This window comes from Scyliorhinus canicula, chromosome 7, assembly GCF_902713615.1.
Source record: "Scyliorhinus canicula chromosome 7, sScyCan1.1, whole genome shotgun sequence".
NCBI lineage: Eukaryota > Metazoa > Chordata > Chondrichthyes > Carcharhiniformes > Scyliorhinidae > Scyliorhinus > Scyliorhinus canicula.
The window spans coordinates 155,582,200-155,870,557 of NC_052152.1; the positions used below are offsets into that span (position 1 = coordinate 155,582,200).

The 288,358-nt window shown below is 46.5% G+C and overlaps 2 protein-coding genes and 1 long non-coding RNA gene across 4 annotated transcripts; 2 read left to right on the forward strand and 1 right to left on the reverse strand.

The window, feature by feature from the left end:
* Positions 1-26,367: 26,367 nt before the first annotated feature.
* Positions 26,368-125,473, forward strand: LOC119969464. The gene is made up of 3 exons (XR_005461373.1): positions 26,368-26,722; positions 114,249-114,327; positions 123,815-125,473. It is a non-coding gene; the product is annotated as an uncharacterized LOC119969464 (long non-coding RNA).
* LOC119969463 (1,25-dihydroxyvitamin D(3) 24-hydroxylase, mitochondrial) lies at positions 102,644-130,047 on the reverse strand. Of its 2 annotated transcripts, none has more exons than XM_038803120.1 (12): positions 130,000-130,047; positions 129,261-129,451; positions 128,609-128,702; positions 127,641-127,737; positions 126,429-126,520; positions 125,416-125,527; positions 117,331-117,476; positions 115,610-115,776; positions 114,241-114,319; positions 108,040-108,237; positions 107,810-107,921; positions 102,644-104,512 (listed from the first exon to the last, which is right to left on the reverse strand). In XM_038803120.1, the coding sequence occupies exons 2-11, from the start codon at positions 129,413-129,415 to the stop codon at positions 107,811-107,813; spliced, it is 1,251 nt and encodes a 416-aa protein (XP_038659048.1). In that variant the 5' UTR covers positions 129,416-129,451; positions 130,000-130,047; the 3' UTR covers positions 102,644-104,512; position 107,810. The 2 variants fall into 2 exon arrangements, with proteins under 2 accessions (XP_038659048.1, XP_038659047.1); XM_038803119.1 differs by lacking the exon at positions 130,000-130,047 and adding an exon at positions 129,678-129,954.
* Positions 130,048-167,759: 37,712 nt separating this feature from the next.
* zfp64 (zinc finger protein 64 homolog (mouse)) lies at positions 167,760-242,552 on the forward strand. Its single transcript, XM_038803121.1, has 6 exons — positions 167,760-167,941; positions 185,560-185,793; positions 214,880-215,050; positions 218,928-218,990; positions 220,428-220,679; positions 240,504-242,552. Exons 1-6 carry the CDS (start codon positions 167,899-167,901, stop codon positions 242,120-242,122), a joined length of 2,382 nt encoding a protein of 793 aa, XP_038659049.1. The 5' UTR covers positions 167,760-167,898; the 3' UTR covers positions 242,123-242,552.
* The last annotated feature ends 45,806 nt before the right edge of the window (positions 242,553-288,358 follow it).

Here is a 288,358-nt window from a genome sequence, read left to right on the forward strand (position 1 = left end):
ATTGCGTTGAATCTCGCGAGGAGTTGCGAGCTTGGTGGATCTCATGTTTAGCCCTAAGTGTGGGTTAAACCAGTGAGAAACTCCCCAGGGCCCAATAATGTGACTAAGGCCCGATTTCCCCAAAAACGTTCTAAGTTAATGGGCAGGATTCACCATTGGTCGATGTCAAAATTGGGAAAGGCGATTGAGCGGAGATTCGGTTCCGAAGCCAAAATCGATTCTCCGTCACCTCGACAGTGGAGTCAATGTGTACTGGAATGCACATACAGTAGACACCATTTGCATGTCATTAGCGGGCCCAACCCAGTTTCTCCAGGGCCTCCATGATTCTCCGCCTCCGATGGGCCGTGTCCCTGACGGCGCGGTGCACTTGTGCTTTTAAAAATAGTGAAACCGGTTTTGTGGCTGCCGAGGGAGAGAGAGAGGAGGTCGGACCCGGAGAGGAGCGACTGCGGGCTGCTGGCTCGGACACTGGTCTTATCACCGGGTCTGGTCCACGGGATGGAGGATGATGACAACCCGCTCTGTGATGAACTCCGGTGCTCCACATCGTGCGACTCCTGCCCACGGTAGAACTTTCCGCCATCCACCTGGGTGATCCCTGCATGCGAGCTGGCCATTTCATCACACGGTCCCGTCAGATCCCTGGGGTGGTAATGGTGGGGATGGACAGGGGGCTGGGGGAAGAGGTTGAGGATCACAGGCCACCCACAGGGTTCGCCCATTCCCCCCCCCCACCCAACATCCACCCATATTCCCTCCCCACCCCGGCCAGCCCAGACCATCCCATCCCTCACACCCATCAGACAGAGATCGGAGGCAGGTTGTAACATTGGTAACGGGTGTTTATTGTGAACAAATATATACATGCCTTAGTGCCTTAGCCCCTATAGCTAAACTGCTCCATGCACCTTTGCTAACTTAACTGTTGTCTACTTTTCTGGCCTTGCGGGCCTTAAAGCTACATCTAGGTAGATCCCCAGACGGTACAGCAGGAGTGGAGGAGGGTTGCTGTGATTCCCGCCCTGCGATGAAGGTCCCCGTTGGTGGGCGTCTTCTGGGGCGATCGGGCCTGGATGGGCATGGCTGCTGCTCGGGTTTCAGGTGGTGTGGTGCCGCCCATTCTACCCGCTGACCACCATGCGCCTTGGACAGGAGGGGGGAATCTGAGCTGCTGCGGTGTACTGGCACCTCCCGTGTGGTAGTCACAGGCTCAGATTCCTCTCTCGGGGTGGCCGATGGCTCCCCGGCTACCCCATGGGGTGTGGGAATGAGTAGAGATATCCCCTGAGGCTCCCCTGACACCTGGCGTTGCCAGTTCTGCAGGCACGCTCTGTTCTCGACCAGGATTCCAACCCTCGCGGCCATGGAGCACAGAGAGTGGACCATCGCCATCTGGGACTGCTATGACTGTGCCACCACCTTCTAGATTTGTGTGACATCAGCCAGTGACTGCCATTTCCCTCTGGGACTGAGCCACCTCCCTCTGTGTCTGTGCCATGTTGGCCAGTGCTTGGGCAGTGCCACCAACGTTCCCAGCCATTGCCTGCTGTGAATGGGTCACGCTCAGGAGTGACGCTGCAATTTCCAGGTGGCTCTGGGACATGGTCGCCTGTGAGTCAGCAATTCTGTCCTGGGCCTCGGCCAGCGTCTGCTCAGAATGCCGCAGGCCTTGGACATGCTGATCTATAGCCAAAATCATTGCCCCCAATTCCTCCACCGTGGACGCCACCCGTGCGGTGTTGGCCTGGGTGGCACACATTGTCGGCACCACCTCCTGCTGCTGCACGCGGTTGGACTCCTCCAATTGCATCTGTAGGTGCTGGATGCTCGTCCATAACCCTTCATGTAGTCCCTGGCTCTGCGACTGCATCTCCACGATTGATGGGACTGTCCGTACCAGAAGCCCGAGACCCATATGGACTGCGCCTAGTACCTCGGGTTGGCCTGCCCTCCAACTTTCCACTTGCTCGGGAGTTCCTACCTCCATCTGCTTACCAGGTTAACTGTGTGGTGCGCACCACAGAGTGTCCCAGGAGCCTCTTCACTAACATGCCTAATCAAGGTGAGTGTCTCTGAGATGTTGGAGGATGTTGGAGACAGCTGTGACAGAAAGTCAGTGTCGCCCCTGGACTCGAGCTCCGGGGTGTGTCATGAGAATGTTACTTTAAGAAATGTTTGGCTGAGAAATCGGAACTCATTATTGGATTACATGTCAAATTTTAGGGAACAATTAAATAGAGCAGGTGAATTGGCTAGACAACATTTCAAAGTCGCACAAAATGTGATGAAACGGGTAGCGGACAAGAAATCCAAAGTTCGTAGTTTTGCCATTGGAGATAAAGTTTGAGTATTGTTACCAGTGTTAGGTGTACCTTTAAAAGCAAGGTTTTGTGGACCTTATCAGTTTGAAAGGAAATTAAGTGAGGTGAATTACGTGGTAAAAACACCAGATAGAAGGAAGACTCACCGAGTGTGTCATGTGAATATGCTTCAAAGGTACTTTGAAAGGGAAGGAGAGAAAAATGAGGTTTTAATGATTCTGACTCAAAGTGACAAACCGAATCCAGATGACTGTGAATTTGACATATCTCAAATTAAATTGGAAAATGAGGATGTTCTTAAAAATTGGGATAAATTGTTGAGTTACCTTCCAGAGGAAAAACAGACTGACCTGAAAGAGTTAATGATATCACATGGGCAAGTTTGTAGAGATAAATTGGGAAGTACTAAAATGGCTATACATGATGTAGATGTGTGAAATGCTGTTCCAATCAAACAACATCCATACAGACTTAACCCTTTAAAATTGGCACAGGTTAACACAGAGATTGAGAGTATGCTTAAAAATGGCATAATTGAAGTGGGTTTCAGCCAATGGAGCTCACCCATAGTGATGGTACCTGAACCAGATGGTATCCAAGGTTAATGCAGTTACAAGAACGGACTCTTATCCTATCCCACGTTTGGTGGATTGCATTGAGAAAGTGGGACAATCAGCTTTTATTTCCAAACTGAATTTACTTAAAGGTTACTGGCAGGTACTTTTTTCCAAAAGGGCAAAGGATATTTCAGCTTTTGTGACTCCAGACGGATTATCCAATTGTGACGATTTGGTAATTTTCAGCCAGAAATGGAAAGAACATTAAAACATCTGATGGAGTTATTCGATCGACTTCAGGAGACGGGTTTAGTGATAAACCTAGCCGAAAGTGAATTTGGAAAAGCCCAAGTCATTTTCCTTGGCCATGCAATTGGATGGGGTCGAATGGTCCCACGGGATGTGAAAACAAAAGTTATTCGGGAGTTTCTGATACACGATGCAAAATAATGCGATTTCTTGATTTGAGTGGATTTTACCGGAAATTTGTACCGAATTTCAGCAGTGTAATTGCTCCACTGAAGGACTTGCTCAATAAGCGTAACAGATTCCAGTGGACAGCGGAGTGTCAACAGGCATTTTTCAGCCTGAAGGCTGTGTTAACCACTGCTCCTGTGTTAGCCATCCCAAATTGTACGAAACCCATCGAAACCCATTCAAAGTGGTGGTTGATGCAAGTGATGTGGGTGTCGTGCGGTGCTTCTACAAGACGACGACGAAGGGCTAGAGCGGCCTATTGGTTATTTTTCAAAGAAATTGAATTCTCACCAGAAAAAGTATTCAACAATTGAGAAGGAGACGTTGAGTTTGGTGCTGGCTTTGCAACATTTTCACATTTATGTGACCAGCAATCCGTCTGACACCATTATATATACTGATCATAATCCATTGACGTTTTTGGAGTGACTCCAGGATAACAATGCAAGGCTGTTTCGCTGGAGTTTATTGTTACAGCCATTTCATTTAAAAATAGTACATGTGGCAGGACGAGTAAACATGATAGCCGATACTTTGTTACAAATGTGATGAGCGGAAGCAGTTTCAGTTGGATGAAGAAGAACGAAAGAAAAATGGACTATATTATTATAACTGTTTGTGTGTGTTGTTTCTTTTGGAAACAAAAAAGGATTGTTACTGTGTGCATTTCTTAAACGATAGTGACAAGGTGGAAAATGAAAACATCTTGAAGTTGATGGTTTATTTTGTTTTCTTGGGGGAAGGTGTCATAAGAATGTCACTTTAAGAAATGTTTGGCTGCTCATGTTACTGCAGTGATGTCAGAGTGTGGTGGAGCTGAGCTCTGGCTCTATTTTTTAGTTTCACTTTGAGAAAAGCTTGGGTGTGTCTGTGTCTTTTTAGTTTCATTTCAGTGTTGGAGCTGAAGCCAGACAAAGCAGGTGTGCTGCTGTTCTCTCTGCCATGAAAAGACTATCTCTTGATCATTTGGCGAATTTACAATTATAACTGCTCTCAGTAGTGACTTTAACCTGATGTGCTTCTATTACAGGTTTTGTTTTTAAGTCTTACGGGTGTTAAAAAGAAAGCTCAAAGGATTACTTAGTTTTGTAGCCTTTGGGTGTTGTATTTGAGTTAATGGTCGCTTAGATATTCACTGTATGTTTTAAAAAAGGTTAACTTGAGTTCATAGAATAAACTTTGTTTTGCTTTAAAAAATACTTTTCCATTTCTGCTGTACCACATCTGTAGAGTGGGCCGTGTGTTCCCCATACCAAATCTATTCAAAGTTGTAGGTCAGAGGAACTCCATGATACACTTTGGGGTTCTCTAAACCCTGGCCCATAACATGTGGCCTGAGTCTTGGGCGGAGGGCTGGTGTCTGAGCTGATCCCATCACCACTCGGCTCACGGGTTCTCCGGCTGTGGCACTGACTAGGGATGAGGTTACCAGATGGACCCGCCCCATCCCCAGCAGATCTTGAAAGACACAAGTCAAAATGCATGATTAGACCGCTGGCCAGAGGGGAGTGGGGGTGGGTGTGGGTCGGGTGGGGGAGTGTAGGGTGTGGGTGGGGTTGAAGGTGGGGGGAGTGAGGGTGGTATGGGAGCAAGGGTGATGGGGGTGTTGGGGAGGTTGACACATGTCTCACAGGGAATTGCAACTAAGCGGGGTCTCCCTTCCTCGCCCGCGGCTGAGCTCCACCTCGGAGACCTCCCTTTCCCCCCCGCCACCAACCTCGTCCAGGGCCCTCTGCTCTGCCAGGGTGCGGGGCCGTAGGTCCGGCGGTCCTGCTCCTATCTTCTCCCGCTCCCAGCAGTTGTGCACGGCCTTCTCCTCGCGGGGTGCGGGGGAGCGGTGGGACACATAAAGCGACAGAGGTAGACAGTCTAACGCATGCAACCCAGGGGGTGGGTACGTGATGGCCTCAGTGGCCAGGGATCCCTGCCATGACAGCCTGTATGATGCCGCATGTATGGTTCCACCACCCTCCAGGGGGGTGGGGGTTGTGGCATTAGGGTTACGGGTGTGTGGGATGGGCTTGGTAGCAGGGGCACAGTGCTGCCTACTCACAGTGTTGCTAATGGTGCTGATGGCCTCTGCCATTTGCGCCCAGGCACAATGAACGGCGGCAGCTGGCAGCCTCCTTCCTGGGCCGGGGTACAGGGTCATCTGCTGCTCCTCTACCGCGTCCAAAAGAGTCTCCATCTCGGCGTCTGCGAACCTTGGGGTTGCTCTCCTCGCTGCCATCTTGTTGGCTAGGATCATGAGTGTGGGGGGAGAGTTGTTTATGTGCGCTGCAACTTGTCAGCCTTTGCAAAGCCAGTGGATACGGCACTGTTTCCTATTAGAATCGATTGTGTTCCACATGGCGCCAGTGCTAGCCCCTTAACGGTAGCGTAATTGATCCAGTTTTTCAGTCGTAAAGGCCACGGATTCTGCATTGGCATCAACACTGTGGGCTGGATTCTCCGGTTTTGAGGCTAAGTCCAGAGGATGTGTCTGGTTTTACGACAGAAAGGTTGGTGACGACACCAATACTCCGACTGGTTACGGGCTAGCAGCCGAGCCACGTAAAATGCACAGACTTCCCGATATAAACGCCTGGAGAATTGCCGGGTCCATGGCCATTCATGCGCACCTGATGACCTGCAGCGGTCCGCTGTCCAATGTGCAGTCAGCCGCGCGCGGACCCAACCTGCTAGATAATATCCCCCTGGACACTCCATCGCCACCCCCGGGCATAGCACACCAGTGCCCCCAGCCCTCGCCGAATCCTTCCCGACCAGCAGCACGGCTCCCCCCCGCCGACTGTGGAGGCTGGTTACAGTCCGCAGCCGCCATGCCGGGTTCCCGAAAACTGAGAGCACACGTCCCCCACGCCGTTGGGAACTCGGCCCATCAGGGGGAAACATTGGGGGAGGGCCTTTAGGTAACGTCCTGGGTTGTCCCAATGGCGTGCGGCGTACTCCCCGATGATGCCATTTTGGAGGGGGCGGAGTATCAAAACAGCACCACCCCCGAATCGGTCGTAAACAGGGTTGGAGTATTGGTCGTAATCCAGTCGGAGTATTGGTGCGGGGTCGTCACCAACCCCGAATCGGTCGTAAACAGGGATTTTCCGCCCAATCGCTGTTTAAAATATCGGCGTCGGGCAACGGAGAATCCTGCCCTAAGTCTCAGGAACGGAGAATGGCTTTTCAGGGAGTTTCCCACAGGCTCTGCCGCCGAGTTCCCCACCGCTATTAAATTACACCCTGAGGGCTTGATTCTCCGATTCTGAGGCTATGTCCCCATGTCAACGTGCGAACGGTGGTGTTTTACGACATAAAAAAATAGCTTTTGGCTAGCGGCTAGCATGCCTGCAGGGTTGAGCACCTGGCTCTAGCTGCCGATATGGCCCGGAGAATTGCTGGGTCCACGGCAGCGTATGCGCTAAATAGTCCCTTTGGCCGGCTCGCGCACCCCCCCTCCCCCCTCCCCCTCACAGTGCCCCCAGCCCTTGATAGATTCCTCCCCTGCCAGCGGATCAGCCGTCCCCCAACTGTGGCAACGCTGGACTGGCAGCCGCCATGCCGAGTTCCCGACAGGTGAGACCATGTGTGACTCACGCCATTGGAAACTTCCCTGTCGGGGGCAGAGCATCGAGAGGCGAGCCTCAGGCAATGTCCTGAGGCCGTCGATACGCCACTTTGGAGGGGGAAGAGCAACGCGAAAGGGGCACCGCCCCAGATTCGGTCGGGTACTTTGATTCTCCAGCTGATCGCCAAATGCGTCGCTGATCGGAGAATCCAACCCTTAGTCATTTTTTTGGGCCTGGAGGAGGTTCTCACCAGTTTAGGCCACACTGGGCTGAATTCTCTGCCATCGGGATGCTCCATTTTGCTGGCAGCCCGGGGGTTTACGGACGGCGTGGGACTGCCCCACAATGGAAAGCCCAATTGACCAGCCGGCGAAACGGAGAATCCCAACGGCGTGCTGAACCAGAAATCTGGCACGACGGGAAGGAGAAACCCACCCATTATTTTTTCACACTGGGGAGCTGAACTCAGAGATCGGACCGCCATTTTGAAAGGATGCCCCGATCTCTCAGTGAGCTGTGGGTCCCCCACAACCTCCACCCATGGGCAATGTCACCCCCAACACGCATGGACACTATCTGATGCCCCCCAAATGAGGACACCCAACTATGGGGTCCCTGGGGGTCCCCCCTCTCCAGGACCCCCCAAACACCCTTACAGCATTCCCTTCCTTCCTGGACCCCCGGCCATCATGCCTCCAACCTCCCAGAGGCCTGTAATTGCCTGCCGTGCACTCCCCCATGTTTCAAATGCCCCACCACCCTCATTTTATGGGCATTGCCCCCCTCAACCCCTGGACCTTGGCTGTGCCACCCTGGCATCTGGACACCCTTGCAATGCCTCCCTGGCACCCAGGCAGTGCTCCTGCCTGCTTGGCAGTGCTATCTGGACCTTGGCAGTGCCATGGTGCTTGTGCCAAGGTGCCCATGTTCCGGGGAGGGCCAGGGTGCCATCTGCACTTATCTTGACCACTCTGGAGTCTCTGATGGCCCCGAGAGACCGCCGGAGGCTGTTCCGCCTTGTCCACGTTTCAGTGGACCAGCACTATTTGGCGCCCGGCTGCAGCGCCCCTGGGGAGGTCGCTGTATCTCAAGCATGTAGGTCATAAGTAGGTTTACCGGGCAGCACGGTGGCACAGTCATTAGCATTGCTGCCTACGGCGCTGAGGACCCGGGTTCGAATCCCGGCCCTGGGTCACTGTCCATGTGGAGTTTGCACATTCTCTCCGTGTCTGTGTGGGTTTCGCCCCCACAACCCAAAGATGTGCAGGCTAGGTGGATTGGCCACGCTAAATTGCCCCTTAATTGGAAAAAATAATTGGGTACTCTAAATTTATTTTTATAAAAAGGAAAAAAAATAAGTAGGTTTACGACCTACTTCCGTGAGCGTCATTCGGCCCCCACCCATTTGGGGCGAGGCTCCAACTCCAACGTCTCGCGGGATTCCGGAGAATCTCGCGAGGCACAGAGCCTGTCGGGAGGCTCGCTGGAGGGCTTTCTTGGCATTCTCCAGCCGTTTTATGCTCAAGTGAGAATCCAACGCAGCCAGAGATTCGCGCCCTGAGTCTCATTGAAGAGCGGTGAGGAATTCACTAGCGGAGCCGGCGGGAAACTCCTTGAAAAATTCACCACAAATTAGGAATTTTGGGGAAGATTCACGTCCGAAATTCCCACCGGGAGCCATATGTTACCAACAGTTCTACCTTAAACAATACCCCACAGAACAGTTAACCCAACATCCACAACCATACAACATGTGAAAAACACCCTCATCCCATCACAAGAAGTAACAACAAATATACACAAAATACCCCAAAACCCCTTCCCATCAACAAATATAAATGTCCCCACAAAGCCCCATTAACTTGATACAAGTCCATGATCTTTAACCAATGCATCAGCCTCCTCCGCAGTATCACAATAATAGTCCTTTGACTCGCAGGTAACCCACAACTTTGCCAGATACACCACTCCAAACCCCACTCTGTATTTGTACAATGCAGCCTTATTGAAAGCCAGCCGCCTCCTTGCAAGCTCCACTCTGACATCTTGATAATTGTAACAAGGCTCACTTCCCACCTTGAATCATGGTGCTCCAGGACCGCTTTTTCTCCTGGAAGATTTGGAATCTCACAATGACTATCCGTGATGGTTCATTAACCCGAGGCTTCTACCCATCATCCTCCAGAACATCTGCAAAACCCTCCAGCAACCCCATGACTCTGAGGTTTAGTCTCCTCGGCCGATTCTCAAAGAAATCCACCTTCGCCTTCAGACTCTTATTTTTCTCTGCCACCAATGAGGTCTCGGCGTCCAGCAAGGCAATCTGGTCGCTGTGCCTCGACAGGGTTGTCTCCATACCCTTCAACACCTTGCCATGCTTCTTAACATCGCCAAAGTTTTTTCCAACTTTTCTCAGAGGGGGCTCAGGGCCTCCTCAATCGACTTTCAAAGAGTGTCAGCATCACTCTATAGCCTCTATAAATGCTTATCGAACTCGGTTGCCAGTATCCCAGTCAACATGTTTGCCATGATTGGAACGGGCGCAACGGCCATAGCCACCGCCATCTTCTTTGCTGAGAAGCCATGCAAAGCCCCCGAGCCCATCGACGAATTTCCATATGCAGGCTTCTTACCTCCAGCCTTTTTTGACATTTTTCAGAAACAGGCTTCTCCTTACACCTTCAGGTGGGCTGGGTTTATCCATCAAAGCATCCAGGGAACAGCACACAGAGAGCCAAAAAACAAGTGCCTGGCGGGAGCTCCCTAATGCACGACCTCTCCCTACATGCTGCCACCAGAGGTTGTGCATTCATACTAAAGGTGCAGTAGTGATTGGGGTATCAGATCAGCAGCCCACTGGTCAGGAAGTTAAATTCCACCATGGCAACTTTTGAAATGAAATTCAAAAAGCCTGGTTATATCAGAAAAAAAGTTAGGAAAAGATGCACGATCAATTGTACAAAGACTAAGTTTGGATACAGCTGTGGCTTTATTGTAGTAAGATGTGTGGCCTCCCACAGCAGCTGGCGAAATGGCTGCTGAATGGAGGACATGCTCCTCCTACTGGGCGGAGCCAGCAGGCAGGGGCTACCAGTGAATCTGTAGTACAGGTCCTACCTTACATCACCTAATGCAGGTGTAACAGTGGTTTACCACATTCACCCCCTGTTAAAAATGAGTCTGGCGGGGGTGGTGGAGAACTATATACAGTAGTGAATTTATGTACTGTGTTTTATCAGTGAAAAGAAACAAAAAATGTCCTTTGAAAGTCCGGTGCCAATTAGAGATTCAATCGGTCGTGTGCCTTGACGTTCCTCTCGGAGCGACATAGCGGTGGCGGCGATGTCAATGCTGGCGATGTCGATGCTGGCCTGATGTTGGATGACTCCGGGAGTGTGCCGAAATCCTCTTCATCCTCTGGTGTGGGCAGGGGAAGGAGGGATGGTCCTGGTGGAGTTAATGTTGGGAGCGCCGGGGGAGGGGAGGTCGGCGCCGGGCCGGAGAAGTGTGTATGGGTGGAACCTGCTGGTGTCAGGTCCCTGAGGGAGACAGTATCTTGGCGGCCGTCGGGGTACACCACATAGGCATACTGGGGGTTGGCATGGAGCAAGTGCACCCTATCCACCAATGGGTCCGGCTTGTGGAGTCGGACGTGCCTATGGAGCAGGACCGGTCCTGGAGCTGCGAGCCAAGTGGGGAGCGACACCCTGGATGTGGACGTCCTGGGGAAGGCAAAAAGACGCTCATGGGGTGTGTTATTCGAAGCGGTGCACAGCAGTGAACGGATGGAGTGTAGTGCATCAGGGAGGACCTCCTGCCAGCGAGAGGCTGGGAGGTTCCTGGACCGTAGGGCCAGTTGGACGGCCCTCCATACCGTCCCGTTCACCCTCTCTACCTGCCCGTTTCCCCGGGGATTATAGCTGGTCGTCCTGCTGGAGGCGATACCCCTGCTGAGCAGGAACTGATGCAGCTCATCACTCATGAATGAGGATTCAATGTCATTGTGAATGTAGACGGGGAAACCGAACAGAGCGAAGATTGTGTTTAGGGCTTTGATGACGGTGGCAGACGTCATGGGATCGCGTAGGGGAGTCTGGAGTACTCATCGACCACACTGAGAATATACGTGTTTCGGTCGGTGGAGGGGAGGGTCCCTTTGAAATCCACGCTGAGGCATTCAAAGGGGCTGGAGGCCTTCGCCAGGCACGCACAGGTGCACTTTCACAGGGTCGGTGCAGACTCGATGGGCTGAATAACGTCTTTCTGCACTGTAGGGATTCTATGGAAAACAGAAAGCAATGCCCATTAATGGGTACACACAGCTATACGCGTACCCCCTCCCACGCATATCTGATATGGTCAATCAGATTGCGCAGTACCGGATCTTCTCAACGATAGACTTCAAATCCGCCTCCCACCAGCTCCCCATTTGTAAATCGGACCGTCCATACACTGCTTTCGAGGCAGACGGTCATCTCTATCACTTCCTCAGGTTTCCCTTCGGCGTCAGTAACGGGGTCTCGGTCTTCCAAAGGGAGATGGACCGAATGGTCGACGGGTACGGTTTGCAGGCTACCTTCCTGTACCTAGACAATGTCACCACCTGCGGCCACGATCAGCAGGACCACTATGCCAACCTTGCCAAATTCCTCCACACCGCCACTCTCCTCAACCTCACCTACAACAAGGAGAAGTGCGTGTTCAGCACAACCCGCTTAGCCATCCTTGGCTATGTGGTCCAGAACGGAGTTCTGGGGCCCGATCCTGACCACATGCACCCCCTCATGGAGCTTCCTTTCCCCCACTGCCCCAAGGCCCTCAAACGCTGCCTGGGGTTCTCCTACTACGCCCAGTTGGTCCCAAACTATGCAGGCAAGGCCCACCCACTCATTCAGTCCATCCACTTTCCCCTTACGGCCGAGGCACAATAGGCCTTCGCCAGTATCAGAGCTGATATAGCCAAGGCTGGGATGCACGCAGAAGACGAGACACTGCCTTTCCAAGTACAAAGCGATGCATCAGACATCACACTTGCTGCCACCCTCAATCAGGCAGGCAGACTCGTGGCATTCTTTTCCCGCACCCTTCATGCCTCAGAAATTCGGCACTCGTCCGTCGAAAAACAGGCCCAAGTTATCGTTGAAGCGGTGCACCATTGGAGGCATTACCTGGCCGGCAGGAGACTCACTCTCCTCACTGACCAACGGTCGGTAGCCTTCATGTATAACACGCAGCGGGGCAAGATCAAAAACGATAAAATCTTGCGGTGGAGAATCAAGCTCTCCACCCATAAGAGATTTTGTATCGCCCGGCAAACTCAACGAGCCCCCAGATGCCCTATCCCGAGGTACATGTGCCAGTGCACAAGTAGATGGACCTCCGGGCCCTACACGACAGCCTTTGTCCGCCGGCCGGCGAAGTCCCTTCGGCTCCGGCTGGCGTGGCGCCAAAGGCCTTCCATGCCAGCCGGCGGGGTGGGAACCATTTCGGCGCGGGCCTAGCCCCTCAAGGTGAGGGCTTGGCCCCTAAAGGTACGGAGAAATCTGCACCTTTGTGGCGACCCGACGCCGGAGTGGTTCACGCAACTCCATCTCGCTGGGACTCCCCACCCCGCCGGGTAGGGGAGAATCCAGCCCCTGATGTGTGTAAGTCCACTTTTATCACAATGACATAATGAAGTTTGGATGGCCAAATATAAACGTACAAATTTTAATGGCCTGATCAACTTACAAATTCTATAACAATGGGAAACCATGGGGATGATTTTTGACAGAGGCAATACATTGACTATCAGTCATGTTAGACGTATAATATACCATGGTAGAATTTAAAAAGGGGACTGGAGTTCTGGGGCTGGATTCTCCAATAATGGGGCTATGTCCCCACGCCAGCATAAAAACGCTGGCGTTTCAGTCTGGACTTTCCTTAAGAAAGACCCGAATGATTCTCCCATCTGTAGGGGGCTGGCAGGGCCCCGAAGTGGTTCTTGCAGCTCTGGCTGCGGATACGGGGCCCCGAACTTCCATTCGGGTGTCTGCGCATGCACACGGCGGTGGCCTGCGGCGGCCACCCCGTGCGTCATGGCGGACTGGCACCGCAGACCGTGATGGAAGTAGTAGGTTCCCCCCCCCCTCCCCGAGATCGCCCGCGCCTGCGGATCGGTGCCGTCTGTTCGGTTGCCTGGCCATCCATGAAGCCCCCCCCCCCGGTGAACGATTCCCCCACCCCCCACCAGGACGACCGCGGACTGAGTCCGCAGCCGCCACCCGACGTTCCCGGCGGCCGATAGGTAGTTAGAACCACGCCGTCGGGAACTCAGCCAGTTGCGTGTGGAGAATCGCCGGGGGTGGGGTCTCTGGGAATGGCCTCCTACCCATGCTGCGTAGTTCCTGCACGCGCAATTCGCGAGCGATTCTCCGGGAGCGGCGGCGGTCAAAATTTCGGGGTTGAAACCCATTCTCCATCCCCGCGCCGAACGCAATTTCGGTGCGAAGGCTCAGAGAATCCATCCCGGGGTATCTGATTTAAAAAATAAAGTAGCATGAAACTACATTTATGATGGACCTTTGCAGTCACTGTTATAATGTACGAAATGCAGCATGGAATTAGCACATGGCGGCACAGTGACGCCTCACAGCTCCAGGGCCCTGGGTTCAATTCCAGTCTCGGGTGATTGTATGTGTGGAGTTTGCATAGTCTCCATGTGATTGCATGGGTTTCTTCCGGGTGCTCCGGTTTCATCCCACAGTCCAAAGGTGTGAAGGTGAGCCTGATTGGCCATGATAAATTGTGGGGTTTCGAGGATAGGACCGAGGAGTGGACCTAGGTCGGGTGCACTTTCACAGGGTCGGTGCAGACTCGATAGGCTGAATGACGTCTTTCTGCACTGTAGGGATTCTATGGAAAACAGAATGCAATGCCCACAAGCAAAAATATAATTACTAGATACTCCTCTGTCCAGGATAGCCCCCTGCTGCCCTCCCTCCCAACCTCACCTCAGATCATTGGCTGACTTGGCATTAGGAATGGCCTGGACCAGTGAGCTGTCTCAAAGCACCCATTCAGCTGTGCGCCAATGAGGACAAACTACCAAGTGAGTTACACTAGGGCAATCAGCTAGGTTGCATAATGACAACACTTGCCTAATCAGTGCATCAAACAATAATTACCCCTTGGATGAGAACAAGATTAGATTTTAGATGTGACATCATCCTCCAGAAGCTAGAAAGCCGATAAGCATTTGTTGTCACGGTTCACAAATGTAAATGCCCACCCAGGCAGCATGTCCTTGTGAAGGAAGAGGACAAAAGTGGGAATAATTAAATTCTATGAGATTCTCAAAAATCAGTAATGTGAAATAACTGGGCCCAATTTCAACTCACCCCAAACCCATTAATTTACATGGAGTTAAAATGGAGCTCTGACAGTCAATCAGGATAATAATTGGAGTGAGTTTGACCCAGTGCCCTCTGGTACAAAATCATTTGGCCAGACTTTGATGAAAATCATCTGACAATAGATGTCACTTGCTGTCTCTCATGATTTAATGTTGAGATCATAAGGCCATACGAAATAGGAGCAGAATTAGTCCATTCGGCCCATTGAGCCTGCTCCACCATTCAATCATGGCTGATATGTTTCTCATCCCCATCCTTCTCCCCATAACCCCTGGTCCCTTTATTAATCAAGAACCTATCTATCTCTGTTTTAAAGACGCTCGGCGATTTGGCCTCTGCAGTCTTCTGCGGCAATGTGTTCCACAGATTCATCACCCTCTGGCTGAAGAAATTCCTCCTTATTTAAGTTTTAAAGGACCGCCCTTTCAGTCTGAGGCTGTGCCCTCGGTTTTTGGACTCTCCTACCAGTGAAAACATTCTCTCCACGTCCACTCTCTCTGGGCCTCTCAGTATCCTGTAAGTTTCAATAAGATAATCCTGTAATTTTTAATAAGATCATTTGTTACATAACGTAATGTATTTGTTATTTGTAATGTTATGGCTATGGTAATATTTCAAAGTTTCCACAGAGTTGTCTCGTTCAACTCCATGGCAAAATAATGGAAATCGCTTTCACCACCTATTTCATATATCGATCTGCCAGAAACTGGATATCTTTGCCTTAAGTGCTGAATGCTAACAAATGATTTTGTGAATACAAGGAATATATAGGGCAGCGCGGTATCACAGCGGTTAGCACTGTTGCTTCACAGCATCAGGGACCGAGGTTCGATTCCTGGATTGGGTCACTGTCTGTGCGGAGTCTGCAAGTTCTCCCAGTGTCTGGGTGGGTTTTTGCTCCGGGTGCTCCGTTGTTCTCCCAAAAGATATGCTTGTTAGGTGAATTGGACATTTTGAATTCTCCCTCAGTGTACCCAAACAGGCGCCAGAGTGTGGCGACTAGTGGATTTTCACAGTAACTTCATTGCAGCATTAAATTAAGCCTGCTTGTGACACTAATAAAGATTATCATTAGGACAACTTACTGCAAGTGTCTACTTGACTTGACTATGGCCAAGAATATATTTGGTTCATATTTAATATGTTAATTAATGTGCACCTATTTCACCTTAAACAATTGGTAGTTGACAAGGAATATTTTAAGTATGTTACTTTTATAGATTCATTGATAGTTTCTGTTTAGGTTAATTTTAATTTATTAATAATTTGATTTCTTGGTGTAAAACTTGTATCAAACACAAAAGCATATTACAGGGAGAACTTGACCTCAGAATCATTATGCCACTTGGAGTTAAATTTCCTTTTCCCTGTTCGAGGTGGGCCAAAGTGAGACTTCTGCTGCCACTTCACCTCTGCCGTTTTCCATAAAATATCACCCCCTCTAATTGCTACAAGTTCAACCCCTGACATGATCTACATCATGCTGGAATACGGCTAAAAATTGCAGCAGTGCTTCCAGTTTTGTGACCACTTGGTGGTACCAGTTAGTCAGCTCTTTAGATTGGAATTTCTACAGGGAAAAAATACAAAGTGATTGCTAAAGAACTCTAGAACCTTTGAGGTTTTGACTATCTTTTATTGGGAAACCAAGGTGAGGGGCCAAGGCTCATGCACAGGACAGCGCCGAGGTTCAAAAGATTAAACAAGATAAGGCAAATCAAAAAGTAGCGATTAGGTGACACCAAGCTTTGGTAGGTAGAAAAGACTGAAAGTTAAGGAGTTCAACAGGTTTAAGGTCCTGAGGAAGAATGAGTAAAATACCATGCACTGATTGGATTTCACACAGAGTGAAGATGGAGGAGAGATGAAAAGTGTTGGACAGTAAATTTGCATGTTAAATGGAAGAAAGAAAATTTCAGAGGATCACTCATTGCATCACTATTGGCGAAATATAAACAAAGGGAAAGAGATGAAGGAATGCAAAGAAGAATACAAATAAGCCTTTTCTTGTCTTCTACACTGAACTCTTAAAAATTATATTTTCATGGGCAATGCCAGTATTTATTGCCTTCCCTAATTGCCAATCAGAAGGTGATGATGAGCTGCCCCCACATCTGCTCTTTCGAGCAAGCACTTGAGATCAAAGAGGCAGACTCATATACAAAAAAACTGCAGTTAGTAAAACACCTGCTCCCCTGAGTTAATAGATCCCAGCAGTGCTATATAAATAAACAATCAGAATCTCTCCTTTGAAACTACCTTGACCTCTCAATCAGAAAGCAAGCAATGGGGCATATAATTAAATGTAAACAATGCAGTTCAAAGCTTTCAACTTTCTAGGCATACACACAGACTTCTATGCATTAAGGGCAAAGAAATTGACTGTGTGAAAACTGCTTCAAAGGTTTCCACTACTTTAAAGCAACTACTTTTACCTTCATCTCAGACTTTTAAACTTGGCATACTGACACACTCTTTAAAAGGTTAAATGGGATTGCCTTCACTTTATTATGAGAGATGTGTATTTCTGAGATACAGAGTGACGGTTTAATGGGGTGAGGCATACAGATAGGATCACTTTCACTTTATTATGATAAAACTTTAATTGTTACATACTAATTGACTGTTTAAAGGGGTTATATGCTGCAGATGGATAGAGAAGTCAAATGAGCCCCATCTCAGGAAAGACCCCCAAACTGAGCCCCTCCAGCCCAGCACAAGCCGCGCCCCCCCCCCCCCCTCCCCCGCCGACACGCACATGCCATGAAGGACCCCTCCCGGTACACTGAAGGTAATTGTTGGGAAGGTATTTACCAACCTGCCACCCCTCAGATTGCAAGTCACAGGATCCATGTTCCTCAAGACTGGCACCAATTCATGCCAGCTGTGGGGGGCTGGAGCATCCCAGCTGGCAAGTATATCGGGCGTCCTGCCCATCAATGAGATGTAAAAACAGCTTTAATGAGCTATTCTCATGGTCCCACAGGGTGTGGTAAAAGCTCGGCTGGGGTGTCAGGAAACCCATTATGGAAAGTGCCGGCGGGGTAGGCTAGCGCAAATCCCGATTTGGGATGATGCAGGATTCAGCCAGCCATCACGAATCTCGATACCAGCAGGTGGCCCCAGAGAATACAGGTCGGTATCTGGGGCGAAGTTCTCCGGCCCCCCGCAGGGTTGGAGAAACGCCCGGGACCGGCGAAAATCCCGCCCCCACCGTGGCCAGAATTCTCTGCCACCCAGGATTCGGCGGGGGCGGGAATCGCACCGCGCCGATCGGCATGCCCTCTGCGGCAATTCTCCGGCCCGCGATGGGCCGAAGTCCCGCTGCTGACAGGCCTCTCCTGCCGCCGTGGTTTCAACCACCTCTGGTGGCGGCGGGATTGGCAGCGTGAGCGGGCCCCCAGAGTCCTGGGGGGGGGGGGGGGACGCGATATGATCGGACCCCGGGGGGTGCCCCCTCGGTGGCCAGGCCCGCGATCGGGGCCCACCGATCGGCCGGCGGGCCAGTGCCGTGGGGGCACTCTTTTTCTTCCGCCGCCGTCACGGCCTCCACCATGGCGGAGGCGGAAGAGAACCTCCCTACCGCACATGCGCCAGTGGTGACGTCAGCGGCAGCTTACGCACCGGCGCATGCGCGAACCGGCGAAGGCCTTTTGGCCAGCCCCGACGCCGGTCAGCGGGTGTCAAAGGCCATTGCCGCCGGTTTTGCCGCCAGTCAGCGTAGCGCCAACGACTCCGGCGCGGGCCTAGTCCCCAAAGGTACGGAGAATTCCGCACCTTTGGGGAGGCCCGACGCCGGAGTGGTTGGCGCCACTCCGCTACACCTGGACCCCCTGCCCCGCCGGGTAGGGGAGAATTCCGGCCCTGATTTGTGAATAGTACTGACTATTGTGCAGTGAACATTCCCACTTCTGACCTTATCATAGAGAGGAGGACAATGAGGAAGCATCTGAAGATGGTTGGGTCAAGGGCACTTTCCTGAGGAACTCCTGCAGCGATGCCCTGAGACTGAAATGATTGGCCCCAACACATCTCCCTTTGCACTTGGTATGACTCCAACCAGAGAAGCATTTTCCCTCTGATTCCCACTGACTTCAATTTTGCGTGGGCTCCTTGACTCCAAAGTTGGTCAAATGTTGACTTGACGTCAAGGCCAATCTCGTTCACCTCATTATGAAAGAAAGATTATGAATGGACCAATTAAAACATATTTGTTCATTTTAGCATTAAAACTGGTGTACCGGGGGTGGCAAGTGACGCAGTGGTTAACACTGGGACTGCGGCGCTGAGCACCCGGGTTTGAATCCCAGCCCTGGGCCACTGTCCATGTGCAGGTTAGGTGGATTGGCCACACAAAATTGCTCCTTAATTGGAAAATTAAATAATAATTGCATACTCTAAAAATTAAAAAAACTGGTGTGCTAAATATATAACATCTATATGTATGTACTTAACGCAAAGTAAACCCTGAATGATTAATTCAATTATATCAATACCTAGAATGTCACCTAGTTATTAACAGAGCATTGTTCTGGTTTTGGTCTTTAACAAAGGATTTAATATAAATATTTAATGATGTCCTCTGAATTCTATATTTTTAAGATTTGTTATGACTCAGATATTCATCTGTATCCACTCAAATGGTGTTCAGTGTCCCTTTGCTTTAGTTGTTAGATATAATTACTGCCTTCATATGTGCAGCAGGGTAGCATGGTGGTTAGCATAAATGCTTCACAGCTCCAGGGTCCCAGGTTCGATTCCCGGCTGGGTCACTGTCTGTGTGGAGTCTGCACGTCCTCCCCCTGTGTGCGTGGGTTTCCTCCCACAGTCCAAAGATGTGCGGGTTAGGTGGATTGGCCATGCTAAATTGCCCGTAGTGTCCTTATAAATGTAAGGTTAAGGGGGGGGTTGTTGGGTTAGGGGTATAGGGTGGATATGTGGGTTTGAGTAGGGTGATCATGGCTCGGCACAACATTGAGGGCCAAAGGGCCTGTTCTGTGCTGTACTGTTCTATGTTTCCGTTTGTTCTTGCTTGGGTAGATTGACTCTGTGATATTGATAGATTAAGTGAATAGGCAAAAATGTAAGAAATGGATTACAATATAGGCAAGCATGGGGTCATCCTTTTTGGACTTAAAATCATGAAAGCTGGAAATAGTGGAAACCCAAAGAAATTTGGGAGTCAAGGTACATAAATAATTAAAATATCATGAACAAGTACAGAAAATAAATCAAAGAGGCTAATGAAATGCTGATCTTTATATCTAGCGGACCAAAATACAAGTGGATAGGCGTCAGGCATACAAAGCCCACGAGTGGGAAGGAAGCTGGAAGCACAGTGGGCACTCAGGCCAAAAGTGACAGTTCTGAGAACCGGAGAGATACCAAAAAGTGTGTATGTTTCAATTGCAGCAAGGCAGGTCACCTCTAGGCTGAATGCTGGAAATTACAGGTGTGGTGAATGTAACTTAGTAATTCACACTGTATTTACCAATACCATTGTAAGCGCAGTAGCGTTATCCGACCACTAGGGGGAGTAGCTCTGGGAATGCTCAGGAATTTGTGCAGGGCTCCACCCTTGGCTCCGCCCACGACTCCTCCCCCTAGACTGCTGTATAAATACCCTTGTCCAGAGCCAGCCTGCAGTTCATCGAGAGTTCAACGGGTAACAGGCTGGCTCGGTAGTAAGTAGATTAAAACCACTGTTCATATCTTAAAGCACGTGTCTAGTGAATTGATGGTTCCATCAAGTTAATCTACTTATGAACAGTCAGGATCGATCATGGAATCAGCCCTCCTGCCTGGACGCCTGGAACTCAACCCACAGGATGCAGAGGAAAAATAAATCTTCTCCCACTGGCTGCGGTGCTTTAAGGCCTACCTGGCAGAAGAGAGCACAGCCGAAACAACAGAGGAACAGAAGTTAAGTCTACTGCACGCGAGGGTGAGCCACAGAACCTCTACGCGACTAAACTCGGCCGGTTCATATACTGCAGCGCTAGCGATACTCGAGAAGATGTATGTAAGGCCTATTAACGAAATTTACGCACGCCATGTGTTCACGTCTCGCCGCCAGCGGCCTACTGAATCACTCGCCAAATTTTTAACAGAGCTCAATAATCTATCAAATGACTGTAACTATCAAGCGGTTACCGTGGCTGAACATAGAGAACTTGCTGTACGTGATGTTTTTGTAGCGGGCCTCAGGTCTAATTATGTGCGCCAACGACTGCTGGAAAAGGGGGCCCAAGACTTAGAAACAACTGTGGAAATTGCTACCATGATGGAGGTCTCCTTCCGCAGCCTCACTTGGTTCCCCGCAGACCCCGCGACCCAATCATGGACCCCGGACCAGCGACTCCCCCAGGCCTGTGCCACGCGGCCGCCCAGCCACCATGCTGCCCCAGCCAGCCACTATGCTGCTCCAGCCAGCCACTATGCTGCTCCAGCCTGCCATTTCTGTGGCCAGAATCAGCACCCGCGGCAGCACTGCCCGGCCCGCAATGCGACCTGCAGCAGCTGCGGGCGGAAAGGCCACTACGCGAGAGTGTGCCTCGCAAAAAGGGCCCAGCTTCCAACTCCCCAGCGGCATGAAGTAATCGCTCCCCACACCCGCAGGCCCGCGGGGCCCGAAACGCTGCGGCCTATGCCCCGACCCCGCACCCTCCCGCCACGTACGATCCATGGGGGCTTCCATCTTGGCAAACCTCCACCACGCGGCCGGCCACGTGCGACTCATGGGAACGCCATCTTGGATGCCATCTTCTTCGCCGCCCGCCACGTGCAATCCACGGGCCTGACCTGCATCTCCACGCTCGGACAACTTACCGGAAGAGTACGACTACGAACTCAGAGGGCAGTCATCACAGGGCCACTCCAGCACAGCTGATCGAGCCGCCGACTACCCGCAACTCAGCGCAGTCACTCTGGACTAATCGCGCCCGAAGCATCTGCGAAACTCGATGACAGAGATCCAAATCAACGGGTACAGCACGCCATGCCTTTTCAACTCCGGGAGCACTGAGAGCTTCATACACCCAGACCTGGTAAGACGCTGTTCGCTCCCCGTTTTCCCCGTGCGGCAAACTATCTCGCTCGCTTCAGGCTCCCATTCTGTCCAGATCCAGGGGCGCACCGCCGCGACACTCACAATCCGAGGTGCTAGCTACTCAAAATTTCAACTCTACGTTTTGCCCGACCTCTGCGCGCCACTCTTATTAGGCCAAGATTTTCAGTGTAACCTTAAGAGCCACACCCTCAGCTTCGGCGGGCCCCTGCCCCCACTCACGATCTGCAGCCTCGCTACGCTGTGAATCTCCCCCCCTCCTCTCTTTGCCAATCTCACAAAGGACTGTAAACCCGTAGCCACTCGTAGCAGGCGATACAGCCTGCAGGATAGGGTGTTTATCAGATCAGAGTTCCGAAGGCTTCTCAGTGAGGGGATTATGGAGGCCAGCATTAGTCCCTGGAGAGCTCAGGTGGTGGTCGTTAAGACCGGGGAAAAATTCCGCATGGTTGTCGACTATAGTCAGACCATGAATAGATTTACGCTCCTCGACGCGTATCCCCTCCCCAGGATTGCAGACATGGTAAATCAGATCGCCCAATATCGGCTCTTTTCCACGGTGGATCTGAAGTCTGCATACCACCAGCTCCCAATCTGCCCGGAGGACCGCCACTACACAGCACTCGAGGCTGATGGCCGCCTCTTCCATTTCCTCCGGGTTCCCTTCGGCGTCACTAATGGGGTCTCGGTGTTCCAACGAGCAATGGACCGAATGGTGGACCAGTACGGGCTGCGGGCCACGTTTCCGTACTTGGACAATGTCACCATCTACGGCTATGACCAGCAGGACCACGACGCCAACCTCCACCATTTTCTCCAGACGGCACAGAAATTAAACTTCACTTACAACAAGGAGAAATGCGTTTTCCGCACAACCAGACTAGCCATCCTCGGCTATGTCGTAGAAAACGGAGTCCTGGGCCCAGACCCGGACCGTATGCGCCCCCTCTTAGAACTCCCCCCTCCCCCATTGCCCCAAGGCCCTCAAACGGTTCTTGGGCTTCTTCTCCTACTACGCCCAGTGGGTCCCTCAATATGTGGGCAAAGCCCGCCCACTCTTTAGGGCCACACGATTTCCCCTGTCAGCTGAGGCACGCCAGGCCTTCAACTGCATCAAGGCGGACATCGCCAAAGCGGCCATGCAGATGGTGGATGAATCCACGCCATTCCAGGTTGAGAGCGACGCCTCAGAGGTAGCTCTAGCAGCCACACTAAATCAGGCAGGGAGACCAGTCGCATTTTTCTCCCGTACCCTCTCCGCTTCAAAACACCGACACTCCTCAGTCGAGAAAGAAGCACAAGCTATTGTGGAGGCTATTCGTTACTGGAGGCACTACCTTGCAGGTAGGAGGTTCACCCTCATCACCGACCAAAGACCGGTTTCCTTTATGTTTGATAACTCGCAAAGGGGCAAAATAAAAAATGATAAAATTCTTCGGTGGAGGATCGAACCCTCCACCTATAGCTACGATATTAAATATCGACCCGGGAAGCTCAACAAGCCTCCGGGTGCCCTATCCCGCGGGACATGCGCCAGCGCGCAGATTGACCGACTGAAAGTCATCCACAATGACCTCTGCCACTGGGGGTCACCCGGCTCGCCCACTATATCAGAGCCCGAAACCTGCCTTTCTCCAATGAGGAGGTAAAAGCGGTCACCAGGGACTGCCCGATCTGTGCGGCGTGCAAACCGCACTTTTATAGACCAGACAGGGCCCACCTGGTCAAGGCTTCTAGGCACTTTGAACGCCTCGCGATTGATTTCAAAGGGCCACTCCCCTCAACTAACAAGAACGTTTACTTTCTAAACGTCGTAGATGAGTTCTCCCATTTCCCATTTGCTATCCCGTGCCCCGACATGACCTCCCACACAGTCATTAGGGCCCTGCATAGCATCTTCACCCTGTTTGGTTTCCCCAGCTACGTGCACAGCGACCGGGGTTCGTCCTTCATGAGCGACGAGCTGCGTCAGTACCTGCTCGACAAGGGCATTGTCTCGAGCAGGACTACCAGCTACAACCCCAGGGGGAATGGGCAGGTGGAGAGGGAGAACGTGACGGTCTGGAAGACCGTCCTACTGACCCTCCGGTCTAGAAAGCTCCAAGTCTCCCAGTGGCAGAAAGTCCTCCCAGATGTGCTCCACGCTATTAGGTCCCTCTTATGCACAGCGACCAATCAGACCCCGCACGAGAGGCTCTTCATTTTTTCCAGGGGTACTACCACGGGGGCCTCACTTCCGGCATGGCTGAGGACACCGGGCCCGGTACTCCTGAGGAAACACGTCAGGGCACACAAAACCGACCCCCTTGTTGAGAAGGTGCGCCTGCTCTACTCCAACCCCCAGTACGCCTTTGTCGAGTTCCCTGACGGCCGTCAGGACACGGTATCCCTCCGGGATCTGGCACCCGCCGGATCCAGCGCCCCCTCTATCCCCACAGAAGGACCCTTCACCCTCCACCACATGCTGCCGCCCCCTCGCGCTCCTGAGCCCACGAGCTCGCTCCACCAGTTCCGTGCACCTGCGCCGGCCAGCCCCCAGCGCCCCCAGTCCCCGGTCAAACCAGAAGAGTATGAAGCTCGGACGCAACCCTCCCTGGAGTCCGGCATCGTAACCCAGCACACAACACCCATCCAGCTACCACAATACGCTGCAACCCCGGTGCTCCGCAGATCACAGCGGACAGCTCGACCACCGGATAGACTTACTTTATAGACCACCACCCCCGCCGGACTTGATTTTTTTGCAGGGGGTGAATGTGGTGAATGTAACTTAGTAATTCACACTGTATTTACCAATACCATTGTAAGCGCAGTAGCGTTATCCGACCACTAGGGGGAGTAGCTCTGTGAATGCTCAGGAGTTTGTACAGGGCTCCACCCTTGGCTCCGCCCATGACTCCTCCCCCTAGGCTGCTGTATAAATACCCTTGTCCAGAGCCAGCCTGCAGTTCATCAAGAGTTCAACTGGTAACAGGCTGGCTCTGTAGTAAATAGATTAAAACCACTGTTCATATCTTAAAGCACATGTCTAGTGAATTGAAATTGAAAATCGCTTGTTGTCACGAGTAGGCTTCAATGAAGTTACTGTGAAAAGCCCCTAGTGGCCACATTCCGGCGCCTGTCCAGGGAGGCTGATACGGGAATCGAACCGTACTGCTGGCCTGCTTGGTCTGTTTTAAAAGCCAGTGGTTTAGCCCAGTGAGCTAAATCAGCCCCTAAATGAAAGCCCTGACAGGGACTTGAACACTGGGCCCTCAGATTAAAAGTCTGATGCTCTACCGACTGAGCTAACGGCAACCAATTGATGGTTCCATCAATAGGTAAAATTGATAGGTTTTGTTTGGACACATCAGACCAGTGCAGGAAAAGAGGCCCTGACAGAAAGCACAGTCGGCAAGGCTGTGGTCATACATACTGGGTTGAATTCTGTTGAATTTAAAAGTTTAAAGGATGATTTGATCTAGTGTAGCCATCTGGGATGGCCACTCACAAAGGGAAATATGGCCACTTGCAAAGAATCAAGGGAAATATGACCAATGCAGGATCCAGATGAACTCAGAACTTATGTGTATATTTGCCACTAGAGAACCAGACACTATCGAAACCCTCTGATGATTTACATTCTAATGGCCCATTTCCCCAGGACAAAAGACTTGTACTCAGGTATCAAATACAGATCCAGACACATCGGCGCCACTCCCTTCACCCAGGATTCCCAAACAGCCAAGGTCAATGATCGTTCAGGACACGCCCAGCCATCAAGGCACCCACCCCTTTATTGGCTCAAATCGAAGGCAGTAATCGAAGCCTGCCGAATTATTGGGTCCAAAGCTAAGGTCCGCCCAAAACAGCGCGAAACTCCCAAAGGATAAAGAGAGACACTGCCATGTGTTTGATCTCTTTTGGCCCTGGCACACTGTCACTCTTCGGCCCTGCCTATACCTGAAGCCAACTGCAGCACCACGACCACTTTAGTGTAGATTTTTATTAACCGATATGGGCAAAGGCAGGTATTAGAAATGAGCAATGAAGCAAGTTCAAGATCAACGACCGCTATCAAACAAATGAGCCCAGCAGAACCAAAGTTACTTCTCCAGACCCAGCCACTCCAGATCCGAACAAAGGCCTTGTTCCTCTGCCAAAGCCGGGTGCCTGATGTTAATAAAAGTTGTTGTGGTGTTAGGTATCATTTAGTTTGTAGTGCTTTATGTTGCCTGTGTGAGTTAATCTTGTGTGTAAATAAACTATTATTGAACTTGAACCAACTGACTTGTTGGGTCTTTGATCGATATCCAGTTGAACCTTGTGGTAGTATCATTTGATACCTGGTGACTCTGAAAAGCAATATCCTCATTAATAACTGTCAGATTAATACCTGAATAAAGTAGATACCCCAACCTTGGCAACATTATTGGGGACACTGGTGGGATAGTATTCCAGCATTAAACTGAGCAACATTATGGGCGTCTCCGGTGCCGATTGGCAACACTAAGTTTTGAAGATATGAACCCAATAGATAGGCTAGATCTCCACCTCATTCATGAAGTTGGGATTAAGGGACATACAAACAATTTGAACCAGACGTTTTGGGAGTGAAATTGAGAAACCCTCCTACACAGAAAGAATGGTAGAAGTTTGGGTATCTTGTTTGAAGTTGGCAATTAATGGCAGATCAGTTAAATCTGAAATTTGTAGATTTTTATTAACCGATATGGGCAAAGGCAGGTATTAGAAATGAGCAATGAATACTGACCTAGTCCGTGATGGTTACATCCGATAAACAAATTTTAAAAATAGGTCAGGTGTGATCTATTTGAGTGCTGAACAGGCTTAAGGGACTGAATAGTCTACTCTTTCCATGTTAGTATGATAGAGAAAATGATGAGAGTGAATCAACAGCCCACTCTATCTCCTCCCTAATTAGTATTTTCATTTAGTTTTAGGTTTGGTGTCTTATTTCCATTCCATTTTTGTTCTCCTTCATTCTTAGTTACAAGTCGCTAGAATTGAATAATGCTGGAGAATTTGCCCGCATTCGAGGTAACATGACTCAATTTTCAAAACAGCTTAATTTTTTTTTAAAATCCCAGTGATATCTCGTGAGATCGACATTACATTTTGCTGTCAAATTAGGGCTGATGTAAACGTGGCAAATATGTTTCAAGTTAGACCTTGCATCCCTTTTTTGTAGTTTTCCTGTTGAAAATAACTTTCTATCGCAGGCAAGGGCTCTCAGAAGACCAAACGATTGTACCGTCCTCCCTCATTTATGTTTGAATCGTGCATTTATCACTTCTTATTACACAGAAACGTAGGTGAAATTGTTTCTTTTTCAATGGTAAGTACATACTTTCGATACAGTTACTCTTATTGCTTTTATAACTCTTAACATGAAGTCTAATAGCCTAAACACATGTTGAAAAAGCGTTTTCTGAGTTGAACTGTTTCCTGAACTGGGTTGCATTCGTAACTAAATAAACAAATGCACCCATTAACCTCCAGAGCCCAAGATTGCATCTAGTCTATTAGAGATACTCATCTCAAAGTAAATAGGATGACTTTGCAATTATTTGCTAACTGTTTGTGAACTCATCAGTTAAATACCTGGGAAAACATCTGGTTTAAACATTTCAACTCTTGAATGGGCTTAACACATCAGATTTGATTGATTATTTTCCTAGATTATCTGTAGAAAAGGGATTATAAAATATAAATCTCACAAAATGTTTAACTTAAACAAGGTTAACTAATTTGCCTCGTGGTTGGCTGCCACATAAACTGTTATCTTGATTACAGGGATGCTCAGGAACACAGAGGACAGTGGAGTGTGGGCTGGAATTTAGAGATAGGGTGAAAAAAGAGGATTCATAAACAAGGACAAAGGGTGCAGGGAACAAAGGGAGGCCCACAGGGAATGGGGCAATGAATAGGATGTGCGGGTTAGGTGGATTGGCCATGCTAAATTGCCCGTAGTGTAAGGTTAATGGGGGGATTGTTGGGTTGCGGGTATACGGTTTACGTGGGTTTACGTGGGTTTAAGTGGGGTGATCATTGCTCGGCACAACATCGAGGGCCGAAGGGCCTGTTCTGTGCTGTACTGTTCTATAATCTATATAATAAACAGGATATGGGTTGCAGTGGTGGAGTGTTCGGGAGAAATGTGGGAAGTGAAGTGATTCTCTACTTTTCATCCTCACAGAATGTGAGCCATTCCAGGTTAAAGGCAATATGGTCAATAATTTTGTTTCGCTACATTGCCTTGCTTTGGTCATTCTGATCTGTAACGCTATTTCTCTGGTGGATGCAGAGAACTCTAAAGCCTGTAGCTCACATATAATCCATCTCTTACACTGGTAAAATTATAAATATGGGCGGGTTTCTCCGTCCCACCGTACCAGATTTCTGGTTCAGCACGCCATCAGATTTCTCTGTTTTGCCAGCTGGTCCCATTGTGGGGCAGTCCCACACCATCGGGAAACCCCCGAGCTGCCAGCAAAATGGAGCATCCCAACAACGGAGAATTCAGCCCATGGAATTTAAAGTTCAAGTCCTGGTTAAACATAACGTTCAGGCTGCATGCAACAACTTGCCTTTAACTTCACCATGGTTCTAATTATATGTGACACGGGACCAATGATCAAACAAAATTTGATTCATAAGGAGATATTGGCACAGATGACCAAAAACTTGTTCAAAGTGGTAGATCTAAAGTGTATTTTATGGACTAGAGGTAGTGATGTTTCTGTGATGTATTCCATATTTAAGGCCTAGTCAGTTGAAGGCATTACTGCCAATGGTGGAATGATGGAAATCAGGAATTTTCAAGAGACCAGAATTGGATTAGTGCAAAAACCTAGGAAGTGTTGCAGGGCCGGAGATGGTTCGAGAACTTCGGAGTTGGGTGACTATTGAGGAATTTGAACACAAGGATTCATCCAAAAAATCTCCGAGTGTCATTTTGGGCCGGCTCAGCGGGGTGTTTCCCACTGGCGTTTTGGGAGTATTCACCCACACATTTAACGGAAATGAAACAGAGTCCCGGGCGGGGTTCTCCCAGCCCTGGGCCGGAGAATTCCCCGACCAGGCCATGCAGCCCTGTCGCTGGCACGCGATTCTCCGCAGAACGGAGAATCAGTGCCATTGGCACTGGCGTGGTTGGCATGACGCCGGTCGCGGGCCGCTCTACGTAGCCGGCCGGCCGATTCTACGGCCAGGATGGGCCAAGCGGCCGTAAGGAAAAAAGCCGAGTCCCACCGGCGCCGTTCTAACCTGCTCTGAACCAGCGGGACCTCGGCGTTGAAGGGTCGAGAGGCGGCCTGTGGGGGGGAGGGGGTTCCGACCCATGGGGGGCCTCCGACGTGGCCTGGCCCGCAATGGGGGCCCACCAATCGGTGGGCCAGCCTCTCTAGCTGGGGGCCTCCTTTCCTACGCAGAGGCCCCTGTAGCCCTGCGCCATGTTGCGTTGGGGCCGGTGCGGTGAAGGAGGCCACTGCACATGCGCGCGTTGGCGCTGGCACCACTGTGTGGATCCAGCAGCGCACAGTTGGCGCCGGGATCGGCAGCTGGAGGGCCGCAAACCGCTCCAGTGTCATTTTGGCCCCCTGTAGGGACCAGAATTACTCCTGTCAGCAGCCCATTCACGCCGGCTTTTACGACGGCGTGGACACTCTGCCGTGGGATGGGAGAATCGCGCCCCCCATGTCTGGTGCGTTTAACCGGCTAATATTCAGCAGTGAGGAGCTGAACTCGCCAGCGTGATCGGCTCCTTAGAGATCAGGCCGCAATTTTGAAAGGGTCCCCCACACCCCCACCCTTGGATATTGCCACCCCCGCACACATGAGCTTTACCACTCCCTCCAAGCGAGGACACTGTACTATGGGGTCGCTGAGGGCCCCCCTTTTGGACCCACCCTTCAGGACCCCCACCCTCCAACCATTGTGAGGCCTCTTCATACTCACCCTTCAGCCGCCGCCCCCCCCCCCCCCCCTCCCAAAACAACCTCCTCATTCCCTCTTTCATGGATTTGGACCTCCTTCAGGTCCTGACCCTTAACAACCCTGGAGGTTTGGGAGACCGAGAGCGCGGGAGTATTCCTTTTTCTTTCATGTCCATAGGGTTTATTCCCGAATAGATTTTTTCGTCCTGAGCAGGGGATTGATCCCGAGGGTGCAGGATGCCGAGTATTCGGCCATAGCGATTTCAGACCATGCTCCGCACTGGGTTGATCAGGAGATGGGGGAGGTGCGGGACCAGCGCCCTCTCTGGCGCCTGGATGTGGGGATGCTGGCTGATGAGGAGGTGTGTAGGAGGGTCCGGAGAAGTATTGAGGGGTATCTTGATACCAATGACACGGGGGAGGTCCGGGTGGGGATGGTCTGGGAGGCTCTGAAAGCAGTGATCTGGGGGGAGCTGATCTCCATCCAGGCCCATAGGGAAAGGAGGGAGAGGAAGGAGAGGGAGAGACTGGTGGGGGAGCTCCTGGATGTGGACAGGAGATATGCGGAGGCACCGGAGGAGGGGTTGCTGGGGGAACGGCGTAGTTTGCAGGCCAAATTTGACTTGTTGACCACCAGAAAGGCGGAGACACAGTGGAGGAGGGCGCAGGGCGCGGTATATGAGTATGGGGAGAAGGCGAGCAGGATGTTGGCGCATCAGCTCCGTAGGCGCGATGCGGCTAGGGAAATTGGTGGAGTGACAGATGAGGGTGGGAATGTAGTGCAGAAGGGGGATAGAAGTAAATGGGGTCTTTAGGGACTTCTACGAGGAACTGTACCGGTCGGAACCTCCGATGGGGAGAGGGGGGATGGAGAGCTTCACGAACAGGCTATGTTTCCCAAGGGTTCAAGAGGAGCTGGTAGAGGGGCTGGGGGCACCGATAGAGTTGGAGGAGCTAGTCAGGGGGATTGGACAAATGCAGTCAGGTAAGGCCCCGGGGCCGGACGGGTTCCCGGTGGAATTTTATAAAAAGTATGCGGATCTGGTGGGCCCCCTGTTGGTGCGAGCCTTCAATGAGGCGGGGGGGGGGGGGGGGGGCTTTGCCCCCGACAATGTTGCGGGCACTGATCTATCTGATCCTAAAGCGGGATAAGAACCCCTTGCAGTGTGGATCATACAGGCCTATCTCGCTCCTCAATGTTGACGCCAAGTTGCTGGCGAAGATCCTGGCCACCAGGATAGAGGATTGTGTGCCAGGGGTGATACACGAAGATCAGACAGGATTTGTCAAGGGACGGCAGCTCAACACGAATGTGCGGAGACTGCTAAAAAGCGTTTGATAGAGTTGAGTTGGGGTACCTGTGGGAGGTGCTGGAGCAGTTCGGATTTGGGGAGGGATTCATCAAATGGGTGAGGCTGCTCTACGCGGCTCCGATGGCGAGTGCAGTTACAAATGGAAGGAGATCGGAGTACTTTAGGCTCTACCGTGGGACCAGGCAGGGGTGCCCCCTGTCCCCCTTGCTCTTTGCACTGGCGATTGAGCCTCGGGCTATGGCGTTGAGGGAGTCAGGGAGATGGAGGGGTCTGGTGCGGGGTGGGGAGGAGCATCGGGTATCGCTGTATGCGGACGACCTGCTGTTGTATGTGGCGGGCCCAGAAGGGGGAATGCCGGGGGTGATGGAGCTGTTAGCGGAATTTGGGGGCTTCTCGGGCTATAACTTAAATTTAGGCAAGAGCGAGGTATTTGTAGTACACCCGGGAGATCAGGAGGAGGGAATTGTGAGGCTCCCGTTTAAGAGGGCAGTGAAGAGTTTCAGATACCTGGGGGTGCAGGTGACCAGGGGTTGGGGGACTCTCCATAAGCTTAATTTTACCAGGCTGGTGGAGCAGATGGAGGAGGAATTTAAAAGGTGGGACATGGTGCCGCTTTTGCTGGCGGGTAGAGTGCAGTCCATCAAAATGACGGTTCTCCCGAGGTTCTTGTTCCTCTTCCAGTGTTTGCCCATCTTTATCCCTAGGGCCTTTTTTAGCAGGGTGACCAGCAGCATCATGAGCTTTGTTTGGGCGCATGGGACCCTGAGGGTGAAGAGGGTCTTCTTGGAGCGGGGTAGAGATGGGGGGGGGCTGGTGTTACCCAATCTCTCGGGGTACTACTGGGCGGCCAATGTGTCGATGGTGTGCAAGTGGGTGATGGAGGGTGAGGGGGCAGCATGGAAATGGATGGAGAGGGCGTCCTGTAGAGATACAAGCCTGGGGGCCCTGGTAACGGCGCCGTGGCCGCTCCCTCCTACAAGGTATACCACGAGTCCGGTGGTGGCGGCTACCCTCAAGATTTGGGGGCAGTGAAGGCGACATAGGGGAGAAGTGGGGGGCTCGATGGAGGCTCCGTTAAGGGGGAACCATAGGTTCGTCCCGGGGAACATTGATGGGGGATTTCAGGGTTGGCACAGAGCGAGCATCAGACAGCTGAGGGACCTGTTTATTGATGGGAGGTTTGCGAGCCTGGGGGAGTTGGAGGAGAAATTTGGGCTCCCCCGGGAAACATGTTCAGGTATCTGCAGGTAAAGGCATTTGCTAGACGGCAGGTGGAGGGATTCCCTTCGCTTCCCGCGAGGGGGGTGAGTGACAGGGTGCTTTCGGGGGTCTGGGTCGGAGAGGGGAAGATATCTGATATCTACAAGGTTATGCAGGAGGTGGAGGAGGCGTCAGTAGAGGAGCTGAAAACTAAGTGGGAGGGGGAACTGGGGGAACAGATCGAAGACGGGACATGGGCTGATGCCCTGGAGAGGGTTAATTCTTCCTCCTTGTGTGCGCGGCTTAGCCTCATCCAATTCAAGGTGCTGCACCGGGCCCACATGACTGGGACGAGGATGAGTAGGTTCTTTGGGGGTGAAGACAGGCGTGTCAGGTGCTCGGGGAGTCCAGCGAACAATGCCCATATGTTCTGGGCATGCCCGGCACTAGAAGAGTTCTGGAAGGGAGTGGCGAGGACGGTGTCAAGGGTGCTGGGATCCAGGGTCAAGTCAGGCTGGGGACTCGCGATTTCTGGGGTTGGGGTGGAGCCGGGAGTGCAGGAGGCGAAAGAGGCCGGTGTGCTGGCCTTTGCGTCCCTAGTAGCCCGGCGAAGGATTTTGCTACAATGGAAGGATGCGAGGCCCCCAAGCGTGGAGACCTAGATCAATGACATGGCGGGTTTTATTAAGCTAGAGAAGGTCAAATTCGCCCTGAGAGGATCGACACAAGGGTTCTTTAGGTGGTGGCAACCTTTCCTCGACTTTCTGGCTCAACGATAGGGTACTGGGACAGTAGCAGCAGCAACCCGGGGAGGGAGGGGGGGAAGGGGGAGGGAAAAGGTGGTGTGGGGGAGGGGGGGGGGGCGGTGGGGGGGGGGGGGGGGGCGGGGGGGGGGGGCGATGACTCTGTTTGTTTATTTACTTATAATTTATTTTTAAGTTCTCTTGTTGGGGTTGGGGGTTGGGGGGGGAGGGGATACATGCGTTGATACGGTTTGGGGGGTGTTACCGGTTTTATGGGTTGTTTTGTTGCATTTCATTGTTTATTGCTATATTTTATATTTTCTGTAAAAAATTCCAATAAAATTTTTTTTAAAAAAAAAACAATGCTACCCAGCATCCTGACACCCTAGCACTGACACCCTGGCAGTGCCCTCACCAGCCCAGCAGTGCCACCCAGGCACCATTGCAGTGCCAGTGTGACAGTGCCAATGGTGCAATACTGGAAGTGGCAAGATGCCCAGGTGCCAATGGGAGTGCCAGCTTGCCACCTGTCCCCAACCATCCAGGGATCTCCAATGGCATGGGAGATCCTAGGTGCTGTCACGTTTGTGTGGACCTGTACTAAACGGTGCCCTGACGAGGTCTCCCAGGCAAGGCCGGTGGTCGTGGGAGAATACAGCGAACACATATTTAAAGGAGCCTCCTTTAAATATGCAGATCTGGATCATGCCCAGCGAGGGTGAAATCCAGATCATAACATCTAGCGAGATTTAACGGCCTCTTCCCAACACCAAATCAGGTACGGTGAGGCCGTTAAATCGCACCCAAGAATTTTCGAAATCAGTGTGTTCTCAGAACAGGAGCCAATGCAGATCGGCAAATAAAGATGAAGAAGATGCGGAGTAATTTAAGATCTAGGCAACAAAATTTTGGATGAGCTTTTGTCTCCAAGAGGGTTGCACTGTGAGAGGTTGGTCAGAAGAGCATTCTAATAGTCAAGTCCAAAGGTAAGAAAAACATGGATGAGGATTTCACAACACATTGGCTGAAGGAGGCATAGAGATATGCTACCATCTGAATCAATGTGAGTGGGCAGAATATTTAGAAGGAGCCAAACAAAAGGACAAATGTTGGCAATTGATAGAATTAGGGACTATTTTGAACATCAATGAAAGTGAGGAGGGATAACATGACATGGTAAATGCCATTCATGACTTTGTCTATGCCAATCCTTTGTACTGTGGGAATTGTGGAAAGAAATTTTGAGAAGAAATTTTGAAAGAAACATACAGAAGTCAAGGATGGCTTCCAGGTGATTTTCTATGGCCCACTGCTTCCTGCAGAGGTGACTGAGCTGTACTCAGCAATATATGAAAACCAGTGCAAAATTAACATCCCTGCAATGCACTGCCACTCCAGAATGCCAGATTTAACTTTGTACCTAATTTCTAATTGTTTCTTTGCACTTGAATTTTTATGTTGTCAAAATGCATGTTATCACCAGATTTAATATTCATCCAAAAGGAGCCACATTTTATAAGTTATGTTGAACTCCTATGAATACAAAGAAATGATTTAGAACTTGACATCAGAAATATGACCAATGGAACTTTTAAGATCAGTTATGTACCAAATTAAAATGGCATTTTGACTGTGATCTCATTATGTCACAATAAGCTGTGTTTGGCCTCCAAGTTTCAAAATAAAAGATATTCTCTTTGTTTTGCTGATCACTGCAATATTGCAAAGGCCGCTAAACATCCCTTCCAAGCCCTACCCTTCTTCTGCCTATTATGAATTTCTGACTACATCCTATTGATAGGAATGAATCTGACTCTAAAAATACCTGTATTCAGGTATGTTCTCTTCACTTGCCTTTTTTGATTTTCCATGAACAGCTGGCAAAACGTCCTGATGATGTGAAAATTCCCATCTGTGATCAGGAAATGAATGGTCTGGAAGGGTGGAACACTTGCTTGTTTTCCTTCTTTTAAGTTGACAAGTTCCCTTGTCTAAGCTCGTTACTGAACTTGATGACCCAGCCATGAATGGCAAGTCGCCATGTGAAGCAAGCCTGGAGGGAGAACTCTTCGACTTGATCGTTTTAATGAACAGTTGCTGAGTACAAAGTGAATGGTGAAATCTCATGTTGGATTTAGGCCAACTTCTTAGGTAAAATTATCAACAAGGCGAAATGTACCTTGCATGCCAGACAGTTCTGGGGCTCAATCGGGTCTTTTAAGCTTGTTTTGATGCTGGGTTAGACATAGCCTTTTTAAATTTTTTTATCGAGAAAAAAAAGGTGACCTTTAAACATCTACCCTTTGGAGGTTCAGCCCTTTCATAGATTTTGTGAATCTAGGAAGAAATTCCTAGAATTTAACATGTACCATTGCCCTGAGATTAAACAAACAAATGAATAGAATGGTGCAGATTAGATGGTTTACACAAGATGATCCTTTTCAATAATTCAATATTTTGCTTTTTAAAGCATTTTTGTACGAACAAGAAAGCTGTTTCCAGGAATATGTTTTCAGAACTTTTAGGGCCTTGCTTTACAAATTCCCTTATGTGCAGTGGAGTTTGTCACTGCTATAAACTGAAAAATATATATATAGAGGTCTGCCTGTAATATCCAGCATCTAATAATTGTGTTTCTGGCGGTCTGCCAACCGGAATTCTTTGTGACCTGAATTTCAGATGTTTCCCCTAATATGAATCAGGAGCTGGATTCTCCAATTTTGAGGCTATGTCCGGAGCATGTGTCTAGGGGGCGATTCTCCGAACCCCGCGCTGGGCTGGAGAATCGGAACAACTGCGCCACGACACCCGACGCTGGCGCGCAATTCTCCGAGGTGCGAAGAATTGGCGGATGGGCCGAGCGCCGCTCCGACACGACAGAGTCCCGCCGGCACCGTTCACCCCTTGTCGCTGCCGGCGGGAACTCTGTGGGAAGACTTGGGGGGCGGCCTGTGGGGGGCTCTCTCACCAATGGGGGGCTTCCGATGGTGTCTGGCCTGCGATCGGGGCTCACCGATTGGCGGGCCGGCCTCTCTGTCGGCGGGCCTCCTTTCCTCCGCCGCCAATTTATAGCCCTGCACCATTGTTGTGTGGGGAGGACGGCCACTGCGCATGCGCTAGTTGGCGCCTGCCCAACTGCACATGCATGGGACCCAAGGCGCCATGTCTTTTAGGAGGCGCCGAGTCTCCGACGCCACACCGAGTCCCTGCCCCCTCAAATCGCACCACGCCCCTGCCAGCCCTGCGGAAGCCCCAGAATGGGGGTCTGGGAACGGTCGCCGATGCCGGAGTAAAACACTCCGGTTTTTACTCCAGCGTCGGCACTTAGACTCCCGTTGGGAGAATCCCGCCCCTAGTCTTTTTTTTAAATCTTTTTATTGGCATTTCTCATATTTATAAACAGTTGTGTATATATACATCACATTCTTCTTGCCCGCGCCAATTTCCTTTATTATATAGAGAGGTTTATTTTGTCCTTCATTTAACTGACCCTATGTATATTTTGCTTCCCTCTGGGTTGGTTTATTGTTCCTCCCCCTTCCCCGTTGTCCCCCTACTCCCTTCCTCCACCCCACCCCCGGCTTTGGCTATGTTTTTCTTTTATTTTCCGGAAAGAATGAAAAAAAAGGGGGGTAACCCCCCCCCCCCCCCCCCCCCGATCTCTTGTGGTTTCCCCACCTTCCTTCCATCTCCCCCCCCCCCTCTGCACTACGCAGTCTTTTGGTTCCTCATCTATCTTGGTGGGGTTTTTAAAGTTCTTATTAGCTTACTCCTCGTTGGTGGTCTCGAACAGATTTTGGAACAGGCCGACAAACTGCCCCCAAGTGTCCAGGAAGCCTTCCTCCGACCCTCGGATGGCACACTTAATCTTTTCCAGGTGGAGAAATTCCGAACGGTCAGCAAGCCAGTCTGTAGCCGTGGGTAGTGCTGCCGGTCGCCAGCCGAGCAGGATTCTCCGGCGTGCGATTAGGGAAGTGAAAGCAAGGGCATTGGCCCCCTTCCCCATGTGTAGCTCTGGCTGCTCCAATACCCCTAAGATTGCCACCATCGGGCATGGCTTCACCCTCACCCCCACAACCTTGGGCATTGCCTCGGAGAAGGCTGTCCAAAACCCAACAAGTTTGGGACAAGCCCAAAACATGTGGGTGTGGTAGGCCGGACCCCTCTGGCACCGCTCACATTTGTCTTCCACCTCAACATTTGTCTTCCACCTCCGTGAAGAACTTGCTCATTCGGGTTCTGGTCAGGTGCGCTCTGTGCACTACTTTGAGCTGCGTCAGGCTTAGCCTTGCGCATGAGGAGGTGGAGTTAGCCCTGCTCAGTGCTTCGCTCCAGAGTCCACACCCTACCTCTGTCCCCAGTTCATCCTCCCATTTTTGTCTGGTCTCGTCCAGTGGTGTTCGAGCTCTGTCCAGTAGCTGTCCGTATATATTCCCACATTGCCCCCCTTCCCGGTGCTTGTGCCTATTAGGTCTGCTAGTGTGGTTTCTGAGGCCCCGGGGTACCCTACTGTTTCTTTGTGGAGGATGTGTTTTATTTGGAGGTGTCTCATTTCCTGTCCTTCTGCTAGTTTCCACTTCCTCGTCAGTTCGGCCAGTGGCGTCAGTCTGTGTACTACAGAGAAGTCCCTGACCGTCAGTGTGCCCCCCCACCTGCCTCCATCTTTTGAAGGTGGTATCTAGCATGGCTGGTGGGAATCTGTGATTGTCGCATATGGAGGCCATGGGGGACATTTTGGTTATCCCGAAGTGTTGTCTCAGCTGAGTCCACGTTCTCACTGGGCTCGTTGTGTATATTGTTGAGGCGGATGGGAGTCCTGCTGTGGCCAAGGGCGTGTGCCTAGTCTTACGATGAAAAAGTCGGTGGTGCCCACGCACCGGTGCTCAGTCCTGTGGGGGGCTAGCAGCTGTGCCACATAAACTCTTAAACCCTCCGCCATTCCCGAAAGAAACAGACGGAGAATTGAGGGGTCTGTGGCCGAGCATGTGCATGGCGACGACCTGCAGCGGTCGCGCCGTACAACATGGCGCCGGCCGTCTGCGGACCCGGCCTGCCATTTAGTGCCTCCCTGTAACCCCCCCCCCCACCCCTCGCCACCCCCAACCAACCCTCACCAGTCCGCAGCCGCCATGCGAGGTTGACGAAACCTCAGACCAGAAGTGATCCACGCCGGCGGGAAGTCGGCCCATCGGGATTCAACCTTCAGGTGACGTCCTGAGGCCGTCCCAACGGCGTGCGGCATACTCCCCGATGATGCTGTTTTGGAGGGGGCGGAGCATCCAAAAACAGGCACCGCCCCCAATTTTCACATCAAATGGAATTCTCCGTCCAATCGCCGAATGCGATTTCAGCGTCGGCAATCAGAGAATCCCGGCCCATATCACTTTGCCAACCAGAAGCAATTGTGAAGTTATCTGGGCCGGGATTCTCCCCCACCCGGTGGGGCGGGGAGGGGGGGGGGGGGGGGGGGGGGTCCTGGCGGAACACAGTGGCATGAACCACTCCGGCGTCAGGCCTCCCCAAAGGTGCGGAATTCTCACATTGACGGGGCTAGGCCTGCGGTGGCCGGTGGAGCGGGAGCCACTCCGGCGAGTGGCTCCCGCTCCGCCGGCCAGCGGAAATGGCCTTTGATGCCCCGCCAGCCAGGGCCGAAAGGCCTTCGCCGGCCGGCGGAAGTCCACGCATGCGCCGGTGCGTCAGTGGCTGCTGATGTCATACCACCGCATGCGCAGGGGAGGGGGTCTCTTCCGCCCCCGCCATGGTGAAGGCCATGGCGGGGCGGAAGAAAACGAGTGCCCCCACGGCGCAGGCCCACCCGCCGATTGGTGAGCCCCGATCGCGGGCCAGGCCACCGTGGGTGCACCCTCCGGGGTCAGATCGTCCCGCGCCCCCCCGCCAGGACCCCGGAGCCCGCCCGCACCGCCAATCCCGCCGATCAAGTAGGTGTTTGGATTCCCGCCGGCGGGAGAGGCCTGTCAGCGGCGGGACTTCGGCCCATCACGGGCCCACTGTCTTATTTTGTACTTTAATTTATGTTTTAAGGTCCTATTGAACATTAGAAACAAAAAGAATATCATTCTTTATTTCTGAGTACCTACATATTAGTTCATGCCGCAAGGATTGCACTGTATTCCATTAGGAAATGAAACTCTCTTTTATTTGGCACCTATTCCCTGTGCATGCTGGATAATAAAGATTTTACTGGATATGATAGCAAAGCCCCAGGATGTAACTGATTTTTTTTTCTGTAAATTGGACATTTGCATCTTTTACATGTACCTCTCAATTTTCTTGAAGACAGACCTAGCAAGGCAGTCACGTATGAATTATTGATCCATTTTACTTCACAGCAAACAAGTATGCAGAGCAACTTTGATCAGTACAATTTGGCTTTGATTAGTGCAGGTAGAAGACCTTTTATCTGGAATCCCAAAGTCCAGAAGAACCTGAAAACTGGATCCCGCCCTGGAAACCACAATGTCCCATGGGCATTGCTGTCCATCATATCTGGGTCTTGGCACACTGATCCTCTGCTCTTTAGAACACACTGTTAAACACCATGTACACTCGGGCCGGATACTGCTAAACTGCAAATTTCTTGTAAACACGGTAGAATATTCAATTTCCGCACCTCTGTCCCACCCCAGGACACAAACTCAGGGAAATCCCCAAATCCAGAACACACTCAATCCCAAGCATCCTGGATATGGGGTCCACGTACCTGTATATCAAAGATGATGAACAGGCAGTGCTTCCTAACATAGTGGATTAAGTTGCTTGGGTAAAACTAAATGGAGGTCATTTTTGACACTGCACAACATAAATCGGGTGACAGCAAATCAGCAGTCTGTCCTACACCTGTCTTGATGATTTTTATTTACATTGGCAATAAAAACATCACAAATATATTAAAAAAGGGTTCCAATTCACTATCATACATTTCTACCATTCCGCCCCGTTTAGGCTTGCCCTTACAACTTACTGTTTGAAAACCTAACTGACCAAGTACAGAGCCGATTTTAACCCAGAGTGCGTGCTAAGCAGTTGGAAGGTGGTGCAAAAATGAGATGGCCTAAGTTTCAATTATTGGTTCTTATTTAAATGCTGCTGATGCACTTTCCATCTTTGGTCACTCACTAGCTCGCAGGTAGGTGACTAAAATGAACTTTGGGGTAATCTTGTGAAAGGGAAAGTAGTGTTTAGAGTGTGGGAGGGACTGCCAGTGTTCAAGTTCCAATTTTATTTTTAAATGGAAAGGCAACCTCCATTTTATTCCAGTGGGATGCAGATGAGTAATACTTTATATGTGTGTCCTGTTCAAGAGTTAGACCAGAGAATGTGGGCACATTGGAGTTATGTGTTTGAACTGAGAAGTGATGGCATTGCTTTATGGTTTCATTTCTAGAAATATTACATTTGACTTTTTCAGAAGGCCTTTATTAATAATGACCCATACAAATTTATGCTGAACTTACAGTTGCAGGTGTAAATGAACAACCCAAACATTTCGGAAAGTATAACTTAAAACCATAATTGTATATACAAGGTCACAAGGAGCAATTTTCTGAAAACTTTAGCTGTATTTATTTATTTTCCCTCAAACCAAATGTATTTTTAAAATAAAATCCATTGAGAATAGGTTGTTGATCGAGTACAATGGTCACTCAGTTCTAATACCTGGTGATTTCTCGCATTGAGAACGTCACCTAATGGTTCCAATTATTCATTTATTGTTCATCCATGACGACTGATCAGTGAGACAAATTAATGTTTCTGTCAAATGCTACAGTGAATAAATATAAATAATATTCTACATATTGCTGTTTAGTTTTTCCCTTCAAAACTGTTTGTTCTTTTTTTCGGTCCAGTTTCTGTCTTCTCACAGAAACGGGACAAACTGGCTGGGATTATCAATAGAAACCCCTGCGATAATGCACTGAATTGTCCTCTTTGATTACTTCACAATCTTGAGACTGTGGACCACGTTATTGTCCTCTATCATCCAGAAGTAGTGGAATAACAGAACTCAGGAACTCCTGAGAACTCAAGGTAGGAAAGGTATCATTAGCAGGTTGTGCCTCGTAGGAGCAGGAGCCATGGGTTATCCTAACACTCGCGGATACTAGTCAATATTGACTGAGCTGAATTAGACATGGTCGCATTTGACTTGATGGGCAATATTTTTAACGCATGATTTGGGACACCAATGCCACGCTGAAAAGCACGTCCTGAGCCTACACTTGCTTGAAGAGGAACCAGCTTGATGATTTTACCACTGGGGACTGGCTGACAGACAGAATACAGAGAGTCATGATAAATGGGCCTTTTTCTGGATGGCACGGTGTAACTACAGTAGTGGGGTGCCACAGGGTTTGGTCCTTGGGCCCCAGATATTTACAATCAATATAAACAACTTAGATACAGGGATAGAAGGTTCCATTGCCAGATTTGTGATGGCACAAAAATAGGTGGGACAATAAGTTGCAATGAGGAAATAAGAACCGTACAAATGGATATAGATAGGTGAGGAGAGTGGGCCAAAATGTGGCAGATGGAGTTTAATGTGGATAAGTGTGAGGTCATGCATTTTGGAGGGAAAAATGGGAAGGCAATTCATTATCTAAATGGAGAGAGTCTTCGGGGTGCTCCGTTCCAGAGGAATATGGGGGTCCTCGTTCATGAATCACAGAAAACTAGTATACAGGTACAGCAGGTAATAAAGAAAGCGAATGGAATGTTGGCATTTGTAGATAAAGAAATAGAGAATAAAGGTAAGGAAGTGCGGGTGCAACTGTCCAAGGTATTGATGAGACCACACCTGGAGTATTATGTACAGTTTTGGTCCCCTTATTTGAGGAAAGATGTAATGGTATTGGAGGCAATTCAGAGGAGGTTCACTAGGTTAATTCCAGGGATGAGGGGTTTGTCGTATGAAGAGAGATTGAACGGTTTAGGCCTATATTCTCGAGAGTTTAGATGAATGAGGGGAGATCAAATTGAGGTATACAAGATTATAAAAGTTATGGATAAAGTAAACGTGGAACGGATACTTCCTCTTGTGAGGCATGCTAGAACGAGAGGTCAGAGTCTTAGAATACGGGTAGCAAATTTAAAACAGAATTGAGGAGAACTTCTCCTACTTCTCCAGAAGGGTCTTGAATCTGTGGAATTTGCTACCACAGAGTTAAGTGGATGCTGGGACATTGAATAAATTTAAGGAGGAGTTTTTTAATTGGCAATGGGTTGAAGGGTTATGGAGAATGGGCATGATGGTGGAGTTAAGGCCAGGGTTAGATCAGTCATGATCGAATGGCAGAGCAGATTTGATAGGCCAAGTGGCCTAATTCTACTCCTATATCTTATGAACCACAGGCAGTTTCCTAATTGGTGGTCTGAAGGTCTTCTTAAGAACAGTGGGAAGGCTCCAGATGCTGCTGGCTCAATTAGAGGGTTGGCAGCTTCAGCCAGCAGCTCTGAAGCCTCAACCATCAGTGCCACCATCAGAGGTGAATGCTGACAAGGTAAGTCAAAGACCTTGGAGGCACCTCATGATAGGAAGCCCTCACAGAGGTGAGTGTATATTAAAGTTCAGGATAACTAAAGGAAAAGACCCCACATATCACTGGGCAAAGAATATTTGGGGTCATGAGGCTGCATTTTCAGCCCATGTGCCCCACTGTGAGGCGTGGAGCTCCAAAAGTCCTCTCATGGGACACTGCTGGAGGGCTACCTCAATGAAGCTGGTTGCCTCCCCCATGTGGTAAGGTGTACCAAAGTGGCTTTCCACTATTTTACTGGAACTTTATTTTCCCGCCACTGGGAGGGCTGATAAAATCTGTCCAATTGAACTAAAACTGGCAGCAAATCACTGCGTAAGTTTGTGCAACTGTGTGAGACCTTCAGTACCTTAAAATAGCCAGCATTTACAGCAAGTACAGGAACCAGGAGTATCCTACCCAATTGGATGCCAACTCATTGTGTTATCCATTTAAATGTAGTGCTGCATTCCATGGCCATAACGATGCTGACATCTGTTGATCTTTCTAGCCAGCATTTTATGGTTACCTTGATGATGGAAAATGAGCTATATGTTTGCCTATGTTAACATACACGGGTTTGCGGGTGATTCTGGCATCTGGTGAAACTGATGTTGGAAGATTACTATGGATGTAGAAGGGGCTGAGACCAAGTGGTATGGTTCCATTTCCAGTTTTCCATCCTACCTATATAAGTAACACCAAAAATATGACTGTAACTTGGGCAGAAAATGCCAGTCTATGAAAAGTTCTCGATACCTCCTTGGTGGTGGCTGGGGCCCGTTAAGCTGCAGCGCTAACTGGGGCACCCTATAAAAATGGCACCCAGATCTCTGTGGAGCCAGTTGCTGGTTCTATCAGGCCACATCCCGCCAGAGTGCCAGCGTAAGCTACATCCACGTTTTCTTTCTTTCGAGAGGTTCAATATTTGGGGATAAAACTGGTCTGTGCAACTGGAGAGTTACAAACCAGTTTTCAGTCTGAGCCAGACTCTTGGCCAAATTCTGATAAGTCTCCTCCCATTTTCTACTGAAAGTAACAAAAAAAATTACTGGAATATTAATGGCGGGCGGCACGGTAGAACAGTGGAAAGCACTATTGCTTCACAGCTCCAGGGGACGAGGTTTGAATCCTGGCTTGAGTCACTCTGTGTGGAGTCTGCATGTTCTCCCTGTATCTGCGAGGGTTTCCTCCGGGTGCTCCGGTTTCCTGCCACAAATCCCTAAAGACGTGCTGGTAGGTAAATTGGACATTCTGAATTCTCCCCCTGTGTATCCGAACGGGCGTCGGAGTGTGATGACTAAGGGTTTTTAAACAGTAATTTTGTTGCAATGTTAATGTATGCCTACTTGTGACAATAAAGATTATTATTATAGTGATGATCTGAGTTACAGATATTCAAGCAATGCTCCGGTTTCCTCCCACAAGCCCCAAAAGATGTGCTGTTAGGTCAATTGGACATTCTGAATTCTCCCTCAGTGTACCCGAACAGGTGCCGGGGTGTGGCGACTAGGGGATTTAATTCCAGTAACTTAATTCCAGTGTTAATGTAAGCCTACTTGTGGCAATAATAAAGATTATTATTATTATAGTCCTGGTAGTAACCAGTCTCAGTTAAATTCCTGCAAGTTAGCACCTTGCACAGAATTAGCAGCATTATATGTTGAGTGCTAATAACTGTGTGTAAGTGTGAATCATCTTCCTTGTGATAGAACAAAATGACTTGAAATATTAGCATGGGAATCCATTTTCAGTGCTGCTGTTAACAAGAGAATAAGCAGAGACTAATTATGTTGTCTTGAACTACTCTCTGATGTTACAGACATAGCAAGCATGGGCTGAATCTCAACCAGCCAGAATGAGTGTGTGTTGTATAATATGGAAGACTGGAGAATGGAAATTTGAAATAAAAGCTCAAATATTCCAGTCTCCAGATCGTCAGAGTTGGGACATACAACCCAAGATGCATGTTGGAACCCCATGGAAGTCTCGATGTACTGACCTCCAAGAGAATTGCCTGGGAAGTTGGCTGGGAAGATTGGACTTCCCTGTTCCCTAGGACTCTGCCTGAAAGTCTCCAACTTCCGACAGTTTTGTTTTACTTACCTGGATAGTTACTCAGGAAATGTTAGATCGAGAAACCTAGCCTGGCTCCTTGGTAGCTACAGAACTGACACAACCCGCATCCCCTGCAATCACTCACACGGACACCCCTACTCTTCCTCAACCCCTTGACTATCTCCTGATTTCCCAGCTACCCATCCTGACTCAGCTAAACTCCAACATAGCCAACTATCCCCTGACCCCCAAACTACCTCCCAAACCATTCCAATCAGCAACTCGACCCACCTGACCACCCCACCTGACCACACTAACCCCCAACCACATCAATGCCCAAACACCTGCCATCTCACCGACCAGAAGTGGCTACCCACCACCACCCAAGTAATCCATGCTGACTAGCCCCCAACCTGACTACAGTTCCTAACCTGACTATCCCCTGAGCCACTCGCCCACCTGCCCACCTCACGCACCTACCCACCATACCCACCAACCACCGTACCACCTGCCACTTCACCCACCTACAACCTGACACATTCTACCATCCCCATCTGCCATCCTACTCAGTTACCTCACCAGCCTACCCACCCTACCACCTTGCCCATTCACTGATTCATCCACTCATCCATTTGCTAACATTCCCACTCAATTTTTAAACTTGCCTTATAGCAGCTTATGATGTAAAAATAGGGTGCAGCTTGTAGAACCATTGAATTGCAACAGTGCAGAAGGAGGCCATTCAGTCCATCAGGTCTGCACTGACCCTCTGAAAGGGCACCCTACCTCGCCGCACTTCCCTGCCCCATCCCCTTAAGCCCCACCTAACTTGCACATCTTTGGACACTAAGGGGCAATTTAGCTTGGCCAATCCACCTAACCTGCGCACATTTGGACTGTGGGAAGAAATCGGAGCAGCTGGAGGAAATCCACACAGTCATGGGGGGAAGATGCAAACTCCACACAGTCACCCAAGGTTGGAATTGAACCCGGATTCCTGGCAGCAGTGCTAACCACTCTGTCACATGCCACCCAATTCTTCCCCCCGATGCACCAATTCTGTGATGATGCTCTTCATGGGACAGTTTGCACCGCATTTCTGAAGAAGCTGGGATTAAAGACCCAGCCAAAATGGCAAGGCAGTGTTGGGATGCAAGAAAGTGCACGCGGGGTAGAAACCTGATAATGATTGATGCTCCTCGAAAGATCTGGGCAAAGGTTTCTGCTGCGATAACTTTATCAAGTGACAACCTATAACACTTTCACCATCTGATTTCCCTCAAGAAGCTCCAAAGTCCTTTTTTCCTTTTGTTCCAAGATGATTCTACTCCTATGGCTTCAGCAGAGCTAGGAGCATTCTGTTTATTCCCCTGCTCTGGTTGTCCAGATGCGCATGGTCAACATACTCTGTGTCTTGAAGTCCAAGACGGTCCTGCCAAAATATTGCCTCAGCTGCAGCTGTCGAAGGTCTGACTTGACAGCCTGCTGGGGGTGGGGCAAGAGGGGCGAGTGACATAAATTTGAGCTCTTTTCATGCTGTTTCTCTTATGGGATACTCACATTTCCCTGCTAGCCAAGCATTGGAGAGCATTTTGCTGAAATTCAGTGAGGTATTGAATGACCAAAGTGAGGCCTTCCACCATCATATTTAAGCTGGAAGAATGAGTGTGCAGGCCACTGGTCAGGGCCAGCATGCAATCGGGTGCCTTGGTTCGTGGCTGCATTTCATAATCCATGCCGGTGGACACTCTCTTTCAATGGAGGTAGACCTCCAGACTAAGGCCTGAGACATTATGGCAGTCAGGTTAGAGATGGACTCCTCTCATCTTTGTCCATTTGTCTGCAGTGCCTCTGGAGTTGTGGACAGAACTTGACACATTTCAGCACCAGAATAGACTTCTGTGTTGATGACTCCTTAGGGTCAACATCTTCCTCCAGGGTTTAAAGCCCCAGACAGGGCCTCTCCATTACTGTCCCTGTCCCCTGTTCTCCAGCACAGCACACCGAGTGAAAATCCAACTGCTTGGAGGCTCCACTGAAATATGTGTAAATAAGCTGTTGGAGAATGCATATGTATTGTGTGATCGTACTTCCTCAGAGTTTGTGATCTCTTCAGAGGAATCTTCCTCCTCCTTCAGCAGCAGCTCCTGGATTATGAGAGATGAAAGATGTGAATTAGAATTAACAAGGTAAAAGGGGTCAAAGTTAACACAGACGCTGATGACATGAAGTGAACATGAAGTTTAGCATTCGATATCCGGAAGACTCCTATCCCTCCATTGCCAATGACTATGCATTCCACATTCCATTACTCTGTTTATTTGTCATGCTTTGTCCTCCACAGTGATCAGGCTGGCTCTGACTAGAGGACCACCATGCAAACATCCCCCCTGGCTTTGTCTAGGGGAGGCAAGCTCTGATGGCAACTCTATAATAAGAACTGGAAAGCAAATCTTGATTTCTTCCACTCCAAGTTTATTGTGTTCAACAATCAGTTGTCCAACAACACCACAGTGCCACCTGTATCTCCTTTATATTTGATGCAGTCTATTGAACAATAAGTGCCATTGATTAAATAATAAGTACAATCTATGAAACAATTAAGACTTCAATCCCAACTTCAGTGCCAGGGAACACTAACTCTTTCCTAGCTGCCACCCCACCACTACACACTGCTCTCTCGCCACTTGGATTTCTGTGTTCTCTTCTATTTCAGGGAGAGGGAGAAGGGCAGCACAGTAGCACAGTGGTCAGCATTGTTGCTTCACAGCTCCAGGTTCCCAGGTTCGATTCCCGGCTTGGGTCACTGTCTGTGTGGAGTCTGTACATTCTCCCTGTGTCTGGATTTTCTCCGGATGCTCCGGTTTCCTCCCACAAGCTCCGAAAGACGTGCTGTTAGGCGAATTGGATATTCTGAATTCTCCCTCTGTGTACCTGAACAGGCCCGGACTGTGGTGACTAGAGGCTTTTCACAGTAATTTCACTGCGGTGTTAATCTAAGCCTACTTGTGACAATAAAAATTATTATTAAGAGAGAGTGAGAAACAAAAAGCGATGAAAGGATGGAATCACAATATTGTTACTGTGAGGGTGGGAGTGAGATGGCACCCAAATGAGTGGGTCAGTGATTACTGTGCAGATGGGCTTGGAAGGAACTGCCTCGAGAGAGCGGGATATGAGTTGGCCTGAGGAATGTTGTGCAGGAAGAGGCTGGAAAGTAACAGTGAGGGGACTGGCACTCGCATATGCAAATCACTAACTTTCCTTGACCTGATGAGGCATTTGAACCACTGTGACACTGCATCCATGAGGGAGGAAATGCACTCTTGCTGCTCACCTCCACAGCCACATCCAGCCATGCACGTTTGGCTTCTGAGGCAGGCTTCTTCCCCATGTCTGCTAACGCTTCAACAGTCAGGTACAGCTTGCGATGCTGCCGGCTATTCCCACTGTGGCGGGTGCAAGTTAGAAAACCTAGCCCAGTGGGTTCAGTGTTCATGGTTGAAGGAATTGTTAGCTGTGCCACAGCAGGTGAAGACTGGTTATCTGTCAAATGGCTTCAACCCTGTCTGAACTTTCAGACCTCTGAAGCTGAACCATGAAGAAACCCAGTATGCAGGCCTTTTTTTGTTTGAGCATGCATGGGGAGCTTCATTAGCAGTAAGGTCACAAGGTGTATATCTTCAGTTTGGAATGCTCAGTTGGTGTAATAACAGTTCACCCTGTACCTAGATAACCTTTCTGCACTCTCTGACATGTGGACTGATGTAGTAAATGAAAATGTAAACATGAATTTGTTGCTGCAAGATGGGCAGGTAAACTCTTTAACACTGACATTGGCCAACTGTGTCTGCTTCAACCTTACTCATAATTATAGGTCTTTTTTGATTGCAGCTTCTGATCATTTGGAGACAATAAAACATAATTTGGTCCTGACCCAAATAAGTTGCTAAGTTTGTCAATGCAGCGTTCTGCTGAGTACTATTAATAAATAACGTTCTTTTCGCATTTGGTATAGATTTTTCTTGCTATCAAAGATTTCTGGCATTCAATTTTTGAACACAAAATGTAGCAATTCAGGCTCCGTATAAAACATTGCTGCTTGTTATTACATGTGACACTCCAATACCTTCTGTGTATCCACACTTTTGTCATGTTTGTGTGAAGGTTTTATCAAATTACATCGAGATGCCATTTTTTTCGGTTTCCCTGCAAACTCTTTGACCTCGGGTTCTGCATTTGCCTCGTTGAGCAGATGAACGTCAGGATGAAACAGAAAACATATGAACCACCCCTGGTGAATTTACTCACAATTGAAATTTGGCTGTTGGCAGGAAGGTTCATTCCTAAATTTGTTCCAGAAATTGGACAAATGGCTTCATTGCTTATTTCTTTTTTTTAAATTTAGAGTACCCAATTAATTTTTTCCAATTAAGGGCAATTTAGCGTGGCCAATCCACCTAGCCTGCACATCTTTAGGTTGTGGGGGGGGGGGTGAAACTCACATAAACCCAGGGAGAATTTGCAAACTCCACATGGACAGTGACCCAGAGCCAGGGACCTTAGCGCCGTGAGGCAGCCATGTTACCCACTGCGCCACCGTGCTGCCCTTCATTGCTTATTTCAATCTCGCTGTCAATTATTTCGCTGTCAGTGTGAATAATATCATAGAAAATGGCTGTACGAGAACAAGCATAAAAATATTAGTAAATGAAATGGCTCAGAAATTGGAGAAGGAAAATACTGGCTAAAAAAAGATCCAGCCAAAAAAAATAACTAAGTTGGAAATTTTCCGCCTATTTGGGTGCTCTGATTTCAATTGTTGACAAAAAAAAGAACAGGATGCGTTTTATAAGTCAGCTCTTTATTTTACTAATTCATTATATTGTATGATTCCTCGGAATATGAAATGGTTTGGCTTTGATTTTTTTGGGGGGGTTTTCTCTAAATCTGGAAGGAACAGATCAGAGGTGGGATGATTTGTCTTGTAGAACAGAGTTAATAGCAAAAACCACGCAAGTGCAACAATAATAAACAATACTACTAACTTTGGTTCAGTATTACTGAACTTCCTCACCCTTCTTGTTTTATTTTCTAGTCAGGTGAAAGTTAATAAGGTCGTGCGAGGTTAAGTTAGTGTTTTACTACAGAGAAAAATCTTTTGCTGGAAGGTGAAGCTTCGTAAGATGAAGCCAGTCCCCTCATGTAAATTAAATTGGGAATATTCATCTGTCACCAAAAAATTGAGACAAAAAAGCTGAACATACTTAAGTTGCCACTTCAGCCAATCATTCAGTGAGTAGCACACAACCTGCAAAATATTTTACGGCAAGTTCATAAATAATCATGGATTTCTCATTTTCAGTTGTCCTCACAATACTAAAGGTATAATATCAAGTTTGCTTAAAGAATTAGTGCTTTGGTTGTTTGTTCAGTAAAGCCTACCTTTCATACCAACATCTCAGGCACAGTTTGTGTACGAGAGGAGAATATGGTTCAATGGATGGGACTAATTATAGTCCCATCCATGAATAATGAGCAAAACACAAGTTGAATAAGTCATCAGGGCCTGATAGCATGTCTGTTGAAGGAAGTTGGTTCCTGCAGTGGCAAGAGAGGAAAAGTGAAAGATTGTCCCGAGGTAGAATTTGCAGAATTGTCCATTGAAGGTTGCAAGACTGTCCGGGGATATGTATCTCAGACTGTCCAGTGCACGAGGCCACATTGTGGGGACTTGTTTAGGAGACTGTCCTGACACTATGCATGCCAAGTTAGATGGCTCTGCATATCTTGGTCCTGGTCTTGGGTGAGGCAAGGCCTCTGGGCAGTGTCAGACGTGCCCATGTAGGACGTGTCTGTCAACCAGGGCATTTGGTTCTGAGGTTAGAGTCATAGTTTTGGAAAGCTGGATTTCCGGTGACAGGGATGTGCTGAGCAGACACACTAAAGGTGGCTCTCCTCCTGGAAACTTGAAAGTAGGCACTTTTAGCCCCCAAAAGACCGCTAAACCCAGGGAAAGAAACCCCCACTCTCCTCCAATGCCACCACAATGAATGAGGCATGTCAGGCAACAATCTGAGGTGCCGAAAGAATGGCAGATTCTGCAAAAGCATGGAGAGAAATATTGAGGCAATGGCGAACATGTGGGGCAATGAGGATTCAGCCACACCTCAAGGGGATGGGTCGCCAGGATATATGGCAGGGTATTCCCCGATAAATGAATGAAGGGACTCCTGGCACAGGAACTCCAAGCGCTCAGAGACGCCATCAAGTTAGAAATGATGACAACGGCGAAGGCGGCAGTAGAGGAGGCACTGGTCCCCCTTCAAGCGGCGCTGGAAAAGATGGAGTGGTGACAGGAGACACAGGAGGCAAAGATCCGAGAGCTAGAGAAGTCTGTGTCTGGAACGCCCCTCGGGAGACTGAGATGGCAAGGTTGGTGGCAACACAAGGGACACTAGGGGGGAAAGATGAAGACCAAGAGAACCGGTCCCATCGCCAAAAGCTCCGTATTGTTGGAGGGTGCCGAGGGCAGGAACTCTATGGAGTACATGGCTTAGATGCTGGGCAAACTTGTTGGAGGGGAAAGCTTTGACAAGCCCCCAGAAGTGGACAAAGCCACTCCGGTCAAAGACCTAAGCAGGATGCAGCCATGGGCCCTCATTACGTAACTGCAGTGTACCAAGATCGGGAAAAGATCCTGAACTGGGCAAGGCACACAAGGTCCTGTAAATGGGAGGGACACTCAATCCACATGTACCAGGACATTGGGGCACACCTGGCTAAGCACTGGGTGGAATTTAACAAAGCCAATGAGGCCCTTAATAAGAACAATGTGCGGTTCGGGATGCTGTACCCTGCCAAACCTCTGGGTGACTTTCCAGGGTCGGGGGTACAACATTGCCTCACCGGCAGAAGTAGATGATTTGTACACAACCACAGGCTAGGAAGGCAACGACACCAGCAGTGAACCAGATCGCTAGTTTCATCAGTCAATTAAGGAGAGACTATTTGTGGGGGACAAATCTGCCTCCTCTTCGATCTAACTATAAGTCTCAGGTGGAGGGGGCGAGAGCGGTAGGTTACAGAACGGGGTGAGGATGGGGAAAGGGGGGGAGAGAAATGTAATGGGTAGGGGAAGATAAAGATCACTCTCAGGGGAGTGTGCGGGCACCACATTAGTGGGTGAGATAGCGCAGGGGGATACGAGCGAGGGCAGGGCCACGGCACAACACCTGACAGGGAGAGTGTGCCTGGAAACAGGGGAGAAGAGAACTTTAGAGGGGGGGGAATAGGGGGGGAAATCTGGAGGTGGGGAGACCCACAGGGGATTGGGTGGAAGAAGGGCGGGGTGGGGGGGGGGGGGTGGAGCGGACAGGCCTCAGGCGAAGTTGAGAGTTGTGAGGGGCGACCTTGAAGGTTGGCTACGACAGATTGCACATGGTGACAACGGAAGCAAGGGCACCACAAACATCCATCTTGAAGGGCCCCACACAAATGGAAACCCTAGATTGCAGGGGGATAAGATTAACCTGAGCAAGAGTGAAATCTTCCCGGCGAGCCCACTGGGGGGGACGGACAGAGCCGAGGGGACTGCCATTCAAGCAAGTCCAGACTAAATTCCACTACCTGGGGATCCAAATAGCCCATGACTAGTAATTGATTCACAAATGGATGCTGACGGGTCTGGTGAAGGGACTCAAAAGGGACCTGTAAAGGTGGGGTTCGCTCCTACTCTCCCTCGTAGGGAAAATATAAATAATTGAAAGGAATGTACTGCCCAGAATGTACTCTTCCTATTTTGATCCCTCCTGCTCTAAATCCCCAAGAAACTAATCATGGCGCTTGTGTGTGGGTGTGGATGCAGATTAATGGGACGAATGGCCTCCTTCTACACTTTGGGATTCTATAATTTTATGAATAATGAGGTCAAGGGTAAAGGAGGAAGGCTGGATAATAAAAAGAGGGATTGGAATTAGGAGGCAGCGACTGCGGAAGAGAATGGGAGGAATTTGATGGTTGACAGGAGAATGTTGGAAATAGTCTCACTCACATAGGTAAAAAGCACCATGTTTACCTTTAGTGATCAATGACAATTGGAAAAACAAGCTTGAAAAAAACAATATGGAAGGGGTCTCGGTGCTTGTTTGAGGAGTTCAGCACTACAATTGTGTGGCAATTAAAAGGGAACCCTATAATCTATCTACTAAAGCCATGAAGATCAAAGCTCAGATGAGTTCTGGTCTCAAGGGTCAAATACCCGCTGAATAAAAAGTGCTCCTTTACCAATGGTGCACATTCAGGCGAAAATCCATTCAGTCTTGGGGCTGCAGTGCAGTTGATCTGAATGGTCACCTGTTCCTCACAGAGGCATGGTGAAACATGAGATGGATAAAACACTCAAGGGCCACAGCTGTTGGACAGAAGCCACAAGCACACCATAAGTCTCAATATTCCCAATTGTGATGAATGTAGGAATATCAGACGTATTGTACTGTAAGTATTTGGTGCTGTAATGGTTATAAGCCTGGGTTAATGTGTGCGTGTCAGATTGTTGCAGTCATGTTTTAAAAGAAATCCGAGTTTGAAAGGCAAGTGTATATTTTGGGAGCCAGGAATGCAATTAAACCACCATAAAAGACTTGGGCTAAAGCAATTTTGTTTGGATTAAGGGGAAATCCCTGTGGAGTTCATTATATTCCAGCTTGGTAAAATGATGTCATTACAGGGTGGCACTATGTTATCTGGCAGTATGCAAGGAAAGCAGGTCAGTGGAGTTCTAGTTGAAGCTGTGACCACTAGTTAAGCCGTTTTCTCTTTGCAGCTCAGTTAAAATAAATGTCTACAGACAGAAGAGCAGTGTGGTTGGAAAGGTGAACAAATCAGCTGAAACAGTTTCTGAAGAGATATAGCCAGAGTTTCTGCATGGGTCTGACAGAAGTCAGATTGTTCCTTTAATTTAGTATCAGGAGATCTCTCTTTCTCAAAGAACCTCTCTGGAAAGCAAGTATTCCTGAGTGGCAGTGATATTTAACAGTGGACTGAGAGCTGAGATGGTTATTCTTGTTGTTTCAGTGGGAATAAAGATAGCAGTTAAGGGTCTTGAATTCACTGACAATTTCTTTTTGTGGGGGGGTGGTGGCTGGTTTAGCTCAGTTAGCTAGACAGCTGGTTTGTGATGCAGAGCAACAGCAGCAGCGTGGGATCAATTCCCATACCAGCTGAGGTGATTCATGAAGGCCCACCTTCCCAACAATTCTCCTCATCTGAAGTGTGGTGATCCTCAGGTTAAATCACCGCCAGTGAGCTCTACCCCTCAAAGAGGAAAGCAGTCTATGGTCATCTGGGACTCTGGTAACTTTACCTTTACCTTTATTCACTGTATTGAGTAGCATTTTCTAAAGGGTAATTGTAAGTTATTTTCTCATGTGATGTTAAAGATGTTTTAATACTGTGTTAGTAATAAAGTTTGTTTTAATCTACCATATCCCTGGATTTCTTTGTGTAATTACTCCTGGAACATGGTATCCTTTCCTCACAGTCTTACAAAATTAAAACAACATATTGGAGTCTCTGTTCAGTATCCTAGCCAGTGCTGGGGTCTGGTCCGGGATCATAATGCATTGCACTGGTCATGGTTTACAAGGCGTACAGTTATGATAAGGATAGAGTATCAATAGTTGATGTCTAGTCTAATGGAGGAGAGATGACAATAGCCTGGCTGAGGGTTATAGCACATGGATGTATTCACCCTGATCAAGACCCTTGTGAACATGCAGTCATATCTGACGGGGATGCTCATCTATCTGGGGACTTGAAGATGTTATTATCCTGCAAGAGGTGGTCTGAGGGTGTCATTTCCAGATTGAGGGAAGGCCGAGGGCTTGACCTTGGATTCCCAGTTTGGAGTTGGAGGGCAAGCATTCAAGGGGAAGTTACCTTAATGCTCTGGAAAAGGAATTGAAGGCACTGGTCCTAGGTTTGCAGATGATACAAAGATCTGTAGAGGGACAGGTAGTATTGAGGAAGCAGGCAGGCTGCAGAAGGATTTGGACAGGCTGGGAGAATGGGCAAAGGAGTGGCAGATGGAATACAATGTGGAAAAGTGTGAGGTTATGCACTTTGGAAGGAGAAATGGAGGCATAGACTATTTTCTAAATGGGGAGATGCATAGGAAATCAGAAGCGCAAAGGAACTTGGGAGTCCTTGTTCACGGTTCTCTTAAGGTTAACATGCAGGTTCAGTTGGCAGTCAGGAAGGCAAATGGAATGAGAGGGTTAGAATACAAGACTGTATTCTATATAAGGCTCTGGTCCAGGGGTGGGCAAACTTTTCCGTGCAAGGGCCACATTCAGAAATTCACAATTTTAAAGGGCCGCATAGTATATTAAGTAAAATAATTACTTCACCCGGTTATGATTCTGGGCGCCTCATATAGAACATAGAACAGTACAGCACAGAACAGGCCCTTCAGCCCTCGATGTTGTGCCGAGCAATGATCACCCTACTCAAGTCAACGTATCCACCCTATGCCAGTAAGTAACCCAACAGCCCCCCCATTAACCTTAAAAAAAACAATTTTGTTTGTTAATTTTTTTTTTATGACTTGATCTTGGTGGGCCGCATAAAGACCTTTGGCGGGCCGCATGCGGCCCGCGGGCCGTAGTTTGCCCACCCCTGCTCTGGTCAGACTCATTTGGAGTATTGCGAACAGTTTTGGGCCCCGTATCTAAGGAAGGATATGCTGGCCTTGGAAAGGGTCCAGAGGATGGTCACAAGAATAATGCCTGGAATGAAGAGCTTGCCGTATGAGGAACAGTTGAGGACTTTGGGTCTGTACTCGTTGGAGTTTAGAAGGATGAGAGGGGATATTATTGAAACTTACAGGCTACTGCGTGGCCTGGATAGAGAGGACATGGCGAGGATGTTTCCACTTGGAGGAAAAACTAGAAGCAGAGGTTAACCCTAACCCAATCTCAGACTAACGGGACCATCCTTTAAAGCAGAGATGAGGAGCAATTTCTTCAGCCAGAGGGTGGTGAATCTGTGGAACTCTTTGCCACAGAAAGCTGTGGAGGCCAAATCACTGAGTCTCTTTAAGACAGAGATAGATAGGTTCTTGATCAATAAGGGGATCAGGGGTTATGGGGAGAAGGCAGGAGAATGTGGATGAGAAAAGTATCAGCCATGATTGAATGGTGGAGCATTCGATGGGCCGAGTGGCCTAATTCTGCTCCTATGTCTTACGGTCTAATGGTCTCAATTCTATTAATTCATGGCTGTATTACAATCCTGGACCAGAACCCAACATTGCTAAGAAAACGGTCAGAAACCCCAACATTTTATTGAATTTATAAAGCTGTAAGTGACTCCACACACAAATAGGGATATGGTATAATAAAAGAAACTTTATTATTAACACAGTATTAAACTAACTTTAGCAGCACAACTAATATAGAAATTACCAGTTAACCAGTGCTTAACAATAAAATGAAATACTTTAACTTCTAACTTCTATCTTCTTTACCTCCAGTCCAGCAAAACCCATCACAGATCAACTCCCACTTTTAAATTCAGTAAGCAAACACAAGATTATTTGCCAGACTCTGTACAAAGAATTCCTTTCAAAGACTGCTTGGAGAGGGAGCAACACTTCAGTCAGGAAAGACTCAAGATTATTATCTGTGTCAGCAGACCACTGTTCAACCTGACAGTCTTGTGTAGAAGCTGCTGCTCTGTTCACAGCCAAAAGTAACCTGACTAACTCAAAACCTGACTGCTTCAACCTTGGCTCCTCCGATTAGTTACATCATTCCCATTCCACTCAAATCTCATGACCTAATTACTTACCTATGTTCCTCCGCGCGGGGTCCCTGTAGGGCTCCACCATGTTGCACGAAGACGGCTGCCATGCGCATGTGCAGCCGCGCAGGCTTAACTGTAGGGCTTCGCTGGCAGCCGGACGCATGCTGGGGCCCTGCTAGCCCCCTTGAAAATGGAGAATCACCCCAGACCTTCGCTCATTTTCCAGCGGGCGTGGGGACTTAGTTCCCAGAAGGGCGAATCCCGCCCAATGTCTCTAGTTTCATATTACGGCCTTCCGGTCTCAACATCGAATTCAAAAACTTCAGATGATTAGCTCTACCCCACCTCGACCCCTTTATTTTCATCCCATTTTATTTTAACTGTCTTTTACCATTTCTTTCTTTCTTGTCTTTCTTTATATATATTTGGCACCCTATCTTTTCCACCTTTCCTTACCCCTTTTCCCCTTTGCTTCTCTCATCCCCTCCCCCCACATCTACACCTCTCACAGTTTAGCCTCTGATGTTAGTTTCTCTGCTGTTTGGCTTTTCACACCTTTTGTTCTCTCTGGGGACAGCCATTAGCACTCTTTCCCTTGGTTTCTGTGACTATTAGCACCCTGTTCCCTTGGTTTCTGTGGGTATGACCCATCTTTCATTCTCTCACTCCACAGTATAAATATTTCCCACTTCCTCTGTCTTTTAGCTTTGACAAAGGGTCATCTGGACTCGAAACTTTAGCTCTTTTCTCTCCTTACAAATGCTGCCAGACCTGTTGAGATTTTCCAACATTTTCTCTTTGGTTTGAAATTCCAGCATCCGCAGTAATTTGCTTTTATCCTATATCTCTAATTAACTGCTGTCCAGAAATTGTAACAAAAATCCATTAGGTGTGTCCTTTTAAACATAAGCATGATTTGAAATAAGGATGATCTATCTTTTTCAATGCCTTAATTACACCTTCTGTAGCCACAATCTCTGCCTGTCTTTTAAACCAGGATTTTTAAAAACAGCTAATATGTTCATAAGCTAACCCAGGCTTTTAACCATTATTGCATAAGATGCATAAATACAATATATATCTGAAATTCTACATTCATCACAGATACACGAAGATTTGAAGACAGTAAGCTGCAGGCAATGCTGCCTTGTTGCTAGCTGTGATTCAAAAGAAGAGAAGCAAGACTCATCACGGATTGACTTTGTCCAGGAGGAGCATTGGACTGAGCAGCGAGAGGATGAATCACACCAGGAAGTCCCAGATTTCCTGAGGAGCCGCAAAATCCATGATATCATCTGGCACAACCAATGGTATATCACAGGCGCAGTACATACACAGAGATGAACATAAAGACAATATCACAGGTGCCTTTTCTTGACTAGGGATGTGGTTGCTCACATTTGCTACTTCTTCATGAGAAACCCATGCTGCAAGGTCTCGGAGTGTATCCTATGCCGGAAGCTTTGAACGTGACCGATGCAGTGAGTGTTTTGCCAGTACCTCCAAGGGCTCCATTGGGTATCTTTGCAGAATATCAAAACTGGCAACATATAAATGCATAATTGAGGTGACAGATTCCCTTTTCAATAAAGCTCACCATTACATCCAGCTCCGCGTGGATGGTGCAAACCAGGTTGTCAGAGTTGTAGGATTTTTGCATTTTCAGACTTTCTGCAAGTGCAGGGAACCATTGCCAGCACACATGTGGCCTCAAAAGTTTACGCTGACGAAAAAGTTTACTTATCCTGATGATGCGCAGCAGTTCATTCAGGCATTTCCTGCATTGCAAGGTGGCCCTTCTCTGGGCCAGCAAGTGTGGTAACCTCCTAAGTGGCTTCCCCCTAGGCCGGCACAAACAGTGGGGAGGGCCTTCTGCTCCCGTCAATTGGAAAGTGGCCCTACTGCCTTTTATGGATGGCCTGGAGGAAAATCCCCAGGGAGGTTTCAGTTAACCATGGGGCCGGGAGTTTCCTATGTTGGGTGCCATAGTGTTCATCTTCTCCGCAGCAACTGGCGTGCGGTGAGTGAACGTCTGTCTGGGTGCTGTTTAAATATGGCACCAGGGCATTTGACACCATTTCACCCCATATGGCATCCTGCCCACCCCGCCATGAGATTCGACAAGCTCTCCACTGATACATAAACAATTCGGTGAAAAGCAGAAAGTCATGTCTCATCACTCTTTTGGAGCTCACCTGTAATCCTCCCTTTTATACGTTTTGAAATGTGAAAACTAGAATGGCAAAAGATAGCCAGGTTTCCATAGAATCCCCACAGTGCAGAAGGAGACCATTTGGACCATCTAATCTGCACTGACCCTCTGAAAGAGCATCTTACCTGGGCCCACTGCCCCGTTCCACCTCACCACCGTAACCCATAACCCCAGCTGCACATCTATGGGCACTAAGGGACAATTTAGTATGGCCAATCCACCTAACCTGCACACTTTTGGACTGCGAGAGGAAACCGGAACCCCCAGAGGAAACCCATGCAGACACGGGGAAAAAGGTACAAACTCCACACAGGTTGGAATTGACTTCAGGTCCCAGGTGCTGTGAGGCAGCAAAGCTAACCACTGTGCCATCATGCCACCACCGTTTCTTGAGGTTAGTTTGCTAAAATGAGATGGTTGAGTTCCACTTAGTTAGGTTTAAAGCTGGGCAGTACTTTACTAAAACTTAGGACAGGTTTCTTGCTCATTTTGCCCAATGTGCATCATTTTATGGGACATAATGGAGCAGTAAATTTGGAAGACATAAAACCCATGGAATCTCTATCACTGGAAGTAATAAGTCTTGACGTGCATTCTTTTTCCTACTAGCTCTACAGAAATTTTAAAATGTTGCTAACTTAGCATTGGAGCCATTGGCTAGGCCACATTCATGAAGACAACCTTATTTCTTGTTTAAGTTTTTCAGACAGTTATGAGGCCACTTATTGGGATATTTCAATGTCAATTCTCTTCCCACAGCTAGTGGCACACTAAGATAGACTTCCATAGAATCATAGAATCCCTACAGTGCAGAAAGGGGTAATTCAGCCCACCGGGTCTGCACCAACGCTCCGAAAGAGCACCCCATCCAGGCCCACTCCCCACTCTATCACCATAACCCCATAACACCACCTAGATTTTGGACATTAAGGGGCAATTTAGCAAAGCCTATCACCCTAACCTGCACATCTTTGGACTGTGGGAGGAAACCGGAGCCCCTGGAGGAAACCCACGCAGACACCGGGAGAATGTGCAAACTCCACACAGGCAGTCACCCAAGATCAAAATTGAACCGGGTCCCTGGCACTGTGAGACAGCAGTGCTAACCACTGTATCACCCTGCCGTCCATCTGTTTCCACAGCTAGTTATTCCTGGAACAGGTCGCTAGTCTGTTGCCAAAGGCTTATTGCTTGAGGAGCACCACTCCGCATCAAGCACGACTGACCAGGTGCCTCTCCTGCTCTTACCGCTTGCCACTGGCAAGTTGGCAGGATTTTTCAGGTCGACACTCAAACTCAACCTGTTTTGGCCACGTTATGAACTTTGCCGTCATGGCCTGCGTTGGACTTGAATCTGAAGCTTCTGGCTCAGAGGCAAAGGGGCTACGTCTGCACCACAGGACCTCCCATTAGTATATGCAAGCCTCCTAATTGCTGTCTTAAGCAGTTTCCCAAATACCTAAAAAATGGGCAGACTCAATTGGGTCAAATATTTTCAGATGTCTTTCAGACTCAGTATGTTATGCTCTGATTTGGCCTTTTTGTGCCTGTAACAGACACATCACGATTTGCGCGCTCACTCTTCATCCCGGCATTAAAATCTGTGGTTATTAATTCTTTTGACTGGCCTGTTTTCCTTCTAAACTCAGAATATAGTACATAATCGCCAGTGCCCTTTCTACCCTACCCCCACCGTGTTCATTGTATCAACTAAATTTACGAAACAAATCACTGTCAAATAAATTAAGAATGGTTTTCAAATTAAAATCCATTGCCTTTAGGGCATGCAAGTTCTCTACATATTCTGACAGAAGATTCAGAAACATTTTTTGAATGATAAGAGTTCATTGAGTTCATAGGGTTCATCTCTCGTTAGGAAATGCACCTTTGCATCACACATCGTCTCTTCTAGTTCACCGCTCCCCAGAACAAACCCAACAGTTTCTGTCTCTGTCTTGAACTTTAATGCTTTGGTTTCTCCATAGATTTCATTGTCAGAGCTTTGCCGCATTCTGCAAAGGCTAACAGGAAAACATTCTCTTCCACATGTCCACAGTTTATGTTCCTTCACATCAGCTCTGTTTGATCATTTTACACTCTCATTGTCTTATTTTCAAACACACACATGAAATACATTACAGTTATTCCAAAGTTTTGTAAGGCATTTATGGATTTATTTTTCTTTGTTTTCGAATATTAGAAAAAATTGCTCCACAAGTGAACAGAAGTTTTGTTCAGGGCATGAATTAATAGGCTTGTTGTGCCCGACTTGGTGTCATGATGAGGCCATTCAATCTTGTGAGAGATCTCTTGTGAGATCTGCAACAATCTAAATTCCTCGTGCGATTTAATCAAATCGTGCGTGATCTTGTGATCTGCATCTCACCCTCGCTGGGTGAATCCAGCTGAACATATTTGAGTGAGCCATTAGGCCTTCATTAGTTTTTTTCTATATATAGTAGCATAATAAATAGCATTGAAATATCACTGGTCATATTCGTCACTATAAATAAATTATTTTTTCAGTGATTTTGTTTTCACCAGCTACCTGTCAACCTGTCATTGTATCCTTAATGCACTGAGATCTAGCTGACCAACCGTTTCACGGGAGCTGGTCCCTTCGAGTTACTTGTCTAATAATCACAGTGATATTTAGTAAGTTGTTAGATCATGGGGCATCACATTCAAGCACGTGTCAGAAATCTCTGGGCTTTTCGAGCCGACAGAGACTATGATCATCGTATTATCAAAATTGACATGTATGGAAATTGAGCTTAGAAATTTTCTACACCGTCTCAGTTTCAAATCAGCTATTATATTTATCCTTCCATAATTACATAAGAACATAAGAACTAGGAGCAGGAGTAGGCCATCTGGCCCCTTGGGCCTGCTCCGCCATTCAGTGAGATCATGGCTGATCTTTTGTGGACTCAGCTCCACTTTCCGGCCTGAACACCATAACCCTTAATCCCTTTATTCTTCAAAAAACTATCTACCTTTACCTTAAAAACATTTAATGAAGGAGCCTCAACTGCTTCAACTGATTACAACTGATTACAGTCAACATCTTTCTAATTTTAATCTAAGCAAATAAAATAATCCTTCCAAATTTTACAGGCAGTTTTAAGCCCAAATACCCTCACTTTTCCTTTAACTCCAAAAACAAAACTATGTTCCAATTATCATTCCACTATATTGTTACTAAGTCCATTCTGCACTTCAGATTGAATATCCTCATACACACAACCTTCGGTTCTCTCATTGCAATAGCTGGATCGCTCTGACCCTAATTTTACAGTTGGAGTAAGGGTGAAAGTGTCACGTTCACCATCATTCCTCCTCGAAAACTGACAGCAACTTCTGGAGTCTGCACATGCGCAATGAAACTCAGAAATTCAGAAGTTGCTATCATTATTTCTTTCCTGCACCAGCATGTGCACCACTGAGGACCACCCAAACTGCAATCAATTGGTAATTGCCCAGAATTTTACGCTTACACTGTTCGTCACCACTTGGAGGTTCCCCTCCAAGTCACTCACTATCCTGACTTGGAAATATATCACTGTTCCTTCACTGTCGCTGGATCCAAATCACGGAACTCTCTCACACACCTCAGAGACTGCAGCAGTTCAAGAAGGCAGCTCACCACCACCTTCTCAAATGCAACTAGGGATAGGCAATAAATACTGGCCTAGCCAGTGACATCTACGTCGATACTGAATCAATTTGTAAAGATATTGGGCGCGATTCTCTGCAAATGCGGAGAGTCGTGAAGGCTGCCGTGAAACCGGCCGTGTTTCACGGCAGCCTCCGCGCCCCCTCCCGGGACCCGATTCTGCTCCCCGGTCGGGGCTAGCAGCGGGGCCCCGTGAACCTCGGCATCACAGGCTTAGCGAAATTCGCTAAGCCCGCGCGCCAAAGTTAACGGCGGCTGACGCGCACGATGATGTCAGCCGCGCATGTGCGGATTGGACGGCTCCAACCCGCGCATCCGTGGATGACGTCATCGCGCATATGTGTGAAACCCGCTCATGCGCGGGCCGGTATGCCCCTCAGCCGCCCCGCGGACTGATCCAGCGGGCAGCGGTGGAACAAAGAGTGCGCGGGATTCGGACCCGCTGCCCGCGATCGGTGGGCACCGATCGCGGGCCCATGCCACCCTTGGCACGGCCGTGGTGCGGCTGTGCCAATCGGTGCCATGGTTCCCCAGAACGGCACTTTGCGGACGTTTTCATGAACGGTGAGAGCAGGTGTGTTGCCGTTCGTGAAAACGGCTGTAAAGGCCTGGGAAATCGGCTCATCGGCTAGGGGAGAATCGCTGCTCGCCGTAAAAAAACGGCGAGCAGCAATTCGTGTCGGGGGGCGGGCGTGGGGGGGGGGGGGGAGAATAGCGGGAGGTCGGGAAAAATGTCGAGAAGGCCCACCCGCTATTCTCCGACCCGTCGTGTGGGGCGGAGAATCGCGCCCATTATTCTTAGCTTTTTCAAATTTTTAAATAATTTACATTAAACATATTTAACTTTTAACAATCCCTCCCTTAATCCAAAAACAATTTATTATCCAACTAACTATCGCTCTTTTAGCTGCTGACTGAGACTAATTCCTTAAAGTGAGACATGAATGGATGCCATCTCTGTGAAACCCCTCCTCATTACCTCTTAAGCTAAATTTAACCTTCTTTAGGCTGAGAAACTTCATTAAGTCCCCCAGACACACTGGTGCACAGGATGGAGCAACTGACCTCTAACCCATTAGGATCTGCCTCCTCGCCACCAGTGAGGCAAAGACTAAGACATCTGCCACCTGTCTGGAGCGCCGGCAAGTCCGACACCCCGAATATGGCACATAGGGGACTGGGTTCTAAGTCCAACTGTAACATTGTTGAGATGGTGTGAAAGCAGGTGCTCCAGAACGTCAAAAGTCAGAGAAGCACAGAATTGCTACAGCATAGTATGAGCTTATTCAGCCCATTATTTCTGCACTGGCTCATTGTTAAATACATGTGAAAACATTTCACCGTGTGGAAAGAGATCGTACTGGGATTTTAATGGTCTACTAATTTCTTAGTTACTGCAGGTCCTCAAAGAATACATTTATATGCTGAATGTCAAACTCCCCACTATAAATTAAGTTTTAAAAATGTGGTCATTCTATTTCATTTTCTACCTGAAGCACATTTGTATATCCCAACCATTTATTGCGCTATCTGTAAAACTTTACATTTAAAATTGAAGGAATTCAGGGTTTTTCATTTCCTGGCTTACTGACTGTGGGAATACATCAATGTAAAGAGCTGCAAATCCTGTGTGTTGACATTGCTGCAACTAGATGCGAAAAGAGGGGAGTCTGTGCTGCATAAATCGTTATTCTTTGTGACCAGCTTTCTTCAAGATCAGTGATGAACACCATCATTTCGACACCAACCCTCCAGAGTCCCGGAATGAGAGGATGGCCCTCCTAGCCAACCTCCTGCCACCCTCTGGCGTGCGGCCCTGGGTGCGGTTGAGGTTGCAGGTGGTCGGCGGTGTGTTGGCCGAGACGACCCGGGACGTTCGGCGGCTGGCCCTGGGGAACACAATGATACGGGGTTCGTTAGACACGCTGGGCCAGGTGTACCGTGGTAGTGGCGGCAGAGTGTGAGGGGGCGAGGATGGGTGGTACAGTGGGCAGAGTGTGAGGGGGGAAGGGGATCAGGGTGCTGTGGCCAGAGTGTGAGGGGGAGAGGATGGGTGGTACAGTGGGCAGAGTGTGAGGGGGGAAGGGGATCAGGGTGCTGTGGCCAGAGTGTGAGGGGGAGAGGATGGGTGGTAGAGTGGGCAGAGGGTGAGGGGGGAAGGGGATCAGGGTGCTGTGGCCAGAGTGTGAGGGGGAGAGGATGGGTGGTAGAGTGGGCAGAGTGTGAGGGGGGAAGGGGATCAGGGTGCTGTGGCCAGAGTGTGAGGGGGAGAGGATGGGTGGTAGAGTGGGCAGAGTGTGAGGGGGGAAGGGGATCAGGGTGCTGTGGCCAGAGTGTGAGGGGGAGAGGATGGGTGGTAGAGTGGGCAGAGTGTGAGGGGGGGAGGGGATCAGGGTGCTGTGGCCAGAGTGTGAGGGGGAGAGGATGGGTGGTAGAGTGGGCAGAGTGTGAGGGGGGAAGGGGATCAGGGTGCTGTGGCCAGAGTGTGAGGGGGAGAGGATGGGTGGTAGAGTGGGCAGAGTGTGAGGGGGGAAGGGGATCAGGGTGCTGTGGCCAGAGTGTGAGGGGGAGAGGATGGGTGGTACAGTGGGCAGAGTGTGAGGGGGGAAGGGGATCAGGGTGCTGTGGCCAGAGTGTGAGGGGGAGAGGATGGGTGGTAGAGTGGGCAGAGTGTGAGGGGGGAAGGGGATCAGGGTGCTGTGGCCAGAGTGTGAGGGGGAGAGGATGGGTGGTAGAGTGGGCAGAGTGTGAGGGGGGGAAGGGGATCAGGGTGCTGTGGCCAGAGTGTGAGGGGGAGAGGATGGGTGGTAGAGTGGGCAGAGTGTGAGGGGGGAAGGGGATCAGGGTGCTGTGGCCAGAGTGTGAGGGGGCGAGGATGGGTGGTACAGTGGGCAGAGTGTGAGGGGGGGAAGGGGATTGGGGTGCAGTGGCCACAGTGTGAGGGGGGCGCGGACGGGCTGGGGGGGAGGACATGCAGGGTTGTCTCACTTGCTTCTGCGACTCCAACCTCGCATTGCGTGACCTCCCGGGTGACGGATCCCCCAGCGAGGTCCAGTGCCCTCTGCTCGTACACGGTTAGGGGGTGCAGCACAGGCGAACCCCCTCTGGTTCTTATACGCTCACGGTTGTTGTGAGCTGTCTTGTCCTGTTGGGGTGGGGGGCATGGATAGAGCATTAGGCGGGTATCATCAGGGTGTTCAGATATAGGCTACATTAATGCTGGGTGGGGGGACAGTTGGAGCCACACCATGGCATCTCTCCAGGGGGTCGTGGTGCTCATGTGGGTCGGGTACAACGTTGTTCACCCCCCTCCACTCACCCTCGCCCCCCTCCCCCTCGTGCCCGGGGGGGTGGGGGGGGGGGGGGGGTGGTGTTGATGAGGGACATTGCGGGGGGGGTTGGTTGTGACCCGGGGGCACCCTCGGCAGCCCTAGTGAGGTCGTGGAGCTTCTTTCTGCACTGCTCCCCAGACCGGGGGGTGTGCCCCACAGCACTCACAGCGGTGCCAACCTCACGCCAGCCGCGTCTCACTGTGCTGGACGGCTGGCGATGCCAACGTCTTGGGCAGAGGATGGCCCGATGTAGCTCCACCTCATCGAGGAGGGTGTCCAGGTACCTCGGGGCGGCTGTTCGGGCTCAGCCATCTCTCCTTCTTCTCCTCCTGGGTCCTTCCGTACGCGGATCGCACCCTTTAAGACACTGCGCGGCATCATTCGGGCATTGCGTGCTGACAACGCTACTTTCGTGCCACGCCCCCCCCCCCCCCCCCCCCCCCCCCCCGTGTTCCTCGCGGCCCCACTCCTAGCCTATTTCCGGAGCCAGAAACGATCGCGATCGGGGCCGTTTAGGGCCGTTGTGAAACTCGATGGAATTCACAACGGCGAGGGGCTCTGTCGTAGGTTCGGAGAATCACACCCCAGGTGTGAGACCCATTATCGATCATTTATTTCTAATTGCATGCGAACTGAATAATTCAGTGTTCTATGGGGTTCTGATCACCCAACAAAATTAAACCTGGTGACATCCTGATTGTGTTTTATACCAATTACTGCACTTAACTTATCTTTCCTTCATATTATCTCCATTATAGCCTAGGCAACTGGAGTAATCTTTTTTAGATTTTACAGGCTGTTTAAAGTCCAGATGCCCACACTTTCTCCTTAATTCTACTGACACATTAATTATATTCCATTTATCATTTAACTCAATCAGCACCACTGATGATTGTACTCCACATTCATTAATCTTCTGCAATGTACTCTGTGCTCAGAACCTACAGTTGAATGGCTGAATTGTTCTACTTTGATCTGCTTTCAATGGAACAATGGGTGCAATTCAGCGGCCTCGTCGCGCCCGACTAGGTGTCAGCAAGAGGCCTCTCGCAAGTTTTGCAACACTCAAAACATCTCTCAAGATTCAGCGGAATCTTGCGTGACCTCACAATCGGGATCTTGCCCTCGCTGGGCGATATCTAGATCTGTGTAGTAAATTAGCATAATAGCTCATTTAAGTAACTGGATGCCGGATTCACCTGGCGCCGAGGACTTATCAGCTGCACCTGGGACACCTTGCCAGGGGGGCATTTAGTACTGATCCACATAAACATGGACCAGTTCAATGGCACCTGGGGAGTCTCCCAGGTCATTGGAGACCCTCAGTGGTTAGGAACAGGACAGGGTGGTTCCCTGTCACTTCCTCTGGCACCCAGGAACCTTGGCACTGCCAGCTTAGTACTCTGGCACTGCCAGGGTGTCCTGGAGGTGCTGTCAGGGTTACAGGTTGGTGGTGCCAGGATGCTAGGCTGGCAGTGCCAGGGTACCAGGATGCAGTGCCAGAAATCCCAGGTGTCAGGTTGGCACTGGTAGGGATCAAGTCCAGGGGGCCTTGACAGGTAGAGGGGTGAGTGGGGGGATTCCTGGGGCCTCCCCAATGTTGAAGGATGAGTGAAGAGGTTAGAAAATGGGGTGCTGAAAGGGAGGGGGAAGATCAAGGCAGTCGGATGGCGCTCTGATCTGCAAGGTGCCTTTCCTGCTGGAAATACCTCTAAGTGCAGCCTTAATGGCGAGAATCTCCCTCAGCCCAAAAACAATGGCTAAGTGCCATTGAACAGCAGGATGTTTCCTGGCGCTGGTGGCGCTGAGAAACACCTTGGTAAATGCGCCGTTAGGTCTGCTGAATTGTGCTCAATAAAAGTGTAAAATATTTTGCTGTCTCCCGACCAGTAGAAACAAGGTTGTATCACCCCAGAACAGTATGGAATTACTTACAGCCCCATTTCTTGGCCACCACAACCTTCCTCAGGCCCAACTGCGTAACACCCCACCACTGGCTCAAGCAGTAGACACATTTAATTTGCAACTTGGGGTTCTAAGGCATACCATTTGCCATTGTGGATAACATTGCTGGGCGGCACAGTGGAACAGTGGTTAGCACTGCTGCCTCACAGGTCCAGGGGCACAGGTTCAATCCTAGCCTCAGGTGACTGTCAGTGCGGAGTTTGTACTTTTTCCCCATGTCTGCTTGGGTTTCCTCCGGGTGCTCCGGTTTCCTCCCACAGTCCAAAGATCTGCAGGTTAGGTGGATTGGCTATGTTAAATTGCTGCTTGGTGTCCAAAAGGTTAGGTAGGGTTATGTGTGGAGGCATGAGCTTGAGTAGAGTGCTCTTTTGGTGGGTCAGTGCGGACTCAATTGGCCGAATGGTCTCCTTCTACACTGTAAATTCTATGATTCACTGGAATCAGTGGCCACTTTGCACATATTCTGGAATCAGCTGGTTGTCCAACTAAAGATGAAGTTTTCCGCATTTATGTGGAATTGAGTGGAACAGAGTGTTCACTTACAAATCTAACCTCTCACCACAACTCTTTATTTCCTGTCACTCAGCCAATTTTTTTATCAATGCTGCTCCTTAATCTCTTACTTTGCTCACAAGTCTGTGTGTGGCATTTTATCAAATGCTTTTTGAAAGTCCATGTACACCACATCAACTGCATTGCCCTCATCAACCCTCTCTCTTACCTCAGCAAAATATTCAAGCAAGTTAGTCGAACATGATTTTCCTTGAACAGATTCATGCTGGCTTTCCTTAATTAACACACATTTTTCATGTGCCTATTGATTTTGTCCCAAATAATCATTACTAAAAAATGTCCCCACTACCAATCTTAAACTAAATGACCTGTATATGCTGTGATTACTTTACATCCTTTTTTTGAACAAGGATGTGACATTTATCAAAAATCTACTCACATTTCCAAAACTAACCAACAGTAATTATCTCTTCTCTTGATCTCTTGATCCGTAGAACCCTAATATCTCAAAAAGAGACCATTTGGCCCATTGAGTCTGCACCTACCCTTTGAAAGTACTCTACCAAGTCCTACTCCTGCATCCTATCCCTGTAACCCCATAACCCCACTTAACCTGCACATCTTTGGACAATTAGGGGCAATTTAACATGGAAAATCCACCTAACCTGCACATCTTTGGATTGATGGCTCCATCCTTGATCCTTCTTCATTTTTCTTTGCCTCACTATCTTCTTTGAAAAGGAATGATGAGTTCTTCAAATGCCAAATACTGTGGATAGTTAAAATTTGAATTAGACATAGAAACTGCTGGAAATAAAAAGCCGGTCTGGCTGAAGCCTATAAAGTTCAGAATCAACAGAGTGATACATTCATCTCAGCAGACAGACTGAGCCTCAGTTTAACTTCTCATCTAAAAGGCAGCACCTTTAATACTGCAGCACTGGAATGTGAGCCTAGAAAATGCTATCAACATCCTAGGGATTATCATTAATGGGAAACTGAACTGAGTGACATAAATACTGTGGCTACAAGAGCAGATCAGAAGCAGGAAATTCTGAGTTGAGTAACTCACCTTCTGCCTTCACAAAGCCTGTCTACATAGTACAAGTTAGGAGAGTAATGGAACACTCTGAAATGGATGAGTGCAGCTCCAACAACACTCAAGAAACTGGACACCATCCAGGACAATGCAGCCCCATGATTTGTACGCCATCCACCACCTTAAACTTTTAATCCCTCCACCACCAGTGCACAGCAGCAGAGGTGTATACCATCTACCGGATGTCAGCAACTCACCAAGGCTCCTTCAATAGCACCTTCCAAACCTGTGACCTCGACCATCTAACCGGCTAGAAGGACATGGGAGTGCAGATGCATTCATCACTATTCCCCTACACGCCTCACACCATCCTGAGTTGAAACGATGAACGCGATTTTCCCACCGCATTGCACCCAGATCAGTGCTGGACGTGATTGGTGAATCACGGGAGAGCCCCAATGGCTTATTTAAATGCCCCAACGCCATGTTCCCCCAGCGCACTGGAGTTAACGGCCACGCCTGCGAGGCCTCATCCAGCGCCATTTCATACTTGTTTCCACAATCGTGGACCGAGGATGATGGCATCTCGGTGGGGAGGGGAGGTCTCCTAGGCCATTGGAACCCCCGGGTGGTGGGGGACAGGCAGGGTAGTACCCTGGGATTGCCTCTGGCACCGAGCACCATGGCAGTGCCGCTGGGCACCCTGGAAGTGCCAAGGTAACCAGGTGCCAGGTTTGCACTGCCAAGAGTCAGGTATTGGGGAGCTATGCCTGCGAAAGGGGATAAGAGGGAGTTTGAGGGGGCCGCAGAATGTTTGGGGCTGAAGGTGGTGTCCTGAAAGTGGGGGTCCTGAAAGTGGAGGGAGGCGTGTGTACAGATCAGGTCAGCCTTTCAAAATGGCACCCCGATCTGTGAGGAGCATGTCCTGCTGGCAAGCTCAGTTCCCTAGTGCCGGAAAACTTTCAAAGTGTGGTCTCAATAGGGAGAAACTCCCCGAGACCCCCAGAAAACTGCTAAGTGCTGTTGAATATCGGTATCAATCTCGGCACTGTAGCCGTTGCAAAACACCCAGCCAAATGCACCCAAAACCAGACTTCATATTTTTTCAGATGAATCACGCCCCATATCACTTTTCCTTCATTGTTGCTGGGTCAAAACCCAGGAACGCCTCCCTGACAGTACTGTGGGTGCACCTACATCATTCTCTGCAGCGGTTCAAGGAGGTGGCTCACCACCACCTTCTCATGGGTAATTGGTGATGGTTAATAAATGCTGGCCTCGCCAGTGAAGCCACACACTGTAAAGCAATAGATTCAAAAGTGCTCAAGTCGCCAGTTTGATTTGTGATGGATTTGACATTGAGATTAACAATTTCCGACTGTTATTTCTCTTTCTTTACATGTTTATCTTTCTTTGTTTTCTGACAACAGCTATTTGTTACACTGACATCCATACCTCCTCTGAACCCATATTTTGTTTCTACTTGCCCCATTACCACTCTCTTTAGCTCTGTGACGTCAACTCCTTTGTTATTTATTCTCTCCCATCTTCCACCCTATCATAGGGACTTTCCCTATTTTTTTCCAGCCTCCTCCACTTCACCAACATAAAAGCTGTTATATTTCTAACATTTCCCAGTTTTGATGAAACGTTAACTCTGTTTCTTGCTCCACTGATCCTGACAGATCTGCAGAGTATTTTCAGCCACTCTCGTGTTTATGGTTGATTTCCCCCATTGTTAAAGCTACAATTACTACACTTGTTTTATTTTTTGACAAGAAATCAAGAATAACCCTCATGTTATTTGTTTTTTTACTCCAATTACACGTCTTTGAAGTGCTTGAGACACTTTTCTATATTAACGATGCTATATAAATGGAGGTTGTTGTTGTTAACTGACAATCAATCTCCTTAGCCACCCTCCATTCCACCGGTTTTAGGGATTTTTTGATGTATCACCATTAGTTTAGTCCATATATTTAAGAGTTTTATTCCCTCTCGTTTCTACTAATCCAAACACACGTCCTACTTTGTCTTCTTCATTCCTATGATTCCATCGTGTTGAAATGGAGATGGATCACACAAGCTCCTACTCTAAATCATTCTTTCCCAGGTCATCAAAACAAAATCTCCATTGCTCCTTAAATCTTCCCTTACGTCTCTATCACCTTCAGGTTTGAAACGCCAAGGTTGCCATTGCTTAATCAGTACTGTCTGATTTTTGTTGTCTTTTCTTTAACTGTCTCCAAATGTCATGCTGTCCTGCAGTCTGGGCCTTGGCCCTTCACCTTGGTTTCCCAATAAAAAAGTTAATGAGTTTTTTTCATGTTCACTTAATTGTACCGTAGAGCTCCACTGTGTACAATAGTATCAAATAAACCAGTAACCAAGAGCACTGATTTTATATTTTTTTTAAAAACAACCTTTTAAACCTTTTCTCTTGTTACGCACACTTTCTGCCCATTTTTTAAAAGAAAACATATGTAAAAACTTGTGGTGTGAAAGGAAGCCATGCAGTTCATTGAGTTCATCCCGACTATTTGGAAATGCGTTTTTGCATCACCCATCACTTTTTAGTTTGCTCCTCCCTAGAATAAACCTAACAGCCTCACTCGTTATCCTGCACTTCAATGCTCTGCCTTCCTGCAATTTATATTATCAGGACTTGTGTCAAGTTTTCTTTTGAAGGTGACCTTAGAGAAAGCAGTAACTGCACAGGATAGCATTCTGTTCCACACGTTTGTTATCGAGTGTTCTTATTTCATTCTAGCTGAGTTTGTAGTTTTAATGTGCTGAGGACCCAGGTTCGATCCTGGCCCTGGGTCACTGTCAGTGTGGAGTTCGCACATTCTCCCTGTGTCTGATTGGGTCTCACCCCCTACAACTCAAAGATGTGCAGGGTAGGTGAATTGGCCACGCTAAATTGTTCCATAATTGGAAAAAAAATAAATTGGTTACTTTCAGGAGCAGCACAGTAGCACAGTGGGTAGCACTGTTGCTTCAGAACTCCAGAGTCCCAGTTTCGATTCCTGACTTGGGTCACTGTCTGTGCGGAGTCTGCACATTCTCCCCATGTTTGCGTGGGTTTCCTCCGGGTGCTCCGGTTTCCTCCCATAAGTCCCACAAGTGCTGTTAGGTGAATTGGACATTCTGAATTCTCCCTCAGTGTATCCGAACAAGCGCCGGAATGTGGCGAATAGCAGCTTTTCACAGTAACTTCACTGCAGCGTTAATGTAAGCCTACTTGTGACAATAAAGATTATTATTAATTGTTTTTTTAACTTTATTTTAGCTTTCAGGAATTAACTCAAAGTGTATTCTTCTCTTCTTGCTGGTCCCTTAGAATGAGAAGGACATTTGCGATGAAGTCTTAGAATAAGAAGAGGGGGAGAGAGAGAGAAAGGGGGAAGAGAAAGAGGTCGTAAGAGTTAGGAGTGAAGAGAATGCACGATAAACGACATGGGACAGGAAAAGTAAACTGGCTACATCGGCAGTCAGACGTTAGTCAGTCTGTGGTCGATGAGTGATTGCGATCATTCTTGATCTTTCTTCTTGCTCTCACATCTCCTGCCTTTGTCATCTGCCCTCTTTGAAAACCAGCTAAAGCTTGATGAAGCAGGGCTCACCATCGTGGTCTGTACAGTGCAGTCTCCTCCCAACTGCTCAGTCAGAGGCAATGTTCCAGTTGGCTATCAGGGTTTCTTTGAAACATTTTCATTGGCCATCCCTGTGAGTTTTTTGACCATCACGGGCTCGGCATGGAGAGTGCACTTCGGAAGGCAAGTGCTCGGCATTTGTTCTCTGCAGTGAGTGCATGAGAACGGTCATCTCTATTGTCAGGACGCCAGCTTCCTGGAAGATACTCCTCTTCATACGGCGATCCATCAAGGTGAGGGGAAAACAGCACTAATGATATGTCTCGGGTTTACTTTGGTGTTCACCCAGATTTCACCCATAATAGAGTGACGGGATGACTGCGACTTTTGTGCATGTCCGCTAGTGATGATGATTGATGACTCATCTGAGCAGCTTCCCAAAGGAGGAGCCTGTGCACTGAGTCCTGTGCAGGAACTCCAAGTTGCTGGTCGCCGGGACATGTGATGACCAAGGCAGCAGAAGTGCAGTTCAACTACCTCCAGGGTGGGACCTACAGCCCTGATACTGGAGGGATTTTGTGAGATCCCTGGTTTTGGCTCGAGGAGGAATTTTGTCTTATTAGCCTTCAGGTGTAGCCCTAGGGCTCAATGTTTCTTCGAACGGATCAAGGGTGGCCGCTGTGTGCACCAGAACACCACAGTTATCCACATAATGGAGGTCTGTTATGGTCTTGGCTTTCAATTTTCAGTCTCAAAGTGCATGATGGTATAGTCATTGAGAAAAGTCTTCTAAGGGAGACTTAACGTCCTCTGAAGTGACCTAGCAAGGCCGATAGGTTTCACTTTGTTCCCTATGGTTTGCAAATTAATAGCGTGTGTGTAAAGGAGTTTTACCTGCTTTATCCTAATATTGACTTTGATTACATAGAGGAATAACATATCCTTGTATTAGTTTTGTGTGAAAAATAGTAACATTGTAATATCAGTGCACAAATTATATGCAGTTTATACAAATACTTTTGTTCAAGGCATTTAACAGATATACACAGAATACAGAATATCAGAAGTAGACACATCAACCCATAAAGAACTACAACACTCCAAAACTCCCTGACACCAACACACCGCCAAGTCACGCCTTCGCCATTTTAACCTCCTTACCCCTTTCCCAAAAAAACCTCTCCCCCTTGCTGACCGCTCAATTTTCCTGAAGAAATCGATCAACGGTTTCTCCTCTACTGACCCCCGCAGAGCGAACCTGACCTTCTCCAACCGCAGGAATTCTGCCAGGTGGCTCATCCACACCCCCGCTTTCAGCGCCAACACAACAAAATCCGTTTCCGGTCTATCAGGGAGGCAAAGGCCAATAGATTGGCCTCCCTCCCCCCCTTGGACACCCGGGTCATCCGACACACTAAATATCGCCACCTCCGGACTCGGAACCACCTCCACACCCAGCATCCTGGGCATCATGTCTGAAAACCTCTGTCAGAACCCCTTCAATTTTGGACACACCTAGAACATGTGGATATGATTTGCGAGTCCACCCCACGCACCACCCACATCTATCCTCCACCCCTGCAAAGAACCTACTCATCCTCACCACCGTCCTTTGTACCCTGTGTACCACTTTAAATTGGATGGGGTTCAGTCTTGCGCAAGATGAGGATGCATTCACCCTTTATAAGGCCTCCGCCCACGTCCCAGCGTGGAGCTCCCCACCCAGCTCCTCCTCCCACTTGCGCTTAATATCTTTCACCGGGTGCCCTCTCTCACCATCAATTACCTATATGTATCCGACACCCTCCCCTCTGTTGCCAATTTAATGGAATGTTATAATAATGTTGCTCTTTAGAGTCGCCAATATGATACTAAGGCTCTTTTTATGATATGATGCTATGTACCAACAGCATCGCCAATACTGTGGGTGTTTCTATTTCTCTTACTGAACCACAAGGCTTTCCCGTATATCGGTCAAATAACCACACAACCAGTTAGTCAGTTCAAGTTCAAAGATGGTTTATTTACACACAAGGCTTACTTCGACATGCAAGCACAATATACTACATGTTAAACTACACCTATCAACTACAATAACCTATACTTAACTTCAGGTGACCGGCACTGTGCAAGTGGATAAGGCCTTTATCTTGGCTGGTTTGAAGAAGTGCCTCTGTCTCTGCTGGGCTCATCCAACAGGTAGTGATCGTTGGTTTTGAACTTGGCTGTCTGGTCGTTATGCTGCAGTTGGGCTGGCACAGGCCGGATTCAAAGGAGTCTGGCACAGGCCGGGTCCAAAAGAGACTGAACACATGGCTGTGTCCTTCGTGCTCTTTGAGACGGTCCTTAATCTTGGATCCAATCATTCAACAGGCTTTGATCACTGCCTTTGATTTTGGCCAATAAAGGGGCGGGTGCCTTGGTGGTTGGGTGGGTCCTTAGCGATCATTGACCTTGGCGGTTGGGCTCTCTGAGTAAAGGGAGTGGCGCCGATCAGTCTGTGGCTGCACCGGTTTCTTGATTGGAGTCGTATTGTTCTGGGGAAATGGGCCAATGGAATGCAAACGAGTGGGGGTTTCGATCAGGTCTAGCTACCTGCGTTTCAAATACACAAATGCTCTCTATCTGTCAGAGTCCTGGGTTGGCCATAATTCCCATGGTCCTTTGCAGGTGGCCATCTCAGATGGCTACACCTCTCCTATCTGATCCTTTGATAACAGCTTGTCTTGCAACACTGGAGGTGGCAGCCCTGGGAAGGGCAGCACCTCCCTCCCCACGAAATCTATGACTTGCAGGTACCTAAAACCGTTCCCCTTGGGCAGCTCATACAATTCCTCTAATAATAATAATAATCGCTTATTGTCACAAGTAGGCTTCAATGAAGTTACTGTGAAAAGCCACATTCCGGCACCTGTTCGGGGAGGCTGGTACGGGAATTGAACCCGCAGTGCTGGCATTGTTCTGCATTACAAGCCCGCTATTTAGCCCCCTGTGCTAAACCAGCCCTCTAACTCCTCCAGTCCTGCGAATTTTCCCCATATAGACATGTCCCTGAAATATTCAATCCCAACCTGCTGCCATCCCCAAAACCTCACTTCCAGCCCTCCGGCAGAAATCTATGATTGTCGAAGTTTGGAACCCCCAACGACATACCCTCCAGCCCAAAATGTTGCCTACACTGTCCCTACACCTTTAAAGCTGACGCCACCACTGGCCGGCAAGAACGGCAACAATGCCCTCAAACCCATTCCCTTACAGTATCACCGGAAAGACTGGATCCTATCCTGTTTCTCAAATGCGGGTTGGTTTTCTTATTCAAATTTTCATCAAAAAACCATTGGCATATAAATGATGCAATCATATCCTTCAACCAATAGTGTGGTGGTAATGGTTTTTTTAATAAACTATTTTACTGAGGCATTTATAATTTAAACAATGTTAAACATTAAGGGCAGGATTCTCCAATAATGGGGCTATGTCCCCATGCCCGCGGAAAAAAGTGGCGAATCACTCCGGACTTTCCTGAAGAAAGTCCAGAGCGATTCACTTAGCTGAAGGGGGCTAGCAGGGCCACGGAGTGCTCCTCGCAGCTCTGGCTGCCGATACAGGGCCCTGCACTCCCAGTCGGGGATCTGTGCATGTGCATGGCAGAGGCCTGCGTGACAGGGCAGACCCATACTGCGGACTGGCACCAAGAAGACAGGTCCCCCAAGATCGCGCGCGCCCACGGATCGATGGCCCCCCGATCGGTAGCCTGGCTGTCCTGAGTCCCCCCTCCCCCTGGTGAAGGATCCCCCCGTCACCCCCCAGGGCAGCCGCGGACTGAGTCTGCAGCCGCCACACCAAGTTCCCGATGGGTGGGACCACCATGAGAGAACCACGCCATCGGGAACTCGGCCAGTTGCACTCGCTGAATTGCTGGGGGGGGGGGGGGCCTTTTTCAATGGCCCTCGACTGGAGAATGGCGGGAGCAGCATCGGACCCGATCTTGGGTTTGATGGCCATTCTTCGCCCCCGCGCCGATCGCGATTTTGGCGCAGAGGCTTGGAGAATCCTGCCCCAAATTTCAATAACATAAAAACCACAATAATATACCTAACAAACCAACAAACCCCCCCCCCCCCCCCCCCCCCCCCCCGGGCACAAACCCCAACCAATATGGTTCACACAACAGTGCAACCTTCCATGCCTCCCCTTCTAGTGTTTGAAACAAACCTGTTGGACTTTAACCTGGTGTTGTAAGACTTCTTACTGTGCTCACCCCAGTCCAATGCCAGCATCTCCAAATCATGTCTACCACTGTCAGCAGGCCAAGTGACCGATCCAGTTTCAGTGAGGACTGTAGGGGAGCATGCAGAAACAGTACAGGCATCCTATAAACAAGGTGCCAACCTGGTGAAGTTACAGTGCATGCTAAGCAGCCGAAGCAGCATGCGATAATCGGTACTAGCGATCCCATAACCAATGGGTCAGATCAAAGATCTACAGCTCTACCACATCTGGTTGTGAATGGTGGTGGACAATTTAGGAATCAACTGGAGGGTGAAGTGGCACAAACGTCCCCTCCTCAACAGTGGTGGAGCCTAGAAGCTCAGTGAAAAGTCAAGACTGGTGCATTTGCAATCACCTTCAGCCTGAAGTGCTAAGTGGGTGATCCATTTTGGCTTCCTCCTGGGCTCCTCAGGATCACAGATACCAATCTTCAGCCAATTCAATTCATTCCACTTAATATCAAGAAACAGCAAAAGGCACTATATAAAGTAAATACTATGGGCCCTGACAGAATCTTGCCTTTAGTATTGAAGACTTGCGCTCCAGACCTAGCAGTGGCCCTAGTCAAGTTGTTCTAATGCAGCTACTACACTGATATCTGTGCAAAAATGTGGAAAATTGTCCCATATGCTCTGTCCACAAAAAGCAGGCTAAATCCAACCTGGCCAATTACCATCTCATTAGTCTCTTATCAGTTATCAGCAACGTGATGGAACCTGTCATCGACAGTGGTATCAAGTGGTACTTACTCAGCAACAACCTGCTCTCTGATGCTCACTTTGGGTTGTGCCAGGGCTACTCGGCTCCAGACCTCATTAAAGTCTTGGTTCAACATGAATGTAAGAACTAAATTCAAAAGGTGAGGTGAGAGTAACTATTCTTGACATCAAGGCAGCAATTGACAGAGTGCGGCATCAAGAGGTCCCAGCATAATTGAAAGTCAATGGGAATAAGGGGGAAAATCTCCACCAGTTGAAGTCATATTTGTACAAAGTCAGATGGTTGTGATTGTTGGAGGCCACTCATTTGAGCCCCAGAATATCACTGCTGGATTTCCTTAGGGTTCTTTGGGCCCAACCATCTTCAGCTGTTTCATCAATGACATTCCCTCCAACATAAGGTCAGAAGTGGGGATGTTTGCTGCAGTTGCACAATGCTCAGCACCATTCACAACTCCTCAGATGTTGAAGCAGTCTGTGTCCACATGCAGAAAACCTGGAAAACATTCAGGTTATGGCTGACAAATGCAAGGAACTGACCATCTCCAACAAGACAGAATCCAACTTACTCCCTTTGATATTCAATGACATTATGATTGTTGGATCCCCCACCATCAACATCCTGAGGGTTACTGTTGATCACCAACTTAACTAAACCAGCCATGTCAATTCAGGAAATCCTGCAGCAAGTAACTGACCTCCTGAATCCCCAAGCCTGTCTGCCATTTACAAGGTACAAGTCAGGAGTGTGATGGGATATACTCCACTTGCCTGGATGAGCCCAACTCCAAAAATAATTAAGAAGCTCAACACCATCCAGGACAAAGCAACCCGCTTTATCAACACCCCATCCACCACAACTGCAGTGTAGCAGCACTTTGTAGCAACTGCAAGATGCACTGTGATAATGTCTGACATCCGTTGACACTTTCCAAGCTCGCAACCTCTGCAACCTAGAAGGAACATCGCAACAGACATATGGAAGCACCAACACCTGCAAGTTCCCTTCCAAGTCACACATCATCCTGACTATTGGACCTATATTGCCATTCCTTTCCTGTCGCTGGGTTGAAACTTTGGAACTCTCTTCCTAATAGTACTATCGGTGCACCTACACCAGATGGATTGCAGCATTTCAAGAATGCCACCCACTACCGCTCACATTCCTTGAATGAATAAAGGCAAATAGGTATCTTAAACAGACATTGAATAAATATATTATTTTTCAAAATAACTATCCCCAAAAAATAATGTTTGCTGTTGCACAATTGCCTTCTAATGACTAAGGACTTGAAAGTAAATATTTTATCTAGGAGCAAAATGCGTACATAAAAATATGAAGCTCACAGATTATTGTATCAGGGTCACATCAGCAAATTTGAGCAATTTAGTTACTTTGCTGATGCACACAAAATCCTACTGAGTAGAAAAAATATGGCAAACGCTCAATGGAAGAGGAGGAGTGACTGTAGATAACCAATTACCAGCTCACTTTTAAAAGTGATAAGGTTGTTGACCAGACTGTGATTATTTGAGAACATCATGAGGTTTTTGGAAGAGTTATCCTGTCCCTGAAAGCTGTAAACTACATTTCGCGACTGAACTTCACTTCTTTGCACTCTTTAACATCTGAAGAACGTGGACTACTCCTGTTATAACACGATAGGATTTTAGTGCATAAATTAAGTCCAGGAAGATCCGAGGCTTCACTTCTAATCTTTGTTGAACCTATTGATCTCAGGTGGTTATGAGGCCACTTGGCTCTGCCTATAATCTGCTATCTTTGATGTTTAATATGCAGGTAGCCCTATTAAACTGGGTGCGTGCCCTATTCTAAGGGAATTCTGGGGATGAAAGGGTTGACGTACGAGGAGAGATTACACAGTTTGTGCTTATACTCGCTGGAATTTAGAAGGATGAGAGGGGATTTGATCGAGGTTTATAAGATACCAAAAAGGATTGATAAAGTAAACTTGATCAAATGATCCCCCTTGTGGGGCAATCTAGAACGAGAGGTCACAGATATGGATTGAGAGGTGGTAGATTTAGAACTTAGATGAGGAGGAACTACTTCTCGCAGAGCGTGGTGAATTTGTGGGACTCACTGCCCCATAGTGCAATGAAGTCTGAGTCATTAAATGGTTTCAAGAAGGAGATGGATATATTTCTGATTTTAAAAACGGGTTAGAGGGAGAGGGGACAGGTAGGGAGGTGGATTTGATCCTAGGAAGAGATCAGCCATCATTTGATTGAATGGTGGAGCAGGCTTGAAGGACCGAGTTGCCTACTTCTGCTCTGAAATCTAAGTTCCTACATAAGATGTGCCTGATGCTGTTCTTGGCATACCCTTCTACATTTCCATACCAAACCTGGGTTGATCTCCCACTTTGCTGGTGATGGAGAAGTAAGAAATGTAATAGGCCATTACATTACAGATTGTGATGATTACAATCCTGCTGCTGTTGATGGCTTATGGTCCATTATTAATAAGTGTCTCTGTGCTACAGCGTTTGTTTTTAGTCTGTCTGACTTAGCACTGTAGTAGACATGCATAATAGAGAGTGTTCTTAATGTCAGCGGGATTTAGGTAGGCCGAGGAAGTGGGCATATGCATGTCAGATGCAGTATAACGTGGATAAATGTGAGGTTATCTACTTTGGTAGCAAAAATAGGTAGGCAGATTATTATTTGAATGGATGTATATTGAGAGAGGTGGATATTCAGTGAGACCTTGTTATCTCGTGCATTGGTCACTGAAAGTAAGTGCGCAGGTGTAGCAGATAGTAAAGAAGGCAAATATGTTGGAGGAAGGTATAGGTGGTCTGATTAGCAAGTTTGCAGATGATACTAAGACTGGTGGAGATGCAGATAGCGAGGAGGACTGTCAGAGAATACAACAAAATATAGATAGATTGGAGAGTTGGGCAGATAAATGGCAGATGGAGTTCAATCCAGGCAAATGCGAGGTGATGCATTTTGGAAGATCAAATTCAAGAGCGGACTATATGGTCAATAGAAGGGTCTTGGGGAAAATTGATGTACAGAGAGATCTGGGAGTTCAGGTCATTGTACCCTGAAGGTGGCAACGCAGGTTGATAGAGTGGTCAAGAAGGCATACAGCATGCTTGCCTTCATCAGACGGGGTATTGAATGCAAGAGTCGGCAGGTCATGTTGCAGTTTTATAGGACTTTGGTTAGGCCACATTTGGAATACTGCGTGCAGTTCCGATCGCCACATTACCAGAAGGATGTGGATGCTTTGGAGAGGGTGCAGAGGAGGTTCACCAGGATGTTGCCTGGTATGGAGGGTGCTAGCTGTGAAGAAAGGTTGAGTAGATTAGGATTGTTTTCATTGGAAAGACGGAGGTTGAGGGGGGACCTGATTGAGGTCTACAAAATTATGAGAGGTATGGACAGGGTGGATAGCAACAAGCTTTTCCCAAAAGTGGGGGTGTCAGTTACAAGGGGTCACGATTTCAAGGTGAAAGGGGTAAAGTTTAAGGGAGATGTGCGTGGAAAGTTTTTTACACAGAGGGTGGTGGGTGCCTGGAACGCTTTACCAGCGGAGGCGGTAGAGGCGGGCACGATAGCATCATTTAAGAGGCATCTAGACAGGTATATGAACGGGCGGGAACAGAGGGAAGTAGACCTTGGAAAATAGGCAACAGGTTTAGATAAAGGATCTGGATCGGCGCAGGCTGGAAGGGCCGAAGGGCCTGTTCCTGTGCTGTAATTGTCTTTGTTCTTTGTTCATTGCAAGAGGATTTGAGTAAAGGAACAGGGATGTTTTGCTGCAATTGTATTGGTGTTTGGTGAGGCCACACCTGGAAGATTGAGTGTGCAGTTTTTGTATCCTTATCTGAGGAAGAATGGGCGGAATTCTCCGACCCCCCTGGGGGGTCGTGGAATCGCCCAGGGCCGGCGTCAATCCCGCCCCCGCCGTGGCCTGAATTCTCCGCCACCCGGGAATAAGCAGGGGCGGGAATCGAGCCGCGCCGGTCGGCGGGCCCCCTGCGGTCATTCTCCGGCCTGCGATGGGCCGAAGTCCCGCCGCTGACAGGCCAATCCCGCCAGCGGGAATCAAAGCACGTCTGGTGCTGGCGGGATTGGCGGTGCAGGCGGGAACCGCGGGGCCCACCGATCGGCCGGCGGGCCTGTGCCATGAGGGCACTCTTTTTCTTCCACCTCCGCCACGGTCTCCACCATGGCGGAGGCGGAAGAGACCCCCCTCCCCTTGCATGCGGCGGGATGACGTCAGCAGCCGCTGACGCTCAGGCGCATGCGCGGACTTCCGCCGGCCGCCTTTCGGCCCCGGCTGTTGGGGCGCGAAAGGCCGTTTGCGCCGGCCGGTGGAGCGGAAACCACTCCGGCGCGGGACTAGCCCTTAAAGGTGCGGAGAATTCCGCAACTTTGGGGAGGCCCGACGCCGGAGTGGTTCTCGCCACTCCACAACGCCAGGACCCCCCCCCCCCCGCTGGGTAGGGGAGAATCCCGGCCAATGTTCTTGCTATAGAGGGAGTGCAGCAAAGGTTTCCCAGGCTGACTGTTGTGATGGTGGTGCTGCCAAATAAGGCTAAATTGGTTAGGAATATATTCATTGGCATTTAGAAGACTGAGAGGGGATTTCATAGAAACTTAAAATGGGGTTAGACAGAGTAGATTCAGAATATTCCCGATGGTGGGCGAGTCCAGAACTAGGGGTCATAGTTTGAGGATAAGGAGTAAACCTTGAAGGATTGAGGTGAGGAGAAATTATTTTCACCTAGAGAGTGGTGAATCTGTGGAATTCACTATCACAAAACGTAGTTGAGGCGAAAACATTGTGCAATTTCAAGAAGGAATTAGATAAACCTCTTGGGGCTAAAGGGATCAAGGGACATGGGGAATCAGGTTCATGGTATTGAACGTGATGATCAACCATGATCAAATGAATGACGGAGCAGGCTCGAAGGGCTGAATGGCCTCCTCCTGCTTCTGTATTCTTTGTATGTTTCTATATGTGAAGACAAGACTACTTTGTTTTGAAGGATAAGGTGATTATTTATATTACTTTAATGTCAATTTTATTGAGGATAGGCATACCTGGAACAATTAGATTGCTGCTTAAGTAGATTATTACCTTTTGTTAGTTCCCTCAGGCCCTGGTGCACGGATTAGCTGGCATCCCTTCAGAATTTGTGTGAGGAGAAGCCAGCAAAGCTCTACCAAAAAGTTGCTTTTTTGTTTCACCGTAAGAAGAAAAACAGAACTCTGGAAACTCTTAATGAAGTAATGTGTGAATGACCTGAAAGGGACTGAATCCTAAAAAGTGGTGCAAATAGCTCAGCCATGTGAAAGAGCTAAGAGTTTGTATCAGTGGGCCAGATTATGAACTGGGTATTGTCAGTTGATTGGTTGAAAAGGAACTCTGGAAATGCCATCAAGACTTATGTGACCCAAGCGAAAGACGATTGGTAGACATGCATCGTCTAACCTTATCTGGGGTCCTTGGATAAAAGCTGCTGGTGAATGTTCCTCAAAGATCAAATAAATTGAATTGGAAAGACTGTGAGATTGTACAAGTTGTCACACTTGTGTGGGGAGTAATGTGTGCACTCGTGGTTGGAAATGATGTACCATTGTTGTATCTACTATTTAAAGTGAAATTGATCTTTTTATTTGAAGTATAATTTGCCTGTTAATTCATGTTTAATTTATATAGGTTCTGATGTTTAAAACTTGCTGTATTTCAAACATTATTATAAAGTAACATAAGGACTAGGAGCAGGAGTAGGCCATCTGGCCCTTTGAGCCTGCACCGCCTTTCAATGTGATCTCGGCTGATCTTTTTGTGGACTCAGCTCCACTTACCAGCCCGGCCACCATAACTCTTCATTTCTTTACCGTTCAAAAATCTATCTACCTTTGCCTTAAAAACATTCAACGAGGTAGCCTCAATTGCTTCACTGGGCGGGGAATTCCACAGATTTACAATCCTTTGGATGAAAAAGTTCCTCCTCAATTCAGCCCTATATCTGCTCCCCCTCAGTTTGAGGCTATGCCCACTAGGCAAGCACACCACATCAAACGTATTACCTTCATCAATCCTTTCTGTTACCCCATCAAGGATCTCAGACAAATTTGTTGTACATGATTTGCCTTTAATAAATCTATGCTAGCTCTAATTAATGTAGCATTGTGGCATTGTGGCACGGTAGCATTGTGGATAGCACAATCGCTTCACAGCTCCAGGGTCCCAGGTTCAATTCCGGCTTGGGTCACTGTCTGTGCGGAGTCTGCACATCCTCCCTGTGTGTGCGTGGGTTTTCTCCGGGTGCTCCGGTTTCCTCCCACAGTCTAAAGATGTGCAGGTTAGGTGGATTGGCCATGATAAATTGCCCATAGTGTCCAAAAGTGCCCTTAGTGTTGGGTGGGGTTACTGGGTTATGGGGATAGGGTGGAGGTGTTAACCTTTGGTAGGGTGCTCTTTCCAGGAGCCGGTGCAGACTCGATGGGCCGAATGGCCTCCTTCTGCACTGTAAATTCTATGTAATGTACACTTGCCCAAGTGACTGGTAATTTTATCCTAGATTATCATTGCGAAAAACTTTCCCACCACCAAGGTTAAACCAATGGGTTTGTCAATGCTGAGCTTATCCTGCACTATTTTTTGAACAAAGCAAATACTTGCAAATTCCCGGTCCATTTGCACCACCCCTGTGTAGAAGGATAAATGAAAAATTATGGTGCAATTAGTTTTTTATTCCTCCATGGGATCTGGAAGGCCAGCATCTATTGCCCGTCCCTAATTGCCCTTGTATTGATTGGCATACTAAGCTATTTCAGAGGGCAGTCCACCACATTGCTGTGAATCTGCAGCCACATGTAGCCCAGACCAAGTAACAATAGCAAATTTAGTGAACCAGAACTGGTTTTTACAACAAGCAATAAGAGCGTCATAGTCACAACTAATGTGGCTAGCTTTCAATTCCAGATTTTATTCACTGACTTTCAATTTCACCAGCTGTTGTGGTGGGGTTTGAACCCATGTGCCCAGAGCATTGGAAGAAACCTTTGGATTACTTGTCTAGTGACATACCACTTTGGCACCATCTCGCTCACTTCCCACCCTTACTTTCCTCAGCATCCCATCCGGTCCTGGTGATTTATCAATTTCAAGTATTGCCAGCCTTCTGAAACCTCCCCTTTATCAATTTTTAGTTCATCTAGCATCTCAATGACCTCCTCTTTCATTATTATTTTGGCAACATCTTCTTCCTTGGAAAAGGCAGATGCAAATTACTCACTTAGTACCTCAGTCATGCCTTCAGCTTTGAGGTGTAGATCCACTTTTTGATCCCTAATTGACCTCACCCCCATCCTGTTACTATTTATATAGAAGAATTTTAGATTCCTTGTCATGTTAGCTGCCAGTCTCTTCTCACACTCCCTTGACTTGTTTTTCCTTTTTCACTTCCCCTCTAAACTTCCTATATTCAGCCTGCTCCCACTTGTATTATGAACTTGTCATCAATTCCCTCCTTTAGTGCTCCAATGGAATCCAATATTTTTTAAAAATACATTTAGAGTGCCTAATTCATTTTTTCCCCAATTAAGGGGCAGGTTAGCGTGGCCAATCTACCTACCCGGCATATCTTTGGGTTGTGAGGGTGAAACCCACACAAACACGGGGAGAATGTGCAAACTTCACACGGAAAGTGACCCAGAGCTGGGATCGAACCTGGGACCTCGGCGCCATGAGGCAGCAGTGCTAACCACTGCACAGCCGTGCTGCCCACAATGGAATCCAATACAACAGTGGTGACTAATACTCCAAGGGTGGAGGTACACTGAGCTCCATTGGAACATAATAGACACCCGTGCCAGGCAGGTATCAGACATAGACTCCTGATAGTTTTAAAATTTAAAAATCCACAATTGACCCCCATGCTTAAGCAGCTGATAGGATCATTACCAGGGTTGGTAAGGGACTGTGCGGGACTATGGAGTGGAGATGGTGCTTGCATTCACATAGGAGTTTCAGACAGGCATAGGCAGGCGAGCACTGAAGGTGTGTCCAAAATGCTGCATGTTCCTGCCTCCCCATATGAATGAGATGTGATTTACTGTTGGCAGGTCAGCACTGAAGGATATAGTTGGACACAATCTCTCCATAACCACTGGGATCATAACCTCAGGAATTTGGGGGTCAATGGATCATTAGAGGCTTGAGCAGATTGTTGCTATATGCAGGCGACACAACAAACATGCAAAATGTTTCTACAAAATTCAGGAACACTGACTACCTCGACACCAGGAAGGCTTTACATTAGAGACATTCTCCCGCCTTTTCTCGGAGCCCTTTAACTTTTCCCCTTCAGATAATGATCCAATTCACTTCTGAAAGCCTGAATTGAAGCTGCCTCCGCCGCACTCTCAGGCAGCGCACTCCAGATCGCAAATAGTTTTTGTACAGCAAAGTTTTTCCTCATGGCATCATTGATTATTTTGCCGATCGCTTTAAATCAGTGTCCATTGGTACTTCATCCTTCCAACAATGAAAATAGTTTTGCTCTACCTATTCTGTCCAGACGCCTCATTATTTGTACAAAGTACTGGAGAGTGGCTGGCAACTATAGAACAAAACCCAACAAGACTTGATATATTCAGTTGAGGAGGGGAGAACAACTTATCTCCCAAACTGTCAAACAGACAGCCATTTAGTATTTTGACTGGGTAATGTGCTGGTCTATGTTCTGAAATTCATATCAAAAAATTTTGCATTCCCAGATATACCATCCTGGAACACTGAAGTGATGGGTTGGCACTTGCCAACAAAGAGAGGCCTTAGGACAGTGACATTGTTAAGTTGCTCTCACTTGCCTGCTACTGACTGGATGCAAAGGAGTCATACCAAAAAGGGAGAACAATAATCCTCTTTCCTCCAGGAATGATGACTAAGGAGAGAAGGACGCTGCACCCAAGAAAGCACAACAACATCTATACTTCATCAGGAAACTAAGGAAATTCAGAATGTCCATATTGACTCTGACCAATTTTTACAGATGCAGCATAGAAAGCATCCTATCTGGTTGCATCACAGCCTGGTATGGCAACTGCTCAGCCCAAGACCGTAAGAAACTACAGAGAATCGTGAACATAGCCTAGTCCACCACGCCCACCTGCCTCCCATCCATTAACCCTTCCTACACCTCCCACTGCCCGGGAAAGTGGGCAGCATAATCAAAGACCCCTCACTCCCAGGTTATTCTCTCTTCCAAACTCTTCCATCAGGCAGAAGATACAAAAATCTGAGAATACGCACTAACAGATTTAAAAGCAGCTTCTTCCCCGCTGTTACCAGACTCCTGAATGGCCCTCCTATGGACTGAACTGATATCCCGCGATGCATCTTTTTTACTGTGGTAGCATTATTCTCTGTATGCTTCACCCAATGTCTATGTCTACGTATTTACATTGTGTATGTATCGTGTGCTATGTTTTTCACGTATGGAACAATCTGCCTGGACTGGACGCAGAACAATATTTTCACTGTACATTGGTGCATGTGACAATACATCTAAATCTAATTCTAAAAATCTAAAGAAGTCCTGAACAAAGTTGATGAGCATTATACTTTAGAAATGTGACAAAATAGCAGTTTCCAAGTTTAAAAAAATGTTATATGATTGCAGTTGTATGTTTTCCTAGACACTACTACAATAGAACTTCATTCTTTGCAAAAAAATGTTGTTGGGAAACCCAAATACATGTCATGGGGTTCAAACAATGGTAAAAGTTCAATGTTCCCATGGTTATAACGTAAGACATCAATGGGCATTTAAAGTTCCTTGAATGACCTTGTCCTTGTTGAACTATAAAATTAACAGAATAAACTGAAACTGGTTTGGTTTATCTAAGAGATCAAACTCCATGACGTGCTCATCACTCCTATGTTACGAATATCCAGCAAACAAACATAAAATTATATCATAGTACTGCAGCTTATCGGTGATTTTCCTTCATAGGCACACCTTAAACTTTGGTAGCAGATAGGAAATAATTTATTACAGTGATTAATTCATAAAGAGTGGCACGAATGTGCAAAATTCAATTGGTAGTTCTCATATATGAAATCTAAATAATCATGACATGTTGATTTAGCAATTATGGTGAAAGTACATGCCGTTCACACCAATAAAATGTCAGACAATGTTACAGAGTGCTCAGGAAGATTTGACATGTTAAGTCCCTATGACTGATGTACATGTGTTAGTTTTGATCAGTAGTAGAACTGTTACATAGTACATAGAACATACAGTGCAGAAGGAAGCCATTCGGCCCATCGAGTCTGCACCGACCCACTTAAGCCCTTAGCTGAGTGACAAGAAAGAGAATTATGGTTATTATTCAGACTAGAGAACAGTGTTCAGTGGGGTTCCTCAGGGATAGCTACTCAGATCATTTCTTTTTTAAACCATATTAATGACTTAGACTTGGATGTTGTGAGGAAGGTAGTGACAGGCTCAAAGAGGACATAGGCAGGCTGGTGGAATGGATGAACAACTGACAAATGAATATTAATGCCGAGAATTGTGAAGTGATACATTGTGGCAGGAAGAATGAGAAGGGGCATTGGTTAGATTGCTCATATAGAGCGCCAGTACAAACATGATTGGCCAAATGGCCTCCACCTGGGTCATAGAGATTCTATGAATCTATGGTGTAATTGGACTAATTAATAATGGTGGACCTCACTGACAAGCTAAATCCAATTGCCCAATCTCCATATGGACATACTTTCTGAGGCAGACTTAGAATGAAGCACACAGTGCTGTCGTGTGCGTCCCCGGCCATTGGGAGGCTCCATACTGAAAGGTACCTGTGTCTGCTCCCAAAAGTGTAAGTTCGCCTCTGGTGCGAAGCCTACAGCGAGGCGAGAAGGAAGTGCTGGCCAACTGCTGTCGAGGAGAGTAGCATGGTGACTTTCGACCTCCAGGCCAATGGTGAGGAGGGTGGGTGGGCAACCAAACAAAAAGAGCAGAGGCCACCTGGCAGATAGCCAGCAGCAACAGCAAGGCAGCCAGCTAGGAGCCAATGTGGTCTGTAGCCACCGAAGTTGGCCATTTCCCTAAATACAAAATGGAGGAACGCAAAGCATACAGGATAAAATGGACAATGTTTGCAGCCCCAGCAGGCTGCACCTAGCAGGTGTGGATTCTGTCTGCTAAGAAAGCAGACAGCACCGAAACGAACGTTCCACACACTAATGAGGCAATCACCGGGATAATTAGCATGTTAATGGAACGATTCCAGATACAATGGACACAAATGGGGAAGCAACTGCAACATTGTAAAGGATACCAGACTCTCAGGCACCAACAGGGTTCGAAAACAAAGAGCCTGAGAGCCAGTAGCTAAGGAACAGCCTCAGTATTGGGGGGATTCCAAGCAGGTAAGGGAGTCCGCCCAAAGGGGCGCGGATCCCTGGGACCTATAAAACACAGGTCCCACACATGGTTCAGTCTTCTCGTCCAGCCCTCCTCTCTCTTTAACCAGCACTCCTCCGTGGACCAGCACCTCGACCAGCTTTTGACAAGAAGACCCTGAAGGAGAGAGAGGAGAGGGTTCGGACAGCAGCCGCCAGCAAGTAAGTGTCTCACAACGATCGCTACCAGAGATAGACACTCCTGACCCCTTTTTAACTTATACCAACCTGAAGTCTGCAGACCATAGCAGAACAAGAGGCCTTGTTCCCTGACCCGGCAGTTCCTTCGAGATAAGTATTAGTTTATTTAGCGGTAGGAATAGCTTAATCCTTTTAGCGTGTGCATGGGTAGTTATTATAATTGTATTATAATAGACTCAGTTGTTTGAACTTACTAATTGGTGTATGGTTTTATTGCTTTGAACTTCACCTTGAACCTGTGGCGGTATCTTAACGATACCTGGCGACTCCAGAGCTAAGTAAAGAAACAGAGCCAAATTGAGTGTTAAACTGTCGGGAGTTTTATAATCGGAACATGGCGAAAGCCGTACCTGTATTTTAAAAGCATTACCTTATTATCCCTTGTTCCAAATTAAAGAGAGAAAGAGGAAATGGCCATGCAGGCAATGGAACGCCTCATGAACCACGAGCAGTTCGTGGTCGCAGCGACCAGCAATTGCAGAGTAGGCCAGTGTCCCGTATGGGAGCCGGAACTCAGGAAATATCTCAAAGGGAAAGGATGGCCCCTTTGGAGTGAGTTTTGTGTGAATGAGGAGACAGGTCCCGGGAGTATAGGACATACTTGGTGGGAGAACCTTTCTCAAATTCACAAGAAGAGCTTAGGAAAAGCACGCAAGCCGGTGGCAATTGTGTCCTGCTTGGCACAATTGCGAGGCACAGAGGAGGTCGTTCGGACGCTCCACAAAGAATTAGAGGAAAAGAATAGGATGAGTAAAGTGGATGTCAGGGACATCGAAAAGGAGAATATAGAATTAAGAAGGAAGTTGACAGAGAAGGATAGAGAGGTGGATGATGCCAAGAGGGCACATCAGTCTTGTCTAGCCCATCTGAGCAGTTCCCAAACCCAGTACGAGAAAGCCTATCAGGATACTGTGCAGCGAGCAGTTAGAACATAGAACAGTACAGCACAGAACAGGCCCTTCGGCCCTCAATGTTGTGCCGAGCCATGATCACCCTACTCAAACCCACGTATCCACCCTATACCCGTAACCCAACAACCCCCCCCTTAACCTTACTTTTTTTAGGACACTACGGGCAATTTAGCATGGCCAATCCACCTAACCCGCACATCTTTGGACTGTGGGAGGAAACCGGAGCACCCGGAGGAAACCCACGCACACAGGGGGAGGACGTGCAAACTCCACACAGACAGTGACCCAGCCGGGAATCGAACCTGGGACCCTGGAGCTGTGAAGCATTTATGCTAACCACCATGCTACCCTGCTGTCTATGCAAATTCAGACCTTTCCTTAAAGTAACATGTGCTCAGTCTAAATCGCCAAAAACGGCAGTGAAATGAATCTACAGCCTTCCTGCGAATGCTGTGGGATGCTCTGTCCTCTTCTGCCTACACTTATTTAGGCCTTAGACTGGGTCTCCTCTATTGTACCCTATCGCGTCTAAAATAGATGTATGCATTTCCTCTAGTGTGCCTCCTCCAACGTTCTGTGGGTCAGGGAGGGCTGCTACAACCGATGAGTCTAAACTCAAAACTGTGAGCTTCCCTTGGTCTTGCTCATCCAGGCCGTACATGGTAGCCTGTTGCTTCACTTTCGCGAAAAATTGGTGGGGGTCTGCAGTGGGGAGGAACGGGGTGATTTTCTCACACGCGTCCCTGAGTTGCATTACAGTTAAGGGGGTGGTGTAGGTGATGTCGGGTGCGCCTTCTATGGTTGCCTTTCTTTGGGTGGTGACTGGGTTCATAGGTGCGGGTGCTATCTGATCTGTGGGGGGTTGGGGCGCTTTCCTTTTCTGTTGCGCTCCTGGCGCACATGTTCCCTGAACATAGCGCTGTGCTGTCTCGCTCAATTCTTGCCAATCTGGGGCAGTTTCCTCATCTAACTGGGTCCCAAATGTCTCTTGGAACCCATTCTGCACAGAAAGCAGAGATAGCAGCTGCGCAATCTGCTTCCTACACTTTGCGTGATCCACTGTGCTTTGCCTTTGCTCAGTGGTGGCAGCATGGAGTGCTCTTAAAGCTGCCTTTAGGTCAGAGCTTTGCCTTTGCAGTGCCTCTACCTGCTTCTCTGAATTTTCCCTTATCAGTTACGTTTAGACGGTCGACTGAAGGACGGTTCAGTGAGCCAGATAAGAGCAGTTAGGTAGACACTACTGTTACAAGGATGGGACATAACAGTTAAACGGACCAAAACACACACATTTTTAGCGGACAACCTCCAATATCCAGGACAACCCCATGAATGCGAGGTAGTAGCACCCCTACACAACACAGGACCCTTCATTGTAAAGACGCCCCTCAGGAAGATAGGGAATTCAAGCCAGAGCCCCCAGCACACAGACACGTGTGCCCCATTGAAAATACATGTGGACGGTTCATCCACAGTTTTAGATGGAGAACGCATCACTGGATGCAGAATTTATGTTGAGGATGCGCAGGGTCGCGCACTAGAAGAGACTGCATTAAAATTGCCAGGTCACTTAGGCGCGCAGGCAGCAGAGCTCGCGGCCATTGCTTATATAGTGGACCACCCAGATTCGTTCCCCAGCCCAGCAGACATATATTCGGACAGCTTATATGTCTGCAACAGCCTCACAGATTTTCTACCCCTGTGGAGGACAAGAGGTTTTGTCTCCGCAGACGGGAAGCCCCTTCCATCAGCCCCATTACTCCGACATATCCTAGAGAAGGAAAAGGATAGGACGTAGCATCATCAAAGTTAGCAGTCACCATAGGTCATCCCCCCTGGAAATGTAAAAGCCGACGCACTGGCAAAAGCAGGTTCCAGGCGTGGGCACTTTTGGACACCCCCAGCTAGCGCACCAGCTAGCGCCCCTGTGAGTGCAGTTCAGGTCTCACAGACAGAGATAGAAGATTTAGTACAGGCACAGAAGTAGGACGAAAATCTCCGGGAGATTTTTAAAGGAAACTTTGTGGCCCGGTACGATAGATTCAAACACGCTTTGACCACACATGAGGGTGTGATCATAAAAGATAAATTGTATGTGGTTCCTGAACAGGACAGGAATCAAATGATTGCCTTATTCCATGATAGTCATGGATACCAAGGGATCGACCCTACCACAACACACCTTAGACAACTCTGTTGGTGGCCCAACTTAAGACAAGATGTCACCCACTACATAGAGAATTGTTTAATTTGTGCGCAGAATAACCCGGAGAGGTATTCAAAGAAGGCACAACTCAGCCTCACTCGCCCCGTTAAGGGCCCCTGGACAAACCTCCAGATCGATTTTATAGGACCATTGCCCCCTTGCAGGAATGGCTATAAATATGTTCTGGTGGTCATAGATACCTTTACCAAATGGGTAGAGGCATTCCCTTCACGCACCAACACAGCAAAGACAGCTGCAAAGATCCTGACCCACCACATCTTTACGAGATGGTGTCTCCCCAGAAGTATAGAGTCAGATTAGGGATCTCACTTTACAGGACAGATCATGAAGAACATCCTGACCATATTCGGAATTTTCACATTGCGTATCACCCCCAGTCAAGCGGGATAATAGAACGCATGAATCGGACCCTAAAATCGACCCTTAAGAAGATGGTACAGGAGAACAATTCGACTTGGGATTCAGTGCTCCCATTCGCACTAATGTTCATCCGAAATACAGTTTCATCATCTACAGGTTTCACCCCACACACACTCATGACCGGACGCCCTATGAAAGGATCAGAATTCATTTTAGGACTGGACATGACCAGCCCAGAAGTGACGGCCCTCACACACGTGAAAGCAGTCAAAGAATTAGTTGAGACTGTAAGGTCTGCACAGTTAGCAGCCGCAGTAACATTGGGAAAAAGACAGAAACAGAGCAGGGCCTGTTTCAACAAGAATGTACACCCCACAGAATTTCAGGTTGGGCAACAGGTCATGTTATCTGTTTATAACCCCAGCACGTTTTTGGCTCCTAAATTTTCTGGCCCGTACTCAATTTCGGACAAAATCAGCCCCTCAGTATACAGAATAAAATACCCAAACGGTAAGACTGCGTGGTTTCATATTAACCAGCTAAAGGCTTATGGAACACAGTCAAACCACATGCACCATGTCCTGCTGGATGCAGCAGAACACCTCGCTCCGCCCACAAGAGACACATTTCCACCCTCCCCCTCACAGACCAGTTCCTCATCGGACTCGACCTCGACTCCGCCCACTGAATCCAGACCACGCCCACAAGCTGCCACAGCAGAGACAGTGACAGTGACTGTGAGACTAAGGACAGCCACAGCACTCCACCCTACAGCCCCCACTTCAGCGACTACGACCCCGACTCCAGTGACCCCATGGAGATCACCTACATTAAAAATCCGGACCCACACCTACACCCACCACCCAACACTGACGACCCCGACAACGCTCCTTCAATTTTAGACCCCACGATTTGGCACAGGGACAATTCTTGGCGACTTGTCCGCAATGACGAGAGTGACCCCCGGTCACACAATGCAAAGATTGCATGCCTGATCCATACAAGGGTATGGGATCCGGGTTAAGAGGATGACTTGATGTCTGACTCCCGACACGGCAACCCCTTTGCGACCCTGTTTGCAGAGCATGAGGAGAAGTGAGGTGTCCAGATGATGTAAAAAGAGGACACGCTTGAGAGAAGCGCTGTCCTTTCTGATGGAACCTGCACGTATGTTTATTTGTTTGTATGTTAAATGTTTGATTTGGAGATTGGCCACTTACTTTTCAGCTGAAAAGCTTGTGACCACCTCACATGCACATTAGTTTGTCCGCCGATATTTCTGAGAACTTCACTGAATTGAAATGTCCTCTGCAGAACCGACAATGTTCACGACTTGTCTTCTGTTTACAGATGTTGGAGCATCTTGGCTTCTCCCTTTTTTAGGTGCCCCTCTATTCTGGGAATAGAGGCTGCAATTCCACTACGACTACATTCTTGCCCGTTCATTTCAGGTTGCTCAGACAGTGGAGAAACGACATTGAGGACCCGCCCTGTCTGAGGACCCCCCTTTGGTCAGCTAAGCTCGGGTACAGCACAGCACGCCCTACCCGGGGATCCCATACAACTCTTACCCGTCGCGGCCCATACGCAACTCATTCGACCTTTTCGTTTCTAAACCTTGGTTTCATTTTTGCTTAAGGTAGCCCTTCGGCCGCCACTCCATATGCTATTTACATCCAAGAACATTTTGGGATGGTAAATTTCAACACTCTGCGAGATGGCTCGCACTGGTTTAAGATAAGTATATGTCTGGTCCTAAATCCGCTTTTTGAAAAAAAAAATGAGGGAGTCACATGGAGGTGACCATCATAAAGGGAAAAATTGGAACAAGAGGACAGATATACTTAAAGTCAAGATATTAAGCTGAACACTAACAGATAATATGCTTGATCCCCTTAGCTTTCGGACGTTCAGGAAAGGAACCGAGGCAACAACACAGCAAGATCCCAGAAGAGAAGAGAAGGGAAGAGAAGAGAAGATGAAGAGCACTCGAATTGCTATGGTTTTAGCTATTGTGGCATCTGTGTGGTTGTGCGTGGACGTGGGCCCCCTTTCCCACAGTACAACATTTGCTAACTTCTCCCAAACCCAGACCACCCCCAGCCCAGTCAATGGTAACAGTACCCCGACCTGGTGTACCAAATTTCTGACATGGTACTCCTTGTCATATGTAATAGAATCACTTTTGGTGATTGCAGTCCTATGTATCATAGTCCAGACCCTCAGGATGAGGAAATGGAGAAGGAGAGCCCACCACTCGCGGGCCTCAACAGTGTACAGAGTACAATCCACCATTTTCGGATTCCACCAATCCCCCCAACCCCTTGATGTATGATAAAAGATTTAATTTTGATACGATCTGTAAATAAAGATTATTGCGGATGTATTACAATGTTCTGCGCTCGACTGCTGAGTCAGAAAATGAAATGTAAAGATGCTGTTGTATGAATGAGTAAGGGTTTAGAATGTTATAGAATGTTTTAAATGTGAGATGAGAGTAGTTTATTGAGATAGTTAGAGGTTCCCGATTCGAATTGGTAATGCATGTCCCCTTTGACATAGCGCCAATCAGAAACTGTTAGTTAAACATTTTTTTGCCATAGTTGAGGAAAGAATAGAAGCCATGGAACTCGCTGAGGTCAGGGGACCCAAAGACACCGTACTTAGGTGATCCTTCATGATTTCTCATGAGGATCACAAGGAGGGAGTGTAGCCACCGAAGTTGGCCATTTCCCTAAATACAAAATGGAGGAACGCAAAGCATACAGGATAAAATGGGCAATGTTTGCAGCCCCAGCAGGCTGCACCTAGCAGGTGTGGATTCTGTCTGCTAAGAAAGCAGACAGCACCGAAACGAACATTTGCATACTAATGAGGCAATCACCGGGATAATTAGCATGTTAATGGAACGATTCCAGATACAATGGACACAAATGGGGAAGCAACTGCAACATTGTAAAGGATACCAGACACTCAGGCACTAACAGGGTTCGAAAACAAAGAGCCTGAGAGCCAGTAGCTAAGGAACAGCCTCAGTATTGGGGGGATTCAAACATATCGATTGGGAAGCGACCCAATCGATTCCAAGCAGGTAAGGGAGTCCGCCCAAAGGAGCGCGGATCCCTGGGACCTATAAAAGACAGGTCCCACACATGGTTCAGCCCAACTCTCTCTTTAACCAGCACTCCTCCGTGGACCAGCACCTCGACCAGCTTTTGACAAGAAGACCCTGAAGGAGAGGAGAGGGTTCGGACAGCAGCCGTTAGAAAGTAAGTGTCTCACAACGACCGCTACCAGAGATAGACACTCCTGACCCCTTTTTAACTTATACCAACCTGAAGTCTGCAGACCAGAGCAGAGCAAGAGGCCTTGTTCCCTGACCCGGCAGTTCCTTCGAGATAAGTATTAGTTTATTTAGCAGTAGGAATAGCTTAATCCTTTTAGCGTGTGCATGGGTAGTTATTATAATTGTATTATAATAAACTCAGTTGTTTGAACTTACTAATTGGTGTATGGTTTTATTGCTTTGAACTTCACCTTGAACTTGTGGCGGTATCTTAACGATACCTGGCGACTCCAGAGCTATGTAAAGAAACAGAGCCAAATTGAGTGTTAAGCACACTCACCCAGAACGATCAACAGGTCATCGAGGGTTGACACCCGAGGCCTGGCCGCCCGAGCAAAAGCTAAGAGCAGAGCAGCAGCCAGGAGGTGCGAAGCAAGCCAGACAAGTGCTGGCATCATGTCTCAGGGAATCGGGGAGCAGCAGCCAATGGGAGCAGGATGACTCAATCAGAGCCCGAGGCCAACCAAGCAGCCAGGCTAAGAGCGAGTGGGCTGGGCTGGGCAGTAAACAGACTGGGCAGCAAGGGTGAGATATTGGTTTCTGTTCCTTGCATTGTGTGAGCTGAAGGTGGACAGGGTCAGGAGGGCATTGACGTCATTCGGGGTGGGGCTCGACATCATTGTGGGTGGTGTTTGACATCATTAGGCCAGGGGTCAATGTCATTGGAGCTGGGCTCGACAGCATTGGAAGGGGGATCAACATCATTGAGGCGGGGCTCGACGTTATCCACAATTAGAGAGAGTGCGGGGCCCCCAAAAGTGTATGACCGCCTCTGCATACTTTCCAACAAAGTTCACAAGATAATCATCAGAAATGCTGACAATCACTGCTATTTTCTCCTCTTGCCTAACTATAGTGCCTGCTACCATGAATATGCCCTTTAATACAGATGGCAGGCAACACAGGGAACTTTCTAGTCTGCATGGTTTAATTCATGACTGGACAATGCACTTACTGGTTGAACATTCAGGGCAGTACAGATAACTTCAAATAATGTAGAAGTTATCCAACATAACTTGGCGAGGCAAAATCTGACGTTAGACTTTTGGATTGATGCAACACTTTCATAATACAACTCACACTTTGTAATTCTGTCACTCATATCTCCACCAAAGTTCAATTTCCTTCATTAAGTCTCCAATTATTTATAATCTTGCATTAGTTCGTTGTTTTATATTTTGGAGTTAAAAAGGGAAGGGAAGTTGTTTTATATTATTTGTTCAGGCTATTTATAATCGTATTTACGAGTTCTCCATTTAATTATTTTGAGACGTCGGAATTTCTGCTGCCACGTGAAAGGAATTGCCCAGTTCATTTAATAAACATAGGGTGGGAATTAACGGTTGTTCACGCCGGTGAGAAATTCCGGCCCCACGCCTGCGCACGGGTTTCTTGGCAACGGCTGGACCGGTAGATCTCACTGGCGGGTGCCTCTCTTGATGTAAAATGCACTGCGGGGTGGTCGGTTAATCCCGCCCATAATGTTGTTTATACTCAAATATTTCTCTATGGAAAATCCCATCATGTTTTTGGTGAGTGTGAATTAATAAAAACTGGCTTTGTAAGAGATCAATAAATTGTATGTGGGGGGGGAGGGATTTGAAATTGCAAACTGTGGTCAGAACAGAAGGAACAAAAGTTGACCATTCTGCTCTTTGAGGCTGTTCCACCATTCAGCTAGCAACACGTGGGATTTGGGATACACTGCAGGAGAGCGTGGTGGAGACAGATTCAACTGTGGCATTGAAGATAGAATAGGATGAGCACATAAATTGAATAAAATTGCAGGGCTACCGGAAAAGTGTCTGCGAGTGGGACTAGTTAAATGTCTTTAGCGGTGAGCCGGCATGGACTCACAGTGTGGGATTTTCCAGCAGCGTCATCAGGCCCTGTTGACGACGAGACCCCGCTACAGGGTCCCTGCTGGCGGAGGGTGCAATCAACTGGAAACCCCACTGACAGTGGTGGTTCTGGAAGACCCCACGGCCAGCCAATGGCCGGGCCACCTCCACCACCGTAAAACACTCTGTGTAAGCGCGTAGAAAATCCCAACCAATTGGTTGAATAGCCTTCTTTTGTGCTGTGCCCATTCTATGATTCAATCAACTCCTGTCTTAAGGGCAACACGGTGGTGCAGTGGTTAGCTCTGCTGCGTCCCAGGTTCGACCCCGGTTCTGAGTCACTGTCTGTGTGGAGTTTGCACATTCGCCCCGTGTTTGCGTGGGTTTCTCCCCCTTAACCCAAAAGATGTGCAGGGTAGGTGGATTGGTCATGCTAAATTGCACCTTCATTAGAAAAAATGAATTGGGCACAGAGCAGTATGCTTGCGCTCCTCTGGCACCCTGGCTGTATCAACCTGGTTGGCACTTCAACGGAGTCAGCAGCACTGTCTGGGTGCTAGGCTGGCAGTGCCAGGGTGCCAGGTTGGCATTACCAAGGGCCAAGGTCTGAAGAGAGTCATCCTGTTAAAGGGGGGGGGGGGGTGAAGGTTGGTGTATGAAGGGGTGTCATAAAGGTTGGGGGATGAAGGGGGGGGGACTCAGCAAAACCTTAGTGGGGGGGAGTGGGGTGATGCCCATGTCTGGTGGTGGGGGTGGCATTGTCCATGGTGTGGGTTGTGGGGTACCCTCAAGCTCACTTTGAGATCAGGGTACCCTTTCAAAATGGCGCCCCAATCTCTGAGGAGCCAGTCTCACTGGCAGGTTTATATCCCCACTACAGGAAAAAAACCTCTGGCCGTGATTCAGCGGAAAGATTTCGAAGTCTTGAAGTGAACGGGAACTGCCATGAGCTTGGCCCAGGAAGGCCTGCAGCTCTATGCAACATTAATTGGTCCACTTAACGAGTCCATATGGGCTTCTCATCACAAATGAAGGCTCGGCAGCCAATTCACCCGCACCTTATTCATCAACCCCCAGCAAGGTCGAGCAGCACTTAAACAGCACTTGCCCAGCCAACCTCAGCCAACTCGCAAAAATGGTGCCCAGGAGAACAGCCCAAGATTCGGGGATGCAGACCTGGGGAGGCTCCTAGCCGCAGTAGAGGCCAGGAGAGATGTCCTGGCCCACCGAGGGTTCCGGACGGTCAGCCAAAGGGCAGCCAGCATATTGTGGCAGCGGCTGTAAGCTCCAGGAGCATGAACAGGAGGATTGACCTCCAGTGCCGAGAAAAGGTGAACGACCTACACCGGGCAGCAAGAGTGAGTAGACGAAAACGCCCTCCATTCTGAGACCTTTCCACCTCCAGGCGTACATTCACCCCCCCCAACTTTCCATGCGATTTCCAATCCTCCCTTCACCCCCTCCCATAAACGCCCCCCAGCCCTCCTTTCAGCCCCTCTCTCCATTCAACCCCCAACCCTTACTTCACATCCCCCCTCCCACCACTGTGCACCACGCATATGGCTAACGTTGCTCTCCCTCTGTCTCCTCAGGAAAAGCTCTCCCTAAATTGCGGGAGAGTGTCCAGACTGGCGGAGGCGTGCCGGACATAAAAAACCTCACCTCCTTCGAGGAGCGGAGCCTAGAGGTGACTGTGGTGGCCGAGGACAGGGCCACACGGAGGTAGGCTGGTGCCGCACAGGTGAGGCCCCATCTGGAGGACCTGTCAAACGTGAGTTGCTATTGCCATACTGACTGACCCATCCCTCCCACTGACCACATGTTCATTCTCCTGCAGGTCCTCCAGGTGAAGGCGCCAGCCCATCCTGGGTGGCCCCCTCTCCAGCCTCCCAGGAGACCACCTTGCAGGGGAGCTCCGTGGAAGACATAATGGGGGCATCACAGCTGTCATCCCTACCCTCCACCAGCGCAGATACACACACCTTGGTGTGAAATGTTAGTGGTCAGGCTTCTGGGGCACCATCGTGTGAGCACCACACTGCTGCTGCTGCACATCAGGTGGAGGCAGGAACTCCCAGGTGAGACAGCTGTCAGGGGTCTGCTGGATCCCAGGATCCACAGGATCCAGCCTGATGCTAAGACTATCGAAGAGATATGCCTGGAGCTGATGGAGATGATAGGGAGCGGTCAGGACATTCAGAGGGAGGTGTCAGCGGCACTCCAACAAATCCACAGCCGATTGGGGGAGTCCCAGAGGCTACTGGTGCAGGAGATGTCACAGGCAATGCGTGGCACCGAGGCGAACACTGCTAGGGTGGCGGCTTCAGTGGACAGCTACACCGGGCAGCAAGAGTGAGTAGACGAAAGGTGGACGCGCCGGCACCATTAGTGAAGGTATCTAAGGTATGGCACATTCAGTGATGGCCATTGCTGGGGGCCTTGGCAGAATGTCCGACTCGATGGGGGATGTGACCGAGCACCAGGCTGACCTTGATGAGGTTCTGCAGAGCATGTCCCGTTCTCAGATGGGAATGGCCAAGGTGCTGTGGAGCTTGTCCCAGTCACAGGTTGGCATTGCTGAGGTGCTGCAGAGCATGTCAGCATGATAGCATAGTATTTAGCACAGTTGCTTCACAGCTCCAGGGTCCTAGGTTCAATTCCCGGCTAAGTCACTATGCAGAGTCTGCACGTTCTCCCCGTGTCTGCGTGGATTTCCTCCAGGTGATCCGGTTTCCTCCCACGGTCCAAAGATGCGCGGGTTAAGTGGATTGCCATGCTAAATTGCCCTTTGTGTCCAAAAAGGTTAAGTGGGGGTTATGGGTATAGGGTAGATATGTGGGATTGAGTAGGGTGCTCTTTGCAAGGGCCGGTGCAGACTCGATGGGCCGAATAGCCTCCTTTTGCACTGTAAATTCTATGTTCCATGTCCCAGTCACTGAGAGCGTCGACATGATGGTGTGGACCATGGGGAACCATCAGGGCTGGCTGAGCCAGATGATTCAGGGGTAGCCAGGGGCTTGAACCAGCTGCTCCTCCATCCCAAGGTGGACTTCAGGGCCCTATGGATACCAACCGGGAATAGGGGGTGCTGGGTGACAACCCAGACCCTTCCCATGGAGCTGCATGGCTGTGCAAGTGCCGCCGACAAGTGCGCCGGGGCCCTCCGACCCCAGAGCCCCCAGAGGACACTGGCGAGGGGCATCGAAGGCCACGGGATGAGGTAAACAACTAGCTGCCTCCACCTCAGATGTGCATCCTGGGGGCACACCTAGATACAGCGGTGGAGCTAGGAAGGCAAAACATCGAGGATTACTGAGGGCACCGAGGGAAGGGGTGGGGGGGGAATAAGTAGGGTTGAGGGGGTTAGGGGCGGGGAATTGTAAGACACGGTAAACATCCTTGTGCACAAACAGTATGATGCCTCTGTCACTTTCTTCCACAATGCTGCCCAACCTCCAAATACTTGGCCCACCTCTCCAGACATCTTCCCTTCCCCGTAGCACCCACCCTCCGGCCATGGACATGTCCCCGGAGCTGTGTCCCATCCCCTAAGTATTCGGATATTGGCTGCTGCATGTGCGGTGTTGCCACACGCAGTGTTCAGGCATCAAGCTCGGATTGGGATACTAGGCAATGACTCTCACATACTACATGTCCCACCCAGCCACGGGAATCCACTTGGGTTGTGTGAAGTGCTCACTTAACCACAATTGCCAATTCCCAGTTAGCATTAGCCTTCAGCCTCATGGCCAGAGGCCTCGGCAGTCAGTGGAGGTTACGGGTGGCCAGTGGGAAGATGGGCAGGGATAAGGTTGACCCGGAACGGATATACATGATCCTGCAGCATGTTTTACGGTGGCCCGCAATTGGCTGGCAGGGATTGGCATGGTGGTGCCACATGTGGTCGCCTTCGATTGCCCCCCAGCACCTCCCCCCACCCTCTCATGGCCACCCACCTCTGCAGAGGGTCTCCCACCCCCAGATGAGGGTCCCCTAACCCCGCCGAGCGCTGGGGTGGTAAGTCCAAAACCACTGGGTTGGTTGCCTGTGGGCAAGGATGGCTACTCACCTCCTTGGCTCCCCACAGAAGCCATTCCGCCATGTTCACATCCGAATCGGCGCCAGCGTGACCACTTGCTGGAAAGGCCAATGAATGATGGGAGGCCATTGGATATGGGATGGCTCCCATTAATTGTGTAGAAATAGGGCTTAAGTGGTGATATTTGGTTTCTCACCGCACTACGGTGAGATCATGCTTTCGCCTACAGGAGCTGGCCGGTTGTAACGTAAACTGTTGGGCGCCTGGAGCAGTTCTTGTTTTTGGCCTCTTCAGCTATTCACCAGCCTCATTTCGCTTGAGTGAGAGCATAACGGGGCTGGAGAATCGCGCCCTTTATGTGTGGGCTAGACTGGGGTGAAACATCCCAAGCTCCAAAAAATGATTAAGTGTGGGTGAATCCAGGTCAGGATCTCACCCAAAAAGCCTGTGGGAAGCACCCCACCAAACCCGTCCAAAATGATGGTCATTTTTTGGGTCTTTTCTACCCTCTGACTCCTCCCCTGACTGTTCCCCCCCCCCCGACTGTTATTTATCTAGGAGAAGGTAGATAGATGGCTAATCCATCCAAAGTCGAACAGAAAAATCTTGGGCGGGATTCTCTGTCCCTCCATCCCCGTTTTCTGGCACAGCGCACCCCTGCCAGCAGCGGGATCCTCCATTCTGGCAGCTGGCCAATGGGTTTTACGATTGTGGCCATCCCACAACGTCAGGAAACACCCGGGCGTGTGTGCGCTACCGGCGAAGCGGAGGATCCCACCGACGGAGAATCCCGCAGCCTGAATCTGTACTGCTTTTGTGTAGATTTATGATAGGAAATGTAAAGAACCTTAGAGGAAAATCAGGAGCGTGTCTTATGGAAGTGAGTTGTTACTTTTCTAACATTAGAAATATTTTGAACAGTTTGGTAAAAGCAATTGAAGTAAAAAAGATTCATTTCATGCATCATATTATTGTTTAATAGCAAATTGAAAGATTTTTACAAATCAAAAAATAAAAATCTCTTCAGAGTACAGAGTTGACCAATAGATTGCAAAGACCCTGAGATTTTAACTGTTCGGTTTTCTGTAAGCCAAACTCCACTGAAGAGTGCATTATTATTTTTGTTCATAACAGGCTCATGGATCAATAGTTGACAGTTTTTTGATAACTAAAAAGATTAAAGCATAATTATAAACCTGGATTTGTTACATTAATTTAATTCACTGAGAAATAACATACTAAATTGTACCATTTTCTATGGCAAGATTTTGCCTTAAATATATTGTTTATTTTAGTGCAACAGCGACAATGGGGTAGAGATTCAGCCTGGACAGTGTTGCATAGGGTGACCGTCGAATGCTCCACTTCACATTCAATTCTATTGGGTGGAATTTAATGGTCCTGGGAGGCAAGCTGGATATCAGAGGAAAGCCATATAATGGGGCAGCAAGTATGAGGGTGGCGACTGTTGCTTTCCTGCCTCCACTTGATTGTGTCCAGAGTTGTAAGAGTTGAGGATGGGCTTCCCAGTTGGATGCCCTTAAGTAGTTACCCAAGACCCTTTTAAGGGTCTTATCCCACTGCCGCTGGTAGAATTCAGCAGCGGGCAGAATACATGCCATGTGAGATAACTGTCAAGTAAACACCAATGGGTATGCCTGTGGCCAAGTAGAGGATCCCGGTTTCTTGGGCATCCTGGGCCCATTAGAGGGACTTGCCAGTGGATGGAGGGATGCTTGGCAAGCCATCCCCCTCCCCCTGATAACAACCCCCTACACCTCCTCTCCAGTGCATCCAAACTGCCCCAGCGATCCTGCACCATCCACCTTGGTCCGGGGGCTCCAGCGATGATCCTTCTAATCAGCTCTATTGCAATACCAGTAGTGTCCACCGCTCCCGATGGTGCGGCCAGTAATGATCAGTGGCACTCCCGGGAAAAGGACTTCCACCCCACACCAGGAAGTCTGACAGGAAATTGTCCCTGATGGTGTCGCAAACCTCCAGTATAGAATTTAATCCAAATGGGGTTCCCAAAATGGGTGCGGTGGGGTTGCTACAAGCCCCCCAGCCATTGTATGGGCCCATTTCCGCGGCCATTAAATTCTGCCCTTTGGCTGCAATACAACTGAATATTGGGTGGAGGATAGAACAGGCAAACAATGTGATACATTCCATTTTACACTCCCAAGACAAATTTCTACACAAATTATATTTTAATGTGAGCATGTCCCCTTTCATCTGGAAAAAAAATCCCTGAGGTTTCTTCTATGTTCAGAATGCCAACATCCCCTGACAACTTTGTTCAAAGTGGGTAGACTGTCTGCTGTTAACTGGCAATAGAGAGAAGTACAAGCAGTGGTAGCAGGCCCTCGCCCAATTCCTGGCCATAACACAGGACTCTTGAAGATCCATGTGGGAGAAAACTGGAACAGCAAACATTTTCAGAGCAGCAGAGTTCCTTCTGTTTTTTTGTAACATCTATTGGGAAAGTGGCACTGAAGCCAATCATAATTTAAATCCTAACTTTAAAGTATATTAAGCATCAAATGTTGCATATTATGGTTCTTATAGTTTTTCATTCACTGGCAAGGTCCATTGCCCAGTGAATAGTCTGACAAAATAACTTGCTACATTACTCAATTTCTTATCAGACCAGCCTTAGGGTTGAAAAAGCTGTAATCCTTTGTGGGTCAGTGAATGTGTTGTAATCCTTCTATTCCCACAACATTCTTTTGGCCTTGCGGTGCCTTTTTGACTGATTGTAAAACGCTGAGGTTAACAAAGGTGTAGACTGGACTGCGCTCTCGAAGAATCACAGCGGTCCTGAAAAGAAAAAGTATATGATCTGTTGCAACAACTATACCAATAACAGATAAATAAACCAGGATAATTTCTCAATTAAAATATTTTGTGCTTTATAGCTATGCTCGTTGACCCGGCCGGGCCTGTTTCAAACAGGAAGGGCTTGTAAGATAGGATGAGTGCCTATCCCCTGCTGACCCCCATAATATGGGGGATGGGCGAGCGCTGAAATTGGCAACTTGCCCATCATATTCAAAAGGTTTGGCAGGGGCAGCTGGGTGGCTGGGGGCAGCCCAATTTTTAAAAACATACACTTCAAAAGACCAGTGGTTAGCACTGCTGCCTCACATCACCAGGGACCCTGGTTCAATTCTGACCTTGGCTGACTGTCTTTGTAGAGTTTGCATGTTTACCTCGTGTCTGCATGGGTTTCCGCTGGGTGCTCCAGTTTCCTCCCACAGTCCAAAGGTGTGAAGGTTAGGTGGAATGGCCATGCTAAATTTCCCCTTAGTAGCCAAAGGTATGGAGACTAGGTGGAGCTATGGAGCTGGGGTGGGGGAGTGGACCTAGGAAGGGTGCTCTTTCTGCGCAGACTCAATGGGCCGAACGGTCTCCTTCTTCACTGTAGGGATTCTATGGATTCTTTATCTCCAGAAGCGGAGTGAGTTGTGGGGGGTGGAGGTGCACAGGGAGTAAGCCGTTCAACACTAACCCCCAATAAAATCCCTCCATGTCCTTTTTATAGTCCATTTACCTCTTGCTCATTCCCCTTGTCACAGCAAGCTGCACACCCTACGTATCAAAACGTAGAGTTTGAAACCTGCATTGTGAATGCTCTTCTGTGACAACTATTTCCAACTTTAGATAATGAACAAGTTTACACAACCTTTGGAATCCACCACTGTTTTTTCTATAAATACGCAGTATACTCAGAAAAGATATCTAGCAATAGCCCTTTACAGTTGTGAATGAAAACTATTGAAGTTTTATGGGGCCAGCACACTGGACATGGTTCCTTGGAATGCCAGCATGTGTGTTTCCCTCTGCCATTCCTCACACTGTGGAAGTCAATTTGAACTTTTTGCCACCTGGGCAGTAACCAGGCACAGTGGGTCACCTGTCCATTATGGAACACAGACATGGGTCAGGATTTTCCCAGCCATGGAGTGGATGGCTCCCAGGTGCAGTTCCGCTGCTAAAGACATTAGCCAACGGCAGGACTTGACACAGATCCACTAAACAGTGGAGGGCAGCCAATTTAAATAATGAAAGATAAGTAGACGTAGGAGCAGAAGTAGGCCATTTGGCTCATTGAGTCTGCTTCGTCATTCAATGAGATCATAACTGATCTGATATGATAATCCTTAATTCCACTTTCCTGCCTTAACACCATACCCTTGATTTCCTTTCTGATTAAAAATCTATCTAATTCTTGAACATACTTTAAAAAAATATATTTTTATGCTCCTCTTTCACATTTTCTCCCAATTTTACACCCAACAATAAACAATAATCAGTAACGAATGCAATGTCAATCCCTATATCAATAACAACGATCCCATCCTCCCACCAAACCCCCAAACATTAGCCCGCATGTTAACCTAAACAAATGACAAAAAGGAATCAGGAATTACCCATAGTCATCATTAACACATACAGTTCCCCTCCCCCCCTTCTTGAACATACTTAACAACCCAGCCTCTACATCCCTCTGTGGTAACAAATTCCAGATTCCTACCCTCTGAGAGAAGTAATACCTCCTCATCTCTTTTAAATGGACGACCCCTTACTCTGAGATTATGCCCTCTGATCCTAGACTCTCGCACAAGGGGAAATAACCTCTCAGGATTTACCCTGTCAGGCCCCCTGAGAATCCTATATGTCTTGATAAAGTCTTCTAAATTCCAACGAGTACAGGCCCAACCTACTCAACCGCTCCTCATGAGGAAATCCTTCCATGCCTGGGACCAACCCAGTGAACCTTCTCTGGACTTCCTCCAATCCAATCTTTTCTTGGATAAAGAGACCAAAACTGGTCCTATTAAGAGTGACTTTCTTTCGCCAGCAGTGGAGGGGCACCCCAACCTCCGGGTTGGGATGCCTTCAGTTTCATGGACATGGCCTTCCTGTGTGGTGGTGGTGGTGGTGGGGGCGGGGGGTGTGCATTGGAACTGGAGCCTCCATCCCACAAAGTGGGGGCTACAGGCAGAGAATGCTGCACACACAGTCCCAATGAGCCAATGGGCCATCTGGAGGAGCCTGTCTGGCTGGCCTCTCTGGTGTTATATTTTTCACTTACCTCTCTGAGGACGCTTCCATGTTCAGGTGTTCTCTCAATCCAGACCTGCGTTAGTAATGCCCATTACTCTCAGTAGGGCTGCCGTGGCTCCAGAAATGTCAGCCCTCTGATTGGGCCAGGACCACCTACATCCTGACCACTGTCCTTAAATGAATGACAAGCTCAAAAGCAGCCAATGAGGGAGCCACTTGCAGGGAAATTGGTGAGCCATTGTCACTGCTGGTAAAAATGGGCTTGGGATTCCCAATTGCTCCTGGTATTGAGGTCCCGAAGTCCATACTCCTTAAGAACAGGAGTAAATCATTCACCATCATAGACCTGTTCCTCAATTTAATGGGATCATGACTGACTACAAATGAGACAAGAATCTGGCAGGTTCAACAACAACTTTCATTCATATTGCACCTTGGATGAAGTAAAAGAACGCTGAGGTAGTTCACAATAGCGTATCACACATCATTTGATACAGACTCACATACACGGATATTGGTCGGAATTCTCCGGCCATTGGGATGCTCTGTTCTCACTGGCAACGCATCCCCATTGACGGATTTCCTGGCGGCGTAGGGTGGCTTCAATGGGAAATCCCATTGATAAGTGATGGGAGGAGATAATCCCGCCACCAGAACGGCGCATGGCCGAGAGACACGCAGCTGGGGGACCGGAGATTCCGGCCCATTATGACAGGTAACAAAAAGCTGAATCAAAGAAGTCCGTTGTAAGGAGAAACTTAAAGGCAGACAGGAAGATGACTGAGTGTTTGCTTTGCTACAGATGATGAAATTGAAAATGACTTCCCGTGGATTTTGTGATGTAATTTGACAGAACAGGGCAGAGAAGGAAAGAAATATATTAAGAATAAACAAATTAGTTATAATCCAGCTGTCTATTTAGGTGCAAAACCAGGTATTAGTGCACAATACATAAGGAGAGGAAGAGGGGAAAACTGAAGGAAAAAGTTAACTTATACATTGGACAACTGTTTCAAAACAATTATTTGAAAACAATTGTAATTATACCTTAACGTATCTGGAACGCAACTGGGATTTCACGATTAGGCACCAATGTCCCAGAATGCAGTGTTTCCACGGGATCTTCGTCAGTAGCCACTATTTTGTACCTTGCAACCAACTGCAGTTAAAAAAAAATCCTCTCAAGTTAGAAATAGCTGTAACTCTAGTTAATTGTTAATTGTTGCACTTGTACATAGTTGGCATAGTGAAGATGATATCCAGTACAGATGACTTACCCAGCATAGGGCCAACTGCAACTGTAACTCAGCCAGTCGCCGACCTATACACATCCTTTTCCCAACACCAAATGGCACATGAGCAAATGGATTGATTGTATGCTTATCCTGCAGCCACCGCTCAGGTTTAAACTGCATTCCCTCATCAAAATAGTCTTCATTCCACCCCAGTACATGACTGTTTATCATTAAAATAGTCTGCAGAGGGAAAAAAAAAGCAATTTCACCTTTTAATTGGTGCAAAGTATAATTATTTTGAAAACACGTTTTTGAAACTCTCACTCCAGATTCACATTTCCATGACATAAATGCTCAGCAACCTGGTGGCAAGGGATAGCGTCCCTAACCCATCAAAAATTGACAGAACACACCGGTCGCTTCACCCAAAGCCCAGAGCCAAGGAATAGTCGAGAGCTTTAATCGCCAAAATGCACCGGTACCAAGACCAGGAACGAATCCCGTGCTGGGCGTAACACACTAAGAACTGTAACTTGGAAGGCCACCGGATTCGGATCTACCAGACATTGGGGATGACCTGGCCAAGCGCCAGGCAGAATTCAATAGGGCGAAGCCTCGCTGTACAAAAGCGGCGTAACGTTTGTATGCTGTACCCAGCCAAGCTCTGGACCACATCCAAGCAGGGAACACTTTTCAGGGCCCCTGCGGATGAGGAAAAGTTTGTCTTGGAGAACGGACTAGAGAAATAGCAGCAGGGGCAGCGATTAAGAGCCCATCGGAGGAGACTTACTTTCTGAATTGACAACTGTGAACCACCATGTTGAACACTTTGCGCGGGATCATACTGCCTCGTCATGGGATGAGGGAGAAAAGAGAGGAAGGAAGGAGCGAGGGGAGCAGAGCACAGGAGAAGGTGAGGGGATCAGCAGATAGGAAGCACAGGGAATGGGTGATGGGAGGGTGCACAACCAGCTCTGGGAAGAGGGCCATCACACAAGTGGGGAAGCTAGCACCGAGAAGCGTGCGGAAGGCCGCAGCACATCTCCCGCGGAGGGGAAAATGCTTGGCAAGGGGGGGGGGGGGAAGACATCGGTAACAGGGGGATGACTGGGGGAATAAATAGAGGGAAGGAAACACCACAAGGGGAACACTGGAACAGCAGGAGCAAGGACATTAGGCTGGCTACAACAGGCGACTTGGAACAAAATGGCACCGCAAGCAACCACTTTGGAGCGTCCCTGAACAAAGGGAAACGCCAGCGTGCAGGGGCTCACCCACATGGTGTACTCAAGGTTGGCGGACATGTTGGGTGGCCTCTGGACAAAGGGAACCCCGGAGCACAGAGACCCAACCTCATGGAGAGAATGGTGACCGCGGCCATTTTGGACGACCCCATCACAAAGGGAAATCCCTGAGTGCAGGGGTGCATCCACCAGATAAGCATGGTCGATCCCACAGGAGCGGGGGGACACAAAACCCACATCAGGATAGTCACCTGGAATGTCGGGGGACTTAACGGCCCAGTGAAAAGATCCAGAGTCTTCACCCATCTGAAATGTTTGAAAGCCAACATAGTCTTCCTCCAAGAGACACACCTGAAGGAGAGGGACCAACTGTGGGTAAGGAAGGGATGGGTGGGACAGACTCACTATTCCTGATATGGGACGAGGGCCAGGGAGTAGCCATACTGCTAAATAAGAGGATGTTGTTTACTACAACAAGGACAGTTACAGACCCAGGGGGACGGTACTTCATGGTCAGTGGTGGACGGGGACCTGTAGTACTGGTGAACATGTAAGCCCCCAACTGGGACGATACAGAGTTCATTAAAAAGACCATGGCAAAAATCCCTGACATAGATACACACCGACTAATCATGGGGGGGACTTTAACTGTGTACAGAACCCATGGACAGACAGGTCGAATCCCAAAATAGGAAAGACCTCCAATATGGCGAAAGAACTCGGCACATTCATGGAGAAGATGGGGACTGTAAATCCATGGCTGTTCACCCGCCCAGGGAAGAAGAAGTTTTCCTTCTTCTCCCAATGTATATTCATGGATCGACATCTTTGTAGTGGGGAAATTGGTGCTTCCGGCGCAAGTAAGCGCGGAATATTCCATGATTGTAATCTCCGACCACGTTCCACATTACATGGATGTGAGGTTGGAGACAGGCTGTGCCCATTGGCCACCATGGTGGTTGGACACGGCCCTCTGTTCAATAAGGCTTTCTGCGAGAAGATATCACAGGCCATAGTTGGGTATATTACTAATAACCTGAATTGGAATGTCTCACCCTCCACATTCTGGGAGGCACAGAGTGCTGTGATCAGGGATGAAATTATCGCTTATAAAGCACGGAGAGATAGGGAAATGAGGGGGGCTAGGCAACAGCTAGTCAACTCCATACTGGAGGTAGGCCGGCGATACTCCAAGGTCCCGTCCGTAGAGCCCCTGGGGGAGAGGAAAAACCTACAGGTGGACTTTGATTTGTTCTCCACGAGGAAAGCCGTACACCAACTCCACCAAGCACAGGGGATCCTGTACGAGCATGGAGTCAAAACCAGCTGCCTGCTGGCTCACCAGCTGAGAAAGCAGGCAGCCATGAGGGAAATAGCCCAGGTTAGAGACAACAGAGGCAAACAAGTAGCGCAGCCGGAAAAAGTCAATGGCGCATTCAAGACCTTCTACCGGGGGCTGTTTACCTCCAGCTCCCAGCAAGGGACTTGAGGATGAAGCAGTTCCTCAATGGACTGGACATGACAGTCATAGGGGAGTATAGGAGACAGGGTTTGGAAGCATCACTAGAACTGGGAGAAGTGAGGAAGAGTATTAACTCCATGCAGAGGGGGAAGATGCTGGGACCGGACAGTTTCCCGGCTGACTTCTACAAAACGATTTGCGACGGCACTGGCCCCGCACCTGCGGGAGATGTTCACAGATTCACCGGCGAGGGGGACCCTGCGCCAATGCTAGCACAAGCCCTAATCTCGCTGATACTACTGGCCATGATCCCAGCCAAAAGGCTGGAGGACTGTGTACCAGAAATGGTAGCAGAAGACCAAACGTGCTTTGTCAAGGGTAGACAACTAACATTGAACATCAGGCACCTGCTGAACAGGATCATGATCCACCCGGGGAGAGAACTCCTGATGTGATCGTCTCCCTGGACACAGAAAAGACCTTCGACAGGGTCAAGTGGAAGTACCTCATAGAGCAACTGGAGCGGTTCGGGCTTGGAGCAGGGTTCACCACCTGGGTAAAACTCCTGTACAGCGTTCCCACAGCACGCATACGGGCAAATACCACCAGGTCTATGTACTTCCAGCGGCACAGTGGCACAAGCAGGGATGCCCGTTGTCCCCGCTGCTGTTCGCCCAAGCGTCCGACCACTGGTGGCAAAGAATTGGAAGAGGATCCAGAGAGGAGACAGAGAGCACAGGTTCTCACTCTATGCGATGACCTGTTGCTCTACATCCCAGACACAAAGCAGCATGGAAGGAATCATGGCGCTCTTGAAAGTGTTTGAAGCCTTTTAAGGCTGCAAACTTAACCTGCGCAAAAGCGAGATCTTCGTGGTGAAAAGGCAAGGGGGAGGGCAGGGCTGGAGGGAATGTCATTTAAACAGGCCCAACGCAAGTTCTGCTGCCTCGGGATGGACAGCTCGTGACAGGAGAGGTATCCACAAATGAAATTAGGCCAGTCTGGTGGAGGAAGTGAAAAAGGACCTGCGGAGGTGGAACACACTTCCACTCTCCCTGGCAGGGAGAGTGCAGACGATCAAGATGAACGTACTGCCCAGGTTTCTCGTCCTGTTCAGATCCACCCCGATCGACATCACCAATGCCTTCTACAACTCACAATCAAAACTGATTATGCCGTTTGTTGTGTGTGTGTGGGGGGTGGGGGGGAAGAATGCAAGGATCCCAAAAAGAGTACTGTAGAGAGCGAGAACCATGGGGGAACCTCGCCTTACCAAACCTGCAACATTACCACTGGCCGGCAACCGTGGAGCGGGTAGAGGGGTGGATAAAAGAGCTAGAAGCTGATTGGGTGCTTATGGAGGAGGGCTCCTGCAGAGGGTCCTATGTCCGGGCCCTAGCCACGGCAGCACTTCAATCCCCACCAAATAAATACTCAACAGGCCCTGTGGTGGTCGCAACACTCCGGTCGTGGAACCAACTGCAACAGCACTTCAGGCTCTCCGAAATGTCCGAACTGCAACAACTACAGGTTCACGTCTTTGACAATAGATGCCACCTTCAAAAGGTGACAGGTAGGGACTTCTACACGGACAACAGCCTGACAACACTCGAGGAACTGAAAAGGTTTTGGACAGCCTTCTTTCAGCCAATCCTCCCTAATCGCCCGCAGGAGAATCCTGCACGCCTGGCGGTCAGCAGCACCACCCAAAGCTGCAGACTGGCTGTCCGACCTATCTCGGAATTTCTCCGAATGGAGAAAATTAAGTTTGCCATCCGGGGGTCAGAAGAGAGCTTCCATAAAACGTGGCAGCTTTGATAAAGGGTCATCTGGACTCAACACGTTAGCTCTTTTCTCTCCCTACAGATGCTGCCAAACCTGCTGAAATTTTCCAGCATTTTCTCTTTGGTGGGAGCCATTTACCTAATTGGGGTTACAGAGGGACACTATCTGGCAGGCCATGGACCCAGCCATTCTCCGTCCGTATCTGTAATTAAAGCTAGGTTCTTTACGTGGTGAGGCCAGTAGCCCCTAACCGAACGGAGCATTGGTGTGAGGGCGCCGCCGACTTTTTGGTCGTAAGACCAGACGCTTCCCCCGGATGTAGCCACAAAATCGGAGAATCCAGCCCTAAGTGTTGACACCGGGGCAGAATTGGTGGCCTTCTACGACAGACAAATTGGTGCCGTCCCAGAGCAATTCCGGAACTGTTAATCGGCTAGGTTGTAAAACACAAGCGATTCCAGTGGTGTTGGATTCTCCAGGGTCGGGATTGTCACTCAAGAGACTGACAAGTTGCAGCCGCATATTAGCAATCCACTCCCCACACACACTCACCCCAGCCATCAAGATGCACTGGAGCACGCCCATCCCATTGATGCATTGGCTGGGGCCACATGGTACCCAGGGGGTGTGGCCTGGCGGAGGCACCCATACAGCCTGAAGCACTAAGTTCATAGCGGGCAGTCAGCGGTGTGCGCAGCCACATGGCTGCCTTGAAAGCTGCGGCAATGATGTTCCATGCCCATCTACCCCCAGCCCACGGCCCACATCCTGGCCATCCTCCAATACTGCCGCTAGCCCTGGCAGAAGCCCCCTGGCCAGAGACACAATTGTCTGCACACTATGGCAATGTTGGACACTTTTCATATCCCCTCTTCCTCAGGCTTCCACGGCGGCTGTTGCCTGATTTTTGAAACCACAAATTAAACTCGGCATCAGTAATTCTTCCTGGTGGAGGTGGAGAATCATGAAGGCCCCGAAGTATACCGCTGTCGAGGCACCGGAGCATGGCAATCTGTCCGGTGCCCGGCGTCGGCCACGAATTGCACCTCACACGCCATTCTCCGCCCAATCGCGTTTTCCGATTCCGGCGTCAGCCGACGGAGAATCCGTCCATGTAGAGGGACAGGTAATGTTGAGGAAGCGGGTAGGTTGCAGAAGGACTTGGACAGGCTGGGAGAGTGGGCAAAGAAGTGGCAGATGGAATACAATGTGGAAACGTGTGAAGTTATGCACTTTGATTGGAAGAATAGAAGCATGGACTATTTCCTACGTAGGGAAAGGTTTCGGAAATCTAAAGCACAAAGGGACTAAGGAGTCCTAGTTCAGGATTCTCTTAACGTTAACATGCAGGTTCAGTCGGTTGTTAGGAAGGCCAATGCAATGTTAGCATTCATTTTGAGAGGGCTAGAATACAAGAGTGGGGATGTACTGCTGAGGCTGTATAGGGCTCTGGTCAGAACCCATTTGGAATATTGTGAACAGTTTTGGGTTCTGTATCTAAGGAAGGATACTCGATGGAGATCAGCCCCAGAGTCCTCAACCGCTCTTCATATGATAAGTCTTTCATTCCGGGGATCATTCTTGTGAACCTGCTCTGGATGCAGTTACGTTTCTGTCTTTTGTCATTTACTATAAAATGGAAATTCCTTAAAACTGTGGGATGATGAACAAGTTAAGATGTCAGTGAGGTAACAACAAAACAAAGCTTTATTGTACTTTTGTTTTTTATCTGGAATGTTGCTTGATACTTACTCCCTTAGGTAGCAAGTAGTCACCGAGAACAGTTTCTTCATCCAGAGTGCGACTTGTGAAGGGCACAGAAGGAGTAATCCTAAACAGGTATTTGGCATTAGTGATCAATTTATGTGCGGTATTTAATTAGTTATATTTAACAAGATTGCAATATTCTCAATAAAAACCCTTGTTATTTGTAAACGCATGCACTAGGTTAATTGGAATCAAGTAAGGTTACATAAGATAGAAAGACATGAGCAAAGGCTAAGTATGATAAAGATATTGCATACTTAATAGTTTGGAGAAAAAAATTTATCTAAATGATCACAGCAGAACAAACAATAATGTCGTAAAACAGTTATTCAAGTTCTGGTTTGGTAAAACAATGCTTCATAGAAATGAATCTGCTTTACTTTACTAGATAAGATTACCAAGTTATGTTTCATTCCTAAAATGAGTTGGGGCTGGTTTGGCTCACAAGGCTAAATCGCTGGCTTTTAAAGCAGACCAAGCAGGCCAGCAGCATGGTTTGATTCCCGTACCAGCCTCCCTGGACAGGCGCCGGAATGTGGCGACTAGGGACTTTTCACAGTAACTTCAATGAAGCCTACTCGTGACAATAAGCGATTTTCATTTCATTTCATTTATAGTTTAATTTATTGTGTCTGCTATAACATGATCGGGTGCATTATAGGTTGATAGCTTTCAGGATTCTGGACAAGTTCCCAAATTAGGCAAAACTATACAAGAAAAGTGTTGAATACTTGCTAGATCAAGGAAAGCTACTGTGGTATACATATTGTTTTAGTTGTGAAGAGCTGCCTACTTTTGACTGGGATTACGAACGTAGAAATAGGGAAAATAGGAGTAGGCCATTCGGCCCATCGAGCCTCATCCGCTGACACTCAAATGATCACAACTGATCCTCTATCTCAACACCTTATTCCCGCTTTCTCCCCATAACCCTTGACACCTTTAGTGTCTAGAAATCTAACTATTTATTTCTTAAATACATTCAGCCTCCATCTTAGATGGTAGATCATTCCACAGGCTCACCACCCTCTTCGTGGAGATGTTTCTCGTCACCTCAGTCTAAATGGCTGACCTCATATCCTGAGACAAGAGCCCTAAAATCCTCCCCCCAAGCAGGAGAAATACCATCCCTGCATCCAGTCTGTTCAGCCCTGTCAGAATTTTCATTGTTCCAATGAGATCCCCTCTCATTCTTCTAAAGTCCAGTGAATACAGGCCGAATCAGCCCAATCTGTCCTCATATGACAATCAAATATGACATCGACCAATCAAAAAAATAACGTGAAGTTGGAAATTTCAACATGAAGTACAGAAATAAAAATACAAATATTCAGAAGAATCTAGTCAAACAAACCTCATGGACTCTTTCAGGCAAGCCTTTAGGTAGGGCATTTTCTTAATATCGTCGGCAGTTGGGGCCTGGTCTTTGGACAGCACATGCCGTATTTCTTCATTAAGTTTGTCTTGTGCTTTGGGATTGCGTGAGAGATTAAAGATAGCCCAAAGCAAACTGTTGGCAGTCTGTATTATGAAATAGCATAAAGTGTAAATAGAATTTTTTTCAGAGCATTCATTTGATGGCCTTCACTTAATTAACAGTTAAGCAGTTGCCATAATCCCAGGTGACCATAAGATGCTTTCCCTGTTGAAGGCGAGAGCTGACTGGTGGTGATTTAACCACACCCCAGGTTGAGAAGGCGGAGCCTTCATAAATAACCTCAGTCGATATGGGAATTGATCCCACACTGTTGGCCTTACTCTGCATCACGTACCAGCTGTCCAGCCAAGTGTGCTAAAGCAGCACCCATGACAGCATTAATAAGAAGCTGCTTCTTCATCTGGAATGCATGACGCATTTAATGTAATATATGTGTAATGGCATGTGAGTGGCACATTATAATTTACTTCTTCACAGGCCAGCACAGTGGCGCAGTGGTAGCACTGCATTCTCACGGCGCCAAGGTTCCAGGTTCGATCCCGGCTCTGGGTCACTGTCCCTGTGGAATTTGCACATTCTCCCCGTGTTCGCGTGAGTTTCGCCCCCACAACCCAAAGATGTGCAGGGTAGGTGGATTGAACACGCTACGTTGCCCCTAATTTGGGAAAAATGATTTGGGTACTCTAAATTTATTTTTTTTAAATAATTTACTTCTTCACAAAATCTAATAGTTAAAAAAGAAATTGATGAAAAACCCAGGGAACATCCTGCAACTCTGTACAATATAAGGAGATTTGTTCAAAACTTACCACTAAACTTTAACAATTTGATTGTGCGATCAAAGCAAATGGGATCAGATCAAGTTCTACAGTTTTATCACATCCAGTCATGAATGGTAAACAATCAAATGACTAATAGGAGAAAAAGCTCCATGAACATTCTATTCCATAGGAGAACCCAGCATATGAATGCAAAAGGCACGGACGGCTCATGCGTTTCAATTTTCAATAGTTGCAAGAGGAGATTTTAAACAGAACAGCGCTCACTTCTGTCAAAGGCCGACCCAGTGAAATTTTTGAATGAGCCTCAACTTAGATGGCCAGCAGTCCCAGCCATAATAGGCTAAAAGCTTATTAAGATCAGTCTTAAAATGTGTTTATGCTGGTCATTCTGTGGATTGTGCTCTGTATCTCAGCCTAGTGGAATTGAGCCATCTGAGACCTAACCAGTGGCTGGAAAAAGGGACTGTTAGAAGTCACTCTGGAAACATTCAAGATAGATTTTTACAGGGCTTCCCATGGAAAATGAATGCGCTTCTCAAAAATCAACCTGCCGACTGTCAGTCCTTCCACGCACCCTGCCCCTCCCAGAGATTGGTCCATTCCACCCTCTCCAACTCCCGAACATAAGGTTCTGTCAGCTCAACTCCTTAGAGGAGCTGTTGGATTTATCACCTCCCAACCACCCATTCCCCCAAGCAAGGGGTTTGCCCATCAATGCTCATTTAGCAGTGCCAGCTAAGTGATTTTAATTTAAACTAAGTGCTTTGTCACCAAGCGCTTTCTCTAAATTTAGCTCAGAGCTGCATCTTTCAGATATTCTCAACAGCAGTGAATAGATCTCAGTCAGTATATTACCGTTTCTACCCCTCCAATCTGAAGTTCAGTGATCACAGCATACAGCTCTTTTCTTGATAGTTCACTGCCATTGTAGATTTCTGAGAGGAAGTCATTGGCCGGACAGGCTGAGTGTCTGTTTAATCTTCCATCAATGTGGCATTTTGCTAAAACAATGTACACAAGCAAAAGCTTGATTATAATATATAATCAACAAACCAGAATAGCTAAATATACAAATTCAGATGATTGTGCAAATCTTCAGTCATTATAGGTATTTCCAGTTAACTTCAGTTACCAGGAATAAATATTTCTTGAGATTATCTTTCTCTGTCTTCAGGTACCATACCCTGAGAGGGCTTTGGTGACCATGGACTTTGATGTTAATCTTGTTCGAGAGGCACGGCTCAATTTTGTTGTTGATATGTTCATCCAATTTGGAGACTCTTTTAAAAAGGTTGTTCTTTGTGAACCTCTATCTTTTTACCACTGACCTTTCAGATCAGCACCAGACTTTCTCATAGAATTTACACTGCTGAAGGAGGCCATTCGGCCCATCGAGTCTGCACTGGCCCTTGGAAAGAGCACTCCACTTACGCCTACATCTCTACCCTATCCTCGTAACCCCACCTAACCTTTTTGGACACTAAGGGCAATTTTATCATGGCCAATCCAGCTAACCTGCACATCTTTGGACTGTGGGAGGAAACTGGAGTACCCGGTGGAAACCCACGCAGACACGGGGAGAACGTGCAGACTCTGCACAGATAGTGACCCAAGCCGGGAATCGAACCTGGGACCCTGGAGCTGTGAAGCAACTGTGCTCACCACTGTGCTACCATGCTGCCCTTTCTAAATCGTAAGTTCATTTAATGTACCGAAGATGTTCCAACTGTCTCTTTCCTGATCTTTATCAGGTGAGTTATTTTGGTCTCAGATTTTGCTAGCATCTCGAGACTATCAAATGCTTCATAGAATTAGTGTGAGGAGAACCTAAACTCTTTTAATATAAGTTTAGATATTATTATTTATAGGATGGATCACAAGAATTCTATCTTTTCAGAAAACTTAGATTCAGACAATTTGTGTGAGGTGACCTAAAATCTGCACTTATTCCAGTCTTGTTTATTGCTCTTTTGCCTTCCTGATCTTGCTAACTGTTTAATGTCTACTAGAGTTGAAAAATAAGACATATTTTGAACTGTTTCACACAAACAATTTTGTTTGATAAACAATTATCTTGACAAGTGATAAATGCCTTGGAAAAAAGCAGTTGTTTAATATTGAGTCCAAAACTGGGGCCATAAATATGAGTTATTCACCAATGAATCTAATAAGAAATTCAGAAGAAACTTTTTTTTAAAGTGTGGAATCTGATCATTTGAACAGCGGCCGTGGCAGAAGTAGAAGTAAGTGGACTGTTTGGTCCATTGGACACAATAGGGTCAGGGAAAATAGATGGTAATAAGGGGAAAGGAATAATGTGAAGAAGCTGAGCTAGAAATGGCTGGCAATGAAAGGGAGGGGTAATAAGCCAAAGCTCAGGTGACCCTTTGACGTGGGAAGGGAGAATGCTACATTAACTCTGGAGGCAAATTGTTAGCACTGATGGAGAAGAGTGCTAGGTTGAACTATATGATGCTGTTTTGTGGAATTGTGGGAGGAATGAGAAGAAGAGTACAATGTTGAATTTGACAGGGAAAGAGGTCCACGAAGCTGGCCATGTTGGAAGAGGAGTGAGTGTCTGTGAAAGGGTGTGTCTGATGGAGTAAAGTGACAGAACTGAGGCAAAGGGATTTGGATGTGGGAATATGACTAATGGGATACATTTTGGGGAAGCGATGGTCTGTTGACATGTTGGAAATCTAAATAAATTTTTTCAAAGAAAAATCTATAAATTATGAAATATAACCCGGATTCTACGACCCTTTCCCCACTGGTGGGGTATTACCATCCCACTGAAGTAAATGGCAAGTAAATGGCAATTTAAATGGCCCATCTCACCCACCTGTGGGGAGACATGCCATGGCGGGAGCGTAAGATCCTGACCAAAGGGGGCTTCAAATTATCCACAATGCACCAACTTTAATATGATAAATTTTAAAAATTCCAGGGACCATGTGCCTGGACCCTCTCCTCAGAAAATGCCTCAGAGGGCCATAATCCATCGGTACCCCAGAGGATGTGCTGGGAGACCCCTTGGAAGATCCGACACAAAAACTGCATGGGGATTGCTCAGAAAATTTCAATTTCTCTTGGGCAATTACCCTGTGTCTGGAACCATCTGAAACTCTGGTCTACAATCGGAGATTTTGGATGGTTCTAACTTACTTACCACAATGATTACCCAGGGAAGGTTAGGGGGATTAACACCTGTTCTGACACCTGTCTATCTATGGTACTGATCACCTGACCCCCACGCCCTTCTGGTCTCCCCGCCAACCTCACCCCCTCACACGCAATCTGACGACAGCCTCCAACCATCTGACTACTCCCCCACCAACTACAACTAACCCCCAGCTGTGTCCACCTGACAACCACTCAAACCCCGACTACCCCCACCCCAGACTACACCCCCCAAACACCGACAACACTCTCCCATCCCATGACCATACTCCCCACACTGACCATCTGACTAGCGCCCCCCACTCCCCCAGCCCCCACGAAGACACCCCAACACAACTACCCTCCTGGCCACCCTCCTCCCCCTACCCCTCCTGATCGCCCGAGCCCCCAGTCCCAGACCACCGACACCTCCTGACTGAGCAGTCAACCAGCCCCCAACCAACCACTCAACCCAACACCCGAGCACCACCAAGTCCACCATAACCCCTCACCCACTTACCTTACACACTTGCCTTGTCAAAGTGGCTTGGATATTCAAGCAAACGTAAATATGGCAGCTAATGTCATAAAAAGAGTTGTAGCCTCTTGGCCCCCAATGCTTCTACACTGCACTGAAGGACTCCAGGAGAGGTGGCACCTCAATTTCTGAGTAGGCCTGAATTGGAGGTCCGGCCAAGAAATTCAGAGCTCCACTCAAAGGTAAAAAAAGAGTGGAGTGGCAAACTGACCATGATTGACACGCCACGGAAGATTTGGCCCAGTGCTTTATTCCTCCAATACAAGTAAAAGTTTGTTCCTCCATTTCACAGTCTGCTGTGTGTGGTAGTATGACTAGGGGTATTACGGTACCTGGGAGTGTGAGCTGCCATTGGTGCAGAGGGCTCGCTGCCCATTGGCCCAGGTATCGTGTAGCTCTTATCCCTATTGGCTAAGAGGAAGGTAGCTCCACCTACGAGGCGGGGTATAAGAACCCGTGTTCCCCTGCAGCCAGGCCATTTCCTGTACGTCGGCTGCCAGGCTCACCTCTTGCTAATTAAAGCCTTTCGTTTCGGACTTCATCTACGTTTCGTGTCCATTGATTGTGCATCACTGTGAACACATTCTGCCATTGGACCTTTAGACCAGAATTAGCATGTTTCATGAGCCTTCAACACTATGACACCTGGTCTTGTGTCCATGACATCTTTTTTACAATTCTTTCTGAGCTCCCACCTGCCCCAGATCTTCTACATTGCGCCACTTCTCCCACAGGAAAAAATCCATCATTGTTCCACCTCTCTTCAGTGCTGAAGAAGTGTGATACGGACTGCTAACTTTAACTCTGTTTCTTTCCCCACAGATGCTGCCAGACTTGCTACGTTTTTCCAGAATTTTCTGTTTTTACTTTAGATTTCCAGCATCTGCAGTATTTTGCTTTTACTGCACAAGGAATGTTGTGTACTCTGATTCTTTGTGTTCAAAGGCCACGTGACTACTAGCTTCTGCATCAATGTAAAATTAGAGCCTTTCTTGAGGGGTTAGCTTTTTAGCTGCTATGTTATCTTTCTTGAAACTGTTGTTTAGATTTTGATAGTTTTCTAGTTTAACATGAGGGCTATTGGCCCTTAGCAGATTGGCTGCTTCAGAAATTGAAGTTAAAAATAAAATAAGTTTATCATATTATTTTTCCAGAGTTTGAGTAAAAGTAATATGGACAAGGGACATGAGAAAGCAAAACAAAGCTCTCTGACGGGTTAATAACTGTCACTATGCCCACAAGTCATGTTGAAAGTGTTTTATCTTTGCTAATCTACTTCAGCTATTTTCACTACTGAAATGGGAATGTGGGTGTGTCAGTCAATAGTGCTGCGAATGAATAAGCTATGTGCGCAACAAGAGCTGCATATCCCTGTCAGTTCAGTGACCTCAGCCAATGTCTCATGTTAACCTTAGACAGTTATAAACACTTGGCTATAATACCGATTCCAGGTCATTCAGTTTACGAGTGCAAATCTGATGACTGTACTTAATGCGTGCCAATCGAGTGAAATGACAGCAGGTTCACCATTCAATCACATGATCTAAAAAGTGACTTCAAATGTCTTTTTTTCTCGACTGAATAAAATGAATACTCATTTCTCAAAATATGGATAGGTAAAACAATTACTAAATTAGGCACAATTGCTACCTTGATTCTTTCATAACATATCAATTCAAATGATATTGATTTTCAAAAGGCCTTTGTAGCAGAGACCATGGCAGAGAAAATCAAGTGGACTACAGTCACACAGGCCAGGAATTGGTGAAGAAGAGGGGCAGAAATTAAATTGTGGATGTAAAATGAAGTTTCTTGTACTGTAGAATGTGACAAGTGGTGTTCCACAGAACTCTGTGCTGGGACCATGCTTGTTTAGTACATATACATAAATATATCAGACTTCAGAAATGGGGAAATAAGATTGAAATTTACAGCATGCATCAAATTTGGGGTATAGAAAATTGTGACATTGACTATGAAAGACTGTGGTGGAAAGAAAATTGTTATAAAGCTGCAGAACGATGAATTTCAATGTAGAGAGGGGTATGTAAAACATTTTGGAAGTAAGAACAGGGAAAGGATGCACCGTTTTAAAAGTTAACATTTTAAATGACGAGGAGGAGCAAGTGGTCTTGGTTTGCAGATTCATTGGTCATTAAAATGATTAGTAGAGATGGATAAGGTCATTAAACAAAAAGGCAACTGGAATCCTTGGTTTTGTATAAAGAGGCTCAGGGCTGAATTCGGAGCAGTGTGAGACTTCCATCTTGGATTGAATTTGTTTATTGTCACGTGTACCGAGGTACAGTGAAAAGTATTTTTTTGCGACCAGCTCAACAGATGATTAAGTACATGAAAAGGAAAGGAAATAAAAGAAAATACATAATAGGGCAACACAAGGTACACAATTTAACTATGTAAGCACCGGCATCGGATGAAGCATACAAGAGTGTAGTATTAATCAGGTTATTCCATAAGAGGATTGTTTAGGAATCTGGTAACAGCGGGGAAGAAGCTGTTTTTGAGTTTGTTCGTGCGTGTTCTCAGACTTTTGTATCTCCTGCCCGATGGCAGAAGTTGGAAGAGTGAGTAAGCCGGGTGGGAGGGGTCTTTGATTATGCTGCCCGCTTTCCCCAGGCAGCAGGAGGTGCTGCACTATCAACAGATGACCATGTACTGCAACCATATGGCCATTCCTTCACTGTTGCTGGGTTAAAAGACTGGAGCTCCCTTTCTAAGAGCACTGTGAGTGTATCCATGCTACATGGACTGCAGTGGTTCAAGAAGGTAGCACCACAATCTTCTCATGGAAATTAGGAATAGAGAAGAAATCCTGGCCTAGCCAGTAATGCCCACATCCCACGGAAGAATAAATAAAATAAACTTTCAGCAGAATCTCCAACATCAACATGGGGGTGGGGGGGGGGGGGGGGCACATTAGCACAGTAGTTAGCACTATTGCTTCACAGCGCCAGGGATCCGGCCAGGATTCCTGGCTTGGGTCACTGTTGTCTGTGTGGAATCTGTACGTTCTCCCCGTGTCTGCGTGGTGCACCGGTTCCCTCGCACAGTCCAAAGATGTGCAGCTGAGGGGGATTGGCCATGATAAATTGCCCCTTAGTGCCCAAAAGGTTGGGTGGGGTTACTGGGTTACGGGGATAGGGTGGAGGCATGGGCTTAAGTAGGGTGCTCTTTCCAAGGGCCGGTGTAGACTTGATGGGCCTCCTTCTTCACTGTAAATTCTATGATTCTATGATCAACAAAGCAGAGAGCCACTAAGGAACAGGGAAAATCAGTCAGTCCAAGGCGGAAATAATAACTGTTGCACCAGAAGAGAGAAGGCTACTTAAATAGAACAGAACAGCACAAAGATCAACACATTGATTATGTTTAGAACTCAAATTGACCAGGGAGCGATGGCAGAATCCCATTTCCTGAAGTGTAATATTAGACCAGTCCCTTTTTTAATGAAACTATAGCAGCTTTCATAGCTCTTTGCCATCTTTAATTAATGACAATTTTCCACAGTGGGATTTGAGCTTGTAACGCCTTTGTCACTAACCTAGTAGCATAACCATTGGGCATCTGCAGCACTTATGTTGAAGCAACATGCATGAATTATTGTTCTTTATTCTTTCATAGGATGTGAGCATTGCTGATTTGTTGCCCATGCCTAATTACCCTCGAGAAGGAGAATTTACCAGTTTAAAGGAAATTAGCCTTTAACAAAGAGGAATATTGAAGACTGTGGAAGCAAACAGTTGGTCGGGGGAGGTGGTTGATCCGAGGACGTGTGTGGAGAAAAGTGCCAATGCAGATGCGATGGGCCAAATGGTCCAATTTTGTGTTATAACATTCTCTGGTTTTCTGCTTACGATCTATCCTCTTCAGGAACTAGCCATGTAGTAAATTATATACTGTTGATCAATCTTTGAAAACGGGGTTACATAAAACCCTGTTTGATTAAATAGAGATCTCTTCCTGGTTGTTGATAAGAGCCTACGTGTGAATTTGGCTTGGGTAATCTGAATGCAAAACAAAATGTTTATCAGCAACTCCATTTCTATGAGTGTTTCCATTTCTGGCATCAACAAGTCTAATGGTTTTTTAAAATGAGATTGTGAAACAATGCCAGTTGTACTGAATTTGAGGCTGTTTGCTGCTGCTGATTATATTCATCAAGAACTGACTGAAAAGCTGAGAATGTCCTTTTCATTTAGAATCTTACAATCAATATTTACATAGAGAGGACTGGAGAACAACTGCTACAGAATAGTGATGTTATGGAGTTAAGCACCTCCAAAACAATGCATTCATGCTCATTGTGTACCCTCTTGAATCATGGCATGCAAGTGTGTACCTTATGTTAGGTGGAGCTTCAAATAGTCCAACGATAATGGAATAATGGATAAATAAAAAGTGGAGCCTAGAACCGCTGCTCTTAAATAACAATTACTTTGGCACTGACTGATTATTCATACTACATCATTAAACCATCAATCCATAGAATCCCTACAGTGCCGAATGAGGCCATTTGGCCCACTGCGTCTGCCCTCTAAAGAGCACCCTACCTAGGCTCACTTCCCCGCCCTATCCCTGTAACCCCACCTAACCTGCACATCTTTAGACACTTAGGTGCAATTTAGCATGGCCAATCCACGTAACCTGCATAGCTTTCGACTTCATTGTTCTTCATATTCCAACAAATACTAAATGAACAGTTAATGGAAAAGTATTGCTTGGTAACTGGTTTGTTAAATGAGAATCATTGAGGAAACAAAGACTACTTTCTGTTTGAAATTTTTTTTGCAAGTGTACAAAATATGAACCCTTTCCTCCTGTGCTTAATAAAATCACCAACAACGCATTAGGGTTGATACTGTCTCAAACTTCTCAAAGTTGCCTGCAAGATGATGCCTGTGAAAGCAGGGTGAGTGATTTTCATCCAATCAATCTGTATTAAGACATGAACAGATATTCCAGAGATGAAGGGTCATTATCATCCCCTGTTCTTAAGAGTATTAACATTTCAAATTCAAAGATCTTGAGGATTCAGGAGCTCCCCCGAGAATGTACCAATGTTGAAATTTTAAGTATTCATAGCTGTTCAAAGATTTCACAATTGAAGAATTACATTTACTCCATGATCCGTAGGACTAAACATCAATTTTCCAGAACTCTTTTGTGAATATTATTTCTGCAATAGTTGGCATTACTAATATGCCCTTTAATCAGGCATGTACCTGTTTTGAATATATTGTCCCAAGCTTCTGTGTGGTCCTTCCACGTCTTCGTATTAAAGCTCTTATGAAGCCCAACTGGAGTCACCATCATCTTACCAAATGTATTCATCATCTGAGATATACAGGAGGTAAAAAGAATATGGTAATTTGCAGATTACGTAGAGGGAAATAAATGCATTCTCAAAAAATGATATTTACTCCTTTACATTATGTTGTACTCAATCCTTTCTGTTTTAAATCTGTTATCCCTGCTTTTAAAATTAATTATTTATTTGAATCAAAAATCTACAAAATGCTTCTTCCAATAAGAAAGATACGGGTTGGGGCGGTATGGTAGCGCAGTGTTTAGTACTGCTGCCTCACGGTGCCGAGGTCCCGGTGCCGATCCCGCCCTGGGTCACTGTTCTTGTGGAGTTTGCACATTCTCCCCAAGTTTTGCACAACCCAAAGATGTGCAGGGGAGGTGAATTGACCACGCTAAATTGCCCCTTAATTGGAAAAAAATAATTGGGTACTCTTAGTTTATTTAAAAAAAGAACGATAAGGGTAAGCAGTTTATTCTGTTAGATGTATCTGTCTAGCAGAGGTTTGTTTTATTAGTCTACATTCATTTTATATCCCACATTTTTGTAAGGTGCTCTATTCCTGCATTTTTTCCTATAATTCAGAATAAACAGAGAACATTAGAAATATGTAACAGTTCTATCAGCATCTATAAAGAGAAAAAAATGAGTAAATATTTTTGCATGTGGGCCTTTCACTAAAACTTGAAACCTGTGTTTTATTTCGATATTCCTTTTTTACCATTTTAATTGATAGCCAGATTTTTCCCAAAAAGAATTATACAAGGTGCTGCAGAAAATTCCACTTGTTACTTCGGCAAGATATTAATCCATTAAGATAATTTATTGCACTACATAATTAGTGATCATTTTACAGAAACCAAATCTTTTTGGTAGACTGTAAAGACGAATTGATAATCTACACTAAACCCTTTGTTGCTGTGTACTTACAATTTTAATTGCCTGGATGAAGTTCAAAGATTCTTCAACTACATTTTGATCCAGAAGGCCAAATCTTTTATCATATAACACCAAGCAAATTGCTATAATTAGAAAGTTACTGATAAGTGCAATTGCCAAACATAATATTAATATATATGACATATTAAGTTATATCTATATGCTTTAATAAAGAACTAAAGGTGATTATTTGCAAATAAATATTGAATTTAAATATATATTGTTTACAACTTATGACAGAACAATAAGGATGCGGTATCTGAAGAATGGAGGGAAGATTTTCAATGCTACATGGGTACTTGTTTTTGTAAAATGCCTTTCCTCTGATTTTTGGGGTAAACTACAGTGTAGAGGTCAAAATCCTCCCCAGAGAACTTTGGCGAGAAGAGGGAGGGAAAGTTGAAAGGTTAGTCAACAATGATTTTTCTCTTATATTCTACTATTCATCCCTGGTAATTTTTATTAGCATGTTCCAGAGTGGTGTAGGCAAAGTTTGGGAGATCCTTCCTACTGGAAATTGGAGAATGAAATGGGCAACCTAAAGCTTCAGGGGACAAGGAATTCTTAACAAATGGAGGAAAGACATCCATATAAAACACATTCTTCTTCGTAATACATCCTTATAAACATATTCAAGTTTCACAAATGTGTCCTTGTGCAATTCTTCTTTAACATTTAGCCATAGAAACATAGAATTTACAGTGCAGAAGGCCATTCGGCCCATCGAGTCTGCACCGGCCCTTGGAAAAAACACACTACTTAAGCCCACGCCTCCACCCCATCCCTGTAACACAGTAACCCCACCTAGTCCTTATTGGATGATAGGTTAGAATTGAAGAGTTGGAGTCATCAATCTCACCTCCACTACTCAAAAAAAAAGTTTTGAATTGAGCAACATTTGAACCCCTTCCTGGTGTTTTTGAGAAAACATTCTGTGTGGACAATAGCCATTAATGATAAACATTACGTGTGCACATCAATGGGAACATTCTTGATGTTTTAACCAAAATGTAATTTATTGGAAGACATGTGTGCCCCCAAAAAGTTGGAATATTCAAATAATCTTGACCCAATTAACTTGCTCCAATTTTTAAATTGGATTTTAATCGAAATGTGGTGAACAAAACTACTAATGAGAACTCTATTCACTTATCTTCAATAGCCCCTAAGTATGTTTGGCATGACGCTTTAACAAGAACCTACTTTCAAAGGACCATTTGTTCAGTTCCTGGTATAGATCATTAATCTTCCCTGTCTTGTCACGGAGCTTATCCATTCTGCTGATGAAATCTTCCAGAACCTGAGAAACATTCGGAAAAACAAAGTAAACACACACACATTCCCTGGATTGTACCGGCTCCAATGGAGAGCAGTGGGGAGCTCCAGTCTGGCAATCTAACCATTGCATTGCTGGATTTTTCTCTACTTGTCTAATCGAAGCCACAATCTTTCGCTCTGTGGCGAATATAAGATAATCACAACAGCTTTGTTTACCTGTGGAGAGCCAATACCGCCTTTTGCAAGCTAGGAGGAGTCTCTCCCTCCCCGAGCGTATCAATATTTGTAAGTAAAAACAATTTTTGAAACCCACTGTCTAAAAAGCAGTTTTGCTGAGGACAATTCACTTCACCGGCCGGGTTAGTTTTTTTTTCACCCCTGGCTGGAAAACTGATTTTTTTTCGCAATGTTTAATCATCCTTCCTCCACTGCTGCGCCGACATTTCGTTGGCAAAGTCCGGACGTGTTTGCGAAGCTTATCCTGGTGCTTTCCAACACAGATCCCAGGTGTTGGCTACTGAAGCAACACCGCCCCTCGGCAAACAGGGAACGGAGGTTCCACCGAGACCTTGTTTACATTGCTTGCCAGGCTCGGCTTCGATACACGCTTCGTGACATGCTAAACTTTCCTGTACCAATATTTTAATCCGTGCATTGAAAAAAAAAACAGTAAAATTGTGCTTTATTTTCAAAGTGCGTGCTTTTTGCACAATCTTGCAGAACCCTGTGAGGTGGACAGCTCTCTGGCTGCTATTTTGCACCGATTGGCCTGGAAACTCGCTAAAGTAAGCGCCGCGACAGGGACAATTACAAATCTACCCCATGTCCCGATTTGTGATAAATAAAGGGGTTTGTAAAACCTTGCGACCAGCGGTCTAGTAGAATGTCTTTACCCCGTTGATTTTTCCATCCAGTTTCACTACTTCTGTTGGCTTCATCAGCTTTTTCTGAAATATGCTCCGTACCCTTTGCCAGTCTTTTCCTTCCCTGAAAGTCGAGACAGCGAAAAAGAAGAAACGTAACTTTTATGCCATTGATCTTAACCGTTCGTCAATGAAAGAGACAATCAGTGTTAAACCGGGCGGGTATTTTCCCTCAACTTTTTTTTGTCTGGAAGCCTTAATTTCCACCGATCTCTGGAAGAGCAGCCTATATCCCTTCAGTGCAGAAGGAGGCCATTCGGCCCGTCGAGTCTGCAACGACCCTAACCCTAAGAGCACCCTAACCTAGTCCCACTCCCCCGCCCTATCTCCCTACCCCCAGCTAGCCTTTGGACACTAGGCGGCAATTTAGCATGGCCAATCCACCTAACCTGCACGTCTTTGGACTGTTGATGTTGGTGATCACAGTCTGGTGTTCAACAGTTGCGAATGAGCCAGTATCCTCGCAGTAACAATATTCAGAGCCATTCCAAACTTCTGCCATTTGGAAGATGTCTCAATGGAATCCACTCTGTGAGATAAATCGGACCATCGTTTGTATGTGAATGTAGTCACTCAGGAGTTATTGCTAACCCTGGGAGTGGGCTTTGCCCCCAGTACTCACAGTATGAGCAGTCCATACGCCTCGCCTCTGTAGTCCCGGTAAGCTTTCCACGGTTTGATCTCCAAACGCTGCGGGTAATTGCTCTCTTTCCGGTACAGAGCTTCGAGCAGGCACGGAGCCCCGATGTGGACGCATTCAAACGGCCCCAGCTTCATCTTAAAAATCTTCCCAAATTTCTTGTGAAATTCGACCTGTGAAAAAAGGCGGCAAGCTTAGTAACACGACTGAGGTGGGGGAGTCTGCACAATCACCTGGCGCCAAGGGTGCAATGTGTCCCCATCATTCCTATAGTTTTAGATTTTAAAATAAGTACGAGGTAGGAGTTTACTGTATCATTCCCTGAAATCGCAAATGCTACAGATTTTTATTGCAAATCAATCCATTGGATGAAACTATTGGTCCCATCCCTCACTTTACCAGTGTTTTGTGCTGCTTTTGGAGCCCTCCTTTCCTAATGATCTCCAGCAGGCTTCCCAGCAGGGGCCAGTTGGTGGGGCCGGGGATGGAGCTGTGCCCGCACGGTGCCATGGCTTTGTCCGAGGCGCTGCCAGCTGTAGAGATCGGGATGCGGTGGAGGAACTTGCCCCCTTGTCTCGCCAACTGCCGGAGCAACCCGGCGCTCTTGCTGTGAAATCGCATTGTTTTTTTTTGTTTGGAAAAATTAAAAACCCCAAACGCGAACAGCAGCAACAAATCAGAAGCTCTCTCTTGTGCTATTTGGAAAATGCTGTTTTCTTACCGAATATATAGGATCCAGAGGCTTGTGTTGCTCCCAGCCCCCTGGCCAATTAGAGACGCGAGCTGCCTGGTGTGGCTGACAAGCCCACGGTTCAGTGTGCTCGCGCCAGCAAACACATGGAGCAGATTCTGGGAATCCAGTCAAGTACATCACGAGCCGCTGCGAGTTGGCCCGCACCCCAATCCACAGCAAATTGCAAGCTGCAGGCTCACTGGATTCTGAGAAAGGGCACGCTGCAATTCCACTTGGTGTGGGCTGGAATGGGAGCCCCGTGTGAAAACCTCGTTGAGGAATCTGTAAACAAAATCAGGATGATAGACTGTGCAAATGACTGCGTTTTATTTTTTCAAATTAAAAGAACTATTAAACTGGAACCGATTTATCATAGAATCCCAACAGTGCAGAAGTAGGCCATTCGACCCATCAAGTCTGCACTGACCATCCGGAAAGAGCAACCCAGCCAGGTCTCCCACCTTATCTCCCACCTAACCTGCACATCCCTGGACACTAAGGGGCAATTGATCATGTCCAATCCTCCTAACCTGTACATCCTTTGACTGTGGGAGGAAACCGGAGCACCCGGAAGAAACCCACACAGACACGGGAAAAAGTGCAACTCCACACAGTCACTTAAGGCTAAAATCGAACCAGGGTCCCAGGCACTGTGAGGCAGCAGTGCTAACAACTTTTGCCACCATGCTACCCCAATTTGAACACTGCTGGTAGAGACAGAAACTCATATCCATAAGCCATAGAATTCCTACATTGCAGAAGGAGGCCATTCAGCCCATCAAGTCTGCACCAACCCTCTGAAAGATCACCCAACCTAGCCCCACTCCCCCACCCTTTCCTCATAACCCTATGACCCTCTAACCTGCACATCTTTGGACACTAAGGGGTAATTTAGAATGGCCAATCCACCTAACCTGCACATCTTTGGACTGTGGGAGGAAACCGGAGCCCAGAGGAAGCCCATGCAAACAATGGAGAATGTGCAAACTCCACCCAGTCACCCAAGGCCAGAATTGAACTGAGCATATTTCAGCAGTGCTAACCTCAGTGCTGACCCCATGCCGCCCCATCCACTAACTGACTTGTTTTCTTTGAAGATAGCTAAACTTGACACTGTCTTTCCTAATGCTTCCCAGTATAGTAAGAAGTCTTACAACACCAGGTTAAAGTCCAACATGTTTGTTTCAAATATGAAACAAAGATGTTGGACTTTAATCTGGTGTTGTAAGACTTCTTACTGTGCTCACCCCAGTCCAACGCCGGCATCTCCACACCATGGCTTCCCAGTGCAGGTGGCACGGTAGCAGTCACAGTGCCATTGTGCTGTGTTTGATTCCCTCTTGAGTCACTGTCTGTGCGGAGTCTGCAACTAATCCTCGTGTCTGCGTGAGTTTCCTCCGGGTGCTCCGGTTGCCTCCCACAAGTCCTGAATGATGTGCTGTTAGGTGAATTGGGCATTCTGAATTCTCCCTCAGTGTACCTGAACAGGCATCGGTGTGTTGCGACTAGGAGATTTTCACAGTAACTTTATTGAAGTGTTAATGTAACGCTAATAAAGATTATTATTATTATGTTATTCAGTAACATTCTTGAAAGGGATGTGGACATTTTCCTCCATTTCTTTCTACGCCCCATCGTTCCGTGGTCTTTCTCTTCCCAATTCCACTTGCCGTGTCTGAAACAAATTGTTTGTACAGATGTCAGTTTGATGGAGATATTAGAAGAGCAATCTGTGGTCAGCAAACTGCGAGCGTTGTAAATCCACGTTAAACACTGAGCCGTGTGCTTATCTTTCAATCAGAGTTTGAGCTAAATGTATTTGTCTTTATATCAAAATACGATGATGTCAGTCAGCACAGTTCTGTACTGTACTCTGAGATTTAAGGCAGGCTTGTGTGAGATTACCTCCACAACAGGACTTGATCACAACCTAGGCTGGCATTTCAGTGGATGGTTGCCAAAACGCTGCTGTGTTGGGTGACAGATTAAAGAGAAGCCTCATGCAGCTGATCAGCTGGATATGAAGGGTGCAGGTCCAGGAGGAGTTATGTCGGCTTTGGAGTTACTTTTCCCTCCGACAGCACCTCCAGACCACATGAACTGGTCACTTATCTACATTGGTGAGATGCTCTCTGCAGCCTGTGTTTAAACCTGGATATTCGACATTGGGATATGAGAGATGGTTTGAAAACAAATTCCCTTCTTTCTTCAAAATGAGTTAGATTGACTTTTTTTTATGTTTGATTATCTTGTTTCTCACTTTTCCTTCTCCTTGTTATTGTTTACCTGGCCGCTGCTACCCACCAGCCCCTCCCCCCTTCCCAATTCCTTGACTTTCTCACTCCATATTTGCTTCTCACGCTACTGTAAGTTGTCACAACAATGAAAATGTGAGCCTCTTCTCATCCAATCCCTCGCATAAGCCGTGATGTTGACCGGTCCATCCAGCTGTGGTTTAAATTAATCTTTTCTTTAATAGGGGATGGGGTTGCCGGTGAAGACACCGAAGGTAATCTAAAGTCTCCTTTTACTCCATTAGAAATCAGATTACGTCGGGTCTCAGTTTAATCTCAGCACACCTTTGTCAACTGGCTCACTCTGTCAGCGTGAACGGCATTTATCACCTTGACAAGACTTCTATCTCCTTCCAGTAGCGGTGGCAGCAACATATTTGAAATTCATTCTTGGGATGTGGGGTCGTTGGCTGGACCAGCATTTTTGCCCATCACTGGTTGCCTTTCAACTGAGTGGCTGGCTAGGCCATTTCAGTGAGGGGCAGTTAAAAGTCAACCGCATCGTTGTGTGGCTCTGGAGTCACATATAGGTCAGACCAGGTAAGGATTATAGATTTCCTTCTCTGAAGACATTAGCGAAGCAGATGGATGTCTACAACAATCAGCAATGGTTTCATGCAACAGAGCGAAAGCAGCTCTCTACAAAAGCAAAGTGCGTTTTGGTATGCTGTACCCAGCAAAACTCTGGGTCACATACCAAAACAAGGAATATTTCTTTACAGCCCCTGCTGAGGCGAATAGGTTCGTCGAGGAGCATGGGCTGGAAAAACGCCATGGGAGGTAGGGACGAGGGGTCCATGGCAAGGAGAAACGACATGCCGACGGGGGGGGTGGGGAGGGGCGAGGCAAAGCCAGCCCCCTCCCCCCCGGCAGGAACACCCAGAACAAAAAACAACCCACTGCCCAAGGGACCGCTCCAGGTGGGAGGCCAGGCCCCAGCACAAGGGAACGGGAGTATTGGAGAAGGGAGAGGAGAAGCAAGACAGCAACCTCCGAGAGGGGAGCCACTGCGCTAGCAGGAAAGCTAGCGACGGGGGCACGCAACAAAGCAGGGCCGCAGCGCACCCCCAACAGGGGGGAAGGCGCCAGGCAGGGGAGGGGGGGGATCACCCATCAAAGACGGGAGAGCAAATGGGGACAGGAATAGGGGATAGAGGGGCAAAGGAGGGGTATACAGGGGAGGGGGGAAAAGGGAGAGAGCGGGGGGGGGGGGGTCACTCGGGGTACGAGAGACCAGGGAGGGGAAATGCAGGGACAAAGGGACAAAAGAGGCCAGAAAAGGAACAGGGCCACAAAGTGCCACAACCAAGGGCCCGAAACAGGGAACCGCTGCAAGCACCCAGCCAGTACGGTCTGTGAGCGAAGAGGCCCCCCGGAGTGCAGGGGACTACCCGCGTGGCGGACACACAGTGGACGGCCATGGCGGGTGCCCCCGGGACAAGGGGAAACCCTGGAGCGCAGAGACCCGACCGCATGGGGAGAGCAGTGATAGTGGCCATCCTGGATGGCCCCCTAACAAAGGGAAACCCCAGAGGGCAGGGGCGCGTCCACCGGACAAATATGGTTAATCCCACAGGAGCGAGGGGGCAGAAGCCCCCCACCAGGATAGTCACCTGGAACGTAAGGGGACTTAACGGCCCAGTGAAGAGATCTAGAGTCCTCACCCACCTCAGAAACATGAGGGCCGACATAGTCTTCCTCCAAGAGACGCACCTGAGGGAGCAGGACCAACTGCGGGTAAGAAAGGGCTGGGTGGGACAAACCTATCATTCCTGTTATGGGACAAGGGCCAGGGGGGTGGCGATCCTGATTGGCAAGAGGACAATGTTTAGGGCGACAAAGACGGTTACAGACCCAGGGGGGCGGTATGTCATGGTCAGCGGGGTCCTGGATGGGGCGCCGGTAGTTCTAGTCAACGTGTACGCGCCCAACTGGGACGACACAAGCTTCATCCAAAAGACCATGGCAGAAATCCCGGACATAGCGACGCACCGACTAATCATGGGGGGGGACTTCAACTGTGTACAGGGTCCAAAGACGGACCGATCAAACCCCAGAACGGGGAAAACCTCAAACATGGCAAGGGAACTCAGTCACTATATGGAGCAGATGGGAGCAGTGGACCCGTGGAGATTCGCCCACCCGGGGGAGAAAGAATTTTCTTTCTTCTCCCCAGTACACAACGTGTACACCAGAATTGACTTCTTTGTGGTGGGGAAAACGGTGCTTCCAGGGATAGACAAGGTGGAATACTCCGCTAGCCGGGGGAAACGAGCTACGGTACCTGCAGCTCACAAACTTCCTACGAAAGGAGACAAGGACGTACCCACAACCGCCACGACAGACACTACTGGAAGACCTACTGGACGCAAGTATCCTAGAGAAAGGGAACTGTAGTGACATGTATGGCCGACTGGTAGATAGGGACGACACCGTACTGGACGCAACAAGAAGGAAATGGGAGGACGACCTGGGGATGGAGATAGGGTGGGGACTCTGGAGCGAAGCACTGCATAGGGTCAACTCCACCTCCACGTGCGCAAGGCTCAGCCTGACGCAACTAAAAGCGGTACATAGAGCCCACTTAACGAGAAACCGTATGAGTAGGTTCTTCCCGGAGGTGGAGGGCAGATGCGAGCGGTGCCAAAGAGGCCTGGCCAACCACCCCCACATGTTCTGGTCTTGCCCCAGACTTGTGGAGTACTGGACAGCCTTCTTCGAGGCTATGTCCAAAGTGGTGGGGGTGAGGGTGGAGCCATGCCCGATAGTGGCGGTCTTCGGGGTTTCAGACCAGCCAGATCTATTCCTGGGGAGGAGGGCGGACGCCCTTGCCTTTGCCTCCCTGATCGCCCGCCGTAGAATCCTGTTTGGCTGGCGGTCAGCAGCACCGCCCAGAGCTGCAGACTGGCTGTCCGACCTCTCGGAATCTCTCCAAATGGAGAAAATTAAATTCGCCATCCGAGGGTCGGACGACGGCTTCCACAGTACGTGGGAGCCATTCATGCAACTGTTCCGGGACCTGTTTGTGGCCAACGTACAAGAGGAAGAATAGTCGGGTGGCCAAGAATCAGGGGAAAATGGACGGGAATCGGGGGAGGGTAGCCGGGGGGGGGGGGCTCGTTATGGGGGTTTGCTGGCAAGCCAAGGCCCAAAACCAAACTATAAATAAATGCCTATAAACATGTGCCTCGGCCATATTGGGGAATGTAAAATATGTATGCTGGCTAAAGGGGGCGGCCACAATTGTTGTTATGAAGATGCTTACCTGTAAATATTCATGCTAAATTTTTGTGTTTTCTTTTTTTTTCCTCTCTAATAATTTGTAATTTGTCATATATAAAATATGAAAACTCAATAAAAAAAAAAGCAATGGTTTCATGGTCATCATTAGACATTTAATTCCAGATTTTTTGATTGAATTCAAATTTCACCATCTGCCATGGTGGGATTCGAACCCAGGCCCCCAGAGCACTAGTCTGGGTCTCTAGATTACTGGATTACTAGTCCAGTGACAATACTACATCACCGCCTCCCCGATATTATGAAATGAAATGAAAATCGCTTATTGTCTCGAGTAGGCTTCAAATGAAGTTACTGTGAAAAGCCCCTAGTCGCCCAATTCCGGCGCCTTTTCGGGAAGGCTGTTACAGGAATCGAACCGTGCTGCTGGCCTGCTTGGTCTGCTTTCAAAGCCAGCGATTTAGCCCTGTGCTAAACAGATGATACTATAGCTTCTTCTCATGTCTGATTGATACTTTATTTTGTTTTTCAAAATAGATATTATTTTTTGTTTGGCATGGTCAAACTTAGCCAGTAACTGTAAGATTGTTTGGTGAGCAGATAGAAAGATGCAACACATTTTATAAACGGTTGTAAATGTATCCATATATTGAATAACATGCAGCACCCATTGATTTTTAACATGACAGATTATAAATGTAGTATCTCCTCAGAGTCAGAAGATTGCAGGCTCAACCCTACTCTAATATTTGAGCACACAAATCAAGGCTAACATTTATGTGCGGTACCGAAGAAGTGCTGCACTGTCGGGGGTGCCATCTTTCGGATGTGACATTAAACTGAGATCTCCCTCAGCTCCTTCAGATAAAAGATGTAAGATCCCACTTCACTACTGTGAGGAAGAAGAGGAGTTACCTCTGGTATGCTGGCCAATATGTACTTCTCAATAAATACTTGCTTGCAAGGTCATTGGATTGTGATCAGAATCAAGAAACTTCACTAATTTGTTTTTCCCCTTTCTAGTCCTTGGTTATTGAGCCCAACTGTGGTCTTCCTACCACTTAGTTAACTTAGTACAAATTGCAACAAGCGTAGGACCTGCTTAGAAAGTATAGCTGTGTATCATAGTGGTTAATATATATGGCCATCATACCGGTGCCAAATAAGAACAAGACAGCGTGCCTCAATGACTACCATCCGGTGGCCTTGACATCTATCATCATATCAAGGTTCGTCATGAGACACATCAACTCCATACTCCCAGAATGCCTTGATCCACTGCAAGTTGCATACCGCCACAACTAGTCTACAGCAGACCGCATCTCCCTGGCCCTACACTCATCCCTGGAGCATCTGAACAACAAGGACTCCTACATCAGACTCCTATTCATTGACTTCAGCTCCGCCTTCAACACCATAATCCCAGCCAAATTCACATTAAAACTCCAAAACCTAGGACTTGGCTCCTCCCTCTGCAACTAGATCCTTGACCTCCTGTCCCATAGACCACAATCAGTAAGAATAAACAAAACCTCCTCCATGATAGTCCTCAATACTGAGGCCCCGCAAGGCTGCATACTTAGCCCCCTACTATACTCCCTATACACACACAACTGTGTGGCAAAATTTGACGCCAACTTCACCTACAAGTTTGCTGATGACATGACCATAGTGGGTCGGATCTCAAACAATGATGAGTCAGAGTACAGGAGGGAGTTAGAGGGCATAGTGGCCCGGTGTAACGACAACAATCTCTCCCTCAACGTTAGCAAAACTAAGGAGCTGGTCATTGACTTCAGGAAGTAAAGTATCGTACACACCCCTGTCTGCATCAATGATGCCGAGATAGAGATGGTTGACAGCTTCAAATTCCTAGGTTTACGCATCACCAACAATCTGTCCTGGTCCACCCATGTGGAAGCTATGACCAAGAAAGCACAACTGTGCCTATACTTCCTCAGGAAACTAAGGAAATTCAGCAAGTCCATATTCACTCTCACCAATTTTTACAGATGCACCGTAGAAAATATCCTATCTGGCTGCATCTCAGCCTGGAATGGCAACTGCTCAGCCCAAGACTATAAGACACTACAGAGAGTCGTGAACAAATCCCAGTCCATCACGCGAACCTGCTTCCCATCCATTGACTCAGTCTACAACTCCTGTTGCCTGGGGAAAGCAGGCAGCACAATCAAAGACCCCTCCCACCCAGGTTATTCTCTCTTCCAACTTCTTCCATCGGGCAGGAGATACAAAAGTCTAAGAACACGCACTAACAGGTTCAAAAACAGCTTCTTCCCCGCTGTTACAGACTCCTGAATGACCCTCTTATGGACTGAACTGATCTCTTCCCACATCTTCTCTACTGAGTAGTACCACATTCCATATGCTCACCCCATGCCTGTGCCTCTGTATTTATACGTCCTATTTTTTTAATGTATGGAATGATGTGTCTGGACTGTACACAGAACAATATTTTTCACTGTACCTCAGGATACGTGACAATAAATCAAATCCAAATCCATGTAAAATCCAGAGCACTCTTTTTGAGTGTAAAAATAATGAGGAGGGTAAGATTTCATGATAAGTATGACAATATTGAGGACTAAATTGATGTCTGCAGTGCTCATTTTTATGTATTATATGGCCAGTTGGTGCTTGATAACGGAGTCCAAATGCACGTACACATTTCCAACAGGAACTGCACAGGGTGCCACCTTGGTAAAGGGGCTTACACACATGCACATAGCCTGTAAAATGAGCAGGTTATAACACAAATCAGTAGGTAATGCTGATTTCACACCAGTGCTGGCACGTTCAAACTGCACACTTTTGTCAATACCCTGACTTAGCATTGTGTAACTGGGCACAATAATACATGGAAGGAAAGGCAACCCCATCAACTCTTTTTTAAACAGATTATGAACTACCTACAGGATGGTGGCTGGAATTTTTTTGTTGCTGCTGATCCAATTGTAAGAGTTTATGGAAGCTTTCCCATACTTTTTTAAATGAGCTATTAAACCAAGGCCCAGTTGCTTGTTTGGGTAGAGACAAAAGATCCAATGGCACTATTTTGAAGAAGATTAGTGGAGTCAACCCCATGCACATCTTTCATTCTTCATTTGGGTAAAGCCTGAACAGCCTACATGGGGGCAATCAGACTGGTCTCCTTCTGGCCATTTCTGGCCATTTAAAATCTTGAGCTGAAACAAACTTCCAGACAGGAGTGGCCTGATAGGCCATTCCCTGGGAATTGAATATGACTAGGAAAATGAAGAGAGGCCACACAGAACAGGATGAACTGCTAGGAGATGGAGGAGGAGAAAGGGACTCTCAATGGGAGGCCATAGCCATTGAGTGTTTTGGGTACAATGCCTTTATTTTGATTTCAGTGAGGGTCAATGGATTTTAAGTCTTTGCCTGAGAAAAGAGGTTGTGATTAAAATCTCTCAAGCCACAACAATAATTTCAAAGCAGGGTAAGAACAGCATTGCCTGTGGCTGCCAGGGCGACTGTGGCACTTTTATGCATCTGGCTCCTTCCACCCTGTTGCTACAAATATAAGCAACATTTCACAGTTTGCAGTACACTGCCACATGAGGGAGGACACTAAAGCTCTCTATATGCAGAGAAACAGATTAATTTTATTCACTTTTGCCAGAAACAAGCAGGCAGAATAAGCAGGGGTTTGCGTGGATTGCAGATTTTCCTAGTGTGGAGGGTGCCGGTGACTGCGCTCACTTTATGTTGTGTGCACCTCAAGTAAGTTTGGCCCTTTTCATGAACTAAAGGGGGATTCACTCCCTTGATGTGTAGCTGTTTTGTGACGACAGGGAACTCCTCATGCACTTGCATGCCTATTATCTTGGCAGCAGCTGTGATTCCTGCATTCTGGGGCAGCCCTTTATGCCGGATTGTTTGACTCACCACATCAAGTCAAAGGGTGGCTACTGGTGACAAGGGTTATCCATTCATGACAGGGCTCATGACTTCGTTTTCTCTGTTCTGGATCCCATATACATGTAATCACCAGGCCTACAATGAGAGTCATGTTGCCACAAGGAATATTATAGGGATGAGTAGGTTCTTTGGGGGTGAAGATAGGTGTGTCAGGTGCTCGGGGAGTCCAGCGAACCATGCCCATATGTTCTGGGCATGCCCGGCATTGGAGGAGTTCTGGAAGGGGGTGGCGAGGACGGTGTCAAGGGTGGTGGGATCCAGGGTCAAGTCAGGATGGGGACTCGCGATCTTTGGGGTTGGGGTAGAGCCGGGAGTGCAGGAGGCGAAAGAGGCCGATGTGCTGGCCTTTGCGTCCCTAGTAGCCCGGCGAAGGATTTTGCTACAGTGGAAGGACGCGAGGCCCCCAAGCGTGGAGACCTGGATCAATGACATGGCGGGCTTCATTAAGCTTGAGAAGGTTAAATTCACCCTGAGAGGATTGGTGCAAGGGTTCTTTAAACGGTGGCAACCTTTCCTCGACTTTCTGGCTCAACGATAGGGTCCTGGGACAGTAGCAGCAGCAACCCGTAGGGGTGGGGGGGGGGGGGGGTGTTGATTATGTTTGCTTATTTTATTTAAATTTGATTTATTTAATTTTAATTTATGGTTAAGTTCTCTTGTTGGGGGGTGGGGGGAGTGTGATTCATGCGATGTTACGGTATGGGGGGAATTGTGGGTGTTATGGGGCTGTTAGTTGCATATTACTGCTTGTTGCTATACTTGTTATATTTTTATATTTTCTGTAAAAAATTCCAATAAAAATTATTTTTAAAAAAAGGAATATTATAGGGTATACCATCAATGTTTCAAGCAATGCCACTCTCCCAGTATCACTCTGGAAGATCCATGCAGGACTCAGCTTGAGTGGGTAGCAAACTTTGAAATAGCATGCTGCATAAACGCACCATTATGAATTAATAAACCTTGCCACCACCTAATGGGTGGTGAGCAGGAGCACAAGGGGAAGAGAAGGAGTAGAAAAGGGAGGAAGAGCAAGTACAATAGGAAATGGAGGAACAGGAAGAGGAGAAGAGACTATAACAAAGAAAGTTCCTTGCTATTCATGTTTTACATGATCAAGCCATTCATGAACATAGAACATACAGTGCAGAAAGAGACTATTCGGCCCATCGAGTCTGCACCGACCCACTTAAGCCCTCACTTCCACCCTATCCCTGTAACCCAATAACCCCTCCTAATCTTTTTGGTCACTAAGGGTAATTTATCATGGCCAATGAACCTAAACTGCACGTCTTTGGACTGTGGGAGGAAACTGGAGCACCCGGAGGAAACCCACGCAGACAGGAGGAGAACGTGCAGACTCCGCACAGACAGTGACCCAGCGGGGAATCGAACCTGGACTCTGGCGCTGTGAAGCCACAGTGCTATCCACTTGTGTTACCGCCCTGAACAATGCCTGTAACCTCAGCCACACCTCCCGATTTAGCAACAGTTCCGCCAGAAAAATAAACACCGTCAGAAAATGTACTTTACAATCCAATTTTGTAGATCCAATCATTACATAATGCACACAAAATTACACTTACCGCCCTGGTGCATTCCCTTAGTATCCCTCTTCTGTGGGTCTTGCCTAAGAAGCAGTTACACAATGATTCCCCGATGGCTGGCGGAAGGCTGTTGAAAGATGAACTCGAGCAGATCTGCGCCTAGAAGGCTTGATTCAGACTGCATTATCTTCCCCTGGGCGGCAACAGTCTAGGCTGGCTAATTGACAGGCAATAGCAAGGCCATTGACAGAGCAGGTAGGATGGGAGCAGGAATGCAGTCACCCTGAAAACAGACAACACGTTTGCGTTCCATGGAGCCACAGCCAATCAATCTCCTGAGGTGGCGGCCAAGCAATCCTACTGACAAATTGGAGAAGAGATTGATGGACTACTGTGACATTCTGGATGCTGCTTCTTTGAACAATGGTATACTGAGTCAGAATTGCAACGGTCTGAACTTTGTAGCCACCTAAGATGGACACTGGGCTACCAAAATGGAGAACTGCTAAGGCTGCAGGGAGAAAACAGTCTTAGCCAGGACAAGCAGTTTGCAGAAGGCTAATTAGCATTCTGCACGTATCGAAACCAGTTTATGGCCAGGTGCAGGATCTCAGCTTAAGGTGTAAATGGCAATAACGATTTGCATAGTAATGAGGTGATCCAGATCTAGGCCCACACAATAGCAACATTTGGGTTTGAATGGATACTTTGAGTGGACGCCCAGACGAAACGGCACCAGAAGTATCCATCACAAAGCACCATAGAGACCGCCCCACCCATCGAGAAGAGACCCTCAGATTGGGGGATTTGTAAGATATCGATTGGGAAAAGACCCAATCGATACATGGCAGGTAAAGGCCCGCCCTGAAGAGGCACGGACTTTGGGGGACCTATAAAGGTAGACCCCGCACATGGTTCTGTCTGTTGTTGCTCCGGCTTGCTGTTGACTCCGGCCCAGATCTGCTGTTGTTGCTCCGGCTTGCTGTTGCTTCCAGACTCCGGCCTAGGCTGTTGCATCCTGACTCCGACCCCAGCCTCCAGACTCCGTCTTTCATCACCGGCCGTTGAGCACCAGCCATCGTTCAGTAAGTGCCAAAACGACGCTCGCTACGTGACCCGGCATTGCTTATACTCTAGTCAACTATTAGTGAACAGAAGGTGCAGCCCAGAAAGGAACAAAGGCCTTGTCCCCTGACCTTGCTGGTTCCTACTTAGATAAGTATTTAGTCGTTTAATAGTAGAAATAAGTTTTAGTCTTTAGCGTATGCATGCGTATTTATTATATCGGTTATAATAAATATTAATCGTTTGAACTTACTAATCGGTGTACAGTTTTATTACTTTGAACCTGACCTTGATATACTTGTGAGGTGTCTAAATACAGCACCTGGCGACTCCGAGCTGAAATTGCATACACAGAGCTGTAGTAGTGTTAAGCACACGGCCTTTAAACGGAGGCGTGTTAATACACTTCAATAAACGCGTAATACACTCAAGTAAAACGTGCAACAACTTCTAATGCAGCACTCAGACCCTTGATGGGAAGTTTATGTACTGCAATGGAAATTGTGACATTGGCCATCAGATGGCATATCACAATGGGTTCTACTGCTGTTTTGATGGAGATGACCACCAATCCATGTGGGAAGAGTGAACACCAAACTATGCACTAACCTATGTATTAAGTTGGTGCTGGACCCCTCCATGTTCCTTAACATTGTACCCAGTCTTTCTGGCAAGCCTCGCAGTGCACCAAGCACTTGTTCATATACACTCATCAGCCCTTTTCTATAATCTGACCAATCAAAGCTGTCATTTGAGTTCTTTGAAGTAGAAAAAGTGTACAAAGTTGCCCTCTGATGAACTAGCTCCTGTGCTATCCTTTCGCCCAGGTCTGTCACCAACTTGTGCTGTTGCCTCACCAAATGCAGATTCCCTCTCTTTCTAAGCCTCTAAAATACATGCAGTGCCAATGGTGGCTGAGGGCAAGACCAAGTGCCATGGTTGCTTCATCTTCACTACCTTCTCCCTATTTCCTCTCTGGTAAAGCTCCCATTCTTGGATATCCAAAATGAAAAGGAGCAAGGGTTGGGTTGAGGTGAGGGGCGAGTAGAAAATAAGGATACATACTTATACAATTTGTAGCTTGTGAGTCTGAAGATAAAGAGGGATCAGGGAGAAGTGGAAGAAAGGAGAATGATTTGGTGTTTAGTTCACTTCAATGCTAATTCCTCCAGCTCCACTAGTGGCCACAAACTATTGTGCTCTGCCCATGATGGCCAGCATGGCCTCCTCACTGAGGGTTAAAACATGGCCTCCTTCAGTTCTTTCCTGCTGGTGTGGAATTGAAAGGTTGAGTATTGTTTGGGATTTTTGGTGGATGGCTGCTGGGAGTACAGTGAATTTAATTCATGCAGGAATTCCATCGGTAGCCTATGTCATTTGAAGATTGAACTCAACTGTCTTGACAATTCATGTCAGTTTGTTCATCTTCTTCTTGCATTGTGTCCATGTTCTTGAAGCTGCATTCCTGGCTTTGAACTCTACCATTACTTCTTCCCATTGCCTTCTGACCCTGTCTGGAGCTCCTACTCATTTGCAGAAACAGCATTTCTTTCCTCTCCATGCCTTGCTCCAAGACTTACACAGTCTTTTGCATTTGCAGACATTCTTCAAAGTATCATAGTATTAATTTACTTATCAAAAAACTCGCACCCCTTCTTGAAGCCACACTACGTCTGCCATTTAAGAGGTGCGAGCTGATTTTAAGTTGCACTAACCACTCACAAAATTAGGGCATCTGCTGATGCATGCAGCCATTGAAAAGTGTGCACAGTGCTGACTGCACACTAAAACAGCAGATAGCATGACTTTAACATACAAGACAATGAATAAACTTGGATTAATCATATTTTGTTATCCGCACAATCATTTTTGGAGGTTATCCAATTGAACCTTCATTACATTTCATTTAGTTAATCATAAAAATGTCTTGAAAATGTGTTGATTTCTAAAGTCACTAATTGATTGATATACGTTAGTTACTAAATGACAACAAAAATCCATATGACAATTGTGTGCTTTGACCCTTTCCCTCTGGCAAGACAAAGTGGATTAACAGGTTTAGGAGACGTTCAGTCAGGTCAAAATAGAGTCACTGAGTTCTTTCCAGTAAATTCTACTAGCAGAAAATCTCTTTGCCAAGAGAAGTTTGTGAAATTCATGCCAGCATCATTGCCAAAGTCATAATGAACCAGATTGCCCTCCACAGCCTCAACTTCTTTTATTTGCACACCAAATGCAATCGACAGATCTCTGATCTTTAGATTTGAACCACTAGCTGCCAGTCAATTATAAATTTCTGACGCAAAAAAGTGTTTATTTGCACTGAGGATTATACCTGGTGAACTGGATTTCTATTTCTTCCCTCTTTAGTGCGGTGTCACAAGTATGATAAATAATCCCAGGACTTTGAGCTGAATTTTCAGTTGTCTTGTTGGATGAGTTCGGATACAGGCAGAGTTGGAAAATTGAGCATTTGATTGGTTCCTGACGCCTCACCATGACAGCTAGATTTCAAAGGAGAGTAGGAGGGGTGGGGGAGCAGGAAACCCACACATCTCCAAATAATTGCTCGTTGAGCTTGTTGTTGTACTCTATGAGTATGGGGAGATGGTGTTCTGGTGGTAAATGTCACTGGGTTAGTAATTCAGAGATCCAGACTGGTTCAAATCCCACTATGGTAACTGTTGGAATTTTAACTCAACTGATAAATCTGGAATGACCATGAAATTATCATCCATTGTCACTAATATCCTTTAGGAAAGGAGATCTGTCGTCCTTGCCTTGTCTGGCCCATGTGTTCCTCCAGATGCCCAGTAAGGGGAACACAGAGGATCTGACTCTGAGGCCTGCTTGGGCTTAGGTGTGGAACACAGCAGGAAGCTGTGGCACAGTGGTTAGCACTGCTGCCACACAGCACATAAGACCCGTGCTTGTTCTGGCCTTGGCCGTCCCTCCTTGTCTGCTTGGGTTTCCTCCGGGTGTTCCGGTTTCCTCCCACAGTCCAAAAATGTGCAAGTGAGGTGGATTGGTCATGCTAGACTGCCCTTAGTGTCCAAACATGTGCAGTTTAGTGGGTTGGCTATGATCAAAATGCGGGGTTTCAGGGATAGGGTGGGTGAGTGGACCTACGTAGAGTGCTCGTTCGGATGGTCGGTGCAGATTTGATGGTCCAAATGGTCTCCTTCTGCACTGTACGGATTATATGGTATGGATTCTATGGATTGTTCCAGATGGAGTGAAGTGTACAGCTCTCCTCTCTTCCACAGCCACAATAAAGACCTCAAGAGAGAAATCAGAAAAATGTGGGTCTGTCCAGGGACTGCCGCTTGAACCACCACAGGTAATCTGTCCACTTACTTCTAAATGCAATGGCTGTTGTTTCCCACTAAATCATCTGTCCATATGCAATTCCCACCTCCTGTCCATGCCAGCACCCATAATTGGGCAGAAAATTGGTTTGTAAATTGTGATGCTAATGTTGAAGCAGTGCAGGGTAGGTATCGGAAATGTTTCTGGATTTTGTTCCTCACGATTGAATGAAAATTTAGCCCTTGTTATTTGTCAGTTGTTCTGACCGATCCCTGGGTGCGGTCTCTCAATTTATTACTGTCCAGCTGGGATAACCCTAGGTGAGGAGGGTTGAACTGGCTATCTCTTTCGTCAACCCCCTCTACTGGTTGAAACAAGATTAATTTAAAAAAAGGATTCCTCCCTTGTGGGTCCCTGTTCCCAGGCCCAATGTTTATGTTTTAAAAGGAGTCAACTTAACCAGGCTTTCTTGAGTGAAAGGTAGAGTGACTTTATTATCTACTAAAGGCAAGGAAATGGTAAAACACTTGCATATACATTTACACAGATTAGAAGTGAGAATTGAACCCAAAGTTAAGGCACTTTTAAAATAGTATATGAAACAGTTCTTGACTTGTGAAGAGTAGATGCTTGAGCGTTGCAGTGTTGCGAATCAAGATTTTAGTAGCACTGATTTCAGCAGGTGAATAGTCGGTTTCAAGATTCCAGAGTTTTGCAGTTTGGTGGACAATCTTCCCTGTTTTCTTTTCAGCTGTCTTTGCTGACTTGGCTTACTTCAACATTCAGAGAGATGGAAATATGCCTGCAAATGTGCAGCTGAAACTGCTGGCTGTTTTTTTGCTTCTGGGTCACCCACATTCTGACACCCCAGCACTGGTACACAAGTACACAAACACGCACACATATACACACATTTGGGGCAGCTTTTCAGCTGGCTTTTTCCCTGTCTTCACATATTCTTGGAAGGTGGAATACATAAATCGGTCAGCGACATTGCACAAGGGTATGTCTTGTTGAGCTGATACTTATTTCCATTGTCCCATATTGTCTCCACCAGAGATGGCAATTATTTTATGGATGCTTTAGAAGTACTTTGTCTGGAAACAAGATGTGGTCCATTCTCTCTCAGAGTATCACCCACCAGAAAATCAGCCAGTGACTGCCCTTCCTTACCCATCTTCGGCTTTTTGTCCATTTTTTAAATCGCAACGGTCTTACTTAAAGTTCAGTATCTCCAAAAGTAATGAATTGTTTTTCCTTCATTATTATGACACAATGCATAAGATATATCCACAAAGAAAGATGATTAAATGGTGTCATTCAGTTTATGCAGATTTTAATATGCAAGCCATGTGATGTAGGAACACCAGCACTGCTGGCGAGGAAGTTCCAAAATTTTGATCGAAGACAAAAAAGGATGGTGTGTGATTTTGACGCAAACTTGCAAGTTGTGATGTTCCCACCTGTTGTTGAAGAAGCCTCAGAGCCATCAATGCTGCAATCTACCTTGTATACCAGGCTTTTTCAAACTCAAGATTGTGATCAACAGGTGGGTTGCAGGTGGGTGTCGAGAGGGTCATGGAGCGATTGGTCGCGGTGTTCCCGATCGCAGTGAAGGGCCCAACGTGGCCGGCTTTTAAAAATTCTGGCCGCAAATGGCTTTTAGGTTGAGAATGCCGGCCACCCCGTGCATGCAGCCCCCTCAGGCGGATCAAGCAGTGCGGAGGCCCAGAGCCCAGCGGGACAGACTGCCTCCTCCTGAGGTCAGTGTGCTGTCCCAGTCCTGCCGCCTTCTGACATCAGCGTGCTGTCCCAGGACCAAATTTATTTTTTAAAACAGCAGTCTTCTTGCCAGAAGTGGCGGCAAGTACTCTGGTGTTTAGCGGTCTGTGTTTTAGGCGCAAAATTAATGAGGAGAGATTCCTCCATTGTGTAGCTGCATTCAAGCAAGCAACAGGACTGTGTGAAGAACAGAAGATGGATCACTTTGTAATAAGGAAGAGACGGCCAGAGACACAAACAGGCCAGGATCTCACAACTGAACCTGCTGGAGAGAGCTTCACAGGAGAGTCCACAGCAGGACAAAGCAGTGCTGGTGTGAGCTCCAGGGCATCTTATGAACAACCCATTAAGGTGAAGCTAAAATTAGGGGAAAAGCAGTGTAAAGATGATTTGTTGAGGCTTAGCTTTATTAATTGTACCAATGCAAATCAGGATGCAAAGCCCATGTGTGTCTTCTACCAGGAAGTACTGGAAAATGAAAGTATAAAACCCTCAAAACTTCAAAGGCATTTGAAGACTAAGCATGGTGAGTTCAAGGATAGACTTCTTGATTTTTTTCAAAGGATGCAGCGAGAACTTGAAATCAACAGCTGAAGTCCTTAGCAGAAATGTAACATTGGGTGACAAAGCAAGTGGGCGTGAGGACCAAACAGGCTCACCTGTCGCATTGAAGATAAGGAAAAATGGTGTGTCGCGAGGTTCGGTGGCGTGGGTCGTGAAGGTCGGCCAATGTGGATCAGGAAGGTTGGCTGCCATGGGTCCCGAAGCTTGGCTGGTTGGTAAAAGTGGGTCCATATAAAAAAAAGTATGAGAAACATTTGTATACAGGACATACTGCAGCCACAGTGAATAGTGGTAAAAGCAGTAAATGGTTAAGGTTTGGCAATGCGTGAGAAAGAACCATTAAGAAAGACGATTCAATGGCCTCATTCAGTTTATGCAAATAATCCCATAAGGCAATACCCAGAAATTACACAAGTTACTAGGAAACTACGAGACACATAAAATGAACACATAATTACCCACAAGACTTACCCTGCAGCAAGTTACATTTATATAATATATTTTCATAATGTAATAGCACAGAATCACAGAATTGTTATGGTGCAGAGGCCATTTGGCCCATCGTATCTGCACTGCCTCTCCAAATGAGCATCATGACTTAGTGCCATTCCCCTGCTTTGTCCTCATTTCTCTGCACATTGATTCTATTCAAGCAATTATCTAATGTCCTCTTGAATGCCTCAATTGTACCTATCTCCACCACATTTCCAGGCAGTGCTTCCAGACCAGAAGCAATCATGTGGGAAAAAAAATCTCATCACATTTGCTTCTTCTCCAAATCACTTTAAATCTGTGCCCCTTAGTTCTTGCTCTTTTCTCCCTCTTCAGATTTTCTCCCTGTCTACTTTGTCCAGACCCCTCATGAATTTGAACATCTCTATCAAATCTCCTCCTTCTTCTCTCCAAGGAGAACAGTCCCAAACTCTCCAATCTATCCTCATAACTGAAGTTTCCCATTCCTGGAACCATTCTCATGAACCCCTTCTGCACTCTCTCCAATGCATTCATATCCATCCTGTAGTGTGATGCCCAAAACTATATACAATACTCTCGTTGAGGTCTAGCTAGTGTCTTGTATAAGTTCAGCATGTGTTATGGGCCAGGTTTTAGAGAACCCTAAAGTGTATCATGGAGTTCACCTGACCCACAACTTTTAATAGATTGTGGTATGGGGAGGACACACCCCACTCTACAGGTGTGGTAGAGCAGAAATGGAAAATTATTTTTTAAAGAAAAACAATGTTTATTCTATGAACCCAAGTTAACCTTTTTAAAACATACAGTAAACATCTTAGCAACCATTAGTTCAAATACAACCCCCAAAGAATACAACACTAAGTATCCTTTAAGCTTTCCTTTTAACATCTATAAGTCTTAAAACACCTTTTACCAGAAGCACATCAGGTTAAATTCACTACTGTTATTAGTTTTAACTCACCAGGATTGATTTACAGTCTTTAGATTACAGAGAGAGACTCTAATGCACCTTCTGGTTGTGACTGCAGCTATCCAGCTCTGAAAACAAAACTAAAACACACCCTGCAGCAAACAACCTAAAACAAAAGTAAAAGGCTGACAGACAGCCCAGCTCCACCCACTCTCTGACATCACTGCAGTAATAAACACCAATTTCTTAAAGGTACTCTCACTACAGATACATATGTACACACCCATTTATAAACACCCATTTCTTAAAGGTACTCTCACATGACACATCACCTCCTTGCTCTTGTACTCTATGCCCCTCGTAATAAATCCCAGAATACAATATACATTAACTGTTCTCCCCACCTGTCCTGCCACCTTCAAAGATCTATGCATACATTCACCCAGGTCCCGCTGTTCCTCCACCCGTTTAAGAAATGTACCCTTTATTTTATATTGTCTCTCCATGTTCTCCTTACTAAAATGCATCACCACACACCTCAGCATTATATTTCATCTGCCACCTATCTACCCATTCCACCAACTTGTCTTTGTCCTTTTGAAGTTCCACACTGTCTTCTTCACAGTTTACAATACATCCAAATTTTGTGTCATCCGCAAACTTTGAAATTTTCCACTGCACACCAAAATCTAGATCATTAATTTATATCAGGAAAAGCAAGGGTCCCGATAGTGATCCTGGGAAACACCACTACAAATATTCTTCCAGCTTGAAAAATTCATTGACCGTTACTCTCCCGTTCCTATAATTCAGACAATTTTGTATCCATGTTGCTACTGTCCTTTTTATTTCATGGGTTGTAACTTTTCTCATTAGTCTGTTGTATTGTACGCTTTCTGAAAGTCCATGTACACCACATCAACAGCAACCCCCTCATCTGCCTTTTCTGTTACCTCTTCAAAAAACTCCAGCAACTTAGTTAAACATGATTCCCTTTTAGGAATGCATGCTGGATCTTCCTAAACAACCCATATTTTTCCATCTGACTACTAATTCTATTCTGAATAATTGTTTCTAGAATCTTGCCCACTACAGATGTTAAATTGACTGGTCTGTAATTGCTGGGACTATCTTGAAATGAAATGAAATCAAAATGAAATGAAAATCGCTTATTGTCATGAGTAGGCTTCAATTAAGTTACTGTGAAAAGCCCCTAGTCGCCACATTCCGGCGCCTGTCCAGGAGGCTGGTACAGGAATTGAACCGTGCTGCTGGCCTGCTTTAAAAGCCAGCGATTTAGCCCATTGAGCTAAACCAGCCCCTTTTAACTGCATTCCCTGGCCGGGAATCGAACCCGGGCCGCGGCGGTGAAAGCGTTGAATCCTAACCACTAGACCACGAGTGAAGCTAACTCTTTACAACCCTTTTAGAACAAGGGCATAATGTTTTCAATTCTCCAGTCCTCTGTCACCTCCCTCGAGTCCAGAGAAGGCTCATGGTCAATTCTCTTGCAATTTCCATTCACACTTATTTCAATACCCTTGAATGCACCTAATGTTGTCTTGGTGCCATGTCAACTTTCAGTACCAAAAGTCTATTCAAAATTCCTCCTTATCAATTTTGAACCCTTATCGTTCAAAATAAGGGTTTTCCCTCATCTGTCACCATGGACTCGGTGGCATCTACCTCCTTGGTAAAAAAGCATATAAAGTCTTAATTTAGTACCTCAGCCATGCCCCCAGTCACCATGTGTAAATTCTCTTTTAGGGCCCTAGTCGATCCTACTCTTCCCTTTTACTACTTATATGCCTGTAGAAGACTTTGGGAGCCCCCTTTACGTTGGCTGGCCAGTCTTTTCTCATAATATCTCTTGGCTTCTCTAATGTACTTTTTCACCTCCCCTCTGAACCTTCAGCATTCCTCTCGGTTCTCAGCTGTATTTTCTACTTGACACCTGTCATAAGCACAATATTTCTTCTTTATCTTAATTTATATCTCCTTTTCACCTCGGGAGCTCTGGATTTGCTAGCCCTACCTTTCCATTTTCAGGGATATATCTTGACTGGACTATTTCTGTTTTGAAGGTAGCCCATTGTTCAGCTACCGTTTTCCCAGCAACCTTTCATTCCAGGCTAACGGGCCCAGCTCCTTTTTTGTCCTATTGAAGTGAGTCTCCCCCAGTTAATTATTCTAACTCTGAATTGCCTATTTAATAATAATAATCTTTCTTAGTGTCACAAGTAGGCTTACATTAACACTGCAATGAAGTTACTGTGAAAATCCCCGAGTCACCTGTTCGGGTACATTGGGGAGAATTCTGAATGTCCAATTCACCTAACAAGCACCTTTCAGGACTTGTGGGAGGAAACCAGAGCACCCGGAGGAAACCCATGCCGACACAGGGAGAACGTGTAGACTACGCACAGACAGTGACCAGAGCCAGGAATCAAACCCGGGTCACCAGCATTGTGAAGCAGCAGTGCTAACCACTGTGTTACCGTGCTTTCTATCATCATCCTAAACCTAAATGATCACTGTACCTTAAATGTTCCCCACTAACACTTGATCTACTTGGCCCAACTATGTCTAAGAACCAGGCCCATCAGCACATCCTTTCTTGTTGGACTGGATGCACACTGCTGGAGAAAATTTTCCTGAATACAATCTAAGAGCTTTTGCCCCTTTCTGCGCTTTACTCTATGCTACCATTGTCGCAGTCTACATTCAGGTAAGTGAAGTCCCCATAATAACTGCTCTCATGTTTGCTTCTCTCTGTAATTTCCCTGCAGATTTGTTCTGACACATCCTTGTCACTAGCTGGCAGTCTATAGACTACACCGAGCAATGTTAGTTTGCCCTTTTTGTTCCTTAGCTCTAGCCAAATTGATTCTGTCCGTTCAAGGAGATATCCTCTTTCTCCAGCGCAGCAATGCTCTCCTCAATCAATACCACCACCCCTCCTGCTTTCCTATCTTTCCTGAACACCTTGTACCCAGGAATATTTAGCACCGAGTCCTGTCCTTCATTGAGCCAGGTCTCTGTTATCACCACAACATCATATTTCTACAGGGCAATCTGCGCCTGTAACCCCGCAATCTTATTTACTACACTCTGTGTATTCACATACAAGCACAGTAACCCTGATTTAGACTTTATTAATTACTCCGACTTCACTTATTAACTTACTATATTCTATGCTCGTGCTTTCTGACATTCCTAGTATTTTGTGCATCCTAGTAATCATTTCTGATATCATCACTACATTCATTGAAGTCTGACGCCTTATCCATTAGGCCACATGGCCACTGTCACTCGTAATCATTTCTAATAACTTCTCTTGGTTCCCATATCTCTGCCAAGGTAGTTCAAAACCCTCCTGACAGAACTAGCAAAACACCCCCCAAATAACTCAGCCTCAGCTCTGTTCAGGTACAACCCACGGCTTGTACAGGTGCCATCTCCCCTAGAGCCAATCTCAGCGTCCCAGGAATCTAAAGCCCTCCCTCTTGCACCACCTTTCCAGCCACGCATTCATCAGCCACATCATTTTATTCCTGTACTTCCGTGCACATGGCACTGGGAGTAATCCAGAGGTCACCACATTTGAGGTCCTGCCTGCTAATTTTACACATAGCTCCCTAAATTCTGATTGCAGGACTCCTTCCCCCTTCCTACCTACCTCATCGGTACCAATGTGGACCATGACATCTGGCTGCTCACCCTCCTGCAGAAGAATGTCCTGCAGCCACTCTGACATCCTTGACACTGGCACCAGGGAGGCAACGTATCATCCTGGAATCATATCTACAGCCACAGAAACGCTTGTCTGTTCCCCAAACTAATGAATCTCCTATCATTCTAGCTCTTCCCTTCTTCTTCCTCCCCTCCTTTCCAACTGAGTTGCTCATGGTGCCACAAACTGGCTCTAACTGCACTCCTCTAAGGAATCAGAACCCTCACCAATTTCCTAAATGTTTAAGAAGCTTGTGTTGTTAAGTTACTTTGAGTAACATAAACCTCTACTTGCTGTAGGCGCTGTTGAAGAATACTCCAGACCTCGAGGTAAATTAAAATTATTTATTGAGCAACTAACCAAGATCCTAAATGAGTTCTACACTCTACTGATCTGACTCTAGTAACACAGTACACTCTACTAACTATATGAACTTACTCTAGACCACATGTGGTGGTGTGACGGTGCTGCTTACTGCACATGTCTTGCTCTCTAGGTTTCTGCCAGTGGAAGGGGGAGAGAGCCTGTGTATCTTGTCTTTTATAGTGGTCGTGTGATGCCCTCTTGTGGTGATGCCACTGCTAGGTGTTCTGATTACCCATTGGCTGTGTCCTGTTCTGGTTACCCATTGGTTACATGTCTGCATATCATTACAACACTAGGGGAGCTTCTTGAAAAGATCTAAATATGTAAAAAGATACATTCTGTGGAAGGGCTTGAAAGTTAAGACAGAGGTTGCAGAGGCTTAAGAAAAAAATTAAAGTGTATTAGGTGTCCTTCATTGAAATGAAAGAAGAGGGGTGATGTGAACCATATTTGAAAGAGCGCAGGAAGTATGGTGGACTGCAGGGCTAGAAAATATTGCACTATTCGACTAGAATGAGACACAAACGGATTTGAAAGCCAGGGAAGTATTTTGAAGTTAACACAATACAGCACATAAATTCAGTGGAGGTTCGTCGTAATCGTGATGTGGGACAGCATTTTGTGGTGGTTAGGGTGAAATCTTGAGACACTCAACAGCACGTTGATTAAATAGAAAATTGTAGATGAAGTGAGATCACCCTCAATCACTGCATTCTTATATTATCATCCCACCAAACATTCCCTCCTCTCCAAGTTTTCTTGAATACATTGTTACTACGCAGCAATTTTTTCTTAATTTATTCATGGGACAGGTGAGGCTGAAAGGCATACATTTATTACATATCCCTAATTGGCCTTGAGCAGTTGTTAGTTAATTCCTTGCTGAACTGCTGCAATCCAAGTGGTGAAGGCTGCCCTCCTTGCCCTTTCCTCATTTGACCTCAACACATTTTTAGTTTGAAAAGGATATACTCCAGTGTCGGTTAGCTCAGCGGTCTGGACAGCTAGTTTGTGATGTAGAGTGCTACACTTTTCTGATCTGACTCTAGTTTGTGATGTCAAGCAATACCAATAGTGCGAGTTCAATTCCTGCACTGGCTGAGGTTACTCATGAAGGTCTGTCTTCTCAACCTTGCCCCTCACCTGAGGTGTGGTGACCCAGATTAACTCACCATTAGTCAGCTCTCTCAAAGGGAGAACAGCCTATCGGCCTCTGGGACTATGGCGATTTTCATTTCACTTGCTAACTCTATGGGTACTTAATTGGTTATGCGCAGTGCTCATAAAATAACCAATAGGTCAGGTTTTCTTGAGTCTAGCAAAGAAAGAGGTTAGCTTTATTACATTTAAACCGATCTAAATAACATATCAAATATTTTCTTATCCATACGCAGAATTAAAATTCACACATGCAAATACAGATCACGGATCTGTACAAATACAGATAGGTTGGCCAAATTAGTGGCTGTAAAATAAGTAATTGAGTGTACAATATGTAGTTGAATGACTCAGCTGGTTTCAGGCTCAATTCAATGTTCTTGATTCTTCTAATTTAAAGATTCAGGCAACTGAGTTGTTTGTTCTTTGGGAGATAATAGTGCTGGATTGGATTCTTTTAAGAAATCTCTGTCTGCAGCAGGGCATCCTCAGATGATCACAGTTAGCAAACATGGCTCGAAGCTTAGATCTTCTCCCTCAGCTGCTTGACCTCAGTCCTGCTGAGAAAAAATCTGCTTGACTTCCAGTGGCAGCCATGGAGTGAGTGGTCGCATATATGGTAACTCCTGCTTGAGGCGGAATTGTTTGGTCCTTGTTACCTATTCACGGGGGTGTTTGCTGGTACAAAGTACAGGAATAAACAGAACTAAAGATTCTCCTTCGGGTGCGCATGTCTCAGCCCTATCAAACAAGGAGTGCAACTGTAAAGGGGCAACAGTCAGACCAGGAGCTTTCAAGGAATGTGGTAGAAGGAAAGATAGCGAAGAGCTCTGTAGCTTTGTTGTTTCCTCAGTAGTCCACGGAACAGTTGGTGGAGTTTTTGATGGTCAAGTTCCGGCAGCAAAGGGAGGAGGCCGAAGAAGACCTGACTAAGGTGGCTGACTGGACTCAGGCAGCCATGGAGAGAGTGGAGCAGAGGTTGGAGGCACATAGTGCATCACTCCAAAAGTTGGAAGAGCTGGTTGCGGATCATGGGGGCCAGTATACCTCATTGGAGGCAGAGATTACATTGGTGGTGTAATGAACTCCAATTGGCTTTATTGGTTGGCCAATTGGAGTATGAGCTCCCACAATGATAGCTCATTGAGAGGGCCCATATAAGCACCTGTGTAGGCTTTGTGAGCCAGTCTTAAGTTGACTGGACTGCTAGCAGCACTGTTTGTAGCTGCTCCTGTAATATCGTTATTGTAAATAAATATTGGTGTGGTGACGGAACTCCTGTCTCCCGTGGATTACTACAGTGGCGACGAGGTAAACTAAGAATTTTGCGGAGACCAGCTGCCGCACTCGGAGGGTAAGCCTTGCCATTTTAAAAATGTTGTTTTTTTGGGAGGTTAGAGGCATTCGACCCGGCTATTGAGGACTGGTCTCAGTATGTGAAGAGAATGTGTTACTTCTTCCGGGCAAATTATCTACTGACGGACGAAAGGAGACGGCTTATCCTGCTGTCGGAGTGCGGACCCTCAGCTTTCGCCATTATACGTAGTCTGACTTATCCCGATGCGCCGGACACGAAAACTTTCCAAGAAGTAACGGAATTGGTGAAAGAGCACTACGACCCAAAAGCACCCCTCATTTTGCGTAGGTACAGATTCTACACAGCGAAGCGGGAAGACAGGGATTTCTTCACGAATTTCTTGACCCGCCTGAGAAGGCTGGCGGGAAAATGTGAGTTCGGCCCGACGCTAAATGAAATGCTTCGGGACCGGTTAGTGTGTGGTATAAACAACCTCACAATACAGAAACGCCTGTTGGCGGAAACGGAGCTAGACTGCAGGCAGGCGTTACAGCTCGCACTGTCCCTAGAAAAGGCAGCAAGTGGGGCGCAGGAACTACAGGGCACGCCAATGGAGGTAGATACCTGTGAGAGGGACTACCACAACGGGTCCTGCTACCAGATAGCCGCTCTCAGGAAAAGCCTGAGGAATAGAGGGAAAAAGGAAAACCCCAGAACTGCCCCCAAGTCTGTCAGGACTAACTGGAGACAGAGGGAAGCACCGGCTGAGGCTCCCCCAACAGAGAAGGACTGTTTCTGGCACCAGACAGAGTGGGGTAACAGCGACAGAAACCCTAGAAGGAGGTGGCAAAAGAGGAATAGCAGGTGGGGACGCAGGGAAGTACGCGACCTAGACGCCCCATCCTCCTCCGAAGGGGAACAATTATATAATCTTGCAACAAAGAAAGCAGAACCCATTAAGATTACCCCACGGATGAACGGACGGCCGACAATAATGGAAATAGACACGGGTGCGGCCGTATCAGTAATGGGAGTGGCAGCATTTAGAAAAATCAAAGATGGACTCCAGCCACTAACCCTAACAAAAACATCGACGAAACTTAAAACCTACACAAGGGAACCCCTGGAAGTTCTAGGCACGACTCATGTACCCGTGGAATATGAGAAACAATTGCTCAGATTACCGTTGACGAGAGTAGAGGGCTCCGGACCGAGCTTAATTGGATGAAACTGGCTGAAAGACCTAAAATTAGATTGGATGAAAATTTTCCAGAGTGGAAGCGGGCAGTTGAGTGGAGTACTCCAAAAATACCCAGAGGTCTTCCAGGAAGGTTTGGGGGAAATCATAGGCGCCAAAGCAACTTTGCACGTGGACCCAGAAGCCCTTCCAAAATTTTGTAAGGCCAGGCTGGTACCTTTTGCATTAAGGAAGAAAGTAGATGACGAAATAAAAAGGTTACGGCGCGATGGCATTATCAGACCAGTACAGTTCTCGGAATGGGCAGCGCCGGTGGTACCAATTTTGAAGCCAGACGGCTCGATACGTCTCTGTGGAGATTTCAAACAGTCGGTAAACAAATATGCACTGCTGGACAAATACCCAATACCGAAAATAGACGACCTTTATGCCAAATTGGCAGGTGGGCTTTTGTTCACGAAACTGGACATGAGCCACACCTACCTGCAGTTAAAACTGGACAAGGATTCCCAGACGTTTGCTACGATCAAAGGCTGAAGGGCCTTTTTCGTTATACTAGGCTACCTTTCGGAGTGTCATCAGCCTGCGCTATATTCCAGCGTACGATGGAAAATATTCTGCAGGGACGACCGCAGGTGGCGATTTATTTGGATGATGTCTTAATCATGGGTAGGACAAACAGGGAACACATGGACTTCCGGAGGTATTGGTGTCGGACAACTGAACGGCATTTACAAGTGGGGAATTTGGAAAATTCCTGAAGGAAAACGGAGTCCGTCACATCAAAACGGCCCCTTACCATCCAGCGACCAACGGCCTGGCAGAGAGAGCGGTCCAGACACTTAAAGCGGGAATCAAGAAGCAGCCGGCAGCGTTAATGGACACAAAGCTCTCCCACTGGCTGTTTGATTACAGGACCACACCGCATTCCACAACGGGCATACCGCCAGCTGAACTCTTAATGGGAAGGCGGCTGCGAACGAGGCTGAGTCACCTTTTCCCAAATTTAACGGGGAAAGTGGAGAAACAACAGGAGGCCCAATGCAGGGGGCATGATAATAGCCGGCAGCAGAGACATTTCCAGGTGGGGGCACCGGTTTGGGTCAAGAATTATGGGAATGGACCAACGTGGGTCAAAGGCACGGTAGAGTCCCAAACAGGGCCCATATGCTATGAGGTTTCGATAGGCGGTAAGGTGCTGAAGAAACACCTAGACCAAATAAGGGCAGCGGAACCACACCTGGAGGCAGGGGAAGCAGGACCGCCTCAAGCTGGGATAGCCCAGACGGAAAGGATACCCACACCCAAGCCCCGAGCAATTTCTCCAGACCCCGTCATCCAGTCGTCGGAGATGGACACGTTCGACAAGGCCGCCACGACACCTCTCCCCAAGGAGGAGGAAGAACAACTTCCAAGGAGGTCGTCAAGGAAAAGACGGGCACCTATAAGGTACACCCCGCCCACTTCGGAGAACGACCCGGCGGACGACACAGAGGTGACAGACCCAGACATGAGGAGCAGGAAGAAGCTCAGAGGAATGCCAGCTGGCAGGAATTTCTCGGACCTTGGGGGGGAGGGGTGTAATGAACTCCAATTGGCTGACGCACCGGCGCATGCGCGAACCGGCGAAGGCCTTTCAGCCAGCCCCGATGCCGGCCGGCGGGCGTCAAAGGCCATTGGCGCCGGCTTTGGCGCCAGTCGGTGTAGCGCCAACCATTCTGGCGCGGGCCTAGCCCCCAAAGGTGCGGAGAATTCCGCACCTTTGGCGAGGTCCAACGCCGGAGTGGTTGGCGCCACTCCACTACGCCGGGACCCCCCCGCCCCGCTGGGTAGGGAAGAATCCCGGCCCATATCTCTGGAATAAATCTAGTGAACTTCCTCTGAACTGCCTCTAATGCATCTACATCCCTCCTCAAATAAGGGGACGAAAACTGTACGCACTACTCCAGGTGCAGTCTACCAATGCCTTATACAGTTGCGGCAACACTTCTCTACTTTTATCCCTTTACTATAATGGCCAAATTCTGTTTGCCTTCCTTATTACCTGCTATACCTGCATACCAGTTTACTGAGACTCATTCAGAAGACACCCAGATCTCTCTATACCGAAGCACTCTGAAGTTTCTCTACATTTAGATAATAAGTTGACTTTCCTTTTTTACGACTAAAATGGATAACCTCACACTTATCCATGTTGGACAACATCTGCCACATTTTGGTCCACTCACCTAACCTATCTATAGCCACTTGTAAATTTCTTATTTCCTCATTGCAACTTACTATCCCACCTATTTTAGTGCCATCTGCAAATTTGGCTATAGTACCTTCTATTCCTGTATCCAAGTCGCTAATATATATTGCTAATAGTTGGGGCTTGAGGACTGAAATCCTGTGACATCCCACTAGTTACATCTTGTCCACCGGAAAAAGACCTATTTATCCTGACTCTCTGCCTACTGTCAGTTCGCCAGTCTTCTATCCAAGCTAATAAATCACCCCTTATCCCACGTGATCTTACCTTGGGCGGCATTCTCCGCTACCCAGCGGGGCGGGGGGTCCCGGCGTAGGGGAGTGGCGCCAACCACTCCGGCGTCGCGCCTCCCCAAAGGTGCGGAATTCTCCGCACCTTTGGAGGCTAGGCCCGCTCCGGAGCGGTTGGCACCACGACGACTGGCGCCAAAACCGGCACCAGCGGCCTTTCAGGCCCACCGCCCGGCGCCGGGGCTGGCCGAAAGGCCTTCGCCAGTTCGCTGCCGCTGACGTCACCACCGGCGCATGCGCGCTGGGGTTTCTCTTCCGCTTCCACCATGGCGGAGGCCGTGGTGGCGGCGGAGGAGAAAGAGTGCCCCCACAGCACTGGCCCGCCCACTGATTGGGGGGCCCCGAACGCAGGTCTGGCCACCGTGGGGACACCCCGCCGATCCCGCCGCCACCAGAGGTGGTTCAAATCTCGGCGGGCCGGAGAATCGACGCAGGGGCCTCGCCGATCAGTGCGGACGTCACGCCGATCGGCGGGGCGTGATTCCCGCCCCTGCCAATTCCTGGGTGGTGGAGAATCTCTGCCACAGCGGGGGCGGGATTTTCAGCGGCCCCAGGCGATTCTCCGACCTTGCTGGGGGTCAGAGAATTTCGCCCCTTGTGTATTAACCTTTTGTGTGGCACCTTAACAAATGCTTTCTGGAAGTCCAGATATACTACATCAACAGGATATCCACTTGGCTTGTTATATCTTCAAAATACTCTGGCAAATTAATTAAACACGATGTACCCTTCATAAAACCATGCTGACTATGATGGATTGCATTTTGACTTTCTAAATGTCCTGTTATTACTCAGTTAATAATGGATTCTAACAATTTCCCAATGGCAGATGTAAATAGTTTATACTGTAGTTTCCTACTTTCTGCCTCCCAACCTTTTTGAATAATCGGTCAACATTTTTACAATCCACTGGAACCTTTCCTGCATCCAGGGAATTTTGGATTATAACCAATGGATCCATTATCTCTGCTGCCATTTCCTTTAAGACCCTAGCATGTAGGCCATCAGGCCCTGGGCACGTTTCTGCCTTCAATCCCAATAGTTTTAGTATATTTTCCCTTTTGATTATGGTTTTTCTAAGTTCCTCCCAGTGTTACCTCTGCACTACCTGTTGCTATTGGGCTGGTACTAGTCCTCCACCCTGTCTTGTGAGAGTACTCTTTAAGAAATGGGTTTTTAAGAAATGTACCTTTAAGAAATGAAGCGGCTCATGTTACTGGAGTGATGTCAGAGTGTGGGAGGAGCTGAGCTCCACTTCTGCTTTTTTGGTTTCAGTTTGAGAAAAGCTTGGGTGTGTCTATGAGCTGCACTGCTGTTGATCTCTGCCATCAAAAGACTATCTATGGATCATTTGGCAAACTCAGAATTGTAAAAAGGTCTCAGTATTGAATGCCAACCCTAATATGCTCCTGTTTAGAGATTTGTTAAGTATTTTGGATGTTAAAAGGACAGCATACAGATTACTTAGTGTTGTATTCTTTGGGGGGTGTATTTGATTTACTGGTTGCTAAGATACACACTGTTTCAAAAAGGTTAACTTGAGTTCATAGAATAAACATTGTTTTGTTTTAAAAAACCACTGGTCCATTTTCTGCTGTACCATACCTGTAGAGTGTGCTGTGTGCTCTCCATACCACAATCTATTAAAAGTTGTGGGTCAGGTGAACTCCATGATACACTTTGGGATTCTCTAAACCCTGGCCCACAATAATTGGGGGCTCGAGGGGGATATAAGTCTATCTATTGGATTGGCTTAGTGAACTTAAAGACAATGAGGGGTGAGCATATTGTGGTTGCTTTTCAGGTGTGGTATTCTAGTTTAAGTGGGGAGTGTGTTGTGGACAGTAGCTCTTTCAGAGACTTGTAAGTTTTTGGGGGTGGAGACGGTCACACGCAGTACCTTACAGACAGAGACTAAAAGCAGACTGTTAGATTTGGCAAAAACATTGCAGTTGACATTACATGACAAAATGCGAAAAGGTGAGGTAATTATGGCAGTGGCTGAGCATTTAAAGTTGCCGGAGATACAGTTTGATTCATTGGAAATGGAAAAAATTCAAACAAAGAACAAAGAACAAAGAAAAGTACAGCACAGGAACAGGCCCTTCGGCCCTCCAAGCCTGTGCCGACCATGTTGCCCGTTTAAACGAAAATCTTCTACACTTCCTGGGTGTGTATCCCTCTATTCCCATCCTATTCATGTATTTGTCAAGATGCCCCTTAAATGTCACGATCATCACTGCTTCCACCACCTCCTCCGGCAGCAAGTTCCAGGCACCCATTACCCTCTGTGTAAAAATAAAACATTTGTTGCAAATTAAACATATGGAACATGAGAAAGAAATAAAGCAGCTTGAATACGAAAGAGAGAGAGCGAAAAGAGAGCGAGGAAAAAGAAAAGGAGAGAGAAGAAAGGAGGAAAGAAAGAATAGCTCAAGCAGAACAAAAAGAAAGAGAAAGGGAGATACAGATCAGGGAAAAAGATAAAGAGGGAGAATTTGAACTTCAGAAAATGGCCATGAAACATGACAGTCAGTTAAAATTGGCAGACGTAAAGGGAAACGTACAGTTGGATGATAGTGATGAGGATAGTGAGAAAGAGCGTCAAAGTCGAAGGCTTGGTGGGAATCTATTTAAATATGTCCAAGCATTGCCAAGGTTTTATGAGGAGGTGGAAGCCTTTTTCATTTCATTTGAGAAGGTAGCTAAACAAATGAAATGGCCACAGGACATGTGGGTATTAATGATTCAAACTAAGCTGATAGGTCGGGCTAGTGAAGTGTTTGCATCACTACCGGAGGAGGTATCTGAGATGTATGAGGAGGTGAAAAAATCCATCTTAGGTGCATATGAACTAGTGCCTGAAGTTTACAGGCAAAGGTTTAGAAATTAAAGGAAAGAATTTGGTCAAACATACATGGAGTTTGAAAGGATCAGAGTAATTTTGATAGGTTGATAAGGGCTTTGAAAATAGACCAAACGTATGAAGCTCTCAGAGAAATTATACTTTTGGAGGAGTTTAAAAATTTAATTCCTGATGTAGTGAGAACTCATGTGGAAGAGTAGAGGGTTAAAACTGCGTGGTTAACAGCAGAAATGGCAGATGATTATGAATTAGTTTATAAATCAAAGCTTGGTTTCCGACATCAGTTTCAGCCTGTGAGGGATAGAAACTGGGGACATGAGAAATACACAAGTGGTAAAGGTAAAGGTGATCTGATGGGAGATAATAAGGGGAGTGTGCCTCAGATTAAAAAATAAATCCAGGAGTGTGGAAATGAGATGAAATGTTTCAAATGTTTTCACTGTAATAAACTAGGCCATGTAAAGTCACAGTGTTGGTGGTTGAAGAAAAGCACTGGGAAGGCCGATATGGTAAAACAGGATAAGACAGTGGGGTTTGTTAAAATAGTAAAGGAAAGCCCAAGTGAAGCGAAGGAGGTGCGAAAGATCGAACAGCCTGATGAAGAGGTCATTGATAAGAAGGTGCCAGATCTCTTTAAAGAATTTACTTGTGTAGGTAAAGTTTACTCATGTGTATCAAGAGGAGCAGGTAAAGAAGTCACAATTTTAAGAGATATGGGAGCTAGTAAATCTTTAATGGTAAGAGATGAGGAGTTATGTAGTTTGGGAAGAATGTTGCCAGAAAAGGTGGTAATGTGTGTAATTCAGGGTGAGAGGAGTAGCGTTCTATTATATAAGTTAAGGTTGGAAAGTCCAGTGAAGAGTGGTGAAGTGGTAGTAGGAGTAATAGAAAAACTATCTTGTCCAGGAATACAGTTTATCTTGGGTAATGATATAGCTGGATCGCAGTTGGGAGTGATGCCTACTGTAGTTGCTAAGCCAGTGGAAAATCAGACAACTGAAGTGTAGAAGGACAAATATCCTGGGATTTTTCCGGTTTGTGAAGTAACAAGTTCGCAAAGTCACAGGTTAAGAGAAGAGGAGAAATCAAAGAGTGAAGATGACATTGAAATGCAATTGTCAGAAACGATTTTTGATCAGATGGTTGAAAAAGAACAAAAACAGGTGGAGGATGAGGCGGATATTTTTAGTTCAGGAAAATTGGCAGAGTTACCAGAAAAAGGTATAGAAATAAAACGGATGTATCAGAGAGCGTACACGGAAGAGTAATCTGAGTCTACACCAGAGTGTTATTATCATAAAAGTAATGTCTTGATCAGAAACTGGAGACCTTTACATATGCAGGCGGATGAAAAGTGGGTAAAAGTTCATCAAGTAGTATTGCCGGTAGGGTATAGAAAGGAGGTGTTGCGATTTGCACATGAGGTACCAGTGGGAGGTCATTTGGGGATAAGGAAAACTCAAGCTAAAATCCAGAAACGTTTTTATTGGCCTGGACTACATAAAGATGTTAAATTTTATCAATCATGTCACACATGTCAAGTGATAGGGAAACCTCAGGCAGTGATAAAACCAGCGCCCTTAATACCCATTCCAGCATTTGAGGAACCTTTTTCAAGGATCCTAATTAATTGAGTAGGACTGCTTCCTAAAACAAAAAGTGGGAATCAATATCTTTTGACTATAATGAATGTGTCCACTAGGTTTCCAGAGGCCATTCCAGTACGTAATATTACAGCTAAAAAGATTGTGGAGGAGTTACTTAAATTATTTACTAGATATGGACTACCCACAGAAATACAATCGGATCAAGGATCAAATTTTACCTCGAGGTTATTCAAAGAAGTAATGGATAGCTCAGGAATAAAACAATTTAAATCAACTGCGTACCATCCAGAATTGCAGGGAGCGTCAGAAAGGTGGCATCAGACATTGAAGACAATGTTGAGGACTTATTGTCCAGGTTATCCAGAGGATTGGGATAAAGGAATTCCATTTGTCTTGTTTGCAATGAGGGATGCTCCTAATGAGCCAACCAAATTTAGTCTTTTTGAACTAATTTTTGGTTATGAGGTAAGAGGACCGCTTAAATTGATTAAGGAAAAATTGGTGAGTGAGAAATCGGAAATTACATTATTGGATTACGTGTCAAATTTTAGGGAACGATTAAATAGAGCAGGTGAATTGGTGAGACAACATTTGAAAGTTGCACAATATATGATAAAACGGGTAGCAGACAAGAAATCCAAAGTTCGTAGTTTTGCCAGTGGAGATAAAGTTTTAGTGTTGTTACCAGTGGTAGCTGAACCTTTATAAGCAAGCTTTTGTGGACCTTATCGGATTGAGAGGAAATTAAGTGAGGTGAATTATGTGGTTAAAAACACCAAATAGAAGGAAGGATCACTGAGTGTGTCATGTGAATATGCTTAAAAGGTACCTTTGCAGGGAAGGAGAGAAAAAGGAGGAGGCAAAAATGTGCAAACATCCACGTACATTCAATACATCAGTCGTAACATACTGCACAAGCCCGCTCCTCTCCCACCGGTACTACCCGCCAATTTATCCCTCCTACTCTACCCTTCCCCCTCCCATCCCCCCCCCCCCAGATGACTGTGATTTTGACATACTTCAAATTAAATTGGAAAATGAGGATGTTCTTAAAAATTGGGATAAATTGTTGAGTTATCTTCCAGAGGAAAAACGAACTGACCTGAAAGAGTTATTGATATCACATGGGCAAATTTGTGGAGATAAATTGGGAAGCACTAAAATGGTTATACATGATGCAGATGTGGGAAAAGCTGTTCCAATCAAACAACATCCATACAGACTTAACCCTTTAAAATTGGCACAGGTTAACAAAGAGATTGAGAGTATGCTTAAAAATGGCATAATTGAAGTGGGTTGCAGCCAATGGAGCTCACCCATAGTGATGGTACCTAAACCAGACGGTACCCAATGATTGTGTGTGGACTATAGAAAGGTTAATGCATTACAAGAACGGACTCTTATCCTATCCCACGTTTGGAGGATTGCTTTGAGAAAGTGGGACAAACAGTTTTTATTTCCAAACTGGATTTACTTAAAGGTCACTGGCAGGTACCTTTATCCGAAAGAGCGAAGGAGATTTCAGCTTTTGTGTCGCCAGATGGTTTCTACCAATTCAAAGTTATGGCATTTGGCATGAACAACCCTCCAGCCATATTTCAATGATTACCTAACAAAGTTGTTTCAGAATTACCCAATTGTGCGGTATACATCGATGATCTGCTAATTTTCAGCCAGACATGGAAAGACCATTTAAAACATCTGATGGAGTTATTCGATCGACTTCAGGAGGCGGGTTTAGTGATAAACCTAGCCAAAAGTGAATTTGGTAACACCCAAGTCACTTTCCTTTGCCATACAATCGGACCGGGTCGAATGGTCACACGGGATGTGAAACCAACAGCTATTGAGGAGTTTGAGACCCTCGAGACAAAGGGAAATAATGCGATTTCTTGGCACAAGTGGATTTGATCGAACATTTGTGCAAAGGTTTTGTAGCCTGATTGCTCCACTGATGGACTTGCTTGAGAAACGTTGAACATTTCAATGGACAGAGGACTTTCGACAGGCAGTTGACTGCCTGGAAACTGTGATAACCAATGCTCCTGTGTTGGAGTATTGCAAGGGACTCTGTGATCAGATTGAACTCAAATATGTGACTTTAAACAGAGATGCTGAGGCGTACAGCAATGGATGGATCGTACGGAGACCTTCTTGTTCAAAGAGACTGTTAATTGAGAAGGATTTCAGTTGGAGGAAGGAGAACAAAAATGGACTATATTATTACACCTGTTTGCTTGTGTTGCTTTTTGAAACGAGAAAGTACATTTACTGTGTGGATTTCTTAAAGGATGGTGAAAAGGTGAAAAATGAAACCATCTTGAAGTTGATGGGTTTTTTTTCTGGGGGGGGGGGAGGTGTCATGTGAGAGTACCCTTTAAGAAATGGGTGTTTAAGAAATGTGCCTTTAAGAAATGGAGCTGCTCGTGTTACTGGAGTGATGTCAGAGTGTGGGTGGAGCTGAGCTCTACTTCTGCTTTTTTGGTTTCAGTTTGAGAAAAGCTTGGGTGTGTCTGTGAGCTGCACTGCTTTTGATCTCTGCCATCAAAAGACTATCTATGGATCATTTGGCAAACTCAGAATTGTAAAAAGGTCTCAGTATTGAATGTAAACCCTAATGTGCTCCTATTTAGAGGTTTGTTAAGTATTTTGGATGTTAAAAGGACAGCATACAGATTACATGGTGTTGTATTCTTTGGGAGGTGTATTTGTTTTACTGGTTGCTAAGATATTCACTGTTTGTTTTAAAAAATTTAACTTGAGTTCATAGAATAAACATTGTTTTGTTTTAAAACACCACTGTTCCATTTTCTGCTGTACCATACTTGTAGTGAACCGTGTGCTCCCCATACAACAATCTATAAAAGTTGTGGGTCAGGTGAACTCCATAATACACTTTGGGATTCTCTAAACCCTGGCCCATAACAACCCTGAAAACTGAGGCAAAATATTGATTTAATAATAATAATCGCTTGTTGACAGAAGTTGGCTTCAATTAAGGTACTGTGAAAAGCCCCTCGTCGCCACATTCCTGCGCCTCTTCGGGGAGGCTGGTATGGGGCCTGCCATTTATGTTCCCCACTATTAACTCCCTGGTCTCACCCGCCAAGGGACATTCACTTTAGCTACTCTCTTCCCTTTTGTATACTTACAGAAGCTTTTGCTATTCTTTTTTATATTTTGCGCTAGTTTCCTTTCATGCTTTACCTTTGCTCCTTTTATCATCCTCTGTTGATCTTTATTAGTTCCCCAATCTTTCAGCCTGCCACTGGCTTTTGCAATAGGGTATGCCTTCGTTTTCGCCGTTATGCTATCTTTAACTTCCTTCCCGAGGCAAGGATATTTGATCCTTTTACAATTTTTCTTCCTGCCTGAAATATATTTTGGTTGGGATAAATTGAATATCTCCTCAAACTGCTACTGCGCATCAACTTTTAAGTCTCCCTGCCCAGTCCAGGAGGGCCAAATCTGTCCTCAGGCCAACGTAATTACCATTTGTTGGTTGGACAATTTTCAGGTAATAAGTGTCGGAGATTGCAGCTGGAATATTGATCCAAATAATACATGTATGAAATGGCACAATAAGTATGTTTTAACTTTTTTTTTAAACTTAGGGATGAATTTGAGGGCGATAATCCAACAGCACAAACGTGTGTGTGTGTGTGTGTGGGGGGGGGGGGGGGGGGGGGTGAGCTAAAAAGGCATTAGGTCGACATTACTTCTCTTGGGGATAAAGAATGTGCCACAGGTCCAGGAGACCTTTGCCTAGACTAGGATTCTCCAAGCCCAGGCCAGGCGGAAGTGCTGCACCGCCGCTTCCGCCGCGCTGAGGTGCCGGCCCGGCCTCACTATCAACCTTTCATCGTGTTTGTTTGTAAATATTATTTATTTGGGAGTTTGGGAGGGAGGTCGGGCCCCCGGGGGGGTGGGGGAGGTTTGGCTTCCTTCTCCCTCCCTCGCTGGCTGTGCGATGAACGCGGGCGGACAGAGCGATGCTTTCACCCCGGTGCCCTGTGAGTATGCAGCAGTCCAGCTATGCAGGGGTTGGGGCGGCGGCAGCGGCGGGGCCCGGGCCCAGGGCAGCCCCGGAACCTGGGTAGCGAACACCCGGGAGCCTGGCTGTCAGGAGACGGGCAAGGGGAGGCACTATACTCAGGTTCCAGGGCTCTCAGTGTATGTGATATACAAAGTCAGGGGTTCCTCCCACCCCCAGCCCCCATTTCATTCACCATGTGGAGGAGGTAGAATTGAGGCTTCCCAGGCTGGTGCATTTGAAAACCAAGCCCGGGAATTAACGGTAGCCTTTTTTTATTCTGGCAATTTGCAGTTGGGGCACCAGAAGCACTTACAGACCTGAAGTATTAAAATTAATTTCGGATTAAAAGGTGCATAGTTGGTGTTGCAATGATTTCAGCCACACTTCCGACCATTTCTGCCATGAATGCAAAGGTTAAGACCATTAGGGGCTGTTTTAGCGCAGTGGGCTAAATCGCTGGCTCGAGCGCGGGTTCAATTCCCATACCGGCCTCCCCGAACAGGTGCTGGAATGTGGTGACAAGTGGCTTTTCACAGTAACTTCATTGAAGCCTGCTTGTGACAATAAGTGATTATTATTATTAAATTCACTTGCCTAGGACCCCAATTTTCAGCACTTACAGGGGTCATTTGGGGTCCAGCCTGATGACCCTATCTTATGGTTGCACTTTTGGTGCACCTGCCATGTTGAGCAGGTTATCACTGCAGGCACTGGGAGGATGGGCCAAGAGTATGCAGATTATTACCTCTGTCAGCATGCATTCCCTCTTTCCCGGAAGCGCGTAGCTTCGCTGGGATAGTAGGCCACCTCATACTGAGGAGGCCATTGCTGCATGTTGCTTTGTGGACTCTGCATCACAACTGCAACAGGTTCCACACCCAGCTGCTGTGATGAGCGAATCGTGCAGCTTAATGCTCCGAGCAGGAGCCGTGACACAAATCCATTGTACCATTAGCATTTAGAGAAACCAGAGGACAGCTAATATGCCATTGGGTCTATCTCCTGACAATCTGGCTCATGACTGCCTTACAAGCCATAGATACATGGGCAGCATGTGTTTAACAAAAACCATTCTGACACACAAAATGTAATTGAGCAGACAATTAAGGTGCCTCAGCAATACTTTCTGTTGCCTGGACCATTCTGTAGGAACCCTACAGTACCTACCCGAGCATGTGTTACAATTTGTCGTAGCCGTCAATATCCTGCACGACTTTGTCACCAAGAGGGCACAGCTCTTGCCATTAGATATAGAACAAGCTGTTGAGGAGGATGAAAGAGGAGACAACCAACACAGTCTCTTGGCAGCTGATCTATCCCTGATCAGCGGTACCATTTAATGCAAACCCAATTCCCATTAAGCACCAATTGCATACCTTCCCTCTCGCACTGACCATCAGGGTGACCTCATGGCCACAATGGCAAAATAAAAGCCACCACAAAACAGCAATTCCAAACCACTAATATTCTACAAACCATTCAAAAGTCAACAAATCACCCTTGTGTATTCCCTTAGTTACCTGGCTGAATTCACCATCGGGATGTTCCGTTTCACCGACAGCCTGGGGGTTTCCCGCTACGATGGCGTGGGGCTGCCCCACAATGGGAAACCCCATTGATGAGCTGGTGAAACGGAGAATCCCGACTGTATGCTGTACCAGCAATCTGGCATGGTGGGACGCAGAAACCCGGCCACCATCTTTTTTGTTCCTTTGCCTACCCCAGGGTTGCAACATGGCTGGTGGAAAGATGTTGACTTTCAGTGGAGGAGATTGTGGATGGTCTTGCAGAATGACACGGCAGCACAAATGGATAGCATTGTGGCTTCACAGCGCCAGGGTCCCAGATTCGATTCCCCGCTGGGTCACTGTCTGTGTGGAGTCAGCACGTTCTCCCCGTGTCTGCGTGGGTTTCCTCTGGGTGCTCCGGTTTCCTCCCACAGTCCAAAGACGTGCAGGTTAGGTAGATTGGCCAAGATAAATTGCCCTTGGTGACCAAAAAAGTTTAGGAGGGGTTATTGGGTTATGGGGATAGGGTTGAAGTGAGGGCTTCAGTATGTCGGTGCAGACTCGATGGGCCAAATGGCCTCCTTCTGCACTGTATGTATGTTCTATGACCTCACAGAGTCCTCCACCCCACCCCCGGACAGATTTGGACTGCACTACTTTAGTATGGGTGGCAGTGCTCTGGGCTGGCTGGCTGACGAGTGGCTGTAGGGGGGGCGATAAACAGTCATCGTGAAAGACGACAGCTGGTCTGTGTTCCTTGGAGCCACTGTCCCTTCCCCAGTGTGGCATTTCAACAATCCGAGCTATATGTGTTGGAGGGCAGTTTGCTGGAGTACCCCTGAGCCTTCAAGACCATTTGCCTTCAGAGCTCAGTATTCAGCAATCTGAATATTGATGATGACAAGCTGAACTTACAGGACTTCAGTTTGTGCATTGACTGCAGTACTTGGATATTGGGTGGTTTCTGCTTCTGCAACGGAAGTTTGACATCAGTCATTGGAAATTGCAACATTGTTGGGGTCATGGAGTTGGCCATCACTTTCACACTGGAAAGGACGGGCTTCATGCTCTGCGGAGAGCCCATGCAGAAGATTGGTTCCAGACCCTTCCACACTTGACAGTGACTAGAGGCTCTCTTCTCTGACTGGCCTGCCAATTCAGCGAACATTTCTGTATACATAATCCATCAGTCTTTTGCTGTTCGCTGCCACTTCGAAGTTTTTATCTGAGTCCTGGGCAAAGGAACTCATGCGGCCTCTCCCACTGGCAAGCTGGAAGGTGTGCTACCCTTACCCTGATGCACAACATCATCTTCCAAGCTTTCATCCTCTGCTGGTCACGGACTTTGTCGTAGCTGCTCCAATGCTGGCAACTCCCCTCTTCTCCATTGGGGTGAGGACATGTAGCCCTGCCTGTACCCCTCCACCGGTTAAGTTCTTCTGCCTTCTGCAGTTGTGCATCATCATCCTGCAAGAAAGAAGGAAGTGTTTTATCGAAGATCATGTAATGCGTTTGGATGATGTATCCATCAAACTGAATAACTGACATTGTAAGAACTGTGAGATGCGAGTGTGGGGCTTGTAGAAGGGTATCTCTCCTGAGCAGTTTCTCAGTGTCGAGGATGACTTGTTTCCACTCCGAGTACGTGGATTCTGCAGTGGCTCAATAGTCTGATCCTGGATCCGTACACTCTGCCACAGGATTAGCAGGTGGTGTTTGATGAGGGACGCTCTGGATTCTGCTGCATTCATCTTCCGCTGTTTACGCTTGGCCTTCACTAGCTGCGATGGATGAGCCCCATTGCCCACATGCCTGACACAAGACTCCCAAACAAGTTTTCTATTCCGAGCTCCACAATGGCAAGTAATCACTAGGAAGTCAGGAAATTCTACAAGGACACTCTGAAAGCCTCCCTAAATAAATGCAACATCCCCACCAACACATGGGAATCGCTTGCCTTAGAACACAATGGGGCTTGTCCATCGCAGCTAGTCGAGTATGACCTCGATACTGCGGATATAGGTCAGGGAGAGGACGCTCATGTTGGTAAGCCTATCCTGCAGGATTTTGCGGAGGCACTGCTGATGATATCTCCAAGGATTTGAGGTGTCTGCTGTATATTGTCCATGTTTCTGATGGATACAGGAAAGCGGGGACTATGGCTGCTCTGTGGATCATGAGCTTGGTGCTGGGTTTGAGGTCTCCGTCTTCAAATACTCTGTTTCTCAGGCGTCTGAAGACTGCACTGGCGCATTGGAGTTGATGTTGGATTTTGTCGTCAGTGTCTGCTCGCAGCGGGAGGAGTCTCCCGAGGTATGGGAAATAATTCACATTGTTCAGGGGCTCACCGCGGATCTTGATGATTCGGAAGCAGTTCTGCGTGCTGGTAGAGAACCTTTGTTTTCTGGATGTTTACTCTGAGGCCCATTGTCTCATATGTCTCAGTGAATGCATCAATGATGGTTTGCAACTTGGTCTTTGAATGTGCGTACACACAGGCGGGTGGTCTTGATTCTGGCCTGGAGGAATTGTAGTTTGAACAGTTTCCTGCTTGTCCGGTAGGTTAGCTCCACTCCAAGGGTGACTGCATGGAGTGTTGCTGTGAGGAAGATGGAGAAGAGCGTTGGTGCGATGACACCGCCCTGTTTGACTCCATTTACACATGTATTGGGCCTGTGATGATTCTGTTGGTGAGGATTTCGCCTTGCATGAATTTGAGGATGCTCCATAGTCCCTCAAGGTTGGCAGAATAGAACGCCGTTGCAAGATTGAAGAAGGCCATATGCAGAGGTTGCTGCTACTCTCTGCACTTTCCTGGATTTGTTGTGCGCTGAAGATCATGTCCATTGAACCGCTTGATGGGCGGAAGCTGCACTGAGACTCGGGAAGGAGCATTTAAGCCACTGGGAAGAGGCAATTGAGGATGAACCTTCCCCGTGGCGGAGAGTAGGGAAATCCCTCTTTAATTTCCGCAGTCGGACTTGTCTCATTTCTTGAAGATGGTCACAATTAAGGCATCTATGAGATCATCCAGCATGCTCTGTTCCTTCCAGGCAAGGGTTGTGGATTATGAGCGAGGTTATGTTGAACTTTATAAGACACTAGTTTGGCCTCAGCTGGAGAATTCCATCCAGTTCTGGGTGCCGGATTTTTGGAAAGATGTGAAAGCATAGGAGAGAATACAAAAAATATTAATGAGAATGGTTCCTTGTAGATTCTTGTCAAGGGCACATCTCTGCCGCATTTTAGTACTTCTGCAGCGATTCCATCTGTGCCAGAGGCCTTGTTGTTCTTCTGCTGTCAGATGGCTTTTTCAACCTCATGAGGTTGCGCTGAGATGGTGGTGGGTAGTGTGTTGCAGAATGGTGTCAAGAACACTTGGGTCAAAGGCTGTGTTTTTATTAGAACAGTACAGCACAGAACAGGCCCTTCGGCCCTCGATGTTGTGCCGAGTAATGATCACCCTATTCAAGCCCACATATCCACCCTATACCAGTAACCCAACAACCCCCATTAACCTTATTTTTTAGGACACTAAGGGCAATTTAGCCTGGCCAATCCACCTAACCCGCACATCTTTGGACTGTGGGAGGAAACCGGAGCACCCGGAGGAAACCCACGCACACACGGGGAGGACGTGCAGACTCCACACAGACAGTGACCCAGCCGGGAATCGAACCTGGGACCCTGGAGCTGTGAAGCATTGATGCTAACCACCATGCTACCGTGCTGCCCGGTTTTGGTTGAGGAGGTCCTTGAAGTGTTCTCTCCAGCAGGCATTGACTGCCTCTCTGTCTTTGATGAGTGCTTCTCCGTTTTTGGCTCTCAGTGGGGAGGGCCCCATGGTACTCAGACCGTAGATGGTTTTGATTGTGCTGAAGAAGCCACGCACATCATGGTTATCAGCACGTTGCTAAGCCTTCTGTGCTCCTTCCAACGCCCATCTGTTTTTTACGTCGCAAGTTCTTTGTTGCACCTCGGCCTTCAATTGCCTGGAGGCTTGTTTCCTCTCACTCGAGTTTTGGTAGAGCTGCTAGTTCAGGAATGCCTTGCGCTTGCAGTCAAGGTGATCCTGGATCTCCTGCTCATGCTTGTCGAACAAGTCTTAGTGTTTCCTTGTCGAGTGACTGAGCGTCTCCTCGCAGGTGCTGACTAGGTTGATTTTAAGATGGACTGGGTGCTGTGGACATTCTGTGGCTCTGGCTTGTTGGTTGTTGCCAGGTTAGCTATGAGATTGCAGCTGAGTAGCTCTTTATTCTCTGGGTCTTTGAGTTCAGTGACATTATGTCGCCTGTGGCAGAGTTTCTTCTGCCTGTGCTGGATTGGGGCCAGGGTGGTGGAGATGGTAGAGCGGATTAGTCGGTGGTCAGTCCAGCAGTTCTCGGTTCCGGTCGTGGCCTGGGTGATGTGGATGTCTTTGCGAATCATTTTGGGGATGATGATATAGTATATTAGGTGCCAGTGCTTGGAGCGGGGGTGCTGCCATGAAGTTTTCTGCTTGTTCTCTGGTGGAATAGGGTGTTTGTGATGACAAGGTCATGTTCTAAACATTTTACCAGGAGGTGGACTCTGTTGACGTTTCCCCCATGCCTTACCTGCCTAAGATTTGCCTCATTCGCAACTCTAGCATTGAAGTCACTGAAGAGAATCCGCTTGTCTCCCTTTGGAATGCAGGATAGTGATTGGTCGAGGCTGGAGTAGAATGCTTCTTTTGTCTCATCCGTTGCATCTAAGAGTGGGGTGTAGGCACTGACAGCTGTGATGGGCTGCCTCTGAGCCAGGGTGAGCCAAAGGGTCATGTGTCGTTCACCCCCCAGGGGAGTCTAGTGAGATCATAGAATCCCTACAGTGCAGACGGTAGCCATTCGGCCCATCGAGTCTGCATCGACCTCTGAATGCCCCAACCTAGGCCCATTCTCCCACCCATCCCTATAACCCTACCGAGGGACAATTTAGCATACCCAATCCATCTAACTTACACATCTTTGGACAGTGGGAGGAAACTGGAGCACCCAGAAGAAATCTACGCAGACATGAGAAGAATGTGCAAACTCCACACAGACAGTCGCTCGAGAAGTCGAAATCCAACCCATGTTCCTGGCGCTGTGAGGCAGCACTGCTAATCGCTGTGCCACCATGCCGTCCGACTCATTTGTTTTATACGGCGAAGAAGACCCCGTAGAGTTGCTGTTCTTCTGTTTCACCTTTCCAGAAGAAGGTATGCCTGTCACCTTGTTCTTTAAGCTGGCCATCTCCTGCCAGTTGTGTATCGCTCAAGCAGTGATGTCAATGTTGTGGCATCAGCGTTCCCTGGCTATGATGGCGGTTCGCTGTTTGGGTCTGTTGCTGTTGGGGTTGTCCATGAAGGTCCTGACGTTCCAGTTCCCTTAATTCATTTGGGTAGGTGGGGTGGGGTTGGACTGGAAGATGCCTGTGCATGGATTCTTTTAACGTGGGGTGGTTGTTGCACACCAAACACCACACGGTCCCAGCAGAGTGAGGTCTTGGCCAGTGGCAGGGAAGTCCAAGATAACTGGAGATCAGGCTTTGGGGTAGGATGGGGATTAACACATGCTTATCATCCTACCCTCTGTAGAAGGGTATATGAGGATACGGTAAAGCGATGAGTTATTGGTAGGTGAGTAATGGGGGTCTGGTGCATTGTTTAAAGTGTGAGGCCAGTGGTACTGTTCGTGCGATATGACATTTGAAGATGCATTCTCTGATCTTGTGGCACTACATTCAGGTTCACTGGGAAAGACTCCAGGCATTGACTGACACTTCACCATTGCCACTGCCTTCATTGTTTCTGTCTTATGGACCTCCTTATACCCCTTGGCGTAGAGTTCCTTTCTCCTCCTGTCTACCTGTACCAATGCCGCCAATACTGCATTGGGCAATCTTAGAGCTCTCTTCTTGGGCAAAGCTAAAGAAATTCAGAGGCACTTGCCATAATTTTGCAAACTTCCTTAAACCGTGGTAATGCAAGAGGACTGGAGAATTGCAAATATTATACCCATGTTCAAAAAAAGGGTATAAAGTAAACCCAGCAACTACCGGACAGTCAGTTTAACTTCATTGGTAGGGAAACATCTAGAAACAATTTTTGTCAAAATTGATAGTTACATGGACAAATACAGATTAATCAAGGAAAGTCAGCGCGGATTTGTTGAAGGAAAACTGTGTTAACCTAACTTGCTTGGGTTTTTTCATGAGGTCATGAGGGCAGTGATGTACATGGATTTCCAAAAGGCATTTGTTACAATGCCGCACAGCAGACGTGTGAGCAAAATTAGAGTTCATGGACTAAAAGGAACAGTAGCAAAATGAATACAGAATTGGCTGCATGACCGGGAACAGAAAGTTGTGGTTAATGGATGTTTTTTGAGTTGGGGAAAGGCTTGGAAAAAGTTCCCTAGGGGTCAATGTTGGGACCCTTACTCTTCCTGCAATCACTCAGAACTTGGTGTATAGGGCATAGTCCAAAAATTGTGGTTGCAGCAAAACTTGGAAGCGTTGTGAAATGTGAGGAGCATGGTGTAGAACTTCAAAATGACACATACAAGTTGATGGAATGGGTGGGCAGATGACACCCAATGTGGAGAAATGTTCATTTTGAGAGAAAGAACATAGGAAGTAATAAAGGGTACAATTCTAAAGGGACTGCAGGAACAGAGAACCTGGGTGTATACTCTTTTTAACAAAACATGAATCAATAAATTTAACAAAAGTGGGAGGGGGCGAAGGTCCCTGGTGAAGCACTGGAACTATAATAAAATATCAAAGGAAACTTAAGTACTTAAACCAAAACATCATTCCCGGGGTGATGATGCACCCCAGCCTCTGTGGTGCCCACTGGTCGTGGAAGGCCTGAAGGTGGATACCGCCTGTTCTCTCTCCAGGGCTACCCGGCCACAAACATAATTGTGGTGGAGGGGCAAAGTGTCAGGTCAATCGACCCCCTTGACCGCCCACTTCCTGAACGTGCTCATGGCAACCTTGGACCCGGGTGTAAATGTGCCTACATCATTTTGGGTGGGAGAGCAGGTTGGGAGAGTGGTTCGTAAAAACTACAGTACCCAGGCTTTATTAATATGGATAATGGCGAGAAGAGCGAGGTTATGTTGAACTTTATAAGACACTAGTTTGGCCTCAGTTGGAGAATTCCATCCAGTTCTGGGTGCCGGATTTTTGGAAAGATGTGAAAGCATAGGAGAGAGAGCACAGAAAATATTCATGAGAATGGTTCCTGTGATGAGAAGCTTCGGTTATGAAGACAGATTGAAACATTTGGGACCCTTTTCCTTGGAGAAGAGAAGACCGAGAGGAGATTTAATAGAGATATTCAAAGTCATGAAGGGTCTGGACAGAGTAGATAGGGAGAAATTGTTTCCACTTGTGAAAAGATTGAGAATGAAAGCAAACCATAATGCTTAGTTCTGAATTACACATTAGATATAGAATTCTAGTACTAATGTGCAAAATATATTGAAAGAATGACTTTCATAATCTCATGTTTCATTCTTCTGATGCTCGCCCTTTTCTTCAAAAGGAAAATGAAGGGGGCAGCACGGTGGCGCAGTGGGTTGGCCCTGCTGCCTCACGGCACCGAAGTCCCAGGTTCGGTCTCGGCTCTGGGTCACTGTCCATGTGGAGTTTCGCCCCCACAACCTAAAGATTTGCAGGGTTAGGTGGATTGGCCACGCTAAATTGCCCCTTAATTGGAAAAAATATATTGGGTACTCTAAATTTAAAGAAAAGAGGTGCAGGTTAGCTTGAACTTGGGCTAGCCTCTCATAATTTTGTGCCTCCTGCTCAGGCAACAAGGCAAGGGACCATTAAATTGGCCAGCATTGTGTATAAGTGTTACATGTTCTCGAGTACTTCATCTAATAGATAAAGTCCTCTTCTGCATTCAACATTGTGTCATCTGCATGCTGTGATTTCATCTTCAGATTGATTTACAGACCAGCGATCCGTTGAACCTGTGAAGCACTCTTCCAGTATTCACTCTGGACAAAACTCATGAGTCCTAGTGGGAAGTCTTTGAAGTGCTCATGAAACTGTCAAAATAAACACATCCAATCAAGCTCCCCTTAGTCAGGAAGTCACTTCTTCATAAAAATAAACTATTAAGGCCTTGAATGGTTGATTGTATTGTATTGTGCAGTTCAATACCCTGGAATTATTTGAGACACTTTAGCATAAAGGGATAACTGGAGATTTTGATTAAAGTTGAACGAGCTGGTTTGGTTAGCCACTCACGTACACTAATTGCACAGATGATGTTGTATCCAAGAACATGTAATGTACTTGGGTTACCACACCTTTGTGTGCCAAAAGACTTTTGTACTAATTAGATGAATATGGCCCGTTCTCAATATATTATCTTATGAAGCAGGTAAATCTATGTTCTAGAAACAGCCTGATTTTCACTTCCGTTTCTGTGCTTGGGCAGCAGATTGAAAATCGAGCCCAGACATTACTATTCTTTAGATGTATCCACTGATCCCACTGCCAATGAATTTTATGGATGTGTTATCAATGTTCCTTTTAGTATGAATTTATTTGCCAGATCCAGATTTTCCTGTTTGTAGGTGGATTATCTGGAAGTTGTACTTAAAATGCACAGAAGCTTTTAAAAGAGAAAAAGATGGGTTAAAGTTCTATTATAAAATAAAACTCATGCCGTCAGTCATTTCTAAATTTGCTGCTGCCATTCATATGTGCACTTCTAGTCTTGTATCCTGAGGAAAAGAAATCAAAGGTTCGGAGTTTGGACGACACAGTGGCACAGTGGTTAGCGCCGGGACCCGTGCTCAATTCCAGCCTCGGGTGACTTTCTATATGGAGTTTGCACTTTCTTCCTGTCTCTGAGTGGGTTTCGTCTTGGTGCTCCGGTTTCTTCCCACAGTCCAAAGATGTGGAGGTCAGGTGGATTGCACATGATCAATGCTCGAGATTACGGGAATAGGGAGGGGGAGTGGCCCAAGGTTGAGCGGTCTTTCGAATAGTCAGTGCACACATGATGTGCCGTGACCTCCTTCTACACTGTTTGGTTCCTATGGTTTAAATTCATGCTAGTATCGTGTCCTGCTGCCTGATGTTTCATAAGGTCTATATTCAGTGAAGTATCTGAGCTGTTAACCTTTTTTAAATGCTGATTGGCCATGCTAAATTGTCCCTTAATGTCCAAAAGTTAGATGGGGCTAGGGGAATCGGGTGAGGGAATGGGCCTGGGTAGTGTGCTCTTTCTGAGGGTTGGCAGACTCGATGGGCTGAATGGCCTCTTTCTGCACTGTAGGGATTCTATGATATGAAGATGAAAAATTAACCCGAGGTCCCATATGCTATGCCGGGTTGATTTAAGATAAAGTCGCCACGGTTCCAGGTTGCCATAGGCTGCTTTCCCCTTTGAGGGAGAGAGTGACATGGGTTGATTTAACCTGAGAATCACCATACCTCAGGCGAGAGGCCTGAAGTGTATGTTAATAACCCTGTGAAATGCTGTAAAGTAAAGCAATACATTTTCAGAATGTTTCCCTTATTTCTTCCTTTAACCAATGTCACCAAAAACAGGCCATTTACCTTTCTGCTATTTGTGGAACCTTTAGCAACAGTGTTGTTTAAACTGAATTGAAGGGAAGTAATTTTTTGTGAAACGCTTTACGATGCACTACGTTTGCACAAAAGATCTGCACAACATTTGTCTTTTTTTCTTTGCATATCTGCACAACTGACTTTTAAGATCCAGAAAAAGAATGCCAGCCCACCAACTCTTTAAAAGCACATCAACACCCATTCCATTTTTCTTGGAAATGCCTCTAAGAAAGATTAATGGCTCCCTCTGCAGTTCGAATAAGTACTTGCACAATGATAATACAGTTGAATGGAATCAGTGGGAAACTCGAAATAAATTAGTTCAAATACAAGGTGCAACATTGGATGTAGAGTCGAATTCGTATCTTATTTACTGTAATTTCATTTTAAAAATATATTTTAGTGAAGTAAGTAAAATCACTGTGGTCCCAGATGACCAGAGGCTGCTTTCCCCTTTGAGGAGGGGAGAGCTGACTGGTGGTGATTTAACCTGAGGATCACCACACCTAATAATAATCTTTATTAGTGTCACAAGTAGGCTCAAATTAACACTGCAATTAAGTTATTGTGAAAAGCCCCTAGTCACCACATTCCGGCGCCTGTCTGGGTACACTGAAGGAAAATTCAGAATGTCCAATTCATCTAACAAGCACGTCTTTCAAGACTTGGTGGGAGGAAACCAGAGCACTCGGAGGAAGCCCACGCAGACACGGGGAGAATGTGCAGACTCTGCACAGTGACCCAAGCCGGTAATCGAACCTGGGACCCTGACACTGTGAAGCAAGCACTAACCACTGTGCCACCGTGCCACCTCAAGCAAGGGGCAAGGTTGAGAAGGCTGAGCCTTCGGGATTACTCTCAGTCTGTATGGGAATTGAACCCACACTGTTGGTCTCGCTCTGCATCATGAACCAGCTGTCCGGCCAACTGAGCTAAATCGCCCCCGTAAAATAAAAAATAAATATTTTCTATCTCCACCAGTAGCATGGTCAGAATTAAAAGTGCTCACGAGGAAAAAAAATGTCTGGGCAGTATTGAAGTTTTTTTTTAAAGGAAGATTGGTCAAGGTACTGAAAGGCTGGCAGCCACAGTGGAGCCATATCCAAAACAGTCACAGTTTTCATTCCTGAAAGCTGTGACTGTGTTGGATATGGCTCCACTGTGGCTGCCAGCCTTTCAGTACCTTGACCAAGTCATCAGCAGAGTATTTGTTTGGAGAGCTGAACATTATCTTGTTCTTTCTCAAGGTCCACAAATCTGGAAGGACGCTAGATAGTGACTGGGATTCCTGGTTAAATTCTCCCATCCCCAGATAAAGAGACCAGAGATATTGAGCCCACTCATTGGAGTCAGGATAGACTTAGAATCAAACTTAAGGTCTCTGGTCTGTTTGGTTTAGTGCTGCGCCCGGTAGTGCCAACAAGAGTTTTTGTGTGCATACTTAGTGAAACATTGGGATGGAATCTCCGATTTTTAGGCTTTGTCCTGACGCCGGCATGGGAACGGTGGCCTGTTACGACCGAAACTTTGGCGCAAAACGGCCACTAATCCTCTGTTTGGCTGGGGGCTAGCAGGAAGGCAGCGCAGAGCACCCAGCTCTAGCTGCCAATACAGCCTGGAGAATTGCCGGATCCGTGCCGCGATTGTGCATGGCGACGGCCTGAAAAATAATGCCCCCCCTTTGGCCGGCTCGTGAGCCCAGACTGCCCCCCAACAGTGCCCCCAGCCCCAAACACATTCCCCCCTGCCCGTGGATCTTCCTTCCCCTGACTGTGGCAGCAATGGACTGAGTCTGCCACGCCAAGTTCCCGATAGGTAAGACCATGAGAGACCCACAACGTCAGGGACTCGGCCGGTCGGGGGCGGAGCATCGGCGGGTGGGCCTCAGACAACTTCCTGAGGCCGTCGATACAGCGTGCGCTGTACTCCTAGAGTATGCCACTTTGGAGGGACGGAGCATTGCAAAAGCGGTGCCACCCCCGATTTCATCCGAAATAGGGTTCTCCGGCCGATCGGCAAACATGATTTTGCTGTTGCCGACCGGAGAATCCCACCCATCGTCTTTCTTTTGTATTATTGTTACATAAATTGCACAAGGGTTGACACAAATTGGCGAAGAACCATAATGTTGAATAATCATTGCCATATTTTCTGAAAATATATTTGTGAATTAGGGTGAGAACGTTGCAGCTCTTAATTTTCAAACGTCATTTTATGATGAGCTGTTACATGGCCACCTAAACTGTGGCGTAGGGATTGAAAGCCAGGACAATCAAAGCCTTAAACCCCAGACAATTTCATCCTTTTTTTCTTTCATGGGTGTGTGCATCGCTGGCAAGGTCAGCATACGGTGCCCATCCACAATTGGCCATTTGAGAAGGTAGTTAAGAGTCAATCGCATTGGTGTGGGTCTGCAGTCACATTCAGGCCAGATCAAGTCAGGACGGCAAACTTCCTTCCCTAAAGGATATCAGTGAGCCAAATGGGTTTCGTGGTCACCATTACTGATAATTCAAAATTTATTAATTGATTTTAAATTCCACCAGCTGCCATGGTGGGATTTGAACCCACGTCATCAGACCATTCGCCTGGGACTCTGGATTACCAGTCCAGTAGCAGTGCCAATATGCCACCATCTTCCCCCAAATCCTATTGTGATATATGCGTCTTAGTTAAATATGTAGTACTTGAATTTCAGGGAGGTGGAGGTTTGGAAAGGCTGTGTGTTTTTGTTTTAAGAGTTCACGTCTCACTGATGGATAAGTTGTCACTTGGAGCACCTGACATTATAAAGGTTTTCTAACAAACTGACTTGGATCCATTCAAGGAAACAGTGAGTGGTGTTGACAGTTGAAATTCTGTGTGCACAATTTATTTGAAATTCAGCAAAAGCTCTGATTCTGAAACATCCGAACAATTAGTCCACGGCTTGAACAGAAACAAGCTTCTGAGGTAGATTGGTAGCTGGCCAACAGGAGAAAATGAAAAGCTGATGTATGTGAAGCTGCATTGATTTTGTAAGGTTACACCAGCAGAGCGCCATGGGATTCAATGGACTGTTGCTTATAGTTTACATCAATGTTTCCTGGATGATGATAGTGACTGCACTCCAAAGAAGTACTTAATTGGCTGTGAAGAGGTTGTGGAAAAGTGCTATATAAGTACAAGATTTTTTTAAAATCCCGTGTTGTGGCCAGAAAGTAATTTCCTGAGTTTCTGCTTTACGAGTTGAGGGGAGAAGAGTGTTTTTAAAAAGGGTAGATAGGGTAGAAATTTGGCTTGTGTGATAACATATAAAGGGCTGTTTTGTTTGGGTCACCTGTCAAACGGAAGTCAATGGAATTGAATATCGGTGTGACCTATAATGAGTAGCCCACATGGTATCATCAGTGTTTCACTGCTGGCCAATATAATTTGTGACGTCACATTCTCTATCCTTCTCATTTCTCACTGTTGAAGCACTTTTTCCTGTACTTGCTATGTCGCAAGCAGAGATGTAGATCAAAAAAGTGTTGATGGCCATATCAGTACAGTACTCCAATGTTGGTGTCCAAGTACTTGTTGTAACACACAGAAATAGCTGTTAGTGTTCCATAGAATCCCCACAGTGCAGAAGAAGGCCATTTGGCCCATCAAGTCTGCACTAACCCTCCAACCCCACCATGGTGGATATTAACACTCTATGGATGATAAGTTCAGGGTGTTTCAAAAATAAGGAATAAATAAAACACATGCATCTGGATCCGGAAGGTGGACTGATATCTGGGAAATAGAATTTTATGTTGTCAAATGCAAGGTAGCAAGACTAGAAAAAGGAACTAAGCATTGGGATTATAAATTAAGTAGCTTTATTTTACAGGTCCTTGTGAAGGAGGTCTCGGGTGACTGCCTGTGTGGAGCTTGCCCTTTCTCCCCGTGTCTGCTTGGGTTTCCTCCGGATGCTCCAGTTTCCACCCACAGTCCAAAGATGCTTGGTGGATTAGCCATGTTAAATTGCACCTTAGTGTCCAAAAGGTTAGGTGTACTCGAATGTTCAAGATCCTGATAGAAATATATAAATTAAATCCCAATATGATGCTCCTTGAGGTATGGGAACACAGTCTTCGGCTGAAAAGAGAGTTGTACAGAAAACAAATTGAATTGCTTTATGCCAAGTTTCAATAAACACTCAAATTGGTGAATTCATGAAATGGACTCGCTTTGGAGGGAGTTAGTGTGGAAGCATTGCAGGGAGAACTGGATAAATATTTGAAGAAGTGGGTGCTAAATAAATATTTGTTCTTGGCACCAGCCAGATGGATTGTGATTTATTCTGGTCCTGTGCTTTTGATATTCTTGCATAATTCTTGTAAATTAATGGATTAATGACTTTTTAGTGTGGTCTCCGGTTTCATGGTATCTATACATGTGTTTCACAAAGACGAAAGACGTAGGCACTTCATTCTCAGGATCCAGAGGGTGCATTTGATTGGGAGGCGATTCCGGAATTAAAGCAGTGTTCAGCATTTCTTCAGCACAAGGGAGGAAATGCTGAAACATTTATATCTGTGCAGGAAACTGAAATCCGAGTGAAAAATGTATACACATGAGGGCTTGCTTATGAACAGATGGAATTAAAACTATTGCTTTTTTAAGTGAAACGTAACTCCTCTACGCAAGAATTTCACCAGCTTCTCTCCGTGTTTGTCATACTGAGCTAGAGGAAAAAGACTGGAACTCTCTGGCTGTTTGCTGATGGCGGGAATCTCTGTTCCCTCCTTCATTCACCTGAGGAAGGAGCTGCGCTCCGAAAGCTCGTGTTTGAAACAAACCTGTTGGACTTTAACCTGGTGTTGTAAGACTTCTTACTCTGTTCCTTCCGGCAGCACACCCCCGCCCGTGGGTTTCTCGGCGGTGTGGCGTGGCTTCAATGGGAATTCCCACTGACAAGTGCTGGAGCAGGGAATCCCGCCGCCAGTGAATGGCACGCTGCTGAGAAACACGCAGCTGGGAGAGCGGAGAACCCCACCCACACTGTTTTATAACAATGGGGTTGTTTTAAATATTCAATGTTACAAGAAGAAAGTCTGACAATCTTACAATTTTTAAATATGTTAATGGTTTTAATCCCAAGTATCTAATTTAATTATCACAAATACATTTTCAGTGTTTTCCCATTCAAGGTTGAGTAAATTATTTTGATTAAGCAGTTCCAACTCTGATTTTAATTTCCAATGTGCCACTCAAAAGGTTAATACACAAGATAAGGGCTTATGAAGTTGGGAGTAAAATATTAGCATGGATAGGTGTTGCTCGTTCTGGGTGAGTGTGCTTAACACTCAATTTTGGCTCTGTTTCGTTCGTTAGCTTTGGAGTCACCAGGTATCATTAAGATACCGCCACAAGTTTCAAGGCTGTGGCCTACTCCGGAGTGTTTCCCGCGTAACTGGAAGCAAAGGTTTTTTAATCAGACTGAATCTGGCCAGGGATCCTGTATATGTGCTGTGGAGTTAAAACTTCACAGCACATGGGGGAGTACAGCCCCACCAACATTCCATCACCATCTCATCAAACCCATCCCTGTCAATATCGCGGCCCAAATAATTCTGCGGAATGAAATGTAACCCAGCTCTCTAACATGTGAAAGTCATAGATCCAGAATATGATGCAACACACTGATTGAGTAGTGCGTTCCCTTGGAACATCCTTTGATATGTTTGTATTGGTAAGCCAAAGGTTTACATCTATTTGCCTTTAATACGTTAGCATGATCTTTGTAATTTGCTGGGGATATCATTTTATGAGGTGTTCGTGGAGATGTGCAATAACTTGATTGTCGATGCATCAAAATAAATGTGGAAGTAACTAAAAGAGTGCATTTTGAACTTTTTTTTTCAAAAGTTGATGCCTGTACCCATCCAATTTATGAAATAAATGTACTATTTGGTTCCACTCAGCTATACAGAGCATGGAGATTCTAGAATTAATTTTTGGTGTGCACTGATGGAGTTAGAAAGTCTAAAGTCAATACCCTGTACGTCCTTTTCTAAATTGCTCTACTTTCTGCTCTTCTTTTAAACCTCATTTTGAATCCAATTTCTTTGACCAAGCTTTTGGTCAGCCCTCTTGATATCTTCTCCTGTGGCTCAATGTCCATTTTATTTTTCATTACATCTCCTGGGGGAATTTCTCTACATTACTAAAGGCACTATATGCAAGTTACTGTTGATCTCAATCAGCTTGGCAATGTGAGCACCATAGCTCATCTCAGCATCCTTAGGCTAAAGATGGTAAAGGTCACTGTGAGTTTGTGTGTCTATTAACCCTGTTAGGAGGCATGTGTCTAGATGTTGATTGAGAACAGGATTGATCTTGACTGTGTTACGTTGAGTGGTGAAATAGGCTGGGAACAATCACTGTGGAGGTACAGAGGAGAGCAGCTTTGTAAAAGAGGAGACAAAAGTTGTTCTTTGTTATGCTGTGCTCTGATTTATTTTTTTCTTTGTAGTTTCCCCAGGTGCCACGGTGTTGGTAGAAGTAAGTGCAGATATCCACATCTGCGGTATCTGCAAACAACAATACAACACTCTAGATACTTTTGTGGCCCACAAGCAAAATGGCTGCCACCTTGGGACAACTGCAGGCACCAGTTCCGTTCAGTTCGTGGCAGAGGCAACAGCACCGGCTCCCCAGACTCAGACTGCTGCAAGTATGATAACTGCACAGACACAGACCATCTCAGGTATGGGGGAGACTGGCAGAACTTTTTAGTACGTTTATTTGATTTATTAGAAGAAAAGTGATAGTATGGTGATTGTTACTAAAACAATATTAGCAGTGCTTGTGTGAAGTACAAACACTGGTGTAGGCCGAACTGTAATTACATAGCTGTGTGAATCTAAGAAGGAAATTGGTTAAACTAAAAAGGTCAGCCTTCCGTGTAAATTAAAGTAAGGGTGAAAGGTTAATACAGTATCTAGATTTTCTTTATTGCATAATCAACCTGAAAAATTGCTTTGTTACTCGATCTGCCACATTGGGGAATGAAATTAATTTCTGAAAGGGAGGCTTTTGGAAAGGAAAAATACATTTTGAAATCCAAGCTTTCCCATGTAATACCTGGAATCACATGTAAAACACCTCAGCCTTTGAATAAGACTTCTGGCTTTTATGGTTTCTATTAGTGCGTTCATTTTCTGATTAGACATGAAGTCTACCACAGGTAATATTCATTGCTTTAAATTACTGCCCCACAAAGTGACAGGGAGGTGTTTCTCCAGTGGTGGTCAAGATGGGCGGGTGGCACCGTGGCGCAGTGGGTAGTACTGCTGCCTACAGCACTGAGGACCAGGGTTCGATCCCGGCCCCGGGCCACTATCTGTAATGAGTTTGCACATTCTCCCCGTGTCTGCGTGGGTTTCACCCCCATAACCCAAAGCTTTGCAGGATGGGTGGATTGGCCATGCTAAACTGCCCCTTAATTGGAAAAAAAATAATTGGGTATTATAAATTTATTTTTAAAAAAGATGGCAGAGTGCAGCTTCGTGCTTTAGCACCAATGATAGATTGAGTGCAACCTACAAGTATTTTTTTTTATAAATTTAGATTACCCAATTATTTTTTCCAATTAAGGGGCAATTTAGCATGGCCAATTCACCTACTCTGCATATTTTTGGGTTGTGGGGGTAAAACCCACGCAGACACGGGGAGAATGTGCAAACTCCACACGGACAGTGACCCAGAGCCGGGATCAAACCTGGGACCTCAGCGCCGTGAGGCGGTTGTGCTAACCACTAGGCCACCGTGCTGCCCCACCTACAAGCATTTTGATGTGGCTCTGGTTACATGGAATAAACTGACAGGAAGAAGCTATATGTTTTCACCCTAAATCAATTGTGCAAGTTCCTGTTAAACAACAGATCTAGAACAATAGATGTCTGGCTGTGAATTTCAAAACAATAACTAATTAAAATAGTTTGAGGTACGACTCATAGATAAGGTCAGGACTCCACTGGACAAGACCAGACAGAAATGGGGTTGGAGCTGGGCATGGAGATAGGGGGAGGATTCTTGATTGAGGTGCGGCACAGGATCAATTCCACCTCCTCCTGCGCCAGGCTAAGTCTGATGCAGCTCAAGGTGGTGCACGAGCACACCGACTAAGATACGCTTGAGCGGGTTCTTCCCGGAGGTGGAGGATAAGTGCGAGTGGTGTCAGGGGGGCCCGGTCAACCACACTCGCATGTTCTGGTCCTGCCCCACAGGCAGTTCTGGAAAGCCTATCTCAAGGCTATGTCCAGGTGGGTGGGGGTCGAGATAGAGCCGTGCCCATCTGTGGTGGTGTTTGTGGTGTCAGAGCACCAAGAGCTCTGGACAGGGAAGGGGCAGACACCTGGCCTTCACCTAATGATTGCCAGGCAGGATATATGCTAGGCTGGAAGTTGGCTGCGCCACTCTGGTCCTCAGAGTGGTTGTCAGACCTGACCGAGTTCTTGCTACAAGAAAAAAATAAAATTCTTGATGAGGGAGTCTGAGAAGAGATTCCACGACATGTGGAAGAAGTTCACGAACCTCTTTTCAGACTTGTTCACAACCATCAACTAACTAGTGGGGGAGGGAGAAGATAGGAAATGGAGGGGGTAGAAAGGGGGGGCAGGGAGCTAGCGTATAGCAGAGAAGGAATGGGAAGGAAGGCCAGTCGCAGGAAGGGACACAGATCCTCCCACATGGGCCAAACCGGGAAGGCAGACCATCCTAACCTCCCTTGAGAACTCAAGGAGGGAAGCGGACTCTCTCTCTCTCTTTCCCCGCAAAACAAATGTTTATAAACGATGTAAAGAGTCCTGGTAGTAATTGTAACTACATATGTAAAGTTGTGTATAACTCTTATTGGGATTTTTAATATTTAGTGATAAGAGCACTTTTTTTTTAAATTGTATGATACACACTAATGTAAATAATGTAGGGAAATTATAGCACTGGGACTACTGTCACAGACGTGGTGACAGATTGTGATACTTGTGTTAGTTTAGCTATTGTTTTGGTTATTATTATTGTTTCTATATTGTTCTGTAAAATTTTAGCATTAAGTGTAAAAATTCACATAATATTGAAAAAAATAGTTTGTGGCCCTAATCCGCAAGATCAAGGACACCGTGACATAATGCGACAAAAAACTTGCTGGAAGTAATTTGTTATTCTTTGTATTTCACTTCTGTTGTTCTAATTAGGAGGGATTTGATGATTGCTAAAGTAGTGATGTGATGTAGATTAAAAAATAAAGAAGGTTGTCTGATAATTTAATGATTAGATGTACCACATTACAGCGAATGAAGTTAACACATCTGAATTCATTGATCTTAGCTAACCCTGTGGTTGGGTACTGGCATTGGTCTCAACTCTTTTGGGTTTGTGAGATTGGAAATTCAACCAGGATTCCCTTTCCTGATCAGTCACTGGAATGTATACAGCTTTAGATGTTAACGAAGGCACGATTGACATAATAACTCACTGGGCAGTATACTTCCCTGGACGGCCATTAAGAAATTAACTCTATAATGTTTGATGGGAATAGGAATGGATGTCATTTTTTGAAGCACTTTCAGAACCAATGCAACATAAAGCTCTCTGTACTGGCCCCCTTAATGTAGCTCTCCAAAGGTCACCTTGTTCCACCAATGTAAATTTTTCAGTTTCCCTTACCAATTATTGCTGTGCGCTCTGAGGGTAGCATTCATCAAGAAGAATTTGTTCATTTTATCACTGAGGGTTTCTTCTGATAGCTGTCTCTAGAAAACTGGTATGTGTTCACTATACCAGTAGCATTGGGGGAGGAGTGATCCTGGAGCCAAGGTCCTTGCTTAGAATCATCGAACGATCAGAAGAAGACCATCCAGCATGACATTACCAAGCTGGCTTATGCAAGAGAAACACTACTAGACTACTCCCCTGCCTTTCCCTTTAACCTCAGCATTTTTTTCTCTTCAGTTGCTTACCCAAATCCCTTTTGAAAGTCGCAATTGAATCTCCACACATTCTCACGCAATATATTCTAGTTCCTACCATCCTATTACATATTTGCGACCATGGACTTCCTTGGATTGGCCCATGATTGTGCTTGGCAAAATGCTGCAATGGATTGCCATTGCCTCCTGTAGTATGACTGACCAGGAAGCTCTCCCACTCTTAGCCGCTGCCACAAGACATATTGGAAGGACATACAGGCTGATAATCAACCAAGATCCCAATCACTCGCATGAAAAATGTTTTCCTCATATATCATTACTTATTTTGCCAATTACCTTCAATCAGTGTCATCTGGTTCTCAAACATTCCACCAACGGGACCAATTTCTCTCTAACGTCTCTGTTCTGACCCCTCATGGTTTTGAACATCTTCATCAAATTTCCTCTGTCTTCTTTATTCTAAGGAGAACAACCCCAGCATCTCCAAGCTATCCATTTGACTGAAGTTCCTCATCATTGGAACCATTCTTGTAAAACCTCTCTGCACCCTCTCTAATGGCTTCGCATGCTTTCTAAAATGTAGTACTCAGAATTGAACACATGCTGGGCAGCATGGTGGTGCAGTAGTTAGCACTGCTGCCTCACAGCGCAGAGGACCCGGATTGGATCCTGGCCCCGGGTCACTGTCCGTGTAGAGTTTGCACATTCTCCCCATGTCTGTTTGGGTCTCATCCCCATAACCCAAAAAGATGTGCAGGGTAGGTGAATTGGCCATGCTAAATTGCCCCTTAATTTGGAAAAAAAGAATTGGGTGCTCTAAATTTATTTTTCTATTTAAAGAATTGAACAAATACTTGAGTTCAGGCTGACACTGTGTTTCACGAAGGGTTATCATAGCTTCCTTCCTCTATAAGTAGAGGTACTCGGTGCCTTTGTTTATAAAGCCTGGGATCCCATAAACCTTTTTAATCACTTTCTCATCCTGCCCTGCCACCTTCAATGATTTGTGCACATATACTCAAGTTCTGTCAGTTTGTGCATTACCTTTAGAATTGCAGGCCTTGGATTATATTGCCTCTCCTCCGTCTTCCTACAAAAATGTATCACTTCATACTTCTCTGCACTAAATTACATCTGTCACATGTCCGCCCATTCTACCAGCCTATATCTTCTTGGAAGTCTATCACTATCCTCCGCACAGTTCACAATACTTCCAAGTTTGTGTCATCTGCAAATTTTGAAATGGCACCCTGCATACCCAAGTCTAGTGATCCAAATGGTCCCAGTATTGTACCCTGAGGAACCCATTGCATAACCCTAATCTGGGAAACAATCTTTCACCTCTACTCTGTTTCTTACTGACGGTTCTATTCCATGGGTTTTAACTTTGCTGACAAGCCTATTATGTGGCACTTTGCCTTTTGGAAATCCTTGTACACCATAGCAACCATATAACCCACATCATAGTCACAGTTCACCAATGTTTAAAAAGTATCAAACAATGTAACTTACACAGATGTTTTTATTACTATAACTTATATTCTATTTGTGTTCTTAGCATTAATGTATTATCTGGTAATGTAACTAACACTGGGGCTAAAACTAACTGTGGGGCTGGTTTAGCACAGTGGGCTAAACAGCTGGCTTGTAATGCAGAACAATGCCAGCAGCATGGGTTCAATTCCTGTACCGGCCTCTCCGAACAGGCTCTGGAATGTGGTAACTCGGGGTTTTTCACAGTAATTTTATTGAAGCGTACTTGTGACAATAAGTGATTATTATTATTAACACAGGCAGTATGTGCTTAAAAATTATGACTGTCGCATGGCTATCGTGCAGTAGTCTCATTGAGAGGCAGAGGTTATGTCATCTAGATGTAAACAAAACTTCAATCCTTTACAACTGTCATTAGATCTCGGAAATCCACGAATAGCCCTTTTGCAATTCTCCTTTTTAATATATAAACACACTGGGAATTGAGGGAAAAAATTCAATTTTGCCATCTCTTTGTAATAAAGAAGGTGCCATGTTTGGCATCAATGGCCGTCATAATTTGTGCAATTTATTAAAACTGATCCAAAATGGAAGATAATGACTGTGACATAGTTATTGCAGACGGTTAAGCGCGCAAAAATCTGTTAGGCAAATCTGTTAAAGAGTGCAGTTCTATTTGGTGTTATTGCACCGCATGGTTGATGTGAAATAACACAAATGTTTCATCTAATTAATAGATATTTGAGAGTATTTCAGAAACAAAAATCTCTAATCCGGGGAATGAAGCAGGTGGGTGATAGTTGAGTGGTTAATTATCATTTTGTTGGGTTAAAATTACACATTTGAGATCTTTCCCTGGTATCTGTTAACTGTTCTCATAACTGTTCTAATTTTATGTCTTTGCCAGTTCAACACAAAGCAAGCGGGTCTTAGTGGAATTTGTTTATCATGCTCTTTCTGTTGCAATTAATTTGACAAATTTGAGTGTTGTTCTTGCTGTGATTTAAAACCTAGCAAAGTAAAGACGTCCTTTTCCTCAGTTAAGATTTCTCCCATGCTAACTGACTGAAAGTATAATTATTTGCGGCACAAACAAAATGCTGCTCGTGTACCTAAACATTTATTTTAATATTATGCAATGCCTGTTTGACACTGCATAACAAAGTATTCCTTTGAGAGGCAGTATTGTACCACATTGTGCAATTTGCCTGTATAGTGATCCTTCATGTAATCAGCCAATTTATTTCATTTGAAAGTGTCATTTATTTTTATGTGCTGGCAAATTAGCACTGTAAATGTGTAAATATACACTGAAAGAAACAAAAACAGTTTTTGATTGAATTAACATCGTTAATGATGCAGATGGCATTAATGGTACAGCCCACAATACAAATACTGAGTAGTGTGAAAATCGTTTGCTGTGCATCCCTTTTTCCTCTGCCACAGTGAGAATGGATTAAAGAGTTCTCAGATTTGCAGCCAAAGTAAAGCCCTTTTTTATGCTGTGGTAGTAGCACCAGGTTTGTAGATGTTGTCAAATCTAAAACTTTTGGGTCTAACTAAGGACTAACTTCAGAGGACCTACTAAAATTAGATCTTTCCAGTAGTCCATATTAGTGAATCCGAGCAATTGAACATTAAGGTTATTTATTTGCAGCTATCACCGTGTCACTTTCCACAGTGAGAATTTCTCCTCAGCTACAACTATTCTAGTTAACTGGAATAAAAGATGAAGCCCGGGTGAGGGGGTGGTGGTGGTAGATGAACCTGGATGGGTAGGAGGGTGCAAAGGAGGAAGGGTCTCATCAAGCCACTTTTATTCGCTCCAGCAGAATTGTTTCACCCTGTTAGAACAACACCAACTCAAATTCACATGCTGCTACTACAGAGCTTCCTAATTCCACTAACAAAACCAGAGCCCAAAATGATGGGGCCTGTTAAAAATGTCATTGACGGGTAGCACGGTGGCGCAGTGGGTTAGCCCTGCTGCCTCACGGCGCCAAGGTCCCAGGTTCGATCCCGGCTCTGGGTCACTGTCCGTGTGGAGTTTGCACATTCTCTCCGTGTTTGCATGGGTTTTGCCCCCACAACCCAAAGATGTGCAGACTAGGTGGATTGGCCATGCTAAATTGCCCCTTAATTGGAAAAAATGAATTGGGTACTCTAAATTTTTTCTTTTTAAATGTCATTAATGGGGTGACACAATGGCACAGTGGTTAGCACTGCTGCCTCACGTCGCTGAGGGCCCGGTTTTGATCCCGGCCGCAGGTCGCTGTCCGGGTGGAGTTTGCACATTCTCCCCATGTCTGCGTTGGTCTCGCCCCACAAGCCAATGATCTGCAGGGTAGATCACGCAAAATTGCCCCTTAATTGGAATTTTTTGTTTAAAAAGAAAAGAAAATGTAATTGACTGGGTGTCTGACCGTACTTCTGCTGTGCTGGTGGATTCTGGCTGTAGTTACAGAATGAACTGCAATACTTTTTAAGATCCCTGCGAGTTATAAATTGGACATGGTAGCCTTCTGCCGATTGCTGTCAATTACATATTGACTGTCAGTGAATTGCTGTTGGTTATGAGGTAAATCTAAGTGATAGCAGTGTTACTATTAGTGCTCGATGCAATTTCATGAGTTCTTCTTTGTTATTGGTGGAAGTAAAGTTTCTCCCACCTCTGGTTTCCCTGCTGTGAATCCCTACGTTTCCTTTTTCCAGCCTGTTTTAAGTGACTTGCTGGCTCCTAGATCTTCTTGAAGAACAACGCCAGCTTATATAGCACCTTTGGTGTAATGAAACATCTGAACGTGCTTCAGCAGGAGCATTATGCAGCAAACTCTGACACAGAGCTACATAAGGGGATTTTAAGTCAGATGACCAAAAGCTTCTTCAAAGAGGTAGGTTGTAAACAGTGTCTTAAAGTAGGAAAGCCAAGTTGAGGTGGTGAGGTGGAGGGAGGGTATTACAGAGTGGAGGTCTAGGCAATGTAGATCACGGCCACTAAAGGTCAAGGGATTAAAATCAAGGACACAGAAGAGACCAGAATTAGCTGAGCACAGACATTTCAGGAGGGTTGTGGGGCTGGAGGAGATTACAGATATAGGGAGGGCTGCGCCAATGGAGGGATTTGAAAACCAGGTTAACATATTAAAATCAAAACGTCGCTGACCGGAAGTTAATGTAGGTCAGTGGGCACAGGGGTAAAAGGCGAATGGGATATGGTGTGAGTGAAGACACAGGCAGCAGAGTTTTGTATGACCTCATGTTTACATAGGTTAGCATGTGGGAGACCAGCCAGGAGCACATTGAAACAGTTGAATCTAGATGAAATGATGGCAGGTTGTGGGTTTAATCAGCAGCTGAGCTTGGATGGGTGAAGTTGGGTGTTGTTATGGAGCTGGAAGCTAAAGGGGGATTCCAGGTGTTCAGCACGAATTATGTCATCAAGCAGGCCACACAGTCCATCACATTGAATAATTCTCACAGATGGGAAACCAGAAGAAAACAAGCAGATTGTTATCATTTTTAAATATGATTTTATAGAAAGCAAAATAATGATTTGAGTTGTACACAACGTAGAGACTGAACAACAAACTGTGCTAAGGATTATACTGCCGACCAATTTAAGATTATCAGTCAGACTTGCAGTGTGACTCACTTACATGTGCTAGAAACTATATGTATATATTCACACATAGGGTCCTGTTATTTGCACCACAGAAAGAAGCCTTTTTCAGCTAAACAAAAGCTTGGAGGACAGCCATTCCATCGTTCATTCCCCATGGCAATACATTGACCAGTCGACTGGTTTGAATTTAAACAAACGTTTGGCATTTACCTGTTCCCTAGTGCATTCTCCAATGCAACGTCTCTACTAATCAGAGTCCAATTGTCAACTAATCAGCAGTCTCTTCTCGTGCAATATAATTTGTTGTTCCCTTTACAATCGGTATTCTTACGAATCTGCCCTGATGAATTCAAGACGAAAAGCTTTGACAGCATGTCTTTTTTTAGCAATACTGTTGTTTCACAGCGCCAGGGTCACAGGTTCGATTCCTGGCTTGGGTCATTGCCTGTGCGGATCTGCACATTCTCCCCATGTCTGTGTGGGTCTCCTCCGGGTGCTCCGGTTTCCTCCCACAAGTCCCAAAAGACGTGCTGTTAGGTGAATTGTCCCTCCCTGTACCTGAACATGTGCTGGAATGTGGCGACTAGGGGCTTTTCGCAGTAACTTCATTGCAGTGTTAATGTAAGCCTACTTGTGACAATAAAGATTATATATTATGGGGCAGCACGGTGGCGCAGTGGGTTAGCCCTGTTGCCTCACGACGCCGAGGTCCCAGGTTCGAATCATTGTCTGTGTGGAGTTTGCACATTCTCCCCGTGTTTGCGTGGGTTTCGCCCCCACAACCCAAAGATGTGCAGATTAGGTGGATTGGCCACGCTAAATTGCCCCTTAATAGGAAAAATGAATTGGGTATTCTAAATTTAAAAAAAAAAGATTATATATTATTACTCAAGTTTTGCACTTCCAAACAAAAACAGAAAAGCTGAACATACTCAACAGGTCAGACAGCATTTGTAGAGAGAGAAACAGAGTTAACTTTTCGCGTCTGTGACCTTTTATCGGAGCATAGATCTGAATCGTTTTTCTCTTTTTCTCTTCACAGCTGCAGATGCTGAATGTTTCCAGATGTTTTGTTTTTATTTCAGATTTCCAGCTTCAGCAGTATTTTGCTTTAATATTATTTTCTAGTTGCATGGAATGGCAAAATAAACCTGTTCAAACCTGTTCTGTGTTACGATTGTAGCTGATACTACTGGACAGTCAGGTCCATGGCTCATTAGATTGTAACTTTTATTTTTTTGTTCAGAAAAGTGGATGGTCAGTGTCACAATGCGGTTGACTAACTCTTAACAAAAGAATAAAACATTTAATAAACAGGAAAAGATTACCTATGATACACTATTCCTTGACTCCTTCACTCCCACTATACCTTCACAAATATATACAGATTTATAAGGACTACACAAATTACAAAATGTATCCTATACCCTAATGTTCTCAGTAAATACACAGTCCATGTAAATCAATAGGTAAAATGTGGTCGATACACCACACTCAGAAACCTCGTGACATGCTACCCCATTCAACTTCTGTGGATTCTCATCAAATTCCCCCAGATGCTTTACTCACTGTGAGCCAACTGGTCTCACTGGAACTCTGACTTCCACTCGAGAGTTTCCAAACTCCATTCTCCAAATAGCACACCTTGGAATCTTCTCCCAAAATTTGCTTTCTCTTGGATTCCTTCACCTGGGATCCACTTCCAAGATTTCAACCACTTATAAGTATTTAAAAGTACCTCTATTTCTTGATAGTTGCAATTTATAATGTTAGTTGTAATCTTATTACTTTTACGTCCTCGCCAGTTACATTTTCAATTTTCATTGTGCTGTAATTTTCATTGCTGTATACACAACTTTTCATTCACGTTTATTAGGAAAAGAAAAGTAGTTTTAAGGGATTTATATTTGTATTTGTAAATATTAGAAATAAGGTATTGTTTTAAGTGGGTTTAATTTTTTAAAAAATCTTTTTATTGGCATATTCAAAATTTCTATACATAGCTGTTTGTTTTCATTTATTGCACAAAGGTCCCTTCTTGGGTTTCTCTATTTACAGTCTGTCGCCGTCTGGCTCAGAATAGAATCCTCCCTATCCCCCCCCCCCCCACACCACTCCAGCTCCTCTCTCCTTGACCCCCTCCCTTCCCCCCTTTTTCACTTCTCCCCATTTTTTCAGGCTGGGTTTTGCTACCTCACCTTGCTCCCTCACTTTCCTCTTTCTATCTTATCCTGGCTATTTCACCCTGGCTACTGGCTATTTATTTATTTATGTATTAGCCACAAACAGGTCTTGGAACAGTTGGGTGAATGGCTCCCATGTTTTGTGGAAGCCCTCTTCCGACCCACAGATGGTGAATTTGATTTTCTCCATTTGGAGATATTCTGATCGGTCGGACAGCCAATCTGCAGCTTTAGGTGGTGCTGCCGATGGCCAACCAAGCAGGATTCTACGGTGGGCAATCAGGGAGGCAAGGGCGTCCGCCCTCCCCATGAAGAGATTTGGCTGGTCTGATATCCTGAAGACCACCACTTTCGGGCATGACTCCACCCTCATCCCCACCACTTTGGATATTGACCCGAAGAAGGCTGAAATGGGTTCAATTTAATGTTTCTGTACCTGGTAGGACAAAACCTACAGTTGGTTCATGCTAGACAAAGTTGTTTGTATGTTTTGGGGGCTGGTTTCAATTCCAACTGTGTTTCTATTGTGCTTAGAGAGAGCTGCAGTGTGAAGAAAACATAAAATAGCAATGGTTGCTTAGCAACTGTTAAAACCTGCCCGGATCCTATTTGCTGGGAACGATTGGTTATCCCATGACTCTTGAGGAATATGACCTCCCCCAATGAGGGGGGGGGGCTGGGGAATCACTAGTAGTTGCAGGTGTACAAATAGAGCTGGCCAGTGTGGTGCCGACTAGAGAAGGAAACAGTAGTGAATTACTGCCAGTATATACATATTGTTGAAATAAAGTTACTTTCTGTTTGACTCTACAAGCTCGAGCTGGAATCTTTGTGGCTCTCACACAACTGGTGACGAGGGTTAAAGTTGAATAGCTGTCTACGCTGCTGAAGCCACTTCCTTGGATTTGTGTTGGATACATGTTGGAAGCTTTTTTTTCTGTTGCACCATGCCTCTTTACGGACGTTTGGATACATTTGATACTGCGCTGGAGAGTTGGAACCAGTACACACAACAAATGCTTTACCACTTCCAGACGAATAACATCACTGAAAACAAACGGCAAGTGGTCATTTTGCTCATCGCCTCTGGCGCACATACATTTGGGGTGATGAGAAGCCTTACATACCCAGCCGCATCTGACAGCAAAACGTTTCATGAACTTGTATCTTTGGCGGGGGAACATTTTAACCCAATCCCATCTGCACTAGTCCAATGTTACTGATTTCACACCACAGAGAGGATCCCTGGAGAATCCTTTGCTGAGTTCTTATCCAGGCTAAGCAGGATTGCTGAGTACTGTGAATATATTGCCACTTTGTCGGAGATGTTACAAGACCATTTGGTTTGCCGTATCAACAACGCGGCCACCCAGAGGAAACTCTTAGCTGAGCTGCCATTGACTTTTCAACAGGCCATCCAGATGGCGTTGTCCTGAGAGAGCGCAGAACGGGGGAGTGCAGGAGCTACAGAGAATGGAGGTGCATGTCTTGGGGTGTGACCCCTTCTGTCCAAAAGCGTCTGGCCGTACCTTGTCTGGGCAAAGTAAGGACAAACGCCCCACATAGAAGATCTCTACCTGAAACTCGCAGGTGACTTTCGTTCACAAAATTGGATCTGAATCACATCTATCTGCTGCTGGAGTTCGACCGTGCCTCCTGCCTGTATGTTACTATCATTCCGCACAGGGCCTGTATGAGTATACACTTTTGGAGTGTCCTCTGCTATTTTTCAGTGAGTCATGGAGAGAATCGTGTGAGGGTTGCCATGAGTCGCTGTTTATTTATACAACATCTTGATTATGGGAGTTTCGGAGCGAAAGCATTTGGATAATTTGGAGGCTGTGCTTAAATGCTTTTTGGAGGTTGGAGTCTGTTTACGTCATGCAAAGTATGTCTTTCAGGCGAAGGAAGTGGTCTACATAGGTTATTAGGTGGACTGCAAAGTTTTGCTCCCTGTCGTAGAGATGGTGCATGCAATCCAACAGGCCCCGGCTTCGGGTCTTTGTTCTTTTCTCAGCCTCGTAAATTACTCCAGGAAGTTTCTCCCCAATCTGGCCATCGCACCTTCTGTTGAAGAAGAATCACGCCTGGGCTTGGGGGTCAGCCGCAAGAAACTGCTTTTCAGCGGGTAAAACAACAGTTGTCGTCGTCCGGATTACTAACCCACTATGATCCTGCAAAGCCTTTGCTCACCACATGTGATGCCTCCCCATTTGGTATTGGGGCCGTCCTGTCCCACAACATGGAGAATGGAGGTGAGTGGCCGATAGCTTTTGCCTCCCACATGTTGACTGCAGCGGAGAGGAAATACGCGCAGATTGAAAAGGAAGGTCTGGCAGTGGTTTTTGAAGTGAAACGCTTTCACTGGCCACCACTTAATGGTCACCATTTCACTAACATGACCAATCATAAATCTCTGCTTTGACTTTTCAGGGAGGTTGTGCCAATTCCGCCCAATGCTTCCGTGCGGATCCAGCGCTGGGCTTTGCTGATCACTGCCTACAGGTATTCTTTGGAGCATAAACCAGGGACCCAGATCGTGAATGCCGATGCACTAAGCCGGTTGCCTTTGTCAACCCCCATGACAGGTGAGGTGGTCGCAACCTTGAATTTTATGGACTCATTGCCTGTCACAGCATCGCAGATCCATGAGCAGACCCAGACCCAGTCCTATCCAAGGTTCAACATGTAGTCCTGTATGGTGGGCAGTTTAGACAACTCCCAGATGAGTTGCGGCCATTTTCCTCCAACGTGTCAGAATTCAGCGTTGAAGATGATTTCCTGTTGTGGGGGACGCGTGTGGTTGTCCCAGATAAAGGGCAGGAGCTGATACTAAAGGACCTCCACAATGGTCATCTGGGCGTGACCTAAATGAAGGTGCTGGCCTGGAGTTATGCCTGATGGCCGGATCTAGACGCCGACATTGAAAAAATTGGCCAAATGCTGCTTGGGTGCACTTACATGCCAATTTTGTTGGTCCTTTTCAAGGATCCATGTTCCTCTTATGATTGATGCCCGATCAATGTGGGTTGAGTTACATAGAATGGCAGGAACAAGAGGTGCTGGTCACGGACAATGGCACTCCTTTCACAAATAAGGAGTTTGCGGGATTCATGAAGATGAACATGATATGACAGAGTCGCACCGCTCCATATCACCCGGCTTTCAATGGTTTGGAAGAGCACGCAGTGCAGACGTTAAAATGGGGCCTAAAGAAACAGTCTTCTGGGTCCATGAACACTAGACTGGCTCGTTTTTTTGTTTTGTTATAGGACCACTCCTATAACAAGGGTACTGGGGTAGCTCCCACGGAACTCCTAATAGGCCGCAGACTTCGTATCCGCCTCACCAAGGTTTTTCCCGACATTGGTGAAAGTACACCGAAGTCAGGACTGGCAGGGGCATGGCCCTTCTTGACATTGGCTGGTCCGACAGTTTGCGCCCGGAGACCTTTTTGCTGGCGGTGCCCAGTGGGTCCCTGGCGTTATCCTTGGAATGGGGCCAACCTCTTATCAGTTGCAAGCCCAGGGTCGTATACAACGCAAACATTTAGACAACATCCAGAAGGCCACCTCATCCGCAGATTCCCCTTCCCCGAAAATCACTACTCAAGACGCAGCAGCTACTGGATTCGGATTCAGTGGATGCTCATCCTCGATCTTCCTCTGGCACCATGCTTGAGGCCTGCTCAGGTCACGACAGAACCCCACAGATGTAAGGATGCCAAGATGACGAAGGTTCTCGACTCCGAGATGGACACACAGAATGCCTCCGAGGGGGAGCCGCCGTTTCCACAACCCACGGACTCGCAACCGTCTTGGAAGCACCGTTTGCCTTCTCGTTATAAGCTTCCCAATCCAGCGACTCATACTCATGACACTCAACATGCTGTAAAGTGAGTCCGATGCCCTCCTTCGACAAGGTCTTCGGCAGATTCCTCAGACTTTGGTTGGGGGTAGGGGGGTAGGAGGGGAGGGAATGTTACAACCTGCCCGGATCCTACTGGTTGCGGACAATTGGTTGTCCCATGATTCTCGAGTATGAGCTCTCCAAATGAGGGGGGGTGGGGGAATTCTCTCGTAGTTGCAGTTGTATAAGTAGAGAGAAGACCAGTGTGGTACCAGCTAGTGAGGCAAGCAGCAGTGAATTAGTGCTGCTGTGTACATAGTGTTGTAAATAAAGTTACTTTCTGTTTGACTTAACAAACTCGTGCTAGATTCTTCGTGGCCCTCACAAAAGCAACCGAGACCATGTAAGGTAGAGAAGCTTTTAACTTTTAAGCTTTGACAAAGGGTCATCTGAACTTGAAACATTGGGTCTTTTCTCTCCCTACAGATGCTGCCAGACCTACTGAGATTTTCCAGCATTTTCTCTTTGGTTTCAGATTCCAGCATCCGCAGTAATTTGCTTTTATAGAGAAGCTTTTAAGTTTCATTTTAGCTCATTTGATTGCAGTTGGAGATGAGTAGTGAGAGAGAAGGAGGTCTTGCAGCTCTGCTGTAAGCCGTTGGTTTTAGAGGGCTAAAGAGGGAACATCTCTCTCGGCCTTGCTAGAAGAAAAAACGTATTATGGAGTAATGGTTAAGAAAACAGATGCTGGAAATTCAAGGTGCAGCTAGTTGAGGAAACTAGAGAAATAAAGTGTCCAAGAAGCCTGGAATTAAGTGAACAGACTGGTTCAGAAGAATTCAAGGAAGAGTAAAGAAAGTGTTCTGAGCTAGACAGACAATTGCAGTAACTGGATTCACAGTGGGACAGCAACCTTCAAAGGTAAATAAAACATGTGATTCATTTTAATACAGTCTGGGAATCAAGAGTTAAAGCAATTGTGAGCAGTTTGCACAGCAGTTTAGACAAAGATAACCTAATGGGGTTGGTGTAACATCCTGGACTGGATTCAATGTTAAAAGTGGAGCAGAAACATAGTTTAAAAGTGTAATTTGGAAATCCTGGTCTGGGTTTGGAATACAAATCGTGGGAAAGCATACTTATGAGAGAAGATTTTAAAATGTATTTTTGGGAGTGGAGTTTGGAAACTCTCACTTGACAATCATCTGGGGGGATTCCGAGGAGAAATCCACAATCATTAACTTGGGGTTCAGAGTGGGGAGTGTATTTGCCCACCGTCATCTTGTGAGCTTGAAAGGGATTTTGGTGTTAAAGAGAACATTGTACATTAATGTTTTTAATCCATGTTAATCCAAAACCTGTGCGTTATAGTTCAGCTAAGGGGGGGGGGGGGGGGGGGGGGGTTTGAAGTAAATGTACATTGTATCATAATCCATTATTTTTCATGTTTACTGTTTTTTTTCTGGATAAAACTAACAGTCATATGACTGTTCTATCATGTTTTATTAAACAAAATAAATGATATGGTCTTTTAAGCCAGGATTCCATTCTGGGATCTTTCCGTTCAGTTGTAACATCAACTAGGATCATAACGGCAGCACGGTGGCGCAGTGGGTTAGCCCTGTAGCCTCACGGCGCCGAGGTCCCAGGTTCGATCCTGGCCCTAGGTCACTGTCCGTGTGGAGTTTGCACATTCTCACCGTGTTTGCGTGGATTTCACCCCCACAACCCAAAGATGTGCAGGGTAGGTGGATTGGCCACGCTAAATTGCCCCTCAATTGGAAAAAAATTAATTGGGTACACTAAATTTATAAAAAAAAAATAAAAAAAAACTAGGATCATAACACATTTTAAAACGTATACCATGCATTCTTTTGCAGCAATCTTGCTTGCCATTGCAATGGCAGTGATGCACAATCCTTGACAACCCATTTATGGCAGACGCACCTAGTCCTGGCCTATCATCAGCTACATCCTGTTCCACCATTGACAACTCTACTTGCTTTTCCTCTCTTAAACTGTGCGTTTTATGTAATATGTTCTCACTAAACTTTCTCTCTAAATAATTACAGTGCTTTGCCTTTGATGGTGGCTGTGTCAGGCATTGTGTGCAATGAGCATGCTGTGCAGTGCTATGTTTATTGGGCCTGTTAAAGCTGCCATCTCAACTTTGGAAGGACTCCTAAAAGGAGAATGGTGAAAACACACTTCTGTTCTTGCTTACTGTTGTCAATTTAGGGTTGTTACCAATATTTTCCCAGGTTCAATGGCATCAATCACTCTCGAGTGTTTTTCTTTTGTGGGAGCGGTCTTGCACTGCCATTTATCTACTTTATGGTTGTAAAGACAAGGGATGTAATAATACATTGTCTTGTGATCTGGACCTTTGTCTGTTGTGCATATGTTTCTTCAGTTTGTCCAAAGGTATACTGTGCAAGTATTTGGGGAGATGAGAGTTGATGCAAATTGTTAAGCTGATTTATTTCCTATCCAAAAACAACACTTGTAATTGGATTGAACGTTTACATTAATGCAAATACTGGTAGTTTTTGCATGGTGTTATGATGTAAAATGGTGGAGATACTATACTGCCCTATTTTAGTGGGTCATCCTGCTTCATTGAAATATAATTTCCTGAATGTCTTTCCATTGTATTCAACCTTTTACTGCCTACACAGCATTCTTTCCACTTAAGGCATACTTGGATTTGATGGTGTTTTTGTGTCCATATGGGGGGAGATCAGGGGCTGGTTTAGCATAGTGGGCTAAACAGCTGGCTTGGAATGCAGAACAAGGCAGCAGTGCGGGTTCAATTCCCGTACTGGCCTCCCCGAACAGGCACCGGAATGTGGCGACATGGGGCTTTTCACAGTAACTTAATTGAAGCCTACTTGTGACAATAAGTGATTATTACTATTAATATTATTATATTCTGGTCACCTTAACATGGATGATGGGGAGTGTGGTCAGAAATCCGGATGCGTGAATAGCAGCCATTCCAGTTTAATCTTCCTGAAGGCATCCAATTAGGATACTGTCTTTGGGTTTGCCCTCGCCTACATCAAATGGCCTGGAAAAATATTTGAGGCTCGACATAATCAGAAATAAATGAAAAAATTTCCAATACAATGAACTTGAGGTGTTTTTGGTTACTAATCAAAGGGAACAAATTGCCTATTATTTGGCAGTTTTTGAGAAAATAAATCAGGACTCCTCATCAGCACTTTACTTACTGCTTTAATTGCAAATCTACCCTTCTTTTATTTTCAAGAATATATCAAGTGGACCTTGGACAACAATGATTCATTAGTTTATTTTGGGTGGTGATGGCTGAGTGGTTGAATGTTTGGCAAAGATATCAGGAAAGATTTCCTGTCATCTTCATTCTTTTATATCCAGCTGAAAAGGCAGTTGTGACTTTGTCCAGGAATCATTGGCCTGGACTTTCATTGTACAATTTCATGACAGTGTATTGGAACACCAACACAAGTGCTGTGCGATGAATGTGGGAACATTTTTTATACATTGTTTTATATGTATCTGTTGCAGTAATGTTATTAAAAGCCTGAGTCAAGGTCATAATTAGGCACTCATATGGGGAGGCGTTGGTGTAGTGGTATTATCACTGGATTAGTAATGCAGCGACCCAGGTTAATGCTCTGGGGACGCAGGTCTGAATCACACCACAGCAAATGGTACAATTTAAATTCAGTGTCAAATGTCGTAAAACCCCAACTATTTCACTGATTCATTCCAGAGCCGCAGCAATGTAGTTGACTCTTAAATGGCCTCACAGTGAAATGGCACTCGGTGCAAGGTAAATTAGGGATGTGCAATGAATGCTGGCCTAGCCAGCAATGCCCACATTCCACAAATTAAAAATAAAATATTCTCACACTTGAAGAATAGTCCCTGTCGTGAGTCATCATGTCAGAATTAATGTCTGCGGGCAGCACGGTGGCGCAGTGGTTACCATTGCTGCATCACGGCGCCAAGGTCCCAGGTTCAGTCCCGGCCGTGGGTCACTGTACGTGTCGAGTTTGCCCATTCACCCCGTGTTTGCCTGGATTTTGCCCCCACAACCCAAAGATGTGCAGGCTAGGTGGATTGCCACGCTAAATTGCCCCTTATTTGGAAAAAAGAATTGGGTACTCTAAATTTGGAAAAAAAAGAATTATTGTCTGCATGAGAAAAGGGTGTTCCCGTTGTGATATGCCATCTCTAACAAGACCTTGTGAGATGCCATGATCTGGATTCCGCCCACAATGGGATGAACCTGACTTTCAGAATTAAGTGAGTTTAAAAGCTCAAAAGCACAAACGGGGGCCAGGCGCGGAATGGCACAAGGGTGGGATAGAGGTCTCCCAGGTGATCAGAGGCTCCTGGGTGGTTGGTATCAGACCTGGGTGGCACCCTAGCACTGCTGATGCCACTGGGGCACTTTAGCACTGCTAACCTATTACCCTGGCAGTGCCACCCTGGCCCAGGTGCCATTTTTTCCACGCCAGGGGTCAGGCCTGGTGGTACCCTGCCCGTATGAGGTGGGGGGGGGCTCACTCGAGGACCCCCCACACCAGACAGGTGAGTTGGGGCGTTGGGGACTTCCAGGGGGTTATGGGGAGAAGGGGATCAGGGTTATGGGGAGAAGGCAGGAGAATGGGGATGAGAAAATATCATCCATGATTGAATGGTGGAGCAAACTCGATGAGCCGAGTGGCCTAATTCTGCTCTTATGTCTTATGGTCTTATGGGGTTGCTCCTCGGTGCAGGAAATGTGACTGAGTGTGGCCTCAGCGGGGTGTTCCCCGCTGAGGCCCAGAAAAGAAATACAGTGCTGTTACATAGTGAGGTTAGTCCCTGTGTTTACCCCTCAAATCCCTCTCAGAATTGGATTTTTTTTTTTTTCGTTTCTGTGGCGGGCCTTGTTCAAAGGAGATATCTTAGAGCAAATGACAGGCAGGAGGTAAATGAGTAGAGACAAAGAAGTTGAAAAAGGTGTGGTTTTCTGGAAGCATACTCAAAGTGAAGAGTCTTAAGAATGCTTTTCGAGCCAGGGATTGAGTTGGCTGGCAGAACAGAAACCAGAGCAGAGGGATATAATGCTGGAGGAGGGGCTGGATAATGGAAGGGATAGTGACATTTAATAACAAATTCTCTCTCATGATTTTACCAAATAAGGTGATTGTGCTTTTGGTCTCTGGTTACGCTCCTTGTTTGCTGGCTAAATTATTTACTCGTTGCTGTACGTAGCTTATCCTGGAATTGACGTTTATTTTTATTGTCAGTGATCCTGAACAAGACTGATTCTTCTTTTTTTGCTGGCAAATTTATTGCTTGGTTCCTGGGTTTAATGTTTCACAAGAACAGTTCACATTAATCACAAGTTAACATTGTCTCCAACAATTTGTTTTGGAAATGGATTTTAGTGCCATGGTGTTGTTTTCCATTAAGCTGACTGAATATGCAATTGACACTTGGGACCTCTGGGTTGCATGTCATGCATAAAAGATAAACAAGATGGTCAAGGTTGATTAGTTTGAGAAGGTCCGTAATGCAAGTCTGAACGTCCTCCGATGTCCAGGAAATTCTTCCTAAATCTATGGTGTGAGATGCTTAATAATAATAATCTTTATTGTCACAAGTAGGCTTGCATTAACATTGCAATGAAGTTACCGTGAAAAGTCCCTAGTTGCCACATTCTGGCGCCTGTTCGGGTACACGGAGGGAGAATTCAGAATGTCCAAATTGCCTAACAGCACATCTTTCAGGACTTGTGGGAGGAAACCGGAGCACCCGGAGGAAACCCACGCAGACACGGGGAGAACGAGCAGGCTCCACACAGACTGTGACCCAAGTCGGGAATCGAACCTGGGACCCTGGCGCTGTGAAGCAGCACTATTAAATACAAGTCCAGGTGATTTGTTATTCTGCTTTTTTATTTCAGGAACGCAACAAAATTCTAAAATTTGTCAGCTGCCAGATTATCACAGGGATTCAGAAACTTTCCATCGACTTTGGCATTAGCACATGCGTACGCCAGTCCTCAGGAAATTGTGAATTTCCCTCATGATTGACTTATCTATCACGAGTTAATTGATCATTCGCTTGGAATAATCCTTCATTTGACCAACTTTAGCCTTTTGTCGTAACTTCATTTCCACATGGAAATATTTTGTTTGCTACGGTACACTCTGTCAGTTCTACATTTCTGATAGTTAGATGAGAAATGGTGCTATCTTTATTTTTGCATATTATAGGCAATTTTGCCCATGTTTCTTAATTTTTATCAAAATTAAATGATGTAGTAATGAAATCAGTTCAGTGTAAATGAAGAGCAATGATTTTGCACAGTGAGACCTGGTACATTACATTGAAACACTTCTTATCAAATGGGTGAACCATTGATTTATTTTCACAGATGTTCCTCAGTCCTCTAGGCCAGTGAGGGAACAAAGCAAGCAAGGTCACTATCCAGCAAAATTGCGACAAGTGCATAATGGGTCATCACATTTGAGGACAGGATGAGGCTCAACTGTGAAGTTCAGTGTGACTGTTAGACTTGAGACTCGCAACCTAGGCCTCTGTAAAAGGAATAGCCTTTCATAGTAACTTCATTGCAGTGTTAATGTAAGCCTACTTGTGACAATAAAGATTATTATTATTATAGGTGAGAGCTGCTGGCAACTATAGAACGCTAGCCCAAGTGAGTTTTCACTTTCAGGAGTGAGGACAAAAAGGTAAAGCGATGGGGGTGGTGATACAGTGAATGGCTAAAATAGGAAAGGTGGGGTCAATTTATATACAATATGTATAATATTCATGTATAAAAGCATTGGAACTGATTAAATGTCAAGGATTTACTGTACTTTGCGAATTTAGATAATTTGCACAAATTATCTCAGCGATTCAAAATACTCTGAGCACATTTTCAGCCACCTGCAAGTGTGATTTCTCTGTGTGGTGACTTTATTTGTCCTTAAGCATTAAAAAAAAAGAAATTCTTCTGGTTTTGCTTCTAAAGGTTTAGCAGGTTCAGTGCAATATCCTACATAGAATTCAGCGATTTAACCTCCGAGATCTCTACTGAGTTATCTGACCTTGGGTGATCTCAGGGCAACACATGAGATACTGCAGGTTTGTGCTGGAACAATAGAGGGGAGAAATAAGTTAAGCTTCCATCTCCTGATTGTTATCCAGCAATCATTACTAGAAAATGTGTCCATTTTTGCACATTCAACTGAGGACATGGTGGTGATTAGGTATGATCTTCCATGAAGGTTGAATAGATTGTTGATGCTCGCTGTCTAGGCTGATGCATGAATAATGAGCATTTGTGTGAAACCGTAGCTGAGCATGTTTCATTGCCTTCAGAGAGGGAAAGAGGGTTGAAAGAAGTGGAGGGAGACGGGGAGGAAACATCACTTGATTGCACATGTATTTTTACATAGGCGTATCCAGGTCTATTCTATGAACAATTAATTGCACAATGGCATGTGTTTGATGTAAGGACTTAACATTCGGTTTGAAGAAAATGTAGAGAATCCTTGATGAACCTGACATTTGTTCCTTCAAAAGTAAACCACAAAGTGTGCCTCTTGCCATTCAGTTTGATTTGATTTGGGAGAGTCTCTGTAAATAGTGCCAGACATTTGATATTCACCATTTGATAGCTTTGTATCTCACAATGCATTTTGCTCCATTATCATGTTAATCAACGAAAAGAGATCTGAGGTTTGGAAATGGTTCGTTGTTAAGAAGCATTATTCTAACCAGAGTTCAGTTGCATTCTGATAAGATTACTTTTGTTTTGCAGAATATATAATTGAGTTTGAGAGAACTGATCTGAACAGAGATACGAGTTTTGTCAGACAAATTTAGAGGGTGCTTCATCTGGTAACAACAAGACCGCACCAGGACTCCAGACATAGACATTTGTAAATTTATACTGTATGATGTGCTTTATATGTTTGGTGTTGCTGCAAACATGGACTCATTTGTAATCTGTGGTGCACACTATACATAGAGAATGTGTAGTTTTCATCATTTGCATATAGACAATGTAATATTCAATGCCAGCACATGCAAAACGCTGCACAATAGTAGGAAAAATAAATATCATAGTATACTATGGATGGTGAAGAAATAGCTCACAATGGATCTGGGTATGATAGTACATTTGATGCTAATAGAATGAGTAATGTGGTCCCAGCGCTTTGCATCTGATGCATTGAAAGTGCCAAAGGATTAGGGGACTTGAATATTGTGTGCTAGCTGTCCAAAAAGTGCTGTATTTTTCCCCCTCTAGAAAGAAATAGTAACCTCCTATCAACATCTTTGGGTTATCATTGACCAGAAACTGAACCAGACATATAAATACTGTGGATACAAGATAAACTCAGAGGCTTTGAATTCTGCAGAGGGTAACTTACCTTCTAATTCCACAAAGCCTGTCTTCCAAAAGGCACAAATAAAGGAATAGAATGTGATGGCATACTGTCCACGTGCACGGCTGAGTGCAGCCCCAGCAACATTAAAGAAGTCTAAAACCATCCAGGACCAAGCAGCCGCTTCATTGAGACCCCATTATGTCAATGACAATTTCTGGTCAGACCCCATTTGGAATAGTGTGAGCAGTTTTGGGCACCATATATTTGAGGAAGGATGTGCTAGCCTTGGAAAGGGTCCAGAGGAAGTTCACAAAAATGATCGCTGGAATGAAGAGCTTGTCGTAGGAGAGATGGTTGAAGACTCTGGGTCTGTACTCGTTGGAGTTTAGAAGGATGAGGGGGGATCTTATTGAAACTTACAGGATACTGCGAGGCCTGGATAGAGTGGATGTGGAGAGAATGTTTCCACTTGTAGGGAAAACTAGAAGCAGAGGACACAACCTCAGAATAAAGGAACAATCCTTTAAAACAGAGATGAGGAGGAATTTCTTCAGCTAGAGGGTGGTGAATCTGTGAAGATTTTTCGCCACAGAATGCTGTGGAGGCCAAATCGCTTAAGACAAAGATAGATAGGTTCTTGATCAATAAGGGGATCAGGGGTTAAGGCAGGAGAATGGGGATGAGAAAAACATCAGCCATGATTGAATGGTGGAGCAGACTTGATGGGCCGAGTGACCTATTTCTGCTTCTATGTCTTATGGTCTTATACTGCCTCAAGAAACTTGAGGAAATTCAGCATGTCCACATTGACTCTTACCAGCTTTTACAGATGCACCATAGAAAACATCCTATCTGGCTGCATCACGTCTGGTATGGCAACTGCTCAGCCCAAGACTGTAAGAAATTACAGAGAGTCGTGAACACCGCCCAGTCCATCACACAAACCTGCCTCCCATCCATTGACTCTGTCCACACCTCCTGCTGCCTTGGGAAAGAGTGCAGCATAATCAAAGACCCCTCCCACCTGGCTTACTCACTTATCTAACTTTTCCCATCGGGCAGAAGATACAAAAGTCTGAGAACACGCACTAACAGATTCAAAAACAGCTTCTTCCCCACTGTTACTAGACTCCTAAACGACCCTCTTATGGACTGATCTGATCTTCACACATCTTCTCTGCAACCGATGCCTATGTCTATGTATTTACATTGTGTATTTTATGTTTGCCCTATTATGTATTTTCTTTTTATGTACTTAATGATCTGTTGAGCTGCTCGCAGAAAAATACTTTTCATAGGATGGGAATAGAGGGATACGGAACCCAGAAGTGTAAAGGATTTTAGTTCAGACGGGCAGCACGGTCAGCACAGGCTTGGAGGGCCAAAGGGCCTGTTCCTATGCTGTACTTTTCTTTGTACGTCTGTACATGTGACAATAAACAAAATCCAATCCAATCTGTCTGAGCTGCACACAGAACAATACTTTTCACTGTACCTCGCTACACGTGACAATAAACAAATACAATCCAATCGTATTGTGGTGCTGCCCCATTAAGAAAAAGTAAGCTGCTGTTGTAATTTATCCTGAGTAAGTGGATCACAGACCTGGTAAGAACCCAGCTTCTTTTCTTGGTTTGCGCTGACTTCAGTTACTCTCGGCCAGGACATTACAATTGGTCTACATACAATTATGTAGACCTTGGTTTTGCAGGGAAATGGTCGCAAGGTTCGAGGAGCATAATACTGTTGAGTAATCCTGCTGGAACAGGTTGCAATGGATGTTAAAACAGGCTTGTTAGTGATGCTCTTACAATACAATACTTTTGAAACTCGCACATGAGTGAATAATGAATGAGGTGTTTAGCCAGTGTGTGTGTGAAACTGTATCCTGGCAAGTACTCAAGCAAGGTGAGAAGGCAGGGAGGGGAAAATAATTGGTGAGGAAAGCAGGAAAAAAGATGTTTCAACTTCGCTTTCAGCAATTTTCCTTTCTGTTATATGCTTCAGCAAATGTAGCTCTCAACAAGTAGTCCCTTAGCAACCAGACTACTGACAATAAAGAGGTAATTTGAAACGAAAGCAGTCCCACAAAAAACAAATTGAGAGCCAAATTGGCGGCCATATTTTCCTTGCATTTACAACCATGGCAACTGATACAAAAGGTTTTTTTTTAAAGCTGCTTTGAGATCGTCATGCTTTGTAATTGAAGCAGGTCGTTTTAATCTACATTAGGTTTGCCTCATTTTTTGAATTGTTTTTTCCGATTCAAATTTAGAAAATTCTAGCACACATTGCTTTGAGAAGAATTTCTGGACTTGCTGCCCCTTAGATCTGATATTAAATCAAGATTTCCTTTACCAGCTCGGGTAAATGCAAGAGATCGCAAATCATTATTCAGAGTAGAGCAGGGAGTTTTTATTATTTCATTTTGAGATGAGGGTGCTGCTGGCAAGGTCATCATTTCCTGACCATTCTAATTACTCTTGCAGGTGGTAGTGTGGTACAACCTTCTTGAATTGCAGCAGTTGCTGAGGTGACGTTGCTCCTGTTGGGCAGGGAGGTTCAGGATTTTGACCCAGTTGTGATGAACAAAGTTCAGTGTATATATCACAGAATCACTGCAGTGCAGAAAGAAGGCCATTCGGCTACACCTACCCTTCAAATGAGCACTCCCTCACCCTATCCCTGTACCCCATAATCTCTCCAAACCTGCACATCTTTGGGCACTAATGGACAATTTATCATGGCCAATCCACCTACCCCATACATCTATGGACTGGGAGAGGAGACCGGAGCACCTAGAGGAAACCCACGCAGACACGGGGAGAATGTCACAACTCCACGCAGCCCGTGACAAAGGCTGAATTGAACCTGGTCTCTTCCGTTGTGAGGCAGCAGTGCTAACCACTGTGTCGCCAAAATGGGAGACACAAAGACTTAATATAATAATTTAACTGTTAATAATAGATTTTCAGGTCGGGATGGTGTGTGACTTACAGTTGGTGATGCTCCCATGCACCTGCTGCCCTTGTCTTAATAAATGATAGAAGTTGTCAGTGTAGGAGATATTGTCAAAGAAGCCTTGGCGAGTTATTGCAGTGCATCTTGGAGGTTATTCCTAATTTGTTTGTTTGTATGATACACACTGCAGCCCTGGCCAGCTTGTGGTGGAGGGAATGAATGCTTAAGGTGTTGGATATTGTGCCAATCAGTCTAGCTTCTTAACTGGATGGTGTCAAGCTTCTTGAATATTGTTGGAGCTACACTCTTCCGGAGCGGCCCGGTGGCACAATGGTTAGCGCCTATGGGTCACTGTCAGTGTGGAGTTTGCATATGTCCCCTTGTCTGCGTGGGTCTCGTCCCCACAATCCAAAGCTGTGCAGATTAGGTGGATTGACCATGCTAAATTGCCCCTTAATTGTAAAAAAAATCGAATTGGCACTTAAATTTATTTTTAAAAGAGCTACGTTGGGAGCAAGTTGGGAGTATTCCATCACACTTCTGGCTTGTGGCTTGTAGATGGTGGATAGGCTTTGGGTGTCAGGAAGTGAGTCATCAGGCCCTGGTCTGCCCTTGTAGCCAGAATATTTATGTGGCTGGCCCAGTGAAGATCCTGGTCATCGATGATCTTCAGGATGTTGATTGGGCTGATCCGACTTTTTTTTATAAAAACATTTTTATTCTCCTTTTTCACATTTTCTCCCGAATTTACAACCACCAACAATAAACTATAATCAGCAACAGATATGTCAATCCCCATAACAACAATCCCATCCTCCCACCAACCCCCAAACATCAGCCTGCATGTTTACATAAACAAATCACAAAAAGGAATCTAGGATTACCCATAATCATCCTTAATATACACGGCCCCCCCTCCCACCAACTCTTCCCCTCTCTCCCCCCCCCCCCCCCCCCACTAATGTTCGATGTAATCCAGTTCTTGAAAGTGCATAATAAATATTGCCCATGGCTTGTAGAACCCCTCCGAGCTTCCCCTCCGTTCAAACTTAACCTTCTCAAGGGTCAATTATTCCAACAGGTCCCCCCGCCACGCCAGGACACAGGGTGGAGAGGCTGCTCTCCATCCCAGCAGGATCCGCCTTCGGGCGATCAACGAGGCGAAGGCTACGATATCTGCCTCCGCATCCGTTTCCAACCGTGGCTGGTCCGACACCCCGAATATGGCCCCCCGGGGACCTGGGTCTAGTTCCACGTGCACCACCTTGGAAATTACCCTAAAAACCTCCTTTCAGTACTCCTCGAGCTTTGGACAGGCCCAAAACATATGAACGTAATTAGCGCGCCCACCCCCCGCAAGTCTGTTAGCACTTGCCATTATTCCTGGTTAAAAGTGACAACAGGGCAGCACGGTGGCCTAGTGGTTAGCACAACCGCCTCATGGCGCTGAGGTCCCAGGTTCGATCCCGGCTCTGGGTCACCGTCCGTATGGAGTTTGCATATTCTCCCCGTGTCTGCGTGGGTTTCGCCCCCACAACCCAAAAATGTGCAGAGTAGGTGGATTGGCCACGCTAAATTGCCCCTTAATTGGAAAAAATAATTGGGTAATCTAAATTTATTTTTAAAAAGTGACAACAACAACTTTAACATCAACACATACGCAGTTAAACGTGGAAATCTGAAAGTTGTTATCGTCCTCTAGTTGTATTCCTGCAACCTTCGCTGATGGAATCGGCAAATAAATAACCGTCATGGCACAAACATTGGCAAATTATCTGCTGTAACATTAAAAAGGGCTGAAAAAGATAGGGCTTCACTCAGGAATAACTGACTTTTTAAATTATGTATGAAGTGATATTACTACTGAAGAACCCCTGTAGCCCTGAGAAAACTAATCTGATCGGTGTGCAGTATCATTCCATCAGAAGACAATTCATGTGGAATACCTGTTTGGGAGAAAAAAATATTTTTCGGTTTTGCACTTTTATTTGCATGTCTCAATCTTTCTTTCTTTATTTTGTTTCTGTGCGATGATTTAATTGGAATCTACTTTTCCTTGCTCTGCTGTCTGCATGTGACAGTGAGGATTCTCCATGAGGCTGACATCAGAAGAGTAGAAATTTTGGCTGACACACTCTCTCTAAAAGTATTTGGGAAACTGCACAGGAGGTGGAACAGCAAAAACCTTTCCTTCGCCTCTCACAATAAAATCCAGGTCACGGGGGCAGAACGGTGGGGCAGTGGTTAGCACTGCTGTCTCACAGTGCCAAAGACCCAGGTTTGATTCCAGCCCCGGGTCAGTGTCCGTGTGGAGTTTGCACATTCTCCCCGTGTCTGCTTGGGTCTCACCCCCGCAACCCAAAAAGATGTGCAGAGTAGGTGAATTGGCCACACTAAGTTGCCCCTTAATTGGGAAAAAAAGAATTGGGTACTCTAATTTTTTTTTCAAAATTAAAATAAATAAATAAAATACAATCCAGGCCGTTAGTAGTGATTGCCCTTGAGAATTAATCCATGCTTTAAGGCATTCTGAGGACAAGTAAATAAATACATTATGCACATAATTTGATGGGAAAGTACCTGTGTTCAATTTGACATGATAATGGTCAGTCAAAATGCACCCAAAATGTGTACTATACGGCAGGGAGAAGCTACTGAAAGACTTGAGCAGTTTGCCTGTCTCTTAGACTCCTCCTCTTTGCTGCCCACCGTTACTTGCTCCTGTAGTACTCATGCTCTTGTGTATCGCTCAGTGAACCCTTGTTAGCCTATCTTATCCTCCCACCCCACCAAATGGATTCAGCATGGATGCTGCTTACTGTGAGAAGGAGATGTGTTATTAGATGTTGGCACCTGGGATATCATTATAACCTACCTGTTGGTCCTTGAGGTTTAAAAAGCTGAACTGATACTGGACGCAAGACACTCTTTCAAACAGAGCTTGCATAGCTAAAAATACTTGGTAGTGTCTTTAAAGTTTGCAGGCGTGTGGGGTGAGTAAGTAAAACAGGGTGACTGCTGGCTGGGCTTGTAGAGCAGTCAGGTGGGTGCAAGCACCTCTGATTCTCCATGCACAAAATTACTGTTCATTGTCAGGAGGAGGTGCTTGGCAATCGAAGCAAAGATCTGCTCAATAAGGTGAGAGAGGAAAGGTCGGAGGAAATATGTGATCTCTTGCAGGTCTGGGAGCAGCGATGCACAAGAGGACGCATAACAAAAGGCACAGAATTTCCAGAGAAGGAGGATTCATATCTTGAATATTAGCATTCGCTCAACTTGTAAAGCAAAACTCTGTTTTTACAAACAAAGCTGTTAATAACTTGTAGAAGAGCTATTTGTACAATTCATGTTAATTCTATTTTTACAGTTTCCAACCGGTTGACCGAATTTGGTTTTGAACAAGGGTATCAGACGTATGTACCCAGTACGAGCAGTGCGGGTCAAGTTTCTAATCTATCCCTGGGACCCACCAGACCAACTCCAAAAAAATCTAAATCCACTTCAGCAACACAAAAGAAACTAACGTGCTGCTATCCAGGTATGTATAGAATCCTTTAAGTGGTTAATCATATTCAAGAGTTCTTGTAATACTCAGGACTGGATTTTCATCTTGTATGATTCCAGTTCTGATTATTATATGTGGATAAAATAGTTAACTGAAAACTTGATTTTGATGCTGGCTATGTGGCTAAAGCAGTCACCCTGGTGAAAATAATGTCAAGAGGCTAGGAATCCTGTGGCGAGTAACTTGCCTCTTGGCAACCCAAAGCCTGTCCACCACCTCCAAGTCAGGAGTGTAATGGAATACTCTCCACTTGCTTGGATGATTGCAGCTCCAACAACACTCAAGGAGCCTGACACCATCGAGGACAAAGCAGCCCGCTTGATTGATTGACATCCCAGCCACAAACTGTCACTCCGTCGACCACCACAAACTATGGCAGCCGTCTGCACCATCTACAAGATGCACTGTAGGAACTCACCAAGCTTCCTTAGAAAGCACTTTCAAGCTCACGATGACCTGAAAGACAAGGCAGCAGATGCATGGGAACATCACCACCTGGAGGTTCTCCTCCAAGCCATTCACCATCGTGTCTTGGAAATAGATCTCCATTCCTTCACTGTCACTGGGTCAAAATCCTAGAACTCCCTCCCTAACGGCGCAGTAAGTATACTTACAATACATAGACTGCAGTGGTTCAAGAAGGCAGTTCACCACCACCTTCTCAAGGGTAATTAGGGATGTGTAATAAATGCTGGCTTGACCAGCCTTGCCCACATCCCATGAATTAATTAAAAAAAATAAGTTTCTACACAGCACAATGCAACTTCATAGCTTGTTCAACACAAGATTAAGAAATAGAAGCTGTATGGTGGCAGATGATGGAAAGTAATTCTGCCCAAATGTACATGATTTGAACACATTTAATGAATGAGTTGCAGGTGGAATGTCTTTTCAAATTAAATTTTTGTATCTACGGATCTACATTTATGACTTTTCTGAACCTTTACTTTTTATTTAAAATTGATATATGAACATGTGGGCGGCATGGTAGCACAGTGGTTAGCACTGTTGCTTCACAACTCCAGGGTCCCAGGTTTGATTCCCGCTTGGGTGACTGTCTGTGCGGTGTCTGCACATTCTCCCTGTGTCTGCGTGGGTTTCCACCGGGTGCTCCAGTTTCCTCACACAGTCCAAAGATGTACAGGTTAGGTGGATTGGTCATGCTAACTTGCCCTTAGTGTCCAAAAAGGATAGGTGGCGTTACTGGGTTGTGGGAATAGGTTGGAGGTGTGAGCTTGGGGTAGGATGCTCTTTCCCAGGGCCGGTACAGACTTGATGGGCTGAATGGCCTCCTTCTGCACTGTAAATTCTATGAAATGAAATTTATATAAAGACAGCATAGTAAACAAGCACTGTATAAAATATCATTGATCGTGGTCATCTTTGCAGGTTAATGCAGGTGTTATTCGGGCCCTCAAACTTTGATTGTCCATCTGCTTGAAGTATCACAAGAACATAAGAAACAGGAACTGGAGTAGGCAATTTGGCCCCTCCAGCCTGCTCTGCCACTTAAGCTGATGTTCTACCTAAACTCCACCTTCCTGCACTATCCTCATCTTCCCTCATTCCGTTAGTACACAAAAATCTATCGGCCTCTGCTGTCTTGGATACATTTAATGACTGTGCATCCACAGCTCTCTGGGCTAGAGAATTCCAAAGATTCACAACTCTGGAATAAAGACATTTTACCTGATCTCCGCTCTAAATATTCTGAGACTGTGACGCCGCCACACCCCCTGTTTTTTCTATACTCTGAAGCAATGAGAAACATTTTCTCAGTATCTGTCAAACCCTTAAAGAATTTTATGTTTCAGTTGGATTGTCACTCATTTTCTAAACTCCAGGAAATGTATGCCTAGTCTGCTCAATCTCATAGAACAATACTCTCATCCCAGGAACCAGCCTAATGGACCTTCGTTGCACTCCCTTGAGGGCAAGTATATCCTTCTTTAGGCAAGGTGTCCAAAGCTGCACCCCTTGCTCCAGGAGAAGGCCATATCAATACCCTATATAATTGTAGTGAGGCAACTTTACTTTTATACACTAATCCCTTTGTAACAAAAGCTAACATATCATCTAATTTCCTAATTACCTCCTGTACCTGCATGATGATTTTTGGACAAGGGCACCCAAGTTCCTCTGATTGCGCACATTTCCCAGTCTTTCACCGTACAAAAAATATTTGGCTTTTTATTTACCAAATTGAATAACTTCACACTTTGCCACTGATGTACCATCAATTGGACACGAGTCGAGATGAAGATCCAAACATTAGGCTTTAATCAACTAGTTGGGTGCCCGGCAGTCGACTTACAGAGAAAGGCCGACTGCCGGGTCCTACGGGTTCTGATACCCCACCTCGTAGGCGGGACTACTTGCCTCCCGACCAATCGGTGAGCAGTCACATGACTAGTCTCAACCAACCAGCCGAGAGTCACATGACCGGCCTGAGCCAATGGGCAGCGGGTGTTCTGCACCAATGGCAGATAGTTACCGTAAACCTCCTAGTCATATCACCACAGCCACATTGTATTCCATCTGCCCTGTTCTTGTCCATTCACTCACCCTGTCCATATCCCTCTACATTCTCCTTACATTCTTATCTAACCTTTATCCCATTCATGTCCTTGTTGAGGCAGTGAGATTACAGTTTGTTATGAAGTCTTTGGCCCTGTGCAAGATTGAAAAACCTCTTCACCGCACACTGTGTCTTTCCTTCTTAACTCAGATGCCTAGTATAATAGTTAAGAAGACCTAGTATATTAAGAAGTTGAATCTGTAAAGCAGTAGCTGATGGAAAATATCTGTTCCAAGCTGTTGCATGTCTGACTCTCCTTCACATTTGTTGTTAAGATTAGTATTTCAAGACTTTACGATAGGAAAAGCTCCAAATAAATTCATTTCTTTGCAATCCGGGTGCTTGGCCCTTTAATTGAAGCTACTGCAAGGCTGTTTCCCACTTGTTTTTTTCTTGGGTAAACAACGCTGACACTGCATTGATATTTATTATCTGGATTTGGAATCCGGGTATCAAATACAACCACTTGGGCTTTATGATGTCAGGTTTGGGCCAAATTGCCATCATTGCTGCACTCGAGGGAGCTCTGTGCTCCTGGGCGATAGAAGTGGTAATGCTGTTCAAAACAGTGCTACGGCGAACAATTTCTGACAAGTTTTTTTTATGGTGAAGCTCTATAACAACCAATTAGAATTCAATATAGTTTGGAATTTGTGGAGAATGACAGCCTTGGCCATTGAATGAATTTCTGCACAGCTACCGCATCGCATTAGACTGTCTGATGTAACCATCAATACTCGAGGCATAATTCACAAATAGTTTCTTTTTGCTGCTTCTGAAGGCACGGCTTCATGTTGAGGTGATTTCCACAAGCATTAGTTAGCACCTGGACCTTCCCGCATGGTCATTCATTTCATGCGAGCAGGTGATTTTACTGCAGGATCCTGTCCTCAACTGTTGTCTGCAGGTGCTCTCTCTGGGGTAGGTGGGTGACTGACAGGGGTCTGGCACAAGACAGCAATCAAAAAGCAGAGCATTGGCTAACATTTTTTATTCCCCTCTTCATTGCCTTGGGGCACTGAGGCCTGCTGTCTTCTCCCCGTTGCTGATTGGGCTGAGATTGGCTGACTTGGCCTGATCATAAATGAAACACCAGGGACAGTTCCAGGCAGCGGGAAGGACTGGAAAGTCCTGGTCTGTGGAGCTTAGAACCACACCAAACAAGTCTTAGCTGACAAATCCTCAGGAGAGCCTGACAGGATTGTTTCATGTGATGTACAAAAGCTGTACACCCGACAAAAATGCTATCTTATTTATTTTCTTTGCCACTAGGTTGTGCATTTAAAACATCCCATGGAAATAAAGATTTAGATCGACATTTAAGAACTCATACAGGTAAGACCAATCTGTGATGGCACTACTACCTAAATGCCATCGAATTTAAATACTTTTTGTGATTTTCTTTTCGAGCCTACACCAACCAGCAAGTAAGCAACACAACACCTGGGTTTTATTATCAACTTTTAAATTGAGGCTGTATACAGAGGTAAAATGGGAAGACATTTCAAAGTTCAAGTTCAATGTTGATTCTGCCAATACTTGCCTTTCCAAATAAAAACTAGAAATCTTTCTCCTTACAATACCTGCATTTCTGTACAATTGAGCAGTGTTGTGGCCCCTCCCTGTCCTTCCTGCAGATGTTGACTCCGGTTGGGAAGCCAGCTCACAAGCTCTGCCAGCCCTTGCTGACCATTGCTAATGCTTGACCTGAGACTGATTCTTTCTAGGTTGTTCAGCTACTGGGGCCTATTGTGACTGAGCCCAGTTCTGTCCTCCCTTAGCACCTACCTACTTTCATTATGCAAAAGATGCTACTGAACCGCAGTCAGGATTGAGCACCCATGCTGACTGTCAGATCCCTAGGAGCACTGAGGTTGATTAGAGGACTCTTACCTACATACAGATAGAATCAGCTAGCTGAACACTTGTTTAGAAATCAAACTGGGGGGTCTCGGGTTTAAATGACCCAGAAACCTTATGCCTTTTCCATCTGTTAATCACTGGAGTCAAAATTCCTCATTTTAACTGCATCGCTTTTTCTAACAGTGCGGATTTTTAACAAATGGCATTATATGCCTTAGTCCATTGTTATTTTTATCAGTCATCTGAGAGTGGGAATAGGTTACCACAAATGAGGTGGTTTTGCAATGCTATAGATATATGATTTTCTATGTGAAATTTTGATGCAAGTGCCCCTACATTGCCCAGCAAAGCTCTGTCCCTTCGAGTATCCAAGGAAGACGGTTTACATGTGAATTTGTGGTAATAAAGGGGAAATTTGAACATGTTCTGTTTGTACATGCTGCAGCTCTACTCAACCCTGATGGAGTGGACGTTTTAACTATTCCATCCACAGGATCATTGTTCTTTTGCTTATTTCCTCATTTTCACACCTCTTAACTTGAATTCTTGCATTCTTATCGTGCATATTTTCTGAATCAGTAATCAGTCACTCCAACCATAGTGAAAATAGTGTTGAGGAATAGTTCACCAGTGCCCTGAAGCTCCCATTGTACATTGATTGTTTCAAACTGTGCCCTTAGCCTGAGTAGTTAATTAGCAGTCATAAATTTCATAACTTCTGACTTGATTCTAATAGTTAACTGAATGTTTACCTCTCCCCCAAGTGAAATGATTTTGCTGCAATTCAAGTAGCGCACATTTATAGAAGAAAATGCTCATTCAGGAAAGACCAGTAGTGCAGTCCATCAGCACAGGCCCATATTCTTTTTCAGGATGTTTATATTGTGTTTAAACTGTGCTCTTTTGTAGGTGAGAAACCCTTCAAATGTGACATTTGCAACAAGAGGTTCAGTCGTCTGGATAAGCTGAAGATGCATAATCGGTCGCATACTGGAGAGAAGCCACATAAATGCCAGCACTGTAACTATGCAGCAGCAGACAGCAGCAGCCTGAAGAAGCACCTCAGGATCCATTCTGATGAGCGTCCGTTTAAATGTCAAATATGCCCTTATGCTAGTCACAGCTCTAGCCAGCTCATTATTCATCTCCGTTCTCACACCGGTAAGACTCCTTACTCAAGGTGTAGTCCAGATTGAAACGGCATGTGTATAGAGGTTGTTATGAATTGAATGAAGATACAGGAAACCAGCTTGTTGCAGTAACTTAGTTGCACAGTGATTCAAATCTGCACATCGAACTTCGTCACACCCTAACAGAACATTAATCAAATACATACAATGAGTTTTTCTCGTTTTTAGGAAAGGCGCCCAACCGGAGAGAAAATAATGCCCTAATAACCCAGCTGAGTTACATTTATTGGTTTAACTTGGATGCAGATGGGACTAAAAGGTTAGACCAGAAGAATGCCCTAAATTTGTTCATAGATCATACAATTTACAGTGCAGAAGGAGGTCATAGAATTTACAGTGCAGAAGGAGGTCATAGAATTTACAGTGACCATTCTGGTCACCATTCCGAAGATGGCGCCGGAGCAAGGCGACTCACTGCGAGCTCTCGCTAACAGATCCACTTTTTATTTAACTTACAATCGTTCTAATCTTTTTTAAATTCCCTGTTATGTATTTTCTTTTAATCCCGTTTTCTTCCCATGTACTTAATGATCTGTTGTGCTGCTCGCAGAAAAATAATTTTCACTACCTCTTTACATGTGACAATAAACAAATCCAATCCAACAGTGCAGAAGGAGGTCATAGATTTTACAGTGCAGAAGGAGGCCATTCAGCCCATCAATTAATTAAGACGTTCAGAAGCATCTGCTTCAGATGGTTCAGAGCCATGATCACAAACTCATTTTACATGGAGGGCCTGATGCAGTATCCTAAAATCTGGCATAGGTCACATTCAGCAAAAGTTATTAAAATAGAAATAAAGATGAGCCATATTGTTACTCATACTGTTCAGCCTGCTTACTCATGGTGCAAGCCAGATTGAAATGCGTACATAAAGAGGTTTTGAATTGAATGAAGGTACGGTAAAGCAGCTAAATTTACGTTTTAAATTTTGTTTGCTTCCTCTGTTCACACCTCTGGTTGAACGGAGATTCAAGTAATGAACCATTGCATTAACATTTGGAGAAATTGATTGAGCTGAGGCTATTTTGAGGCACTACCCTTTTCTGCATTTTTAGCCCACGAACATCGATAAATCGGCAGCTTTGAAAAGTCTCCTTTGCATGCTGTAAAACCCGCTGGGCGAAATTCTCCGACCCCCACGACGGGTGGGAGAATAGCGGGAGGGCCTTCCCGACACTTTTGCCGCCCTCCCGCTATTCTCCCGCCCCCCCCCCCCCCCCCCCCCCCCCCCCGCCGAAGTCCCGACCCGAATCGCTGCCGCCGTTTTTTTACGGCCGGCAGCGATTCTCAGCTGTTAGATGGGCCGAAGTCCCAGCCCTTTCCGCCGTTTTTACGAACGGCAAACACACCTGGTCTTGCCATTCGTAAAAACGGCGTCACAAACTCGCTATTAATAACCATGGCACCGATTGGCACGGCGGTGCCATGGGCCCGCGATCGGTGGGCACCGATCGCGGGCAGCGGGCCCGATGCCCGCGCACTACTTGTCCTTCCGCCGCCCCGCAGTATCCATTCGCGGGGCGGCTGAGGGGCAACCCGGCCCGCGCATGCGCGGGTTTCGCGCAAAAACGCGATGACTTCACCCGCGCATGCGCAGGTTGGAGTCTTCCAAACTGCGCATGCGCGGCTGACGTCATATGACGCGTCAGCCGGCGCTAACTCCGGCAAGCGGGCTTAACGATTTTTGTTAAGCCCGTCTTGCCGGAGCCTACGGCGTCGGGCTGCTAGCCCCGACCGGGGACCAGAATCGGTCCCCGGTCGGGAAGGGGCGCGCTGCCGTAAAACCCGCCCGGGTTTTACGCCAGCTTTACGATTTCTCCCGTTTTGGGAGAATCTCGCCCAAGCTTTTTCAGTCTTTTCTCAGTCTCCTAATAGTGGAGGTCAAGCTCTTTCCATGGCAACTAGAACTGGATGCAGTGGTCAAAGTGTAGTCTGACTTGAGCACAATGAGGGCTTATTTCTTTCAAAATTAAAGTACCCAATTCTTTTTGTTTCCCAATTAAGGGGCAATTTAGCATACCAATCCACGTATCCTGCACATCTTTGTGTTATGGGGGTGAGAGCCACACAAACACAGGAAGAATTTGCAAACTCCACACAGACAGTGAACCAGGGCTGGGATCAAACATGGGTCCTCGGCGCAATGAGGAAGCAGTGATAACCACTGCGCCACTGTGCTGCCCATAACGGTTCATTTTTAACTCTTCTGATTTGCGGTTGTCATTTTGATTACAGTGTTTTTGATTGCTGCTATGCTTTGATTGATCGTGTTTATCGTTGGGTGTGTAAAGGTTCAATGTTGATCGTCAAATATTTTGACACCAATCCCAATAAATTATATGTCACTTTCCTTTTTCCTTTAATGTATTATGTTTTTCATTTTTCTACATTAAATTTCATACATCACTTGTTGCAATCACCCACACACCTTTGTACAGGAGCTGGAATTTCTGAGCTGTCTTCTGGTAGCACTGTTTCTGCTAGTTTGGTATCTTCTGTACATCTAACCATTTTCTACTGAATTTCAGTTTCAAGGTGGTTTATATAAATTACAAACCACAGTGGTTGCAGCACTCAGTCTCGAGACAAATTACTCTTTTTATTTCCTGCACCTTGACATAACACCTTCAACATGTACTTATCATTTCCTCAGCTTCAACCAGTGTTTCCTCTGATTATGTCAAGTGGCCCCCATTTAAGCGGCCAGCGCTCCTGTCAGAAGCAAGTTGGACCATTGTAATTCAGTGCAAGTTGGGTTTGATGACATATTCATATTCCACTATCATTTTGCTGCAATCAACCAAGTAGCACACTGATTGTTCCAACTGCCCATGACTCAGCAGGACGCAACCTCAACCAGTATTCTGGAGCCAATAGAAAATCATTTATTTGGTACTTTGTGGGCAGCAAATTGACCAGAATTGCTCTCGCTGCACGTCACTATTAATATTTCTCCTTTAAATAATGAAAGCACGACGTGACCAGTAGATCCTGGGTGAAGCCTCCCACGGGCTTCGCGGCAGCCATGTTGCCTTGTGGGATCTACCCAAGTCCTGCGAGGCATCGGGATCAGGAACCCGCCCACAATGGACAGGACCAAGCTGCTCTTGTGTAAGTAGGCCGTAAACCTACTTGAGGCCTACTTATCCGGTATCTACTGGTCTCCCGGGATCTAACGGCCTATTCAGCCAAGTGCCGTTCAGTACTGGTCCGCACCCGGGGATTACCCAGGCCATCAGAAGCCCCTGGTGGTGGCCCGGGGTAGTGCAGGGTGGCCCCCTGGCCCTCCCCCTGGAATGTGGGCACCTTGGTACTGGCATCCTGGCACTACCACGGTGCCCAGATGGCACTGCCAAGCCGGCAGGAGCACTGCCAGGGCGACACTGCCAAAGGTCAGAGCTTGAGGGGGGCCATGCACATGAAAGCAGGGTGGAGGAAGGGTATGAAGAATGGAGGGGTGCAGAGCAGGTAAGAAGGGGCCTCTGGGAGGTTGGGGGGAGGGGGTAACTGGAGCCCTGGAAGGTGGAGGGAGGCCTAAAGAAGCGTGGGCAAGCATGTGTGGGCAAAACTGCTGAGAAACTCGCCAGGGCCCCAAAAAAGTGACGAACTTAACTCCCAGCAAACCCCACCACAAATGACACTTCAAAGCGTTTCCGTTAAATCAGGCCCATGCTCTTTTGCAGGTTATTTATTTCCTCCTTTTCATGAGACTGCTTTCTTGTTTTCTACATTTTCTCCAGCTCCTGCAATGCCTCATTTAAAATTCTCATCCTTGTGTTCAAATCCCTCTGAGGGCTCACCCCTCCCTACCTCTGTAACCTGCTCCAGTCCTACAACAAACCTCTGCACTCTTCTGATTCTGGCATGCTGCACATCCCTCATTTTCATCGTCCCACCATTGGTAACTTTGCCTTCAGCTGCCTAGGCCGCAAGTTGTGGAATTCCATCCTTACAACTCACCACTTCTCTACACCCCCACTTTGCCTTTAAGACATTCCGTGAAACCTGCATCTTTGACTACGTTTTTGATCGATAACCAAAGGAGTGTCCTATTCATGGCTTTAAATGTGGACTGCGGGCAGCTCGATGGCGCACAGGTTAGCACTGATGTCTCACGGTGCTGAGGTCCCAGGTTCGATCCCGGCTCTGGGTCACTGTCTGTGTGGAGTTTGCACATTCTCTCCATGTTTGCGTGGATTTCCCCCCACAGCCCAAAGATGTGCAGAGTTGGTGGATTAGCCATGCTAAATTGCCCTTAATTGGAAAAAATGAATTGGGTGCTCTAAATTTATTTATTTTTAAATATGGACTACATTCTTATTTTTTATTCATTCATCGCATGCAGGCTTCACTGGCTGGGCCAGTAGTTGTTGCCCATTTCATACTTCTCTTGAGAAGGCGGTGGTGAGCCGTCTTAAACATAGAACATAGAACGATACAGCGCAGTACAGGCCCTTCGGCCCTCGATGTTGCACCGACATAGAAAAAATCTAAAGGCCATCTAACCTACACTATGCCCTTATCATCCAGATGCTTATCCAATAAATTTTTAAATGCCCTCAATGTTGGCGTGTTCACTACTGTTGCAGGTAGGGCATTCCACGGCCTCACCACTCTTTGCGTAAAAAACCCACCTCTGACCTCTGTCCTATATCTATTACCCCTCAATTTAAGGCTATGTCCCCTCGTGCTAGCCACCTCCATCGCGGGAGAAGGCTCTCGCTGTCCACCCTATCTAACCCTCTGATCATTTTGTATGCCTCTATTAAGTCACCTCTTAACCTTCTTCTCTCTAACGAAAACAACCTCAAGTCCATCAGCCTTTCCTCATAAGATTTTCCCTCCATACCAGGCAACATCCTGGTAAATCTCCTCTGCACCCGTTCCAAAGCTTCCACGTCCTTCCTATAATGAGGCGACCAGAACTGTACGCAATACTCCAAATGCGGCCGTACTAGAGTTTTATACAACTGCAACATGACCTCATGACTCCGGAACTCAATCCCTCTACCAATAAAGGCCAACACACCATAGGCCTTCTTCACAACCCTATCAACCTGGGTGGCAACTTTCAGGGATCTATGTACATGGACACCGAGATCCCTCTGCTCATCCACACTACCAAGAATTTTACCATTAGCCAAATATTCCGCATTTCTGTTATTCTTTCCAAAGTGAATCACCTCACACTTCTCCACATTAAACTCCATTTGCCACCTCTCAGCCCAGCTCTGCAGCTTATCTATGTCCCTCTGTAACCTGCAACATCCTTCCGCACTGTCTACAACTCCACCGACTTCTTGAACCGCTGCAGTCCACATGGTGTAGGTGCACCCACTATGCTGTTAGGGAGCAAGTTCCAGGACTTTGACCCAGCAACAGTAAAGGAACAGCGATGCATTTATTAGTCAGGATGGTGAATGACCTGGAGGGGAAGTTCCAGGTGTTGGTGTTCCCATGTGTTTGCTGCTCTTGCCCTTCTAAATGGTCGTGGGTTTGGAAGGTGCAGTCGAAGGAACCTTGGTGAGTTCCTACAGTGCACCTTCTAGATGGTACACACAGCTGCTATTGTGCATCCATGGCGGAAGGAGTGAATATTGCGGATGGGGTGCCGAACAAGTAGGCTGCATTGTCCTGGATAGTGTCAAGCTTCTTGATTTTTGTTGGAGCTGCACTTGTCCAGGTAAGTGGAAAGTATTCCATCACACTCCTGAATTGTGCCTTGTGGATGGTGGATAGGTTCTGGGGTGTCAGGCGGTGAATTACGCGCCACAGGATACGTAGCCTCTGATCTGCTCTTCTAGCCACAGCATATATGTGGCTATTCCAGTTCTGTTTCTGGTCAGTTGTAACCCCAGGATGTTGCTTTCATTCCTTGCGCTATTAATTTCACAATCCTTTGATCTGTGTGATTAAGGAGGTACACCATTGGTTGCCCTGTTCAGTTTGGTCTCAGATTACCGTTATACTGTTGTATTATCAACTTGCATTTTCAGTGACTTAGTGGGAAAAGGTGCACTGAAGGTGGACTGAGCTGAATAGCGCAGGAGAAATCCGAAATGGCAGATGTTGTTAGATGCCTATCTGCTGTAAAAGCTTCCTCATTATTCCCTTGCTGAAATTGAGTTATCCTTGAACTCTATGCATCCCTTTAAGGCTATAAAATTAAAATTTAAGTAAATACAGCTTAAGGTCAGTCAGAGTTTGTTGGTTTGATGAGGGTGGTTTATAGGTTGGAAGGTGCTTAGAAATGTCTGGCTTCAGTTGTTTAATGTGAAATTTATCAATTTTAAGAATTGTTTTATCACTTTGAAGTGAATGCATGAAAGGCAATCTCAAATTTGTTGTACAGATATGAATAACAGCAGTTCCATAAAGAGGTGAGTTACAAATCATGTGTCATATAAAAACTGGAATGAATTCAGTATAGCGTGACACCTAGTGGCTAGGGTTCCAGTTGCTAATTTCTCTCGATTGACAACACTTGCTGTTGAAGCTCAAATGAGAATTAATAGGTTGAGGGGTTGGAGGGTACCCTGCATACAATGCTGTGCTACAGCCAAGTGACATTACCTCTAGGAGACGAAGGCAAAGAAAGAATGCAAAAGCATCAGAAGCTCCTGAGGGTTAACTTTTCCCTGTGCAACACGTGAGTATCTTGGGGATTGAAATGTTCGGAGTTGCCATTAATTAATTTTTGCCCATTGGTTGAGTTGAGTAATGAGTTCTATATTGCACTTTATCACACAAACCTTGTTTTGCTTGTTAAAGAGCAATTAACAAGAAACTTGCAAATTCATGCAGGATTCACTTTGTTCCCATATAATTTCTCACATTGAAAGCTGTTTCATTTGAGGTGATGGGCCACTGGTGAACCATCAGGGGTGGATTTTCTCAAAGGGGAAGCTTTTTAGTGGACTTTGCAACAACAGCATCACATAAAGTCTGTCAGTGTTCAAGACGTATGAGCCAGAGGGGCAATAACAGGATTAGATCATGATTGGAAATGCTCAAGGACCAAGACCCTTCCTATTACATGATGGAGCACAAGTACTTGCATTGTTTTCCCTACCTGATCAAGGAACAACCTATCACTGAGTCTCTTTAAGACAGAGATAGATATGTTCTTGATTAATAAGGGTTCAGGGGTTATGGGGAGGAGGCAGGAGAATGTGGATGAGAAAATATCAGCCATGATTGAATGGCGGAGCAGACTCGATGGGCCGAGTGGCCTAATTCTGCTCCCATGTCTTATGGTCTTATCAAAAAGCTGGGCTTTGTCAGACCTGTATCAGGGCTTAGGAGTAACTGGAGGACAATGTCTGTGAGTGCAAAATAGCTGTAATACTGCACTTCCTCACATAGCCTCTGATCATGCAGAGCATTAATTAAACAATTTGCAGTTTGCCAGTGCATCACAGAATGAACAGAATTAATTAGAATGCCTTGTACATCAGTTAACATGCCACATGAGTTAAAGATCAAATTTTGCAAATTTGATCGGTTATTTTGCAAATTTGATCCGTTGTGTTGCATTCTCCACATACAAGATCCCATGTGTGGAGATGCAGGCTTTTATCGACAAAAGGTTTCTTCCTGATGTAAGGATGGTTTCTGGGAGATTTGGGCTATCTGCTCCATAATATGGCTGATCATATTTTTACTGAACCACCATATTCCATAAGAAAGGTCATAAAACAAAGCATGTTTGGAAGGAAAAAATATAACATCAGATCCTTGCCTTGTTAAAAGATTCCCAGTGTTTTGACCATTCTGGAGAGAGCTAGTTGAAAATGTTACACAGTGCTGTCATTGACAGGCAGACACATACTTGATACAAACAATCTGCAGCAAGGTTCCCCACTACTTGTGCCTACGTGAAGTCCCTGCACCATGCCAGCCAGTGACCTTATCAGGCATTTTGCCTTTCCTGCGAGCTACATCTGGCCTTTCCCCTGCTTTGTTTTGAACAGACAACAGTGTTGCTCTCCAATTACAATCCAATGAATAATTTGGTTCTTACATTAGAGTTTGCAGCAGTACTTGTTCATGCTCAGTATATGCTTGTATCACTCTTAAAAAGTCAATTTGTGAACAACATTTATTGCAAGCATCCTTGTGTTTTGTGAGCTAATGGTTAGTGTTACTTTTAATGCATTATTCCATGCCATAACCTATTGTTACGACACCTGGGGCCAGTGTGTGGCCAATTCCAACCCCACTTGACCCAGAGTCGCAACACAATTGAAATTAACAATTAATTCTTAGAAAATACCCACAGTCATTCGTCTTTGGCTGCCAAATAACTAGTCACCAGGTCTGTAAATTTAAGCACAAATAATTTTTAAAAATAAATTTAGAGTACCAATTATTATTTTCCAATTAAGGGTCAATTTAGCGTGGCCAATCCACCTAACCTGCACATATTTGGGTTGTGTGGGTGAAGCCCATGCAGACATGGGGAGAATGTGCGAACCACACGGACAGTGACCCAGGGCCGGGATTCGAACCCGGGTCCTCAGTGCCGCAGTCCCAGTGCTAACCACTGTGCCAAATGCTGCCCCAAACACAAATAATTTTTATTGACAACAATGACTGTGAGTAAATAAGCAACAAATGCAACTGGTTAACTATTATCTAATTCCTGATCCTCCTCCTTTAATTCGCCCCACCCTCTACACACACAAGACAGCCAAAACAGAGGGGATAGAGGGGTGTAAAGAAAAAAATAATACGCAGAATAAAAAAGGATGAAAGTCTTTTTGCAGATGGGTGTCTTCCAGTGCACCTTTCTTCAATCTAGGTTTTTGCTTTCAGTCTGCAATGGTTTTCACTCTAGATTCATATAGTTCTCAGAAAGCAGCAGATAGGCAGCAATTCTGGAGAAAGAGAGAGAGACAGCAGCTCACAGCTCTCTGTGACAAGGACCCAACTGATCCTTCCTGGGTTTTTTGAAAACCATCTCACATGGGTAGGGTCCAATCACCGCTTGTCGCAGGGCACAATGTGACCTTTGACCAATTCATTGGCCACCAGCCAACCAATCGAACCTAATCCTTCCGATCTCTTGGGAGCCATGAAAGTCTGAATTCTGCTGGTGAAAATCTATGTCGTCAAATAGTTCAGTGCAGTATTTTGCAACTTTTGAGTTCCTCACTTCCTCTGCTCGACTTAAAGGATCAAAATAATAACGAAAAGGTAAAAGAAATGGGATATATGGGAATCAACAGGAAGGGCCCTTACAATGTTGAAAGTGAACATATCAAGCATTCCTGTGAGATGTCCTGATAGAAATGCAACTTGGGCTGGACGTATTCCTGGAGACATTGGAAAAAGTGACGCCATGGAAAGCCAGAGTAAACGGGCAGATTTTTCATTCACCCTGCCATCTCATCCCACTTCCCTTGGCTGCTTTCCGAGATACCGTTTTTTGAAAGTATTCCAATATTTGGCTTTCACCTTCTTTCCCCTGAAGCAGTTACCTCAGGGTCTTCGAAATGTTGTAGATCTGGCTTCCAAAGTTAGAAGGAAACAAATAAAACAACACTCTGCTGACTAAGTTAATAATGCATCAAGTTTGGCAACAGCTGTAACTGATGTGATGCTAAATTTTCTCAGTCTTCAGACTGCCCTCCTAGTTCAGTGATATGAATCATTTAACTAGCGCCTTTAACCGGCAGCTGGAGTTCAGCATGGATACAGAAAGCTCTGTCTGTCTATCTCACCTCTGACAGATCTAGTCGAACTGAGAGGTGTTTGAAATATTGATATTTAACTGTTTTAATCTCACAACCATACTTACAACACATTTCCGCCAGAACACCCTAACAGCATTTGCCGAACCCGTAAGTGTTCGGTGCACGAAGCGAGTCTGCAGCGCAACAGCAGCTCCGAACTGTGGTTCCACTCTGTTGATCTGGCCTGGGTCTGTCTCTATTGGTGAGCTTGCTGGATGCTGCTGTGCAAGCTTGAATATTGGTCATGTTTACCAATCTGAGATTTTCCAAGCCCCAGGTGAGGTGAGTTAAGTCATTTTAGAAATGTGTGTCTTTCCAAAGATAATATGGGAACAATTCTATCAATTTGGATCCCTGTTTGGTGGTGCTAAGGACCCAGATTCGATCTCGGCCCTGCACCACTGTCCGTGTGGAGTTTGCACATTCCCCCCGTATCTGCGTGGGTCTCACCCCACGGGAGCTCAAGTGTCCCGGGTTCGATTCCCTGCTGGGTCACTGTCTGTGTGGAGTTTGCCCCATGTCTGCGTGGGTTTCCTCCGGGTGCTCCGGTTTCCTCCCACAGTCCAAAGATGTGCAGGTTATGTGGATTGGCCAAGATAAATTGCCCTTAGTGCCCAAAAAAGGTTAGGCAGGGTTATTGGGTTATGGGGATAGGGTGGAAGTGAGGGCTTAAGTGGGTGGGTGCAGACTCGATGGGCCGAATGGCTTCCTTCTGCCTGTATGTTCTATGTAATCCAAAGATATACAGGGTAGGTGGCTTGGCCATGCTAAATTGACCCTTAATTGGAAATAAAAGAATTGGTTACTTTAAAAAAACATTTAAAACTTGGATTCATGTTTATGTAATCAATTTGTTCATTCCTTTCCTGGCGACAGGTGCAAGGAGGGGTAAAAGTGAACCCTTTGCTTTTTAAAATCTCCTGATTGCTTTTAAAAATCACCAGGAGATTTAGGGCAAATCCAGCAGTCTCCCAGCCATTTTGGGAAACTCGATATCCTGAGGAGCTGTTCGGAATATCTGTGCATGCCCCCATTCCCCTACATATGACGTACAGACCTATTTGTATGTCAGGATTAGCCTATACATTTCTGCTATTGGGAGCTTGTCTGAAATACACTAGCTGACAAAGGACTGGTAGTAGTTTGAGCCACACATGTCACTGTGTTTCTTATTCCAACTGCTCCTGGAGGCTTCGTCCAAACTCAGAGGGGCCCTTGATCATTCTGTGCAAGGACAATTGCTGCGGGATCTCTGAACTTATCCTTCATGCATGTCTGTGGCATGTTTCCATAATGGCCTGCTTCATTTCCTGGAGAAATTTTGCAACTGTGTTTATTGCCACTGTAGTTGTCATTGTCACAGGTAAATATTTGTCATCCTGTAGGCCAGGCAGCCTTTGCCAACCAATATTGCCTGATCGATGTAAGACCTGGTGGACTGACGTTCAACACAGGCTAGTCCATGTTACCTGCTGCAAATGAGACAGCTTCCTTCACTACACCGTTGACTGCAACATTGCTGCATGGCCGTACAGCATAGACCCACCTGATCTTCATCATGGCAGCACGGTAGCATTGTGGATAGCACAAATGTTTCACAGCTCCAGGGTCCCAGGTTCGATTCCGGCTTGGGTCACTGTCTGTGCGGAGTCTGCACATCTTCCCCGTGTGTGCGTGGATTTCCTTCGGGTGCTCCGGTTTCCTCCCACAGTCCAAAGATGTGCAGGTTAGGTGGATTGGCCATGATAAATTGCCCTTAGCATCCAAAATTGCCCTTAGTGTTGGGTGGGGTTACTGGGTTCTGGGGATAGGGTGGAGGTGTTGACCTTGGGTAGGGTGCTCTTTCCAAGAGCCGGTGCAGACTCGATGGGCCGAATGGCCTCCTTCTGCACTGTAAATTCTATGATAAATCTATGATGTCGAAGAGGAAAAGTGACTGCGCAACACATTGGAGCTTTTTTTATATTAAATTTAGAGTACACAATTTCAATTAAGGGGCAATTTAGCGTGTTCAATCCACCAACCTTGCACATCTTTGGGTTGTGGGGGCGAAACCCACGCAAACACGGGGAGATTGTGCAAACTCCACACGGACAGTAACCCAGAGCCGGGATCGAACCTGGGACCTCGGCGTGTGAGTGCTACCACTGTGCCACTGTGCTGCCCTCACATTGGAGCTTTTGATAATCAGCATTTTGGTCAATGCTACTTTGCTATTCAGCCATCTTCCTGACTGGAACATAAGGACATAAGAACTAGGAGCAGGAGTAGTCCATGTGGCCCCTCGAGCCTGCTCCGCCATTCAATGAGATCATGCTGATCTTTTGTGGACTCAGCTCCACTTTCCAGCCCGAACACCATAACCCTTAATCCCTTTATTCTTCAAAAAACTATCTATCTTTATCTTAAAAACATTTAATGAAGGAGCCTCAACTGCTTCACTGGGCAAGGAATTCCATACATTCACAACCCTTTGGGTGAAGAAGTTCCTCCTAAGCTCAGTCTTAAATCCACTTCCCCTTATTTTGAGGCTATGCCCCCTAGTTCTGCTTTCACCTGCCAGTGGAAACAACCTGCCCGCATCTATCCTATCTATTCCCTTCATAATTTAATATGTTTCGATAAGATCCCCCCCCGCATCCTTCTAAATTTCAACGAGTACAGGAACTTTGCTCGGAACATGTACTTCGACTATCTTGCACAGCATAAAGACCAAGTAAACAAGATCAAATTAACTGAGGGAGGAACACATGCTCCAAAATGTACCACAGGTGAACTAGCAACTGCCGCCTGTTGTGCTTATTCTAAGCTATTCCCCCTTCGCCATCCTCCTCTTCCAATTTTCTCTCCTCCCTCGTTGCTGACCTTTGCAAAAGCACCTTGCCCAAGCAGCCGTCCTTTATGTCTGACCACGGACAAGTTACTTGACTGTACTGGGCATCCCAGCCAAGCACAATCCTTTTCTCAGCATCCATATGTGCACACTTTCCAGCAGAAGTCACTCAGTAGCTGATTCCACCTCTCCACAGACAGGGGAATGGAAGGCCAGCTGCAGCGTCCGCATTGCAGCTCAGATGAGCTCTGTTGACTTGATACTAACCACGTTTTCAGCCTGAATCTCCTGGTCTTTTGACTTAATATCACACCGGGGAGGGCATTTACCAGGCAGGCATTGGAGCGGTTTGCAGATGATTCTGCACTAGTAAAAAAAGTGCAGACATATGTGATTGCGTGCTGGCAATTCTGAAAAGCCACATGGAAGCAAATAATTATACTGCAGATATGAGATTATGCTGTGACAAAGCAACAGACATTGTTTGTGCAAACAACTGCCATTTCACAGGAGTAACACATGCTGAACGCACTTTGAGTGAAATGGCAGGGCCTATGCCTCCAGTTGTTACTTATACAATGTGAAATATTTTAGACAGGGCCCCAAACTGTTTATGTGCAAAGCCACAGCTGGAGTTTGTCAGCGCTGCAGAATGTTTATGCTGCTGCTGTATCATAACGAGGGCCCATATGCCCAAATTTCAAGCACACTTACAAATTATATTGCAGATATCTCATTATGAAGCAATTAATTTAGTCACGCATCACAATCATAAAAGAATCCATGAACTGACCAAATAAATGCAAATAGTATCTGCAGTTTCTATCGTGCACATTGTGTTCTCTCAGGATTAGCTGGAAGTCATCTGACGACATTAAATATGCATAGGATTTCTGTAACAGTAAAAAAGAAAGGAAAATATACCCAGAAAAACAGGAGATGATGTATTTAGCATAAAACAATGATGAGCAAAAGCTATGGAAAAAGAAAAATCCAGCACTCCAGAAACTAAATATTCTGGGCACGATCTAACGGATATGTTTCTGAGCGTGGTATCGAGCGGGAATTACCGGGTGTTTCCTGACTGCTGACCCAGTGCGGCAGTAACCGGTATAATGCCAATTAGGGCCAGTAATGATGCCCCATGGGCTCCACATTAGAAATGACTGTTCGCCAACTAATTCGCCTGAATCGTGCCCAGCAGCTGCCCGCTAACAAGGGGGAGCAGCACTTAAACTGTTCCTGCAGAGCAAACCCCAGACCGCACGCAGTATTGCCACCAAGTAGACCTGCACCACGATTCGGAGATGCCGACCACAGGCTGTTGGATGTGGTGGAGTCCAGATGGGATACCCTGTTCCCCCAAGGGGATCGCAGGGTCAGCCACAGGGAAGTCAGTGCCGCCCGGGAGGCAGTGGCAGCGACCATCAGTTCGGGGACCATCACCAGGAAGACTACCACCCAGCGCCACAGGAAGCTCAATGACCTCCACTGGCCCGCATGGATGAGCTGGCATCGGCCCCCTGCCACTAGTCCCGCCTGCTACTCCGCATCCCCTCCATGACCCTGCCCCAGCACACCCTGGCATCCACCTGCGCACATCACCCATCACCAGCTGCAGTGCCCCCGCCCGCGATCCATGAAGCGGATGACTCACTATGCCCCCTTTTTTGACCCGCAGGAGAAGGTAGCTGATACTGTAATAGGCAAGAAAGAGCCCAGACAGATGGCAGGGTGCTAGACTCCAGAATCCTCACCCCCTATGAGGAATGGGCCCTGGAGGAGGAGGTCAGATCGGTCACCAATGTCGAGATTGGCCTGCGCCACAGAGGTGAATTCCACCGGCCCCCATCCAGATGTCCCATCACATGTATGTTCATGCCAGACAAAATGATCCTTCCTCCCACTGGCCACATGTCCGTTCTCCCGCAGGATCTCCATCTGAAGGTGCCAGCCCATCATCTGGGGTGCCTCCCCCACCCAAGCGTACATCTCTGAGGACAACTCCAAGGATGCCACTGTCGGGGCGTCACAGCTGTCACCCCCACCCTCCACCAGCGCAGAGACACGCACCTCGGTGGGTGAATGTAGTGGACAGGCTTCTGGTGCACAATTTGGTGAGCACCACACAGTTGCTGATGCACATCAGGTGGAGCCAGGAACATTCAGGGGGACAGCAGTCAAAAATGTGTTGGATCCGAGGACCTAGCTGGGTCCCAGTCACATGCTGAGCCTCGGACCGTGAAATTCAGAGGGGGTTGTCTGCAACACACCAGCGGGTACATAGCTGATTGGAGGAGTCCCAAAGGTGCAGCAGATGGCATAGGCAATGCGTAGCACTGAGGACAACACTGCTAGGGTGGCAACCATAGTGGAGAGCCTGGAGCACGGTTTCAGCACCATCAGTGGTGTTATCCAAGGCATTGTTCAGTCAATGGCGACCATGGCTGGGGGCCTCGACAGCATGTCCAAGTCGCTGGGGGACGTGTCCCAGTCTCAGGCGAGCATTGCCAAGATGCTGCGGAGCATGTCCCAGTTTCAGGTGGGCATTGCCAAATCGCTCCAGAGCATGTCCCAATTGCTAGGGACCATGTCCCGGATGCAGGTGGATATTGGTGAGGCGCTGCAGAGCGTTTACTAGTCACAGAGGGGATTTGCTGAGGGCATTGACACATTGGTGCAGACATGGGGAGATGCCAGCATTGTCAGAGACTCACACTGAGGCTTTGCCCTCTTCCAGGCCTTTCCATCAGGCAGAAGATACAGAAGTCTGAAGACCTGCACATCCAGACATAGGAACAGCTTCTTCCCCACAGCTACTGGACTCATCTGTTCCCTGTCAGAACACTCAACGCCCTATGCTGCTCTTGCTCAAATATTTGCTTTGTTTGGCCCTTGATCCGCACTGTAACCAATCGCTATTTGTCGATGTACTATTTGTCTATGTACTCTGTCGATTAATCTTTTTGTCTACTATGTACGTACTGTGTACGTTCCCTTGGCCACAGAAAAATACTTTTCACTCTTCTGTACATGTGACAAATCAATCAATCCCCCAAGCCTCCCGCCCTTATGCTTTCTGCCTTCTTTCAGGGTGCCATCCAATGAGCCGGTTGTGCTGGGGGACCTCGCCCTGCATGTGTACTCCCGGTCACAGCAGGGGCCCCTGGGCACTGGACCCCAGGCCCCCACTGGAAACGGTGCTTGGACTGGGCGCAGGTTCCCTCCCCGATAAACACACCCACCCCCTGACCGCAGGGATCTCCTCCATGTGTTGAATCCCAGCTCTTGGGTGTTTGATTGTTGGCTGCTACCCTTGTGTTGATGCCTTGTCGCCATCTAAAATGGCCACCGGCAAAGGACCATGGGAATTGTGGTCAACTTGGACACAGACAAGTACACAGCCTCTGTGTATTGTGCAAAGAAGCCAGACCTGACCAAAACCTGCGCCCATTAAAAATCAATCATCATTTCCCCCAGGACAATAGAACTCGAATCAAGGATTGGCAACAGTAGCAGACTAACCGGCGCCACTTCCCCTTATTTGAAAAGGCCTACATGCCTGGGACAATGATAGCTAGGACGCGCCCAGCCACCGAGGTATCTGCCGCTTAATTGGCCAGGATCAATGAGGGTGGACAAAACCCTATTGATCCATTGGATCTGGAGTTAGGACCACCCAAAAGGGCGCAAAAGAGAAGAAGGATAAGAAGCCCTGTGCACTAGGGATCGGCCTCTTTTGGACCGGCCTGTGTGTGGCCAACTGCAGCATATCAACCAGCCAAGTTCAAGGACCTGCGATCGCTACCTGAAGGACAAGCCCAGCAGAGACGAACCTGACGACTTCCAACCAACCCATGTGGACACAGATAAATCCATATCTCTGCACAGAGCCGGTTACCCCGAAGTTATGTAAAGGTCATCTTAGTTATTAGGTCTATTAGTACGTAGCAACATGAATCATTGCATATAGAAATAAGTCTTGTGTTTGTTAATAAACTGTCTTTTGAACTAATATACTGGTTGTGTGGTCATTCGGTCAATATAAGAAACCTTCTTGTGGTTCACATAGAAATAAAGAAGTCAACAGCCTCCAGTGTTCAGAGAAAGTAACCAAGTCTCACAATCTGATTAGGATATTAGGCAGTAACACCCGCCTGCGACATGGCATGTCAACCCACAAGAATCCACTTGGGAGCTGTGGAGTGATCACATTACCAATATTACCAATTCCCTATTAGTGTTAGCCTTCAGCTGTGTGGCCAGAGGATGCACGGTCAGTGGGGGTTAACGTGACCTCCACCGTAATACTGCAGATGGTACACTGTCCTGAAGTTGTTCGCTGGGACGGGACAGGCAGCAGCTGAGGTTGCCCCTGGTATGGGTATACAAGATGCGGGGCGGGGGATGGATGTCGGACCAGCGGGCGCTGAGCCCCTTTCCCCCAGCCCCCATTATTGCAGTCGACACTTGCCCGGCCAGGCCTGTTGCCCCAAGCCCCAGGGGACTCTTCCCCGTGGTTACTTACCTCCTCCGATCCCCTCAAGCGGCCATTTCGCCAGCTTCCCATTGTTAAATGGGTGTGCTAAAGGGTGTCTGCACAAGCGCTAGCTGGGGAGCCGGTTAGACCACGGGAGGCTGTTAGATAGAGGGTTCATCCCGTTAATTGGCTAGAGATTGATCTGAATTGGTGAATATTGGTTTCCCCCCATGCCAGAGCAGGATCCAGATCTCGCCAAGCGGGCAGGTTAGATCGGAAACCGATCGCCGCCCGGTGCGGTTCCCGATTTCAGACTCCCACAGTCTAACCCGCTAGCTCGGATTTGCGTGTGTCACGACGGTTAGAGGGTGCCCAAAGTGTTTCATTTTTTTTTTTAAATTTAGATTACCCAATAATTTTTTCTATTAAGGGGCAATTTAGCATGGCCAATCCACCTACTCTGCACATTTTTGGGTTGTGGGGGCGAAACCCACGCAGACACGGGGAGAATGTGCAAACTCCACACGGACAGTGACCCAGAGCCGGGATCGAACCTGGGACCTCAGCGCCGTGAGGCGGTTGTGCTAACCACTAGGCCACCGTGCTGCCCTCAAAGTGTTTCATTTTTTTTTTTATTTTTTTATTTTTTTTTTATAAATGTTTTTATTCAGTTTTCGTATTTTATATTGAACAAATTACAAATTGTTAGGAGAGAGAAAAAAAACAAACAAAAACAAACACGCAAAAATTAACATACATATTTACAGGTAAGCATCTTCGTAGTAGTAACTGCGCCCCCCCCCCCCCCCCCCCCCCCCCCCTCAACATGTTTATTTAGCTTGGTTTTGGGCCTTAGCTAGCCATCGAACCCCCGTAACGAACCTGTAGCCCCCCCCCCCCCCTCCCGCTACCTTCCCCCGACTATTCTTCCTCTTGTACATTGGCCACAAATAGGTCCCGGAACAGTTGCATGAATGGCTCCCACGTTCTGTGGAAGCCGTCGTCCGACCCTCGGATGGCAAATTTGATTTTCTCCATTTGGAGAGATTCCGAGAGGTCGGACAGCCAGTCCGGAGCTCTGGGCGGTGCTGCTGACCGCCAGCCAAACAGGATTCTACGGCGGGCGATCAGGGAGGCAAAAGTGTTTCATTTTTAACGTAAATATGAAAACACTCAATATTTTCTGCGCAAGGACTTCATAAATTGTGACACCGAGATTTGCTGATCTGTCAATTCATTTTAAAAGCCGGAAACCTGAACGTTTCGTAGCCATTGTTCTACGAGATTGTTATCTTTTGATTCAAAAAGTATTCAAATCTTTTCATTTGCATTAAATTGTGTTGTTGTTAGCCAACCTTTTCTGTTCTCGCTGATGTGTGCTCTCGTTTCTCATCTTTGTTTTTTTTTTCTGCGGTTTCTTTGCTTATGTACTGAGATATCCCACATGGTTGTCCGCCTAATCGTAAAGCTTACACAAACTACCATCCTTGTCTGTTCCATTCTCCATGCCAATCAACCATTTTTTCAAGGCTTAAGATCTTGTCGGTCATTGCAAAAAACCCACCTGGTTCACTAATGTCCTTCAGGGAAGGAAATCTTGTCATCCTTACCTGATCTGGACGATATATGAGTCCTGCCCCACAGTAATGCGGTTGACTCTTAGCTGCCCCCTCAAGGGCAATTAGGGATGGGCAATAAATGCTGGCCCAGCCAGCGACGCTCAAGTCCCATGAACGAATTTTTTAAAAAAGGTATCGGCCGGAGTTCTCCGGCTTTTGGGATTCCCTGTTCCCGTCGGCAGTACATCCACAGTGTCTCAGCGGCGTGGGGTGGTGTCGGTGAGAAATTCTATTGACAAGCGTTGGGAGTCGAGAATCCCACCGCCAAGAAACACACAGGTGGGGTACTGGAGAATCCAGCCCATAATGTTCATTGTTTACCGAATCTTCCTTTGATTTGCTACTGTGGGCATTTGGACTCGGGGTTTACACAGCTTACCATTTGACGTCATTGGGGCTGCAACATCTGCAGTACAACATGCATAAAAGTGAAAAGAGAGAGACTATCATATTCCTTAGTTTTCAAAGATATTACTGGTCCAGAATAACTAATTCCATTGGCCACATCCAATCTTCATGGTGATAAAATTTGATGTATCGAAATAAGTAAACCTTCTTTCGTCAGTGAGCTCTGAGCAGAATCTAAAGTTGGGGAAAATAATTCAAAACAAAACATCTCTCACACAAAGACTGCCACAATCCTGTGTGATGAAATCAACAAATCTGGAGTCTTCAGAATGATTACTCAGTCCATACAGTTAACTGCAATAAAAAAATAAATGGCATGTATAGCACCTTTAACGTGCTCCACAGGGCACTAAAAACATTTGACATCACACTACATAAGATGATACCAGAGCAGGTGACCAAACGTTTGGTCAAAGGGATACGTTATAAGGCGAGTCTTAAAGGAGGAAGGCGAGGTAGAGAGGTGAAGAGGCTTACAGAGGGAATCGCAGAGCGCAAGGCTGTGGTTACCAACTTGAAGCGATTTAACATTGGGGGATAATCAAGAGGCCAGAATTAGAGGAGGGCAGAAACCTCTGGAGGGATTTGGGGCTGGAGGAGAGATGAGAAAGATTGGGATGGGTGAGGCTATGGTGGAATTTGAAAGCAAGGATGAGAATTTCAGTTGTAAAATGCACCACTTTTAACCTTGTATTTACAATTTTGCTCTCCTCAGGTGATGCTCCTTTCCAGTGTCAGTTGTGCAACGCCAAATTTAAAATCAACTCCGACCTAAAGAGACACATGCGCATCCACTCTGGTGAAAAGCCGTACCAATGTGGCTTCTGTGATTACCGCTGTGCTATGAAGGGCAACCTCCGATCTCACATCCGTGTAAAGCACAGCATGGAGAACACTTTCAAGTGTCCACATTGCGATTTCCATTGTGGGAACAAATCTACACTGCGGCAGCACACAAGAACCCATCAACCAGATAAGCCGATAAAATGCTTGCAGTGCAGCTACTCCTGTGCTAGTAAAGGATCTTTGAAGGTACATGAAAGAATTCATTCTGAAGATAGACCTTTCCGGTGCAAATATTGCTCCTTTGATTCAAAGCAACGTAGCAACCTTCTTATGCACCTAAAAAAACATGATATAGGTAAGGATAAGCTGAGTGTAGGGAAGAAAGATGTCGATGGGCAGAAGCAAGGCAGTTCACGGTTAGTGGTTAAACTGGATGCTAAAAAGCCTTTCAGATGTGATATGTGCGAAGCAAGTTTTGTCAGAGAAGATTCACTACGCAGCCATAAGAATCAACATCGTGATTTGTCCCACAGCAGTGACAACAATGCACTAGCAGTTTTACAGCTGCAGATTCATCAAGAGAACCAAACCATTGTTCCTTCTGTGTCTAATCACCTTCAGCCAAGGTCAGTCGCATCCTTTGGCAAAGGAGAGGTGAAGATTATAGTTAGCCACCAGCTGAATGCAGCCAACAGCATTGTTCAAACATCAGGAAACGAACATCATTCAATAAGAGATACTGCAGTGTCTGATTCGAGCCATCAGGACAGGGATGGTGTGACCTCCAGTAACCAGTTGCAACTGTTACAGCAGGTCAGTTTGATTGCTCCAACCCAACAAACAATATCGCAGAATGAAACGGAAACAAACTCATCTTTAGAGCAGGCAGCCACTTTACTTAGCCCCATCGATTCAAGTGCTACTGACAGTCTCCATCAGGCGCTAATGCAAACCACAGCTGTTGCCAACCAAGCATCTTCAAACAGCCAGTCATTCATCACTACTTCTACAATCAACTGCTCAGATCTAGATGGCTTAAATGCCCTAATGCAAGAGGAAAGCAGGGATGTCACCGTCGTTAGTGATTCTAGCCAGACTGTTGCAAACTCCTCATCCTCCACGTCACCCATCTTCTCTTCCCCATCTCCTCAATTGCAGGGACCAAAACAGACCTATCCTATTGTTCCGCCCGAGGCTCCGTCCAGTGTTACCTGCTCAGTATTACAGATTCCATCTCATAATTCTTCAGCTGTGGGATTCCCCTCACAGTCCGTGGAAACAAACAGCCTTTTGGTATCCAGCATCGGCATCAGCACTTCAGGAGTGATTATACAGAGTCTGCCAATGGTTGTTTCAACAACACAGCAACAACCAACTGATGACCCGCTCTCTGAGAGGACTTTCTACACAGATTCCAGTGCTACCACAACCTTAGTGTTGCAGGATTCCTCACAGCTTTCCGATAGACAAACAATGCATCTTACTTCTGGTGGAGACAATGCACAATCTTCCTGTTCCATAAGTGAAACCCAGGGGTGGACAATGTGAACTTGTTGTGTTCATCTAGATTCTGAATATGATTTTGATTGACTAAAATGCAGCGATGCAGCAGAATCTAATGTTTGTTGAGTTCTGTAGACAGCTATTGTACTCTTATTTGGGCATGATGGACTTGCACAGTAGATCATTAAGATGAAATCATTGCAAGAACAAATTATTTCATTAATAGTCATCTGTGATTTTAAACTAACTTCATAGCTTTGATGATAGTTAACAGAGATCATTCCAGTCTGAACCTCAGTTAATATTTGAAAATATTCACCACTGTGAGAGTGGGTGCTTCACCATCCTAAGTACCTTATGGCAGTGTTCTTCAAACTTTTTTTCCAGGGACCCATTTTTACCAACCAGCCAACCTTCGGGACCCAACCCGGCCGACCTTCGCAACCCACGCCGGCCGACCTGCGCGACCCACCATTTTCTCTTACCTTGTTTGCTGCTGACAAAAATGGAGGAAATGGTTTTGGGCCCCTTTGGCCCCCGTACACGCTCCTCCAATGGAACCTGTTGGATGAAGGTGAAGCTTTCCGGTGTCGGAAAGCATGGAGTCTCCATCTGTCCAAAGTTCTGAATTTTTTTCCTGTAAAATGTTATCAAATAAACGCCCCCCCCCCCCCACGAACTTGTAAAAAAAAATTTTTTAATAAAATGAGTAAAATAAATTTTTTAAATGAATAAAACCCCCCCCCCGAACTTGTAAAAAAAAATATGAATAAAATAAATGAAAAAAATGAATAAAACCCCCCGAACTTGTAAAAAAAAATGAATATAATAAATGAAAAAAAAATTAAATGAATAAAATAAATGAATAAAAACCACTACAGAACTTGTAAAATAAAAAGCTGCAACCGTTTAAAAAAATAACAGCCACACTGCGCATGCGTGTGCGATGATCGGCGCGCATGCGCAAAGCGGCCGAATATTTTTTTCCCACATGTTCGCGGCCGCTTGCAGCCGGCGTTATGAAAAGCCGGCTGCTGCACGGGGATTTGCGCGATCGGGAGCGCCGGGGACAATGGCTCCGCCACCCTCCCGAAACCCGCCCACGACCCACCCGCGGGTCGAGCCCCCGACTTTGAAGAACACTGCCTTATGGTAAGGGTACATTGCAAACTAAGACGATAAGCAAAATTGTTAGTAAATCACATCCTAAACTATGAACTCTCTTTTGGCTTTCCAATGATTGAATAGCGTGTTGCTGAAACAAACCATTCTGAGCAGGGATTGGAGAAAGATGGTCCCCAAAGTTGTGATTTCAGTTCGTATTCAGTCATCAGGCCTTAACCGAATTGGCAACCTTGGACTCGAGAAGAGTTCCCACCCAGATTGCTTTCTTCTGCAGGGTAGAAAGCTGTGTGTGTGGCTATCACTGGAGTCATGATTTGCCCATACAAGGAGCACAAATTTAGTCTACAGATTCAGCAAATAATTAGGAAGGCAAATGGCATACTTTATTGGAAGGGGTTTGGAGCACAAGAATAAAGAAGCCTTGCTGCAATTGCTACAGTCCAAAGATATGCATGTTGTGTGGATTGGCCATGCTAAATTGCCCCTTTATGTCCAGGTATGTACAGGTGAGGTGGGGTTACGCGGAAAGAGCGGAGGAGTGGGCCCAGTAGGGTGCTCTTTCAGAGGGTTGGTGCAGACTCAATGGGCTGAATGGCTGCCTTCTTCTGCACTGTAAGAATCCCGGGATTCTAATTGGTGAGATATCTGGAGTACAGTGCGCAGTTCTGGTCTCCATTCCAACAGAAGGATATGCTTGCCTTGGAGGTGGCATAGCGAATGTTTACTAGATTAGTTCTTGGGATGAGAGGGTTCGCCAATTCATTTTATTTCCAATTAAGGGGCAATTTAGTGTGTTTAATACACCTACCTTGCACATCTTGAGTTGTTGGTGTGAAACCATCGCAAAACGAGGAGAATGTGCAAGCTCCACACGGACTGTGACCCAGAGCCGGGATCGAACCTGGGACCTCGGCACCTTGAGGCAACAGGGCTAACCCACTGCGCCACCATGCTGCCCGGGTTCCCATATGATGAGAAGCTGAGTAACGTGGGCCTATGTTCTCTAGAGTTTAGAAGAATGAGAGATTATCTCATTGAAACACTTAAGAACTGAGAAGAGGAGAAATGTCTTCACTTAGGGTTGTGAACCTTTTGGAATTGTCCACTCCAGAGGATTCCAGATGCTCTGCCATTGAGTGCATTCAAGACTGAGATGGACAGATTTTCAATCTCAGGGAACCAGGGAATATGAAGACGGGTCTGGAAAATGCAGTTGAGGTTGAAGATCAGTTGTGATCTAATGGAGTGGTGAAGCAGGCTTGGGAGCTGAATGTTCTACTGCTACTCCTATTTCTCATCTGATGAACTCACAGTCATAGGTTGATGCTGTTTACTGTCTAGGCTCACAGGTGGTCTTCATCCAGCATGAATTAGTTGCATCAGAAGGGGAGAGAAGTTTGAAGAAGAATAACAGTAGTTTTCTTTATCAGACCCTCCCCCGACATTTGACTAGCTGTAGCAAAGAAAGCAGTACAAACTATACCAACTCGAGGGAAGCAGCATTGAAATATGATGGGGAAATGGCTGTAAACGTTCCTCCAAATTATGTCTTTTAATCTTCAATCAAATCTAATTAATAATGCAGTTGCTGACAATCATCAAATTTAATTCTGAACTAAAGTTATCAAACCCAGTAAATTATAGCAGCCAAATATTTGACTGTCCTTGAGACAAGAGATCACATATTGAATTGATTAATAAGTTGATCTCATAAAAATCAGTGAGCATAACCAACTAACATTGTAATTTAGTTGAGGAGCATCTTGCATATTTTTAAGATGGTAATTTGTATAATTTCTATGGACAAGTCAGCAAATGCCACAGACAATAAAAATTAACTGGTAAAAGAAATACAATCTTGTGAGTCTTGCCTTATCACTTGAGCATTTTTCCAAAATTGAGAGGTTCACTGTAGTCGTTGTGAAGTTTTATCAAATACCAGTGAAGAGGGAAAGGACACAACCCGCAATAACCAGCTAGGATTGATCACTAAAGGCTTGTCATATTCATAACTTTAAACATGGACTGTACTCTGTACAGAATTTTCTGGAACTGTCCTTTTTAAAAATGAACGTTAAAAGGCTGCTAAGAATCAGGTGGCACCGGCCGCGCACGGATCCGGCCTGCAAAATATGGCCCACCCTTTGGCCAGCTCGCAAGCCCCAGGGCCACCACCCAACAGTGCCCCCAGTACCTGACAAAGACCCCCCCCTGCTCGCAGATCGGCTCTTCCCCGACTGTGGCGGCGCTGGACTGAGTTTGCATCCGCCGCGCTGAGTTCCCGACGGATGATAGCACGCACGCAGTCGGGAATTCGTCCAGTTGGGGACGGAGCATTGGGGGAGTGGATCCCAGGCAATGCCCTGAGGCCGTCCATATGCCGTTTTGGAAGGGGTGGAACGGCGCGAAAGTGGCGTCGCCACCATTTTTGTTGGGATCGGGTATTCTCCTGCCCATCGCCGAATGCAATTTTGGCGTCGCTGACCGGAGAACTCGGCCATTGTTTCTGAGCTTGGTATGTTAAAACAAAGAACTGCAGAAACCAGTTAAATAATAAGTAGGTGTGAATGGCCACCACCCATCCCCCACTATGTAGCAATGACTTCAAATTTCAAATCGTTCTGGGTGAATAATGAATAAACAATCTTTTTTTCTTGTTCTAAGCACCAGGGAGAAACCAGTCTGCAAACAGCACAGCAAGAAATAGCTTCAAGAAAGGCAACATTCATGCCTTAAAACTAAAGATAGCAACATCTTAAGTTACAACAGGAGAGGAGGCTTTGCAGTCTTATCCCTTTGCTGAAAGAAGCAGTAGGAGTGGGTGCTGGGTTTTCCAGACATACGGGATTCCCAATTGCGCAGGATGCCATCGACTGCTCACATGTGGCTCTGCAGCAGCCACATATTAAAGTGGAGAGCAGCCACTAGGGCTACCACTCCCTGAAAGTACAGTTGATTGGCAACAATGTACAGATAATAAAGCTGGTGAATGTCTGTAATTCTTTTGTCTTGCTTCAGTCAGCCCTCCTCTATTGGCCAACATGATAAACCAGATCTGGCTGCTTGGTGACAGGGGATCCACTATTCCTGGCTTTTAGCTCCCCTCTGCCATACGGCCATATCTGGTCAACACTCCTAAAATGAAAGTTCTGTTGCCAACAGGATCATTGTGGAGGAAATCATGGGTGTTCTGAAACACAGTTCCCCTGACTGGATCACTCATGCTGGCATATGAACATAGAACATAGACCACACAGTGCAGAAGGAGGCCATTCAGCCCATCGAGTCTGCACCAGCCCACTTAAGCCCTCACTTCAACCCTAACCCGTAACCCAATAAACCCTCCTATCCTTTTTTGGGCACTAAGGGCAATTTATCATGGCCAATCCAACTAACCTCCACATCTTTGGACTGTGGGAGGAAACCGGAGCATCCGGAGGAAACCCATGCAGATATGGGAAGAACGTGCAGACTCTGTACAGACAGTGACACAGCAGGGAATGGAACCTGGGACTCTGGAGCTGTGAAGCCACAGTGCTAACCACTATGCTACCTTGCGGCCCACATATTTTTCCAACTGAAAAGTATGTTTCCAACTTTGTGGTGCTGTGCGATATTCTTCACAGCCTGGCTCCCATGGGGGCATATTCTTTGCCACCAGACCTTTGAAGGGGACTTTGGGAAGAGGTGGAGGAAGGGTGAAGGCATCTGGGAGCCCTTTGTTCTGGATGGGTTGTCCGTGACAAGCTGCTCAGATTCTGGACTCTCATCATAAAGCAATTAACCCATGTGCCTAATGATACTTTTGAGATTACTTCAGAAGTACAGCAATCAAAATATGAATTGAGATATCAGCATTAATAACAGCTCTAGTATTCGTTACCAAAAATTGCCAGACCGGCAGCTTGCCGCCTACTACGGCAGGGATACTTCATTGCGAGTCCGCCCCGCTACCTCTGCGAGTGAGGATGGAGAATTTGCCGTTCAGCCAAGTTTCCTATTCACTGCCGCGATACCAGAGAATCACGCTTCCGTGAATGACGGAGAATCCCGCCTGTTAATATTTTTGGAAGCAGCTCAGAGGCCTGCACGATGTTTACTGATCTCAGCTGACCAGCTGTGCAAGAACTACAGCATGAATTTTCTTACCACCATAGAGAGGGGTTTGGAAGCAGATTGTGTCCCAATGTCCTGTCTCTGGGCGACTGCCACAGGAATTGGCAGCCTCACATGGCAGTGAGTGAGCAACAAAGGACTATTTTCCACAGTGCTCCAATTTGCCCAACATTAACTAGTGAACTAGTCCCCTTCCACCCCAGCCCCCACTGTGTCAGGGCCCCAGCCACACTGAGATGGCGGCGTTTTGCTGGGAGATTGCTGGCCCATCGGTTGCTGAATTAATTACTGGCATTGGAAGGCCAGAATGCTCAGAAGAGCAAACAGGCAATCATTTGGAGGGGATCGCCCTCCATCCTGAGGCCCCTCACTGGACTTTGTCATATTTTTCATCACTGAGAAGGAAGGACTTTTTCATTGTCTCCATTCTCCGGATGCAACCCCAGTCCCCCGTCTGCCTCTTTTCCCCCAAAGCACCACCTCCTCTGGTGAAACTGCCGCCCGGACATCGCTAAGGGCCCTCCTACTCGGCCTCCTGCATTGGCAACCTGCTTCCTGTCTTTAATTGGATGGCAGGCACAGAGGTGGCTAATTAGGAGCCTGCCTCACACAGGTTTCATGGGTGGGCATCCTTGATGACAAGCATGGGCTTGGACTTGCATATAGCCCCGATGTCTGCTTCCTGACTCTCATGGGAAAATTCATCCCTACAACAGTGCTCAGTTTCCCCCAAGGGTACGAGGTGGCAGAAGAAATGAGCCATGACTCCTACGTATGAGCACCATCAAGTGAAATCTATTGGCAAAGTGGCAGATCAGTATTGGGTGAAACTGGGATTGGAATCAGCTGCCATAGTCAAGCTCCTGCCATTCACACACTGGCCTCACAAGTGAAGATAGGTTCATAGCAACCGGAGAACAATGCTCCAGTTCAGGCACTGCCTGAGGAGGAGGTGAAAGGCAAAAAACAAATATCAGGACGAAGATGAGCCGCACTGCAAAACTTAACGAGGCAGCTCGAACCATAGGCTAGAACAGCACAGACTGAGGTCATTCAGGTCATCAGCTCTTTATAAGTTTGTCTCACTTCCCTGTATCCCTGCATCCTTTTCTCGCCTTCAAGAATTCATCAAATTATTTTTTGAAGGCTAATAGCCACTCATTGCATAAAAACATTTTTTCTCTTGTTGCTTCTGCAAATCCCACTTTGAAATGCTCTTTTTCCCAAAAGGAGCCATTCAAACGTTTAATGTCATAACTGATAACAGGAATCATTTTTGCTGCTCAGCCCTGTGCCCTGTGAAGGCCAACAATATTAGGATAGGTGTCACCTCACTGCATTTTACAGCAGCAATATATCCTCATTTAATTTGTGCTCTTATAAGTCTGCCAGTTTTCACTGCAACCAAGCACTGGGTTGATTATGTCGATTTATCTGCAGCAGCTCTGTCTTGATCAGAACACTTAGGTAAGTTTATTTAATGCACACCGTCTCAAGGTTTCTTGCTCCAGTTGGCTGGATGGCTGGTTTGGATCAGATTGGTACCAACAGCATGGGGTCCGATCGCGGTTTCAGTTGGGGTGGATTCGGGACCTGTTACCTTGCCCTGCCCATGGTGAAGATCGTGGTTCTGTGGGTTGGACCTGCCTCGGTGCAGAGAACTCGAGGAAAATATGTGGTCCTTCCTTCCATTTTGGTATCCTTTGCAAACGGGAAAAAGTTTGCTAATGTTAGCTTTGTCTGAGTTATTCCTGAATATTAGAAATTATGTAGGTTCCAAATCAGATTTCGACGCAGCACCAACTTCCTGTACATTCTGAGCCCCGTGAGTTTTCATACTGCCAAACTTTGGTGTTGTGTTCTGTGCCATGTGGGGTTTTCCAAATCAAACAGTAACATGGATGTTCTATAGTCTTGTGGCAGAAAATAGTTCCTCCAGTGTTCTCCAGTTGTAACCAGATGACTGACACCAGTAGTCTTGCACTAGTATTTCCATATGATGCACTAATATTTCTTCCCTGGTTCTGTTTGATAATCTGGTAGACTCCAAACCTTAGCCACTTTTGGAATTGTTCAATACTGTGAATGAATGACAATGAATACTGTCTTAACTGAGGAATTGTGCTGCTCTTCACTTAAGAGGCGAGTGAATCTTTGGAGTTCTCTACCTCCGAGGGTGTTGGTGCATAATTGCTGAGTATGTTCAGAACTGAAATTGGTTGATTTTGGGCGTAAGGGGAATCATGAGATATTGGAATAGGGCGTGAATGTTAAAGGTCAGCCATGGTCTCATTGGATGGCAAAGCAGGTTCGAAGGACTGAGAAACAATTCAGATTATTCGTATTCGTGGGGCAGGTTTAATAGACCAATTGTGTTTCTTGCCTGTAATTTTCTTACGCATCATACTATCAACATTTGCTTGTGAGTGATGTAAAATTATTGTAAAAAACTCAGCAAAGGTACTTTAAGTTGTTCCTGATATTACAATCAGAGCACGTTGTCGTCAAAGGATTGACAAGACGTTACTTATGGTAACCCTTGTCATTGTTACAGTGATATGTATTTCTGATTGCAAAATATTTGACAATTATTATATGACTCCGGTAAAGTACCTGAATGTTACTTTCGTAGACCTCACCAAGACCTTCAATACAGTCAAGTAAGATGGATTTTGGAGGATACTATTGAGATTGGGTTTCCCTCCAAGGTTCCGCACCATTCTCCATTGACTTTACAAAGAACAGAAAGGTTAGGTCAAGCAGGATGCAGCCCCTTCAGACAGTTTCCCATCTCCAATGGTATTAAGTATGTGTTGTCACTGAGCTTTTTCTCTACTTTGTTCAGTATGATGCTTCAGGAGGCAAAGGCAGTTGACAGCATAGTTGGATGTACATCGAGTGAACAGATGGCAGTCTCTTCTACCTTTAACAGCCACTGGCAAATAGCAAAAGCACAGAAGAGCTTATCATGGACCTGCTGTTTGCTGACCATTTTGCCATTATGACACACAAGGAGCAGGCAATGCTGCTTCTATGAACTCTCTGAGGCAGCAAATGTCTTGCTTTAATAATAACTTAAATACAGAAGTGCCATATCAGCTACAACCACAAGGGAATTACAATCCACTGCAGATCAGCACTGACAACAGCTATCTCAATGCAGTAAAACAGTTTGCCTATCCAGGTTGCTTTATCTTAAATGATGCCATTATCAATAAGGATCTGGACAATTGACTGTCCAAGGTGAATAGCTCCCTGATCCACCTGTAGAAGGGTGCTTGATGAAACCATAAACCACGCAGTGGCTATCTCTCTCCACCCCACCCCCCCACCCCCCCTCGTTTGTGTTTAATTTATTGATTTTTTTTTGTTCTTGTTTTATTGAGAGTATAAATAGGAAATAGCTGGGACACGGGGGGTGGGGGGGGGGGGGGGGGGGGGGGGGGAGAACGGAGAACGGATACAAAAATATCAAAACTCAGGAAGGGAACAGTTGGCATCACCACCCTCATATGGGTCAGGATGGGTTCTTTATATAAAACAAATGCAACTGCTGGAGTGCGTACATCAATGCTTCCTCCGATCCATCACGGACATCAAATAGCAGCATTATATCGCACATAATGAAGACCTCAACCAAGCCAAAGTACCCAATATTGAATGCATTTTCTTACAATGCCAATTGTACTGGGCAAGGCGTGTCTCGTGCCAAATATGGTGCTTTTCTTAAAAAGTATTTTTATTCCGGTTTTGCAGAATTCTTCATAATAAAACAGTAGTAACCGTAATAACAAAATGAAAAATCGCTTATTGTCACGAGTAGGCTTCAAATGAAGTTACTGTGAAAAGCCCCTAGTCGCCATGTTCCGGCGCCTGTTCGGGGAGGCTGTTACGGGAATCGAACAGTGCTGCTGGCCTGCTTGGTCTGCTTTCAAAGCCAGCGATTTAGCCCTGTGCTAAACAGCCCCTGTTCACTAGAGTGAACATTAACATAGTGCAAAAAGAGAATATACAATAACAATTAAAGACATGACCCCACGCGACCCAGTCTCCCCATACCATCCCAATTAATCACTCACCAGCCCCCCCCCCCCCCCCCCCCCCACGGATTACTGCTGCTGCTGACATTTTAATTTTCCCCGAGAAAGTTGACAAACGGCTGCCACCTCCGAGAGAACCCTGGCGTAGACCCTCTTAAGGTAAACTTTATTTTCTCGAGGCTGAGAAACCCAGCCATATCGGTAACCCAAGTCTCTACACTCGGGAGCTTCGTGTCCCTCCACATTAATAAAAACCGTCTCTGGGGAGACTTACGGTTGCGGCTATGCCTGGGTAGGTCGCACGTTCGGCAGCTCCCGCCGAAAACAGACTTTTGGGTGCTTTCAAGGAGCCCCAGCAGCACTTGGTTGACGATTGCTGGTGTGGGAAGACGGCAGTAAGGTCCCCCCAGTGGACCAGGAGCGGTGCGATCAAAAAAGGGGCATTAGAGAAGAGAGGAGAAAGGGTGCAAAAAAGCAAGATGGCGGTGGGCGGAGACCAGCCAGCGTGGGCTCAATGGTCGGGGGAGCAGCAAGAGTTTCTACGAAGCTGCTTTGCGGAATTGATGGCAGAGATGTTGGCCCCTATGAAGGCGTTGATAGGCTAAGGATGCAGGGGACAGCGATTAAAGAGCTGCAGCAGAAGGCCTCTGATAACGAGGACGAGATCCTGGGCCTGGCAGTGAAGGTGGAGGTGCACAAGGCGCTCCATAAAAAGTGGCAGGAGAAATTCGAGGATCTGGAAAACAGGCCGAGAAGGAAGAATTTGTGGATTCTTGGTCTCCCTGAAGGTGCGGATGGGTCGGATGCTGGGGCGTATGTAGCCACGATGCTGAGTATGATGATGGGAGCGGGAGCCTTCCCGAGGCCCTTGGAGCTGGATGGGGTGCACAGAGTCCTGGAGAGGAGACCGAGAGCTGTGGTGGTAAGGTTTCACCGCTACACCGACAGGGAGTGCGTCTTGAGATGGGCGAAGAAGGAGCGGAGCAGTAGGTGGGAGAATGCTGAAATTCGCATTTACCAGGACTGGCAGAGCTGGCCAAGAAGAGGGCAGGATTCAATCTGGCCAATGCAGTTCTCCACAGAAAGGGGGTGAAGTTTGGGCTGTTGCAGCCCGCACGACTGTGGGTCACATATCAGGACCATCATCACTATTTTGATACGCCGGACAAGGCGTGGACCTTTATCAAAAATGAGAAGCTGAACTTAAATTAGTGGTTTGTAGCATGCTTTGGGGGATGTTGTGGAGTGGGAGAGGGCAATATTTGTGTTTCTTTTTTTTTTCTGTGCGGGCGCTGGTCTGGGAGGGGTTGTTCCCCGCGTTCGGTGGGGGGAAGAAGGGGCCGGGAACCCTGGGCCCCTGGGGATGGGGGTGAGATCTCAGGAGAATGGAGCTGCGCCATAGAGGGCGGGGTCAGCACGGACTGGGAGCGCAAGTTTTTTTTTCCGTGGAAAGAGGGGGCGGGGCTGGATGCGGGGGAGGCAGTATTGGATTGGAGTCCACATTGGTCTGCAGGGGGTGTGGAGGGGGGGACTTGGGTTTTCGGAGGGAACTCTGTGGGGATCGTTGGCAGAGGCAGGAGCGGCCGGGGTCAGCAGGGGTCAGCTGACTTACGGGAGTGCAATGGGGAGAGTAGGGGGGGTCAAGCAATTGCTTGGCCGGGGGATGGGGGGTTGGGGGAGGGTACTGGGTTGCTGCTGTATTGACCGAGGGGGAGCTGGAGATAATAGGGAGAGTCGAGGCGGGGAGCCTCCGCCTGGGGGGCTGGAAGGAGTGGGAGGTGTGTGCACGTCGCTGGCCAAAAAAGGAGATGGCTAGTCGGCGGGGGGGGGGGGCAGTCCCCCGATTCAGCTAATCACGTGGAACGTGAGAGGCCTAAATGGACCGGTCAAGAGGACCCGGGTATTTGCGCACTTAAAGGGACTGAAGGCAGACGTAGCCATGCTACAGGAGACGCACCTGAAAGTTGCGGATCAGACCAGGCTGAGGAAGGGATGGGTAGGGCAGGTCTTTCACTCCGGGCTGGACGTGAAGAACGGGGGGGAGCAATTTTGGTGAGCAAGAGGGTGACTTTCGAGCCGGTGGACATTGTGGCGGATAAAGGGGTATGTGATGGTGCGTGGTAGGCTGCAGGGGCCCCGGGTGGTGCTGGTGAATGTATATGCCCCAAATTGGGACAATGCAGGTTTCATGAAGCGGATGCTAAGTCGGATCCCGGATTTGGAGGTGGGCAACCTAATTATGGGGGGGGGATTTCAACACGGTACTGGACCCGGCAATGGAGCGGTCTAGGTCTAGGTCGGGTAAGAGGCCAGCTGCGGCCAAGGTCCTGAGGGGGTTTATGGTTCAGATGGGGGGAATGGATCCGTGGAGGTTTGCTAGGCCAAGGGCGAGGGAGTTCTCCTTCTTTTCCCATGTGCACAAGGCCTATTCACAGATAGACTTTTTTGTGATGAGCAGGGCATTGATCCCGAGAGTAGAGGGGACGGAGTACTCGGCCATCGCGATTTTGGATCATGCCCCGCACTGGGTGGAGCTGGAGTTGGGAGAAGAGAGGGGCCAGCGCCCGTTGTGGCGCTTGGACGTGGGATTATTGGCGGATGAGGAGGTCTGTGGGCGGATCCGGGGGTGTATACAGAGGTATATGGAGGCCAATGACACTGGGGAGGTCTCGGTGAGTGTGGTCTGGGAGGCGCTGAAGGCGGTGGTCAGAGGGGAGCTGATCTCCATCAGGGCTCACAGAGAGAAGAGGAAGAGGAGGGAGAGGGATAGTTTGGTAGGAGAGATACTTAGGGTGGATAGGAGATATGCGGAATCCCCCGAGGAGGGGCTGTTGAAGGAGCGCCGGAGCCTCCAAACGGAGTTTGACTTGTTGACGACGGGGAAAGCTGAGGCCCAGTGGAGGAAGGTACAAGGAGCTGGGTATGAATATGGGGAGAAGGCGAGTCGGATGCTGGCGCATCAGCTGCGGAAGAAGGAGGCGGCTAGGGAAATTGGGGGAATCAGGGACAAGGGAGGGAATACGGTGCGGAGTCCAGTCAGAATAAATGAGGTCTTTAGGGACTTTTATGAGAACTTGTACAAATCAGAGCCCCGGAAGGGGGGGAGGGGATGCGGCGGTTCCTGGACCAATTGAGGTTTCCGAGGGTGGAGGAGGAGCAGGTGGAGGACTTGGGGGCCCCAATTGGGAATGAGGAGCTGGTTAAGGGGTTGGGGAGTATGCAGGCGGGTAAGGCCCCGGGACCGGATGGCTTCCCGATTGAATTTTATGGGACGTTTTCGGAACTGTTGGTTCTGTTGCTGTTGAGAACTTTTAACGAGGCAAGAGAAAAAGGTAGTACCCCCCCCCCCCCCCCCCCCCGGACGATGTTGAGAGCTCTGATCTCACTTATTCTCAGGCAGGACAAAGACCCGCTGCAGTGTGGCTGGTATAGGCCGATTTCACTTCTTAATGTGGATGCCAAGTTGTTGGCGAAGGTCCTGGCCACTAGGATTGAGGATTATGTCCCGGGAGTTATACATGAGGATCAGACGGGATTTGTGAAGGGTAGGCAGTTGAATGCAAATGTGCGGAGGCTTCTGAATGTGATTATGATGTCCTCGGAGAGGGGGCATGCAGAGGTGGTGGCGGCTATGGACGCGGAGAAGGCCTTTGACCGGGTGGAGTGGGAGTACCTGTGGGAGGTGCTGGGTAGGTTTGGGTTTGGGGAGGAGTTCATAGGGTGGGTTAAAGTGTTATACCAGGCCCCGGTGGCGAGTGTATCGACGAACTGGTTGAGGTCAGAGTACTTCAGACTGTATCGTGGAACGAGGCAGGGGAGTCCTCTGTCCCCCCTGCTGTTTGCTTTGGTGATTGAGCCATTGGCCATAGCGCTGAGGGAATCTAGAAGCTGGAGCAGTTTGGTTCGGGGGGGGGGGGGGGGGGGGGGGGAGCACCGCGTCACATTATATGCGGATGATTTGCTTTTATATATTACAGACCCGGTGGAGGGGATGGGGGAGATTATGCAGACCCTCAGGGAGTTTGGAGACTTCTCGGGGTATAAGCTTAATGTTGGAAAGAGCGAGCCCTTTGTGGTGCATGCGCGGGGCCAGGAAAAGAAGTTGGAGGAGCTGCCGCTCAAGATGGTGGAGAGGAGTTTTCGGTATTTGGGTATTCAGGTGGCCAAGAGTTTCCCCAACTCTTGGCCACCTGAATACCCAAATACCTTGCATAAGCTCAATTTGGCGTGGCTGGTGGATCAGATGGAGGAGGACTTTAGGAGGTGGGACATGCTGCCGCTCTCCCTAGCGGGTAGGGTGCAGTCTGTCAAGATGATGGTCCTCCCTAGGTTTCTGATCGTGTTTCAGTGCCTGCCCATCCTCATCCCTAACGCCTTTTTTCAAGCGAGCGAGCAAGAGTATCATGGGATTTGTGTGGGCCAATAAGACCCTGAGGGCTAAAAGACTGTTCTTGGAGCGCAGTCAGGGGTTTGGGGGGGGGGGGGGGGGGGGGGGGGGGGAAGGGGGGGGGTAGGTTGGCGCTGCCGAATCTGTGTAGCTACTACTGGGCAGCAAACATGTCGATGATTCGGAAGTGGATGATGGAGGTAGAGGGGGCAGCATGGAAAAGACTAGAGGAGGCGTCTTGTGCAGGTACTTGTCTGGGGGCACTGGTGACGGCACCGTTGCCGCTTCCGCCGACACGGTATCCCATGAGCCATTTGGTGACGGCGACGCTGAAGATTTGGGGGCAATGGAGGCGGCACAAGGGGGAGGCGGGGGCCTCAGTCTGGTCCCCGATACGGAATAACCATAGGTTTTCCCCGGGCAGGATAGATGGTGGGTTCCGAAGCTGGCACCGGGCGGGAATTAGAAGGCTGGGGGATCTAGTCATTGACGGGACTTTTGCCAGCTTAAAGGCACTGGAGGAGAAATTTGGGTTGCCCCTGGGAAATGCCTTCAGGTACATGCAGGTTTGCGCGTTTGTTAGGAAGCAGGTAGGAGAATTTCCGTTGCTGCCTGCCCGAAGGATACAGGACAGGGTGATTTCGGGTGTGTGGGTCGGAGAGGGTAAGATCTCGGAGATATACCAGGAGCTGCAGGAGGTGGAGGAAGCCTCGGTGGAGGAGTTGAAGGGTAAATGGGAGGAGGAGCTGGGTGAGGAACTGGATGAGGGCCTGTGGGCTGACACCCTGGGTGGGTCAATTCCTCCTCATCTTGCGACAGGCTCAGCCTGATCCAGTTTAAAGTGGTGCACAGGGCACATATGACAGGGACGAGGATGAGTAAGTTTTTTGGGGTGGAGGACAGATGTGTGAGGTGTTCGGGGAGCCCAGCCAACCATGTCCATATGTTCTGGGCGTGCCCGGCGCTTGCTGAATTTTGGAAGGGCTTCGCAAAGGTCATGTCCAAGGTCCTGGACACTCGGGTAAAACCGAGTTGGGGGATAGCAATATTTGGGGTATCGGAGAATCCGGGAGTGCAGGAGTCGAAAGAGGCCGGAGTTCTGGCTTTTGCCTCCTTGGTAGCCCGGAGAACGCTCTTGTTATTGTGGAGGGACGCAAAGCCCCCAAGTGTGGAGGCTTGGGTCAACGACCAACGACGGGGTTTCTTAGGTTGGAGAAGATAAAGTTTGCCTTACGAGGGTCCTTGCAGGGGTTCTCTGGGCGGTGGCAACCAATTGCCCTATTTTGTTTTGAGTTGGGTGTTAATTTGTTAAACTGTTTATCGTTTAGAGGGTTAAGTTGTTCTGTTTGGTTGGCATGTTGTCCTTTTCTCTTTGTATTGCTTTCCTTTGTGGAGTGTTTTGTAAAACTTTTTGAAAAATTTTGAATAAACACATTTAAAATAAATAAATAAATAAAATCCGTCTCCGGGCTACTAGGGAGGCAAAGGCCAAGACGTCGGCCTCTTTCGCCTCCTGAACTCCCAGGTCTTCTGATACTTCAAAGATCGCTATCTCTGGACTCAGCACCACCCGTGTGTTAAGCACCTTGGACATTGCCCTCGCGAACCCTTGCCAGAACACTCTAAGCTCCGGGCATGCCCAAAACATGTGGACATGGTTTGCAGGGCTGCCCTTGCACCTCATACAACTGTCTTCTACCCCAAACAACTTGCTCATTCTCGCTGCAGTCATGTGTGCCCGGTGGACCACCTTAAATTGAATTAGACTGAGCCTGGCACATGATGAGGAGGAATTAACCCTGCCCAGGACCTCTGCCCACAGACCCGTTTCCAACTCCTCACCTAGCTCCTCCTCCCACTTGCCCCTGAGCTCCTCCACCGGGGTTTCCTCTACCTCCTGTAGTTCCTGGTAGATATCCGACACCCTCCCCTCCCCCACCCAGGTGCCGGAGACCACCCTGTCCTGTATCCTCAGTGGCGGCAGCGTTGGAAAGGCCACTCCCTGTTTTTTCAGCAAGGCTCGTACTTGCAGATATTTAACGATATTTGCGTTTCCTGGCGACAGATTAAATTTGTCCTCTAGCGCCTTCAAACTGGGAAAACGTCCGTCTATGAACAGATCTCCCATCCTTCTGATGCCTGCCCTCTGCCAGCTCTGGAACCCACCATCCATCCTACCCGGGACAAACCTGTGATTGTTGCATAGCGGGGTCCAGACCGGCACTCCCTTCACGCTTTTGTACCTCCTCCACTGTCCCCAGATCCGCAGTGTCGCCAACACCACTGGACTTGTGGAGTAACAGGTTGGCGAGAACGGCAAAGGAGCTGTTATCAAAGCTCCCAGACTAGTACCTTTACATGACGCTGCCTCCAGCTGCTGCTCCCCCCCCCCCCCTCCCCCATCGCCCACTTCCTAATCATAGCTATATTGGCTGCCCAGTAGTAGTTGCGAAAGTTCGGCAGCGCCAACCCACCTCCCCACCCCCCGACTGCGCTCCAACAGTGATCTCCTTACTCGCAGGGTCTCATTCGCCCACACAAAGCCCATAATGATCCTGCTCACCCGCTTAAAAAAGGCCTTAGGGATGAAGATGGGGAGGCACTGAAAGACAAACAAAAATATGGGAGGACAGTCATTTTCACGGTCTGCACCCTCCCTGCCAGTGACAGCGGGAGCATGTCCCACCTTTTAAAGTCCCCTTCCATTTGAAGAAGGACTCTGGAACAAAGATCGGGATGCACTGAAAAACAAATAGAAATCTATGGAGGATTGTCATCTTTACAGTCTGCACCCTTCCTGCCAGCGACAGCGGGAGTGCATCCCATCTCCGAAACTCTCCCTTCATTTGCTCCACCACCCTGGCCAAATTTAACTTGTGCAGCCTGCCCCAGTTTCGTGCCACCTGGATTCCCAAATATCGGACATTTTCCTCAACCAGCCTAAACGGTAGCCCCTCAATCTGTTCTCCTGGCCCCTTGCTTGTACCACAAACATTTCACTCTTGGCCATATTTAATTTGTATCCTGAGAACTGGCCGAACTTCCTCAACATTCCCAGTATACTTCCCATCCCGGCCACTGGGTCCGACACGTACAGGAGCAGGTCGTCTGCGTAAAGAGAGACCCTATGTTCTACCCCGCCCCTCACCATCCCCTTCCATCCCTCTGTGGCTATCAGTGCAATCGCCAGCGGCTCTATGGCCAGCGCAAACAGCAGCGGGGAGAGCGGGCAGCCCTGTCTGGTCCCTCGGTACAACATAAAGTACTCCGACACTTCTCTGTTAGTCCTGACGCTGGCCCTCGGGGCCTGATATAATAATTTGATCCAATCTACCAATCCCTCCCCGAACCCAAACCGTCCGAGCACCTCCCATAGATAGTCCCACTCCACCCGGGCAAAGGCCTTTTCGGCGTCCATCGCCACCACTACCTCCACCTCCCTACCCGCCGGGGGCATCATTATCACATTAAGTAATCTTCTCAGGTTGGCCGCCAGCTGCCTACCTTTCACGAACCCAAAAGGTACCTCTTTCTAACTGACTTTAACCACTAAATATGAGAGCAGGAGGTTTACGATGGTGACAGCTGGCAGCCAACAATAGGAAAGTGCCCGACAAGTTTCAAACATTCAGATGCAAGGCCGTTACAGAAAGGCGCTAGAGTCTGTTTCATAGAATCATAGAATTTACAGTGCAGAAGGAGGCCACTCAGCTCATCGAGTCTGCACCAGCCCTTGGAAAGAGCACCTTAAAGCCCACACCTCCACCATATCCCCATAACGCAGTATCCCCACCTATCCTTTTTTTTTTGGACACTGAGGGCAATTTAACATGGCCAATCCACCTAACCTGCACATCTTTTGACTGTGGAAGGAAACTGGAACACTCAGAGGAAGCCCACGCAGACACAGGGAGAATGTACAAACTCCACAGAGACAGCGACCCATGCCGGAATTGAACCCAAGTCCCTGGTGCTGTGAAGCAACAGTGCTAACCAATGTGCTACCTTGCCACCCAGAACCCCTCCAATTCAGGAGTTCCTGTGCTCCAACTGCTTGATAGGCTGCAGATCAAGAATTGTCCTCTTTAGTCACCCATGCTCATGCTAGCTACTGGTTTAGCTCACTCGGCTAAATCGCTGGCTTTTCAAGCAGGCCAGCAGCACGGTTCGATTCCCGTAACAGCCTCCCCGGACAGGTGCCGGAATGTGGCGACTAGGGGCTTTTCACAGTAACTTCATTGAAGCCTACTCATGACAATAAGCGATTTTCATTTCATTTTATTTCAGAGAAGATGAACCTTCTCATGATCTTCACCTGTGAAGAATCTGCCATCATCATCAGACAAAGGAGGCAGCATCATATCCCACAATGTTCTTCATTATCTGATAGATGGTAATAAACACTAACAAAATGCAGATATGTTCATGCATTCTGAATAAGCTCTCCACAGTACTGCTATGTAGTTGCAGCTTTGTTATCTCCATGCTTCCTCAAACATTTGTGAGGGAACCTTTAATGTTGAACTGGTATTATTTCCAGATTCTAGTGTGATTCAGTTTGCAGATGTCTTTTTAAACTGTTTGGGGTAGAAATAAGTACAGACACTAACAATCCAACCCTGTTTCTTATTCATTCTGAATAAATAAGGCTTCTATTTGAATGTTGATTTTTTTTCAATTATGTGGCATGAAAGTAATTTGCTGACATTCTGCACCTTGAATTCTTCCAAGACTTTCCCAGAATAAAACTTTGCCAACATTGGCAGGCAGCCATGTGCAGTTCCAGTAAGTCAGTTTTATGGGTCATTTAACTGATCATACATTTTGAAATTTATGCAACTCTGACTAACAGACACAATTGGAGGTTAAAAGCTTTACGGTCAGGTTGGCCTGGGTGCATAATCTCGACTATTTAGACATAATAGTAACATTTTTCTACCAGTATTAATTTTTTAAAACGTGATTCTTACTCTGGTATATTAAAGGATGATATCCGCAGAGAAAATGTTAACCCTTTCACAATAGAATATTGCAATTCCCTTGTGATAATGCGGAATCATCAAAGCTTATAACACAGATAGACGCCACTCAGCTAGTTGTGTCTATGCTGGCTCATTTGGTAAAGCAATTCAAAACTAATCGCATGACTTCCCTGTTCTCTCTGGAAAGCTCTGAATCTCTATCTGCTTCAAATAACTTGGAACCATTGAATCCTACCTCAGAGAAAGAGGCAAGTCTGCCCGTTGCGTCAGTGCTGGCTGGCTGAAAGTGAAATATGAATCCGCATTTCCTTGAAATGGTGCAGTGCTTTCTGACCCTCTTTACCCAGAGAATTGTTGATCTTTGAAAGAGGTTGCCTGTCCATGTCAGGCGCTGTAAACTCACCACCAGACCTCCAAAAGATAGCTGACTGTGTGGGAGACATCTCAAATTATAGCAGGCAAGTGGACTAACTGGGACTAGTGACATCAGTGACGAAGATTTCCTGAAACCTGATTGATCGCCATCCGAGACATGTGTCAAAAATGTGTCAAAAGTTTGTTCTTAACTGGCCTATTTTTTGCCTCCCTTTTTGTCTTTTCCGGGAGAATGTGAGACTGGGGGGTTGTGGGGTGCTGGTGGGATTAGGTTGACGGACCAGTTCATCTTCTCGTTGACTTTTTCTTTTGCATGTTTGTATTTCAGCCAATCCTTGTGGAAAATCGTTATATGCTGCAACAATTTTCTGCACAGAAAAAAAAGTCCTCGCTTCTCTCTTCATTCTCATTTAGGCTGATGACTGCTCTTCACTCACTCCCAGTGTAACTGCTGAATTTGTTTCCTCTAGGACTTTTCAGGTTATTATGTGCTCTCTATGATCTTGATGTCCTTTCTGTAATGTGGCATTCAAAACTGCAACTCCATTCGCATCTTGGCCAAGCCATTGTTTTGCTTAATCTTATCATTTGCTTTGTTGTCATACTTTTGTCGATGATATTGGGTAAGGCTTTGCATTGTGAGAATGCTGCCTGGTTGTTTAGCGTGTCCAATGTCGAGAGCAGGAAGATTCCAGGTTCAATATTTGTCCGGAGATGGTGATCAGGGTGCGGATCTTGGCTGCAGTCACGATACCGATGCAACAGTTGGATTCAGCACCTGGGAGTTAGGAAGCAGGTAACTGGCCAGCTTGCTATGCAGTAGATCCAGTTGGAAATTGGGAGGATGAATGTTGAGTATGTACTTGATTGGATTTGGCTGTGATGTCTTTCACGGTTTATTGACACTGTGAAACTTGATATTTGAGTGGGGGCAACTTGGGCATGTTACTATATACACATTTGGAACTATACCTTCAAGGGTTAATGCCTTCAAGACTGAAAAGCAGAACATGGGTGGCACGGTGGCACAGTGGTTAGCACTGCTGCCTCACAGCCCCAGGGACCCAGTTTAATTCCGGACTTGGGTGACTGCGGAGTTTGCATGTTCTCGCCATGTCTGCATTGGTTAATCTGGGTGCTCCGGTTTCTTCCCAGAGTCCAAAACTGCAGGTTCGGTAGATTGACCATGTTAAATAGCCCCTTAGTGACTAAAGATGTGCAAGTTAGATGGGGTTACAATATCAGGCGGGGAGTGGGCCTGAAAAGGGTGCTCTTTCAGGGGGTTGGTGCAGACCTGACCATCCAATGGCCTCCTTCTGCACTGCATAGATTCTATAAATCTAAGATTCAAAAGTGGAAAGGAGAAAATTATCTGTGCCTTTTCTAGGTGTTCCCCCACCTCAGAAAGATCATGTTTCCCTTTCATCTTCCGTGGTTTGTTGAAATGAATGAAAAGTGGGGCGGCACGGCGGCACAGTGGTTAGCATTGATACCTACGGCGCTGAGGACCCGGGTTCAGATCCCGACCCTGGGTCACTGTCCGTGTGGAGTTTGCACATTCTCCCCGTGTCTGCGCAGGTTTCACCCCCACAACCCAAAGATGTGCAGGTTAGGTGGACTGGCCAGGCTAAATTGCCCCTTAATTGGAAAAAAATTAAATAATTAGGTACTCTAAATTTATATTTTAAAAAATGAATGAAAAGTAATATCAAGTACGTTAATAGATGTCTGCGCTGCAGTGATCAATTTTATGCTGTTGCTACCTTGAAAATTATGCCCAATATATATATTTTAAAAGACTTAATGGGCTATCAGCAATTTACAAAATTAGCTGAACCAATCCACCAGATCAGGCTTAAATAATTCTATGCAGCCCAGCAATTTAAGATTGCAGAGGGTTGCTTTTTTTTACTGCTGGTGCAAGTCGCTGCCAATTTGCCTGGTCCAGCTGCTTCAGTGGTGCTGACCCAACAAAATATATAATTGGATTATTTCAGGAAAAGGTAATGATTTTATGGGCTGTGAGAAAATTCACAGACTTGAAAATAGTGCATCTATTACAGCCAGTGAAATGTTGCCTAAATAGCCATATCTAAATATGATACAAATGTTTTTTGAATATTTTGTCAAAAATACCTTCTGAAATATCTTTGCGCCAATATAAGTTTTAGGAAAAAATATTCCTCCATCTGCAACTTCATTTCAATATTCCATATGTGCAATTGTCATGAGGAAAAATGTATGTTTTTTTTTACTACCTGAAATCAGTATGCTTGTATGCTCACTGGGGTGTACATTCTAATTATATAATTCAGCAGCAAACTTTCATGAGCTTAGAATAAAGATGGTTATTTATTCTCAAGGGGCAGTCTTGTGGCGCAGTGGTAGGAAACCTACTTCTGGGCTAGAAGCTCCCTGTTCAAGTCTCGCTTCAGGATTCGAGGGCTGCAAAAGATGCTTTCATTACTTAGCCAAACAAGTTGGCTGCCAACCAGTAAATCCTTCCAAAACACCTGATACAGAAATCAATGTCAAACCACTGCACTATTTTGCCAAGCATAATCATGGACCAATCCAATGAATCCATGGTCACCAATGCCATCTTAAAGTGAAGGGTTCAAACCAGTTTGCAAAGTTTCTTGTAGTCGAATATCTAGGGTATTGGTTCTCAGGTGAACTTTGAAACCAAAACAGGTTAAATATTTTGGCTGCTTGTTGACTTGCAGAGTACAGTTCTCAGGCTGGCTGACGACTGATAGTTCCGATGGATCGGCTGGGTCCTGGAGTATCAAGGGTGTAATCTCTGAAACCAGCTTCGATGACATGACTGCTGTTTTTTAAAAATAAATTTAAGTCAATTCATTCTTTTTCCAATTAAGGGGCAATTTAGCGTGGCCAATCCACCTACCTGCACATCTTGGGGTTGTGGCAATAAGACCCACGCAGACACGGGGGGGAATGTGCAAACTCCACACAGACAGTGACCGGGGGCCGGGATCGAACCTGGGTCCTCGGTGCCATGAGGCAGCAGTGCTAACCACTGCGCCACTGTGCTGCCCAGTAGCTGCTGGCTTTTGTCTTTCACTTTGGTCGAGTATGAGGCATTGAGAAGAGTTAGGAAATTCCATGGTCTTTAGGCGTTGACCGATCCTTAACTAAAGGGAGTGTGTATTCCACAAATTGCTGTGCGATATTCTCAATTATGTCCATATTTAATTAGGTATTCATCAGAGACTTGATATTGTCTGCAGTCCAAATGCCAACAATCTTATGAGTAGCAGCCATTATAACAGCTTGTTTGTGTCCAATTTTTAAAAGTATTGACTAAGAGTTCATATGACATGTCTCTACATGACAAAATGGGTATCGCATACAAGTCGCTACTGACCGATCATGAGTTGTTTTTTTTGCTGCTATAAACATTGTAAGTACAACTCTTCCTGGTGGCTGTGTAATATAAGAAAACGTCACACTCCCTTGCTCGTTTTCCCATAATTGTGCAAACGGGGACCATCCTCAGTATCTCTCTGAGCAATAAGGAATCATAAATGCAAGAAATTATCATCTTCCCAGGTTCCAAGCCATGTTCGAAAGATACAATTCAGGTTGCAAATTCCGATGAACTCTTACGCAACTGTAAGATGTGGTAAGATCGGAGTCCACTGGGCGGCGCCAATGAGCAACCTCAAACGTCAAGTGCTGAGAAGCAGCTGAGAATTTCCGCTGAAAGTGATGGAAACCCTTCAATTTGCACAATAGGAAATAACAGCTCACAACCTTGCGTTTGTTGTGAGATAACCACTTTGTCCAGTTTGATGTTTGATCTCAGTTTTTGATGCAGGGACAGAATGGTCACTGTTGTATTAATTTCTCGTGAACAGATGACTGGATTGCAGACTCGGTCTGGTTTAGCTCACACAGCAAATCTCTCATTTCTGCTGAGTTATCCTGATGTTTCTCCAGCAGGGAGCAGGGAAAGCTCATTCATGACCTACTCTGGTAATTAAAGAGCAACTTTGGTGAGGGTGGGTCCTGAAACCTCGCCAAATAGCAAATGATAATGTTTGACGTGGATGGAGATTTATGGGAAACTCGTGGTAGGTTGAAAAATTTAAAATAATTTTAAAAATATATGGCAAGTATAATTATTACTGTGCGTTTTATACAAACTAAGCCATCTACACATTTTACCTCCTTGGAAAATTCTTGCAGTAGTGCCAAGCAATGCACATTACAGAACACTAATTCATGTTAGGAATCCTCATGTCATTCATGTTGTGTGCACTGCCCCAAACAATGCTGACATTATTGGATAATCGGCATGTACTGGGAGCTTAAAGGAAATGTTTTTCCTTTTTCAAATTTCTCCTTCTTGCGAGCTGTGGCTCCTGCTGAAGTTTTATTTTATTCATTCAAATGATGTGGATGTCAATGGCTGGGCCAGCAATTATTGGATAGGCAGAGGCTTTTTCCAATGGTGGAAGTGTCAATTACAAGGAGGCATAGGTTGAAGGTGAGAGGGGGAAAGTTTAAGGGAGATGTGTGGGATAGGATTCTCACGCAGGGAGTGGTGGGTGCCTGGAATGCACTGCCAGAGGATGTGGTGGAAGCAGGCGCATTAGCAACATTTAAGATGCATCTGAATGGGTACATGAATAGGGAGGAAATAGAGGGATACGGACTGAGTATGGGCAGAAGGTTTTTGTTAGTTAGGGCATCATGATCCGCACAGGCTTGGAGGGTCGAAGGGCCTGTTCCTGTGCTCTACATTTCTTTGTTCTTCTTTATTATTGCCCTTTATTAATTGCCCCTGAGAAGATGGTGGTGAGCTGCTGCAGTTCACCTGATGTAGCTGCACCCAGAGTGCTGTTATGAAGGGCCAGTCCGATGCAGGGGTGCGCGGCTGATCGGGGGGGGGGGGCCTAGTTGTGTATGTTGGTCCGCGGTCCCAGTCTGCCATGGCGCTCGCCGTGGCCGCTGGAGGCTGCCGCCATGCGCATGCGCGGACTCAGAACCAGAAGTGCGGGGGCCAACCGGAAGTATCCACAGCCAAAGCTGTGTGAAGCTCCCCGGGTCCCTGCTAGTCCCCTGCAGGTAAGTGAATCGGGTTTTTTTTTCCAGGAAACTCGGGAGCGCACCGTCAGCATTTTTATGCCGGCGTGGGGACATAGCCCCATTTTTGGAGAATCCAGCCCCTTATACCTTCCTCTCAACATACTTCCCTACTTATCTTTGTGTCATCTTCAAATTTAGCTACTATCCTTTCGCTCCACTCATATAAGTGATTGATGTAAATTATAAATGATAAGGCCCCAGCACAGACCCCTGCAGGACCCCGCTCGTCACATCCTGCCAATCAGCCAAAGACCCATTTATGCGCTGTTTGTATTCTATCAGCCAGCCAATCTTCAATGCATGTTAATATTTTACCCCCTACATCATGAGCTTTTATTTTCCGCAGTCAAATACCTTCTGGAAATCAAAATACAGGATGACCGGAATTCTCCGGTCATCGGGATTTTCTTTTCCCATTGGCAACTCACTCCCGCCCACAAACTTCCCGGAGGCATGGGGTGGCTTCATTAGGAATTCCCATTGACAAGCAGTGGGAAGAGAGAATCCCGCCGCCAGCAAACGATGCGGACCGGAGCTTCCTGCCCTATGGCTACAGGCTCCTCTTTATCCACAGCACATGTTACTCATTCAAAGAACTCTAATAAATTGGATAAACATTATTTCCCTTTCAAAAAACCATGCTGACTCTTGCTGATTTACTTGAGTTTTCCTAAGTGCCCAGCTATAATCTCCTTAATGACCGATTTTAACACCTTCCCAATAACAGATGAAAAGCTAACTGGCTGACAATTTCCTGTTTACTGCCTCCCTCCCCTCTTGAATAGACGGGCTATATTTGCTACTTTCCAGTCGGATGGAACCTTTTCAGAATCTAGGTAATTTTGGAAAAGTAACACCAAAACAGCTACCAGCTCATTAGCCACCTCTGTTATGACCCGAGGATGAAATCCATCTGGACCCAGAGACTTGACAGCTCACAATTCCATCAGTTTGCTCAGTCTCGCTTCCTTAGTGATTGTACTTTCACCAAGTGCTCCTCTCCCATTTCCCGATTTACAGCTATTACTGGAATGCTTTTTGTACCATCTGTAATAAAGACAGAATATTTGTTAATTTCATCCATCATTTCCTTATTTATAACTAACTCCCCATTCTCACACTCCGGAGGACCATCACTCACTTTATTTACTCTTTTCCTTTGTAAATACCTATAGAAATTCTTGCTATCTGTGTTTACATTACTTGCTAGCTTCCTCTCATCCTCTAGATTCTTCTCTGCTGTTCTTTATATTCTGACCAAACATCTGACTTGTCACTCATCTCAGCAGTTGTATGCTTTTTCCTTAAGTTTGATGCTTTCCCCACATTCTCCCCGTGTCTGTGTGGGTCTCACCCCCACAACCCAAAAAGATGTGCAGGGTAGGTGAATTGACCACGCTAATTTTCCCCTTAATTGGAAAAAGAATCAGGACTCTAAATTTATTTTTAAAAAACAAAAAGAGTTGATGCTTTCCTTAACGTTTTTTCGTTAACCATGGATGGTTGGTTCTCTCTTTAGAATTTTTCTTTATAGTAGGACTATACGTATTCTGGAATAGCTCCTTAAATCAGCCTTAATGACATCCTATAAGCTGCCCTACATTCTGCAACACTCTGGCAGATCTGTGAAGGTGAGCAAAATACCTTTTATCAATTTAATTTGCAAATGCTCAAATGCAGCCAAGTTCACAAAGACAGTTTAATTCCAAATGGTAGTAGAAGTAACTCGTGCTCAGGAGATTGTGTTGGAGCGTGACTAGCATAACCATTTATGAAAGTGGCACTGTAACAAATAAAAACAATCTGTTTGCTCATCTGCTATAACACTCTGATCTCCTCCTCGATCACTTCAACACCCTCTTCCATTAAACAAATACCCATTTTACCTCCTGTCTCCTCATTGTCCAAGCCCCAAACACACCTTCCAGGTTAAACAGAGATTATAGTGTCAAGTCTTTCAATTTAGGATGCTGTCAGGAAGCACGGTGGCTCAGTGGTTAGCATTACTGCCTCACGGCATTGAGGTCCCAGGTTCGAACCCAGCTCTGGGTCACTGTCCATGTGGAGTTTGCCCATTCTCCCCGTGTTTGCGTGGGTTTCACCCCCACAACCCAAACGATGTACAGGCTAGGTGGATTGGCCACACTAAATTGCCCTTAATTGAAAAAAATGAATTGGGCACTCTAAATTTTTAAAAAATTATTACGCTGTCTTCGCTGCTCACGCTGTAGTCTACTCCACGTTGGAGGGACCTAATGCGTACTTGGTGACTGCTGTGCTGAACTCCTCTTTTCAGTTGGAAGCTTGACCCTGAGCTTCCAGTTGCTTGTCATCTTAATTCTGAACCTTGCTCCCATTCTGACTTTTCTGTCTTCTGTCTCCTTCAGTGAACTCAATGTAAGCTCAAGGAACAGCACTTCATCTTTTGATTAGGCACTTTACAATCTTCTGGGCTCAACATTGAGTTCAACAATTTCAGATCAAAATCTTTGCCTCCATTTTGTTATCTTTTTCTTGGCTGGTTTTGTTTTTTGCAGTCCAATTGTTTTGTTTTGCTTTTGGATGGCAGCTCCATGTTCATTATTCTGCCATTCACACCTCCTCTGAACCCATCTTTTGATTCTTTCCTTGTTCCATTACCATAAGAAGTATTTGGAAGGGCAGCACGGTGGCGCAATGGTTAGCATTGCTGCCTCACGCCGCTGAGGTCCCAAGTTTGATCTCGGCTCTGGGTTATTGTCCATGTGGAGTTTGCACATTCTCCCCCTGTCTGCATTCGTTTCACCCCCACAACTCAAAGAAGTGCTGATCAGGTGGATTGGCCACGCTAAATTGCCCCTTAATTGGAAAAGAAAAATAATTGGCTACTCTAAATTTATATTTTTTTTAAAATCTGTTAAGATCAGGAAGTTAAGATATATTCAAATCAATGGAAATGTTGATTTTAAATTTCATATATGGTCACTGAGGCTGCATGATATGCACTAGCGGAGTTTAGCCGAAATAATCAATACTCTGTCGATGTCATAACAGCACCACGTAATAAGGGCAGCACAGTAGCGCAGTGGTAGCACTGCAGTCTCATGGCGCCGAGGTTCCAGGTACGATCCCGGCTCTGGGTCACTGTCCATGTGGGGTTTGCACATTCTCCCCGTGTTTGCATGGGTTTCGCCCCCACAACCCAAAGATGTGCAGGCTAGGTGGATTGGCCACGCTAAATTGCCCCTGAATTTGAAAAAATGAATTGTGTACTCTAAATTAAAAAAAATAACAGCAGCACGTGGACAATCTTCAATATCTCGAATATAATTTCCTGACAGCCTCCACTGTCAAGACTGTCTCAAGGCATAGCACAGAAATAGGGTCAGAACATTCATATGGGTAGATTGTTGAGTAGATTTAATGCAGGGTAGGATGCTGGTAAAAGATTTGAATTGATGTACCATTGGCAAAGGCTGTGCATAATTGACCAATATCACCTCGGAGTCCCAGCTTCAAACCCAAGCTGAGTGAACTGGTCTCAGTTGTTGGTCTGATGCAATTGGTCTCCGCATCTGTAGACTTGAGCTGGGAGAAATCTAATCCTGACTATTATTGATGAACTGTATTTGAATATCATATTTGGCTGTCACTGCTCACTGTCAGGGATCACATATGAAGAATGCCCACTTGTGTAAACATGCTCATATGTGGGAGATTTAGGACAAAGAGGAGAAGAAACTGTTTTGGGGAGAGTTGTGAAATTGTGGAATGCACAATCTGATTTAATGATTGTAAAACACCATCGGCAAGAATTTCTTAAGAGTTATTTGTGCTATATATTCACTGGAAATGTGGCAGAGCCCCTGTTGCCATGCACACAGACTTTCCACCACACTTCCAGCAAAGTTATAGCAACTGAGATTCCCAGACCATGCCACTTGGGAGTAGGCGAAGGAAGGGGGAATAAAGGGATCAGGGGACTGGATGGTCACATGGGATTTGGACTGCTACTTATGAAGAAGATAAGCACCAACGCAAACCGGCTGAACTGAACCGGGTGTATCCGTATTGTAACCACGGTGTAAATCTATGGAAGTAACCAGGGGATTATCACCACTCTTGGAAATGTATCCCAGCGAGAGAATCAGCAGCTTTAGGAGAGGAGGGAGAAAACTGGGGGAATGAGACAAACAATGCCAGAACACAATGACTACAGTATTACATTTCTTAAAACCTTTTTGCAATACATTTTATTTTAATGTTCAAGCAGTGCGCTTTCTGGTGTTATAAAATGACATGTTGTTTTAAATAGGAAACTAGAACACAAAATGTTAATATTAATAGTATGAATATAAATATTAATTGACCTCAAGACACTTTGGAAATGTTGGTTGTGATGCAAAGATAAGGCTGTGGCTAGAATATAAAGACTATATAAAGGAGATCGGATACGTGTCTACTAGCTGGTGGGCTTAGCAACATCAGTCAAAGAAATAATCTTCCTAGATAATAACAGCTGTTAAAAGGATCTTGCTGAAGAATTACTGCCTGATCACTTTGTTTGCTTTTTTAGTCATACCACTTCCTCACAAACTCCCTGAAAAAAGAATGTAAAGCCAGATAGCCGCCTCCTTTCTTGTAATACAGTAATTTGGTCAGTGATTGTAAAGTGCACATTTCAGAGTCGTCAAAAAACCTTCTGAGAGCATTTTTCTCGTGTTTTATAATTACACACCCACACACTATCCTTTTAGCATGAAAGCGTTGGCCTGGAGAAAATGAAAGCAATTGGTCGGCTAAAGAATTATATTTAATCAGAGATGCTGTACCCTGCCAGGCTGTTCGAAAAGTTATATCTGCTTCCTGTTTAATCTTTCAAAGAACGGGCTCCCCAAAGATTTTATCTGAATGAATCATTTGGCACCCAGACATCAGGAAGCTTTATTTGCACAGAGCGGTGCTAATTTCAGTTGTAGGAAGTTTAGTTTGTTCCAACATCTCAGGGACGATACGTGGACGATGGGCAGCACAGTAGCATGGTGATTAGCATAAATGCTTTACAGCTCCAGGGTCCCAGGTTCGATTCCCGGCTGGGTCACTGTCTGTGCGGAGTCTGCACGTCCTCCCCGTGTGTGCGTGGGTTTCCTCCGGGTGCTCTGGTTTCCTCCCACAGTCCAAAGATGTGCGGGTTAAGTGGATTGGCCATGCTAAATTGCCCGTAGTGTCCTAAAAAGTAAGGTTAAGGGGGGGGGGGGGTTGTTGGGTTACGGGTATAGGGTGGATACGTGGGTTTGAGTAGGGTGATCATGGCTCGGCACAACATTGAGGGCCGAAGGGCCTGTTCTGTGCTGTTCTATGTTCTATGATTCCAATTTCTGATCAATAAGAGGGAAATGTACAGCAGGTGAAAATAAGATTGATCTGGCCGGGCTAGTCGAACAACCCATTCAGGCCTCCAGACGGAGTTGACATAATCTTGAGCGCAATTCACATTTCCAACATAAAAATTACATTCATCTCCCAAACCTGATTGGTGTTTTTTTTCTCTTTCAGTCAGGCTCAGAGCATGTGTGAAACCATTGTGAAGTGAGACTGGTAAATTAACATGTGGCCAGGTGGCAAAATCCACGGTATAAACTCAACATGAAGTACGGCCATTTAGCTGGACTATCAGAGGGCAGTTGGTATCCATTGAACACCTCAGCAAGAGACAGCACCTGCAGGAGAGGACGGGAGAAGGATTAGAGGGAAAAATTATGCCACTGCCATCAAAATAGTAAAGTCGACATAGTCCCAGGTGACCATAGGCTGCTTTCCCCTTTAAGGGGGAGAGCTGACTGGTGGTGATTTAACCTGTGGATGACCACACCTCAGGCGAGGGGCAAGGTTAAGAAGGCAGGGCCTTTACTATATAATTCAATGAGCTTATTCATACCATTCAAGTCAGAAATGCACAGAGCATTATTAGTTTTGATGGCAAACGTACCAACAAGTTGACTGTTTCTTGTCCTTCACATCAGTACGCACATAAGGCGGCACAATGGCATAGTGGTTAGCACTCCTGCATCACAGCGCCAGGTACAATTCCGGCCTTGGGTGACTGTGTGGAGTTTGCACTTTCTCCCCGTGTCTGCGTGAGTTTCCTCCAGGTGTTCCGATTTACTCCCACAGTCACAAAGATGTGCAGGTTAGGTATATTGGCCAAGATAAAATTGCCCCCTCATGTCCAAAGATGTGCAGGTTAGGTGGGGTTATGGGGCTAGGCCGGGAGAGTGGACCTGGATAGGTGCTCTTTCTGAGGGTTGGTGAAGACTCGATGGGCCGAAAGGCCTCCTTCTGCACTGTAGGGTTTTCAATGGATTAGTTGTAAGTAGCCTTCAGTTTTTTTTTTACAAATTTAGAGTACCAAATTATTTTTTTTCCAATTAAGGGCAATTTAGCGTGGCCAATCCACCTAACCTACACATATTTGGGTTGTCAGGGTGAAACCCACACGGACATTGGGAGATTGTGCAAACTCCACACCGACAGTGACCCAGGGCTGGAATTTGTACCTGGGTCCTTAGTGCCGCAGTCTCAGTGCTGGTTTAGCTCACTGGGCTAAATCGCTGGCTTTTAAAGCAGACCAAGCAGGCCAGCAGCACGGTTCGATTCCCGTACCAGCCTCCCCGGACAGGCGCCGGAATGTGGCGACTAGGGGCTTTTCACAGTAACTTCATTTGAAGCCTACTCGTGACAATAAGCGATTTTCATTTCATTCAGTGCTAAGCACTGCGCCACATGCCGCTCTTAAGTAGCCTTCATAATGTAGCTTTTCCAATTAGATTATTTGAACAGTAATTGTAACCCAGGTCATGATGGTAAACAGGAACAGAGGTATCCTACCAATAGGAGACCAGGAAGCCTTCCAGACAGAAACTGATAAGGTAGTGGGAGCAGATAGCCATCACTGTCAATGCAAGCAGTGTGGGGCTGAGGACAGATGCAGTGCAGGAAAAATTTGAATGACCTCGCACAAATAATCAAGCTCAGTGAATGAATCTTCAACCAGTGGCATATCCTACCAACTGCATTGCTGACCACACAAACTGCTGAATGAACTCAGCCCCATCATTCACCTGCGGATATTCACTTGGAAACAACATTTGTAACTTCACCTCAACCTCACATGTTTAGAACTGCTGGAAGCCTCACAAGCACACCTCTCAGTATGCCCACTTTACCCGTTATTCAACGAAGAGAGGCACATCAGCCAAGCATATTATGCCCCCACACTGAGAGGAATTTAATATCCTCCTCCGCAGCAAGTTTGGAGGCAAGAGGCATTTAATCAGGCGGGTGGTTGGCAGGTGGGGACTTAATCAGCTTCCTGTCATGGCCCCAATGATGCCTGGGTGGGAATGCTTGTGGCTTTCCTGCCCCACTGCCAAATGAAGCACTGAAGTGGGTAATTAATGCTCACTTAAGGGCCTCATCCAGCTACCATTAGGAATCACCCTCGCATGTTTTCTTGCAGGCTTCCAGGAGAGTTGCCTTGTTATCAAGCACTCAGTGCCTGATCAGGGGGACCCAAGTATTGGAAAGGGCAAGGCCACTGAGGCCGTAGCCCTTCCCCCATGACCCATGCGACGAAGCAGGGGTGTCCGCTCTCCCCGTTGCTCTTTTCGGACCCATTGGGCAGCATTCGGGACATTTATGGGGATTCTGGAGGAATTTGGCAGGTTCTCCGGGTAAAAGTTGAATGTGGGACAGAATGAGGTGTTCCCGATTGAAACTAGAGGGCAGGAGAGGAGATTAGGGGAGCTGCTGTTCAAAGTAACGGGGGATTGTTTTCGGTATAGAATCATAGAATCATAGAATTTACAATGAAGAAGGAGGCCATTTAGCCCATCGAGTCTGCACCAACCCTTGGAAAGAACACCTCACTTAAGCCCACACTTCCAACCTATCCTCGTTACCCAGTAACCCCACCTAACCGTTTTTGGACACTTAGGGCAATTTTGCATATCCAATCTACATAAACTGCACATCTTTGGACTGTGGGAGGAAACCGCATGGTGTCCTAGGTGACATGGGGCTGGTCACAGCTGCACAAGCTGAACTTGACTCAGTTGGTGGAGCAGATCAAGGAGGACTTTAAGAGGTGCAATGTGCTACCGCTTGCCACTGGTGGGCCGGGTGCAGACAGTAAAAATCACGTTGCTGCCAAGGTTTCTGTTCGGGTTTCAGAGCCTCCCAATCTTTGAGCCAAAGACATTCTTCAAAAAGGTCAATGCGCTGATCTCTGGGTTTGTGTCGGTGAGGAAGACCCCGTGGGTCAGGAGGGCTTTCCTGGAGCGGGTGTGAGGAGGGCGGGGGAGCTGGCTCTGCCGAACATGATGGACTACTACTGGGCGCGACCATTGCCATGGCTAGGAAATAGGTTGTGGGGTAGGGGTCGGTGTGGGGGCAGATGGAGGGGGCTTCATGTAGGTGAATGAGTTTCAGGGCTTTATTTTCAGCGCCTCCGCCGTTCTCACCGACCGGGCACTCTATGAGTCCAGTGATGGTGTCAGCCCTAAGGGTGTGGTGGCAGAGGAGTCAGCATTTGGGACAAGAAGGTGTCTCATTGTGGGCCATAGGTTTGCATGGAGGGATTGGATGTGAGATTTCGGGGGTGGCGGCAGACAAGGATTGAGCGATTTGGCAATCTGTTCATGGGGGAAGATTCGCGAAGCTGGAGGACCTGAAGGAAGAGTACGAGTTGCACGGGGGAAAGGTTTTAGGTATAGAGAGAAGTGCCATCCTTTCCTGGGCTGCGGCCCCTGGGGTTGGAGGATAAGGAGCTGTTGAAGGATGAGATGGGGGAGGGAAGATGTCCAAGGTCTACACGGAGTTGATGCACTGGGAGGGGGTCCTGGTGGGGGCATAAGTGGGAGGAGGAGCTGGAACAGGAGGTAAAGGCCGGGACGCGGGCTGAGGCCCTGCGAAGGGTGAATGAATCCTCGTCGTGTGTGAGACTAAGCGTCATTCAGTTTAAAGTAGTCCATAGGGCTCATATGACAGTTGCACGGATGAGTAGGTTTTTGAGGGCGGAGAGAATAGGTGTGGGCAGTGCGCGGAGAGGGGGGGGGAGCGAATCACGTCCACATGATTTGGGCATGTTCAAAGCTGAGGGGGGTCTGAGAGGGGTTCGCAGACATAATGTCCAAGGTGCTGGGGTTGAAGGCAGCCCCAAGGCCAAAGGTGGCAATATTCGGGGAGTCCAGGGGATGAGAGAGGCTGATATTTTGGCCTTTCCCTCCCTGATAGCCTGGAGACGGATCTTACTTGGATGGAGGGACTCGGAGGTGTTGAAAGCGGAGGTGTGTGAGGGCGACCTGGCAGAATTCCTGAGGCTGGAGAAGATCAAGTTCCTCCTGAGGGGGTCACTCGGAGGTGGAAGCAGCTTATTGATTTCTTTAAGGAGGATTGAGGGGTCAGCAATGAGGGGGGAGGTCCAAGGGGATTGAAATGGTGTATGCAAGATGGGAGAAGGGGCGGTATTAGGGGAGCGGGGGGGGGAGAGAGACTATTGGTTGTTTATAATGTTGTATGGTTGATCTTCTGCTTTTGTTGGTTTATATGAAAATATTTTGAATAAAATAGATTTTTTTTAAAAGCTCTTGGCCAAAATGATAATTTTGCTTCCCTCCCTTCGGATGCTGACCGAAATGTCATAGATTGACAACATTTCCTGCTTCAATGTAAAATAATATCCGTCTCCATTATTTATTTAATCTGACTTGATTTTTCTTCCAATTATGGAGCAAAGTATGAATTGAAATTATTTCTGTCAAATGATTAGTTTTGCAGCTAAAATGTTTGCAAATTAATAACAGGGACATAAAAATGTGCAGCTACTGGATAATGTTAATAGTGTCATAACACAGTTACTGACCTGGCAAGCTTGGATAATCTAATTGAAAACTTCACACTGTTAGAACATTCACAATGTTTATTGTGCTTTGAATGGATGCTTTCAGGATCCCTATTGTGCACGCTTCAGATTGTTTGGTTTCAGTTCAGTCTCATCTTTCTCTCATACTGTTGCAATCTTTTGTTCTTTTTCTGATATCTGTCCGTACTAATTATTTGCACACGATGAATTATCCATTGGTGGGCCCCCTGTTGAAGACACATCATGTGGCGTAATGTGTGCCACACCAAACAGGAAGGCCCCAGTTCAATCCCTGAACAGCACTGAGTTGGAAAATCTCAGGCAGGCCGTGGTGGGAATGTCAGATTTGGCTTCAACGTCTCTGGCTATTGGGAGGGAATAAATGTCCTGTGACTGTTGCTATCTATGATGTGTTATGGGCCAGGGTTTAGAGAACCCCAAAGTGTATCATGGAGTTCACCTGACCCACAACTTTTACTAGATTGTGGTATGGGGAGCACACGGCCCACTCCACAGGTGTGGTAGAGCAGAAATGGAAAAGTATTTTTTAAAGCAAAACAATGTTTATTCTATGAACTCAAGTTAACCTTTTTAAAACATACAGTGAACATCTTAGCATCCATTAATTCAAATATAACCCCCAAAGAGTACAGCACTAAGTAATCCTTTAAGCTTTCCTTTTAACATCCATAAGACTTAAAACACCTTTTACCAGAAGCACATCAGGTTAAAGTCACTACTGTTATTAGTTTTAAATCACCGGGATCGATTTACAGTCTTTAGATTACAGAGGGAGACTCTAATACACCTTCTGGCGGTGACTGCAGCTATCCAGCTCTGAAAACGAAACTAAAACACACCCTGCATCAAACAGCCTAAAACAAAAGTAAAAAGCTGACAGACAGCCCAGCTCCACCCACTCTCTGACATCACTGATAAACTCCCATTTCTTAAAGGTACATTTCTTAAACACCCATTTCTTAAAGGTACTCCCGCATGACAGATTCCAGATGCAAATTCCAACGGTGCTGAAAACAAACATGACATTGTTACTGCTGCCTTGGTGAGATCAGCTAATTTGAAACAGATAGGGCATTAACCCAGAGATAGTCTTACTCTGACTGACTCAGAGGTATACCAGATAGTGTCTTTTAAAAAATTGTATAACCTAAGTAAAGGCATATAGTAATAGGGCCATAGTTCAGGACACCAACACGGTTAAATGTAAAACAAATTGTTAAAGATAAATAGGGAAGGCGGTGGAATAGTGGCATCGTCACTGGACTAGTAATCCAGTGACCCAGGGTAATGCTCTGGGGTCTCAGGATCAAATCCCACCATGGCAGTTGGTGAAATTTTAATCTGGAAAAATCTAAAACCATTGTCGATTGTTGTAAAAACCCATCTGGAAGTCTGCCATCCTTATAATGCCCTGGGCGGCACGGTGGTGCAGTGGTTAGCACTGCTGCCTCACAGCGCCGAGGACCTGGATTTGATCCCGGTCCCAGGTCATTGTCCGTGTGGAGTTTGCACATTCTCTCCATGCCTGCATGGGTCTCACCCCCACAACCCACAAAGGTGTGCAGGGTAGGTGAATTGGTCACACGAAATTGGCCTTTTATTAGAAAAAAAGATTTAGACATTCTAAATTTAAATGTTAAAAATCCATACAATGCCCCTGAAATGGCCAAACAAGGCACTCAGTTCAAGGGTAAGAAATGATGGCCCAGCCAGGGAAATCAAAATTCCATGAATGAATAAACAAAAATATAGGTTTACTCAATGAACACGAGGGGGGTGTCCTAGCTCAGGATTTTTCAAACTCCGGGCCGCGACCACGGGTGGCCGCAAGCGGGTGCCGGGAGGGCCGTGGAGCAATCGATCGCGGCGTTCCCAATCGTGGGAGAAGCGGCCAATGGCCGGGACCGGCTTTTAAAAATGCCAGCCACAATTGGCTTTTAGGATCGGAATGCTGGCCACCCTGTCTATGCGTGCACCTCAAGCGGACCTGGAGCTCAGCGGGGCAGACCACCACCTCTTGATGTCAGTGCGCTGTCCCAGTACTGTCGCCTCCTGGCATCAGCATGCTGTCCCAGGATCAAATTTACTTTTTAAAACGGTAGAGTCATCCACCAGAAGCAGCGGCAAAGAGCAGGTCACACGCTTGGCACGAACACTGGCGTCACGAGGTCCATGCTTTGGGCACGGAATCACAGAGGATAGATTCCTCCAATTTGTAGCTGCCGGTCGGCAAACATTGGCGAACTGAAGACGGATCATTTTGTAATAAAGAATAGAGGGCCAAAGACACAAACAGGCCAGGATCCTACAACTGAATCTGCAGGAGAGAGCTTCACAGGTGAGTCCACGGCAGGACAAAACAGAGCTTGTGTGAGCTCCAGGGCCTCTGATGAATAACTCATTAAGAAGGAGCTGTAAGGGCAGCACGGTGGCACTGTGGTTAGCATTGCTGCCTACGGCGCTGAGGACCCGGGTTCGAATCCCAGCCTTGGGTCACTATCTGTGAGGAGTTTGCACATTCTCCCCGTGTCTGCGTGGGTTTCACCCCCACAACCCACAGATGTGCAGGTTAGGTGGATTGGCCACGTTAAATTGCCCCTTAATTGGAAAAAATGAATTGGATATTCTAAATTTACTTTTAAAAAAGAAAAAAAAAGAAGGAGCTGTAATCGGGAACAAAGCAGTGTAAAGATAATTTCTTGAAGTATAGCTTTTTAATTGTGCAAATCAGGGTGCAAAGCCCATGTGTGTTATGTGCAAGGAAGTACTGGCAAATGAAAGTTTAAAACCCTCAAAACTTCAAAAGCATTTACGAGGCGTGTTCGAGGACAAACCTCTTGATTCTTTCAAAGGATGCAGTGATCGTCTGGTTGGTAAAAGTGGATCCCAGGAAAAAGGTTTGAAAAACACTACCCTAGCTGACTATTAGCATATTTGGCTAGTGTGCTAAACGCTTATAATAAAAAGCAATGCGACAAGGTTCAGAAATTGGAAACATAAATTTTAAAAAAAATTTAGTGCCCAATTCATTTTTTCCAATTAAGGGGCAATTTAGCGTGGCCAATTCACCGAGCCTGCACATCTTTGGGTTGTGGGGGCGAAACCCACGCAAACACGGGGAGAATGTACAAACTCCACACAGAGAGTGACCCAGAGCCGGGATCGAACCTGGGACTTCGGCGCCGTGAGGCAACAGGGCCAACCCACAGCACCACCGTGCTGTCCCATTGGAAACATAAAATGATCAAATATAATAATGCAGGTGTTCGCAGTTGATTTTAAAGGTCAGCTTATACTTGACCTTGGTACTCTTAGTTAATGACTTGACATATGCTACAAATTTGCTACACTCTTCCTATCAGATTGTCATTACATCATATTTCTGATAATTCGGAGATCGGTCTTGCACAGAAACATTTGGATGCACTAAATTACAAACCAAAGTGGAAATTTAGTTTAATGCTGAAAAAGTTCTGAATTGTCAGGGGCGCGATTCTCCAAGGCCGTGCCGGTTGGGAGAATCGCCGGCCGTGCCATTTTATTGCGACGCGGGTCCGACGGCGTCCTGCCATTCTCCCAACCGCCGAGAAGCCCCGTCGAGTTCTGCGCTGCACCAGCCGGAGAATCGCCCGCGACACTCACAACGGTGATTCTCCGGTACCCCCGCCATTCTCCGACCTGGATGGGCCGAGAGGCTGCTCCGACCCGACAGGTTCCCACCGGCACCATCCACACCTGGTCGCTGCTGGCGGGAACTGTGCGGGAATGCTGGGGGGGGTGGGGGGGTGAAAGGTAGTTCCTTCACCGGGGGGAGCCTCCGATAGGGTCTGGCCTGCGATCGGGGCCCACCGATCAGCGGGCCGACCTCTCTAAAGGAGGACCTCCTTTCCTCCACCGCCCCGCAAGATCCATCTGCTATATTCTTGCGGGGAGGACGGCAACCGCGCATGTGCGGGTGAATTCATTTACGCGCCGCTGGCCGCCTCATTTACGCGGTGCCGCTTTTTACGCAGTGCCAAGGCCCAGCGCGCGTAAAATATGTGACGCCGCTCCTAGACCCCGGGGGTGGGAAAATAGGGGGCTGGGATCGGGCTCCGACGCCGGAGTGAAACACTCTGGTTTTCACTCCGGCGTCGGGACTTTGTCTCCATTTCGGAGAATCGCGCCCCAGATACTTTGAATTAAAGAACTTTGAGCCAAGAGGAATGAACGATAAAATAGCCTTTTTCAGAGTTCAGCTGTGTGGAGCAGTCTGAATAAGTCATTCAGTACAGGCCTGAGAAGTTTCCAGACTTATTCTAGTCTTCAAATGCCTTTGACGTTTTGAGGGTTTTAAACTTGCATTTGGCAGTACTTCCCTGAACATAACACACGTCGGCTTTGCATCCAGATTTGTTGTATTCTCAACAACATCTCCATTTTGAAAGAGGGAGCCCTTGGGGCACCTCATGAAGAAGACACAAAGGAACAAGGTGACTAACAAGACCAAGTAGTCAAGAATGAAAAGCAGGAGCAAGTGCCAGGAACTCCATGCTCTATGGTTGACAGCATTGTCTCTAAGCCACCTTTCTCCTTGCTTCTACATACTTGTGATCAGTGAATCTCTGTGTAGATCCCTTTATCTAGCACACTAGACTATGCAGGATATCAGCATCTAGGCTGGTGCTTGCAATAGTAAGGTTGAGTGATCCTGTGGGTGGCACATTGGCAGAGTGCTGTCTCTCAGCGTCAGGGACCTGGGTTCATTTACGACCTTTGGGAACTGTCTGTGTGGAGTTTGCACTTTTTCGCCGTGTAAGCGTGGGTTTCCACCAGGTGCTCCGGTTTCCTCCCACAGTCGAAAGATATGCAGGTTAGTGGATTGGTCATGATAAAAATTGCTCTTAGTGTCCAGGAATGTACAGGTTAGGTGGGGTTACGGGATTATGTGTTACAGGGATTGGGCAATGGGTGGGGTAGGGTGCTCTTACAGAGGGTCGGTGCAGGCTTGATGTGCCAAATGGCCTCCTTCTGCACTGTAGGAATTCTATTCTGTGGTCCTTGAAGCTCAGCTTCCTCTTCCTTTGACACAAGGGGATTCTTGACTTCTGCTGGATGTAGATAGGGAATTGGTTTAGCAGTTAGACACAAGGTAAGTGGAGGCAGTTGTATCTGAACTCAAAGCAAGATCACTTCGTCATGCAGAATATATACAGGAAGAGATTTCAATGACAATCTGCAGGACAAGCCTCAATGTTTCCTAATTGCAACACTTCTTTATGTCTCCTGTCCACCGTATACATGGCAGCATAATCTAAAAGGCAGAGAATGAGGATGAATGGTCTCCAGCTTTTAAAAAATTCATTGATGGATTGCGGGTGTCACTGCCTGGGCCAGCCTTTATTGCCCATCCCTAATTGCCCTTGACCTGAGTGGCTTGCGAGGCCATTTCAGAGGGCATTAACAGTCAAGCACATTACTATGGATCTGGAGTTGCATGTAAGCCAGATGAGTGAAGGACAGCACATTTCCCTCCCTTAAAGAGCATTAACGAACTAGATGGGTTTTTACGACAATCAACAATGGTTTCATGGTCATCATTAGATTTTTGAATACAGATTGTTATTAAACTCAAATTTCATCATCTGCTGTGGTAAGATTTGAACTCGGATCCTCAGAGCATTATCCTGGGTCTCTGGATTACAAGTCCAATGACAATATCTCTGTGCTACTACCTTTGTTCTGTGATAAAGACTGTGATAGCGTTTGAAAGGTTGTGAAGAAGTGGCTACCATGGTCAAATAGTGTTGTCAGAAAGCTATGCGCTAACTTGTATTTTATTCACATTAAATTTCACCTGTCACTGATCTACCCAATGACTTACTTTGTCCAATGCATTCTGGAATCATGGAGCTGCTTTCTCTGACTCCACTGCCCTTTCCAGTTTGGTATCAACAGCAAGTTTGACCAATTTGCATTGAGTTTCTGAGTCCAAGGTATTTACATACATGAGATAAATCAAGCCATATAACCCCCACCCCCCACTCAGTACATTCTCCGCACCCCTCATCCTGACATAACGCCTCCAATGAGTACTCATTATTGCCTACCCTCAGGGCTAGCACTGCTGCCTCATGGAGCCGAGGTCCCAGGTTCGATCCCGGCTCTGGGTCACTGTCCATGTGGAGTTGTACTTTTTCTCTTATAAATTTAGAGTACCTAATTCATTTTTTCCAATAAAATGGCAATTAAGGGTGGCCAATTCACCTATCCTGCACATCTTTGGGTTGTCGGTGAGAAACCCACGTAAACACAGGGAGAATGTGCAAACATCAAAAGGACAGTGACCAAGAGCTGGGATCAAACCTGAGACCTCGGCACCGTGAGGCAGCAGTGCTAACCGCTGTGCCACCGTGCTGCCGTCCGTGTGGAGTTTGCACATTCTCCCCGTATTTGCATGGGTTTCGCCGCAACAATCCAAAGATGTGCCGGCTAGGTGTATTGGCGACACTAAAATTGCCCCTTAATTGGAAAAAATGAATTGGGTGCTCTAAATTTAAATTTAAGAAGGAAAAATAAAAATAATTATTGTCTACCCTCAGCCACTTTATTATCCATTCCTTATGTTTACCCTGAATCGCCACAATTTGCTCTTTCAGAAACAATGTCAACTGTCTTTTGAAAGTCTAGACACATAGAGCTACAGGATGTTTCAAAGACCACTTAGGATGCCGCCTCCTCAAATAAGTTATAAAAGATTGTCAGCCATGATCTTTCCCTTCCGAATCCATGTTTTCGACTGTTTATGAAGTTCTTCTAGTGCAGAAGCTCAAATTTACTTCCGATTATCAATTACATTATTTTATATGGAACGGCATTAGTGTATAGTTGTCGGTGCTTTTATGGGAATCACATTTGCCTGTTTTCAATTTACTAGCAGCTCCTCCTTGTCCAGTGACACCCTCATAATAACTCATTACCTCACAAATCACCTTCCTAGTCTCTCTCCACATCCTGAGATAATTACTACCAAACTCTGGTTGTTTTTAGTTTTTTTTCGTTTGCCTTGGACATTCATCTCATCCATATTAAAATCACAAGCCTGGACATTTGGAGAATATCAAAGGTTTGAAGCTGGAAAAGTGATCAATTTGGTGGGTGGCACAGGCATGGTGAGTCAGAACTATATATACCATGCCATATTAGTGGTGGCGTTTGCATATGCAAACAATGGGTTTGATGCCTGTATGATGCCCGATTTAACAAATTGGTTTTGCCCTGAACACAGTTTGCCCATCAAAGTGAACGCTCCCTACTTGCAGCTTGGGCTGCTGTCCCAAACCGATATCTAGATCATTGATTTTACTTTGGTTATCTCTGTTTGGAAAAGCTGTGTGAAATTATCTTTCCCTCGCGATTACTTTCAAAAATCATTGTTTATGATTTCAATCTGTTCTCTGTCTCACCTATTACTGTTAGTCGTAAAATAGTCTTGGGTGGAATTTTTTCAAATAAATGGCGGCGTCGGGTCCTGACTGAAAGCTGCCGTGATTGTCTGCAGAAACACCGGCAGGTTTTCTGACCAGGTCGGCTGACACTCTGTCCAAAAAGAAATCAGGGGATGTGGTTCGTACCCTCAATCTAGCAGGGTCTGATAGAGCTGGCAAGTCTGGCTCCACAGAGAATGGGGCAATATCAGCGAGGAAACTGCCTCCGCACCCACCCCTCCTGACACTAGTGTTTCTGCAGACAACCACGGCAGCTTTCAGTCAGGACCCGACGCCGCCATTTATTTGAAAAAATTCCACCCAAGACTATTTTACGATTAACAGTAATAGGTGAGACAGAGAACAGATTGAAATCATAAACAATGATTTTTGAAAGTAATCGCGAGGGAAAGATAATTTCACACAGCTTTTCCAAACAGAGATAACCAAAGTAAAATCAATGATCTAGATATCGGAGTGACCCCAACTACCACGCAAGTATCGGGGGGCACTCACTCCCATGTTTTCCCCATCCCCAGCGCTTCCATCGACCCATACCTCTTTTTCCCCTCCTCCCTCATCACACATAAAGAGAAACCCCCTCTCCCATTGGAGAAGGGTAGCCCCCCCCCCCCCCACTCTCCCCACCCCCCACGGCATTGCCCAGCGTGCGAGGGGACATTGGCTAGCCTTGGCTTTCAACCCCGGGATCTCCAGGCACCTCCGCACCCCCGGCTTGGTCATCATGGTTAGTTTTCATTTTCGAAAACCAGTGGTGATTTGCGCTGGCATGACATCACGTCATCAGAGATTGAGGGGGTGGGGGTGGAGGGAAGGAAGGCTAACCTTCCACAGACCAGTGCTAAGGGCATAAGCTCTTCTTAAACCTCTCCATCACTCCTTTCCTCCTTTAAGAAACCTCTTTGATCAAGCTTTTGGTCATTTGCCCTACATCTTCATAATGGCAATGTCAAGTATAAGCTGACCCCTTTCCATGGTATTTTGCAATATGACATTACTATGATCTTCCAACAGGATTTTGAGCTAAGTTAATGCCAATCATCAATCAAACAAAGGAATGTTCATTGTCTGTTTAGCATACCAAGGCCCAGATTTTCATACCTTTGTCCATGTCGGAATGAAGGTGAGCTCTCCCAAGGACGAGGCCCAAATTTGGGAGTCCTGCCTCCATTAGCAGCGCACCCGTGTTTTTGTGAAGCGCGATGCATTGCCTTATCCTCACTTCCACAATTTTCATATAGTCGAGCCAGCTTCTCCGTGACTTGTGATTCATGGCCCCTCAGAGGAGTTCACAACCATAGTCTGGATTCTGGAAACCTTTGAAACCTAAAGTCCTTTGGTTTTACCCATGCTTCCATTGCCAATACATGCCTTCCATACACCCCAATGGCTCCTCATAGCCTCCAGGCCAACCCCTGGCACTTCCATGCCCGTTCACCCAATGTACACTCTGTACTGAACCAATGAGCATTCATGGCATGTGTGGAACTGCTAAAGGAAACACCCAATTCATAATTTGCTATAACTCTATAAAAGTGTCAATCAATTGCCCTTTGAAGTATTAATAATTAAGTACTTGATACACCTCTTTAGCTTGTGCAGATCAACATTGAGCATATCAGGGCAGCACGGTGGCCTAGTGGTTAGCACAACCGCCTCACGGCGCTGAGGTCCCAGGTTCGATCCCGGCTCTGGGTCACTGTCCGTGTGGAGTTTTCACATTCTCCCCGTGTCTGCGTGGGTTTTGCCCCCACAACCCAAAAATGTGCAGAGTAGGTGGATTGGCCACGCTAAAATTCCCCTTAATAGAAAAAATAATTGGGTAGTCTAAGTTTATTTTAAAAAAACATTGAGCATATCGCAGAAAAAATAGCTTATTTTATAATCATGAAGCTGTAAATAGAGTAATGTTTTCCCTTCTCAGCTGTGTCAACAAAGTAAACCCTCTAAGGGAGTCTGTGCTCTCAACCAAGCAGGCCTAATGAGGCTGTCTCTGTTGTTACCTCTGATCTGTGGTAAGCACAAGTCCATTCTGCATCTACCCCATCTCCTTTTTCCACACCCCTCTCAATTGTGTCTGATGGGGTGCTTTCTACCAAGGTCCGAAGTTGTGTACGTTAGGTGGATTGGCCATGATCAATGCATGGAGTTACAGGGATAGGGCGGGGAATGGGCCTAGGTAGAATGTTCTTTCAGAGAGTTAGTGCAGACTCAATGGGCTGAATGACCTCCTGCACTGTAGGGGTTCTATGGATTCTATGCAAGTGGGTCAGCTAAGTCAGGAAATTTCCCCATTCCGGCTACCCATCTCAAGTGTTGAAAATCTGGACCCAAGTATTGCATTTATCCTCTAAATTGGGAGGAGCCTGATCTGTGTCATGATGTTAAATATAGTTACACTCGTAAAATTCCTAAATTTATCTGACAAATATTTTTTGATACAACTGGTTGTCAATTTCTATGCTTTTGTGGCATTTGCCCTTTTTGTCAGAAGGGATTTCCCTGAGATGGGGAATTAAATGATTAGCCACACCTTTGGTATGAAAGAAGTCACTCCTGGAAATGTGCATTGTTGCTGGATTGAAAACGTCCGTGGGGATAGAACTACTTTGTTTTGGCTTTTTCTGTTAGCTGTCCATTAAAAATATTTCCCCCTTTATCTTAATTGCTTTCTGTACAACATAGATTTAATTTTGTGCTGATGCAGATAATTATGTGGATTTTTGTAGCAATACTTTATATTCCTCCTTTGTTGCTTTCTTTCAATTGTTCTAGTTACACGTTATCTTTAGATTTTTGAAAAAGATCTCCTTGATTGACTGTAAAATATTCAATCACCAATTGCCATTGATGAGCATTTTACAGAGTTACTGTTTTCATAAATTGTTTGCGTAGCATTTTGTCATATATTTGCCACAAACACAATGGCCTGGATTTCATGGTCAGCAGTGAATGAATGATGCTCATCATTCAACAAATGTACACACTTTTCATAGGCTTTACTGCAGCACCATACAATCATCGAGATTCTCGTACAGCGGTGTATGCTGATGGGATTCTGGGATTTGTGTGAACAGGATAAGCAACTCTACAACCAATGAGACTAAAAGAATCCTTTCTGAAATCAGACTGAAGAATCCTTTCTGAGGCACCCAGTTTAAACCAATATGTACCAGTTGAAATAACCTTTGAATGTAAAATCATATGCAGGAAGTGAAATAAAGAGTGTGAAAGAATAATGGACTTAAGAGGGATAAAAGACACCAAAATAAAAAGTTTGTAAAAACAAAAGTCAAGATTTGTGTTTCAATGTCTCCCAGTCTTTCTTCCTAAGTCTTTCTTTTAGTAGAGTCAACAAGTTGATTTTGACTCTTGTTTGGGTGAGCTCTGGATTAATCCGGGTTAGGTGGGGTTGTGTTGGGGGGCTATTTATATAAAAGTTGTATAAATTTGCTAGACTATTCTGGATGTGATAATTGAAATATTTTAAAATTACTAAAAATGATTAAAATCTGAAGGCATGAGATCCTACACTTTCAATTAGCTGAACGTTATGGTTGAGAAAGTTGCCGGAAACATCACTTTTTCTGCCCGCTGTGGCACTCTGCATATTTTAGGAAAAATTTCTCCCATGCCCTGATGGACTCCCTGTTACTCATACTGCAAAATCTGGACCAATGAATAATTATTTTGATCAAATGATCTTGCTGCTTTGTAAAATTAGCATTTGAATTAAAGAAATTGAGAATAAAATTCAAGACAGACTCTCTGGTGCGGAACTGAGGAAGTGCTGCATTGTCTTTATTGCCGCCCTTTAAATGCACTGTTAAATCTAGACCCCATCTGCCCTCTCAAGTGGATCATTGATGTTTGTAGAATGTTTACTGTGTGAAAATTGGCTGTGGTGTTTCCTATAATACAAATGTGACTATATATCAAAAGTTCTTCATTGGCTTTAAAGAACTTTGGGACATCCTGTGAAAGGCATTATATAAATACAAGTTGTTCTATCTTTATGTAACTTGTCTAAAATGATACACTTTCCCCCGAATTTTTCTTTCAATATGGATAGGAAAATAACATGTATTTAACCGATGCCTAGTACTTACAAACATCAGGGAGTACACTGTTCGCTCCCTGCATCCCACAATGAAATAGTGAGGCGACAAAAGCAAATTACTGCGGATGCTGGAATCTGAAACGAAAGAGAGAATGCTGGAAAATCTCAGTAGGTCTGGCAGCATCTGTAGGGAGAGAAAAGAGCTAAAGTTTCGAGTCTGATGACTCTTTGTCAAAGCTACCTGTCTTTGAGGGAACAGTCTCTTCAGAATGCTGACAGAGGGAGCGAAGGGAAGATGTGTTTGGTGGTGGCATCATGCTGGAGTTGGCGAAAATGGCGGAGGATACGGAAGCTGGTGGGATGAAATGTGAGAACGAGGGGGGACTCTCGCTTTGACAGAGTCATGAAGTATTGTGTGCAGTTTTGGTGTCCTTATATGAGGGTGTGCAACGAAGATTTACCAGACTGATTCCTGGGATGGTGGGACTGACATATGTTGGCACATCAGCTACAGAGGCAAACCGCGTCCAGGAAAATGATTGGGCGACATATGAGGAGAGACTAACTCGGTTAGAATTATATTCATTGGAGTTCAGAAGAGTGAGGGAATCTCGTAGCAAATCCTAAAATTCCTACAGGATTAGACAGGGTAGATTCAGAAAGGATGTTCCC

Excerpts from the sequence above, each read along its gene's own strand:
- LOC119969463 (XM_038803119.1), bottom strand. The coding sequence starts at position 129,899 with ATGCGATTTCACAGCAAGAGCGCCGGGTTGCTCCGGCAGTTGGCGAGA. Across the intron at positions 127,738-128,608 it reads TGGATGGAAAAATCAACGGG|GTTCTGGAAGATTTCATCAG; the intron begins GTAAAGACATTC and ends AATGTTTCTCAG. Across the intron at positions 115,777-117,330 it reads AGATTGGAGGGGTAGAAACG|ACTGCCAACAGTTTGCTTTG; the intron begins GTAATATACTGA and ends TTCATAATACAG.
- zfp64 (XM_038803121.1), top strand. The coding sequence starts at position 167,899 with ATGAACGCGGGCGGACAGAGCGATGCTTTCACCCCGGTGCCCT. Across the intron at positions 167,942-185,559 it reads TGCTTTCACCCCGGTGCCCT|TTTCCCCAGGTGCCACGGTG; the intron begins GTGAGTATGCAG and ends TTTTCTTTGTAG. Across the intron at positions 218,991-220,427 it reads ACATTTAAGAACTCATACAG|GTGAGAAACCCTTCAAATGT; the intron begins GTAAGACCAATC and ends GCTCTTTTGTAG.